Source organism: Bubalus kerabau, chromosome 8, assembly GCF_029407905.1.
Source record: "Bubalus kerabau isolate K-KA32 ecotype Philippines breed swamp buffalo chromosome 8, PCC_UOA_SB_1v2, whole genome shotgun sequence".
NCBI classification, from domain to species: Eukaryota; Metazoa; Chordata; class Mammalia; order Artiodactyla; family Bovidae; genus Bubalus; species Bubalus kerabau.
In genome coordinates, this window is record NC_073631.1 from 21,883,741 (window position 1) to 22,153,434 (window position 269,694).

At 36.3% G+C, this 269,694-nt stretch overlaps 2 protein-coding genes across 15 annotated transcripts in view; one reads left to right on the forward strand and one right to left on the reverse strand.

Moving 5' to 3' along the window:
* Positions 1–10,875, reverse strand: part of NDUFA4 (NDUFA4 mitochondrial complex associated) — a 14,532-nt gene extending 3,657 nt beyond the window's left edge. Inside the window, exons 1-4 of one of the 2 annotated variants that reach the window (XM_055589853.1) lie at positions 10,689–10,866; positions 9,199–9,287; positions 8,529–8,589; positions 3,481–3,698 (exon numbers count right to left, since the gene is read on the reverse strand). In XM_055589853.1, the coding sequence (XP_055445828.1) occupies positions 3,642–3,698; positions 8,529–8,589; positions 9,199–9,287; positions 10,689–10,730 (249 nt within the window). In that variant the 5' untranslated portion in view covers positions 10,731–10,866 and the 3' untranslated portion in view covers positions 3,481–3,641. Of the gene's footprint in view, positions 1–3,480; positions 3,699–8,528; positions 8,590–9,198; positions 9,288–10,688 lie in introns of those variants that run through there. The other variant, XM_055589854.1, reaches the window with a different exon arrangement.
* Positions 10,876–27,626: 16,751 nt separating this feature from the next.
* PHF14 (PHD finger protein 14) lies at positions 27,627–226,676 on the forward strand. 13 transcript variants are annotated; one of them, XM_055589859.1, is made up of 20 exons: positions 27,992–28,215; positions 28,302–28,412; positions 37,411–38,186; positions 43,467–43,611; positions 56,715–56,874; positions 63,338–63,449; positions 66,378–66,515; positions 84,210–84,356; positions 85,149–85,419; positions 85,717–85,823; positions 86,924–87,019; positions 88,830–88,933; positions 90,869–91,000; positions 95,338–95,506; positions 122,965–123,015; positions 123,134–123,255; positions 169,263–169,380; positions 209,387–209,420; positions 225,889–225,940; positions 226,460–226,613. In XM_055589859.1, the coding sequence occupies exons 1-19, from the start codon at positions 28,116–28,118 to the stop codon at positions 225,906–225,908; spliced, it is 2,913 nt and encodes a 970-aa protein (XP_055445834.1). In that variant the 5' UTR covers positions 27,992–28,115; the 3' UTR covers positions 225,909–225,940; positions 226,460–226,613. The 13 variants fall into 13 exon arrangements, 12 of the variants coding, with proteins under 12 accessions (XP_055445836.1, XP_055445837.1, XP_055445838.1 ...); XR_008717611.1 differs by lacking the exons at positions 209,387–209,420; positions 226,460–226,613 and adding an exon at positions 206,963–207,116 and having other exon boundaries at positions 225,889–225,925; XM_055589858.1 differs by lacking the exon at positions 209,387–209,420.
* The last annotated feature ends 43,018 nt before the right edge of the window (positions 226,677–269,694 follow it).

Below are 269,694 nucleotides of genomic sequence, written 5' to 3' on the forward strand. Positions count from 1 at the left end.
CAATATTTCTAATTCTGGTTCTCTGCCTCTGTCAAAAATCACTTGTAGCAACTTAAGGTTAGCCACTCTAGACACCTGATGAATTGGTCCTTTATTCATTCACTTACCAAATATTTCTTGAACACCAACTATATGCCAGGTACCATTCCAGGTGCTGAGGATATTTCAACAAACAAAATGGCCAAATATTCTTATACTCATAGAGCTTACATTTTAGTAGAGGAAGATATTTAAAAAGTAGTCATAAAGTTTTACTGGGGTAAAGAATCTACCTGCAATTCAGGAGACTCGGGTTTGATCCCTGGGTTGGGAAGAGTCCCTGGAAAAAGAAATGGCAACCCATTCTAGTATTCTCGCCTGGGAAATCCCATAGACAGAGGAGCCTCGCAGGCTACAGTCCATGGGGTCGCAAAAGTCAGACACGACTTAGCAACAAAACAATCTAGCTTTTACTGAGTAAAACAGGAAAATGTTGGTGGATATTGAACAAAGGAATATATTAAAGATCACTTTGCCTGCTGTTGTTACTAACGGATTGTAGACAGGGAGACCCAGTTGAGAGGTTATTTATTACTTCATGTTAGATGATGGCTTAAGGCCAAGGTGACAGTGGGGAAATTATGTGCTGAAAATAGTGAGATTCTGGGTATTATTTTGAAGGTATAGTAAACATACTCAAATATAGTAGATACATGGGTGTTGAAGAGTTAATGAATGAAGACTGAGGATCTTGGACTGAACTACCATTAAGGATGGCGTTCCTATAAACTCACAATATTGAAAACAGTGGGACTGAGGACTGTGGATGCAGAAATTGAGATGTTTACAAGTTCATATCAGACATCTTAAAGATGCCTCCAAAAATCCACATGGAGAGGTCAAGTGAATAGAGATACACACACACAAACACACATGAAAAAAGACCTGATCTGAAAAATTAAACAGCCAAAGGATGGTACTTGAAGACATGAAACTGGATGAAGAGTTCATTTAGTGGAAAAGTCCAGTGTTTTTTTTTTTCCTTTGGTGCACTCCAATATTAAAAGCTCATGGAAACGAAAGTATATCACCAACAGACTGAGTAGAAAAGCCAAAGCTATTAAAAAAAAAAAAAAAAACAAGCACAGCATGGCATTCTAGACAGTGAAGGAATATTTCAAGGAGTTGGGTAAACTCTGTTAGGTCAAAGTGAGCAATGATGATCGACTTTTAAATTTAGAAACGTGGAGGTCATTGATGCCCAAAACTGAAGCATTTTTAGTTAAGTGATAAGGGTGAAACCTGATCAGGGTGGGTTAATAGACTTGAAAAAAGCAAAATTCAGTATAATTTTTGCTTGCTTGCTTCAAATACCCTGTTGTTCAGTTGCAAAGTTGTGTCTGACTCTGACCCCATGGACTGCAGCACACCAGGCTTCCCTGTCCTTCACCATCTCCCAGAGCTTGCTCCAACTTGTATCCACAGTGATGCCATACAACCATCTCGTCCTCTGTCATCCCCTTCTCCTGCCTTCAATCTTTCCCAGCATCAGGGTCTTTCCCAGTGAGTCAGCTCTTCACATCAGATGGCCAAAGTACTGGAGCTTCAGCTTCAGCATCAGTCCTCCCAGTGAATATTCAGGGTTGATTCAAGTACCTCCTGAGAAGCATCTGTCAATTCTGAAAATGGCAATTTTTCAAATATACAAAAATGCTACCCAAGGCAACATCTATCCTGAAACACAGTTTTGCCTGGTGACCTCATTAAGATCAGGAAATGACAAAGTAATCTGCTGTATATTTAAATAAGCAGTACAGTAAAAGTATAATTCTAAACAAATTCATTCAAGGGTAAAAAAAATGGCATGTTATTTTTCCTGGCAGCATTCGTATCTGATGCAGTGACAGTCAATTTCCATTGCTACTTCAGTGTCTATAACAGCAGTAATTGGATGTAGTTTCTTCAAGACATGTCTCATGCCAAATTTTACATTTTTGTGTGGGCAAGTCCAGAAATACTGATCACAAAGAGATTATTAAAGAGTCTTAAAAGACAATTTTCTAGTACTAGAAAATGTAAGGCATTTATTTGGAAATACTTAATAAAATCTTTGTCTTTCAATTATTTAGGAATTTTGACTAAATCCCTGTATCTTTTCATAATTTTAAACCTTGAGGTGATTTGTACCAAAGCATCCAGAGTAGTTCCTGACACGGGTGGGAATGGGGCAATTTTGTGCACCAAGTAGCATTTGGCAATGTCTGCAAGCATTTTTAGTTTTACAACGTGGAGAGAGAATGTCACTGGCATATATGGCAGAGGACAAGCACACTACTAACCACGCTAATATAAAATAAAAACCCACCCTACTACAACAATCTGACAGCTGACTCAGAAGGTCAACAATGGCAAGGCTGAGAAACTCTGAGGATAAACATTATCGAAAGACAAGGAGCTTGAAGTGGTCAATTCTACATTCAAGACTACCTGGGTTTAAACACAAACAGATGAATTCAAATGCCTTCATGTGTTCCGCTTTCATGGATACAGAGGGTTGACTGCACTGCGCCATTTTATATAAGGAACCTGAGCGTCTGTGAATTTTGGTATCTGTGGGAAGCGGGAGGAACAGTGTTCCCGAAACAAATCTCCCAGACACCAAGGGGTAACTGATTCACATTTGACTAATGGAATGAACTTGAATAATTTAATCTTGGTTTAATTGGTCTTGGTTTCCTTACTATTTAAAAAAATATTTGCTAAGTATTTGAGATAATTCACATGAACATTTAATTCAGTTCCTGACAAGTAAAATGTACCATTACTTTGTAAACACAAACTATGTATAACATAGACCTATATATTAAAATCTAAAATTGTATCACTAAATTCCTGAAGCTCCTACAATGTCATGATCTACACACACCACGTGGAAAACTGATATATGACATGGCTAATTCTTGATTAGCCACCACTGAAATGTTCTGCTCATTGGATCAAAATTGTTAGCATACTTCCTAGCCTTTGAAAACCTGCCAAAACTCAGAAGTTCTCAAGAGCTCTTCTTGGCCACTCACTCGGTGAGTAGTGATGGAGTCAGATCCAACTACAATCCCCAGCCAGACCATGGCAACTGACAACCTAGAAATTTTCAGTAGAGAGAATGAATGACACAGTAAAAACCAGTATTAACAACAGCACATACTTCAATATCAGCCAGTAACAGAAATTCAGAGGTTTTCATCTCGCCAATCCCAAAGAGGCTTGAATAATCTTCCAAATCTACCTTTCATTTATAATTCCAGTTCTTAAATATGCCCCAGCACTAACAACGGCCTGTACACAAAATGAAAGTGTCTCATTAGAGCTGCTTAAAGTTTTATTTTCAAGTTACATGAATACACAGAAACTAAAAAAATTCCTTAAATTCCAATAGTTTATTTCCCATATCCTAAGTTATGAAGTTCAGAGTAGAGTTTCAGCATTAAATAATGACACATATCAAGTTTCAGACTATTTATTCATCAGTGTAAACCCCACCACAATACACCAACGTGATTTCGTGCATTTACAGGGGAAATATTTCCTGGTTAAGTGGAAAATTGTGCGGATGGCTTCTGGAAGACCTTCATTCAAATCAGCTTTACAGTGAAATATTTCATTTAGAAGTCTGGACCTTCTTTCTTCAGTTTGCTGTAATCTACATTCACAGAGTAGAACTTGGAAAAGAAAAAAGATATTTCAGATAATCATATACACAAAGATGATACAGCAGTTTAAGATCATTTTTATTCAGCTTTATATAGTAACAATTATAGACATGAATTATTTAAAATATTTAACAATATAAAAGTCATTCAAACAAAGACGTTAAAATTCCAGTCCTTAATAATGGTTTTGGTAAGGTAAAAATATTCAGTCTTCCTCAGAAAAGCAGAGTCAGTATCATCTGTTGGAACTTATAAAAAATTCTTCTTTTCAAGGTGAATAATTATGAATTCTTCTGACATATACTTCCAATTCTTACGTTTTTCCTTTCCTCTCCATTAGGTACAGGAGTGAATCTCCAACAGAATGAGTATCAATAATTATCCTTATTTGGTCAGCAAAGTGCTATAATTTAGATGGGAAAGGTTTACAGCAATAAAGATCAGCTAATAATATAAAGTAATGCTTTGTTGCATGTTTGTTTCTGTTAGTTTTTAGATACAAACTGGCCTGCTTTGATGGCTTTTCTTTCCATTTTTCTCTCTCCTTCACTTAGGGGTTTCCTTAATTTCCTAACCCAGAATGCATCAAAATCAAATTTATACTTTACCACCTTTGGCACAAAAGCTTTTAAATATATTTAAATGTATTTTGGAAATTTTTAAATTTTCATAAATGTGCCTATATTCAACTTAATTTGAAATATATTTTACTAGCATTTCTTTAAAAACTGCCTCTAACTCCCAATAATTTAAAAAAAAATGATTTATACTTGTAACTGCTCTAACAATCCTACTAAGGAAACAGGATTCGTAATAAGCCCAGACAAGGCTATAATCTTATGCCAAAGAATACTGAAGAGGCTATGCTATAATTACTTGAAAACTATATTATTTAACTCCAAAAGTATCTGAAGTGCAGAATTCATCATCATTTTCTTCAGTTTTTAAACAAGAAGCTCATAGATCTGTGTCCATTGTTTCTTCAAAGCCTTTTATTTCTTGAAACATACCCTAACTTCTTGATCTCTAGTTGAAAAATTCTTAGTTTTATTTGACTTTTAAAAAAATTCCCAGGTTGTGAAGCTTATCCTTGATACACATATGTAGACGTTTATAAACGTTATAAACATTAAGGTACGAATCAGTCATAAAGTAGTATTTTTTCTTCTGACAGTATTCTCCTATGAAGTAACTGAAATAGACAATAAGACTTGAAAGAAACCAACTGCTCATCTGTAACATACTAACAAAATGTTAAAGACAGTATTTATAAAAGGAACTGCAGGTTATATTTTAAGAAATATTTATGGGCTGTTTTAAAAGATCCCAGGCACTATCGGCAGAATCATTTATCTTAATTATCACAACCTTACTCATTCTTTAGAAAAGAAGCCACTGGGATCAAGTTATCAAGTTGTCAGAAGCAGGATCAAGCCCAAGCAGAGTGCAAAGTTCACAGTATTTTTGCTAATTTTCTCAAAACTAAGCAGACTTCTGATATGTTTGCTTTATTCGGCTCCATGTACCAGTATCAGAGTTCTCTGTCAAAGTAATTTTCAAATCTGCTTTATTTTTCAGCTTCCATGTCCCCAATCCTTTTCTCAATTTAATGGTAGCTACCTCGGCAGTTTCTGAAACAACAGCTGGGAAGGCACAGCATATTCTGATCTTGGCTTCAGGGTATTTTATCCAGTTGAGAAATGCTGCTAGACCTTCAATGCTTAAATGCTATCTTAGCCTACTCTCTTGTATTAGTTAGCTTTTGCTAGAATGTGAAATAGCAAAAAATAACCACCAAATCATAGCAGCTTTCAAGAAAGGTTTATTTTTCATTCACATTATCTGCCTTTCTAAGCTCACTGCTCTATGTTCTTTTCATTTTAATCTGGGCTGAATGAAAAGCCCTAACTGTCAATTTGGTCTCAGGAGGGAAATGGAAAAGAACAATGGATGAACCACACGCTCGATTAGAAGTGGCAGATACCACTTTCTTTGATTTGCCAGAGCAAGTCACATAACCAAACCTGATGTTAAAAGGGCCAGAAAAAAAATTCTCTTAGGTGAGGGGAAGTGAATGACAGAGAAAGAATAACCTAGCCTACCTCAGTGTTTAGGTTTAAGAGCAGCAGTAGACATCATCCATGCCAAGCTCCCAAGTTTTGGGGCTTGGCTCCCTTCTATTTCTGCTTGCAAATGTCCCAATTCTTCTAAACTCATCTCTTGGCAAGTAGAGCCAGCAATCGTCTACTAACATCCTGTTTTCCAAAATCTTTTATAATGAACTCTTTAGGCACAAGGTCTGCTTTCCAAATTATAGCAGGTGACACTTTATCAGATATTTTGCCATTATATGATTCCTTTTTCCAGGCTAATACCAGTATGTTAGCTATTCACAGCCCAATCTATGCCACACACATTAGATTTCTGCTGAGGCAACGTTCCATTTCCAGCTCACATGGCCCTATCCTGGCATGTGTTACCATACTCTTGTTGTTGCTGTTCAGTCACTAAGTCGTGTCTGATTCTTTGTGACCCCATGAACATCGTATTTTAAAACACTGGTAATCAGTTTCATTATCATAATCACCTGGGGAGTTTTCTGAACTACATACCAGAGATTCCAATATGCTCTTGGGGTGAGGGGACCAAGGCCTGGGGTTTTTTGGCTGCTGCTATTTCCTTTTTCAAAGTTTATTGGGTGTGGAATCATTTTCTCCAGAATGGACTTAAATTTACAGGAGAGAAAAAAATAGGATGCTTGCGTGTCATTTTTTGAGGCAAAATGTGACACAAATTAAGATGGCTCACTTCAGGTTCACCAGTACATTTTTGTCTCTTGTAAAGAAATCTGTTGAAGATTTGGAAGCCCAATTATAATCAGAAGGTTGAACAGAAGACTTGGAGTCTGCAAAAGGTGGTCATTATTTTAAAAGCTGCTGTCATCAGTAATGACAGCAATTTCTATAATAAGGAGCTATATCTGCTAAAAGGTCCTAAACACTCCTTGCTCTGGATACTTCTCCCTAACAGTGCTCAAAGAAACTGCTAGTTTTTGATGAAAGAGCCTGGCATAGTGGAAAATTCACGGCAAGTTATATACTTTAAGTGGGTAAACTGTATGGTATATAAAGGGCTTCCCAGGTGGCCCTAGTGGTAAAGAACCCACCTGCCAATGCAGGAGACATAAGAGATGAGGCTTTGATCCCTGGATTGAGAAGATCCCTGGAGGAGGACATGGCAACTCACTCCAGTATTCTTGCCTGGAGAATCCCATGGACAGAATAGCCTCGTGGGCTACAGTCCATCAGTTAAGTCCCTCAGTCGTGTCCAGCTCTTTGAGACCCCATGGACTACAGTAAGCCAGGCTTCCCTGTCCATTATCAACTCCTGGAGCTTGCGCACACTCGTGTCCATTGAATTGGTGATGCCATCCAACCATCTCATCCTCTGTCTCACCCTTTGACTCTCTGACAGTCCGTCCGTAGGGTCACAAAGAGTTGGACTCAACTGAAGTGACTTAGTACACATATATGGTACATGAATCATATCCTAATAAAACTTTGACATGCCATGGGTTTTTTCTTTGTATATGCAAAAATTTACATTCTTTATGACACTGCAAGGATTTTTTCTTTGTACATGCAAAAATTTTACATGGAAGCATAGCATCTGAGGAATAAATGGTCTTAGATTTTCAACAAGGATAGACCTTATGGGCATTATGCTAAGTGAGGTAATTGAGACAGAGAAAGACAAATATACTGTATGATCATCACTTAAATAGAATCTAAAAAGTCTGAATTTGTAAAAAGAGAAAGTAGACTGGTGACTACCAGAGGATGGAAGATGGGGAAATTGGGAAGATTTTATTAAAGGCAGAAACTTGCGACTAGTAGCTCAACAAGTTCTGGAGGCTTAATGCACAATACAGTGATTATCATCAACAGTATCACAAATTTCAGAGTTGCTAAGAGACTAGCTCTTAATTATTCTCAACACAAAAATGTGATAATTATGTGACATGATAAAGGTGTTAGCTAACACTACTGTAGTAATCATAGTGTAATACATAAATGCACCCAACCAACAAGCTGTACACCTCCAACTTACACAATATTACACGTCAATTATGTATCAATAACATAAATAGAAGCAAATAGCCTCAGTCCATGAAATCCTTCTTTGGAGTAGTTTCAAAACTAGTTTTGCAGAAAGATGTCAAAAAGATGTACCTAGAAAGTTTATGGCAAAATATAAGTTTCAACTGATTTTCACATCTTCCTACTAATTCTCACCTGAAATATGTCAACCATACCAAAAAGAAAAAACCACCAACCAAACCAGCCACTAGATTAGTTACTCAAAGTGTGGCCCATGGACCAAGAACATCAATATCATCTGAAACTTTATCAGAAATGCAAATGTTCAGTCTCCACAACAGATCAAGTGAATCAGAACCGCTGGGGGTGGAGTTGAAGAATCTATTTTAACAACCTCTCCAGTGATGCCAATGTATGCCGAGGTCTGAGAATCACTGCACTACACTAACCAAGACTGGAGAAAATGTTAACCATACTCTTTCTTTCCTTAGTCAAATTAGCAGAATTGAGACATTATCTTCATTTCCTACACAGACTCTAAAGCCTGTGAATAAAGTCCTTAAAAAAATATTTATTAGAAAAATATACCATTTTAATTTCACAGAACAATCTAGCAATTTCTCAAAGTTCATTTATAATAGAGTTTTACTTGCATCTCCTATTTCAAAAAAAGACCTACTCCATGACAAAATTTATTAAAATACACTTTCCAGCAATTCTGAAACAATTTTTAGCTTACCTTGTACTGATCATTAGGACCTAGTTTGTTCCAGGGTTCTGGGTTATTCTTTCTGTCCCAACTAGAAGAAATATATAAAACATTATAATTATTAAAGTTACAAAATACTATTTAAAATAGTTTTATATTCAAGAAGCTATCATTTTGAATAGATCAAATTCCATTTCCTATCAGATGAAGTAGTGTTATTTTCATTATAGAGTTGAAATAGAGAAAAGACCCCTAATAAGAAAACCCATGGAACAAGTTAGAAAAAGGTACAACACAGAGAGCCCCTTGGGGCAGTTATCCCCGTTCCTAACCCTGTCAGAGAAAACTTTATTTTAAAAAAAAGCATTCCCTATTGTAGAAAAACAGCCCCCAAAAAACACTCAAACATACTAGCACCCCTGACTAAGTGTTTCATAAAGTTACTATTATCTCAATCCTCACAACATTACAAAACAGGTACTGGCAGTTCTATTCAACCAAAGAGAAAATGCAACTCAGAGAAATCTAGATAATTTCATGAACCAGAAAAAAAAACAACAGTAGAACTGGGATCTGAACTTACTCTAGGACAGCCAATTTCAGCTTCTTTCTGCTACTTGACTCTGCCTCTCTAGAAAGACTGAGGCTCCTAAATCAGTTTGGTAAACCATCAAAATTCTAAACATTTTTAAACACTTACCTGACATCGGGATTGAACAATGCCAGTCGCGTGACATACAGTGCTGCTCCAGTCCCTCCTGCTCCAATAAATATGAAGAGGGGGATCAACTGGAAGCCAAAACAAAATAGATGAGAATTAACAGTCATCTTCAAATACCTACATACTGATAAAAGTAAACAAAAAAAGACTACAGTAGTTTCTACACACTGATTCCCAAATCTCTAACCATCTTTCTATTTTTTAAAAAAATTCTGACAACTTTATTGGGATTTACATGCCGTAAAATTCATTAACTTCAACAACCAACGATTTCCAGTAAATGTATAAAGTTGTGCAACCGTCCCACAGTACAATTTCAGAACATGCCCATCACCCCAAGAATCTCTCTCAGGGCCACCGCTGCCACTCGCATCCCCATCTTCAGCCCCAGGCAACCACTAATCTGCGTTCTAACTCTAGATTTATCTTCTCTTCAAACCACCTTTTTAAGCTGGTCTTAAAGTTTGAAAAAAAAGACTTCATTTTTAAGGAAGATTTCAACTATGTTCGATAGTTTTTAAAAAAAGGAATTTCTAGAATTTCTAAAGGATGTGAAGGTAACAGATTTAACGTGGAAAACGTTATACTGAAATTTTAAATTTTCTAAGAAAATACATCATTTTTTTTACCTAATAGTCATACATCACTCTCATTAAATTCCAGCTTCTCGCATGTAAAGGCTTGAAACACAAGCTCTTGGCAAATTATTTAAGCTTGCTTCTATACAGACGTTATGAAAAACAAAAATTCTGTTAAATAAAGTCTGAATGAGCATATAGAAACACACCTACTATAAATACCGCTATTACACATAATCTCTGGAAACGTACTGCTAGGACACTTAATGCACAGTTAGGGAATCAGATTTAAAAATAAAAATTAAAGATTGCATAACTGAGTTTCAGGACCACCGGACGTTGATGTGCAAGGGGAAAATACGTGAAATATTTCTTTTATATTTCTATATATATTTCTCAACGCAATTAAACTCCGCACTCCTAAAATATCATAAAATATCAAGACGTCAAGAGAAACTGAGGATTCCAAACTCAGAGACCTTCACATTTTCCTTAAGGCCTGGTGGTGCAATGAAGTGAAAACAAGGCTTTTAACAGCACAACAAACAGTATAACTGACCTTTCCTGCTGTCTAACCAACACAGAGCCCAACTATCCCTCCTAGTACCACCGACCTGCAAAAGGACGCGCGCCCACCTCACTGTTCCAACATTTTCTTTTCCCCGAAAGTATCCCTCACCTCCAACATGCCAGGCCAAACCCCCACAATGCAAGGCGTGCAAGGTCAGAACTCAAGGTCCTGGGGCAACTAGGAGAACAGGACAGAGTGAGGCAAGGTCCAGCCCCGAGGAACCGTAGGGGCTGAAGGAGGAAGCTCCCAGTGGACTGACGCAGCCGCCTCCCCTCACAGGATAGACAGGGAAGACACTGGGAAAGGGTTTAAGAACTCACGCTAGGATGCTTCTTGGCCTGACCTATGATCTGGCGGAGCATGGTTGCAACAGAGGCCTCGAGTCCAAACCGAGAGAAAAGCTAAGCCGCAAGACCGGAGATTAAGCACTCACGGCACCTGGGAGAAGCGGACATCCAAAGTCACTCAGGACCTCCTACCTGAAGGACCCCTGGCTCAGAGGGCGGCCTGCGGCAGGAGGGCCCGGATGCAGCTGTCCTGGATAATGCCTGTTTGGCTCAGCACCTCTCGCGTCTGCTGTAACCTGGCCAAATCAACAGAGTTCGACTGCAAAGCAAAACAGTCTCATTATTATGCCTTGCATATTTTCAATGGGTAATTTTTTTTTGCGTCAAAACTAGAACCTACGATTGACTACATGGGCACTTTCTCGGGAGGCCTCGTGTTTGAAGAGGGGGCGGGCAGGCGGACGCACGCGCCTTGAGCTCAGAGAGCCGGGTCCTTTAGCTAGACGTCCACGAGCCTGGTCCGCGCGCCGAGGCGCTGGGGGCGCGCGTGCCGGCTGCGCGCCGGCCGCGCGCCGGCCGCCCTGACAGCCGCTCGGGGAGCTGCGCGGCGCCTCTGGCTGCTGGGCGCCGGCCGCCTGGAGTGCAGGTCGAGTCTCTAGCCGCTGAGGTCAGCGACTGCGGTTTAAAACTACTGCAGCTGCTTCCTGTCCTTGACTGTCATTGAAGAGCAGAAGTTAGAAACTAGTAAATGACTTAAAGATGGCTGTAGTCTTGCTAATGTGATCTGGAAACAGTTCCTGGTCGTCGCTTAAGTGTTCAGGGCTTCCCTGGTGGCTCCAATGCGGAAGACAGGTTCGATCCCTGGAACAGGAAGATTCCCTGGAGCAGGAAATGGCAACCCACTCCAGGTATTCTTGCCTGGAGATTCCCACGGACAGAGGAGCCTGGCTACAAAGGTGCTACAAAGACCTTTGCGACATTGCCACTCTCTCCTCTGCCTGGGTCTGAAACTGCATTCTAAAAATATGTTTCTATCGGTCTTGTCACTACAAATAATTTTTTCCGGTATCCCAATACTGGAATTCTCATTTACGTTTTTTCTTTTTCTTTTTTTAACCCAGAAGTCTTCCCAGGCATTCGAGAACACTCTGAACCCCAACCTCATATGTAGCTTAAAGCATTAATCAAATGATCATACCAGTAATTGGACCTGGAAAGAAAGTCTCCTCCTAAAAAGTAATGGGAGACCTGAAGGAGAAGACATTAACCAAACGAAATGGAGGGAGGTAGATGTATAGACAGAGGTAATAGTTGTGACTGTCAGAAACCAAAGAGACTTTTTAAGAAGGAAGGTCAGGTTTGGTTGGAACTTGAGTAGAGGAAGCGGGTGGTGGGAGGATCAGATCTGTTGCACCAGTGGTCATTTACACAGCATGGGTTTTATGCTGAGAGCATTAGGGAGTTAGGCAAAAGCAAGATGTGACTTTGGTTATTGCTTTGTCTATGAAAATTGAATTACTGGAGATAAACATGAAAAAGGGGGGAATGGTTAAAGGGCCATTGCAATAGTCCATGTTAGAAAATGGTAGCTTCCACTAGTGTAGGAAATGTGATGATGAAGAAGAGATTACAGAGATATTTAGGAGGTAGCACCAAGACACTGTGATTGGTCAAACGTAGGAGTAGGAAGAAGAGGGAGTCCAGGATAGTTTCAGAGGTTCCATTCTAACTCTGTGGATTTTGATGCCAATTACTGAGATTATGAGAATTGGACCGTAAAGAAGGCTGAGCTCTGGAGAACTGATGCTTTCGAATTGTGGTGCTGGAGAAGAGGTGGTGATTATTAAAATGACATGAAGCTTATGAAGACTGGTATCTTTTTCATTCATTCAGTAAATCTTTATTTAAGTACCTGCTCTGAATCTGGCACTGTTTTAACTGTGGCAGCTGAAAGAAAAACTTGTTCCTCACTAATGGAGTTTACAGACTGGTTGGGAAGACAAACAGGAGGGAAGAGGGGCAGGGCACAACCTTTAAAAGAATGGTATAGCCTGAAGACATGACATAAATTGATTAGAATCAAATAGGTCCAAGATGGCAGACTAGTGGACTTCCACTAGATTTTGAGCCTCAGTATATGCTGGTTATAACATATCAGCAAGCTGAAAGACACATCCACCGGCACCAAGATGGTTCAAAGGCTGACAATAAAAGATCAAAAACTGAGCAGCAGCCCAATTCCTGGAATTCTCCACCCTTTCCCTAAAATAGTTGAAGTAATCCTCCTATTCAAGCCCAGGAAATTACTCAGCCTGTAGAAGCTAACCACATCACACTTTGCCACTGCTCTTGCCTTCTGAGATGGCCCACACTCTGTCTATGGAGTGTGTTTCTCTCTAAATAAATCCGCCTCTTACTTATCACTTTGTCACTCATTGAATTCTTTCTCTGATGAAATATCAAGAACCTCAGCTTCATCTGAGTCACTCCAGATAATGACTGTAGCCATGAAATTAAAAGACGCTGACTCCATGGAAGGAAAGTTATGACCAACCTAGACAGCATATTAAAAAGCAGACATTACTTTGCCAACAAAGTTCTGTCTAGTCAAGGCTATGGTTCTTCCAGCAGTCATATATAGATATGAGAGTTGGACTATAAAGAAAGCTGAGCGCCGAAGAATTGATTCTTTTGAACTGTGGTGTTGGAGAAGACTCTTGAGAGTCCTTTGGACTGCAAGGAGATGCAACCAGTCCATCCTAAAGGAGATCAGTCCTGGGTGTTCCTTGGAAGGACTGATGTTGAAGCTGAAACTCCAGTACTTTGGCCACCTGATGCGAAGAGCTGACTCATTTGAAAAGACCCTGATGCTGGGAAAGATTGAAAGCGGGAGGAGAAGGGGACGACAGAGGATGAGATGGTTGGATGGCATCACTGACTCAATGGGCATAAGTGTGACTAAACTCCAGGAGTTGGTGATGGACAGGGAGGCCTGGCATGCTGCAGTCCATGGGGTTGCAAAGAGTCAGACATGACTGAGCGACTGAACTGACTGATGGACTGAGCTTCATTAGGTCCTAAAAACAGGTGTGTGATCTCAGTTGGAAGCTATGGGTCTTGGCCAGGTTTAATTCTTGGCACATGTTTTCAAATCCCAATCTGAGGTGAATGGTTTCAAAACCATAAATAAACAAGATAATTTTAGAGACTTCTTGTTAGTAACTCAGTTGTGTCTGACCCTTTGTTACCCTATGGACTGTAGCACGCCAGGCTCCTCTGTCCATGAGATTTCCCAGGCAAGAATACTAGAGTGGGTAGCTATTGCCTTCTCTGGGGGGAATCTTCCTGACCCAAGGATCGAACCTACATCTCCTGAGTTTCCTGCATTGCAGATGGATTCTTTACCATGTGAGCCACCAGGGAAGCCCATTTTAGAGACTAATAAACAAAAAGAATAATGAGATAGAGAAGGACATGGAGGCATGGAGGAAATAAGTTTATTTTAGTAAAAGTGAATGTGGAAGATTCCTCTGAGGAGGTAATATTTGAGCTGAAACCTAAATGAAAAGAAGGTAACCTGCTGAAGATCTGGGGGAAAAACATTCCGATTGTCAAGAAAAAATAGTTTTGAGGTTTAAAAAAATAATAAAATGCTCAAGGGAGGCCAGTATGGCTGACCCATAAAAAAATGAGACCAGAGAGGTTATAAAGGTGTCTCTGACATTTACTTTATGGTAAGGAGTATGGTCATGTTAAAAGAAAAGATCGGCACAAAAATCATGGAAGATACTTAGATGTGAACACAGAAGCCCAAGATTAGTAAGTGTGGGTAGGCTTTCAGTAAAGAAATTAGAAGGGGAAGATCTCTCCATGCAATATTTTATTTTTAATGATAACAATTGGTAATAAGTAAGTAGGCATACAGGAATGCCATTGCCAATAAGAAAGCAAAATCCAGTGACTCTTTTCAATGATTTAGTTTCTAGAAGTAACAATAATATAGGTAGTCAAGTGATGCCTTTGGAATCATTAACAAAGCAGGGTTGTGCTGTGCTTAGTCTCTTCAGTTCAGTTCAGTTCAGTTCAGTCACTCAGTTGTGTCCGACTCTTTGCGACCCCATGAATCGCAGCACGCCAGGCCTCCCTGTCCATCACCAGCTCCCAGAGTTCACCCAAACTCATGTCCATCAAGTCGGTGATGCCATCCAGCCATCTCATTCTCTGTCGTCCCCTTCTCCTCCTGCCCCCAATCCCTCCCAGCATCAGGGTCTTTTCCAATGAGTCGACTCTTTGCATGAGGTGGCCAAAGTATTGGAGTTTCAGCCTCAGCATCAGTCCTTCCAATGAACACCCAGGACTGATCTCCTTTAGGTTGGACTGGTTGGATCTCCTCGCAGTCCAAGGGACCCTCAAGAGTCTTCTCCAACACCACAGCTCAAAAGCATCAATTCTTCTGCGCTCAGCTTTCTTCACAGTCCAACTCTCACATCCATACATGACCACTGGAAAAACCATAGACTTGACTAGATGGACCTTTGTTGGCAAAGTGATATCTGTGTTTTTGAATATGCTATCTAGGTTGGTCATAACTTTCCTTCCAAGGAGTAAGCCTCTTTTAATTTCATGGCAGCAATCACCATCTGCAGTGATTTTGGAGCCCCCCCAAAATAAAGTCTGACACTGTTTCCCCATCTATTTCCCATGAAGTGATGGTACCGGATGCCATGATTTTCGTTTTCTGAATGTTGAGCTTTAAGCTAACTTTTTCTTAGTCTCTTAGTCATATCCAACTCTTTGCTTCCCCATGGACTATAGCCCACCAGGCACCTCTGTCTATGGGGATTCTCCAGGCAAGAATACTGGAGTAGCTTGCCATGTCCTCCTCCAGGGGATCTTCCCAACCCAGGGAACGAGCCCAGGTTTTCCACAGAATTGCAGATGGATTCTGTATTAACTGAGCCCCAAGGGAAACCCAAGAATACTGGAGTGGGTAGCCTATCCCTTCTTCAGGGGATCTCCCTGACCCAGGAATTGAACTGGGGTCTCCTGCATTGCACGTGGATTCTTTACTAACTGAGCTACCAGGGAAGTTAAATTTCGTTTTTAAAAGCTTTTTTTTTTTTTGGTGGGGGGGCATTTGGCTTGGGAGATATTAGTTCCCTGGCCAGGGGTTGAACCCAGACACCTGGCAATGGAAGCATGGGGTCCTAACAATGGAATACCATAGAATTTTCTAAATTTCATTAAATATTAAGCAAAAGGTCAAATTGTAAAAATCTATATTTTTCACAATAAAGTTAGAGGAAAGAGTCAGTGACCAATATTTAAGCAGAGATGGGAAGATTAGAGATGACAGTCTGGAAAAAGAAGCCATAGTAGAATATACATGATGTAAAAACAAACTTCAGCTTTATAAGTAGGATTAGTGTGTGTGGCATATTATATTATGTATAAATTCTTGCTGCTTCTCCCTGGAAGGGGTATCACCTACTTGCCTCACTAATGTCAGGCTTGATAAGATGACTTGCATTATTTGCCAATGAGATGTGACAAGTAGTATTTGTCATGCACAGGCAGAAGCTTTAAGAGCTAGCATGTGCTATGTTCTGTCTTTTCATTCTGCCACAAGATCAGCAGTGTTGTAGACAGAGCCTTTCCTGTCATGCTGAAAACTACCTGCAGCAGATATGTTGCTGAGCTATGGGGGACATGCGTTGAGAATGAAAACGAAACAAGTCACCAGGTTTGACAGTAGCCTGTTACTGCAGCATAACCTAACCTACTGAGATTAATACAGAATTTGGTTCCAAAATTGTGGTGGTGTGTTACGATAAAAACCCTAAAATATGAGCCATTGAATTCAGGACTCAGCAACAGGTGACAAGGTAATTATTACTAGAGGCTAGAAGGATGGCAGTCTATGTTATGCAGTGTCAGAAGGTTTGGTGAAATAGTTTTCAATTAATTAGAAGGCAGTTAATGTCCCTGGTGAACTCAGAGCTTTCAGTGAAATGGCAGGCAAAGGGCTTGTAGCAACATGCGTCAGTTACTATTGGCAACAATGGACACACTTGTAGTACAATAAAAAGAAGGACTCAGAAAATAATTAATCAGTTTGCAAGCTCTAATGATAGAGAATGTAGCATCTAGAAAGTCAGAGAAAAAAGGAGGGGAGATTTGCTTCCCTGCAGATGATATAGCATGAAAAAGGCAGGAGGAACGAAAGTTCACAAAGTGCATAATGTGCAGAAGGAATTGAAATGAATCCAGTGTGGTGGGAGCTTAGGTTTCATAAGGAGGAGTTATTGGAAATGAACTGGAAAAGATTAACAGATTTTTGAGAAGTTGAGATTTGGAACTTTATCTTTTAGGCAGTAAAGATTTGTAAGTTTTATATATAAACAAGGGAAAAAATAACAGCAGGGCATACTATTAGTATATTAATAAAGCTGTTTTTCATTAAAACCATTCCACTCTGAGACATGTGTCCTCTAGATTTCTTGTTCCTTTGTTCTATTTAATTTTGTGGACAATTTTAAAATACCAAAATATTATTCAAATTAAATGCAAGTTGTTCAGTGAATAAATGTAGGCAGTATATCAATAGCATGGCCCCAAAATATTTCTTTTGCATGGTTTCTCTGAAGATTCAAGCCCAGAAAATTCTGGAGAGTATAGTAATTATGTGTTGTTATTAAATGTGTGACAGTAAAGAAATAGCTTTTTTAGAGAATAATAATTTGATAAGTGAACCATGGAGTACGACTATATTAATGCAAATTGAAAGCAGAATCTTATATTTTTTACTCTGTTTGCATTTAGCATTTAGTTATTTTTCTAGCAGATAAATTGACAACCAGAGTTGTTTTTCTGATAACACAAATACAAATTATACCTTCACTTATTAATAAAGATTCTGCAGCTATCCTTAATCTGAAAATAAATGTTCTTATAATAGTATTGTGGTTGCTTAGCATAAACTGTATTTAATTATACAACTTCTATTAGAAAAATGAAAACATAGTTTGTTCTGTGAAAGTTTACTTCCACTCTTATAAATCTGAAAGCCTCATATACAGTCATCAGTTTAAATTAAATACTTGAAGCATTTTTTGAAGCATTTTATGTACAAAATTCAATGAATACTAAAAAGTAAAGAAATGCTACCAATTTAAAATCTGCTACTTCTTTTCACTGAAACCTTCTGATTAAATATTAATTTTAGGAAAATGGTATTTATTAAAAATTTTGGAAAATTATGCCATACACATAGATCTTTAAATTATATCTTTTTGAGAATAACTATGCTCTATTCTTCTGTGTTGCCACTTTTTATCTCTCTGCAGTTTCTATCTCTTCTATGAATCCACTCATTCAGTCATTTGTTCATTCATATATTCATTCTTAAACATATGTTAAGTACCTACTGCATACTGTTCATCATGCTAAATACTTAGGACAAGATGAATAACACAATGCTGTCTTTCCTCAACATCTTATAATCTAGTGGGATGGGAGTATAATTATTACAAAGCTATATGGTAAATGCCACAGTAAATACTGATATATAGCTTAGGTTACTTGGTGTATGAATTCATTTCTGGAAATGTTGAGTCTAGGATTATCTACGAAATATCCAATCAGAGATGTTTTGAAGGCTGGCAGAAATACCACTAGAGTTCAAGAGAAAAGTTTGGTCTATAAGTACAATATAAAAGGAAAGGGCATGCATGTGAGATTTATGGAAATTGATGAGCTTGGCTACAAAGAATATGTAAGAACGAAAGTGTAAGGAGAGGAGAGGGTCAGTGCTGTGATTCTAGAGAATATGCACAAAATGAGGACCAGGCCAAGCGGGAGGAGTTAGAACACAAAAAGTAGAATGAGTCAGAAATGTAGGCTGATATATCCATCAGAGTTCAACCAGAGAAACAGAGCTTCTAGGATATACGCAAGTATAATAAGAGTTTATTATAAGGAATTGACATTATGCAATTGTGGGAGTACTGTTTCGAATTGCATCTTGAAGTCAACAGGAAAGGTAGTCAGGAAAGGAAGAGGACATGAGGAACAGAAGCAAAGGCATATTAGAATCTCTGGGGATGTGTGGAACCCATGAGAACAGAGTGACCACAATGGTCTCTCATTACCTCCAAATTCTCAGGCTTAATGCTATGGGTGTCCTGCCAAAGACACTGGAGCCCTTTGTCACAGAACTAGACATAAACCTAGTTTAGGAATATAGAAACTAAAAGAGGGATTTGGCAAGAACAGGAATACTAAGAGGTGCCCTGGGAGATCTGCATTTCTGACATACTCCTCCTTACCCTCACTGAGTTGTAGCTTCCTAATTTCCTCTTGATAATCAAAGTCAATTACCCAAGCTAATAGAATAACCTCCCATATGGTTGTTGATTGAAGAGCCCCAAGTGATTAGGTAGCAGTCTCAACTTCCACTTTAATTGAATCATTGCTCTATGTCCTGATAGAAAACTTTTCTTGAAGCTAGGGCTTCTAGATCAGCAAGGCTCCAGTTGTAGAAGTGATAGGAATTTCACTAGTGGATTTTTAGGGAAAATAATAAGAGCCACTTCCATATGATCTTTCACTACTGTCCTTCAGGGTCAATGCAGAGTTGAACTAAAATACTACAACTGTTTAATATTGACAGTGTTTCATACAGAAACATCTGTTTACTGGGCTTAAATATTTCTCCCTCAGTTAACTAGTCAAAGGGTGTGTTCCATGTAACCACAGGTGCTGGTTGGTTGAAAGGGGATCAGATATTATTGCAGGAGTATAGAATACAGGCATCTATAACACTTACTCATGCCATTTACTTATACCTTCAGGACCAGGTCGGACTCATCTGGTTTCCATTGGTGAAAGAATGCTGCTCTGCATATTCAGTCTTGTGGCTTTGTTGGTCAGACAAACCCAGTTCATGATGGATAACTTAGTTTGCATGGTAATTTGCTTCAAGGACTGACAGATCTGTTAGGTTATTTTTTGTTCTTGTTGTTGAAGTATAGTTTGTTTCACAATGCAGTGTTAGTTTCTAGAGTAAGAGTGATTCAGTTATATATGTATATATATGTATGTAATCTTTTGCAGATTCTTTTCCATTATAGGTTATTAAAAGATATTGACTATAGTTTCCTGTGTTATACAGTAGGACTTTCTTATTTATCTATTTTATATGTAGTACTAAGAGTCAGACACAACTGAGCAACTTCACTTTCCCTTTTCACTTTCATGCATTGGAGAAGGAAATGGCAACCCACTCCAGTGTTCTTGCCTGGAGAAGCCAGGGATGGGGGAGCCTGGTGGGCTGCCGTCTATGGGGTCACACAGAGTCGGACACAACTGAAGCGACTTAGCAGCAGCAGCAGCAGCAGCAGTATGAATTTGTTAACCCCAAACTCCTAATTTATCCCTCCTCCTTTCCTCTTTGGTAACTGTAAGTTTGTTTTCTCTGTGTGAGTCTGTTTCTGTTTTGTAAATAAGTTTATTTGTATATATATTTTTAGATATCACATATAAGTGGTGAAACTTGTCTTTCTCTTTATGCCTTGGGAGACTGACCCAAGAAAACATTTCTATGATTTATGTAAGTGAATGCTTTGCCTGTGTTCTTTCTATTCTCTGAGTTTTGTGGTGCCATATCTTGTATTTGTCTAAAGATTAAAATCCATTTGAGTTTATTTTTGTGTGTGGCACGAGGGAGTGTTCTAACTTCATTTATTTACATGTAGCCATCCTACTTTACCAATACCACTTGCTGAAGAAACTGTCTTTTCTCCATTGTGTATTCTTGCCTCCATTTTCAAAGGTTAATTGAGTGTAGGCTGTGGGTTTATTTCTAGGCTCTCTGTTCTGTTCCATTGATCTATATATCTATTTTCGTGCCAACACCATGCTGTTATGATTACTGTAGCTTTGCAGTATTTTCTAAAGTCTGGGAGGGTTATATCTCCAGCTTTGTTCTTTCTCTTCAGGATTGTTTTGGTAATTCTGGGTCTTCTGTGGTTCCATATACATTTTAGGATTATTTGCTCTAGTTCTGTGAAAAATGTCATGGATGATTTGATAGGGATTACACTTAATGTGCAGATTGCTTTGGATAGTATGGCTATTTTAATTATATTAATTCTTCCAATCTAAGAGCATGGGATATCTTTCCATTTATTTTAATCATCTTCACTTTCCTTTATTAATGTTTTATAGTCTGCATATACATTTTTCACCTCCTTGGTCAGGGTTACTCCTAAGTATTTTTTTATGGTATTTTAGAAGGGACTCTTTAAAACTTTCTCTTTCTATTATTTCATTGTTTATTTAAAGAAATGCAACAGATTTCTGTATATTAATCTTGTATCCTGTTACCCTGCTAAATACATTACCTGAACACATTGCTGATTAGAGTATAAATTGGGACTATGCTTTGAAAATCTGCTAAAGTTAATACTTGAATACAATATGGTCCAATAATTTACTCTGAGATATAAACCCAATAGAAATGTGTGCTTATGTATGCCAAGACATGAACAAGAATACATATAAAACTATTATCTATAATATCATAAACTGAAAAGAGCCGAAGTGTTTATCAAGGGTAAATGAAAAGTGAATTGTGGTATATTCAAGCACACAATTGTGGTATATTCCACAATGCAAATGAACTACAATTACAACAACATAGATTATCCTCAGAAAAAATATTAGTCAAAGAAATCAGAAACAAAATAACATATATTATATGGGTTCATGTACATAAAATGTGAAAAAAAATAGTCTTAGATTCAAGATAATGATTATATTTATAGGCCACAGAGGGTGCTAATTGAGGGGGCTCAAGAGAGACTTTTTTGGCCTTGGCATGGATGGTGTTTAAAAGGGTGTTTTGTTCCTTGAGCCTTCATCTGTATGTTCATTTATTTTTCACTGTCCTCTGATATTTTCCAATAAGAGTTGCTTTTTTTTTTAACTGAGTTGTGAAGATTTAGAACAATATTGGGGGTTTGCTTATGTTCTGTCACTTGAAGACTTGATGGATTAAAAAGAACAGAAGGTATTATTCATGCATTCTTGTTTGTTTGAAAGCTTTGCCACCTTTTGAGTTGATGACACGAAACCTCCTGTCTCTAACTAACCTTATTTGTCTGTCTAACAAACAATGTTGTACACTTTGTGATGTTGCATCAGTGATGCTGTCTTTGCCCATCTGCTTTGCTTTCTTGGGACTTGCCCCTTGTAAAACTCAGCCCCTAAGAGTGCCATTCATATGCACTGAAACATAATTAAATATCTCAGCTTGTCTAAGAGATCTGTCTAATACACAGCTATTACAGCAAATATTGAAATACCTCTTTCATCTTCTCTCCAGGCAGAACAAATACTGATAACATTTCACAATATCAGGTTAGTTTACAAACAAGCTGTGTTACAGTGTGGGTGAACCATGAAAACCCTATGCTAGATAAAAGAAGCAAGACACAGAAGACCATACATTTTTTATTTCATTTGTATAAAAATCCAGAATAGGCAAATTCCAAGAGATAGAAAGTGGATCAATGACTGCCAGGGTCTAGAAATAAGAAAACAGGGAGTCCCTACTAATGGGTTTGGGCTATCTTTCTGTGATGATGTTATATATGTTCTACAGTTAGATAGTGGTGATGATTGTACAAATTTTGAGTATGCTAAAAGCCATGAATTTTACACCATGGAAGTGTGGATATTATGGTATGTGGACTGTATCTCAATAAAGATATAAAAACTCAGCCCTGAGCTAAGCGTCTTTTTAAAAAAAGTTAATCCTGTTATGTCTAGAGAGATGACTGGCTAGGGCACAAAGATAAAGTGAAAATTTATTTTCATAAAAATCTTTTGTGCATTAAACATTTTTTTACTGTGTGCACATATTATCTATGAACAATTAATTTTAAAATATCAGTATTATTCATTTTTTATATATGTGGAAAGTTTTTCCTCTGTAATACTAGAGCAGATCCTTGTTGCCTTGGAGAAAATTCTGTAGTCAGTATATTTTACATAATTTGAAAAGGGTGGTTATCAATGAACCCTTTGTTAGAAAACATTGAGATGGTTTTAGAAGTTCCCAGTCATCCAGAGTTGCAGTTGAAAATTCTGAGTCTAACTTGATTTCTATTCCTTTGTAGATATTCTGTCTTTTCTCTTTAGAAGCATTTAGTATTCTCTTGAAGCTCAGATATTTCAGCACCATCTTTTTATATTTCTTCAATATTGTTTTCTCCTGAATATCTCTGAAAACATGAACTATTGTGAGATAACATGAGCCATAGACTCTACAATGAATTAAGTGATCACAAATGACAGCTGTTTGGCTAGCTGCTGGCTCCAGCCCAACTCAGTATTTCTTATTTCATCCTAATAGTGATAAAATAATAATTTTCATTCTGCCATAGCAAACCTTGTCACCAAAGGTTTGCCTTCAATAGGCACCTTATTCCTGGCTATTACATTTAATACTGTAAATAACATTTTTATCACTGCATCTGTATCTATTTTCCACTGTTAATAAATTGTCTGTGCTTCCTTGGTGGCTCAGTGGAAAAGAATCTCCTTGCTAATGCAGGAGACTCGGGTTCAGTCCCTGGGTTGGGAAGATCCCCTGGAGAAGGAAATGGCAAACCACTCCAGGGTTCTTGCCTGGGAAGTCCCATGGACGGAGGAGCCTGGCGGACTACAGTACACAGGGTTGTAAAACGGTCAGACTTGACTTAATGACTAAACCACAACAATAAACGAAGTCATCACTGCCTTTTGACAAACACCAAGTCAAATAATAAATCTTTAATTCTCATGGTTGAGTTTTATTTATTTATTTTCTGAACACCTTTCTCTAGCAAGCATTCATATCAAAGAAGATTTTAGTAGAAGAAATGGAAACCACTATAAGTATTTTATACTGAAAAAAAATTGGTACATGCAAAATCATTAGAAGGGCTGAAAGAGTGAAAGTCAGTAATCCAAAGAGGCTGTGAGTTTCAAAATCGTACAACTGTAGCTATGATCTAAAAGTCAGAAAAAAGTGCAGCTATTGTTGCTAATCTTTTCCAGAGCTCGTTCTCCTCCATGACGTTATGCATTTGAAAATGGTGAGTAAATGCCAGAACGTAGATTCTACTTTCACAGATAATGGATCTTGTTTTGCTACTGCTACTTTGCTGAAAGAAGGTGGCCTCTGTGTCTTTTCACCTTCTAAATCTATGATGTACATGAGACCTGATATATATGAATTATATAATTGTCTTAAAGATTTTTAAAAATCTAAATCCTCTCATGTTGTTAGTTTTACTAAAATATTAATGGTTGCCTCTATGTCTATATACATAGAATAGGTGGATTTGGTAGCCTGAATTTTTTTATGTTGCCTAAATAAGAAGTCCTGTTCATCTGGCAGATAAAAGAATGCAAGTTCTGTTTATAGATGTTCTCACTCTGATCATTATGGTGGGCGGGAAGATCAGTGATGTAGGGAGAGTACATGTGAGTAGGCTCTTTTTCATGATTTATGAGTGATTTTGTATGTTGGATTTTCCTATTTCTTATGACAGCTCATGGCACTGGGTTTATTATCCTTCTTTCTTCTGTAAACCTGATGCCCATTCTGGTAATTTCTGGAATCAGACTTCTTACTTAATAAAAATGAACTTGAAGTTATATTGTGGGGAGAAACACTGTTTTCAGGCCCTCTGCAAATAGATTTCTATGAAACATTTTTTTCCTTCTTATGAATTACCCAGCCTATTATCCAAGTCTTAGCTCTTCTCACAGGCCTCATTATCTGTCATTTGAGGGTTATACAAGGACTTCTGAAAAAACTCATTTCAGTGACTCATCTTTCACCCAGATGAGATTAAGCACTTTTTAGTCAGGTGGGTTTTGTTGGCAATCTGAGCCTACCTCCATAACTGTTAATGTTCTCTTCTACCCTCAAATTTTGCTTGTGACACTCTGCTAAGATTTATAGCAGAGTTATGGTTTTTTGGCTTTATTTACATTTATTTTTTCCTGTGATTTCAGTGAAATCTGGGGAGAGCAGAAATGTAACTGACATGTTCCATTATGTTTTGTGAGCCAGATCTGTTATCTTTCAGTCAGTCAGTTCAGTCGCTCAGTCGTATGACTCTCTGTGACCCCATGGAATGCAGCACGCCAGGCTTCCCTGTCCATCACAACTCCCAGAGTTTGCTCAAACTCATATCCATCGAGTTGGTGATGTATGTTATCCTTAGGTTTATAACAAACTGATTTCCACTTTTCTGGTTTCTTAAAATACTAATCAGGACCTACAGCTTCTCTCTCAAACCAGATAATACAATTCAATTTTTTTCATTTCTTATTTTACTTTCCCCACACACTCCATCTTTTTATCTCCAAGTATCTTGAATTTGGTTACAAATTATTTTGAATTATGACGCTTCCTGAAAGCCAAACTAAGGACCAGATGCCACCTTTGGATATGAGAAAACAAGGCTTCCATTTGAGGGGGTTTCATAGTCCATGGGGTCGCTAAGAGTCGGGCATGACTGAGCGACTTCACTTTCACTTTTCACTTTCATGCATTGGAGAAGGAAATGGCAACCCACTCCAGTGTTCTTGCCTGGAGAATCCCAGGGACGGGGGAGCCTGGTGGGCTGCCGTCTATGGGGTTGCACAGAGTCGGACGACTGAAGCGACTTAGCAGCAGCAGCAGCAGCAGCATGATAACCTCATACAAACTTTACACATTTCTATTTTATACAAGGAGGTACAAGAAAGATACTGAAACGGGAAAGAGTTTACTAATATTTTACAATTTTGGAATGGAAGTTTCCTCAGTACGTAGCAGTGGTGGTTTGGGTCAGGGAAGTAAAGGTTCAGAGAGATCAGAGGGTCAGAGACGTTGCATTTTTAGCAGTGATATGGAACACAGAAATATGAGGTTGCAATAACTACAGTTGTGGGGAATGTCTTGAGGCATTCGAGGTAGCTCAGCTTTCATGGACTCTGACTAGTCATCTCTATTCCTCTATTCATCCTGGTCATTCGCTTATGTCCTTTCTTTGGTCTGAACTTGGCGTCTCTTTTTCTCTCTTCTCCAGCCTAGTTCAGATACCATGTCTGGAGCTAAATGAGACTTTTGGACTTAACTTGGTGGTCCAGTGGTTAAGAATTCATTTGCCAATGCTGGAGACACAGGTTTCATCCCTAGTCTTAGGAGATTCCACATGCAACTAAGCCCATGTGCCACAACTACTGAGACCAAGCTCTAGAGCCTGCAAACCTCAGCAAGAGAAGCCACTGCAATGAGAAGCCCACAGACCACAACGAGAGAGTAGCCTGCTTTGCTGCAACTAGAGAAAGTTGCACAACAATGAAGACCCGGCACAGCCATAGATAAAATTTTAAAAATCAAAAAAAAAAAAAAAAAAAAAAGCTTTCTTTTGGAAGACTTCCCTTAGCATGTGTACTTTTTCTCTGGCAGCCTTTTCACAATAGGTAGTAATTGCTCACTGACTTCGGAGAGGGCAATGGCACCCTGCTCCAGTACTCTTGCCTGGAAAATCCCATGGACGGAGGAGCCTGGTGGGCTGCAGTTCATGGGGTCGTTAAGAGTCGGACACGACTGAGCGACTTCACTTTCACTTTTCACTTTCATGCATTGGAGAAGGAAATGGCAACCCACTCCAGTGTTCTTGCCTGGAGAGTCCCAGGGACGGGGGAACCTGGTGGGCTGCCGTCTCTGGGGTCGCACAGAGTCGGACACGACTGAAACGACTTAGCAGCAGAAGCAGCTCACTGACTTATTTGTATCCTCAACTATATCTTAAGCTCTGGCAGGGAAAAGATAACTTTCTTGCTGAAGGTACAGCCTCTATGTAATCATCCCCTAAACTGCACTATGTAAGTATTTATTATTTTTTCAAATTTAGTATTATAAAATTCAATTACAGTTTACAAAAGAATTCAACATGTTTTCTTTAAAGAATAAGCGCCCCTACTGTATTGCATAATTTGCTTCTTATATATTTCATTTACTGTCCTTCCTAACTCTGTATTTTCCCATGGTACAAACATTACCACTCAATATATATCCGGGGAATACAGAAACTGAATCAGCTTTATTCTAATCTTACTTTCTCCTTGATATAGAAACATGTAAAAAGTATTAATACTGCTCAGATTCTAACATTTTAACATTGTTTTTAAAAAATAGCTAACCTGTATATGAATAAACGTGGCATTTGAAACTACTGAAGGACTGAAATCCAATTGTACATACTGTCCTCATATTTTTATGGATTTAAAAGTTCATCTTAAAAAATATATTATCTAAGTGTATGCAAAGCACTATTCCACATTCACGGAGACACACACACACTGCTCTGTCTTCTCAGAAACAAAAACTGACCTACTTATTTGGACTGAGGGCCCAGCATCAGGGATTTGCAGGCAGAGGGTTTGGGAACGCTCTCTGTTCCCGCTCGGCATTACTCGTCTCCTCTCGGCTCTCCCACGGCTTTGCGTTCGTCTTCTTTCGGCTCCGTTCGGCTCCTCCTCTCGGAGACACAGCCGAGGCGACTCGCGCGCACGCGCTCTCAGCTTCTGCTGCTCTTAGGGCAGTTTTCTAGCTCCTGTTTTTACTTCCTTCTCTTCAGAGCTGTATCCGGGTCGTTGTTTTCTCTATTGTCTTAGGCAACCGGCCTCGGACTGTGCAGTTTCTGGGTCTTTTGTTGCTTTTGTTTGCGGGATAATAAAGTTTTTCTTTCCTTTATTTTTTATCTAAGCGTTTTAACGGGGTAAATTAACTCCTCAGGGCTGCCGGGTTGGCCGAGCTGCCTGGGCCGGAGGGCGCCTTTGGCCGGGGAGCGCCAAAGGAAGGCGCTCGAGCGGCCGGGGTCTGTTCTGCTAGGACCGGGGGGCCGGGGGGCCGGGGGGCGGGAGGGGAGCGGCGGGGCTGCACCTGGGGCGCCCCGGGCAGGTCCGCGGCGCCGCCCATTTTTAATAGCATCTTTTGGACTTATTTCCTTGGTCTCAGTCCTCGACCTCGGCGCTGCCTGTGCTATCGCAGCCTCTCCCTAGGTCTCCTCCAAACGACCACCTCGGATTCCTTAGTAAGTGTGTCGGAGGCGTCTGCGGGGAGACAGGTCCATTTCAGCCCTTCAAGAAGTCGGGGCCGGCGGGGGCAGGGCGGGGGTGGGAGAATCCTGTGGGAAGATGTACCCTCCGCGGACGCTCCCCCTCCACGATCCGTCGGAATGGACATAGCTTTTTATATCCCCTGGGCTTTGAATTTTTTATTGATTGTTAACGATGTCTTAGTGAGGGATTAGAGAGAGCAAGTCTCAGAAGCAAGATGTTCAAGAAGGCCAGTTTTGATTTTGGTCGCCCTGGGCTCGTACTTGCTGCGCCTTGCTGCTGAACCTGCCCATGGAGCTGGCCGGCCAGCCCCAATATTCCCACCCCAACCTTCCACCACACCATTTGCCGAGAACTGAATTAAGACAAAGATTTGCACCACCTGCAGGAGGTCATCTGTACTTTCTTTCAGCGCCACAGCTCTCCCTCGCGCTTGGTGTGATTATGAATAACGATGTAATGTTTTTCTTTTAACAGTGGATCGCAGCTCCAAGAGGAGGCAGGTGAAGCCTTTGGCAGCTTCTCTGCTAGAAGCTCTCGATTATGATAGTTCAGATGACAGTGATTTTAAAGTTGGAGATGCTTCAGGTAAATGTTTATTTCTTGCTTCCCTTTTCCCAGCTCTTTGGAGTTGGGCTGATTTTCAGACGTTGCTTAAAAAGAATGGATTTTAATTAAAATGTCAATATAAAGTTAAAGCACATAAACTTTATTTTGTCGATTTGATTTCCTACATTTCCCTTAGAGCGTGTCACTGGATAATACTATCACTACTTCTGTTTTTGTTGCTACTTATCAGATAACTGTCAGAGAAGGATTTTCTTCAAAGATGCAGTAATATTGTAAATCACCTATACCTCAATAAAGGCTTCCATGATAGCTCAGTTGGTAAAGAGTCCGCCTGCAATGCAGGAGACCCCGGTTCCATTCCTGGGTGGGAAAGATCCGCTGCAGAAGAGACAGGCTACCCACTACATTATCCTTGGGCTTCCCTTGTGGCTCAGCTGGTAAAGAATCTACCTGCAATGTGGGAGACCTGGGTTGGATCCCTGGGCTGGGAAGATCTACTGGAGAAGGGAAAGGCTACCCACTCCAGTGTTCTGGCCTAGAGAATTCCATAGGTTGTATAGTCCATGGGGTCACAAAGAGTGGACAGGACTGAGCAACTTTCACTTTCATACCTCAATAAACACCAAACAAAAAGACACAATGGAAAACAAAAAGACACAAGATACTCAAGTGTTTTCTCTGTTGTTTACTTAAAGATACATTTACGTTTCTTTTATGGACAGAGTAGGGAAAAATCTAGAGGTAATCTTAAAGTAGAGTACCGTTCTGAGAATAATAGGAGCCTTGAACCACCCAGGAAGAGTTAGTCTTTTCAGATTGCTCAGCACCCTCTGAAAGGAGTTTTGCTTTTTGTCTATTAGCTCCCTTACCAGCGCAAAATTGACAAAAGTAAAAAGTTGTACTTTGGTAGGTGCTGGACCTTGTGGATTAGGCCTTTAAAAATCTGAGCTACAAAGCATGAATGCTTGCTCATTTTATTTTGTGATTTTAAAAATAATAAAAGTCAAATGGTAATATACACAACTGAAATCATATAGTAACATTGTACACAATTGAAAAATGGAAACGTATGTTTTTCCTTTTATCTTTTGTTCATTGTAATTCAACAGACATATCTACATAAAAAGTTTTCATTGCAGGAATCTGAGAAATACAAATTATGTTTAAATATTTTATGTGAAAAATACAAGTACACATGAACAATACAAATTACTTAATTCTACCCCTTTTGACAGAAACCTAAATCAAGTAACAAATTAAAGCCCTTTTGATTTTATCCTTTTAACAGTTTTAAATTATTCTTCTAGAGAATTTTCAGTTCTTAGTCCTATTTCTCTCCTGATTTTTTTTTCCTGCCAGATGTGGTAGGAAGGGATGAAATTTGGTTGTATTGTGTTACTATTTTACTTTTAATAGCATCAACAGGCACAGTTTGCATTGTGATTTACCAACAACTTTTTGTTTCCATAATCTCATTTAATTTTTACAGTAACTTTGGAAGAGATACTATTTTACAGATAACAGGGACACTGAGTTTAAAGAATTTGCATGAAGCCACTTAGCCTAAATGGATCTAATCCAGTTCTTACGATTCTCAGCATTTTTAATGCTTTCACTGCTTAGGCCCTGAAAGTAAATAGATGTAGTCTTAAATTGAAACTACTGTACTTATTTATCAAGGTCACTAATTGAGGTTACTCCCAGCAATCAAAAGTTGTAAAGTGTATGTTGTTTAATTTTTTTGCCCCTTTATTTCTCAGCTCTTTCATCTCTCACTTGGTTTACTGTTGTTTGGTATTTCCAAAGGGGAAAAAAAGGAAGGGAAAGAAGTAAAATCTAAACCTATGTCAGTGCTCTTGTTGAAAACTGTGCAGAAAGGAATATTCTTTGCTAGAATGCAACTTTGGTTTGTCATGTTGAGATTGTAAACTGACAAAAATGGTTGGGTCTCAGAAATTATGACTTACTAGAATGCCGTTAGGGAAAAACTCCAAAGCTTAATTTCTTTTATGTATTCCATAATTAGTTTTATGACAGTAAATTCTGACTTTGCATATAATTTTTCTCGTTTTATTTATTGAGATGTAGCACTTCTCTTTTCAAGGGTTAAAATAATCTAATGATACAAATTGCTTTCTCAAAATAACTCTTGGTATCAAGCTAAATAGAGAACCCCTCACCTTGTTAAATTTTAATCATGGTTGATGTGAATTGTCTGTTATTTGTGAAAGTGGTAGAATGAGTTTTGTTAGGATGATAATTTTTTTAGTCTTCTGAAGCACTTAAAAATATATACTTTCAGTTGTCTAGTCTGCTATACTTGTAATTTCCTTCCTGGGCCCCAAAGGTCACAAATTTATTTGTGCAGCTCTTGTTATCATAACTGAGAGTTTAGTAGAAAATGATTTTTTTTTTTTTTGAAATGGGTAATAGTAGAAATTGAATTGTATTTTCCAGTCTTGGTTAAGGTGTATTGTCTCCCATTGCTGACATACTGGCTTATCTAGACTACCAGTGCTTCCTGTTTGAATCCTTTCTCTTCTCTTTGTAAGATAGTTGGACTCTTATAGGAAATAAGACATTTGAGTTATCACTGTTTTTCAAACATGTTGAAGTTGTGGAATCCCAACCCTACTTAGTAATAGGTGATTAAACTGGAGGTGGAAAAATAGTAACTGAATAGTAATAATCTTTAATAATAGTCTTTCTGATCATAGCTTCTTTCAAAGCAGTCTTTAGAAATCACTAACTCTGGACTTCCTTGGTGGTCCAGTGGTGAAGACTCTGCCCTTTCAATGCAGGGGTTGCTGTTTCAGTCTTTGATTGGGGAACTAAGATCCCATATGTTTCATGGCCAAAAAAAGACCCCCACAAACTTGTTAAAAATGACTAACTCAATAAACTGTTGAGTTTATTGAGTTAAAGACTTAATGTTACAGTGGTTAGAGAGGTGGGCCTCAGTTTTTTAATTGGATTCTATGCCTCAATTTCTTCTGGTATTGACTACAAAACTTTGTTTCTGTCTGGCTTTAAGAATAAATATTGAAATTTCTGAAAACTGATTACCCTTGCAGATAGACATAATTTTTATGCTTCTCAGATAAAATAGAAAAAGATAAAATTCAGAAAAGACCTGCCAATAAACTTGGCAAGGTATTATCAACAGTTAAGTGTTACTAGCTTCTACCTTTAGAAAAGTATGAACTAAAAAGAGACCATCTTTTATTTTATCTCTGATGTAAAAGTAGGACTAAATCTATCATTTTTGATTGAGGACAATACTAAATAAATGTTCAAGTTAATCCTAAAATGACGTGTAAGCGTATCAGATTTATGGTGGTTACCACCAGAAGAACCATATATAGAAATGTTAGCTGGTACCCTATGAAATTAATCCACTTTATAGGACTAAAGGCAGTTGATTATTGGCAGTTTCATAGTTTGGCTTAAAGTGATTATATCTGAGACTATGACTTAAGACTGGGGATAGGAGACATTTAAAATAGGATTGAATCTGCCTGCAGTGCAGGAGACCTGGGTTTGATCCCTGGGTTGGGAAGATCCCCAGGAGAAGGAAATGGCAACCCACTCCAATATTCTTGCCTGGAAAATCTCATGGACAGAAGAGCCTGGTGGGCTACAATCAATGGGGTAGCAAGAGTCGGACACAACTTAGTGACTAAACCACCACATGCAACTGGAATGATGATGAAGATAAATGCATGTAGTACTTTTATTAAACAAGGTGAAATAGCAGTGCTGTGTCTCCCCAACCCTTAGCCAAAGTAGGATGGTCAACTTTAGCTCTTGAGCCATAGTTAGTTTTGTTGTTGTTTAGTTGTTCAGTTGTGTTTGACTTTGTGACCCCATGACTGTAACCTGCCAGGCTCCTCTGCCCATGGGATTTTCCAGGCAAGAATACTGGAGTGAGTTGCTGTTTCCTTCTCTAGGTGATCTTCCCTACCCAGGGATTGAACCTGCATCTTCTGCATTGGCAGGCAGATGCTTTACCACTGATCCACCAGGGAAGCCCATTGTTAGTTTGGTTGGTCCAAATTGCCAGAAAGCAATTTAACCGAAAGATTGAGACTAGATTTTGCCTTGGTAGTATTTTCTGCTTAACTGACTTTGGCTAATGAGTAGATCTGGTTTTTCATTAGGCAACTGTTGTTTTGCTTAAAAGCTCTTTGCTGGACGTTATGGTGAATTCACAAAGAAATAATGAATACTGGAATAATTAAATACCAAAGCAGATACATGTTATAAAGCATGATCTAGTTCCAGTCTTTCGAAGGAGATGGGATTACTTTAGACTGGCTTGATTTAGAATTCATTGAGGAGATGAGAGTTGAACTAGGAAGTGAAAGAGTCCCAACCTGAGGGAAACATTAGGTGTTAAAGAGTGTGGAGAATGGTAAATATTATTTACATATGGAGATCAGAATTTGAATAAAAGAACAGTGAAAGAGATGAGCCAGGGAAAGTAGAATGAGGTCAAATTGAGGTCTTACATGTCAGTAACATGTAACATGTAACAAGTAACATGTAAGTAACATGTTACTTAATCTCAGTAACATTGGCATTTTGTTTTGGTTAATTCTTTGTTGTGGAGCCTTGCCCTTTGTATTGGAGGATATTTAGCAGCCTCTCTGTCTTCTACTAACTGCCTTCAACATCTACCCTACCTAACTCTACCCCAGCCCTGCCCTTTTGTGGCAGCCATTATGTCTAGACATTGCCAAATGTTTTCTGTGGGACAAAATTGTACCCACTTAAGAACCATCGGTCTAGATTTACCCAGAAAATATAAAGTGACACAACTAGAACTACAGCAAGCAGTAGAAGATGAGTTGTGTTGACTGGCTTTTTAAAAAGAGATATACTAGGTTGCCTTCTGGAGAAGGCAATGGCACCCCACTCCAGTACTCTTGCCTGGAAAATCCCATGGACGGAGGAGCCTGGTAGGCTGCAGTCCATGGGGTCTCGAAGAGTCGGACATGACTGAGCGACTTCCTTTCACTTTTCACTTTCATGCATTGGAGAAGGAAATGGCAACCCACTTCAGTACTGTTGCCTGGAGAATCCCAGGGACGGGGGAGCCTGGTGGGCTGGCGTCTGTGGGGTCTCACAGAGTCGGACACGACTGAAGCGACGTAGTAGTAGTAGTAGTGGTGCACTAGATTAGCTTACAGTGTCCCCAGGATGATAACTGAATGACTACTAGACTGGTGATGTGTCTGTTATCTGTTGCATATGTGTGTAATCCTAATTATTGTTACACCAGCTCAATAAACAGAATAGTTAAATAGTTAAGATTGATGAACAAAGATGATTCTTTATATTGCAAAGCTACCATAAAACTGAATCAAATCATTCGGATTTAATTACTTAATATTTATTAACTGATTCTATTATTTAATATTTATCATGGGGAAAACTTAAGCATTGAATATTGTGAAGGGATTCTTTAAGGTTGATTTCTAATGTCTTTATCTGTAAAACATTTAACTGTCTGTTAGTGGAAATAACTGTTGCTTGGAGAGGTTTTGATATATTGTATTTGAGAAAGGTTACCATTAATTTAGGGCTTCCCTGGTGGCTCAGAGGTTAAAGCGTCTGCCTGCAATGCAGGAGACCTGGGTTTGATCCCTGGGTTGGGAAGATCCCTTTGAGAAGGCAATGGCAACCTACTCCAGTATTCTTGCCTGGAGAATCCCATGGACGGAGGAGCCTGGTGGGCTATAGTCCACGGGGTCTCAAAGAGTCGGACACGACTGAGCGACTTCACTTCACTTCACCTCACCATTAATTTAACTGACTAGGAGATAGGGATTTCAATTTTAAAGATTTTTTTTTCTAATTAAAAATTTTTTATTGTAGAATTAGAATGAATTCTATTCTTATGTTCACAATAGCTGTATTTGAAATATCTGGTTTATTTCTCTAGTCAATTATTGCTTTTTTATTTTTTTTTAATGGTTGTAAGAGTGATGGACTTGGAACATTGTTTGAATTTGTAGTAATAGGAAATTTTTCATTGCAGTCTATAAAAATATAATTATAGATAGCCCAGGACTCTGATTTTTCTCATTGTCATTATTACTAAGTAATGCCTGTGACTAAACATTGTTTGTCTCCATCCCCCAAGTGCATATGTACCAAAAAGAAGTTACGACTAATCAGTTGAAGTTATTTTTCAGAAATCAGAGAAAAGTAAAATTTGAAAATTCCTGATCCCCTGCAGTTGGAGTATGGCTAATGTGTCATATTTGGAGAATGGAGGGTTGGGTAAGCTACTAGGATTGAAATTTGTGGGAAAATCTCAGATTCTTCTAATAATGTTAAAACAAATATAAAACATTTAATTAATCTATTTAAGATTCTGCTTTCTATTCAGGCATGATAAGAAAACAAAAACAGATTCAAAGAGTACTTTTAAAAATAATTTATTGGCATTGGCAAAACCAACCAAAACAAAATTGCAGAAATTCTTGACATTTTGAAAAATTTCCAAGTAATGTTGACCACAGTTGGATTGGTCTTGGTTTTGATCAGGAGTCCACATTTGTGCCTCACTTGATCATTTTTTTTCTATCTACTGTTAAGGTTTTACTGGTAAAAATTATTAGGAGTACTTTTTAATTAAGAAAAAATTCTACAAGGTTAATCCAGAAGAAAAGTACCTTTTCTCCATTTCCCAGCTCTCTTAATTATAATTAATTATATCTACTTATAATTAATTATAATTAATCTGCTTTGCTCGCAGGATGTTCCAGTTTTCTTTAGTCAGTATGCACAAAGGTCCATCTTTGCCTCTGAAGCATTTGGTTAACTCTGCTTATTATTTATTATATCTTTACCTGAAAATGAACTTCACTGGTGGCTCAGAAGGTCAAGAATCTGCCAGAAATGCAGGAGACCTGGGTTTGATCCCTGGGTCAGGAAGATCTCTGGAGAAGGGAATGGCTAGTATTCTTGCTTGGAGAATCTCATGGACAGAGGAGCCTGGCGGGCTACAATCCATGGGGTCGCAGAGTTGGAAGCTACTGAGCAACTTTCACTTTACTTTCACTTTTATCTAAAATTACCTAGGAACTATTTTTTTTTTTTTTCCTAAATCAGAGGTATTTTTTCTTGGTAGTTTAAGTCTAATAGTTATAAGTGGTTTGGAAAGATCACCATTTTTTTCTTTAATGATTTGTAGAGCTGTTGGACTTCCCCTATTTGTAAGTGATACTGGGTCCACACTCTTCTTAAAATTTGCTTACAAATTCAAAGATGTTTCCTATGTTTGACATAAACTTATTTGATGATAAAATCTGACTGGAACTGATAGGAGTTTATTTGTAGTGTTTACTTATCATACTTATAAATCTTCATACTTTTCACTGCAGAAAGAATGTATTTGATTATACTGTAGTACCATAGACCCCACTGGCGGTGTTAGTTTAATATATTGTGCATGCACCATGCTACGTTTGCAAAATCTGGGGAAAAAAAAATCTAAATTCTGAAACACATTTGGCTCCAAAAGTTTCAAACAAAGGATTGTTGGCTTACATTATATTACTCTTGTGGCCTTTGTGAGATTGTTCAGGTTGAGAATGCTTTTTTCACTGCAGTCCTGAATGAGATATAGGCAATGTATGATAATCCTGAGATTGACAGTACTTTTACAGGCTCCATCAGCATCGACTAAATGTTAGTCTGTGTTTTTTATGTGATTTAACTTTCAGGATTTTTCTTCATCAGCTGTTTGTAAAGGATTTCTGAGATATTTTAGAAACCAGATACTAATAACAGACAACTTTCTTTACTTTGAATGGCCAGGTAATTATAGAGGCTAATGCTGGTTGAGTTAACAGAAATTAAAATGGTGCGAAAATATGCATTTTTTCCATGATTTTATGATTACCCTTTTCTTGGTTATAGGTACAAAATATTCATCACCCCACAGATTTTACTATTGATGTTGGCTACAACCTGATTATTGACTGGTTTGTTTCCTACTTCTTCCTGCTCTCCTTCCACAAATATTTTAGATTCTTATTTATTTGATTATATGTAAAGAGGCTTGGAATGCTACTGAATAGTGGTGGTCTAACCGGGGTGGACTGCCCTAGGCAGGAATGGATAGCACTTGCTAGGAAGCTTGTGGTCCTGCAGGAACTCTTAATATCCTCAGCCTATCTTTTTAGTGACACCTGTGCTTGCTCTTGTCTGAGACGGATTAGTTTTTTTTTTTAATGCACTAATTTCTTTCAATCTAGGGGCTCTAGTAGTTAATGCCTAGAACCTTTGGAAGTTTAGGTGACTCTTTTGTTGATATAAACAGTATCCTAATAAGCAGAAAAATTGATAACTTAAATCTTGCAACCTCCATTTTCTGTGCCATTGCTATTGTCTGTTTTTCCCTTGTGTATTTGGTGCTCCTAAATTTGATTGGTAGATTAGAGATGTGGTACAAGTTGACGGTCATAAATGCCTGGGTTCACTTTTGCCTAGGTATAGAGTGAGATAAATGAAACAGTTTTTTTTTTTTTTCTGGGTCAGATTTTTCTTGCTCTGAATGTGACTCCATGCTTGCCAGTCAATGTAATTTATGAAAGAAAGATGTAAGAGAAGAAGAATGTAATCTGTATTATAAAGTTAAAATCAAGTGCTCAATTTAAAAAAAAGCACATTTACTTTTAGAAAAAAAAAAATGCCTTTAAAGTACCAAGTATAGTGTGAGACGTATGACACAAAATAGTGGTCCTCATTTTAAAGCATGTTTTAATTTAGAGATACATATATTCATCTTCATTAGTGCTATACTAAACTAGAATCATTATATCAACTTCATTGATTTATTATTTAATCAGGTTGGGAATGTCTACCATTCTTTGACTTAAATTTGTTTATATTGTTTTGCGAGTTATTCACAAATTTTGATGGTTTCATTTGTGTCAGCGTTGTGTGTGTGTGTGTGTATGTATATACATATGTGTGGTTTTTTTTCTCATATTTTCAACAGATTCTGAAGGGAGTGGTAATGGAAGTGAAGATCCTTCAAAGGACAGTGGAGAAGGTTCCTGTAGTGATTCTGAAGAAAATATTTTAGAGGAAGAACTGAATGAAGACGTTAAAGTAAAAGAAGAACAACTTAAAAATTCTGCAGAGGAAGAAGTACTGTCATCAGAAAAACAGTTAATTAAGGTGGAAAAGAAAGAGGAAGAAGAGAATGGAGAAAGACCTAGGAAGAAAAAGGAAAAAGAGAAGGAGAGAGAGAAGGAGAAAGAGAAAGAGAAGGAGAGAGAGAAGGAGAAAGCAACAGTATCTGATAACGTGGCTGCTGCTGCCTCCACCACGCCAGCCACAAGCCCTCCTGCTGCTCACACGTGTCCTTCAGGCCCCTCGGCCACAGCTGCAGAGGAGCAAGTCAGCGAGCCAAAAAAGTGGAACCTTCGTCGGAACCGACCACTTTTGGATTTCGTATCCATGGAAGAGCTGAATGACATGGATGACTATGACAGTGAAGATGACAATGATTGGCGACCCACTGTAGCAAAAAGAAAGGGCCGATCTGCATCTCAGAAGGAAGGAAGTGACGGGGACAACGAGGATGATGAAGATGAGGGAAGCGGGAGTGATGAGGACGAGAACGATGAAGGCAACGATGAAGAGCATAGCAGTCCTGCCAGTGATGGGGGCTGCAAGAAGAAGAAGAGTAAAGTTCTTAGCAGAAACAGTGCTGATGATGAGGAACTGACCAATGATAGCCTGACACTATCTCAGAGCAAGAGTAATGAGGTAGATCAACCCAATTTTTATGATATCTGTCTGTCTGGGGAAAAGGGAATTCTTCTCTAAACCATTCTACCCATTATATTAAGTGGCTTCCTTGAAAGCCTGTTCTTAGCTGTGGGAGTGAATGAGCACCCTAACTGTAACATTTGTTCATTTGGTCAGCCCACTTTTATTGAGTATCTCCTATTTGTCACCGTCCTCAAGGAGCTCATAATCACCGTTCTCAAGGAGCTCAGTCTATACTTAAAGAAATATTTTTATGTCCATACCCTTGGGAAATGGTAGAGTTTTTTTGGACTGCTAAATGGTCCTGAGTGGGTTATGAAAACAAAGATCACCTTTCTTTCAACTTAGTTGTATCCATATCTGCATAAAAATTTAGAGTACTTCTAAGAGTACTTTCAAGTAGAGCAACAAAGAATTTAATTGTCTCAGGCTTTTAGAGATTCATTTTAAAGGTAATTCCTTTTTCAGTTGTAGCACCCACCTGAATAGTCACCAGATCATTGCTTTAGGTGTGTGGAAGTAAATACAAATTATATATTTACATATGTTTAGCGAATAAGGTCTCTCTACAAAGAAATGAAAGCAAACATTCTATGCTAAAACAAGCATTACTATCATAAAACTACAATTATGACTCAGTTCTTCCACTTGAAGTTCTACTACTGAAAGTTAGGTTTATCCATTGGGCCCAAGATGCAACATTCAAGACTCTTCAAACACATTTGTATCTCGTTGTCTGTGTGTTTATGTATATGTTTTTCTTCAAAAGAAAGACTGAATTGTTGTCTTACATGTAGATGTACCTGTTACATCACATGAAAGAACTATAAGGATCGTCTGTCATTCCATTAATGTGTTGATAGTCATGAAAATTCACTTCTTTAACAAGCACTTAGTTTTTTTTTTTCATGTTACTGAAGTAGATTAAACTGGTAGAAAGATTTTCCTTTTGTGCTTTATTTGTTCTTTTACATTTCTTCTGTTTACAAGTTTTACATAACAGTGATTTTCTATTTTAAGTTTCATTTGAAAATTTGATGTTTAACCAAAATAATATGTAGCAGATTAGGAGGTGTTAAATGTCAGCAGAGATGAAGCAGTAGTTGATGTTTTAGATTATAACATTGGTTAACTTCTAGGTTGCCCATTTTCCTAAGAAGAATGTTGCCTGGTTCCAGTGCTTTCCTAATTCCTATCTTTAGGTAAAGGAAAATCGTCATTTGGAATATAGTATACTATTCATAATGATGTAGCAAGACAGTCTGTATTTCCAGTTTAAGGAAACATAAGTATGGAAAATCCAGTTGTTCGTAATTGATTTAAGCATGTATCCAATTTATTTTATAGCACTTTATGCTAATCTGTATCTCCTGACTAAGTTTACCTTTGGCAGTATTACTTTCTTCATTTTTCTTAGCATAACAATCACACAAGAGGCTGGCTAGTGATAGGGCCAGTATGAATTGGATTTATGCTAAGGTGTGAGGGAATGTCTAGAAATTTGCCATGTAAAATCTCTATAAATTATTCAGTTGTTAATAATCTGTACTACATAACAAATTGCTTGAGAGATTGTAGACTATATTTTTTGATACATATAAAGGTGACGTGCTGTTTAATTTTTTTCTACTAAACAGAAGAGATTTTGGTAAATAATGGGGCTTTATTTAGGTTAACAGTCCCTAAGGAATGAGATTCCAGAGCATTTCTTGGATAAGTGCTTTGATAAAGTTGTAAAGAAAGTTCTTATAGTAACTAAATTAATTTTTTGTGTTAATTTTCCTTTTGCTCCACTCTGTATAGAAATGTAGAAGAACTTACGGAAGATTAATTTTCCCTCAATAATATTCTACCTGAAAGCTTGATAACTGCTTTTTCCAAGACTGTTTTCAAACTCCTCAATTATTTTTGATGATTCTGGTTCTATATAAATGTCATTCAAATTAATGTTAAATTTTAATAGAAAACTAATAAATTCAGTTTATTATATATTTTTAAATTTCCTATTTGTATAATCTTGGTTTTGTAAAAAGATGACCAAAAATAATCCTTGTTGTCTGACCAGTGTTTAATCTTCCTGGTTAATTTAGGTAGTGATACCTTGCCAAGTATTCATTAGTTAATACCTATATACCTGATTATATTTGAAGTTTTATTTTTCTATGCTTTTACTTTGTTTCAAATACTACTTTGTAGTAGAGATAGCTGAAAATATAGTTTCAGAATACATAATAGAATTGTATTTAGCCTATAAGCAGGCAGATTTTTTTTTTCCCCTTGGCTTCTGTCAGGTGCTTTTTTTAGGGCTGTGATATTGGGTATTATGTAAATGATGCCCAGGAACTTTCATAATTTTGAAAATTTTTAGGGGAATTTGACATTCTTTTTGGAGACATTTTATAATTGTTGGCTCTTAATGGTCTTTGTGTATGCTGTAGGCTTTGAAATGCTCTAGAGCAGTGATTCTCAAACTTTTTGGTTCAGGATACTCTTAAAAATTGAGGACCATAATTATTATTTATATAAGTTATATCTTTTGATATTTGCCATTTGCAATTAAAACTCAGAAATTTTAAAAAACGAAATGTATAGAAGCATAGAAGTTGTTGGATTGGTGACACCATCCCATGTCATGTAACTTCTGGAAATCTTCATCATATACCCATGAGAGAGAGTGAAAAGGCAAATAAATATCCATAGTATTTACCTTTTAGAACCCCTGAAAGAGAGTTTCCTAGACCATAATTTGAGAACTACTGTTCAAGAATTGGGCATTTGATAACCTGCATTTTCTTCATATGGGCATATCTTTGTCAGTGGCATTATGGCATTTTTGTGAATTTAAGTGCAATCTGAACAGTACTCTTGGAATATGGTTACATGTCTTTTTCATCATTTTATTTTGAAGTTTCTGAGATACACTAAGGTTACCTTACCTTTTAGTTTTCTGAAGTAAGTTTCTTTGGGGGAGGGCTGTATAGTATTTTCAGATAATGGTTCCCGGACTTTGAAACAAGCACTTTGGGTGAGAGTTAATATATGATAGAACATCATCTTAGTAGAAATTTTCAGGTGAAAGTTTTTTTTTTTTCCCTGATAAAAGGCTGTGTCATGTTAAATGGATTAGATGTCTTGCCCTGTGAAGAAATAGCAGTTGTCATCTGAATTTTCCTCATTTCCCCCATTTTTGTCTCTTTGTATTTAATTTTTAGTAAGAGTCTGCAATGATGGGTATCAACCAAAATTGCCAGTTAATTTTGTTTTCTCTGCCTCTAAATGATCATATGTGTAGTGAGAAAATGGAATAGAGATACAATTAAGACATTTACTGTTTTTCTGAGCAAAATGGACAAACAGGAAAAATAATAGAATTAGAGCTACCTATTGATGCTCGTTTTTCTGATCCATAGACATTCACTTATTTCCCACATGGGTAAATCTTTTTTTCAAGGGCTAATTAGTTATTGTAATTCCATCGGAGAAATATAGGCAGAGTGCATTAACATGAGTAGCTTCTCAGTCATCAAACTCTGGTCATTTGCTCACTCTTTTTTTGATCTGTTATTTTTTTAATCTGGATGTGGTATTCTAAAAAAAAAAATGGATTTACCATAGGAAAATATTTAAACTAGCAGTGCTTATTGAGACTTATAACTTTCCTTTTGGGATTCCAAGGACGATTCCCAGTGTAGTAAATGCTCATATTTCTCTTTTTGGACCATCTTCAAAGTACAGAAGAAAGGAGAATGGGAATGATCATTTATTGAATACCTAGTACATACCAGGAACATTTTTGCCATATGTTTTCTTGTTAATTCTCACAAGAACCTGATGAGGTAGGTATTATTTTTACAGATGAGAAAGCTTCAGCTTTAAAGTTTTGGGATGAAAATCTGGGCAGATTTTTGTTTTGCTCACTGTACTAAAGTTAAAACATGAGTTTTTTTTTTTTAGGAAATTTTAACCTTATTTGCTAGCCACGTGCAATGCCCCACACAACTTTGGTTTTGTAACAAAAAGAGTGAAGTATAGAATTTTAAAGTGCTAGAATTCTCAAGAGAAATGACATTGCCTCTTTGTTAACTTTTGCATTATTTACTGATTTTTTGTCTAGGTCAGCTGCAAGTTTAGATTAATTACACAGAAAATATCTTGAAAGAATGTTATTAATGGTGACAGTCTTGTCATTCAGATGTTATTTGCAAATTGCTGCTGAAATTACTCTAAATGTTACTTGTGGATATTGGTCAGTTTAAAAGAATATAGAAACATAAAAATGTTAACATGAAATAATATATTTAATGAATGTGTGATATGGAACTAATTTATTTTGTTTCCGAATATGGTTAGTTTCTTAAATGAAAATGTATAGACTCAGATGTCATCGTTTATTACATGTAATGCTAAGCCCAGTGCATTAAATGGCAGACATCATTATGTTGTTAATTTGCATTTAAAGTTTAAATTGAATTTAAATTAGTATGAATTTAAATTCATAGTGCAGAAGGTTTAAATTAAATGGAGCACCCTCTTCCTTTTTTTTTATTCCTGAATGCATTTTCCTTTTTCCTTTTATATTGCAATTAACTAGGTGTTGACTAGGTATTTCTTGACAAAAGGCTAATAGAGTAGTCTGACTCTTGGCAGTCAGTCTGGATTCTTTTTTAGATGATTTTCTGTGCCTGTATACACCAGTTTCCAATGCAGACTTTCGTGGATCTATCATCCAGCAGTTTGATGACTCTGGAAATTCTAGATTCCCCAGCACTAAAGGAATTTAGTCTGTAACTATGCCATCACATACATATTTGCCTATATGTTATCTTGAATTGATTTTTTTTAATTGTTTAATATGTGTGTGTCTTGTCTCCCCTAGATAGGATTATAAGCTTGCTAAGTGTGGGAACCATTCTTATATTTTTAATACTCATATAGAATTAGTGATTACTTGTGGATTAATTTTACCTTTCTCCAAGTTTCAGGGGTCAGGCTATATCCAGCATGGTAAAGCAGATGAAGAGTTGTTGGTTATAACCTTGGTTTTATATTTACTTGGGAAGAGAGAATATGAAACTTGGAGAGAAGTGAAAAATTAGAGAGAGGGTTCTTATAGGGTCCTTTTAACAAAGAGATAGACTTCTCAAATGTGGTGCACTTGTGAATTACTAAAGTAATGGAGTATGCAGCATAATTTTGGAAATGTACAAAATGATTTAAGGTGAGAATTTTATTAAAATTACCTTTTAAATATGTGATTTTCTGATATTTTATTATTAGGACTCGCTGATTCTTGAGAAGAGTCAAAACTGGAGTTCTCAAAAAATGGACCATATTTTGATTTGCTGTGTTTGTCTTGGAGATAATAGTGAGGATGCTGATGAAATAATTCAGTGTGACAATTGTGGTATTACAGTTCATGAAGGTAATGTTGCTTTGTTTTGATTCCTTTTAGAAATGACTGGTTGACACTGCATTTGTATAAGTAATATCAGCTATTTTACATATGTACTATGCTAATTTTTCTATAATATTTTATGATATTTAACCTGAAATAAGACATACTGAATTTTCAAATTATGATGGGTATTATTTTTTCAGATTAGGTTCATTTAAAATGTGTTTTAAAATAATCAAAGTAGATTATTACTGTATATAAATCATGATTTCTTTGAAGGTCAGTATTATGATATTTTCTTTCATGGCATTCTTTCTAGTTTTTAACTGAAATTTAGGTATAGGAAAAAATCTAGTATGTTCGTTTAGAAGAGTGCATTTTTGAAAAAGGTACAGTTGAGTCTAGTGGTATATAGTTTCTTCTTACATAGTTATAATTTTTAAGTTGAAAGGGGAATTTGTAGAGATCATCTTTTAGAATCTGAAATAGGAGCCATTGTAATACATTGAAAGTATTTTTCCTGATTATGAATTTTGAACCTTTTTAATGTAATTTTTGTTGTATTTTATTTAAAAATTTTTATTTTGACCTAATTTCTGACTTGTGAATTTGTATGCTTTTCACTAAGATTTGCCAGATGGTGATATCTTGCTATGTATGTTTTATCTTCTCTCATATAAAAAATTTTCCCTCACCTCTCTGAGAGTAAACTGTAGACAAAATGTTCAGCTCTACCTCAAGTACCTTATTGTGTATTTCTTAAGAACAAAGATCAAGGACATTCATTCTCTTACAAAGTCACATAATTATCAAAGTCAGGAAATCACCATTGGTAGAAAACTGTTATCTAGTCTATGACTATATCCACATTTTGCCACTCATCCCAATGATATTGATTCTAGCAAAATAAAATCCAGGATTATGAATTGCATTCAGTTGTCATATCTATTTAGTTTCCTTTAATCTAGAACATATTTTGAGTCTTTGTGTTTCTTGCCTTTGACATTTTTGAAGAATACAGGCCAGTTCTTTGATAGGATGTCCTCAGTATTGGGGTTTTCTTGTTTTCTCCTGATTAGATTCAGGTGCTAACCTGATGCTTTTTGCAGAAGTGCCTCAGAAGTTATCTTGTGCTCTCAATGTATTATATTAGGAAACATGTAATGTTTACTTGTCCAGTTACTGATGATGTTATTTTGATCACTTGGTTGAGAAGGGTGTCTTCCCTCTGTAGTAAAGTTATTTTTTTTTTCCCTGTCAGTTAATTTTTTCTTATCAGAGTCATGACTACTACAAAACAGTGTTTCTGTGGCCTTGCCCTTACCTGCCTTTCTGGTATTGCCACCTCCTCCCAAATAGTTTTGGGTGTCTGGTGAGACTTCTGAGACTTGTGGGGCTTGGACTTCTTTAACCAGTCCTCTTGCCTTCATATGAAGCTCCCCGCCCTTGCCGCTAAGACTCACTGTGGGAATGTGTCCTGTTGCTGTTATTTATTCTTTTTTTTTTCAGTAGTGTTTGTTTAGAATTTTCTGAGTGCTAGGCATTCTGTAGGTTTCAGGCATGTAAAATAAACAATATAGACAGTGCTGACCTTATGGAGCTTAATGTATAGTAAGAGACAGGAATGAAAATATAATATAGTAGTACATATCAGGTGCTGGTCTGGACTGTGGGGAAAAATAAAGCAGGAAAAGGAATATTAGGAATGCTATGAATGGGGATTGTTGAGTGGGCAGGTGGAAGTTTCTATTTATAAAAGCTTATAAGGAAAATCCTCTTTGATAAAGTGATCTCTGAGCAGTGACCTGAAGCATGTGAGTAAGCAAGCCATGTGAATATATCTGGGGAAAGGGCACTCTAGAATGAGGGAGTAGTGAGTGTAAAGATGTTGAAATAGGAACGTGTCTGGAGTGTTTGTATGATGACGTGGAGGTTAGTGTGGCTAGAACTGAGGGAGTGAGCTGCTTAGTGGTAGAGGCAGAGATAGGGGCAAACCAGGTGGGGCCTTGTAGGTCATAGATTTCAGATTATACTGAGATGGATATGGGAAGGCCTAGGTGAACTTTAAGCAGAGGATCAGTATGATATGATTTATGTTTTGGAAGAATCACTGCTGGGTTGAGAGCAGACTGAGGTATGTCTAAAGTGGGAATCAGGGAGACCATTTTGGAGACCATAACAATGATCCAAGAGAGGAATAGGTTTACAGGTAGATAGTAAAAGTTTGGTTTTAAACTTGAGGTTGAGGTAAGATATAGGGGCTGGTGAGATAAATTTGGGATTGATCGGCCTGCAGATGTTATTTAAAACTGTGAGCCTGAATGTGCTTTCTAGGAAATAGCATAGTGCCTTGAGCACTTCAAGAGGAGTTGAGGAGCAAAGGGCCAGTGATTATTGGAGAAGAGCCTTGAGTAGTGACCTGGAGTAATGAAAAGTTTTCAGAATAGATTGTAATTGTCAAATACTGTTTTTAGAGTAAGATGAAACCTGTCTTATGGGAAATGACCCTAATGCAGAAAAACTCCAAGTCACTACCCGGCAATCATTCCAAAGGTTATGGGAAACAAGGCTTACAGACAAAATGCTTATGTCACATGGTTTATTAAATAAATATAAAATACATAGAAACAAGGGGGAAAATATGGGATTAGTTAACGTGGTATGTACTGTCAGTTCTGCTACATTGTTCACATAGAACCAACCTTAGTCAAATGTAGGAGCGGACATTCCAAGAATATTAATACTGGGGGCCATCTTAGAGGCTGCCTGCCACAGAGGCAGAGATGCTAGTGTATGGATGGAAGGGACCAGTGGAAATGGAAAGTTAGCAATTGATGATGTCAGGAAAGAAAGGGGAATGGTTGCTGGAGCAAGTCCTTTGAGCACAAGGCTATAAAGGATTAGGATCCAACACAAGGGAAGAGATTTAATAGATAAAAGTTGGCATAGTAACTAGAGGGAAAAGAGAATATATGGGTACAGAGGTAGGTATGATGTTGGATGTGGTAGTTAGAACATGTGGAATTGAATGCTTATTTTCTCAGTGAAATGGGAAGCAGCCATTAGCAGAGTGTAGAGGTGGGGAGATGTTGGAGATTTGATGAGTGAGAGGTTGGTATAAAATAGTTATTTGGGGGAATAAATGGATTAGGGAAATAACGTATGTAGTATTGTGTGTGTGTGTATATTTACATATTCACCCATGTTATATGTTGTGTGTATATAATATATGTGTGTATATATTACCAGACAGCAATAAGGGACTACTTGAGATTGATTAATACCTTGGACCAGTCAACATGGTTGTGTGTATGAGTTCTTTTTGTTCTCCAAGAGTGGTTCAGATTTCTTGGAGAAGTTGCAGAATAGGTGAACATCACAGGTAGCAGCTGTGCTGCCGTTGTTTGTCGTGCTGATCACCACTGCTGGTCACGGATGTGTTCCCGCTGCTTGTGTGCATGGCCGTCAGCGCTGACGTGAGATGCAGGCATGACTAGTGCTGTTAGTGTTACTGACTATTCATCGTGCTGAGGGTGCTGCCTCTACTTCATAGGTCATGGTTTTGACCATGGATGTGATATTTAAGGCTAGCACAATGGTTTTAAGAAATTGAATTGATTGTTAACATTTAAAAACTGAAGATTTTATTTTACATATTTAGGAATTTGAACTTCTCTTGAAATTCTGACAGCAGTTGGTTTTCACTTTTATGGTAACAATCTGGAGTTGAATAGGGCTGATGAAGCCTGTAATCTTCAGTTTACCACTGTCTTCTGTTAAATCCCTTACTCATGTTTGATAGTTGCCTGGTCCTTAGAAATGTTTGCATGTATTTGAGGGTGATGTCTTGCTGCTGGTAGTCCGTCTGCTACAGCCTTGTGGTCTCAATGTCCCGCAGCTGTGATAGTAAAGCAACTCTTTTACTCTAGCTGCTTACTTTTGGACTCAAGTCTGCATCTCCTGGGGACTACTACCCTGTACAAATCACAATGAACTCTCCCTTCTGACCTGTTATTTATTTATTGAAGTAAAGTTGCTTTATAATATTATATTAATTTCAGATGTATAAAGTATTGATTCAGTATTTTTATAGACTATAATCCATTTAAAGTTATTACAAAATAGTGGCTATATGTAGTGGCTGTACTGTACAATGTATCCTTGTTACATATTCATTTTATATATAGTAGCTTGTATGTCTGGCACCCTACTCCAGTACTCTTGCCTGGAAAATCCCATGGACGGAGGAGCCTGGTAGGCTGCAGTCCATGGGGTCGCGAAGAGTCGGACACGACTGAGTGACTTCACTTTCAGTTTTCACTTTCATGCATTGGAGAAGGAAATGGCATCCCACTCCAGTGTTCTTGCTTGGAGAATCCCAGGGGCTGGGGAGCCTGGTGGGCTGCCGTCTATGGGGTCGAGCAGAGTCCAACACGACTGAAGCGACTTAGCAGCAGCAGCAGCAGCAGCAGCAGCTTGTATGTCTTATTCCCCTATGCTTATCTGGCCCCTCCCACTTTTCCTCTCCCTGCTGGTAACTATGAGTTTGTTCTCTATATATTGATTGTATTTCTGTTTTGTTATATACATTTTTTATTTTTTTTAAATTTCACATATAAGTGATAACATAGAGTATTTGTCTTTTTCCATCTGACTTATTCCCGTACACATAGCACACATAGTAGTACACTAGGTCCATCCACATTGTTGCGAATAGCAGAATTTCATTCTTTTAAATGGCTGAGTAATATTCTGTTGTGCATACCAGATCTGTATCAGTTCATCTGTTGATGTACTTTTAGGTTGCTTCCATATCTTGTCTATTGTAAATAATGGTGCTATGAACATTGGGGTACATGTATCTTTTCTAATTTGTTTTTGTTTTCTTTGAATGTATCCCAGGAGAAGGCAATGGCACCCCACTCCAGTACTCTTGCCTGGAAAATCCCATGGACAGAGGAGCCTGGTAGGCTGAGTCCATGGGGTCGCTAAGAGGCGGACACGACTGAGCGACTTCACTTTCACTTCTCACTTTTATGCATTGGAGAAGGAAATGGCAACCCACTCCGGTGTTCTTGCCTGGAGAATCCCAGGGACGGGGGAGCCTGGTGGGCTGCCGTCTATGGGGTCGCACAGAGTCGGACTCAACTGAAGTGACTTAGCAGTAGCAGCAGCAGTGGAATTGCTGGATTATATGGTAGTTTATTTTTAGTTTTTTTGAGGAACATCCATACTGTTTTCCATAGTGGCCATGCCAATTTACCATGCCACCAACAGTGTACGAGGATTCCCCTTTCTCTACATACTCACCAACATTTTTAATTCTTTTTAGCTTTTAATTTTGTATTCCTCAAAAACAAGGTCAGCAGCCTGTCAGAAGTAAAGTGTCAGTCCTTTACTTATTTATCTGAATAGGAGCTTTTATGGCTACTTAATTATTTTAGTTTTTAAGATCTTTCTCACTGTATACTTGAACTATTTCTGCATCTAAAGTAAATAAGGTTTAAAGTTAAACGAAAATGTCACTTTTACCTATTTCAGTAGTTTTTTAAAAAGTTGTGCTACTCAAAAGTGTGGTCCACAGATCACAGCATTAACTGGCAGCATCCGTATCACCTGGACACTTGTTAGAAAAGCATGATCAGAGGCCAAGTCCCTAACCTTCCAAATCAGAATCTGTATTATGGCGGATCCCAGGGTGTTTCATGTGAACATTAAACCATTAGCTCCATTGATAATATGAAGGAGTGGGTCAGTAAGGCTTACCAGGGTATCTACACTTTATTATTTTCAAGACTACCATTGGTTACATTTAACACCAGCTTATTCAGAAGGATCGAGGAGGGAGAACACAGCTTGCCAATAAAGCAGCCTCATGCTTTTCTCATTTGAGTCTAATTTGTAGTCGTCCCTAGAGCAAACAGCTCACATAGTGGGAGATAACATCTTATGTGTGTACACATACAGAAACATATTTTTCAAAAAGATCAATGGTCAGTAATATGCAAACTCCCCTTGGACCCTCTATGCCTCTGTTATCACAGCTCTCCCCTCCTCCTACCATCCAGGATGCACTGCATTTTGGGTCTTGTCAGTGTCTTAATCACAAGTTTCTGTCTTTTGTATCATTTATGTTGACTTGTTGAAGGATCAAAGTGTTTTTAAAATGTTGTGTAGAGTATCCCTCCAGAGAAGGCAATGGCACCCCACTCCAGTACTCTTGCCTGGAAAATCCCATGGATGGAGGAGCCTGGTGGGCTGCAGTCCATGGGGTCACTATGAGTGTTACACGACTGAGTGACTTCACTTTCACTTTTCACTTTCATGCATTGGAGAAGGAAATGGCAACCCACTCCAGTGTTCTTGCCTGGAGAATCCTAGAGGCTGCGGAGCCTGGTGGGCTGCCGTCTATGGGGTTGCACAGAGTTGGACACGACTGAAGCGACTTAGCAGCAGCAGCAGCAGCAGAGTATCCCTCAATCTGGATTTGTTTTATTGTTTCCTTTGGATTAGATTCAGTTTAAACTTTTTTTTTTGATAAGAGTGCTATGATGACATTTCACATCCAGAGCATTTAATGCCAATTTATTGCATTGTTGGTGATGTGTTAAGGTAGTGTCATCCAAGCCTCTCCATCTTAAAGCTATACTTTTCTCTTTATAATTAATGAATACCTATAGGCTAATGACCTTGAGACTTGATAATAACCTGTTGCCTAACAGCCTTATACTTAGTGGTTTTAGCATCATTGACAGAGCCAGTTATTATGCATGTGGCTGCAGAATGGGGATTTTCTGTCATTCTTTCTACATTTATTAGGCAACTCTTGTTTTGTAACGAACCTCTCCCCTTTTATCCTTTTTCAGTATTACTGTGGTCTCATTATCATCTATAACCCGATTACTCTGATACTTAAATTGTCCAGGTTTTACCAGTGAGAGCCCCTTCTGTCAGGCTCTTAACGTGCACACAAGTGTGCAGCATGCATTTGCATGTTTGCACAGTCCCCACCTGCAGTAAATAAATAAGATGAATTCCATGAGATTCCCCTCCCATGACTTACTTTATTTTACTCATTTCTTAATCTTGAGATTCTTTTCATATGAGTTACGTATGGGATATGTTACTACTTTTTAAAATGGTATATATTAATAGCTATAGAATGGATCAACCATAATGTCTTTACTTTTTTTTTGTTTCTAGTTTTCCACTGACATGCTAACAAATATATGTCATATATATTAATGTCATTATTTGTACAGGATAGATTTCTAGAATGAATCAAAGTATAAGTACATTTAAACTTTCTAACAAACTTTGCCAGATTGCCCTTCAAACAGACTGTATTTATTTGTTTTCTTCCAACAGTGTACTAACTATTTGATCACTCTGCAACATTGCATATTAGTAAGTTTTAAAAATTCTTTTGGGGACTATCTCTTAATTAAAATATGTGTTCCTCTTATTAGTATTGAAGTTTGGTAGTAATATATGTGGCCAGTTTTTTTCTCTTTTTTCCTATTGCTTGCTGTACACTTCTCATGTCATTTCTTTATTTATTATTTTTAAAAAAAGGTATTTTATTTTTGCCTGTGCTGGGTCTTCACTGCTGTGTGCAGGTTTTTCTCTATGGTGAGTGAGGGCTACTCTCTAGTTGCAGTGTGCGAGCTTCTCATCGCTGTGTCATCTCTTCCTGCGGAGCAGAGGGTCTGGGGTGCAGGAGCTTCAGTAGTCGTGGTCTTGGGCTCAGCTGCCACACTGCACATGGGGTCTCCCCTGACCAGCGATTGAACCCCGTATCCCCTGCGTTGGCAGGTGGACTCTCAATCACTGGACCACCAGGGAAGCCCTCTTTGTCATTTCTTAACCTGTCCTTTTTCTTATTGACTTATTGGAATTTTCTTTTTTAGTAATGTTAATCCTTTGTCTGTTATATGTGTTACAAATAGTTTGTATCCTTGCAAATACTTTTCCACCTTGTCCTGTACCTTTTAACTTTGTGGTATTTTTCACTGTTTAGAATGTTCATTTTTTTTATACAGTCACATATGTAGATCTTTCTACAAGTTCCAAAATGAATTTTTGTCTAAAATTAATGAATCCAGAAGAAGGGAAATTTTCTAAGGCATAATAGGAAGCTAGTCTTGCTAGGTTTTGTGTTTTTGGTTTTGATTTTTAATCAGGTGCCTAAGTGACAGACTTCCATATTGTAAATTAACCAGGTCACTTTTCCTTGAATATTTTCATGGTTAAATATGAACTTCTTAAATGTTTTATTTTATAAAAAGCTAATTGTCCATCATAATGTATTGGGTAAGTGGGTAAGTGAAAGTTGCTGTCATGTCCGACTGTTTGAGACCCCATGAACTATACAGTCCATGGAATTCTCCAGGCCAGAATACTGGAGTGGGTAGCCTTTCTCTTGTGCAGGGGATCTTCTCAACCCAGGGATTGAACCCAGGTCTCCTGCTTTGCAGGTGGATTCTTTACCAGCTGAACCACAAATGAATAGTAAATAAAAATGAGGGAAGTATAGAACAGAGAGAAGATAAAACATTTCTAACAGTCCTAATATCCAGACAACCATAGTTATTGCTTTGATGTATTTCCTTTATCTTTTTCCCTTAAAAGAAATGCTTAAATAATTATAATTTAGAGAGATCTTTAAGCTGAGATTTTGCTAAAAGATAGTTTTCTAAATGTGCTTTTTAAATGTATAACTGTCTAATTCTTTTTGGAGTACTTCATCTAAATGTAGATAAATCTCTTTTCTTTTGAGGTTGCAACTTGTCACTTAGTATAAACACTTTTGTGACAAGATCTTGTAACTGACTTGTAATAGTAGGGTACCCCTGACTGTGATGTCAGTTATCCTGATATATTGATTGCACTGTGTCTGAAGAAAAATGTCACATGCATGTCATAGTACATGACAGAGCATTAGGTAGTATACTTGCCAACAATGTTTTAAATAAGGTCTCTAAGAGATATTCCTCCCCCACCCCCCATTTTATTTATTTTCCAGTCTGCTATTAGCCTAGCCCTAGACTTTTTTTTTTTCTTAGCATATGAAAAAATGTATCCTTAGCAGTGTTCACGGAGTAGCAGATGTTCAAGTAATCACCATTTGGACTTTATGTGTCAACAGCATTTTGTCTCTTTTGTGCCTTAGGATATATTTGTGATAGGTATCATGCATATTATAAGTTCTTTTCTCATCATCAGCAATATTACTCAGTTTACTTAAAAACTTTTAGTACATTTTATAATCAGAGTTCTAGTGATAGGATGTTAAGTACAGAAAAAAATGTTTTAAATGGCAAATTTTGTGTTCCTGTTTTTTCTGTACTGAGAGATAGGATAAATATTAAATACTTATTGAAGGTAAGGTAACTCAGCCTCAGTGATGTGGTTGGTCAAAGTTACATAGCTAGAAAGTAGAAGACTGTAGGTCTTTTGGTCCCCAGTGACAAGTTGAATGGGGAAAGTTTCCTCTGATTTGGACTGTACATATTTCTTGAATAATAATTCAAAACAATTATAGACACATTTTATATTATTTTTCATTAAATATGATTCACATTGGTTGTGCTACTCAGAGGTTGATATTAATTGTTGTTGAGTCATGTCCAACTCTTTTATGACCCCATGGACTACAGGCCTCCAGGCTCCTCTGTGGGTTTCCAGGCAAGAATACTGGAGTGGGTTGCTATTTCCTTCTCCAGGGGATCTTCCCAACCCAGGGACTGAATATGTGCCTTCTGCATTGGCAGGTGTATTTTTTTTTTTTTTTTTACCACTGGGCCACCAGGGAAGCCTTGATCATAATTTCAAGAAATAAAACATTTCTAACAGTCCTAATATCCAGACAACCATAGTTAGTGCTTTGATGTATTTCCTTTATATTTTTCCTTTAAAAAAATAAAGCTTAAATAATTATAATTTAGAGAGATTTTTAAGTTGAGATTTTGCTAAAATAATAGCAAACATGTTTTTCCTGTTTACCCATTTTAAAACATGAAAAACCTATATGAAATAGGTTTTATATATCTATAAATTTTTAATTTTCTATTTATCATCATATAAAAAACCTTTTTTCCATAATCATATTGAAGGTGTACTTTTTGTATCTTTTACTCAAAATTAGATAGGTTGAAGAGAATAAACCTCATTTTATGGTAGTTTAAATTGTTTTGTATGAAAGAAAGAAAAAGATGTTAAAATGTATTTAGTCTTTAATTTAAATGGATTAGAGTGGATATAAATGTTAGAATTTCAGTCTACACCTCAGTAGACACAACAGATATGGCAGAGAAATATGGAAAAGTGGCAAGCTGAAGACTCTGTAAAGGTAATAACACAGTGTAGATCATTTTTCAAGGGCAGTGAAGCTGAAGAAGAAATACTTATCCACTTGCTCATTGTTCTTTAAGCTTATGTGATACCAATGTTTAAAGGGACCCTTAGAAATCACTTCTGAGGTTTTTGTAGGTAATTTAATCATTGTTTAAAATCATTGATTAATCAGATGTTTGTCAGATGTGTGGTGTATTCTTTAAAAATTAGAATTGAAACTTTGCTTTATTCTAAAAGAGTGAGCTGCTATGATTTACCTTGATATTGGTGAATGAGATGAGTAAAATGGATAGTCATTTGGAGGGTTTATTATCTTGGGACTTCATGTGAATACTAATGAAAAAAATTGCCTGAAAAATATTATTTTGTAAAGAAAATAGTTTTTTTCCTTGTGGTGTTACATAACTGAGAAATCAAATTCACTATTTTTTATTATTTTGTGATTTTTCTTCAAATAAACTATTTGCTTACTGTTATTTTTACTGAAAAATGTTCTTATCTTGCTGATAATCAATAATAACTACTCCCAAGAGGAAAATTTTATTTCTTTTTCATTTTACAGCTTATCATTTTAAAAATGTATATCCAAACAGAAGTGATAAAGGTAATAATTATTACTAGCCACAATTAGATGATTTAAAGAAATTAATATTTTGAATCTTTTTCTTGTGCATGATAGTCTAGCTCCTTTAAAATTTTTAGCATTCTTCTGTATGACATTTGGATTATGTTGAGGTTCACTGTTGTAAAACCTTTGAATAACATTTGTTGTTCAGTCGCTCATTCATGTCCGACTCTTTGTGACCCCATGGGATGTGGCACGCCAGGCTTGCCTTGTTCTTCACCAGCTCCCATAGCTTGCTCAAACTCATGTCCATTGAGTTGGTGATGCCATCCAACCATCTTAACTTCTGTCGTCCCCTTCTCCTCTCGCCTTCAATCTTTCCCAGCATCAGGGTCTTTTCCAATGAGTCAGTTCTTCCCATCAGGTGGGCAAAATATTGGAGTTTCAGCTTCCGCATCAGTCCTTCCAATGAATATTCAGGACTGATTTCCTTTAGGATTGACTGGTTTGATCTCTTTGCAGTCCAGGAGACTCTCAAGAATCTTCTCCAACACCACAGTTCAAAAACATCAGTTCTTCAGCAGTCAGCCTTCTTTATAGTCCAACTCTCACATCCATACACGACTACTGGAAAAACCATAGCTTTGACTAGATGGACCTTTGTTGACAAAGTAATGTCTCTGCTTTTTAATATGCTGTCTAGGTTGCTCATAACTTTTCTCCCAAGGAGTAAGCGTCTTTGAATTTCATGGCTGCAGTCACCATTGCAGTGATTTTGAAGCCCAGGAAAATAAAGTCTGTCAGCGTTCCCAGTGTTTCCCCATCTATTTGCCATGAAGTGATGGTGTTACATACTTATTTGTTTCACTTTGGGTATCTTTGGTGGTTGTGAGAAGACAATTTTCATCAGGCTCCTGTTGTCTGTGGAGTGTTTAATCAGTTCCAGTAGTCACATGGTCTTACATTGGATGCATGGAAACTCACCTCCATGGTGAAACCTCTTGAGAGAGAATTGTTACTTACATATGTTTCTCATAGTGGTATTTTTAATGGCTTCAGTTTATTGGAGGGTACTTTGAGTGCTCCTTAGAATTTGGCAATAAGACCACCCTATTAGGATAAACCTGGTCAGAATTATCCTGGGATGGTTAATAGTAGGCTGTTTGTAGAAGTGACCTATCTTGAGAGTAATAAATGCGTCTTAGTAGATCAGAGAAATGCCCAACCTAAAGATAATGGGCATAATTGGAACTATTAATAGAATTAGGTTGTTATCTATTTAATTTTTAATGTGTATTATTTTTCTAAAGTACAGTTTGTCATGAGAGCAGTATCTTCCTTTCTAGAAAATGAGAGATAATATGAAGTTTGTGGTACATCAAGCACCATTTAGGTAAAAAAACAAAAACTATTTAGGAGTCATGACTATTGTAATTAACCAGGGAAGTACTGTTTATTATAAGCCACAATAAGGATTGATGTCCTACTCTAAAATGTGAAGGATTATGCTACCCTTCTTTTCATTCATCTTAGTTCTGGATACATTTTTACAGAAGATAGAAGAATTATAAATGTTAAATAGATCAGATACCTTGTATAGCTCTAGACTGGCTCAATTGTGAATGGAATTTGCTTGTTTATCTCTAAACTATTCAGATTGCTCAGTAGCCTTAATTTATGTATGTGTATGCCTATTATTTTCCTTTTACTAGTACTTACTTTGCATTTATGGTTGTATGAATTTGTGTTTTAACCAAATTCATACAAAATTAGATCAGAGATTTTTGTTTGTATGTTTTACATGATCATGGTCTTTTAGATATATTTAAATGCTCAGTACAAAGGTAGCTTGAAAATATTTACTAATTAATAGTTCCTAGACTCAATAGTTCTGATTTCTGTATAATGAAAACTCATATTTTAATGTATTTTTTGTAAAAAAAATTTTAAAGAACTGTAAAATTTTCCCCTTCTGTAATGCTTTCCAGTAGACCTAAACTTGTCCTGAAGAGTTATGTCATTGCATACACTATGAAATGGTGAAAACATTTTTATAAAATGATTTCAGTTCTGTGTTTTGACTTTAACATCATTCTTCTAAACCATTAATTTTCAGAATTATTCTCTACTTCCTTTCCCTTTTTCTTTTGTAACTTTATAAATGTGAGTTTAAAAAGTAAACTCTAATCATACTTCTTTTTTTTTTTAGGTTGTTATGGAGTTGATGGAGAGAGTGACTCTATTATGAGTTCAGCTTCTGAAAACTCCACTGAACCTTGGTTTTGTGATGCCTGTAAATGTGGTGTTTCCCCTAGCTGTGAACTGTGTCCCAATCAGGATGGAATTTTCAAGGAGACAGATGCTGGAAGGTTGATGTCATAATTCTTTTGTGTTAATATATCTGCTTTATAATGCATATGCTTCTATTCTTGTATTTATGATTTTCTGAGTTAGACATTTTCATTTGATTGCTTCTTTGTGTCTTTTTGACATAGAGTAAGTGGACAGGAGGCTACATATCAGGGCAAAGAGGAGGAAAGATCATTTATTGAGTATCTGCATTTGCCTTTATAGCCTATAATGCCATTTAATCTTAGGAATGACTTATGATCAGAGAGATGGTAAAGTTGCCTATTTTATAGGTAGAAGCTGAGGCTCAGATCTTTACATGATTTTGAACAAGTTTGTAGTTAAATTTGAACTCAGATCTGTTTGACTTCAAGAGTATATTAGTAAATAGAACGTATACAATGATTATAAAAGGGGATATTTAACTTAAAGAAGTTCTAAGCCATAATAAACAGTAACCATAAAGATATAAAAGAACTCTGAAGAAGAATACTGTAGAGCTGAGAGAAAGTTTCCAGGGAATGACAAAACTTGGAAGAAGACACCTTACCCAAGACTATGGTTCAGGCCTTGTTAGAGAAAGTGTAGTTTGAGCCTACTGGATGGCAGAGAAGTTGGCTGGTTTGCCTGGGCCAGAACCTGGCCTGTTCTTGGCAAGTGGGTAACTGGGCAGTGGTTGCAAGCCAGGAGTGTGAGGTGTCTAGGTTGAGAGGGCCACAAAAAAGTGATCTTCAGGCCGGGTCTGTGAGGTCACTGAGGGCAGAGCACTGGTGGGTGTCCTTTTCCCGTCCTGAAGAGAAGCCCCTTCCTCTTACCATGCCTTCTGCCACTCTACTGAGACAGAGCCGAGGATCGTGTAGATGGGAAGTGCTGATGGGATTCTGTTCATTATTTCAAAGCAGATATTGAAGAGTGGATTTGAGCTGAGAGGCACCAAAATGATAACTGGCCCAGAGAACTATGTTCTTTCACTAGATTCACACTCATTTTTAGTATCACATTTGAACAGTTGTCATTGTTACAGTGTTGGCATCTTTCTTGTTTTTCCCCAGGAGACTACCAACTGGGATGGGTGACTAATATAAGATTAGTTCCTGGGGAACACATGTATACCTGTGGCAGATTCATTTTGATATTTGGCAAAACTAATACAGTTATGTAAAGTTTAAAAAAAAAAAAAAAAGATTAGTTCTTAACCTTTTATGTATTATGAATCACTACTTACTCTCTTCCCCCATGTAAGAGGGGGTACTCAATTTTTTATTTTACCACATATGGATATTTCAGTATTTTACTAAATGTTTAATATTTTAATAAGAACAGTGAAATAACCTAGACAAATTATCATGATCATTTTTCATATTTAAAATTTTGAAATGATAGGATGCCTTATATGCCAAAAAATGGTTTTTTTAAACATAATAAATTTTATTTTAGTAAAGTAAAAGCTATTTTTCTCATTTTTACCTTAATTAATGGGCAGGCCCTTGAGAAGTATTGCCATACAGTTGGGATAGCACACAGTCTATCATGGAATCTTGGAGACTGTATATTGAGGGTATCTAGGAGAAATGACTACCCTGTATATTGATGTCTAGGAAAATGACCAAAAAGTTTACTTCTTGTCCCTCATTGCTTATCCTCAAAATAAACATTTAACATATTATTTGATGTATTGAATTGAGTCTGTGGTTTGTGTCATAGACAATGCCATTATTTTATGCCTGGACTCACTTTGACCTAGAATTAGGAAATTTACTACAACATTAAAGGTGTGTGCTTTCAAGTTAGACTGCCTATATTTGTATTCTGGTTTTTTCTTACTAACTGTGATTTTAGGCAAGTGATTTAACCATTTTATGCCTCAGTTTCCTAGCACTTTTGAGAGGGTTAAATGAGATGATGAAACTGCTGCACTGAATATGCCAGCAAATTTGGGAAACTCAGCAGTGACCATAGTACTGGAAAAGGACAGTTTTCATTTCAATCCCAAAGAAAGGCAATGCCAGAGAATGCTCAAACTACCGCACAGTTGCACTCATCTCACACGCTAGTAAAGTAATGCTCAAAATTCTCCAAGCCAGGCTTCAACAGTATGTGAACTGTGAACTTCCAGATGTTCAAGCTGGTTTTAGAAAAGGCAGAGGAACCAGAGATCAAATTGCCAACACCCATTGATTATTGAAAAAGCAAGAGAGTTCCAGAAAAATATCTATTTCTGCTTTACTGACTACATCAAAACCTTTGACTGTGTGGATCACAACAAACTGTTTAGAATTCTTCCTGAGATGGGAATACCAGACCACCAACTTGCCTCTTGAGAAACCTATGTGCAGGTCAGGAAGCAACAGTTAGAACTGGACATGGAACAACAGACTAGTTCCAAATAGGGAAAGGAGTACATCAAGGCTGTATATTGTCACCCTGCTTATTTAACTTATATGCAGAGTACATCATGAGAAATGCTGGGCTGGATGAAGCACAAGCTGGAATCAAGATTGCCAGGAGAAGTAGCAGTTAGCTCAGATATGCAGATGACACCACCCATATGACAGAAAGCGAAGAAGAACTAAAGAGTCTCTTGATGAAAGAGTGAAAAAGCTGGCTTAAAACTCAGCATTCAGAAAACTAAGATCATGGCATCTGGTCCCATCACTTCATGGCAGATAGATGGGGAAACAGTGGAAACAGTGACAGACTTTATTTTTTTAGGCTCCAAATTCACTGCAGATGGTGACTGCAGCTATGAAATTAAAAGACGCTTGCTCCTTGGAAGAAAAGTTGTGACCAACCTAGACAGCATATTAAAAAGCAGAGACATTACTTTGTCAACAAAGGTCCATCTAGTCAAAGCTATGGTTTTTTCAGTAGTCATGTATGATTGTGAGAGTTGGACTATAAAGAAAGCTGAGCACTAAAGAATTGGTGCTTTTGAATTGTGGTGTTGGAGAAGACTCTTAAGAGTCCCTTGGACTGCAAGGAGATCCAACCAGTCCATCCTAAAGGAAATCAGTCCTGAATACTCATTGGCAGGACTGATGCGGAAGCTGAAACTCCAATACTTTGGCCACCTGATGCAAAGAACTGACTCAAGTGAAAAGACCCTGTAGCTGGAAAGATAGAAGGCGGGAGGCGCAGGGGACGACAGGATGAGATGGTCAGATGGCATCACTGATTCAATAGACATGAGTTTGAGTAGGCTCTGGGAGTTGGTGATGGATAGGGAAGCCTGGTGTGCTGCAGTCCATGGGGTCGCAAAGTCGGACCTGACTGAGCCACTGAACTGAACTGAAATGAGATGATTTCTGTAAACAGTGTAGTTTCTGAAACTTAAGTGTGTAATAAATATCTCCTTAGTTCCTCTGCTGCTGCTACTTCTGCTAGTGCTTTTTTGATATTATTCCATTTATTTAAGGTAATCTTAGAAAAGTAACTGCATAAATCCTTTCTTAATAACTTTTCGGTCCTGCAATTTGAAATTTATGGTAATGAATGGTTGTGAATAAGTACGGCAGCTTTGAGAAACACAATTTCCTTTTAGGGAAGAGCATTTATTTTACCTTTTCTCTTGTCAATAATTTGAAATTTCTATTGAGAAACTAAAAAGTAGCTCTGTTACTACACTAATATGTAATATATACTAATACACAGTCCACAGACTAACTTGTAAAATTGTCTCTGATTGAAGAAAAGGAAGGCTTCTTTAACCATTGAGTTTTACTCATATATTTATATTGACTTCTGTGGATCTTTCATATATGTAGACACCTCCCTTGTTGGTGTAGCCTGGAAAATTTTTTATGCTTTTTGAACATTTTATTTGTGTTGATGCCCATACTTACCTGTAGAGTACTGTGGGAATTACAGGTCTTGATACAGTTTGAAGGATGTAATACTAGCTTGAATCAAGAGCAAAAAAGCCGTGAAGATTTGACAAGATATTTAGTACTCTAGCTTCAAATGGAAAACAGATGAAAAGAAAGAACTATGTATGGAAAGAATGAAAAATTTTTGAAATTTTCTTCTATTACATAGGCCATTTAGACTGCTTTCCCTTCTGTGTCTGATGGGAGCCACATATACTACAATAGAAAATAATGCAGTTTAATGTGAGAAGACCATCAATACATTATCATTGAATTTTTATTTTATTTTTTTCTTAAAGAGAGTATTTTATCCTGCCTTCAGTTCAGTTCAGTCACTCAGTCGTGTTCAACTCTTTGCGACCCCATGAATCGCAGCACGCCAGGCCTCCCTGTCCATCCACCAACTCCCAGAGTTCACTGAGACTCACGTCCATCGAGTCAGTGATGCCATCCAGCCATCTCATCCTCTGTCGTCCCCTTCTCCTCCTGCCCCCAATCCCTCCCAGCATGCTGCCTTAGTGGTATTATAAACCTGAATATAGGAAATATTACACATACTTTAATAGCATATCACACCTTATGCTGCAAGCATTTCACATACTTCTTTGTCACTTCCCCACTGCCTGCCTGGTGCTGTGTTCTTCAGTTCAGTTCAGTCGCTCAGTAATTAATTACTGAATGAATAAATGCAGGAATGAAAATAACTCCTGAAATGAGTTTTTTTAATGTGTTATAAAGACACCACAAGTACAAAGCATTTAAAAATCAAGTTTGATCGATGAATGTAGTTCTTATTTGAAATAAGTTTTTGTGAAGTATTTTTCTACTTAGTTTGCTTTATTAAAATATGTAAATTTAAAAGAATGTATTAATAGCTTCTGTGCTAGAATGACAATTCTGACTCTTGTTTTTTTGGTTGTCTTATTGGATGCTTGTTTTTTGTTCCCTTTCCTGATCAACATCTGCCTTCATAGCTCCAAGAAAAATGAATGATAAAGTAACAAGGAAGTTTATTCCTTTTTGATTTCTCAATTTGTCTTAATTACAAGGTTCTAAAGTACATTTAGTTAAACAAACGAACAAAAATCTATATACAACAGATATTAAAAAGGACCAAAATTATCTCAGCTGTTTGGTATGTATTTTAATAAAGACTCAAGTTGGCATCCTCATAAGTGTGGTTGTGGAAAATGATACACTTTTGTGCCAGTCACACTGAAATGGCAGTTTCAATCTGTAGTACTTGTGTGACTAGTTCTAAAAGATTTTAAGAAGGTCAATATGAAGCAAGCAGTCAGGTGTTGGGTTTATCAAAGATAAACTCCTACAGAGTACAGCGGCATTTAATACATCAGTGGAGCATGAAAAAACTGCACAAATTAAATTGAGAAAGCAGCTGCTCGTTGAAGATGTGTATCTTTATATTGAACTCCACAGGATGCATTTGGGAAGTTGGATTAAAACATTTTATCAAGAAAATCTCAAAACTTTGAATTTTCTTACCAATAAAAAAGGTTAAATTTTAAAGATTTGTAACTATTTTCCCCAGTACCTCTATAAAATGATTCTTAGTCTTATTTCTTTAAGACTCATAGTGCATCACAAAACAGAACCAGGTAGCAATCATAGCCTCTCAAGCTATGATAAAGTAAAATTTGTTGTTAATATTTTCACAAGGTTAAGAGATATTTGCCATCTCATTTTTACCTTCTTTCTTGCAGAGATGAGGGAGATCTGTTTACATTTCAAAATCTAGTGGTCCTCTATTTTGCATGGTTGTAAGCAAACAGAAAGGGTTCCTGATATATTTTATAGAGGTTCAAAACAGTTTTTAAAAAATATAATTAGAATCAATTCCTACTTTTTTTTTTAGTACACTGAAACTCTGAACATTTTGTTTTTGCTGTTGTTTAGTGTTGTAAAATCATCCAGACTTTAAAAATTATTTATTTGTGGGGCACATACATAGTACATAGGTTGTATGGTGATCAGATGAGCTGAATGAACTGTGACTTCCATATATTATCACAACTCTTCTGTCCAGTCTCCTATCAATCAGTTTCAACCTAGGAAGAAAGAAAGTTAAGATGCACACCAAGAATTTTTTTTTTAAATATGTCCTTAAGGATTATCCAATAGCTTTTAGAAAAAAGTAGCAGGAAAGATCAATGTTATATAATTTATGCAGAGTAACTAACTTCACAGTTCTTAAATTAGGATCCTTAATTCTCAGAGTGCTTAAAATATTGTACATACCTTTCCATGCATATGAAAATGTTTTGTTTCATTTGAATAGTGGTTTTGTGCAAATATTTAAGAATAACAGATAAGTGCAAAGTGTGGGGAATATTAAATGAAAGGCAATTATAGTTGTTAACTCTCAGCTTTGGCTAAGCTGCTGGAAAAGTAGTGCTTATTGCAGTCCCCTTTTCTGTAATTAAATGATATAATTATATAAGTGTTTAATATTCTTTAGTTGTATGTCTGAGGTTTTGAGACCTGGCCATAAAATTCTTGCAGTAGTTATTTGATATGGCAGATATATTTTATGTTTATTTTCCATGTGGGCATTTTATCAGAAGGTTTGATAACAAAATCATATCTTTTCTCCTTATAGATGGGTTCACATCGTTTGTGCCCTGTACGTTCCTGGTGTAGCCTTTGGAGATATTGACAAATTACGACCAGTAACACTAACAGAAATGAACTATTCCAAATATGGTGCCAAGGTGAGACAAACTGTTTTTGGTTGTCTAAGAGAAAGTTTTACTTGTTAGTTTATATGGCATTTTACTAATATCATTATTAACTACAGAAATGCTTATTACTAATTATGCTATTGCATGTGTGTGTGCTTAGTCACTCTGTTGTGTCTGACTCTTTGTAACCTGTTTGGGCTGTAGCTTGTCAAGTTTCTCTGTCCATGGAATTTTCCAGGAAAGAATACTGGAATGAGTTGCCATTTCCTTCTCCATGGGATCTTCCCGACCCAGAGATTGAACCCAGGGTCTCCAGAATTGCAGGCGGATTCTTTACTGTCTGAGCCACCAGGGAAGCCCAATTATCCTATTGGAGAGTACTAAATCATTTATAATTGACAGTAATTTTCCCAGAAAGCCAGTAATATATAAATTCTTCCATGTGTTTGTAATTTAGTTTAACCTGTGGGGAAAAATGATAGTTGATATCACTGTTGTTTCCCTGGCATTTGGCACACTGCTTAGTGTATAATGAATTCTCAGATTAAATCCCTATTTTTAACCAGTTGGACTGAAAACGAGCTTAATTTCTAACTTTACTTTTGAAATGAAATTTATGAAATTATGAAAAGAGTACAAGAAAAACCCATTATTTTCTCAGATTTCAAGGACTGATTTTATGACTACATAACCTGCCCTAGCAAATGAGTCTCCGTAGGTTATAAATTGGTTTTTCACTATGACTTTTAGATTATGAGTGATAAGATTATACACTTATTAATTTAAACTTAAGTATATAATTACTGTACACATCTTTAGAATGGTAGAACTAATTAGGCACTGATATATATTCTCTTTCCATTACTGTCTGTTGGGCATTTGGGAAGGGAGTCTCTTGAAAAGCATTAGTAACATATTAAAGGTAAGGTGAAAAACTTAGATATTGTTGGAAGATTCTGATTTTAAACTTTGATAGTTTCTGCTATTATATCCAGAATATCCTCCTTGGACTTCAACAATCACTCCAGTAATCTTTTGCTTTGGTTTGGGTATGCAGCTTCCCTCTCCAGAATTAGCTAAAGCTTCTAGGCCCTAGTATTGAATTTACTTTCCTCAGGTAACTGTACACTGTCTTGTTGCTTCTCTAATGCCTTTAAACTATAGTAAATAAATACTAATTTGTCTACATTTTCTAGTTGAGTAGAAGCAATACAGATTACCTAGTCCACCAGTTTTGGAAATGGAAGTTCCTGCTTTTTGATAGCAGCTTCCATTGAGCCTAAAAGGAACTGACTTCCATCATTTTCAATAGGCATATGTTGTTACCATAAATATAAATGTCAAAGCAATTTAAAAAAACCAGTAAGCAGATACTGCTTCATAAAACTGAGGCTAGCAGTGACCTCTGGATTAAAAACGAGTCATTAAATGTATAATTATCAGCTGATTTTTTTTTTTATTATCACCTGCTTTTGTGTTGAAGTATTACTAGGAAAAGGAGTAAAAAAATTATGTACTGTCTAGCTCATCTGCAAAATCAAACCCAATGTTGTGAGTTTTATCTTAGACAGCTCTCTAGACCCACATTGTCTATCCATTTCCTAATCCTGATTACTTTCTTCCCTGTGTTCTCAGTTGCTTCATTCCCTAGTGTTGTAAATGATTCAGGCAATTGAGGAAGATTCTATTTTCTTTGTTGATTGTTCTATAGTCTTTTAAGACTTCAGTGTCAGACATTTTTTCTTTGTGTTCTCTCAAAAGTCCCTTACTCCATTTCAGTTAGGTTTTTTGGTTTCATGTTTATATTACTACTTGCTGATATTTTATACCATATATATACTACTGTTAATGGAAAAGACCTTTAACTAGGCAGCAGAATGTCAGGAGTTGGCAGTATTTTCACACCGGTGCCCAGAACACAGTTCTTGGATAACAGTGCTAATACATCAGTTTGGTACTGTCTAGCCAGTAGGTACTAACTGTTACAGTGTTACAATGATCTTTTTAGCATCTATTGAAACTTTTTCATTTTTCTTTTTAAATGTTTCCCTCATATTTAATTTATATAGACTGCATTTACTAAGCAGTTCTTCCTTAACTGTCTGCTGATGGTCTTTCATAATTTAGCAAGTTTTTTTGTGAAGGTTCATATTTATAGAGTATATTTTGATAGTAGGTTTTTTTTTTTTTTCTTTTCTTCCTCTCTGTGGTTTAGTTAAAAGTATTAAAAAATAAATCAGGGTGCTGGAATTTGGGGTAATTTCAACAGTTTATACCTTTAGTTTTGCAGTTTTTCCTTTTGTATATAGGAAGAATATAAATAATTGGTTATATTGTGTATTATCATTAATTTCACAAAATTGTTTACTTAAGATTGCTTCTGCTTCTCTTAAATATATTTTTTAAATGCGTTATTTATTTGATTTCAATGTCTAGATCTTTTGGTGAATTTTCTCTGGCTTCTTATTCGTTTTCTTTAATTTTTTCAAATAGTATATTATTGTTGAAATAAGTGTAGTTTAATGGTTAAGAGCATGGTCTTTAAGATTATCTGGTTAAAGACTGCATTTACTTCAGTTTTCTCATGTGTAAGATGAGAATGACTGTAGTACTTCTTCCATATATTATTATGAAATAGTGTCAAATGACACTATATATAAATAATTATATATATTAATTCATGTAAAGTGCTTAGAATAGTGCTTAGTGCATGGTAAGCCCTCAACTACTTATTGTTATAATCATTATTATATAAGTGGAATTTTGGTTTTGTAGAACTATATAGAGAATTACTTTTTTTCTTATAAATATTTGGCTTACCTAAGGTTTTTGTTTATATTGATATACTATTGGTACTCTTGGTTCACTATTTGTATTTTGTAGAAGCTTTGTATGAGAATGCAGTTTTTGTTCTGGGAATGTATTCCCTCTGAGACTTTTCCTATTATTCCATTGTAGGAGTGTAGCTTCTGTGAAGACCCTCGTTTTGCTCGAACTGGAGTTTGCATTAGCTGTGATGCAGGGATGTGCAGAGCCTATTTCCATGTGACCTGTGCTCAGAAGGAAGGTCTGCTTTCAGAGGCAGCAGCAGAAGAGGTAGGTTTATTTAAATCCATGGTTGGTGAATATGTTCATAAGACTTATCATGACTCCATTATATTCTCCAACAGGTGTGCATTTTAAAGTAAATTTGTGAGTTTATTCTTTAAGTGTTTGTCTAGATCACTGGTCTAAAACTTTGAGTAAACAATATATATGAATTTTTTCAGTCTTAAAGCCAGCCATACATTTGGAAAACATGTTACAAATTTTATAATGAAATCTGACAGATAAAATGAAACATAATTCAAGGTGTTTTAAAGCATTATAATGTCTGCGTATCTTGTATAAGAATCTAAAGTTATATTTTAGTAATAACCTTGCTCTGTTTCTCTTTAAATAAATCACTACCCTGTCTTCAGTACCTGCATTTCTATTTCTTTAGAATTATTTCTAATTCTAAAATTTTCCTACTAAAAATTTAAGCAATCAGTCGTTTTCAAAGTACATTTTTGGAACTCTTCAGTATTCTCTCAAGGTCTGTGAGGTTAAAACTGTCTTCATAATAGTATGAAAATAATACGTACTTATTTTGCTCTTAATTTTCTCACAAGTAATAGTGGAGATTTCCAGAGATTATATAGCATATAACGATATAAGCATTTGAATGTGGAAGCAGTTTTGAAAATCCAGCTGTCTTCTTTAAATCTAGATATTAAGAGACTTGCAAAAATGTAAAACAGTGTCACTCTTCTCACTAAAAATTTTTATGTATGTAAATTTTAGTATTTTTCATTAAAGTGTTATTTTTATTAACATGTAGTGGGCTTATTGTTATTTTAAAATAAATGAATATTTTTAAAATTTCTCAATTTTAAATTCTAATATGGTAACTGTAACTCACATAAACTCTTTGCAGGTCTTCAAAACCTTTTACTGCTGTAAGGGATCCTGAGACCAAGTTTTGTTTTCTTTTTTTTTTTTTAAGCTTTTTATATAAGTAGGTAATTGAGTGTTCTATAATTCTTACTTTATATTTGGAATAGATTTATGGTAATATCTAAGCCTCTGTTGTTACGCTACTTTATTGGGTGAATTTTCAGTGTCATGTAAAAATATATTTTTTATGTTGGGCTTTCATCTTACTCCATTTTATTTCATAGGCAAGAAACAAGTAAAAAAGATAATCTCATGAATAAAATTTTTTGAGCCAATTTTAAGGGACATATTTTACCAATGAATTGATCCTATTGAGATTATAATTTGGGCACAAGTATCTGTTTTTGTGCCAGTCTCTGATTATGATGAGTTGTATTTTGATTAATTGAAGAAGAGTACTAAAGGGACATTGTGCATTTTCACAGCTATTTGGTAGACCTATGTAGAGGAGCAGTTGTATAATGGGGTCATGTAGATTACTCACTGGTCATAGCAAACACCATCCTCCAGTGACACAAGAGACGACTCTACACATGGACATCAAATGGCCAGAACCAAAATCAGATTGGTTCTGATTATATTCTTTGTAACCAAAGATGGAGAAGCTCTATGCAGTCAGCAAAAACAAGACTGGGAGCAGCTGACAGTGGCTCAGATCATGAACTCCTTATTGCAAAATTCAGACTTAAATTGAACAAAGTAGGGAAAACCACTAGGCCATTCAGATATGACCTTTAGGTCAAATCCCTTACTATTATACAATGGAAGTGACAAATAGATTCAAGGGATTAGATATGATAGACAGATCTAATCTGGAAAGCTATGGACGAAGAATCATGACATTGTACAGGAGGCAGTGATCAAAACTATCCCCAAGAAAGAGAAATGCAGAAAGGCAAAACAGTTGTCTGAGGAGGCCTTACAAATACCTGAGAAAAGAAGAGAAGCAAAAGGCAAGGGAGAAAAAGAAAGATATATCCATCTGAATGAAGAGTTCCAAAGAATAGCAAGGAGAGATAAGAAAGCCTTCCTCAGTGATCAATGCAAAGAAATACAGGAAAACAATAGAATGGGAAAGCCTAGAGATCTCTTCAAGAAAATTAAGAGATACCAAGGGAACATTTCATGCAAAGATGGGTTCAATAAAGGACAGAAATGGTATAGACCTAGCAGAAGCAAAAGATAGAGGTGGCAAAAGTACACAGAAGAACTATACAAAAAAGATCTTCATGATCCAGATGACTACAATGGTGTGATCACTCACCTAGAACCAGACATCTTGGAGTGTGAAGACAAGTGGGCCTTAGGAAGCATCACTATGAACAAAGCTAGTGGAGGTGATGGAATTTCAGTTGAGCTCTTTCAAATCCTAAAAGATGATGGTGTGCAAGTGCTGCACTCAGTATGCCAGCAAATTTGGAAAACTCAGCAGTAGCCACAGGACTGGAAAAGGTCAGTTTTCATTCCAGTCCCAAAGAAGGGCAATGCCACAGAATCTTCAAACTACTACACAATTGCACTCATTTAACATGTTAGCAAAGGAATTCTCAAAATTCTCCAAGCCAAGCTTCAGCAGTACGTGAACTGAGAACTTCCAGATGTTTAAGCTGGATTTAGAAAAGGCAGAGGAACCAGAAATTCAATTGCCAACATCTGTTCGATCATAGAAAAAGCAAGAGAATTCCAGAAAAACATCTACTTCTGGTTCTTTGACTACCCCAAAGCCTTTGACTGTGTGGAAAATACTTCAAGAGGTGGGAGGGAATACCAGACCACTTTACCTGCCTCCTGAAAAACCTGTATGCAGGTCAAGAAGCAACAGTTAGAATTGGACATGGAACAACAGACTGGTTGAAAATTGGGAAAGGAGTACGTCAAATCTGTATAGTGTCACCCTGCTTATTTAACTTATATGAAGAGTACATCATGCAAAATTCCGGGCTGGCTGAAGCACAAGCTAGAATCAAGATTGCCGTGAGAAATATCAATAACCTCAGATACGCAGATTGTATCACCCTTATGGCAGAAAGTGAAGAGGAACTAAAGAGCCTCTTGATGAAAGTGAAAGAGGAGAGTGAAAAAGCTTGCCTAAAACTCAACATTCAGAAAACTAAGATCATGGCCTCCTGTCCCGTCACTTTATGACTAATAGTTGGGGAAACAATGGCAACAGTGACAGACTTTATTTTCTTGGTCTCCAAAATCACTGCAATGGTGACTGCAGCCATGAAATTAAAAGATGCCTGGTCCTTGGAAGAAAAGCTATGACCAACCTAGACAGCTTATTAAAAAACAGAGACATTACTTTGCTGACAAGGCAAAGCTGTGGTTTTTCAAGTGGTCATGTATGGATTTGAGAGTTGGACCATAAAGAAAGGTGAGCACCAAAGAATTGATGCTTTTGAACTGTGATGTTGGAGAAGATTCTTGAGAGTCCCTTGGGCTGCAAGGAGATCAAACCAGTCAATCCTAAAGGAAATCAGTCCTAAATATTCATTGGAAGGACTGATGCTAAAGCTGAAGCTCCAATACTTTGGCCACCTGATGTGAAGAGCCCACTCATTAGAAAAGACTCTGATGCTGGGAAAGATCAAAGGCAGGAGGAGAAGGGAATGACAGAAGACAAAATGGTGGATGGCATCACTGACTCAATGGACGTGAGTTTGAGCGAGCTCTGGGAGATGGTGGAGGACAGGGAAGCCTGGCGTGTTGCAGCCCATGGGGTCACAAAGAGTTGGACATGAATGAGCGACTGAACAACAACAAATCACTCATGATGGTTGGCAGAAATCCAGAGAGATAAAAGAAATAAGACTCAGCAGATCAGACAAATCTCAGTGAATATCTGGATCAGGGAATCTGTAGGTTAAGGTTATGACTTTACTTCTGGAAACTTTGAACTTTGTAGGCAGGATGGTTTTTTTGTAGCCATTTCTTTTAGAACTTGAGAGGACTTTGCCTTTTATACTGTGATAGTTTGGGTCTCTTTGTATAGTGCCATCCATCATTATTTTTGGTAGACAGTCGCTAAGAGTCAGACATGACTGAGCGACTTCACTTTCCCTTTTCACTTTCATGCATTGGAGAAGGAAATGGCAACCCACTCCAGTGTTCTTGCCTGGAGAATCCCAGGGACGGGGCAGCCTGGTGGGCGGCCATCTATGGGGTCGGACATGACTGAAATGACTTAGCAGCAGCAGCAGCAGCAGCAGCTATTTAATTAATGAAAATGTGTGAAGCAGCCATGTATGAGACGGCAGGTATAATGGGGTCCATAGTGATTTAGAGATTGCATCTCCACATAAAGGCATTCAAATTAAAACAAACAAAATACAGTATTACACTGAATAAATAGTTTACAGTTTGTGGTCTGAATATCTATATTTCTGTGAGCTAATCTGGGGAAATTTACAGAGAAAGTTAGATAAATCACGATGTGGAAACAGGTTTTTTTCCTTGCCTTGCTCCCTCCTTTGATTGATTAGGTAGGAATTCTGGATTTTGGAATAATGAAGTGTGATTTTTCTCTCCCCATCTTGTTAAATGAACTCTCTTTGGGAAAATGATTTAAAGCATATTTGCATGTATTTGTGGTTTCTTCTTGTAAACAGTTATATAGTTGAAAAATCAACTATATAAAGAATATATAAAGAAACTATATAAAGAATTTTGAATAGGATTTTAAAAATACAAGACTTGGCTTGAATCAATATCAATGAAGTTTGCTCTTGTCAGTAAACATCTTGTTAAAATAAACTTCTTGGCTACTTTTCCTGGTTGTACTTGTGTAGATTAAGATTTATGTAATGCATATTTGATGAAAAAATAAATTTTAAATCAAAATAGATGTGCTGTTTGTGGGTATGCCTTGTCTTCTGTTTCAGTTTTATGACATTAGAGAAAGCACTTTTTTTTTGTCTTTTTTTAAGACTGTTTTATTAAGTTGGATATCTTACTTCTTGATGGCTGTTTTATACAGGCAGTCAAAGAAAGGTTGAAAAAGAGCGTGAGTACTTTGGTTTCATCCAGTGACATCATAACCCTAGCATACTTTTTACATCTTTTTATAGCCGTCTGCCATAGTACTTTATCCTATTAGTGACATCTATTCTATTGCTTTTGACCCATTTTGTGAAAATTCTAGATTATTTAGAATATTTAACCATGTTAAGACCCTGGTAAGACCTTGCTCAGACGGTAAAGCATCTGCCTACAATGAGGGAGACCTAGGTTTGATCCCTGGGTCGGGAAGATCCCCTGGAGAAGGCGATGGCACCCTACTCCAGTACTCTTGCCTGGAAAATCCCATGGACGGAGGAGCCTGGTAGGCTACATTCCATGGGGTCGCAAAGAGTTGGACACAACTGAGTGACTTCACTTCACTTCATGACAAAATATATCTTATTGTTAAAACCACACTATAAAACAGGCCCAGTTATGCTGATTGCAACTTATGTTTCATATCATATAGTTAGCCTTAAGATTCCTTATCTTTCACTTAAACCATCTGGTAGTTTCTTCTATGATAAAGTATGATTTTGGTACTGTGAACATTGTTATAATCTGTTACCATGTAAAAAATTCTCTTTGAAATAATGTGAAATTATGTATCAATTTTTTTTCCTACAACCTTTGATTTAATGGATTGAAATCATTCATGAATTAAATTTCAGAGGCTCAAATTAGGTATTTGGTACTGAACTGATGCCTTAATATTGCTAGAAGAACCAGGATTGGTAAGAAAAGCTCTTGTTGGATCAAAATATTTTTAAATGAATTAATGAAGAAGTTACATCCCTTAAAAGTAGGTATTTTGTATGAGATCTTCAGTAATATTTTTATATGGCTGTTTTAGGCATTATTTTAAAAATTATTCTGGATGAATTTTGACAGTTACTCAGATCACTTTCTCTCACACTCCATATCTAATCCATTAGCATATCCTGTCTTCAAAGTATATCTAGGACATGGTCAATGTTATCTTGCTAAGTTCATTGCTCTGCCCTAGTCCAAGTCTTTTTTTGTCAACTGGATTAATAACCTCCCAGCTCTTTCTGGCCTTGTCTTGCTAGAGCAGAGGGTGGCAATTTTTTCTTTTTACTATAAAGAGCCAGATAGTAAATATTTTAGGCTTTGTGGGCCAATGGCTTGTGTGTAACTATTTAACTTTGCCACTGATTATGAAAAATCCATAGACAATATATAAACAAATGAACATGGCTGTGTTCAAATAAAACTGTATTTCCAAAAACAGGCAGTGCCAGATTTGGCTTTTAGGTCCTGCTTTGGTGTCAAGCCTTTTCATAGAGAACAGAGGACATTTTCAGTTGTAGCTAGTATTATCCCATTAAAATCTAAGTCGGATCTGGTCACTCCTTTGCTCAAAACCCTTCAATGGCTTTCCATCTGATTCAAAGTAGAGGCCAGTTTCTCTGCTGATCTATAAGGGTCTGTGTGATCTGGCTTCACATTACCTCTCTGAGTTTATCATTTCCCCTCGTTCAGCCTCATTGGCTCACTTGTTGCTCCTTGAATGGTTGGCCAGGTGAGCTCCTGCTCTGGGCCTCTGTATTTGTTTCCTTGCATGGGCTGCCTTTCCCCCACATGGCTCATTCCCTCACTTTTTTTTTCAGGTCCTCATTCTATATCTACTACTCACTGTGGCGTTTCTTGGTCACCCTGTCTAAAGTTGCAATCCTCCCACTCCCGTAACAGTTTCTATTCTCTTTTCTGCTGCTTTCTTCCCTTTTTAACTAACCTAACCACTGTCCAGTATAGCTCTAGTAGTTTTCTGGTAGTGTCTTTAGGAATTTCTAGGTATAGCACTAATATCATATGCAAACAGTCACAGTTTTACTTCTTTTCCAATTTGAATTCCTTTTCTGTTTCTTCTGTGATTGCTGTGTCGAAGACTTCCAAAATAACTATATTGGATAAAAGTGGTACAAGTTGCTATCCTTATCTTGTTCCTTATCTTGTAGGAAATGCTTTCAGCTTTTCACTCTTGATTATGATGTTAACTGTGGATTTATCGTAAATGGCCTTTTTTTATGTTGAGGAATGTTCCTTCTATGTCCACTTTCTGAAGAGAAATCATAAATAGATGTTGAATTATGTCAGAAGATTTTTCTGCATCTATAAAGATGATCATATGGTTTTTATTTTTCAATTTGTTATTATGGTATATCACATTGATTGGCTTATAGATAGATACTGAAAAATCTTTGCATCCCTAGTATAAGTCCCACTTGATCATGGTGTGTGATAATATGTACGATTCTTTTTATTTTGTTTATTGTCTGTCACTTTCATTAGGACACAGATTATGAGGACAGGGATTTTTTGTTATTATTTTTCACTGTGTTCTCAATGAATAGAATACAAGTTGAGGGACCAATCCCTTCTATCATTCACCTTGTATGTGACCAGCTGTTTAGCATTTAAGGTTTTTTTTTTTCTTTTAAGATTTCATTAAGAAAAGAGTTCTAGAGTAAAATTAGTTTTCAGACCATCATTTTGTGTATAATGAATTGCAATTTGATTTCCCATTTATCCTTGTTTTGATTTCCTATTTATCTACAGGCGTTGCCTGAGGGTATTTCCTTGGTACCTTTTCTTGTGGTATTAGAATAACTTTATTCATACATGTGTCTCTGTCTCTTTGGTTTGCATAAGTTGCTCACTACTTCCTCCAGCTTGGTTACCTGTTAGCAGATAGATCACTTTCACTTTGGTACTTCTCTAAGAATCTTATTTAACTTTTTTTTGAAGTATGACTGTAAGAAATATAATTTACTTGGAATTTATACAGATTATCAACTGCTCCAAACATTTACATGAGCCATATTATTAGATATTTATGTTCTTGGATAAAATTATTTTGACTCTTAACTATTATTCGTTTAGTTGATGTGTACTTTTTATACTTTTGTTGTTGTTGAAAGCCTTATTGATTTTTTTCTTTTGTTTAATCTGAGAATGTTGATGAGCCTGTTTCTCAGTACATTATGTAGTGTTTTTTCTCTCAATTCTTAATAGTAGGTGTAGCTGTGTGTTTGCTTATTAACTGGTTTCTGATACTGTGAATTATGTTACTGATTGCAATAACTTCTTTAATTTTCTGGAAATTTCAGAGCCTCATGTGGAGTCTACTACCAATGTGCTTGTGACTTTTATGATAAATGTTTTGGTTGTTCATCTTTTTGATGTTGTACCTTATCTAGGCTTTTGGAAGCAAGTAATAGAATACTTAGCTGTGGTAGCCATGTATTAACTATCTCATGACAGGAGACCTAAACAATAGTAGTTCTGGGGTTGTTTCAGAAGCTCAATGATTAAGTCTTATTTTATTCTTCTATTCTACCAACATCAATATGCTTTTCTTTTTGGTTCCTAACCTTGTTGTCTCATGGTCTCAATATTGCTGGAATAGCTCTAAATAAGCGCTGTGTTCTTTCATTATATAATTCAAAACAGAGGAGGAGGGGAGAGGGTTCTCTTATCATTAGGACTGAAAAATTTTCTCATATGTTCACTCCAGTAGATTGTCCTATTATCTCATATGTCAAAATAGTCATTATGGCTATCGTTAGCAGTGCGATAAGATGAATTGGTGAAACCTGACATTTTCAGTTTCTGTCAGAGAAAATGAATTTTACAAAAAGGGAATATGTTGGAAGGGAATGGCCGGGGGAGTCAGAAGCTAACAAACAGTTTGCTACAACCAGCCTAAGAAGTTGGCAGTTTATTTCCTTTCACTGTAGCTCAGCCATATACTTAGATCAAATGAAGTAGTGTTTTTATCAGGTATTAAAAGAAGGAAAAGAAGAATCAGTTATTTTGAATAAAAGAAAGAAACAAATGAAAATGTCACCATTTCCATTTTTCCCTTCCTTGCTTCACAGTAGAATTCTGATGTTCTGGCCTTTCTTTTCCCTGGGTTTGATCTGTTACCTGATCTTTGTCTTTTAAGAGTGTCATTCCCTTTCCTTCCTGCCTCCCTCATCATAGTGGAATTGGCTTCTCAGTAGTCCTTCCTTTCCAAGACTTTTTTTTCTTATTGGTTTTTTTTTTTTTTTTTTGACGTTAATATTGGCTTTAGTTTTATAATCTTACACAGAGAACTTTAAGGAATATTCTGTATGTCTGGGCTTCATCTTATTTTTTCCTACTTCATTTTTCCTTTCGTTTCATTATTCACTCTCACCTTCTAAACACACACACACTACAGTCCTTACTTAGTTTTTAAAATTAATAATTAAAGCTTAATTATCTTATGCTTTACATATTTTGATAAGCCATCTCAAATCTTTTTTTAATAATATAAATAAGAAATAACCTATAGGATAAAAACACACCAGTTCTGTTTTTAATAAAGAGTTTATATCATAATTTTTCAGTTAACTTTGTGAATTTTGTGTCAGTGTCTAAGACTGTATTTTTATCTGCTTATAAACTGCAATTAAAAATAATGAATTTGGAATAGTGTGACTATGTGTAAGGAAATAATAAAATAGAATAAATACAAATGGATAATTCCTAAGTATGTGCAGAGCTGGTTATTAGGCCTTTTCCTAGATAAACAGATATTGCATAAGTTGAACTTTAGGCTGCAGAATAAATTAACATAGGTTTTCTTTTTGTTTTAACAGATATGGTTAAAAAATGAAAAGTAGAATTGAATACTTTAAAGTGTTATATAATCATTAAATCATATGTATTTTCCTGCAAGGAAGAAATATTAATGTCAGATTTTAATGAGCTTAATATAAATAGTTAATACCTAATGTTTTTGTAGAATCTGATGCCAAAGGATAATTTTGCTGTCATAAAATATTATTTTCCTGTTAGCTAGATTAATATTAATTTTTTTATATAAAAGATATAGATAAGGATAATATTTTAATGATGGGTAAAGAAACTGCTTTATTCTTTTAAATAAGTATCATTTACATAAAATTCTTAATATAAATTTAGATTTAGTTCACCTTTGTTTTAGACCACCATATTTTGCATATAATATGTATGAGTTTTAAGAATGGATAAAATGCTTAAGTCATAAAAGTGAAAAATGAACAGGTGATAAATGCTAAAAATGGGAAAAAATAGACCTTTAAAAATGAGATCAAATTGAATACAGATTCTTAGCTAGAATAAGATCTCAATAAAGTTAAGTTGGTTACTTTAGTTTTTATAGAAAAGGGTACTAAACAGCTGTATGCATGGTTTTGTTTATGGTTCAGAAAATATGTACATTTTGAAATTTTTCTTTTTTGGTATCTAGACACTAGTCATTTGTGCATTAGTGTAGTAGTGTAGTGTTAGTTGGAGAAGGCAATGGCACCCCACTCCAGTACTCTTGCCTGGAAAATCCCATGGGCGGAGGAGCCTGGTGGGCTGCAGTCCATGGGGTCGCTAAGAGTCGGACATGACTGAGCGACTTCACTTCCACTTTTCACTTTCATGCATTGGAGAAGGAAATGGCAACCCACTCCAGTGTTCTTGCCTGGAGAATCCCAGGGATGGGGGAGCCTGGTGGGCTGCCGTCTCTGGGGTCGCACAGAGTTGGACACGACTGAAGCGACTTAGTAGTAGTAGTAGTAGTGTTAGTTGCTCAGTTGTGTCCAACTGTTTGCGACCCCATAGACCACGGCCCACAGTCTCCTCTGTCTATGGAATTCTTCAGGCAAGAACACTGCAGTGGGTTGCCACTTCCTTCTCCAGCATTTGGGCATTGAATTTGCATTAAAATTTTTCATCTGTAAAAGGTTCTAGAAATTTCAAGTACTAGATTCAAGAAATTAAGAAATCTTGCTTAGATTTATTGTTTTTATTCTTTGGTCTTCATCTTCTGGGAGTTTCAGATTTGAGTACAAGACTCCTTAAAAAGTAAACTAAAACTGTATGTTAAATAGTTAATCATGTACTGTTTGCAAAGGCATCGCAGTTGAGGGCTGAATTATCTAACTCAGCAAGCATTTGTGGAACGTGACTATCAGGAGTAAGTCCTTATTGAATTCATGTTCTAAAACTGAGTTGTTTTGTTAGGGGTGACCTAAACTTTGTTTACAAACAGTGAAATTTATATTCAAACATAACTTCATAGTACTCATTTAACATCAGTCAGTCATGATTGAGGGCCTATGCATATGTGCAAGACACTATAAACTCTAGGTTTGGGGGTGGAGGAGTTTGTCAGGGAGCATAAAAATAGCTTTAAGTCACGTAGATGGGGTTAGATAGTAAACACAATGAAATGGAAAAGAGTCTTACAAGACAACATTAAAAGATGTCACAGGTGCCTCTGATGGACAAGAAGTGCTGTAAATACAGAAATAAGATTCCCTAGAAGAATCAAAAACTTGAGTGGACCTTCTTGGCCTGTCTATCTCTTACCTTTGAACTATTTAAGGATTACAGATTAATGCTTTTTACTGTCATTCATTCAGCATATTTATTCAACAGATATATTGAGCTACTGTGTATTAGACTTTGCTGTGGAGCCTATAGAGATTTGAACAAAATAAACTGTTCTTAAGGTAGCTTACATTTGAATGGCAGGTTGGGAGAGGACAGATAGTGAAAAAGTTTACCAGAGAATACCAATACTTTTGAGACAAACGAGTAATCACTTCTCTGTCTCCCAGACTTAAGGGTTTATCCTCAACTCACTGCTATATTGTGATACGTATTATGAAGAAATACAAAGCAGGATAAAGTATGTAGGGACTAAGGGAAGTAGGACAGTACTGTTTTATATGGGGAGATCAGAGGTGGGCTCTCTAAGAAGGCGACATTTTGTGGAAAAAATGTAAGGAAAATGGTAGGGAGCTTATGTTTTTTTGACAGGAGAGTGTTACAGGCAGGGGGAACAGAATATAGAGGCTCTGAGGTAGAAACATGGTTGGTTTGAGGACCAAGAAGAACTGGTATGGCTGATACAGAGGTGGGGCTGGTGTTTGGTAAGAGGAGAGGAAGGAGGTCATAGAGGCAGCAGGCAGCTGCATCATGTAGGGACTGGAAGAACATGAGAATGACTTTGGATTTACCCTCTTGAGTGAGATGGAAAGCCATCAGATTTGCATAGAGAACATGTGAGTCAACTGATGTTTAGAAGGACAACCCTGATGGTTGTGTTCAGTATAGACTATAGAGAGGCGAAGGTGAAAGTAGGGAGAACAAATAGAATGGTTTAGGGTTTTAAGGATAGAGGTAATAAGAAATGACATATTTTGTAGATATCTGTTGAGAGATTGTGGAGTAAACAGAGAGAGAGAGGAAAAGGGTGATTTCTCTTTAGCCTGAACTTCTAGTTCAGTTGCTCAGTCATGTCTGACTCTTTTTGACACCAGAGAATGCAGTACGCCACACTTGCCTGTCCATCAACAACTCCCAGAGCTTGCTCAAACTTGTGTCCATTGAGTTGGTGATACAATCCAACCATCTCATCTTCTGTTGTCCCCTTCTTCTTTTGCTTTCAATATTTCCCTTCATCAGAGTCTTTTCCAATGAGTGAGTTCTTTGCGTTAGGTGGCCAAAGTATTGGAGCTTCAACTTTAGCATCAGTCCTTCCAATGAATAATGAGGACTGGTTTCCTTTAGGTTTGACTGGTTTGATCTCCTTGCTGTCCAAGGGACTCTCAAAAGTCTTTGCCAACACACAGTTCAAAAGCATCAATTCTTCGGCGCTCAGCTTTCTTTATAGTCCAACTCTCACATCCGTACATGACTACTGGAAAAACAATAGCTTTGACTGGACGGACCTCTGTCGGTAAAGTACTCTCTGCTTTTTAATATGCTGTCTAGATTGGTCATAGCTTTTCTTCCAAGGAGCAAGCATCTTTTAATTTCATGGCTGCAGTCACCATCTGCAGTGATTTTGGAGCCCAAGAATATAAAGTCTGTCACTATTTTCATTGTTTTCCCATCTATTTTCCACAAAGTGATGGGACAGGATGCCATGATCTTAGTTTTTCAAATGTTGAGTTTTAAGTCAGCTTTTTCACTTTCTTCTTTCACTTTCATCAAGAGGCTCTTGTGGAGCTTCTAGTAGACTGGGGTTATGGTTTACTGAGGTAGAAAAGACTGCAGGAAGAGCAGATTTATTGCAGGAGAGAAGGAAATTGAGGACAGTTTTGGACATGTTGAGTTCAAAACGCCTGTTAGGCCTGTAAGTGGAGACATCAGGTAGGTAGTTGACTATCAGAATCTGAAGTTTAGGGAAGCAATCAAGGCTAAAGATACAGATTTGGGAGTGTCAGGGTATAGATAGTATTTATGGTGAGATGACTAGGTGAAATTACCTAGAGTATACGAGGAGAAGGAGATGGGAAGAGTTCTGATGACAGTCATAGGGCTACCTTGGCATTCAACAGCATTGAAATTTGGGGAAATAAGGAGGAATCTACCAAGGAGTCTGAGGTAGTCATTAGTGAGGTTAAAAAAAAAAACAACTAAGACAAGTGTTTCAAAGAGAGAGTAAACAAGTTGTGTCAAAGGAATAAGGTTAAGACTGAGAAATGACCATTGGGTTTGTCATAATGAAGGTCAGTTTTGACTTGAGAGGAGCTATTAGAGAAGTTGAGACTAGTTGAAAACTTAGGAGTGGAACAGAGTTAAGACAGCTGATATGGGCAGTGCTTTAGATTTTTCCTTTTAAGGGGGACTTTGAAGTGACCTACAAATGAGAGCCCAGGGAATGTCTTTTAAGTATTTTTAAAGGATATTACAGTGTTTTTAGTATGCCAGTAGAGAGAAAAAAATGTGCAAGAGGTAGAATTGCTGGAGGGAAGATGGGGTGGAATTAATTGCAACTGAAGGTCAACCTTAGATAGGAACATTGGTTAGTTTATCCCTGGTAACAGGAGATTAGTCAGAGGATATGTGTAGACATGCAGATGAGTTGAGGTATGCAGTGATTGGAGGTTGTGGAAGTTCTCATTTAATTGCTTTTCTCCTCTCTTCAAAACCTCTCCAGTGAAATAAATAAAGCCATCATCTGCAAGTGCTGAAACTCCAGTACTTTGGCCACCTCATGTGAGGAGTTGACTCATTGGAAAAGATTCTGATGCTGGGAGGGATTGGGGACAAGAGGAGAAGGGGACGACAGAGGATGAGATCGCTGGATGGCATCACTGACTCGTTGGACGTGAGTCTGAGTGAACTCCGGGAGTTGGTGATGGACAGGGAAGCCTGGCGTGCTGTGATTCATGGGGTCGCAAAGAGTCGGACACGACTGAGCGACTGATCTGATCTGATCTGATCTGATTGAAAGTTTTAGAGATGAAGGTGTTCAGTGATTATCTATAAAAATGGAATGGAAATTAATTTGGGAATGTGTTCAGATGCTCTGATGCAGGTTAAAATAGGGGAAGAGTTGGATTTACCTGTGCTTTAGGTTTTGTCAAGTGAAGCTAGATGAGGAAGAGAGGAACAAGTGAAGAGAGGACTGCATCTTGCAAACAAGTAATTAATTGATGGGCCATGAAATAATCAGGTAAAGAGGGCAATCATGTGCATGAGCTCTGGGGCAGTCAGAGGATAAAAGTCTGTACATTGGATATCTGAAAGGTATTAAAAACTTGTTTGAGTCTGAAAAGAAGTGATGAGGAAAGATAAAAGATAATGCTCAGAGAATACTTGAGGAATTGTGTTATGGAAAGAGTTCAGAATCTAGGTACAGTCATAGGAATTAAATGGCTGAGGTGAGGTGGAAAAGATGGTGTTGTAACTGAGAAGATAAACATGCTTTGCTCCTAACTCATGATAGTATTTACACTTTTCTGATTTCAATAAACAGTTTTATGCAGATACCAATAAAGCTTCTACTTTTCTTAAAAATAGTCCATTTTTACAAGCGCCAGTTGGTTCTCAATGTACAAGATTCCTAATAGTTTCTTTCAGCTTATAGTCCTTTCAACTGGTGAATCAGTGTTAGTCAGGGAGCTTTGTTTGGAAAAAATTGTTTTAGTTTTAAGATTCTAGAACAAATCATGAAATTCAGAGGTCCACAAGCTAAATGTGACCTGAAGATACATTTTGTTTGATAAGAATAGTGCAATAAAAAGATAACTTGAGTTGATGGGGCATTCCAGTTTGTCATGGGTCCCCACCATTTACCCCACATTCCACTTTTCCCCCTACTTCCATCATTATTTTTGTCTTATAATTTCCCAGCATCTTTACATCCTTTTACTCATTTATGTTTACTGGTAACTGTTTCTCAAGGCATTCACATTTAGAACTCTTTGCCTTAGACCTACTGAAACGCAATCTCCAGAGCTGGGATTTTGTCATTTCTATTTGGAAATGTCCTTAAGTAAATCTGATGACAGACAATGTTTGAAAAAGACAGCTTTTACTTAATAGCAGTGGATCTTGGTCAGCAACTTAACCTCTCTTGTTTTCAGTTTTCTATCCATAAAGTTGATATTAAAATAATAGAACTCACCTCATGTGGTAGTGATAAGAGATAAATGAGATAGTATGAAAACAGGCACTAAGCCTGGTACATGGTAAATATTTAGAAAATTTTTTCCCTTTCCATTTTCTACTGGGAATAGGATCTTGAAAGTTTCTCTAGGCAAGATGAGGGGATAGTCCAAGTCAACCAGATTATTAATTAGCACACTATTTTGAATGGTTTAATAAAACTGAATAGCCAGTAACTTGAACAAGGAAGACGTTAAATTCTTTCTATGATTCCAGATTGATTTTATGTTCAGGGGAGTTTGGTTCCAGGGACCAGGTGCCTCTTACTCATTGCTTCATATTCCTTTAGTTTGTTGTACTTTCTCACATGGTCAGAGATGGTTTATCACCACCTTGTCTGGGTTGTACCCCGTTGGTAGGAAGGAAGAGAAGGTGAAGAGTGGACATTTCCTTTCAAGGGTCTGGTTAAGAAATTTCATAAACTTCATTGGCTGGAACTTACCACATAGCCATACTCAGCTGCTGAGGGTCTGGAGTAGAAATTTTCTAGCATCATTATCCAGTGGAAACTCAGAAGATTCTAGTACTAAGGGGAAAAAGATGAAGATAATGTTAACGGATAGTGGTTGCTTGGTATATCTGTTTCATTCTCTAAAAAAAATTAATCCCTTGGTCTTGATAGCCTTAGACTTAGGATTTATTGTCCCCAATCCCAAGTCACGAAACAAAAGAAAAATGACTTGGGCTACTTCGTCCTTTTCATGTATCTCTTTGACCAGAGATGACTGGTCTTTTTGTTAAGTCAGAGTCTTGACTCTAATGCTTAACTGACCTATGCAAGCATGAATCCTATCTCTGATAACTCAATTTCAACATTACCTACTACTTTAAGAAGAGTAGAATGGTTCTTGAGATCATTTTGACTATAGTTCAATATATTCTTTATTTCCACTTACTCTCTTCTGTTGCCAGGATGTGTAGAGCACGTTGTGAGAAAGCAGCTGTGTGTGAGTGTGAATGAGAGAGAGAGAGAAAGAATCCAATCTCCTTTCTACATTTTTTGAATTTATTTCTGTACCTATATGAAGTTATTATTATTAAACCTTTTTTGTTAATGAGTTAACAGAGACCCAGAGATAATTAGCAGCTTGTTTAAAGCCACAAAAATCTTTAATTGGTGGGGCCAGGTTTTATTGTCCAGGTTTTTATATATCCAGATTCTCATTACAATATTCACAGTGCTATATTGTAACATCTGTGGATATCATACTAGAAAATGGCATTACATACTTTGCTGTTTTTAATGTTAAGGACACTTTGGTTTTACTATATGATGATTTTTCTTTTTGTACTTTTCATTTGTTTCTTCTTTTGTTAGCATCATCAGTTCTCTTTGGGTTGTAAAACCCCACCTTACTAAGAGACTCTAACATAACTCAGGTAAAAACCGTATGGGCAGCTTATCTGTTTTTTATTTGGGACAGACCTGAAGAATGAAGTACTTATTACTTTGCTGGCAGTCACATTGCAGAATGCTTTTTTTTTTTGCCTACATATTTACAATTTTTTTCCTATTTTTGATAGTAGATTTCCTTTTATGTTTTTGTATCCTATTATTTATGAATATGTACCCATTAAGGTAGTACCATAAAATAAGACTGTGAGACAGCTGTGTTTCCATTTGAGGTTTTAGAATTTTGTAAAGAGTTAAAGAGAATATCTGAAGTGTTTTATTGACAAGGCCTGGCCTTTTTTTTTAAACATCTTATTTTGTATTAGGGTATAGCTGATAAACAAACAATACTGTGATAATTTCTGGTAAACAGTGAAGGGACTCAGCCATACATATACGTGTATCCATTCTCCCCTAAACTCCCCTTCCATAAAACCTGGCCTTCTTAATCTAGTTTTATCCTAGGTAGAGTTTGCCTGTGCATTTCTCGTCAGTTAGAAATGCCCTATTGTTGACTAGTCCTATATTTTCTAGATATGTTGTTGTTTTATCATATTAATCTATGTATTAATAACTTTAATGATGGTTTCTACCTATGCCTATTAATATCTTATTTGTTTTAAACAGTGATTTTTTTTTTTTTAGGTAACAATTATAACTTAATGTAATGCCTAAGTTTTGATTTCAGTATTTTTTAAATCCACAAGGCTGTATAAAGAAAAAAAATTGTTAATTTGAATTTGGTATATAGATTAAGTTCCTAAAGCAGCAATTTTTATCATTATGTATAAAACTTAATTTTGTAATTTATTTTTAGGCCAGCACTGTGGTATATTCTTCAAAAAGGAAATATTATCTCTTATGGCTTTTTTTAAAATGGCCCTTTGGAGTAAAAATGTTCATTTCCCCCTCTCTGTTTTTTTATATAGGATATAGCAGATCCATTTTTTGCTTATTGTAAGCAACATGCAGATAGGTTAGACAGAAAGTGGAAGAGAAAAAACTACTTGGCTCTACAATCCTATTGTAAAATGTCTTTACAAGAGAGAGAGAAGCAGTTATCACCAGAAGCACAGGTATGAGATTCATTCCAAAACTTGTGTTTTTTTCTTTCAAGGGTATAGATTTCAGGGAATTCCCTGGTGATTCAGTGGTTAGGACTCTGTGCTCTTACTGCTGAGGGCTCCAGTTTGATCCCTGGTAACAGAGCTAAGATCCCACAAGCTGTATATAGCCTGGCCAAAAAAAAGAAGTTAGAAATTTAAGATCTCATGCATCTTTGATATATGATGTATAATTGTGAAATTTGGTTAGTGTAATTGTGAAATTATCTAGAAAGTGGACTGTCATTAAGGTAAATGGAGAGTATAGTTTGTGTTTGAATACATTACTCATCATCTAGTCTCAACAAAGCAGTCATTTATAAAACATGTTTCTAATACATTAAAGAATGTGGCTTAGAGGAAATTATTCTATCAATCAGTGCAATATGTTGACCACATCTTTTTTTCAGTCTGTTCTAAGATTCATATGTGCAAAGACTTTGATTAGTTTGCCTGTCATGAAATATATTTGTATGTAAATTAAGTAAATTTATGAAGACTAGTACAAGGCTAGTTGAGAAACCTCAGCTTAATTATACTAGTTTTTGACAATTAATCATAGGCTAGGGCAGTTGTTAACTAGGGGTAGACCTAATTTATCATAACCCAAGAATTATGCTGTGGATATTAAGGACTGTGGATAGATATAATTTGCCTCAACAGAGGAACTTCTGATCATCCTTACTCTTGCTAAGTATGGAAATAAAAATCATAAGTATGTTCCATTTTAATATCTTTTAAAATTTGTATACGTTTCTTTTATAGGCAAGGATCAATGCTCGGCTTCAGCAGTATCGTGCCAAAGCAGAACTAGCTCGATCCACCAGACCCCAGGCCTGGGTTCCGAGGGAAAAATTGCCCAGACCACTCACTAGCAGTGCTTCAGCCATTCGCAAACTTATGCGGAAAGCAGAACTCATGGGGATCAGTACAGATATCTTCCCAGTGGACAATTCAGATACTAGTTCTAGTGTGGATGGAAGGAGAAAGCATAAGCAACCTGCTCTCACTGCTGATTTTGTGAATTATTATTTCGGTCAGTATAGGCCCTGATGCATGCACGTTTTCACTGAGAACAGTTTGCTGATAGAAATATTTGATACACTGTCAATGTTTAGAAATTTACTAGTCTTGGTACATATATCAAGTATGTTTATTTTCCTAATAAGTTGTGGATTGTTGTAAAATGCTAATTTAATGTATTTGTGAGTAGAGTTAAAAGTGTCTAGGTTTATCCATGTGATCATCTCTATGGCTAGCTTCTTCCTTTGTGTATTTTGTATATCAGCTTTTATTTTCTTCTAAACTAAAATTGGATATTTAATTTAACTAGAGAGAAATATGCGCATGATTCAAATTCAGGAAAATATGGCTGAACAAAAGAATATAAAGGATAAATTAGAGAATGAACAAGAAAAGCTTCATGTGGAATATAATAAGGTAAAACAAACAACGTAATGTAATTACATCTTACTGATGATTTCTTATGTTTCATTTTGAAATTCCTCTGGAGTTTCTACGACTTGTCTGTAATTCCAACCCCTCGTTATCTTCATTACCGTCACTAACACTGAGTACTTTCCATGTGCCAGGCACAGTTTTGAGCATTTTTACTTGTGTTAACTCATCTCATTCTCACTTCAGCTTTATAATGTGGCTTATGATTTCTGCTCCCTTTTTCAGAAGTGTAAACTGAATCCTAAACAGGTGAAGTAATTTGCCCAGGTTCACAAAGGTAGTCAAGGCATAGAGTTGGGGTTTGAGGCCCAAGTCTGACTCCATTTATCTTTCTAAGTTATAGAAAACTTTAAAACTTACTTTTGAATTACTGTTTTTCTTAAATTGTTTTGTTACTTTTGATTAAAAAAAAAAATCTCCTGATTAAAATTTCTCTTCTACATCTTCATTCTAAAGATGAAGAAGTTCATGAAGAAATGTATAAAAGCAAGTTGTGACTAAATGTGAGATAATAAGTAACATGAGCAAAATCTGGATTGACTTTTTTTTCTTTTGGCTGTGTTGGGTCATCTTTGGGTGTGAGGGCTCAGTAATGCGGCATGTGGGCTTCTCTAGTTGCAGAGCTCAGGCTCACTTGACCTGAGGCATGTAAGATCTTAATTCCCCAACCAGAGATCAAATCTGCGTCCCTTTCATTGAAAGGCAGATTCTTAACCACTGGACCGCAGGGAGGTCCCCAGGATTGACTTATTGATAAATATCATTTTCTTATTGGAAAAATGGTGGGAGTGCACTTTGATACACTCATAAGGGTTAATTAGTGTGTCTGTGAAATTATATAGTAAACTATAATAGAATATGTAAGTATCATTATTAGTAAAATGCTAACATAAAATGTTTACTTTTTTTGGTGCTTCTTAAATAGTTGGAGACTTTCATTTTTCAGTGTATTGTGACTTGAATGTGTTAAATATATGTGGACTAGAAATGTAGATATTTTGGACATTGATAAATTATTTATATTTTCAAATATGTTACTGAATATTGTAATAGTCTACTAATTTGAATTGTTTACATTATAGCTCTGTGAATCTTTGGAAGAACTACAAAACATGAATGGAAAACTTCGAAGTGAAGGACAAGGAATATGGGCCTTACTAGGCAGAATCACAGGGCAGGTTAGTTTCTTTCCAATTGCTCTCTCCTTCTCTTCTTGCTTTCTGTATGATTTCAAAGATTGGATCTCTAATACAACTGTCACTTCACTAACTGAAGAATTCTGTTTAATCACGGCCAACTAATCCTCTGGGATAATGGTTTCTGCCTGAAATGCATCTAGAGCTTTGCAAGCTGCCTACTGAGAACCTGTAGCTTAATATGGTTGTTTTAACAGCTATCTTGTTTGCAAAATTTTTTCATTTGCTCTAACTGATTGACCTGTCATTTGTGATGAAGCTAAGATTTGAAGCATGAGTTACTCCTACCATATTCTTCTGCCTCTATGCAGCAGTTTTAGATTCCTTGCCACATTTCTTCTGTCCTATTCTTGTGCTATAAGTAGTTGTTGTTTTTTTTAATGGGGGAAATGTAAAAGGAAAACTGGAATTTTTTTCATGTTGATGGGTTTTGAACTTACAAGGAATGGTTTTTGAAATTTAATGTTAAAGTGTAGTTTTTCCCTTCATTAGTTTTATTTTAATTATGAAAGAAATTACTTTATCCTTGAACATATTGAGCCTATTAAAGTTCTTGGTATTGTAAAGAACAATCATTGCCAAATGGATTTCTTTGAATGCTTTTTTTAGTACTGTGTATTTAATTCTTAAATTAATAATTCATTTGAATAATTTAAGTTATTTCTTTAAGGATGATGGAGACTCACTGTGGTCTTTTCACCATGGAAATAGTTTTATTTGTGAAGGAAGGTTTTTAAAGAACAGATATTTTTTGCGGTACTTATTTTAAAGGTTTATAAAGAGCCAAATTCATTATATAGGTTGTATAGACACATTATTTTAGAAAGTAATACATACTGATATGTATTATGCCATGCTAGCTTTGAAGATGCTTCTTTTGTGAAAAGGGTGTATGTGGCATATAGTATAATGAATAACATAAGAGGTGAGGATGAGTAGTTATATATGCACAGTTGACCTTTGTTTCTATTGATAGGCTGTTGGTGAATATTTGAAGATTATAGTGTTTTATATTTTATATTTAGTGAAATTAATATTGAATACAAGCATATTAGTTTATTTGGCAAGCTAGCATTATCTTTTGGCCAGATTTGCAGGTTTGTCTCATAAGAATCTATTTAGTATAAGTTATGAAAGAGCATTTTAATTTATTAAATCACTTGAAACAGAAGCATGTGCATTTTTGTGTGCAAATGTAAAATACACAGGAGAAGTAGAATTTGTTTGTACCACTTGGCAGGACACTTTTTTTCCGGTTGGTTGAACTGATGCAGGCCCACTGGGCCACTGAGAAATGACTTTGATAGATGGTTGCTGTCTGAGAAGCTAGTATACTACAGATCAGTAGAAACCCAAAGAGAATCTAATTCGCTTTGTGAAGAGTTTGGTCCAATAAGATAATTTTTCTAATTAACCTTTGGAGCACCAGTGTAGATGTGGTGTTTAAGAAAATAAACGGCCTCAATACTCTTTTTGTCGTGTTCTTTTTTTTTGTTCAAGTTCTTGAATTCTTGTCCTTGTCTTTCACTTTTAAAGCTAAAGTAGGAGTTTAATTTTCACAATGTTTTAGTGGTCCAGAGAAAATTGATGAAAGTATGTAATTATAGGCTTCTCACAGCAGTGACTATGAGACAAAAACTCATTTTAGTCCTTTTTGCCAGTGTAAAACCTTGTAAAACATTCCCCCTCAAGATCCTAGCATATTAGTTGACTTGAACGGCGCATAAAGAAAAATGTTGCTTTATATTTTTTCTTTGAAAACAAAATAAACTGCATTTGTTCAAATCAATAGAAGTTGAACATACCGGCAATTTTGCGAGCACCCAAGGAGAGAAAACCAAGTAAAAAAGAAGGGGGCACACAAAAGGCATCGACTCTTCCTGCAGTACTTTATAGGCAAGTAATGAAATTTTGACAGATTAATATAGTGTATTTTTAAATGGATACTTTTTAGTAGCAAGATGCTTTAAATATTTGTGAATGAATTATGTTTATATCAGAATTTAAAGTTAAATGTGTTTGAAGTTCATTTTATTAATACCTTCATCAAAAATACTTCCCAGACTGAATGATGATAGGATAGAGTCGCTCCTCTTTTAATGATAAATCACTTTTTGTATACTTTAAGTAACTGGGGTTATATGTGCACAAACTCCATGGAAACTCCTCTTTAGAGAATTGGAAAGTGAGTTTTAAGTAATGTACATGATTATTTTTTTAAATAGTTAAAACAATGTGTTAGATAAATGGACATTTATATTTTATTTTGCTTGAGTGAGTTTTAGAGGTTTACATGTGTTTTTAGGTAGTGTTGGATATATTATAGTTTGAATTACTGCCTTTGTACAGTGGTAGTGGTGGATAATGAAGATAAGTTTTAGATTTGAATCTGTCTATATTTTTTTTTCTCTCTGTGCTCAGTTGTAGTAATTTCATTTCCCCAAATATTTTTGTTCTTTTTCTTTTTTGGCTCAGTATTTTACAGTGTTCACCATTGTAACAGTTTTATATGGTTATTAAGATTTCTTTCCATACCAGTAGGTTTGGATCTTACTTTTTTTCCATGTAGCTGATGAAACTAATTGAGAAAAGTTTAGAAGATGCAAGTATGTGTGTGTGTATCCATACACACACAAATCTGTTCACACACACAAGTAAATATGCTTATGTAAGTGTATACATATTCTCCCCACAACCTCTTTCTTTCTCAGAAGTAGCAACAACAGTATCTGTCTCAATAACTACTTTCTCTTCTAGCTTGGAGGCTTTCTCCATAGGTAATAGCAATTAACTTCCTTGAAATGTGGGACAAGCTCATGAGTGTCTATACTGTACTTTATAAAGACTAGCACTGTCACCGTCTAGCTTTTCCAGATAAGACTGTTTCATTTGAAACTGTCAGGCTTATTACTTTTGCTTCTGACTTTTCATCACTACAGCTCATTTTTGTTTCAGGATACAGTTTAGTAATTTTTCATTTTTACTCTGAGCAACTTTGAGACCAAGTATTGATTGGTCTTTGTTGTATATGTATATATTTGATTTTTTTTCTAAGGTTATTTAAAAATCAAACATCATTACTTTTTCTGTATACTTATGGCTTTTTTAGGATCTCAACTTTTTCCTCACCTTTCACATTCCTAATATAAGTACACCCTGGATTTGTAGATCATGGTGTTTGTGCTCTCAGGAGTAGTTGACCTTCTGCACAAGAAAAGTTAGATTTCTTAAGAACAATCAAAAATCTAAAACAACAGCAACAATAATAATAAAACTTCCAGTTCTTTATAATAAATATCAATTGGTATATTTTTAAGTCTCAAAGTCTGATTCTGTAAAAAGACTTACATATGTAGCTTATGTACACATTGAAGGTTCTTTGAAAGATTTACAGTTAATGGTAGAAAATAAACAGAATTTCGTTTGTAAAGTAACTTCTTTGTAGTTTTAGAGAGGTAGAAAATTGAAAACTATTTTTGTTTAATATTTGTTCCTAGAGAAAATTTGGTCTAATGTTACATGGACTTTATGTAATAAATAAGATTAAGATGATGTTAGAATAAATACCTAACATATGCCCTTCTCTGAATAGTTTGACTCCAGCAAAATTTAAATTTATAATAGATCTAAACTATTCTACATTCTCAAAAGTATTTAGATTCTTGCCATTATAAAAAGATATGTTATTAAAAAAAGTATTTGATTTCAGTTAAAGAAATATATTAAGTTAAATCACAATGAAATTTTGAAAATTTAAAAATATGCCATAAATTATCTATTCACTATGATAATTATTATTCTAATCCTTTATTGCTGCTGCCTTTATCAAAGTTGTGGAATTTGTAAGAAGAACCATGATCAACATCTTCTTTTATTGTGTGATACCTGTAAACTCCATTACCATCTTGGATGTCTGGACCCTCCTCTTACGAGAATGCCAAGAAAGACCAAAAACAGTTATTGGTAAGTAAACTGAAGAGCATGTACATGTTAGAACTGGTGTTGCTCTTAGTTTCAACAGTATTAGATTAAGTGTTAGAACATATTTGATGCATAATAAAGTTTTCAGTATATTTTTAATTGAAAATTTTATAATGTTTTCCAATAATATTGACATATTGGCATTTAAAAGTTGTGTATATTTAAGGTTTGCAACATAATGATTTAATATATGTATACACTGTGAAATAATCACCACGATCAAGCTAATTAGCATATTTGTCACCTCACATAGTTATCATTTTTTGTGGTAAGAATGCTTCAGACATAAATGTTTATTACAGTATTATATGTATAGAGATGTAGCAATTTTTTTGATAAATGAATTTAAGTTAATTGAGGCTATTTTAATATCTTAGCAGTGGTTTCTTAAGGCATGAATTCTGTTTAGTGTGTTTATAATTCTCTTTATTATAACCTTTTTTCAAATTCTTTATTTTTGTTCTTTATCAAGAATTTGCCTCCATATTCATGCTTTAAATGTAGTTTAGTATTTTGTTTCTAAATTAGTGTCACCAAAGGCTTTACTTGTGGCTAGTTGTGTATTAAAATTCAACCATTCTTTGTAAATCTAGAAACATTTGACTTACGTTTCTGAATTTTTTCATTAACTTAGGCATGTGGAATCACTACAGATGTTTGATAAAAGTTTATGATACTTATAAGTTTTATTCTTTCCTTAATTTTAATCCAAGAGAAAGACAGATGTTCAAATTCTAATAGATTGATTCTGTATAGGAAGAATATAGGTCACGGAGAGCTTTGGAAGGCACATGACTATTCTTTTTATACAAATTTTACACAACTTCTAGTTTTAGAAAAGACTAGACCCCAATCTTAAATGATAATCTGTACAAAAAGGTGTTTATTTATCAAATACATTAAAGCATATTTTCTGAACTCATTGTTTTATTTCATAAACCTACGTCTGTCCATTTTATTAAGAAGCTCACATTCTTTCACCATTTTCACATGATTACTTTCTCATGAAGTGAAGCGGAAGTCTCTCAGTCATGTCCGACTCTTTGCGACCCCATGGACTATATAGTCTATGGAATTCTCCAGTCCAGAATACTGAAGTCTGTAGCCTTTCCCTTGTCCAGGGGATCTTCCCAACCCAGGGGTTGAACCCAGGTCTCCTGCATTGCAGGTGGATTCTTTACCAGCTGAGCCGCGAGGGAAGCCCAAGAATACTGGAGTGGGTAGTCTATCCCTTCTCTAGTGGATCTTCCTGACCCAGGAATCAAACTGGGGTCTCCTGCATTGCGGGTGGACTCTTCGCCAGCTGAGCTATGAGAGAAGCCCATCTTTTTCATAGTGCTCTTTTATCAATTTGCCTGGAGACAGTCATACTGGTCAACTCTTTTCAAATATAGTGGGATGTATTACTTCTGATTTGTGAGTGCTTTTGAAACCAGAATTTAAGAGAAATTGCTGTCACGTATTAGAATATCAGCAGTGTTAATAAGTATCCTATGTGCATTTCTAAGTTGAAAACCAGTTTGGTAGTCTTCAGGGCCAGGGAACTTTGTCATAATCATGGATGTGTTTTAGCATTATTATACAATGACATTGTTTTTCTTTAATAATAAAGATTTTTAAAAGGGCTTCACTCCATTTTTTATATGTATTTATTTAGGTATATTGGAGAAGGAAATGGCAACCCATTCCAGTATTCTTACCTGGAGAATCCCCATGGACAGAGGAGCCTGGTGGACTACTGTCCATGGGGTTGCAAAGAGTCGCACGTGACTGAGTGCCTAAGCACACAGCACACATATACAATGAAATTATTTCCCTTTAATAATAAAGATTTAAAAACCTCCTTAACATAAGTTGGAGTGTATAGTGCTAAGGATCAAGAATATATAGCAAACTGAGAAAAATCTCGTAGTATTTCAGTATGAAGGTAGTCCTTTGGCATAAATTCCTAACATGAATTTTCATTATTATTACTTTAAACATCCTATTTCTTAGGATCTTGTGTACCAGTTAAGGTAGCAGAGCTGCTTTTTCATATTTTAAAGGCTATTTATAAAATGAGGACTGTAGTGTTTAACAGATTGTTGAAAGAGCTGCAAATAGTGTTTTCATCTATATTGAGTTTATGTACTACAAGTATTGTGTAGCAGTTGCCTTGAAATAGAAATAAATTTCTGCCTTAGCAGTTAGATTTTTTTTTAGATTTTTTTGAGTTGTTCAGTGTTTTGTGGTTTTCAGAGCATAACATTTTTATTTATCTGAGTGCTCTAAAGCAAGTTTCTTTGTCACCTAAATGTATTAACTTTTGGTGGGGATGAGCTTGAGAAGCTAGAGACTATCCTGACAAGGAATATAGTTACAAACTGAGAAACAAAAGGGGAAACAAGTCACTTAAAAAACAAACAAAAAAGTCCCTACAGTGATTCATTCTAAAAAGATACTTGTTTCCATATCACAGAAATACATGTATGTTAAAAATATTTTTATTTGATGGTAATATATGAATCCAAAGAATAAAGTGCTTGGTTTTTAACAACAGTTATATAAAAATCTTTAGGTAACTAATGATAATTGACTCCTACAGGTCAAATTTTTTAGTGTTAAAATTTTTGCTTAAATGAAAATTTTAAGATATTAAAAGTAATACCTTAAATTTTAATTGCATGTTACCAATAGAAAATTCTGAAAGAGCTGGGAATACCAGACCACCTGACCTGCCTCTTGAGAAATCTATGTGCAGGTCAGGAAGCAACGGTTAGAACTGGACGTGGAACAACAGACTGGTCCCAAATAGGAAAAGGAGTACGTCAAGGCTGTATATTGTCACCCTGCTTATTTAACCTATATGCAGAGTACATCATGAGAAACGCTGGGGTGAAAGAAGCATAAGCTGGAATTAAGATTGCCAGGAGAAATATCAATAACCTCAGATATGCAGATGACACCACCCTTGTGGCAGAAAGTGAAGAGGAACTAAAAAGCCTTTTGATGAAAGTGAAAGAGGAGAGTGAAAAAGTTGGCTTAAAGCTCAACATTCAGAAAACGAAGATCATGGCATCTGGTCCCATCACTTCATGGGAAATATATGGGGAAACAGTGGAACAGTGGCTGACTTTATTTTTCTGGGCTCCAAAATCACTGCAGATGGTGACTGCAGCCATGAAATTAAAAGACGCTTACTCCTTGGAAGAAAAGTTATAACCAACCTAGATAGCATATTCAAAGCAGAGACATTACTTTGCCAACAAAGGTTCGTCTAGTCAAGGCTATGGTTTTTTCTAATAGTCATGTATGGATGTGAGAGTCGGACTGTGAAGAAAGCTGAGCGCTGAAGAATTGATGCTTTTGAACTGTGGTGTTGGAGAAGACTCTTGAGAGTCCCTTGGACTGCAAGGAGATCCAACCAGTCCATTCTAAAGGAGATCAGCCCTGGGTGTTCTTTGGAAGGAATGATGCTAAAGCTGAAACTCCAGTACTTTGGCCTCCTCATGCGAAGAGTTGACTCATTGGAAAAGACTCTGATGCTGGGAGGGATTGGGGGCAGGAGAAGAAGGGGATGACAGAGGATGAGATGGCTGGATGGCATCACTGACTCGATGCACGTGAGTCTGAGTGAACTCCGGGAGTTGGTGATGGATAGGGAGGTCTGGTGTGCTGCGATTCATGGGGTCTCAGAGTCAGACACAACTGAGCGACTAAACTGAACTGAACTGAATAGTGCATTTGTATTAGCCACACATGATACTTTGTATTTAATTCTGTTATTGGAGTTCAAAATTTAAAGCTGTTAAAATAAATACTAATTTGGTATTAAATTACAGTGCTAATGAGTGAGAGGTATGAATTTTTACAGAATTTTCTCTGTTGGTATATTCAGCACAGCTTGCCATTAATTAAGATGCAAGGATATTATAGCTGTGACAAATAGAGTTGGTCAAAGAATGACTTTGATTTTCTGGTGTCACAATGTATATCATTTGAGGAAAAAATCACGATTTCCTAAGGGAAACTATCTTTTTAATCAGTACTGGGCCTCTTACATTCGTTCACATAAATATATGGCAGTATTACATGTGTTTTTATGATACTTATTAGGGATACATGAAATTGCTTTGGACATTTTACATGTATTGTTTTTTCTCTTAAAGGAATGTTTGTGGTTTTCTGTATGTATGGTTATTATATGCCTATGGTCACATGTTCCTGTGTACATTTTCATATATTCTAAACATATACCTGCATTTTGTATTTATAGAAACCATGGCTAATGCTGGAAGGTAAAAATAAATGTATGAAATAATATTTTTTTCTTTATGTAGGCAGTGTTCTGAATGTGACCAGGCAGGGAGCAGTGACATGGAAGCAGAGATGGCCATGGAAACCTTACCAGATGGGACCAAACGATCAAGGAGGCAGATTAAGGAACCAGTGAAATTTGTTCCACAGGATATGCCTCCAGAACCCAAGAAGATTCCAATAAGAAACACGGTAATTTATTCCCTAGTAGTCATAATAACCCTTACAAAACTCTGAGGTCAAAATTTAAAGGGTGAGAAAGACAAAGGGCAAGCGTATACTCAGTAGCCAATGAAAGAAATATATTGCTTATGGTTTTTCTTAACAGTTTACTGTTTTATATTATGAAATATACTATACTAGTTACACATGAGAATGTATAGTTTACATATTCAATGCAAAGTACAATAATAATGAAGATCTATTGTGTTCACAAACCCACTTTAAAGACAGAACATTACCAAAACCTATGAAGTCACCTTTGAATCCCTCAGGACTCACTTCACCATCCATGTAGTCTAGAGATAACCTCCTTTCTCAAGTTTGTGTTTTTTATTCACTCCATTTTTTATATGTATTTATGTATGTATACTGGAGAAGGAAATGGCAACCCACTCCAGTATTCTTGCGTGGGAAATCCCATGAACAGAGGAGCCTGGCAGGCTACAGTGTGGTGGGGTCACAAGGGTCAGACTCGACTTAGTGACTAAACTACCACCATCGTGTGTGTGTGTATTCATAAGTAATACATAGTTTTGCACAGTTTGAATTTTGCGTAAATTGAGTCAAACTGTTTTCTCCCCATTATTTGATACTTTGACCAACTTTACCTTGATTGATTCGTACATGCTGACATGTGTAATTGTAGCTCATTTATTTTCACCAGTATGTCATTTTTTATTGAAAATAGATGATTAACAGTTCAGTTCAGTTCAGTTGCTCAGTCATGTTCGACTCTTTGTGACCCCGTGAACTGCAACACGCCAGGCCTCCCTGTCCATCACCAACTCCTGGAGCCGACCCAAACTCATGTCCATTGAGTCGGTGATGCCATCCAACCATCTCATCCTCTGTCATCCCTTTCTCCTCCTGCCCTCAATCTTTCCCAGCATCAGGGTCTTTTCAAATGAGTCAGCTCTCCACATCAGGTGGCCAAAGTATTGGAGTTTCAGCTTCAACATTAGTCCCTCCAGTGAACACCCAGGACTGATCTCCTTTAGGATGGACTGGTTGGATCTCCTTGCAGTCCAAGGGACTCTCAAGAGTCTTCTCCAACACCACAGTTCAAAAGCATCAATTCTTTGGTGCTCAGCTTTCTTTATAGTTCAACTCTCACATCCATACATGACTATTGGAGAAACCATAGCCTTGACTAGACGGACCTTTGTTGTCAAAGTTAATAGTTTGGCAGTTTTGTTTCCACTTTTTTACTTATAATAATTTTATTTATTTATTTTTAGCTCTGCTGGGTCTTTATTGCTATGTGGGCTTTTCTCTAGTTGTGGCAAGCAGGGGTACTCTCTAGTTGTGGTGTGAGGGTTTCTCATTCTGATGGCTTTTCTGTTGCAGAGCACATGCTCGAGAGTGCACGGGCTTCAGTTTTTGGCTGCACTTGTGGTTCCCGGGCTCTAGAGTGAGTGAGTGAGTGAGTGAAGTCGCTCAGTCGTAGTCAATAGTTGTGATGCACAAGCTTTGTTGCTCCATGGGATGTGGATCTTCCCAGATGAAAGACCAAACCTGTGTCTCCTGCATTTGCAGGTGAATTCTGAGCCACCAGGGAAGCCCTCCATCTTTTCGCTTTTATAAACAACCTCACTTTAAATATTATTCTAAATCTCTTCTGCAGCTTGGTAACAAGGAGTTAGGGTATATAGCAAAGTATGGATTTGCTTAGTTACAGGATATTGGCACCCAGTTTTGCTGGGTAAGTGCAATATTTTCCAAACCAGGTTACACTTATACTAGCAATGAGTAATATTACTTTTTCTGCCAAACTTGGTTTGTCCAGTGTTATAATGCTTTCCAGTGTGATATATGTAAATAGTAGAGAGTCATTTTATTTTGCATTTCTCTCAATACTTAGTTGACTTAGAGCATCTATATATTTTTGGTTGGTTGTATGTGCAAATCTTATTCAGCTTTTCTATCAGGTTGTTAGCCTATTCTTAGAAAAAATTCTCTCAGGTCAGAGTTTTAAAAAGTTTTTCCAGAAAACATTTACGTTAGTTATTTCCAGGTGCCTGGGAGCTCTACCAGCCTAAGGCCATTTTAATAAAAGTTTGTCCTGTGTGTCTCTTCCGCTACATGAATATCGTTAATTTCTACTCCAAAGCCATGAGCAATGGCTTGCAGTTATGAATTCTTAGGCGAGACATTTTTCACTGACTTACCTTGAGCCAAGGCAGGCACATTTTACAAATCTGCCTACACCTAAGGGAGATGTAAATATACTTAGGGATAGTTGTCAAATTCATCTGTTTTGTTGTCTGTTTGGTTTTAGTCTTAATTTTTTCTTTCCCTTACAGTAACAGTTTTTTGAAAAGTTTTTTTTTTTTTTAATCTGTAGTATCCATCTATATTATAATCACTTAAAAGATTTTAAGAGAAATAACCTAGATTATTTCATTCAGTTTTGTGTTATACATTCATTTGAAATTGATGAGGCGAATCTGGGAATTATTATCTTTTAGATAATTGAAATATTTAGTTTTGGGTGCTCTAAATTGATCAATTTGAAATAGTTTTTCTTATAATTTCCTCTAGTTTAAAACATTTTTTAGATTTCACAAATATATTTTGTTTACAGATGAACTAGAGAGAATTTTATTTCTTTAAATAAGCCTGTTTATTTCTATTTCTAAAATATTCTTCTGTAACTTTTGATGCTATTATCTGCAGCTGTTCTTAAGATCTTAGAGAAAAAGCTGTTATTACTTCTTATGTCTGTGTTTGCATAGATTATCTTCTTAGGAAACATTTTTTCTAGTTTCTTTATTGTTTAAAGAAATCTTTAGGAATGATATTACCATTAACTTTGGAGTTATCATATAGAGGGAAATTTTGAACATATTATAGTGATATTTGTGTGTCCATAGTTCATTGTTACTTAAGATAAAACAAGATTCCATTTTTTTCTGATTTACCTGTCTGCTTTTTAGCCTAGAATTATAAGAACGTTTTTGAGTTTTCCAGTTTAGTCCAGTGCCTTTCATCAAATTCTTTGTCTCTAGTTTCTTTGTGTAAAAGTTCATTTTACAGTAGTCATATTATTCTGTCAAAATTTTGAAGAAAATTTTACCCTTGTGACATAGAGGATTCATGACAGACCTTAAACTTCAGTTTCTCATTTCAAAATAGTATCTCACTCAGTAAAACAGTTCAAATGATCATTTGTTCTCCAAGTTTCCATTTCTGTTAAATTTATTATGTTCCATTGGATTATAGTGATAGCACAATTTTTAGAAAGTAGTTTGGGGTTCTTTCATGCTAGTTGAAATGATTTCATCTTCTTTCAGAAACCCATATTGTGGGGTGTATGAATTGATATTCTGTTAGAATGATTTTATTTTTTAAAAATTAAGACTTTATAGTATAATTAAGTGGACAGAACTTTAATCTCTTATTTTGATGTCTGTCTCTGTGGAATTGTCCAAGAACCATTGAAAATAAAAAATGATCAGAGCTGCTGTAGATTGAAGTTCCATTTTTATTGATTAGTTTCCTTATCCTCTGTTATTAATTTCTCTCCTTTTATACTTTATAAACATACTTTATATATATACTTTATATCTTTATGTTTAAAAATAGCATCATGGTAGTAAGGGAGTAAAAGGGAGAAGGAAGGCCTTCATGTGTTGGAGTGTTTGTAAATACTAGCGTGTTTCTGGTAATAATTTAACGTCTTTTTATCTATACTGCTAACGAATCCAACTACTTTATTATTTTATATTTCTTCCTATTATTTGACCTTTGGCTATTTTACTTCATAACATTTTTCAAAGGTAGGTAAGTCAGAAGTGGATGTGAGTATATGTTTACTCTTACATAAAATGGTTTAATAGTAATAATACCTAAAATTTTCTGAGGATTGATCATATACCAGACACTGTAGTAATCCTCCATCCTACTCCCCCTTAAAAAAATTAGTATTTAGGTATTATAACTTCTGTATTACTCAGGCACAGAAACCTTCAGTAATTTACCTATGATCTTACAGATAGTAAGAAGAATAGGAATTGAACCCAGATAGCTGGCACCCCACTCCAGCACTCTTGCCTGGAAAATCCCATGGACGGAGGAGCCTGGAAGGCTGCGGTCCATGGGGTCGCTGAGGGTCGGACACGACTGAGCGACTTCACTTTCACTTTTCACTTTCATGCATTGGAAAAGGAAATGGCAACCCACTCCAGTGTTCTTGCCTGGAGAATCCCAGGGACGGGGGAGCCTGGTGGGCTGCCGTCTATGGGGTCGCACAGAGTCGGACACGACTGAAGCAGCTTAGCAGCAGCAGCAGCTAAATTAAGAAGTAGTGTCTTTTCTGAGGTCTGTAGAAGAGCATTTAGTTGTGGTGCAAATGAAATAGTTGTAAAAGCATTTGATCATTAGATAACATAGTTGGGAATGTGATACTCTCATCTGGTACCAGAATGGTCATGTGTCTTTCCACAGCATAGTGTTACCTATGAGCAGCCAGACACATATCCACTTACTGACTCTCAAAACTGAGTTCCTTCACATTAAATATTACATTTAACACTGTTTTTCTTTGTACTTTCAATTGGGTATGAACTGTTTTCCTTTTCAAGCTTGTGCAGGAGTGTTGGCAGCCCTCTTGTCAATCACAGTATAATGCTGTAGAAGTTAATAAAACATTTGCAGATTATTTTACCTTCAGGAAATTGATATTTTAAAAAATTAGAAAAGAAAAAATTAGAAGCAGCAAAGCAATAAGTACACTGATGGCATGTGTATATGTGAGCTACCAGTATATGTTTATTTTACTGTTCTCTATTTTGGTTTGTATTTTTTCTACCACATTGAGTAGTGTGAAACCTGCTGTGGGAAAAAAGGAGTATTGAGTGAAATTGGAGAAGTGCATGGCGGTTTTTTTTACATTTTTTTCCCTTTCCTAACTAGTTATCCCAAACTGAACCTAAAACATTTGACTTATTGCATCTCAACTTTTTTGATTAAGCAATGAATATCTTTTGATTTTTTTCACTTGGTTTGATCACTGTTAAGAAAGATGAGCCCATAGACTCAGTCTTTGTGCTCCAGTGCCTCTTTGGTGCAAAACAAAGCTACTACTAGAAAAATGGCAACCACTTTTCCTGCTGACAGGCAGTTGCCATTTATCATGACCAAAGGGTGCAACAGGGAGTAGAACACTTTGTTAAATCTTACTTTATTTTTATTATTTGGATACTGAAGAAAGCCATTTTTTATTTCATTATACTCTGATTTCCTTAATAAGAATATATAGAAATCTGAAAGGATATATCATGTTTTGAAACAGTAGATTCAATAAGATCTAGATGCTTTTCAAAGCAAGTAGTCTCAGTACTATTTTTTTCTATTAGAAATATTTTCTACCCAAAGGTCATAAAAAGATTAACCAGAAAAGTTACTTGAAAAAAATTATAGTGTTAAAGATTTAGTGTTTTTTTTTTAATGGGTTAAAAGAGATATTTGTATAAGAATGGAGATAGTATACTTTCAGAAAATATCCTTCCTATAAAACATGGAGATTCTGTTTTGTATTTTAATGTTATCACATATTTAATTGCTAAATTATCAGTGTTTCAGAAATTCATCATTCTGAAAGAATAATTTTTTAATTGAGTTTTAACTATAAATGTAATATGAATACTTTTTTTTGTTGTAAGAAGTTTAAAAATCCGAAGTCTGTTATAATTCTTTTCCCAGCATTCTCTTTCTCCAACCTAATTCACATGCCTTGAATCTGTCTTTATTAGAAGAGTATGTATTTTGAACTTTGATTATTTGACATTTCTATAGGTGTATCTGTCAGAGAATAAGAAAAAAAATGATGAATGAGTCATACAGAAAAGTAGTATGGAGATGGTTCAAGACACATAGCATATAATTCAAGTATTAATAAATAAAACAGGAATGATCTAATTTTATAAAATTCTTCACATATGGTTTCCTGCTCCAGAGATAAGACTTTGTAACACTTCTTCCATTGGCTCATAAATATCCCATCTCCAGTATTTCAGTGTCTTAGTAACCATTATTCTTTTTTATTACTGGGTACAAATAGGAGGAGTAAGTTTAAAGAAGGAAGAGGGTTGAAAAGCATATTTTAATAAACTTTACTATTCTTTAGTATGTATTTAATATTTATTCATTTGTCATAGCTATTCTATGAATTAGTTACTAATATCATTGCCATTGCTAATATCACTGCCAAAGGAGAAACTGAGGCAGAGAATTTAAGTTACCTATCTAAGGACATACAGCTTCAAAGTGGTAGGACCAAGAATCAGATTTAACTACTATGTCCTGAGCCCTTTAATTACTTTATTAGGCTGCCTTTCTAGACAAGATCCTTTCCTGGACTTTCTTGGGCTAGAATCACAGGACCTTCATGCTTCCAGCAGCTTAGTAACTAAGAATTTGGTCTGGAGAATGGAAGGCATTCCATAAAGAATTTTGGCCTTATATCACAGTTGAGGGCCTGAATGTCAAGAAAAGATCACCATAGATTGAAGGAGCTCTGCTGAACATCAAAGAGACTGTCAGTGAAATTATCCTGAAGCACTGAGCAGAGGGTAGGAGCTGACATTAGATCAGAGAACTTTGGTGAAGACCTCAGCGTGAACATCACTGGTAGTAAGTGGGTAGAAAAGTCAGTATTTGTGGGAAGGTCTGCAAAACCTGTCAGGACTGTGAAGTGGGAGCTGATGTAAAGGTCTGCAGGGCTGCAGCATCTGAAAAAACCAAGCACCTGAGCCCTGTTACTTCTTGAGGAAAACTGGCCTTCACTTTACTTATCTGCTTCAAATATGAGGTGCTGTCATGAAACTGTACAGACCAGGATATTGTGGGAAATGTGGTTTCCAGCCTTAGACTGCATAAACAAGGAGGTGGTAGTGGTGGTGGTGTGTCTGCCAGATTGACCACAGACGATCTAGCATAATAACCTACTGCAGCTTAATGTAGTGATACTTCGCATGTGGTACGTGCCATGAAAAGTAACACTTCCAGACTCCTTCCCCCACCCCACTCCTTACTCCCTTTTCTTTCCACCTTTAAATGTAAAATGACCATACTTCATATATTGTTTTCCCTTTGATTCTTATATTACATAAGACAATGTAATATCTTTCAACTATGACCTTTTATTATAGTACTTTCTTTTTACTAATTTCAAATAGTTTCTTTTTCTTGCTTCCACCTTTCCAGTTTGTGTCTCTGTCATTGAGCCAGAACAACTTGTAATATTGTTGACCCTGTGGATTGCTGTTTTACTGATAAGTGATACGTTTACTTTCGGTCCTTTGGACTGCAAGAAGATCCAACCAGTCCATCCTAAAGGAGATCAGGCCTGGGTGTTCATTGGAAGGACTGATGCTAAAGCTGAAATTCCAGTACTTTGGCCACCTAATGCTAAAAGCTGACTCATTTGAAAAGACCCTGATGCTGGGAAAGATTGAGGGCAGGAGGAGAAGGGGATGACAGAGGATGAGATGGTTGGATGGCATCACCAACTCAATGGACATGGCTTTGGGTGGACTCCAGGAGTTGGTGATGGACAGGGAGGCCTGGCGTGCTGCGGTTCATGGGGTTGCAAAGAGTCAGACACTACTGAGCGACTGAACTGAACTGATCAGACAGACTGTTTTACGATTTAATAATATTCTAGTTTTAACACGTAAGTGCTTTCTCACACCTTTAGAGATCCCAGTAATTCTGTAGTTATTTCATCTTCTCTGATTTTGCTTATTTTCAGCTTTATCTCACATCATGTAGAAGGTAGATAGTGACTTGTAATGCATACAACACAATTCTCAGCCTCAGTGGTTTGATCTTTAATTAATTTTGTCCTCTTAGGTAAGCTTTCAGAGTGCAGTAAAGATGAACTTTTGTGTGTAGTATATAAGAACATGAATTGAAGTTACATTTTCTTCACAGTTGTCAAAATTGTACGGAATTACCTTTTACGTGAGTGCTTTGGTCGTATTTATTCCTGAGTTGAATAGTTCTTTATATTAAGCAGTAAAAAATGGCTACATGGATATCTCGGTCTTTCCATGTTCTGTGGTCTTTGTGACCCCTTGTCCTACTCTTGAACCATGATCAGATTAATTTTTTCAACATATATCCATTGAGCAACTAATGAGGTAAGGCACTGGGCAATAGATGCTGAATAGAACACTAAAATGAAGACATGGTCTGTGTCCTCAAAGAACTTTACTGATAGAAAGTTGACCCTCAAATAATGTAATATTTTATAAATTAGAAGGTAAAGTGTCCATATGAGGGGGACATTAAATTACACTAGCAGATAACATGCTAACTGAAATGGAAGAGGAAAGACAGAAGATTGAGGTAAGCAACAAAGGCGACAATGTGACTATTATTGCTGTCAATAGTAGGAAACTATTCTCCCGAGAAAGTCCTTATTGTCCACTGCTGAAAACCTTGGTATTAAAGAAGTTGAAATTTTTAAAATAACAGCAAGCTGAACACGTGTAAAAGCTTTGGAGACTTTAGCATAAAATTTAGTGTATAAATTTTGAACCACATATGGTTATCAGTAACACCTGTGTCTTGTCTTTCTTACATGTTTTTATGAGCATCTTGATGGCTGGCAACAGCTCCTTGCATTAGTAACTGTAAAATTTTAAATAAGTTAATTGGATCAAATCTTAATAGCTAATGTTAGTACAGATTTACTTATCAATTAAAATTATTGATGATTAATGAGTTAAAGCACCTTCAGCAAAAAGCCTCAATATTTGAGTTATTTAACTTTTTCATATAAATAGATATGAACATTTTTTTAGGATAGCTCATTTCTCTTTAAATTATTCCTGTGTTAAGGAAATTTTGATCATTAGTATATTGATTGAAGAGGTTTTTTTTTTTTTAACTTAAATAACTTTCTTATATTTATTTAGTTGAAAATATCTTATATTTAGATATGACTTCTAATTATGCTTGAGAAAATAATGAACCATTGTAACTGTAATGGTATTTTCCTCTCTAGGACAATTTCTTTGTAGCATTATTCCCTTTAAAAGATAAATGGTAGAAAATCAAATTCTTGAGTGTTTTAGATAGCCTCAAAACCTATAAGATAGCATGGTACGTGGTAGAAAGTTCCTGGACTAGCACATGGTAGATTAGAATTTTAGTCCATACTCTGCCAGTAACCCTTTGTGTGACCTTGAATAAGTAATTTACTTATCTTGTTTGCACTCAGTATCCTCATTTATAAAATAGATGATCTGCAATCTTTTCTAGAACCAAAAGTCTCTTTCTAAATTTCAGAATTGTATTTTTTTTCTATCCCTAAGACTGTTTATGGGAGGGTTAAAATATACACATTGACATTCAAATAATCTGGAAATTTTGGTAATATTTTGTAATTATATTTTAGAGTTTTTAGTTTTGTTTTATTTTTAAAGATCACATTTGTTGGTAACCTTTATCTTTTCCTTTTCTGGATTATACCTTTATTATAATCATTGTCTCCTTCTGAAAAAATTGTGTGAATGATTCCAAGAAAGTGGGTCACCAGATGTGTAGGATAACTTATTTTCATGATTTTATTTAAAAAAAATTTTTAAGTTCTCTTTTGTTTCGTTTCCAAGGTAACATTTGATTGTTTTACTTAGCCAGGTTTATATTGACTTCTTCATGATAGTAACTTTCCAGAGATAAAATATGAAGAAAACAGAATAACTCTCTAAACACTTGATGAACTTTTAAACATTGACACACTTTTTGCCCTATTACTGGTCTAAGGCTGGGTAGGCAAGAGTGAGGTGGGTGCCGAAGGAAAGAATACAGTCCGATTATGTCACTAATTAAATTTTGAGGATTCTTATTCAGTTTATTTTTAAAGAAAGGAATGAATAGTTTAAAAATAAGCTATTTGCCTTTCATTGTATTTGTAATTTATCTTTAAGACTGTCTTCTCACAACCTTCAGCTGCCTTATAAAATATTTCTGATACACTGTCTTACATATAGTCACATATGTCATATAATTTCTTAAATATTTTCTCTGAGACCTCTCTCCTCCAGTTCTAATGTGAATTTTTTTTTTTTTTTTAATGTTACCCTTGAACTCTGTTTCATCATCATCCTGGGAATTTCTTTTAACCTTTGAAAGATGGTATTTCCTGTTGCTTGCATTTCAGTTTCATTTTTGTTTTTTTTTTTCACTTAGTCCCTTATCTTGATGGAGCAACTCTTTCAATGACTTACTGAGTAAAGATTAATAAGAGATAAGTTTTTTGAGATCTTACATGTCTAAAAATAAGTTTTATAATTTCATTACTTATTTGGATGTATATAAAATAGCACATATTTTTTTAAGTATTACTTGACTGACTCCTGGCTCCCAGTATTGCTTTCTGCATTTCTTTTTTTCCTTCTCTTGAAACTCTTAAGATTTTCTCTTTCTCATTTAGGATGACCGTGTACTTTCATTGTTTCTTTTAATAGCAAATTTCTTTAAAAAACAGCAAGTATTCTTATTTCATTATTACAAAAACTTCTTTTACATCCTTATGAATATTATAATTTTTATTTTTTTTTCTGTATTCTGCATTTGGTTCCCTTATTTCTATTCATGTTCATCTTTTTCATGTTGAAGCTTTCAGATGCCTAGGAATCTTTGGAGTCATCCACTCATATTTTGTTTTAAAAAAGGTAATTAAGTTCCTATAGGGCTGGTTCGGAGAAGGCAATGGCACCCCACTCCAGTACTCTTGCCTGGAAAACCCCATGGACAGGGGAGCCTGGTGGGCTGCAGTCCATGGGGTCGCTAAGTCGGACACGACTGAGGAACTTCACTTTCACTTTTCACTTTTATGCATTGGAGAAGGAAATGGCAACCCACTCCAGTGTTCTTGCCTGGAGAATCCCAGGGACGGGGAAGCCTGGTGGGCTGAAGTCCATGGGGTCACACAGAGTCGGATATGACTGAAGTGACTTAGCAGCAGCAGCAGCAGGGCTGGTTAGCCCAGTGTTTCCCCCAAAGGTTGATTTTATGATCACAGGGCTTTTTCTTTGGAAACTCCCTAAATGTCAGTATCTATAGGTTTTTTCCACATTAATTCAGTAGAAGTAGTCTCTCTTCTCCTAATTGATAGGTATAATTTTGACTGTCAGGATCCTGGACAGGTGAGGAGAAAGGGGCTAAGGGTCTCATGGTTTAGAAAGTAGAATGCATTAATGCTTCCTGGTTTCTGTTTGCTACCTCATTGCTTCCTTCTCTGTGCCTGAAAACCCCTAGTACAGAGTCTCTCTGGTTCTTTTTCTCCAGAGAATATACCTCCTGTGTCCTATGAGAGAGGAGTAATCTCTTAACTGCATAGAAAGGAAGTGAAATCCTTATATCTTCATGTTACTGAACTTTCATCCAAAGTAGCATTTTATTTCTTAATATTAAAAAAAATGCATTTATTTTTAATTGAAGGATAATTGCTTTACAATGTGGTATTGGTTTCTGCCATACATCAAAGTGAATCAGCCATTATTATATGTATGTCTTCTCTCTCTTGAATTTTCCTCCTGCCTCTGACCCCATCTCCCCACTTTAGGTTATCATAGAACCCTGGTTTGAGTTCCCTGAGTCATACAGCAAATTCCCACTGGCATCTATTTTACATATGGTAGTGTATATGTTTCCGTGCTACTCTCTCCATTTGTCCCACTCTCTCTTACCTGCCCTGTGTCCACAAGTCTGTTCTCTGTGTCTGCATCTCCATTGCTGCCCTGCAAATGGGTTCGTTGGTACCATCTTTCTAGATTCCATATATATGCATTAATATATGATATTTGTTTTTCTCTTTCTGACTTACTTTACTCTGTGTAATAGGCTCTAGGTTCATCCACCTTATTAGAACTGACTCAAATGTGTTCCTTTTTATGGCTGAGTACTATTCCATTGTATGTATTCACCACAGCTTCTTTATCCATTCATCTGTTGATGGACATCTGGGTTGCTTCCATGTCCGAGCTATTGTGAATAGTGCTGCAGTGAACACTAGGGTAAAGGTGTCTTTTTAAATTACGGTTTCCTCAGTAGTGTGACTGTTGGGTGATATGGTAGTTTATTCCTAGTTTTTTAAGGAATCTCCATACTGTCTTTCATAGTGACTGTATCAATTTATTTTCCCACCAACAGTGCAAGAGGGTTCTCTTTTCTCTACACCCTCTCCAGCATTTATTGTTTGTAGATTTTTTTATGATGGCCATTGTGATTGGTGTGAGATGATATCTAACTGTAGTTTCTCTAATAATGAGTGATGTTGAGCATCTTTTCATGTGTTAATTAGCATTCTGTAGTTTCTTTGGAGAAATGTCAGTTTAGATCTTCTGCCCACTTTTTGATTGGGTTGTTTGTTTTTCTGGTATTGAGTTACATGAGCGGCTTGTGTATTTTGGAAATTAATCCTTTCTCAGTTGTTTCATTTGCTGTTATTTTCTCCCATTCTGGGAGTTGTCTTTTCATCTTGTTTATAGTTTGCTGTGCAAAAGCTTTTAAGTTTAATGAGGTCCCACTTGTTTGTTTTTATTTCCGTTACTCTAGGAGGTGGGTCATAGGGGATCTTGCTGTGATTTATGTCATAGAGTGTTCTGCCTGTGTTTTCCTCTAAGAGTTATATACTTTCTGATCTTTCATTTAGATCTTTAATCCATTTTGAGTTTATCTTTGTGTATGGTATTAGGAAGTGTTCTAATTGCATTATTTTAAGTGTAGCTGTCTGGTTTTCCCAGCACCACTGATTGAAGAGACTATCTTTTCTTCATTGTATATTCTTACTTCCTTTGTCAAAGATAAGGTGCCCATAGGTGCATGGGTTTATCTCTGGACTTTTATCTCATTCCATTGGTCTATAGTTCTGTTTTTGTGCCAGTACCATACTGTCTTGATGACTTTAGTTTTGTAGTATAGTTTGAAGTCAGGAAGGCTGATTCCTCCAGCAACATTCTTCTTTCTCAAAATTGCTTTGTCTATTTGGGGTCTTATGTGTTTCCATATGAATTGTGAAATATTTTGTTCTAATTGTGAAAAATGCCATTTGTTATTTGATAGGGATTGCATTGAATCCAAAGATTGCATTTGGTAGTATAGTCATTTTCACAGTATTGATTCTTCCAACCCAGGAACATGGACTATCTCTCCATCTGTTTATGTTATCTTTGATTTCCTTCGTTAGTGTCTTATAGTTTCTGTATATAAGCTCTTTTGTCTCTTAGGTAGGTTTATTCCTTGGCATTTTATTCTTTTTGTTGCATTGATAAATGGGACTGATTCCTTAATTTCTCTTTCAGATTTTTCATTGTTAGTGTGTAGGAATGCAAGTGATTTCTGTGTATTGATTTTATATCCTGTGACTTTACTTAAAGTTCATTGATTAGCTCTAGTAATTTCCTGATTGTATCTTTTGGGTTTTCTATGTATCATATCATGTTGTCTACAAATAGAGTTTTGCTTCTTCATTTCTGATCTGGATTCCTTTTATTTCTTCTCTGACTGCCTTAGCTAGGACTTCCAAAACTTTGTTGAGTAAGAATGTTGAGAGGGAGCATCCCTGTTTTGTTCCTGATCTTAGAGGAAATGCTTGAGTTTTTCACCATTGAGAATAATAGTATGTGAGTTTATGTGATTGTAATATAGTTAGGGATTTTATTTTTCAAGTGTTACTGCTGTTAAATGCCCCATTTCCATCTGTAGAATGATAGCTTTCGTAAGCTCATTAAGTGTGTACATTTGATTTCCACAATGTTGTAGGCTGAATAATACCCGTATCCCCACAAAGATGTCCCTGTCCTAATCCCCAGAGCCTTTTTATGTGTTACCTTGGCAAAAGGGGCTTTGCAGATATGATTCAAGTTATGGATCATGAGATGGGAAGATTAAACAGTATTATATGGGCTCAATTTTCTGTTGACTATGATGGCTACTCCATTTCTTCTAAGGGGTTCTTGCCCACAGTAGTAGTAGTCATAATGGTCATCTGAGTTAAATTCACCTAATGCAGTCCATTTTAGTTCACTGATTCCTAAAATGTCGATGTTCACTCTAGCCATCTCCTGTTTGATCACTTCTAATTTGCCTTGATTCGTGGACCTAACAGTCCAGGTTCCTGTGCAATATTGCTCTTTACAGCATTGGACTTTACTTCCATCACCAGTCACATCCACAGCTGAGTGTTGGTTTTGGTTTGGCTCTGTCCCTTCATTCTTTCTGGAGTTATTTTTCTACTGTTCTCCTATAGCATATTGGGCACCTACTGACCTGGGGAGAGTTCATCTTTCAGTGTCCTTTCTTTTTCCTTTTCATACTGTTCATGAAGTTCTCAAGGCAAGAGTATTGAAGTGGTTGCCATTCCCTCCTCCAGTGGACTATGTTTTGTCAGAACTCTTCACCATGACCCGTCCGTCTTGGGTGGCCCTACATGGCATGGCTCATAGTTTCATTGAGTTAGACAAGGCTCTGGTCCATGTTATCCTATTGGTTAGTTTTCTGTGATTGTGGTTTTCATTCTGTCTTCCCTCGATAGGGAAGGATAAGTGGCTTATGGAAGGTTCCTGATGGGAGAGACTGACTGAGGGGGAAACTGGATCTTGTTCTGATGGGCAGGAGGGGGCTATGTTCCCTTCCTGTTGTTTGACCTGAGACCAAACTATGGTGGAGGTAATGAAGATAATGGTGACCTCCTTCAGAAGGTCCCATGCACACGCTGCTGCACTCAGTTCCCCCATCCCTGCAGCAGACTACCGACCCATGCCTCCGCCAGAGAATCCTGGACACTTACAGGTAAGTCTTGGTCAGTCTCTTGTGGGAGATCATGGCATCTGGTCCCATCATTTCATGGCAAATAGATGGGAAAACAATGAAAACAGTGAGAGGCTTTTATTTTCCTGGGCTCCACAATCACTGTGGATGGTGACTGTAGCCATGAAATTAAAAGACACTTGCTCCTTGGAAGAAAAGTTATGACCAACCTAGACAGCATATTAAAAAGCAGAGACATTACTTGGCCAACAAAGGTCCGTCTAGTCAAATCTATGGTTTTTCCAGTAATCATGTATGAATATGAGAGTTGGACTATAAAGAAAGCTGAGCGCTGAAGAATTGATGCTTTTGAACTGTGGTGTTGGAGGATAGTCTTGAGTCCCTTGGACTGCAAGGAGATTAAACCAGTCAATCCTAAAGGAAATCCTGAATATTCATTGGAAGGACTGATGCTGAAGCTGAAACTCCAATACTTTGAACACCTGATGCAAAGAACTGACTCTTTGAGAAGACCCTGCTACTAGGAAAGATTGAAGACAGGAGGAGAAGGGGACAAGAGAGGATGAGATGGTTGGAAGGCATCACCAACTTGATGGATGTGAGTTTGAGCAAGCTCTGGGAGTTGGTGCTGGACAGGGAAGCCTGGTATGCTGCAGTCCATGGGGTGGTAAAGAGTTGGACACAACTGAACTGAAAGTAAGAGGGAGATGTGACTATAGATTATGAGTCAGAGATATGCACCCTTTGTAGATGGAGGAAAGGGTCCAAGGAATGCTGGCAGTCTCTAGGAGATGGAAAAGCAAGCAAAGTGATTCTCTTCCTAGAACCTCCAGAAAGGAATGCAGCCTGCCAACACCTTGATTTTAGCCCAGGAACACTTAGGGTATATCATTGTGGTTTTGATACACATTTCTTTGTTGGCTAATGACACTGTTGATATTTTAAAACAAAAAGAAATGATGCAGCCCCTTCTACCTTTCTGTTATCTGTTCTCTATTACATAGTGCAAAAATGATGTTGTAGTTGGACTCTTAAACAAAGGAAAAGTGACAGATTATAGATCTGTTGTAAAGTGTTATTAATCTGTGTCATTATTGCCATCATCCCTCAATTTTAGCTCTTATGATCTAAGAAAGTAAAACCTAATGTGATAGTATGATGAAGTTCTGGAAAAGTACTCTGAGGAGTAATTAATTGAAAGAATATTCACATAGTTACTTGATTTTGCTGCCCTTGTTACTTTATAATTATTTTTTTTGGTATGTTTATTAGCTTAACAGATGAATGAACAGATACTCTTAACATAATAAAGACCTGTTCATTTATCTTTAAATATTTAAACTTCTATTACCTGAATGCTAGGATGTTTGGAGAGTAAAACTGGAACTGATAATTAGAACTGTCTTATATGGAACATTCTGCCTTGTTATCTGGAATAATCATGGCTTTTCTGCATTGAGTAGAGATTATATGAAATAACATTTGATTTTAATTTTAAGATTCATGTGTGTGAAATAATCATGATTAAAAGTAAGTTCATGCGCCCTCAGTATGTTGTGGGGTTTCTTTTCTACATTTCAAATCCAATTACCATCTTTATCCTCACAGTTACTTCGCAGCCTGGATATCTAGGTATCATGCTTTCACTACAGTTCCAGTATCTTTCCTACCTCCTTTGTTGTTTTAGTAATGTGTTCGCTACTGTCCTTGATTCTTTTATCTTCTTGCCTATCTGAACTCTTTCTTTTTCCATTCCTTCCTGAGGGTCACCAGTGTCGCACGTAATTGTATTCCTTTGAGAATTTTATCTTCCAGTTTTGTTAGGCATTTTCTCCATACCCATCTTTAAGGTGAATGTAGTTTTACATCAACTTTGTATCATTATTAAGAGTATAAATTATGACTGATATATAGGCATAATTTGAATTTTAGAACACTAGTTTTGATTAAAGTTTTGAGCAGTATGTGACTTTATTTTTATGCTTCACCTTAGTTGCCCTTTCCAGATTTATAAATAATTATACATTTAATTATTTGTTCTGAACCCAAATGGACGGAGGCTGTCCCGTTCACCACTATGTGCTGGTTACCTACTACGGTAGGTACTTGGTGGATATTTCACCAATGAGTTCTTTTCCACTGTTGCTATGTATCAGAAGCTTAGTATACTTTGAAAGAGTCTTTTCCCTAGCCTTTTATTGTTAAGAAGGAAATTAGTTTGTTTCTGCTTGTATGTATTAATCATATTTCATTGGTGAAACTATAGAATTACTCAAAAGGCAGCCTTCCCTTTAAGTATCTTGTTATTTAGACATTTTCTCTGCATTTTTTTTTTTTTTTAATGTAGAAACTTTTCACTTGCTTTTAGGCAAGGAAATTACTTTTGAAGAAAATATAAATTAGCTTACCCATGTTCCTTTTGAAGTTACTTTAAAATTGATGTTTGTACTTTTTGGCATATTTTCTAATAACTTTAATGTAACTTGAAAGCTTTCATATTTTCTTTTCGTTTTCTTTACACTCTGTGTCATTTAGTGACTTTTCATCTTTTATACAAGTGCCAAAGGGACTTGTTGGGACTATCTTTCCATACTCTTATACACAATGTATCATCTTCTACTGTCTTTGAAGTTGTCAGATCTTTTTTTCTGTCTCATACATTTTTATATTGTTTTATGTATCTCCTTTTTTGGAAAGATAAATGCAGTAAAATGTCAAAGTACTTTTTAGCAGCTTTGACTGAAGCCATATTTTTTTCAGAATTCACCTTTTCTTATAGATCATTATTCTAGAAATAGACTTAAACACATTATTAATCTGTTTTCCATTTTACTTCACAAATCAGTGGTCTGTTATAAGTGGTGAGCTTCATTTGAAAGATAATCAAATATCTGAGAGTCTGCTTTCGTTTGATTTTAAATAGTTTTACACATACACATATGTTTTACACCTGTTGTATAGTCTATTTAACAGAGAAAATTTTAAAATCTGGAATGTGTTTTTCATACATACAATTTTTAGATGCTGGTTTAGTAGAAATAATAGAAGCGTTGGATTCAGCCCTATTGAAATGACTAAAGGCAACTAGGCATTCATTGCCCAAGTCTTAATTTATTTGTTATCTTTATGCTAATGATTTTGATTAATTAATATAGTTCTGGGAAGAAAGGATTTTGTACGGGGGGTGGGGTGGTGGGGGGGGCTTTAGATATCAGAGTTAGTTTTGAGTTTATTATCAGACCCAAGGGGAACTCTGAAGTACTAAAGAGATAATATAACCTGTGTGTCTATCATAGATCCTTAGAAGAAACCTAGGCAAAAAATTTTTTGGCGAACTAAACCATACTTAATTCACCTTGACTCACTTGGAAGAGAGCCACTGTGGGTGCCCTTCAGTCAAGTAATCTTATTCAGAACCCACAGGCTTGCTGCTGTGCTTTTGCCTTTTGGAAAGTCATCATTTTTGTTTATTTCCAGGTGTATGAAATAAAGAGAACAAGGTCTAGGCAGAGCTTCAGGATTTTCCTTATTTTGAATATGCCATTACCTATGAGGAGGGTGTTACAGAAACATTTGTCATGTAAAATGTAGCTTTTATTATACCTTTTTAGGCTTGTGGTTATTTTAATTTATAGTGTTAAGTGAAACAGGTCACGATATTCTTATTATTTTTCACCTGTTTTCCAAACCCAGTTAATATAAATTAGGTAAAAATAAACTCTAGTCAGTTGACAAGAAGGGAAAACACTCATTTTTGGTGATCACCATTCCGTCTGTTGTATGCCTGTAGCCAACAGAAACAGACGGTGCTTTGTTCACACATTGTTTATGTATATAACGTTTTTCTTTTGAATATTTTATGAGTTTTAATATATGATTGTTTTTAATGTATTTTTTTAATTAGAAAACAAATTCTTATTTTTAAGGAAAAAAAATATATGCTGTATATATATTTCATTGAAGCATTTTGAACAGCTGCAAGACAGCCCTGACATTTATTCCTCAGCATAAAGTTGAAGCTATTTTAGCCTGACAGAGGTTTTCAAGGTTTAATTGTCCTAATTAACATTGAATTTTGAATTTTGTTAATAAATAGCATTTTATCTTTTTATATATAAATTAACATAGGAAGGCATTCTTCGTTTTGTCTTAACACTTGTGGCTTATTTATTGTCATTTGTGTAAATGATGATTTGTCATCAAAAAGGTGTGTCAGACTTAGAGAAATCAGTGCACAAATGACTATGTGAAATCCATCTTAATGATATCAAAGATGTTGAGACACTGTCTTTTAGTTTTAAATTTAGTTCATTTGTGAAAAGAATCATTCTAACCTTGGGAAAATAATCATACATCTGACTTAGTTATAAATTAAAATAACCCAGAATTAAAATTTGTTAAGTTTATTAGTCTAAACGAGTGAAGTTATTGAAATATCTATTTATTTCAGATGGATGTGCTTTTAAAATGATGCCTATAGTTACAAATGTTTTATTCTTTCCTAACTTAGATACATAGTCTCTAATATTATGCCACTCTTTGTGGGTGTTTTTATCGCCTCCTGTTTTCAAGTAAATGTGTCAAAGACAGGTAGAGCCAGGTGATCTAAGCAGCTCAGATTGTCAGTGTTCCTGAGCAAATTAAGTTCTTAAAAAAATAACAAAAAAAAAAATAGGAATGTGTTAAGATTTGGAATGATTTTCAGACTTCCATTTACTTTTAAGAGTGTAATAATTGAAAAGGAACCTCAATTTGGAAATAAACTTTCAATCGTTTGGAATGTCTAGATAATATATTTGTGCTAAGTTCTAAAGCACCTTGTTAAATATTTTTTTTTCCTTCTTCCGTGCACTATGTTCTCCCTTCTGCTTTATCTTGTTTCTAAAGTAGTGTCAGGCTCAATGTATACCATGAAATGACCACCTGGTTATGAATACTTATGTACATCTAAGATGGGGCAAGCTCTTTGATTATTGAAACTTGTTGGATGAGGCAACCTTTTTTTTTTTCCCTGTCATTTCTCCTTCTTTTTAACTCCCCTTATGTTTTTGATTCACTAGAGATACCATGTTTAACATATTTTGTCTGTTTTGTTTGTAGACTGGTGTAAATTGCAGCAGTTGCTGGCACTTCATTAAAACTAGAGGGCAAAAACCCACTACTCAGTATTTTCTTGGTTGAGGGACTTGATATTGTGACGCATTCTGTTTGGATTAAATCCTCTTATTCTTAATTTTTGGAAATGCTAGTTATATCATATTTGCTAAAGAAGCTTGCTATAAATCACTTTGGTAATGGATCATGTTAGTCATTGTATGTATAGGGTACCAAATTGAGTAGAATATAGAGTCGGCTTGAGGTATTGAGGTCTCTACTCCTTTGGGTAGACTTGTCTCCTTTGTCTCATTTACTTGTTTCAAAATGTAAGAACTTTGATTTAGACATAAGAGTGTTACAGTTTATTTAACTGTCAAGTGAGAATAAGACATTTGCTTTCTTTTGATAGTTTTACTCATCTCTATGTGGGATTAAATTCTTAATCTTGGATTTATTATGCAAGAAAAATCACTGAATTGAGAGTTGTGAGACCTGGATTTTAAGTTCACCTTCAGTCAGTTATCAGCTGTGTGATCACAACTGATCAAGTTACTTCCGTGACCTGCTTTCTCAGAACCCTAAGATGCTATAATTTCATGTTGCTAGTAACAACCTTGTTTTTCTGGCTAGAAATTGTTTATGTTGGTTTCTTGTATTTAGTTATTTAAAATTACTGCAGGAATTCATAAATGATTACCTTCTTGTAATATGTGCACTTAAGTTAAAATCACTTAATTATAAATGTTTAGTTATTTAAAAATACTACTTTCATAAAATATAAAATAAGTTATAAATGTAGAGGTATGTAACGGTAGTTATGAGATAGGATCAGTGTGACATTATTTATACTTTATGATGGTAATTGCAGTATGGGTGATAGCTTACAGTGAATGATGTCGGACTTGTTATCTCCAAAGAAGATTTAGCTTCAGGACCAGGGACCAGGCTTGATCACTCAATAGCTTTTGTGTAGCAGAGTTTTATTAAAGTATAAGAAGTGAGAGAAAGTTTCTGACATAGACATCAGAAGGGGGAAGGATAGTGCCAGAAACTCACTAGTCTTATCAAGGCCTTATATACTTTTACTAGACCTGCTCCCACAACATACACCTTAAATTAACAAGATTAGAACTAACACTAGAAAGGTCTTACCAGACCCACTCCCACAATATATGTCTTAAGATAACAAGATTAGTCAGAATGTTCTTGTTAAGGAGAAACTTGGCCTTCAGCAAGATAGATTGTTATATTGACTAAGACAAAGCTATGTTGGAAAAAAACCTTTGTCCTTTTCTCCTCCTTGAGAGCCCCGGACCCCTTCCTCCTTGAGGGCCCTGGACTCCTTACCAACCTACCTAAAGATTAGCTCTTCCATGGGTATGTAAAGCTTCCAATTGATGGAATCAAACCAAATGTTTGAAAATTTAAAGTATTAATCAGAAATGGTAAAAATTATATATTTTTAAAAGAACTGAGAATATGAACTTGGAGCATTGACATATATACTTTAAAAATTAATTCAGTGAGTAGATGATTCAAAAACTAGATGACTCAATAAAAGATGGGTTGAATGAAGAGAAATATAGAAATGTGTGAAGGCCGTTTGAACATTCTTTAGATGTTCAGAGAAGGCAATGGCAACCCACTCCAGTACTCTTTCCTGGAAAATCCCATGGATGGAGGAGCCTGGTGGGCTGCAGTCCGTGGGGTCGTGAAGAGTCAGACACGATTTGAGCGACTTCACTTTCACTTTCCACTTTCATGCATTGGAGAAGGAAATGGCAACCCACTCCAGTGTTTTTGCCTGGGGAATCCCAGGGACGGCGGAGCCTGGTGGGCTGCCGTCTATGGGGTCGTGCAGAGTCAGACACGACTGAAGTGACTTAGCAGTAGCAGCAGAACTAAAATAAGTAATTTGAATATTTTTCCTTTAATAGTGGTTATTAATTTTGATCACCTTATTGAAATGGCTCTATGCATAATTTTTGCAAATTGAAAATAGATTATTAGAGAAGGGAACAATAACTTACCCTTTTTGTCAGTGTTATCATTTGTATTATCTGGTGTATTCATTTGTAGTTTCAATCCAAATACTTATTTTATTTAAACAAATTTATTGAATTTCTATGTAATATGCATTATATTAAGTTTAATTGGGTCTGAAAAGATGAATATGACATGGTCCTTACCAGTTTTGGGAGAAATTGTGTAGGAAAACAGAATTTGAAGCATAAAAGGAAGGAATGTCATAGAGGGGAAAGATGACTATACAAAGAGCTAGCCATAAGGTTTTAATTAGGACTTGGGTAAGTGTTGTCAGTATTAAAGGCTGTTTTCAAACTTTAATGTGTATATGACTTACTTGAGGATCTTGTGAAAAGACAAGTTCTAATTCAGTATGTTGTTGTGGGCATGAGATTCTTCATTTCTAACTCCCAGTGAATGCCAGTGCTTATGAACCATGATTCATATTTTGAGAAGCAAGGCATAGTACTAATTCTTTGGAATTAAAAATAGATGTATATGTGCTCAGTCACTCAGTCATGTCCAGTGTGGACTGCATTTGAAACCTTTCCCTGGGTACAGTCTTGCTTTTTCTTCCTAATTTCTTCTATAATATAATCAAAATATACTGATTGAGAGTGTAAATGTAAATGAATACGTTGTCTTTAAATTTACTTATTTTGAATGACTGCTTATTTAACTCTTGGTCATCTGTTGTTCTATTGCTTAGGTGTGTCTGATGACTTTGTGATCCCATGGACTGCAGCTGGCCAGGCTTCCCTGTCATTTACTATGTCCCTGAGTTTGCTCAAACTCATACCCATTGAGTTGATGATACCATTCAACCATCCCATCCTCTGCTGCCCCCTTCTCCTCGAGAAGCAGATTAAACAGGATGTGGGTTCTAAATAACAAGTGACTTAGTACTGTGGCAAATTGAAATGACAGAAATTTAGAATTGTTTGGTCCCTACTGTAACTTGACAATAATGTTCCTTGATCTCAGCAGTCAGACGAAGCAAGTTTTGAAAGTGGTGCCTCCTTTCTCTTCATTCTCTCTTAAGAACAGTGATCTTCACGTGAGAATTATAGATCTCCAGAGTCTGTGCTACGTGGGTCGAGATTTTTAACATATGGGCTGCAAATACTATTGTACTTGTATTACTTTAAAACATACAAATGTTGTCTTTCACATGGTAAATGTGTTCTGAAATACAGGATATAAGTTTCAAGAGTTTTAAGTAAATAAGCTCAAGCCACCTGTACCATGTTTTAGTTCATTTTATTTTAACCAGGATTGGGAGACATCTGAGCCCTTTGCCTCCCACTTGTTGCATAGCTGTTAAAAGTTGATTCTTGTTACTCTGACGTGTTTGTGCAGCACACAAACATACACACACACACACAGAGGCATACAATAGATGTATTGTGAGTCCAGGGTTAGCTCTAGCAGTCATACATGATAAGTTATGAAAGTTTAAATGTTCTTCATAAATCATCATAATATGACATCTATGGTGTTCATAAATCTTCAAGCTAATTTTGTAGCTTATTTTTCTTATCAGATATCTGTTATTTATTTATTTATTTATTTTTTTGGGTTAATGTGACTCTTTTTTTTTTTTAATTTTATTTTTATTTTATTTTATTTTTTTCCCCCATGTATTTCTTTTTTCTTTTTTTTTTTAATTTTATTTTATTTTTAAACTTTACATAATTGTATTAGTTTTGCCAAATATCAAAATGAATCTGCCACAGGTATACATGTGTTCTCCATCCTGAACCCACCTCCCTCCTCCCTCCCCATTCCATCCCTCTGGGTCGTCCCAGTGCACCAGCCCCAAGCATCCAGTATCGTGCATCGAACCTGGACTGGCAACTCGTTTCATACATGATATTTTACATGTTTCAATGCCATTCTCCCAAATCTTCCCACCCTCTCCCTCTCTCACAGAGTCCATAAGACTGTTCTATACATCAGTGTCTCTTTTGCTGTCTCGTACACAGGGTTATTGTTACCATCTTTCTAAATTCCATATATATGCGTTAGTATACTGTATTGGTGTTTTTCTTTCTGGCTTACTTCACTCTGTATAATAGGCTCCAGTTTCATCCACCTCATTAGAACGGATTCAAATGTATTCTTTTTAATGGCTGAGTAATACTCCATTGTGTATATGTACCACAGCTTTCTTATCCATTCATCTGCTGATGGGCATCTAGGTTGCTTCCATGTCCTGGCTATTATAAACAGTGCTGCGATGAACATTGGGGTACACGTGTCTCTTTCCCTTCTGGTTTCCTCAGTGTGTATGCCCAGCAGTGGGATTGCTGGATCATAAGGCGGTTCTATTTCCAGTTTTTTAAGGAATCTCCACACTGTTCTCCATAGTGGCTGTACTAGTTTGCATTCCCACCAACAGTGGAAGAGGGTTCCCTTTTCCCCACACCCTCTCCAGCATTTATTGCTTGTAGACTTTTGGATGGCAGCCATTCTGACTGGTGTGAAATGGTACCTCATAGTGGTTTTGATTTGCATTTCTCTGATAATGAGTGATGTTGAGCATCTTTTCATGTGTTTGTGAGCCATCTGTATGTCTTCTTTGGAGAAATGTCTATTTAGTTCTTTGGCCCATTTTTTGATTGGGGCATTTATTTTTCTGGAGTTGAGCTGTAGGAGTTGCTTGTATATTCTCGAGATTAGTTGTTTGTCAGTTGCTTCATTTGCTATTATCTTCTCCCATTCTGAAGGCTGTCTTTTCACCTTGCTAATAGTTTCCTTTGATGTGCAGAAGCTTTTAAGGTTAATTAGGTCCCATTTGTTTATTTTTGCTTTTATTTCCAATATTCTGGGAGGTGGGTCATAGAGGATCCTGCTGTGATGTATGTCAGAGAGTGTTTTGCCTATGTTCTCCTCTAGGAGTTGTATAGTTTCTGGTCTTACGTTGAGATCTTTAATCCATTTTGAGTTTATTTTTGTGTATGGTGTTAGAAAGTGTTCTAGTTTCATTCTTTTACAAGTGGTTGACCAGTTTTCCCAGCACCACTTGTTAAAGAGATTGTCTTTAATCCATTGTATATTCTTGCCTCCTTTGTCAAAGATAAGGTGTCCATATGTGCGTGGATTTATCTCTGGGCTTTCTGTTTTGTTCCATTGATCTATATTTCTGTCTTTGTGCCAGTACCATACTGTCTTGATGACTGTGGCTTTGTAGTAGAGCCTGAAGTCAGGTAGGTTGATTCCTCCAGTTCCATTCTTCTTTCTCAAGATCGCTTTGGCTATTTGAGGTTTTTTGTATTTCCATACAAATTGTGAAATTATTTGTTCTAGCTCTGTGAAGAATGCTGTTGGTAGCTTGATAGGGATTGCATTGAATCTATAGATTGCTTTGGGTAGTATACTCATTTTCACTATATTGATTCTTCCAATCCATGAACATGGTATATTTCTCCATCTGTTAGTGTCCTCTTTGATTTCTTTCACCAGTGTTTTATAGTTTTCTATATATAGGTCTTTAGTTTCTTTAGGTAGATATATTCCTAAGTATTTTATTCTTTCCGTTGCAATGGTGAATGGAATTGTTTCCTTAATTTCTCTTTCTGTTTTCTCATTATTAGTGTATAGGAATGCAAGGGATTTCTGTGTGTTGATTTTATATCCTGCAACTTTACTATAGTCATTGATTAGTTCTAGTAATTTTCTGGTGGAGTCTTTAGGGTTTTCTATGTAGAGGATCATGTCATCTGCAAACAGTGAGAGCTTTACTTCTTCTTTTCCAATTTGGATTCCTTTTATTTCTTTTTCTGCTCTGATTTCTGTGGCCAAAACTTCCAAAACTATGTTGAATAGTAATGGTGAAAGTGGGCACCCATGTCTTGTTCCTGACTTTAGAGGAAATGCTTTCAATTTTTCACCATTGAGGATGTTTGCTGTGGGTTTGTCATATATAGCTTTTATTATGTTGAGGTATGTTCCTTCTATTCCTGCTTTCTGGAGAGTTTTGATCATAAATGGATGTTGAATTTTGTCAAAGGCTTTCTCTGCATCTATTGAGATAATCATATGGTTTTTATTTTTCAATTTGTTAATGTGGTGTATTACATTGATTGATTTGCGGATATTGAAGAATCCTTGCATCCCTGGGATAAAGCCCACTTGGTCATGGTGTATGATCTTTTTAATGTGTTGTTGGATTCTGATTGCTAGAATTTTGTTAAGGATTTTTGCATCTATGTTCATCAGTGATATTGGCCTGTAGTTTTCTTTTTTTGTGGGATCTTTGTCAGGTTTTGGTATTAGGGTGATGGTGGCCTCATAGAATGAGTTTGGAAGTTTACCATCCTCTGCAGTTTTCTGGATGAGTTTGAGCAGGATAGGTGTTAGCTGTTCTCTAAATTTTTGGTAGAATTCAGCTGTGAAACCGTCTGGACCTGGGCTTTTGTTTGCTGGAAGATTTTTGATTACAGTTTCAATTTCCGTGCTTGTGATGGGTCTGTTGAGATTTTCTATTTCTTCCTGGTCGAGTTTTGGAAAGTTGTACTTTTCTAAGAATTTGTCCATTTCTTCCTCGTTGTCCATTTTATTGGCATATAATTGTTGATAGTACTCTCTTATGATCCTTTGTATTTCTGTGTTGTCTGTTGTGATCTCTCCATTTTCATTTCTAATTTTATTGATTTGATTTTTCTCCCTTTGTTTCTTGATGAGTCTGGCTAATGGTTTGTCAATTTTATTTATCCTTTCAAAAAACCAGCTTTTGGTTTTGTTGATTTTTGCTATGGTCTCTTTTGTTTCTTTTGCATTTATTTCTGCTCTAAGTTTTAAGATTTCTTTCCTTCTACTAACCCTAGGGTTCTTCATTTCTTCCTTTTCTAGTTGCTTTAGGTGTAGAGTTAGGTTATTTATTTGACTTTTTTCTTGTTTCTTGAGGTGTGCCTGTATTGCTATGAACTTTCCCCTTAGGACTGCTTTTACCGTGTCCCACAGGTTTTGGGTTGTTGTGTTTTCATTTTCATTCGTTCCTATGCAAATTTTGATTTCTTTTTTGATTTCTTCTGTGATTTGTTGGTTATTCAGCAGCGTGTTGTTCAGCCTCCATATGTTGGAATTTTTAATAGTTTTTCTCTTGTAATTGAGATCTAATCTTACTGCATTGTGGTCAGAAAAGATGCTTGGAATGATTTCTATTTTTTTGAATTTACCAAGGCTAGCTTTATGGCCCAGGATGTGATCTATCCTGGAGAAGGTTCCATGTGCGCTTGAGAAAAAGGTGAAATTCATTGTTTTGGGATGAAATGTCCTATAGAAGATATCTGTTATTTAAAAGTAAAGCACTGTTACTGTAGGCTGTACTTAATTTGTCATGTTTTTTTCCTATGATATAAATTGTAACAAAGTGTAATAGAGCAGTACTGCATTAATTAGAAATGCTGCTAACTTTCCAAGTGCTTAACCTAAGCAGTAAAAATTTATTTTTACTGTTAATTAAACATTGGATATTTTTGTGGATTTTTCTTTCTTTCTTTCTTTCTTTCTTTTTTTAGAGAACCAGAGGACGAAAACGAAGCTTCATTCCTGAGGAAGAAAAACATGAGGTTGGAATAAGTTAAGCATATTTTGCATAGTCTAAACTTTGAGAAACTTCCTTGCTTAAAATTATTTCTGTTTTCCTCGTATCCTGATTTTATATTTTGTTTCTTCCTTATATGACAGGAAAGAGTTCCTAGAGAGAGAAGACAGAGGCAGTCTGTGTTACAAAAGAAGCCCAAGGCTGAAGATTTACGAACTGAATGTGCAACTTGCAAGGGAACTGGAGACAATGAAAATCTTGTCAGGTAAGCTGGATGCTGAGACTTTAGGGGATTAAGGTTCCATCCTAATCATTTTCTCATCGCAGATAAAATGGGGGGAAAAAATCACAGTATAGGACCTTTCTTAAAATCTTATTTAGTGAAAAAAGTACTTCAGAAACAAATTTCATCCAATGTGCTACACATGGTTATTCTCTGGATTTAGATATAGTTAAGAGTGATAATCTGGATTTTGAACAAAAGAGAATTAATTTTCCCTTGACATGAGAAGTTGACTGTGTCCTATAGATAGAGGCCACAAAAATAATTTGATCTAAACTCTTTGCGCTAAGGTTATTATGTTTTATCTCATAAAGCAGTAAAATTACTGAGTTTTGTTAGCATATAAAAGTTGATAAGTTTTTTAGCAGTAATGTTGACACGAGCTTTGTTAGTACTTTATCATTTTTCAAAAAAAATGTGTTAAATGCTTCTCTCTTATGAAATAAAGAAAGGTGAAAAGATGGCCTAGTTAGACATTTTTTGTTTTCTGTTTTGTTTTCTTGTTTCTTTGTTTTGTTTTGTTACTTTTTTTTTTTTTTTAATCAGACATAATTCTAATCAGGAATCTCAGGTGATATGGCATAGTGGCTATTCCTGAGGGTCCAGAGACTGCTAATTTTAGCCATTTGCCTCTTGCTGAGATGATGAAATTGCGCAAAGCTTTCAGTGAGATGAAGCAGTGGGTGGGCGAGAAAAAGGAGACCTTATCTAAAAAGAGGTATCCTCTTTCAAAGGACAGTGACACAAAGAATTTTTTAGTATGTTATGGGAACACTTTCTGGTTTCCTTCAAAAATTGTCTTTTGATAAACCCCTGACTAACTCATGGCATAGAAATTAAATGATTCAAAAATTATTAATGTGTATTAATACCTTTATAAGATTTTAAATATTTGCTTCCAAAATGATGTCATTTGTTTGTCATTAGAGGTATAATTTGCTTGTTTTAATTTCTTAAATTAGAGGCATGTGGTTTTAAATTTTACGACTTTATGCCATCATTGAGGTAGAAAAAGAAAAAGTATAAATTCCAGTGAAGAAATACAGAGTGCTTCAGCAAACTTGAAAAAGTCTGTAATATTAAACAACTGTTTTTTGAAATAGTTTATGTAGAATATCATGAGAGCTTTCCTGGAGATTAAGCTTATTTAAGTTTGGGGTAAATTAGTTCTAGTATCAGAAGAGACCCATGAATAATTCTCATCACAACATGATCTTCTGTTTTATAGAAAAAAAGAAATCCCAAGCATAAGCATAACATACTGGAATGCATAAAACAACAAATAAATAAAAGAAAAAACATAAAAGCACTGTTACATAATGAACAAAAATTCAGTCTAGAATTGAGAGTGGCATTGTGGGGCATGATCATTTTGAAGCAATAGTTAAGAGAGCTGGTTATTCTTTTTATAACTATTAAAATCTATGTAAATATCTACTCCTATTTATTTTCTTAAAATAGTAGGCTGATGCAGGACTTTTTGTATAGACTCTACATGTTTTTGTCAGGTTTTTATTTTAAATTATTTGGTGATACATTTGAAAAAAAAGAACCTAAGAAGTAAATACAATTTTCATCTTAAAAACCACTTTATAACAAGAGTGTCTCTAGGACATTGTTTTATAGTTGTCTTAAAAAATAAAAAATAGGTATCACCTTTCTTTGATTCTTGATAAACATTTTTATCTATTAGCCTTTCCTCTCATTTATTTAATCAGTTCCTATTATAAAATTTTCATCCTCACTTGCATTATTATAACATTCCAGTGTCGGATTTTTGTGAAAGTCTTCTGGAAGGTAAAGATATTTTTGTTACTTGAGAAATGATGGATATACAAATCTTCTTCCTTAGTTTTGCCTTGTTAAGAAGATAATATCAGATTTTCTGCAAAGATTTTAGAGGTAATGAAGAGGGAATTAAATGTTTTATAAACATTATATATTAATAATGCTCTGAGAACAAAATAAGCTGGATATAAAGCCTTGCCATAAAATGTTTTATAGTTATAATGTGATTGTTCTTTAAAAATACATATATATTTTATCTATATTTTATACACACACACACACACACACATACACAAACACATTTAGTTTAAACACATTGCTCTTGGGTTAAAGAAGAATTTTATGTAGAATTTCATGTGTTTCAAGAGGTATGCTTATAAGCCAATACCTACCATTTCCCCTAAGATCTCTTTTATTTTGTAATGGTACCATTATTGTTTGCAAACCCCTCTCCCCAAAACCCACACTTTTATGATTAAGTTGCATCTTAAATATTATGTACACATGCTATTTTTTTAACTTTACTTTTAAGACATTTTAATTAACCTTTTTTTTCCCTGAAGATATATTTCAGTGCTTGATCATATTACTTACTATATATGTTTATTAAGTCTTCTTATAAAATCAAACTTCTTGGGTCATAATTTAATTACTAATATTATATTGAATATACTGTATTTTCTCAGGTTCCTTTGAACTAATGTACATGACTCACTGGAATCGGCTGTTTAGCAGCTTTGATTTTGAAACCACACTTCTCTATGTAATTCAGGCTATATAAAAAATTCTTATGATGTTCCTGGCTTTTTCAATTATTTGTAAATGTGTATATGTTAATTTACATGTATTTTTTTTTAATATCATGAGAAAGTTGCATTCAATTTGTCAGTTACCTGTAATAGTAGGTTCCAAATGTTATTTTCTGTTTTGCCTTTTAAGTTTTCTCAGGTCTTTGACAAGTAATTTAGAATTTCTTTGTCTTAGTTTTTTCCTCTCTTGTACATGATCACAATCATGCTTTATAAGCTTTGTGAGTTATTCTGTATAAGATAGTAGGGCAGTGGTATTATTAATACTTAGTAATTCAAAGAATACATGTATGTGTGCTCTGAAATAAGGGTTCTAGTTGGTAAATATGTTACATTAATAATACTAATGCGTATTTTTTTACCTTTTAGAGAGTGTGCTTGTCCTGTTTTTGTATATGATTATTCTTGCAATAAGGGAGACAAAAAATTTGAATTTGTTGAAACATGGTCCCTAAAATGATTTGACCAACTATTTCTTCTAAACATGGGAAATATGAAAGTTATCAGTGTCTTAAGGATGAAAATGGGTTTACATTATTATATTGATTAAAAAAATAATTCTTCCTTTTTTGCAATCTATTTTTTAAACTTAATTAAAATTTAACTGGAAAGTTTCCTATTGAAAATATATTTCTCTGTGTTATTTAGTGCAGTTAAATGCTAAAGGGCAGATTGAAACTGTCTTCAAATTATGAGGTCTTTGGGGATATTTATCTTTTTGCTCTGAATGTTCCTTGTTGGAGGTACTTTTGAGCTCTTAGTGATATCTTACTTGGTTTTGCTTCCTCACTTCCTGGGACATTTAATTCTCAGTAAATGCATGGCAAATGAGTGACTGCCATATGAGTAGTGACCGATTATTCTTTGCTGAATTAATTTAAAAACATTTAGTATTCTAATTTGTTCCTAGAACAAATTGTTCACTCAGTATATGATAAAATGTTTAAAAGACTTAATAAAGGAGGATTACTTTCATGTCACTAAAGAGCAGTGGTTTTTTTCTGTGCTTTAGGTAAAGGACTAGGAATCACAAATTTGAAATGTTAGTTGATATATTAATGTAAAAGTAGAAATAAAGTGATTATTCTTCTTGAACATGTTTTATTTTCAAAAGATAGATTTTAGAGGTAGGTTGGCTTTTGTTCTCTACACATCTTTATCAAACTATCAAATTAGGAATAAGACCAAAATTTTAGGCTTCAAATTTTAAACTCAGTGGGACACATTTTATTGCTTAATGGGAGATAGAAGAGAGGAAAAAGGTCTCCTAAAACTAAGATCCTTAAAATCCATTAGTCCTCTTAAATAACATCTTTAGTTTTATCTTGTATTGTGGCCATTACTTAGAAGCATTGAGGGTAGGAAGTGATCTGTGCAGCTGTTTTATTTTTATAGCTAAGTCTATACCATTAACTGTTTACTATATGCTCTTCCTTATTTGAGTATATGGCAAATTATATAGGTATTGAACCATTTTGGTTACAGGGTTAGGATGTTTATTTGGTCTGTTAACACTGTTATTAGCACTTTTATTTATTTGGCATTTTAAACATCTAGCTTCTGAGTGCCATCCTCAAAACAATTTGATGTTATCATAAGTTACTAGGAACACAAACACAAATTCATATTTATCAATTATTTCAAATATTGGTCTCTGTGATAATTCAGATTTTTCAATTTATGATTACCTTTCCTGTTTTAGCTTGTTGGAGGTTTATAGATTGCCTGGGTCATAGTAAGGGGTGTTTTATTCCCCAGAGATTTGGCTAGACTAAGAGCAGATCTTATTTATAACTCTATGTTCACAGAACGTAAGATCACTTCAAATACTAATAGATTGTTTTAAAGTACTTAAAAAAATAAAACCAAGTTTCATTTCTCTTAGGAATAATTGATTACATTTGATAGATTGCCTAAAATATTTCATACTGTTCATGGGGTTCTCAAGGCAAGAATACTGAAGTGGTTTGCTATTCCCTTCTGCAGTGGACCACATTTTGTTAGAACTCCCCACCATGACCTGTCTGTCTTGGGTGGCCCTACATGGCCTGGCTCATAGTTTCATTGAGTTAGACAAGGCAGTGGTCCATGTGATTAGATTGGTTAGTTTTCTGTGATTGTGGTTTTCAGTCTGTCTGCCCTCGGATCAATAAGGATAAGAGGCTTATGGAAGCTTCCTGATGGGAGAGACTGACTGAGGGGGAAACTGGGTCTTGTTCTGACTGGCAGGGCTCAGTAAATCGTTAATCCAATTTTCTGTTGATGGGTGGAACTCTGTTCCCTCCCTGTATTTACCTGGGGCCAAACTGTGATAGAGGCAATGAAGGTAGAGGTGACCTCCCTCAAAAGATCCATTGCATGTACTGCTACACTCAGTGCCCCCAACCCTGCAGCAGGCCACCTGACCCACACCTCTGCCAGAGATACCCAGACACCCACAGGCAAGTCCGGGGCAGTCTCCTGTGGTGTCACTGCTCCTTTCTTCTGGGTCCTGGGGCACAGGTTTCTGTTGTGCCGTACGAGAGTCTATTTCCCAGTCCTGGCAGCTCTATGGTGGGGTTAATGACAACCTCCTCCAAGAGGGCTTATGCCATACCCAAGTCTGCTGCACCCAGAGCCCCTGTCCCTGCAGCAGACCACCACCGACCGGCACCTCCACAGCAGACGGTCAAACACAGTTCTGTCTTAGTCTCTGTGGGGTCCCTGGGTCCTGGTGCATATATGGTTTGTTTGACCCTCTGAGCGTCTCTGGTGGGAATGGCGTTTGATTCTAAATGCATATTCACCCCTCCTACCATCTTGCTGGGGCTTCTGCTTTGCCCTTGGACGTGGGGTATCTCCTCACTGCTGGACCAGCAAGTGCAGCTGCCCCTCCTGACCTTGGGCGTGGGGTATCTCCTATCTATTTCTGCTTTATTGACTGTGCCAAGCTGTTGACTGTGTGGATCACAATAAACTGGAAAATTCTGAAAGAGATGGGAATATCTGACCACGTGACCTGCCTCTTGAGACATCTGTATGCGAGACAGGAAGCAACAGTTAGAACTGGACATGGAATAACAGACTGGTTCCAAATAGGAAAAGGAGTATGTCAAGGCTGTATATTGTCACCCTGCTTATTTAAGTTATATGCAGAGTACATCATGAGAAACGCTGGGCTGGAAGAAGCACAAGCTGGGATCAAGATTGCCGGGAGAAATATGAATAACCTCAAATATGCAGATGACACCACCCTTATGGCAGAAAGTGAAGAAGAACTAAAGAGCCTCTTGATGAAAGTGAAAGAGGAGAGTGAAAAAGTTGGCTTAAAACTCAACATTCAGAAAACGAAGATCATGGCATCTGGTCCCATCACTGCATGGCAAATAGATGGAGAAATAGTGGAAACAGTGACAGACTTCACTTTCTTGGGCTCCAAAATCACTGCAGATGGTGACTGAAGCCACGAAATTAAAAGACGCTTACTCCTTGGGAGAAAAGTTATGAGCAGCCTAGACAGCATATTAAAAAGCAGAGACATTACTTTGCCAACAAAGGTCGTCTAGTCAAGGCTATTGTTTTTCCAGTAGTCATGTATCAATATGAGAGTTGGACTATAAGGAAAGGTGAGTGCTGAAGAATTGATGCTTTTGAACTGTGGTGTTGGAGAACTCTTGAGAGTCCCTTAGACTGCAAGGAGATCCAACCAGTCCATCCTATTGGAAATCAGTCCTGAGTATTCTTTGGAAGGACTGATACTGAAGCTGAAACTCCAGTACTTTGGCCACCTGATGTGAATAGCTGACTCATTTGAAAAGACCTTCATGCTGGGAAAGATTGAAGGTGGGGAGGTGAAGGGGACGACAGAGGATGAGATGGTTGGATGGCGTCACTGACTCAATGGACATGAGTTTGAGGAAACTCCAGGAGTTGTTGATGGGGGAAGCCTGGCGTGCTGCAGTCCTTGGGGTCACAAAAAGTCGGACACTACTGAGCGACTAAACTGACTGATGGACTAAAATATTCAGAATGATTTATTTTGATTATACACTTTCCAATTTATTATTTCTTATGTAGTTTATCACATAGTGATCAGTCTTAATGATAAAATTTGCATATTTATGTAGGAATGTCAAGTGATGGTGCAAATGTATATTATTTGGATATTTATAAATTAGAAACAAATTGTAAAATGATTTTTCTTCTAATAAATTTTAAATTATTAAAAACATTTCCTGCACAAAGACATTTCTGGTTAATCTTCTGTTTCTATTCCTTATTTTTACCAACAGTTTCAAGGATAGGTTTTAATGTTTTGAGTTCACTGCTGTTAGTGCTGTAATATTACTTGACTTTCCTCTTGCAAGTATGGCCGTCTGGAAGGCACAGTCTCTGTTTCACATATCCTTATAGCTCGCCTCTTCTTACTCCAAGTCACTGAGCAAAGAGCGCCTCCCTGTGGTAGTTGATGGCTTACACACCTCATAGGACGTTGCATTACGGAATCATTGGCCCGATATTAAATCTTCCTAATTTTTATTTTTAATATAAAATAGGCTTAAAATATTATCAAAAACCTGATATAAAAATCTAATTTTACATAAAAGGCAAAGATACAGTAGCATATCAAGATGTTGAAAGACATATAGACTTCCTATAACTCATAGCCTGAGGAAATGTGCTAATTCTTTAACAAGATTCACATCAAAAGGGAAGGTAATGGGGAGGGAGGAGGGAGGAGGGTTCAGGATGGGGAACACATGTATACCTGTGGCGGATTCATTTTGATATTTGGCAAAACTAATACGGTTATGTAAAGTTTAAAAATTAAAAAAAAATTAAAAAAAAAAACAAACAAAAGGGAAGGTAAGTGTAAGCGTTCTAAATACAAACTAATGAAGCACTCGCAATTATTTGAAAATTTAAACAGAGGAGTATAATTATGACTTGAAATTTCCTTTTCTTAGGTTTTTTAACTGCTTAAAAAACTTTTACATTTACTTTTTGAATAACCATAATAAGAAATAGTTTATAGAAACAGATTTTCAAGGAATTCTGATATGAATACCAAACAAGATCACCTAATGCATAAGTAAAATTAAAATTGAATAGAATTCAGAAACTTCTGTCATATTCTGGAGAGTTTAACATCATTATATCCATATTTTGAGAAAATATTTCTAAATTTTCATTTTGTTTAACAATTGATTTTTAAGCTTTTTGATGTTAAAAAAAAAACCTAGTGAGGTCTACTTTAGTTTTGAAAGTTTATTATAATTTTTGAAGACCTGGTTACTTATTTTTATTAACTTAAAAAAAATTCAATCAGCTTAATACCAGAATTAAAACTCTATAAGAATGCCAGCATTTAATATATGAATAATGCTAGAATGTATAAAGAAATTAGCCTGAGCACTGATTAACAAAGATATTTTTCTTTCTATTTGTAATCAAAGATTGGAGAAGGAAATGGCAACCCCCCCAGTATTCTTCCTTGGAAAATTCCATGGACAGAGGCGCCTAGTAGGCTATAGTCCATGGGGTCGCAAAGAGTCGGACACGACTGGGCGACTTTCACTTTAATCAAAGATAAGTAGGAAAAATGCAAACATTGCAACTATTTAAAGTTTCATTATGTGTCACCCTATCTGATATATTTTTAAAAATATTTTGACAAAATATGATCTTAATAATTTTGATGTAAACAACAGACATTAAAATTCAAGAAAAATGGCTGTATCTGTATAGAAGTCTAGTTACATGTGATTTGTTCAGTGTTTTTAAATCCAGACACTGTAAACTACTTAGAGAAACAATAATTAAGCTTCCTAAAGATTATAAATTCTGAATTAATGATGAAATGAGATGAAACAGTTTCATAGAAACATTTCTATAAAAATTGAAATATTTCACAGAAATATTTCATAGAAATATAAAAATGTATTCATAAATTGTCTTATCCAGTTTAGGTTTCAGGACAATATATTTTCCTATTCACTCAAGCTTAGAATATATAGGAAGTAGTTTCAGAATTGCCAGCCCCAACCACTGCAAAAATAAATCTGTTAAGTTCAGTAGTGGCTTGTGTACGTGTGTGTGTGTGGTTAAAGTTACAAACAGTGAAATGCATAAATGTTAAATGAATAAATTGGTGAATTTTAAGAAAAGCACGTAGTAAAATTTTTTATGATGTGCTTATGTAACCCCCATTTCTATTAAGATGTAGAACAGTTTTTATCACTCTGAAGAGCTGTGCCCTTTCCTAGTCATTCCCTCTTCTCAAAGGCAACCACTGTATTTTTTTCCCCTAGAAGTTACCTCTTGTAGAACATATAAATGGTATGTTTAGTTTTATTTGATTTCAGCCATTTTAATGAATGTGTGAGGGAATTGCACTGTGGGTTCAGTTTGCATTACTCTGATGTATAATAATGTTGAGCACATTTTTATATGCTCCCTGGCTGTTTGTATATCTTCCTTTGTGAGCTAATTATTTTGCTCATTAAAAAAAAAAATTGGGTTGTATGTTTAGTATTGAGTTTATATGAGTTTTTAATATACTCTATTTTGCAAATACATGTTTTTCAGACATACAGTCTTTATCTATGGCCTGCTTATTCATTTTTTAATGGTATTAGAGAACAGAAATTACTAATTTTACTAAGTTCAGTTTAGCAACTTTTTATTTTATGATTAATGCCTTTGTGTCCTATCTCAGAAGTCTTTGCTTAGGTCCAGGTCACAAAAATTATCTTTGTGTTCTTCTAAAAGCTTTATGATCTATCTTTTATACTGAGATTGTGTGGTTCATCTGAAGTTAATTTTTGTTTAACTTCAGGTATAGTTAAGGAAGGTTTGTTTATTATCCCATGTGGATTTCTAGTTTTCTAGCACCAATTTTCTAACAAATTTCTAGCAAGCATTTCCTTTCTACATTAAGTTGCTTTGGTTTCATTGTTAAATATTAATTGGCTTTTTAAATGAGGGTCAGTTTCTAGACTTTGTATTCTGTTCCATCAAGCTATGTACATACTTCTAGGCCAGTACTAATGTCTGGATTATTGAGGTCTTATCGTAAGCTTATTTGTTATTTGGGATCCTTTGCATTTTCATATGAGTGTCAGAAAGAGCTTTCCATTTTTATTAAAAGGAAAAAAGCCTGGATATGATACCAAAAAAAGCACGGGCCAGCAACAACAAAAAAAATATACATTAGACTTCATTCAAAATTAGAAATGTCTGTGTCAAAGGAAATTACCAACAGAGTCAAAAGGCAACCAACAAAGTGTGAGAAAATATTTGCAAATCATGCATCCAATGAGAGATTGATATCAAGAGTGTAAAAAGAACAACAAATCATTTACAACAATGAAAAAAACTGATTAAAAATGAGCAAAAGACTTAAACAGACATTTCTCCAAAGAAATTCTCCAGTTATTAAGCATATGAAAAGATGCTATACATTAATCATTAGTGAAATTCAAAGCAAAACCACAATGAGATACTGCTTCAAACCCATTAGAATGACTATTATCAAACAAACAAAAATAACAAGTTTGGAGGAAGATGTGGAGAAAAAGAAATTTCACTTCTAGAGAGTGTATACCCCAAAGAATTGAAAGCAGGAGCTTAAAGAGATATACATTCATATTCATGGTAGCATTATTGCTGTGTGCTTAGCCGCTCAGTCGTGTCTGACTGTTTGTGACCCCATGGACTGCAGCCCAACAGGCTCCTCTGTCCATGAGGATTCTCCAGGCAAGAATACTGGAGTGTGTTGCAATGCCTTCCTCCAGGGGATCTTCCCAACCCAGGTCTCCTGCGTTGCAGGTAGATTCTTTACCGACTGAGCCACCAGCAAAGCCCAAGAATACCAGAGTAGGCAGTCTATGCCTTCTCTAGGGTATCTTCCCGACCCAGAAATTGAATGAGAGTCTCCTGCATTGCAGGCAGCTTCTTCACCAGCTGAGCTACCAGGGAAGCCTGGCAGCATTATTAGTAGTAGTCAAATGGGGTAAACAAACCAAGTGTCCATTAATAGATGAATGGATAAACAAAATATGATATATACATGTTGTTATTGTTTAGTCACTAAGTCAAGTCACTTTTTGCGATGCCATGGACTCTAGCCCACCAGGCTTCTCTGTTCATGGTGTTTCCCAGGCAAGAATACTGAAGTGGGTTGCCATTTCCTTCTCCAGGGGATCTTCCTGATCCAGGGATCGAACCTACGTCTCCTGCATTGGCTGGTGGATTCTTTACCACTGAGCCACCAGGGAAGCCCTCAGGATATATTTCAACTATAAAAAGGATGGAAATTCTGATACATGCTATAACATGAATGAACACTGACGACTTTCATGCTGACTGAAATAAGCCAGTCAAAAAAGGACAAGTGTTGTATGATTCTACTTAATACGGGATACTTAAGAGTAATCCAATTCATAGAGACAGAAAGTGGGGTCATGGTTGCCAGGAGCAGGGTGACTGGGGAGTTAGTGTTTGAATAGGTACAGAGTTTAAGTTGTGTAAAGTGATAAATGGTGGTGATGCTTGCACAACAGTGTGAATATACTTCGTGTGTCTGAAATGTACACTTAAAAACGGTTAAAATGGTAAATCTTACATATGTTTAACCACAGTGTTTCAAAAGAAGCCTACTGGGATTTTGATTAGTTTTGTGTTGAATATGTGGATGAATTTGGGGAGCATTAATATTGGGAAGCATTAACAGAATTGTTTTCTGATGCATGAACTAGGTATATCTTTACATTTGTTCAGATTTTCAGATATCCATTATTTTTTCATCAATGTTTATATAGTTTGCATTGTAGAAGTCTTACATGTTTATTATTAAATGTATTCCTAAGTATTTAATGTTTTTGATGCTATTGTATAAGAAATTATTAAATAAGATTTTAAAAAAAAAAAAACCTGTTTATGCAGGTGTTGAGAGCTGCCTGGTGTTAAGGTAGTCAGTCAGGATCAGAAGCCAAGCTGATCATTATGGTTAAAATCAGAAGGCTTTTGCTGTTTAATGGACCCAGGGACTGGAGTGAAGAAGAAGGGAAAGGGCTAGGAAATTGAAAACTACAGAGTCAGTGGCGAGAAGTGTTAAGACCTCTCAATAAGGAGATCTTGGCACAAGTAGGTGCACAAGCAGTGTTTCCGTCTAGCTTTTCCATCCTTCACGGATGGAGACCTCAAAAGTTGTATCAACTTTATAATCCTGGGATAAGGCCCTCCTGGGCTATATATTTGGATTTCATTTGCTAGTATTTTGATAAGGGTTTTGTGTCTCTATTCATGCAAATATTATTCTTACAATTTCTTTAGTCTTCATCAGATTTTGTTTTTCAGGTTATACTGGCCTTCTAGAAGATGTTAGAAAGTATTCTATTTTTTTTTTAAGTATTTATTGATTGATTTTTATTTCTTCATTGAATTTTCATTGAATTTCTCAAATGTAACCATCTGAACCAGAGTTTTCTTTCTTTCTTTTTTAATTTAATTTTAATTGGAGAATAATTGCTTTTACAGTATTGTGTTGGTTTCTGCCATACATCAACATGAATCAACGATAGGTGTACATATGTCCCACGTCCCCTCCTTCTTGAGCCTCCCTGCCACCTTCCATCCCATCTTACCAGCTTCATTGTCACAGAACACTGGGTTTGAGTGCTCTGTGTCATGCAGCAAATTCCCACTGACTATCTGTTTTGCATATGGTAAGGTACATGTTTCAGTGCTGCTGCTGCTAAGTCGCTTCAGTCGTGTCCGACTCTGTGCGACCCCGTAGACGGCAGCCCACCAGGCTCCCCTGTCCCTGGGATTCTCCAGGCAAGAACACTGGAGTGGGTTGCCATTTCCTTCTCCAATGCGTGAAAGTGAAAAGTGAAAGTGAAGTAGCTCAGTCGTGTCCGACTCTTAGAGACCTCGTGAACTGCAGCCTTCCAGGCTCCTTCGTCCATGGGATTTTCCAGGCTACTCTCTCCCTTCATCCCCCCTCTTTCCTCAACTGTGGCCACAAGTCCATTCTCTAGGTCTGTGTCTCCATTGCTGAGTTGCAGATAGGTTCATCAGTACTATCTGTCTAGATTCCATATATGTATGCTAATATACAATATTTGTTTTTCTGACTTATTTTACTCTTTATAATAGGCTCTAGGTTCATCCTTTGCTTTAGAACTGATGTGTTCCTTTTTATGACTAATACTCTATTGTATATATGTACTACAGCTTATGTATCCATTCATCTGTTGATGGACATCTAGTTTGCTTCCATGTCCTAGTTATTTGTAAATAGTGCTGCAGTGAACATTGCAGTGTGTGCCTTTTCCACTTATGGTTTCTTCAGGGTATATGCCCAGTAGTGTGATTGTTGGGTCATATGGTAGTTTATTCCTAGTTTTTTAGGGAATCTCTATACTGTATTCATATCAATTTTCATTGATAAGGCTGTATCAATTTACATTCCCACCAACAGTACAAGAGGGTTCCGTTTTCTATACACCCTCCCTAGCATTTATTGTTTGTAGATTTTTTGATGGTGGCCATTCTGATTGGTAGGAGGTGATATACCTCATTGTATATTGATTTGCATTTCTATAATAATGAGCAGTGTTAAGTATCTTTTCATGTGTTTATTGGCCATCTGTATATCTTCCTTGGAGAAATGTCTGTTTAGGTCTTCTGCCCACTTTTTAATTGGGTTGTTTGTTTTTCTGATATTGAGTTGAATGAGCTGCTTGTGTATTTTGGAGATTAATCCTTTGTCAGTTGTTTCATTTGCTATTATTTTCTCCCATTCTGGACTAGAATTTTCTTTGTTGGGATGTTTTTGGTAATTAATTTCATATTAAAAAATCTTTACTTATTTATTATTACTTTTTATTTCTTGACTGCCCCATGCAGCTTGTGGGGGTCCTAGTAACCCAACTAGGGATTGAACCCACACCCACTCCATTGGAAGGACAGAGTCTTGACCACTAGACCACCAGGGAAGTCCCTCGATTTTTAAAATATTTAGATAATAGAGCTATTGAAAACTTTTTCTTTTGTCTTACGTTAGTTATGGTAAGCTGTGTTTTTCAAGCAATTTATTGATTTTATTTCCGTTGTCAGTGCTTCTTTTCTTGAGTATGCTGGTCTTTTGGATGGGCACTACAACTGTTTGCTTGAGACTTCCCTGCTTCCTATACTATTTCAGACCATATTCTCTTTCTTCTAAGACTAGGTCTCAGTATTTACTTCTTTCGTGTATCCTTCCAGACGTATATGATCCCATAATGATGTTTTTCTTACTTCGATTGACCTTGGGATCCACATAAAATCCCACATCATGCTATTATCCAATTCCTTGGAAATTATCTATGAATTACTTTTTTCACTAGATTAAGTGAGGCCTTCCATTTATTCATGATGATTCTCATAGTCTTCTACAATATGGCACAGAAAATTAATCAGAGTAAATTTTTGTTAAATTATTAACTGATACACTGCTAAGTCTGTATGCATTTCAGCCTTATACACTGAAACACTGTCATCTCTTTGAGAGCAAAGACTTTTCTTTAGGTCTTAATTGATTTGTTTTTTCATTTTTACTTATTAAAAACAAACTTTAAAATAGTATATACTTGTAGCAAACAACAAAAAGGGTAGATAAATAAGGATTTCTGATTGACAATGATTACTTCACTGAGAATTAGACCTCAGTTAGTCCAAGCTTGTCTCTTACCAATTCTAGCAAGTTGCTGAATCTCAGAGGGTCTCTGTTTTTTTATTTGAATAGAAAAGATGTCAGGCTATATCATCTCTGAGCTCTAACAGACTACCTCTGATAATCATATGTGATGTTACAAGTTCCCAAACCTATACTAAATTACATTTCCTCACAGGCTCTCCTGTAAACACATACTTTCAGAATCTCTTTCTAGACTATCCTTTAACTATGTAGAATATATATATTTTTTGATTAAGTCTCTTAGAGCGGAAGTCATTCTTGTTGCCTTTTCTCTCATTTAGCTAAAGAGACTGGAAAATAAGTCAGTTCCCTTGCTACAACCTACTTCCTTTGATAAAGAGCAAATATTTTTTCTTTTTAAAAATAACTATATTGAGATTTAATTTTCATACTGTACAAATTCAGCCATTTTATATGTAGACTGTTACAATTTTTAATAAATGTATAGAACTGTTCAGCTATCAATAGAGTGCCATTTTAGAAAATTTTCCATTACCTCAAAAAGTGCTCTGCCTATTTACTGTCAATCCTAACTCCCACCCTGCCCTCAGACAACTCCTGCAAATATTCTCTTGTCACTGGTTCTTCATAGCCTGTTACTTTCCTGATCCATTTTTTTCATCTTCATATTACTCTTATGGGCTTCCCCAGTGGTCCAGTGGTTAAGACTCTGCACTCCAAATGCAGGTGTTATGGGTTTGATCCCTGGTTGGAGGAAGATTCCATATGCCATGTATCCCATATCCCACACTCACCCTCACCCTCAGAAAACCACTGCAAATATTCTCTTGTCACTTGTTCTGCATAGCCTATTCCTTTCCTAATCCATTTTTTAATCTTAATATTATTTTTACATGTGTTTGATTAAATAAAATTAGTTTTTGTTGTTTTTTCTGCAAAAAAAAATTTTTAATGTGCTAAAGGCAATAAAGATTCTTTGCTGGAACAAACTTTAGTCAGGTTACTGAACTTTCTCCGAAGTTCATCTGTATGTTTCCTTATAATGTCCAGTTTTAGCAGGAACCCTGCTCAGTCAGTTTAAGCAGAACCTCTCACCCTTGATGTCTGATCACCCTAGGTATCTGATCCGGTTCCTCAGTCTCTACCATTCTGATCACCCAGGCATATCTTAAGAAAAAATTCTTTCAGGTCAGTTTAGCCAAAACCCCCTTAGCACTGATATTTCCACTTATTAATTTTCTATCCATTGATCCCCACCATGTACTTTTTCTATAAATTCCGTCTTGGCCATACTGTATTCAGAGTTTAACCCAGTCTTTCTGCCCCAGTATAAAATCCCAATGCAGTGGTTCCTAAATCTGTCATGATGGTCCTAAATAAAGCCTGCCATACCATCTTGAACACCTGTCACTGAATATGTTTCTTCTTTAACAAAAGAATTTAATGAAATAGATACTTCTAATTAAAGTGAATCTTGTATGTGAAAAACTTATCCCATTTTATTCCTTCTTCAGCATGATATTTTACATTGGATATTTTTAAAGCAAACCTGATAAATTTATGTGAAAAGCCTAAATATTATTAAATTTCAGAGTCTTTCTACATTTTGGGAAACAGTTTTATATTGGAGAAGGCAATGGCAACCCACTTCAGTATAATGACCAATTAAAAATGGGTATTTATAGCCAGCCACCTGATTTAAAACCTGTTTCTGTTATTTGGGAATTCTGCCTTTATGTTCTCTGTGGTTTGGTTTCTTTATCTGTAAAATAACCATAGTCAATAGTACCTAACCCAGAGGTTGTTGGAGGATTAATTGAGATAAATAGAAGTAAATGGCTTGGCACAATAATTAGGGAATTGTAAATACCCTATATATGCAAACAACTGTAATAAACCATTTATATAATGCTTATATGGACCAGATACCATATATATATATGTACATATTGAATCATTCAATCCTTAAATCTACCCTATAAGATGAGCAGTAGTATTGCTTCCATTGAATTGTTGGGGCAACTAAGGCATAAATAACTTCCCAAAAGAAAGTAGTGAAACTGATACTCAGATTCAAACAGTCTGTGCTCTTAGCTCATACAGACTCAACATAAATTTACATTTCGGCTCCTTGGTAGAATAAAAATTGTCTTTGATAAATGTATTTGTTTCAGGCTAAATGATGACATCCCTTTTGGGATCATATCTGATGTTTTGAATTTTGTTTGTTTGTTTTTTAATTAAATTTGATGTTCTTTGAGACTGTAGTGCTGTAATCTTTATTCTTCCAACTATACTATTTGATTTTCTTTGATATTAAAAGGATTTATTAAAATTACTACTTTTTGTTTTTAACTTTAGATGTCATATTCTTCATTTGTACTTTATATTAAATGAGAGGCATAGGACTCAATAAATGTGACCTTTGTAGATGTTTATCTCTGGGACTTTTGTTTTTAAGGAAATATGCTCTATCCTTTTTTCAGGGGCAAGTTACATCTTTTACAAATAACTTTCAGGTTGAAGGGTATATGAATATATTTACATTGTATTTATGTTATATGTATACACATTAAAATGGCATATGTGTACATACTTAAATCGCATACATAATGTGGCATATATTAATTGAAGCGGCTGTTTGTGAAAATGTGTGATGCATCTTATCTTTACCATTTTGGTCACTCGTCATTTTAATTGTGGTCATCTGTTTACTAAATGATTTTGTAGTCCCTCTGTGTTGTCTTGAAGAATACAACAGCATCATTCTAATAATAGACTGAAGAAATCTTGAGTTTATAGGCACAATGATGTGAAATTTTAGAGAGGTGAGTATTTGTATTAACCACCAGTTGTGAAAAAAAAAAAAAAGATCACAAGTGCAGTATATTTGCATTTGGTAGATTAAATTTGAAAAACAGATTTACCTCTGTTGTAGTCAGCCTTTTAATTACCTGTGATCTGAGGGTTTTGTCTTTGAGAAGAGAGATTATTTAAATGAATAGAACAATACAAGTTAGTAGACGAAGAATTGCGGTCCCTTGAAATCCAGTGAGCAAATAAGAACATTGTCATTTCAGAATCTTTGTAAAATAAATGTTACTTTGTTCCCCACTTGGGAAGTTTTGCATCATTTAGTTGATTCTTTAGCATACATAAAACTGAAACTTAAATCTCAGAAATACATAACCTCAGAATTCTTTAACCTTAGGGTGATCTTGTTCTGGTTTTAAAATGTACATGTGTGAATGTGTGTGTATTAGCTATAACGTTGTATTTGAACAAATGTTTTCATATTTCTATCTCTGTTTTTTGAATAAGGATAAAAGTAAGTTATCAAACCTCATTTTTCCCTTATTTCACTCTATTCACTTATTATTTAGATGTGGTATATGTCATTATTTCAGCTCTAATTTTCCACATAATCCTGTTAACATATATGAAGAAATTATTGATTAGGAAAGCCAGGAACATAATTTTCTTGCATATTAAGGACAGTCTCTCTTTGGCAGTGATAGTACATTGAATGTTTATCTTAATAGGCTCAAAAAATGAACCTCACTTGAAAACTTCATTAGATAACTAACCAGGCAAAATGATGGTGGAGGGTATAGGACTAAAACTGAGAGTTTGAAGACTGTGTCACCTTGAGGATGCAGACAACTTTTCTGGAAACCATCTATCTCATTTATAAATTAAGCAATGTGTTAGATATATTTGAAGATACCTTTTAATTTTCACATTCTGTGATTTCATTATATCATAGACTAAAGGAGAAGAGAAGGAAATTCAGAAATGAAAAATACCCCGCAGTCTGGGATTTTGAACAATTTACAGCACAAACCTCCCACCAACAATGCTATTTTTTATCATATTAATCCATATTATTTTTCTAATTTCGTTGTCAATTATATATTTTATAGCTCATAGCTTACCAGAGCATATGAATTAAGTTTAAGGCAGCCACTTTTCATTTTTTACTAATTGAGATGTAGGTTTGTGAGAAATAGTTTATAGTAGAAACTGTTTTCTTTCACTTTGAAAAGTTTTTTATTTTCTTAATTCTATAAAATAAAATATTATAGATTGAGCTTTTAAAATATACTTTAAATATATTAATATAAGTAATCTATTCAAATATTAGTAGATTAAAATATTACCTGGGTATTTATAGCATATCTCATTTACTGTATCTTTATAGTTCTTAATTGATTTACATGTATGATATATGATTTCTTTTCATTTTAATTTCTAAGAATATTCCTTTTAATTGTTTATTTTAACCCTTTTTGTGAAACAGTTTCAGTTACATTTATCCTAAACTGAAATGAGTTAAGATTACCAATTGCTGAATTAACTCTTTCTATAACAATGCAGTTAATAATATTTAAAATTAAATATAGTATACCTGTGTACAGCAGGCTCCCATTTAAATGGAGTTTTCTCTAATTCTGGCGTTAGTTTCTAGACTGACCTAATGTATTATTAAGAAAATACGCAATCAGGAACTAGGTTGATAATGTGAAAAGAGCTGGTAGCTGACTTTTACCACTGCACATAAACAGCGCAGTTATTCTGAGTCGCAGTATCACTTTCAGTCAGATAACCACTAAAATCACTGCACTGTGGTTTCTGAAAATGCCATAATCCTTCAAATGCCACATTAAACCGAGAGAGAAAACCGTCAGCAGTGCCTGCACGGTTATGTAGAAGGATGAGCCATGAACCAAGTGAAAAGATGTTCTGGAAGAACAGTAACCTTTCCCTTGATGTGTGCATTTCCCATTACATTTTTGACACAAAATGTTGCAGAATGATTTAATGGTGGCATTTTGTTTTGCTGACTCCTTTTTTTCATTAAAAAGAAACCAAAGTTTAGGATAGGAATGTAGGGGAAGAGTGACCAAGCACTGAATTCTATTATAGGAATCTGTTTTCAAAATAAATAAGTTAAATTTTTTTTAGTAACATGACTATTACCCCTTTACATTTTATGTTAACTGTGATACACAAATCATTTAGTTCTGTTATATCTTTAAAGCAGTGTTTTTATTCTTTCAAGTTAATTTTTTTTCTCCATTTGTCCTCCCCTCTCCTTTTTTCTTCCTAGTAACTCTTGGTCAGAAATGACATGTCAGTAAATCAGGGCAGCTTTGTTTAGTAATTACATAGACCTTACCTATTACGTGTAACCAGAAAGTATCGTCCTTTTTATTGTCACTTTAGATGTGTATTATTAGAGCTGATTTTATAGGCTCACTGGTCTAAAGATCAATGCCTGTTAACTTTGAGAGGGCACATTTCTGTTGGGAATGAAGTCATAAAGTTGTCCCACATAAAACTTTTTTGCCCTGTGGAAACATGCTGAGAAAGAGAAAGTAATTTACTAAAATATATTTTGTAACACTTGTACAGCATTGGACTCTGTTTTAGAGTTGATACTGAGTGCCTGGATATGGGCCCCATCACACAATAATTTAAAAAACAAAACCAAAACCTTGGAAGTGTATTTTGCACATACATATTTCTTAGTATCTCATTTTTGAAAAAAGATACATCAGACAGTATTTGACTAAACACTAGTTTGGTTCCCCTGAATCCCCGGGATAATAGGAATATTCATATAAGGTGCAATTTCAACTAAAGAAATGGAAATTTAACTTGAAATTTCTCAGTCTGCCCGTTTTCCCAGCTGGCTTTAATAGGAGACCATCACTCTTTATGAACTCTATTGTCGATTGTATTTCGTTGTCTGACGGACTTTAATTCTGCTGCTCTTTCTTGCAAATGTCTCAGAATGGGAGGGTTTACATTGAGTTCAACAGTTCTTGGTCTTCAGATGATTATATAGATCAAAAGAACTAATTAGAATAATATGCAGTGTGGATATAAATCTGTATGTTTTCAACTAAAAATGATTTGGCATTTTGTTAGTGATATAATTAAAGTATGCCTTACTGAACAAGTACCTTTCTTTTGCTTTCCTTTTTTTTTTTCACTTTCTTCCTTCCTTTTTTTCTTTTTTCCCTCCCTCTTACCCTCCTTCACTTTCCCTTCTTCCTTCCTCCTTTCTTCCTCTCAACTCTCCATCATTATGACCGGAAAGCCACAGAAATTTGTTATGTAGAAATAATCAGTTTTCTGAAAATTCTCAGATAATAGGAACTGGTAGTATAGGATTACCCAATAAGATAATTGTAAAAAAAAAAAGAAACAGTGGTAGCCAGTAAAGCCAATGGATTTGTAAAAGAATGGGTAGGTTTAAGCAAGTAGGGAAAAATAGAGCAAGGCTTTCCAGAAGAGAAGAGATGCTTTGTGAGCATTCTCAAGAAGATGGGAAGTCCTTTTGTGGCAGAGTTCTGGGCAGAATTATTTGACCTAAAATACCACAATTTATGATTGGGGGATTGTAACATTACATAAAAGTAAGATTAAAAAAAAAGATACTTTATAATGTGCTATTTTGCATAACTATTACCATAATATTTTCTAACGTTGTAGTTAAAAATAATTAGAAAATTTAAACATGTTCATGAAGAAACTGTATATATACATTATACATACATATACATACAATTCTGGGAAAAACAAAAACCATCAGTATAATAAATGTTTGGCATATACAGATAGCCTTTTATTTTGAAGATACTGGCATACTGGATTAGAGCGTATTTGTTAATTTAACAGATTGTTTTTTAAGTATTAATGCAATATATGTTGTTTTTAATTGCTTAATAAGTGTACAAAGAAATGTTATTTTCACTCTGTTTCCTCAAAACCCTTTCCATTTGAGGTAACAGACATAGTCAATTAGTGTATAATCAGCCATACTTCTTTCTTCTAAGTGCAAACGAAATACACCCCAATATTCAGGGCATATTGGCTGGCTTCCTCCCTCTCTCCCTTTTATAGCTATTGTATGCTTTACTCTGAAATGTCCCTTATTTTTTTTTTAAACTTGAAAACACATAGTGGACTTTTTCAGTAAATATAGAACTAAACCAGTCTTTTAAATAGCAATAAAATAATACAATAAAATAAACCATAATTCATTAATATTTATCTATAAATGGAAATTCATGTTTTTTTTTGTTTGATTTCTATCTCAAATTGAGTTTGCTAGACCAAACTATATGTATCTATTACATTTTAATATATATTATTGTATCTTTCCCAATATACATAATTGTTTGAGGATGTTATTGTGTAAGTTTTTGACAATTTGGTTGATAGAAATTGACAGTTTTATTTTATTTTGTGACTGTGTTGTTGAGTATTTATTCATATATTGATTAGCCATCTGGATTTTCTCATCCATGTGTTGTCTTTCCATATCCTGTGCCTCCTTATTGAGATATTTTCTCTTTTTTTAAAGATGAGTTTATCACATATTTTTTATGTAGATTACAGGCCTTTTCTTTCAGGTATTTTGTGTGTGTGTGTTTTGCTTGCTAATGATACTTTTGGCAAAACTGAAGTTTTACTTTTTATATGTTATGATATTTATGTCTGAAGAAACTAATATGTGTTATTATGACATAACCAACTAATATCTCATACGTTACCTAGTCAGGCAGTGCATATATTTGTCTTTGCCCTTTGGATGATCTATGTGCAGTTTTGCTTGAAATATTTTTAAATACCTGCAGATACTATGTCATTTAAAAATAGTTTTATTTTATATTTTTGTATAGCATAATATAAAATGTTAGTTTGCTGTATTACTAGTATATGTCAAATTCTTTTGATTTAAAAACAATTTGTTTTCAGAGACTATTTTGTAACTTTTTATATATTGAGAATGCATAATTTCAAGCTCGTTGAAGCTTCTTTTCAATTTTGTAACTTTTTATATAATGTTTTGGACCTTATTAATAGTGTTTGGTGATTGGACCTTGAGGAAATTGAATTTGTGTTTGGTGGTTGATTACAAAGGCAAAATTATAGTTTTAATTGAAGAAGTCACTGATAAATTCTGAATTGCTAAAATCAAAGCCATTTTAATTTTCTAAGTACTCTTCATTTTTGGTCTTGTTTCAGCATTTAATAACATTGGTGATGAACATTCCTTCTTAAAGCTTTTGTTTTTCCTATTTCAGTGTTTTACTCTAGTTCCTATCAGTGGCAGAACAGTGGTTAAAATGCTTATGTCTGGGGCCCAAATTATTTGGGTTCAAATTCTCTGCCAACAGTTATTAGTTTTGACTTTGAGTAAGTTATATAATCTCTGTGCCTTCAGTTCAGTTCAGTCCCTCAGTTGTGTCCAACTCTTTGCAACCCCATGGACTGCAGCACACCAGACTTCCGTGTCCTCCACCATCTCCCAGAGCTTGCTCAAACTCATGTCCATCGAGTCGGTGATGCCATCCAACCATCTCGGCCTCTGTCATCCCCTTCTCCTCCTGCCTTCAATCTTTCCCAGCATCAGTCTTTTCTAGTGAGTCAGTTTTTTGCATCAGGTGGCCAAAGTTTTGGAGCTTCAATCCTTCCAATGAATATTCAGGACTGATTTCCTTTAGGATGGACTGGTTGGATCTCCTTTCTGTCCAAGGGACTCTCAAGAGTCTTCTCCAACACCACAGTTCAAAAGCATCAATTCTTTGGCGCTCAGCTTTCTTTATAGTTCAACTCTCACATCCATACATGACTACTGGAAAAGCCATAGCTTTGACAAGATGGACCTTTGTTGGCAAAGTAATGTCTCTGCTTTTTAATATGCTATGTAGGTTGGTCATAGCTTTTCTTCCAAGGCACAGGCATCTTTTAATTTCATGGCTGCAGTCACCATCTGCAGTGATCTCTGTGCCTTAGTTTCTTCATTTATGAACTGAGAATAGTAATTGTTTCTACCTCATAGAATTTCTGTGAGGATTAAATGAATAGAAATAGAGGTTATATGCCTTCATTAACTCCCTCTTAGTCTGTTATAGTAACCAGCACCATCAATAGTTTGAATGTCTCCAGTCTCCATCTAGTTGTCTAAAGAATTTGTTCACGTTGTACTTAAATTTGTCCAGAAGCTTCTCGTTTGTTACAAGGTAAATCCAGAGTCTAAAACATGGTCTAAGGTCTTCCACACCTGACCTCAGTCTTTTTAGTCTTCATTTCAGTTATTCACAGTTTGGGATAACCTAGTTCTCCTTCCTAAAACTTTCACTTAGTTTCATGCCATCTTGCTTCACCTTTAATTATGTTACGTTAGTCACTCAGTCGTGTCCAACTCTTTGTGACCTCATGGATTGTAGCCTTCCAGGCTCCTCTGTCCATGGGATTCTCCAGGCAAGAATATTGGAGTGGATTGCCATTTCCTTCTCCAAGGGATCTTCCCAACCTAGGGATCGAACCTAGGTCTTCCACATTGCAGGCAGATTCTTTACCATCTGAGCCACCAGGGAAGCCCCAACTTTAACTTGCTCTTATCTAAAATGATCTCCTGTTTTTCTCTGGAATGAGGATTTCTCAATCATTTATATTTAGTCTGTATGTCGTGGTCAATTCATGATTCTTAGTGTGTAAGTACCATATCTTTAAAAAATATTTTTTAATTTTTAATTGGGAGATAATTGCTTTACAATGTTGTGTTGGTTTTATTTTATTATTAGTGTAGGGCTAGACAAAACAACCAATGGAAAGGAATAAAAATTCCAGAAAAAGGCTTATGCACATAAAAAAACCTCAGTAATTGTATCTTTTTAAAATTTATTTAATTTTAATTGGAAGATAATTGTTTTATATTATTGTGTTTGTTTCTGCCATACATCAACATGAATCAGCCGTAAGTGTACTTATATCCACCCCTCTTGAACCTCCCTCCCATCTCCCAGTACCATATATTGATATTTAAGTTAATTTTAATTTTTCCAGTCCCAGGCTCCCTCCATGCTTATCACATAGTATGCCCTTTACATAGATGAAGAGAATAGAGAATCTATAGGTTTTAATTAAAGTCATTCATATTTAATATTTTAAGAGTAATATTCATCAGATATTACTGGGAACTTGGCTTAGTTAATGTCATTTTTATATACAAAATGATTCAAACCTTATTTAGATTGGGATGGTAGTTTTTGTCATACTTTAATGTAACTTATAGTAATTCCATTCATTTTTTCCTTCATGGCTGTATTGTTCTATGAGTTAAGATACTTTTAAATGCTTAAATGTGTTTTATTACCCTTCACATTCCTCTGGTGTTTCTAAGGATAGTTCCTACTTCATTGACATCTGAATTTTCTTTAATCTGAAAATATGTGTACTGTTAGTTTTTGCTAATTTTAACTGCTTGGGCAATACAGAGTCAGTTAAATTAAATCAGACTAGGTCATAATACAATTTTAGTCAGAGTAGAGGAAATAAAACTGTACTTTATTTTGTAATTTGTAACAGTCTGGATTTTCTTTCCATTTTAATCTGAAAGAAAATTATTAACAGTTTGAGAATTTCTAATTTGGCTTCCTAGGGTAATTCCATGGCAATAAAAGACACTGGTTCTTTCTTTACCTTTTTTTTTTTTTTTTTTTTTGGTTTTGTTTGCTCTGTTTTTGTTATAGGTACTTGGGTATTGTACCATAGTTCTTTGTTTCGCTCCAGTGATTGGCGTCCCAGGTGTCTTTCCCCGTGCAGTTAATCCTTTCAGTGGCTCTTTGTGACTTGGATTATGCCTAAGAGCTACCTCTCTGGCCCTTATTACTCTTGTCACTTGGTAATTAATCTCTAGATTATTTCATTCCTGTTAATATCTTCATTTGTATGTGTGTGCCTGTGTGATGTGCATAGTTACATTTATAAGACTAGCTCTAGCACTCTTTTCTGTGTTGGGTAAGAATTTTAAATATGTAATTTAAAAAGCAACTATGGATTCATTTTGATATTTGGCAAAACTAATACAGTTATGTAAAGTTTAAAAATAAAATAAAATTAAAAAAAAAGCAACTATGAATAATTTAGGAAAATTATGATGATTTCTAGAAGTTGAATGGAAACAAAAGCAAAAGTAAAAAAATAAAATATACATCTTTAAAGTCATTCAGGGTAATTACTGTTTGTAGAACATAATTCTTTAAGTTTTAACTTCTGGTAGAATACTGCTTGTTTCCTTCAGTATAACATTTAACTTTGTAAAATTATCATTGTTATTAACTTTAGAAAGAAATTTGTATTGGTTACACACACACGCAGATGAATACACACAATAGTCTGTTTTCTAAATTGACTGTTTTACAAATTGTCAAGTGATTCAAACACTGACAATTAATAAGAATAACAATATTTGTTATTTTCAGGCATTTGTTTTATCACAAGGAAATATTCAAAGAAAAGTATTTAAAGAATATTTATAGCCATATTAATAGTAGTAAAATTATCCATACTCAAAATACACAAATCCCAGAATAAAAGCAGCTTAAACATGGTATGGGAGGGGAATGATAAGTATAGCAAATTAGTAGAACAAAAAATATGTATCTTTTATAGATTACAAGATAATTACATGGGAATGAAGAAAACTATTTTAGAATATAAGTATATGCTCCTCAGTTGTTACATAACAGATACCTAGAGATTGGAAGGGAGCAAGAAATAAGCATGCTATTTTTTTTCAGTATGGTAGGATTGTGAGTAAAACATTAAAAGATTTTTACAAAATTTTAAGTTACTTACACTTTAAAATACAGTCCTAATTGACTACACACACAAAAAGGCTAATTAAATATTAAAAAAAAACATGACTATGATTAGTTGGCCTAAGCCTGGCCTAAGCCAATAAAAATCTTGTGCAGACTTTTACTGAGAAACTGCTAATTCTAGGGAAAACATATTTAAGTGAAATATAATAAATATAAAAATTCTTCCTCAAAGAAGATACTAAAAGTGGCTCAAGTAAGTTTTTTGTGCACATTTTAACTTTAGTTAGTTAAGGAACAGAATTATAAACAGAGTGAAAGTATATGTCTACTAGGATATAAATAATTCACTAATTGGTTCATATGTATATTTTTTTAACATACCTGATTATTATAAATCAGGTCCTCAGTGTTATCTGGCAGTCCTTCCGTATTTTCCTAGTCAGCTTGAACTTTCATTTCTGCGAGTACCTGTGTCCATTCTTCTCATGCTCCTTATCTCATCATCTTTTCTCTTCCTTCATATTTATCAAATGACCTTGTCTCCTGCTTCACATACAAAACAGAAACCATCAGACAGAAATCCCTAAACTTTCTGACACGGAAGCTATAACTTACTTACATCCATAGGCTTCTGTCTTCCACCACCCTTTCCTCTCTTTTCATAACAGTTTAGTAGAAGAGGTGTTCCCTTTTCCTTCTGAAACTATCATGTCTACCAGTGCCCCCTGGATCCCATTCGTCATAACTGATTATTTCCTACTCTTCTGTAATTATCTTCAATTTCTCAGTTGATTCCTTTCCTTTAGCTTTCAATTCATGGCATTCTCTTAGATATTCTATCTCTCTGGATTGTTGCTGTTGTTCAGTCGCTGAGTTATGTCCAACTCTTTGCAGCCCCATGGACTGCAGCACGCCAGGCCTCCCTGTCACTCACCATCTCCTGCAGTTTGCCCAAGTTCATGTCCGTCTCTCTAGATAGTCCTTTTGTGGACATCTCTACCTTTGCACTTGTTGCTCTTCCTAAACCTCTGTCCAAGTTTCTTTTTTTTTTTTTTTTTAATTTTATTTTATTTTTAAACTTTACATAACTGTATTAGTTTTGCCAAATATCAAAATGAATCCGCCACAGGTATACATTTTTTTTTCCATTCTACACAGTCCTTGGTGATCTCATCTTTGATGTCTTCTTTCTTTTAATTCAGAATACTCCCAAATTTTTAATTCTAGCCAGACTCTCCACTTAGTTTCTGATTGGTATAGCCAAATGCCAGCAAAACATTTTTCTGATATACTCTTTTAAAAATCTCCTCTGTATTTCTTCAAATTTTATTCCACATATTCTCTCCCTGATAAATTCCTACTTACCTTGTAACACTTGCTTTAATCTTGTTAGTGTTTTCTCTTGTTAATCCTTTCCTTAGCCTGCTCTCCTACTAATCAAGCAAAGATAGTCTGTCTGCCTTATATGTTTTATTGACCGTTTATTGCAGGCCTATATGCTAATAATGCTTGTTACTTTGTATTAAATCTCTCCTGTAGAGAGTCTTGACCCTCCATCAGACTGTGAATTTAATGGAAGAGTTATACTTTTATCTCAAGTGCCAGAATAAAACTTGGCATACTGTAATCTTTCTGTGATTGTCTGGACAGATAGTTTTTCAAAGATCATTTGGTTAGTGTGAGTTAGGCTTAGGACCCAGACTTCTTGACTTCAGTGTTCATTATCACACTGTTTCTACAGGTTCTGTTATTAACTTCTTATAATAATCCTACTCTTTATAAAGACTCTATGATAGTGCACAGTTGTGTTTTTACATGTCCTACAAACAATATTATTAGATTTAATAAAATGTTTATACTTTTTAACACTTTTATTCTAGTATCTGGACTGTTGATCATTTTAGGTTCATTTTAATTTTGGAGAATATAACTCCACCTGGATTAACTGCACAAGTCTTTTCATTGTTTAAGTACTTACTGGAAATACTAAATCTTTTGCAGTGTTCTGTCACTGTACATTGTTGAGTTTCCATATTTCCCTTTTGTGACAGCAGCTACTTTATTTTATGACATTTTATTGATTTAGTCTGGTCACTTGAATGTAAATGGTACAAAAAGTTTAATTCTTTATACATTTCTTGAGCTTTAATCTTCGCAGTCACATCTTTTTAAATTCAGCAACCATTATAGAAGAAGTATTATGTCCCATATATAAAATTGCTCACTTTGAAAACTAAGAAGTTCTAAGAAGATCTAAGAAGATCTTCTTGTTCTGATGTTTGTTTGGCCATCTTAGAAATCCCTGAAAACAATTTTTGGTAACTATGTGTGATTTATTAATATCAGATAGACATGTTATCAGAGGGCAAACTTTTAAGTCTCATTAAACCTCTTTTTTTTTTTTTTTTACTGGTAAGTAATAACTTACTCTCTATATAAATAAATATAAGCACATATGTGCATGAAATATGCATAACATTGCTTCCTTTACACCTCATTGCTTACCCTGTAGTACTCTTAGAATTAAAGTTTGAGAAATTCTCTGGCAGTCCAGTGATTAGCACTTGGTGCTTTCCTGGCTTTGGCCCAGGTTTAATCTTTGGTCAGGAAACTAAAATCCTGCAAGCCATGCAGCTTGGCCAAAAAAAAAACAAAACACAGAGTTTGATTTGCAATTAGATTGTTTTCTTCTTGAGTTTTTATTTTTATCAATTACAATTTTGATATACATTAACTTTATTAGTTAATAGATCCAGAGTTAGAACGGAGAAGGCAATGGCACCCCACTCCAGTACTTGAGCCTGTAAAACCCCATGGGCGGAGGAACCTGGTGGGCTGCAGTCCATAGGGTCGCTACAGTCGGACACGACTGAGCGACATCACTTTCACTTTTCACTTTCATGCATTGGAGAAGGAAATGGCAACCCACTCCAGTGTTCTTGCCTGGAGAATCCTAGGGACAGGGAAGCCTAGTAGGCTGCCGTCTATGGGGTCGCACAGAGTCTGACACGACTGGAGTGACTTAGCAGCAGCAGCAGCAGCAGCAGAGTTAGAAACTAGAACACAATAAGTGTTCAAAAGATTCATTTACTGTTAAATTGGATTTTTTTCCTTTAAAGCCCTGCATATTAAAGAGACAGACAAAAATTTCTTGTGATCTTTATTCCCTTGCATGTATTATGATTATCTGAAAATTAAACTGTCAATTCCAGAGTTTATTACCTGTTTCTACAACAGTGGGATTTCTTAGCAAGAATATTGGAGTGGGTTGCCATTTCCTTGTCCAGGGTCTCTTCCCAACTCAGGGATCAAACCTGCATCTCCTGCTTGTCAGGGGGATTCTTTACCTAAGATTGAACCACTGGGTTCAGTACCTACTTTCATTTGCCCAAATTGCTTGTTTTGATATTTAATTTATGTTAGGCAAGGGCATGTTGTTATTTAATCAAAGTTTGTTTTATTATACTGTTATTTTAATTCTTTGGTGAATTAAAGTGAAAATTTTAGAAAAAAAAAAAAAGAAGTGAATAACTCAGTTTCCTCAGCCTTTCTCTCAGATATACTATATCAGTTATATAATTCCTTATGACTTTCCTTTGACCCTTATCTGAATACTCCATGGTTTCTTTAAAAGTTAAGTATAAGAACTCCACAAACAATTTTTAATGAGGTACTTAATGTTTGTCTGTTTTCCTAAAATACTTTGGCAAGTTTGAGAAAAGTGAAGGTAATTATTACCTTCTAACTATACTATTAAAAAAGTGATTATGACTTAACTTTAGTATAAAATTGTTCATGCATTCTGTGTGTGTGTGTGTATATGTGTGTGTGTGTGTGTGTGTGTCATTTTTCGGTACATAGATAATACATGAAGCCCATGATCTTAAGTGTCCTAAGTGTGATCTAACCAGTTGAATACTGTGTGAATTGACAGACTGAACTACATGAAAGTAACTTTAAGTGTGTTCTCTCCAGATAATAGCAAGTGGAGGAAGTATTCTGCTTTGAATGAAACTTGTTAGGTCGTCTCTGTAGATGCTTAGTAAATCAGATGGACACAGGCCCTGCTGCACAAGGAAAATAGGCCTAGGAAGGACTAAATCAATGGGATTCAGTCACATCCAAGAGAAATTACATGTCAGTAACTTGCTTTTTAAGTGACTGAAATCTTCCAGAGCCATTTCTTTTGTCAGTTACTCATTTGAGTCAATTATTAAAGAATTTTTAAAATTGTCTGTTTATATCAAGGACCTTGTTGTGACGTGGCCTTTAAATGTAGATCATTTAAAAAGGAAAGTTGAGTTTCTTATAGTGAGTATATTAAGCACTCTGACCAAAAAAATTTTTTGATTGTGCTTTTAAAAAGCTTTCATTTGTAAAGAAATTATGGAATCTATTTCCTTCCATTTCTTTTAATAATAAGATTCCTATGTTTAGTCTCATCAAATTCATTTTCTAAACTATTCAATATTAAGGAAATTAAAATCCATTTATTTATTCATCAAATTGTCATTTTGAAGATATATAAAGGCATAAGACTTTATATGGGAATGGGGATGTTTGTAAAAGGATGAGGGAGAAATTTCCTATAAACGAAGGTGACATTTGACTTGGATCTTGAAGTATGAGCAGGTTTCAGAAGATTGTGATAAGAGGTACCAGATCCTTGAAGAGAATGAATATGTTTAAAAACATAGAGCACATCATGAGAAATGCTGGACTGGATGAAGCACAAGTTGGAATCAAGATTGGCAGGAGAAATATCAATAACTGCAGATATGCAAATGACACCACACTTATGGCAGAAAGCAAAGAAGAACCAAAGAGCCTCTTGATGAAAGTGAAAGAGGAGAGTGAAAAAGTTGGCATAAAACTCAGTGTTCAGAAAACTAAGATCATGGCATCTGGTCCCATCACTTCATGGCAAATAGATGGGGAAACAGTAGAAACAGTGTCAGACTTTATTTTGGGGGGCTCCAAAATCACTGCAGATGGTGATTGCAGCCATGAAATTGAAAGACGCTTACTTCTTGGAAGAAAGTTACAACCAACCTAGTGAAAGTGAAGTCACTCAGTTGTGTCTGACTCTTTGTGACCCCATGGACTGTAGCCCACCAGGCTTCTCCATCCATGGAATTTTCCAGGCATGAGTACTGGAGTGGGTTGCCATGACCAACCTAGACAGCATATTAAAAAGCAGAGACATTACTTTGCCAACAAAGGTCCATCTAGTCAAAGCTATGGTTTTTTCCAGTAGTCATGTATGGATGTAAGAGTTGGACTCTAAAGAAAGCTGCTGCTAAGTCTCTGCAGTCGTGTCCGACTCTGTGTGACCCCATAGATGGCAGCCCACCAGGCTCCCCATCCCTGGGATTCTCCAGGCAAGAACACTGGAGTGGGTTGCCATTTCCTTCTCCAATGCATGAAAGCTGAGCACCGAAGGATTGATGAATTTGAACTGTGGTGTTGGAGAAGACTCTTGAGAGTCCAAGGAGATCCAACTAGTCCATCCTAAAGGAAATCAGTCCTGAGTGTTCATTGGAAGGACTCATGTTGAAGCTGAAACTCCAATATTTTGGCCACCTGATATGAAGAACGGACTCATTTGAAAAGACCGTGATGCTGGTAAAGATTGGAGGTGGGAGGAGAAGGGGATGACTGAGGATGAGATGGTTGGATGGCATCACCTACTCGATGGACATGAGTTTGAGTAAACTCAGGGAGTTGGTGATGGACAGCAAGGCCTGGCATGCCGCAGTCCATGGGTCGCAAAGAGTCAGATGCAACTGAACTGAACTGAAAGACATAGAGTGGGATCCTTGGAGTCATTTGTGATGTAGATTGAAGGTAGATTGGGGCCTGGATTCATGCTAAAGATTTGGAGAGTAGGGTAAAGAAGCTGCCTGCCCATGCAAGAGACATAAGAGATGTGGGTTTGGTCCCTGGGTTGGGAAGATCCCCTGGAGGAGGGCATTGCAACTCACTCCAGTATTCTTGCTGGAGAATCCCATGGACAGAGGAGCCTGGTGGGGAGCACCCCATGGGGTCCAAAAGAGTCAGACACTACTGAGGCGACTAAGCACTTAAGTACACACAATGGGGATTCACTGAAGATCAGAGATAACAGGGAGAATAGTACTTTTATGAGGTTGATATTGTGGTGGCCTGTGTGATGAATGACCAGTTTGGGGGCCTCGAACTTAGACTGATGGAAAAATAAATGGAAAGGATTCAGTACATGCGGGGGACATAACTCCACACCAGTGTTTACAGCAGATAATTAGCCAAAAACGAGGAGGCAAGGAAGAAAGGGGTGTATTAAACCAAACTCTCCTTTTCTTTCCTTTCCCATTTTTTTGGCTGACTTACGATGTCTGCACTATTCTCTACTATGTTATTCTGTACACTTGAGCTTCTTCATTGTTTCCTCTTTTTCCCTGTCTGTGTTTCTCAGTTCCAATGAGGCCTCCTTGGATTCCACTCTGTTTGCCTTGGCTGTCCACTATTTTTTATTGCTAGTAAAACTGGTATAACTGCATTCTTTAGCTCTAATATATGTTGATTCCTCCAACTTTCTGGTTTATTCCTTGCCTGATTAAATGACCTGAACCTGAACTCCAGTCACTGAAGGAAGTCCGCCAGAATCCTCCCTGTCTGAGCAGGCCACATGTTCTCCTGCTTCTTCATTTTCTCCTGAACCCAGCTGTTCTTTGTTTTCCAAATAGCACCACTCCAAGGTTGTCTTGAACATTTGCTGAATCATTTAGGGTAAAAGGGTCTAAAATTTAAAATTGAATGCTTTATACTACTGTTCTTGGGAGTTACTTAGTCATCCCTAACACTAAGGATATTGCCTTTGTGCCTTAGACCTAGCTTTATAAAAAACAGTGGTTTAAGTTAATGTCAGTGGTTTAAGTTAATGTCTTTAGAACCAAACTGATGCTGTATAATACATCATGAAGAGATTGGATTTTAAAGAGGAAATTCAAAAATAAACTGAGTCTTGTGAAGGAAGCTATACTTGAAAGTTTTTTTTAAGAATGCTCTTCTGTTAGTAAAAATTGGGAAAGGGATGTTTAATGTTCAAAATATATGTAATTGGATAATGCAGGTAGACCAGCTGCCACTGAATCTTTCTTATTAGAATAGTATTCTGATAAAATTTGGGTTGAAAAGAAAATGTTTATTCAGTATATATTTTTTCCTTTATAACTAAGCTGATTTGATGATTTGATTAGACATGTGGAGTGGCTAACCTGCCTCACACATTTAGTATTCAATGATGACATTCATTGATTTTTCAAATCTATATTAAACCATTAAACCTTCAAGTAACTTAGTATGATTTATAAATATTTTTGTTATCTGTGTTTGAATTTTTAAATTTTCTTTCTAAAATAAATGCATTATAGACTAGTAAATTGTAAAAAAAACAGAAGCCTGAACATGGTAACCATTAATTACATAGTGAAGTGTGGTATTTCTGGAGTATGCAATTTTAGAGTAGTAAATGTTATAATTTTTATCATATATAGCAGTGAAATATTTCTCACTTCACGCATTTATTTTTCAGTAAAATTTATTTTTTGTAATTGTATACTCATTATTTATTGCAATGTGTTAATATTGTTAACTTATACATCAAAGGGGTTACTCAGTTATTTAGAAAGACTGGTATTACACCCACAGCTCTGCTACTGGTTAGATGAATGACCTTGAATTATGTTAACATTATAGTCATTTTCTCATCGATAAAATGAAGGTCTCAACCTCATGTTTTCTCAGATTTTGTAACTCATAATTTCAAAACAAATCCTATACAGTTCTGAAAAGGATCTCACTGTCAATTTGGCACTTGAGTCATCTGCTCAGTATCACTACTTAAGTAACAGGCAAAGAGCCCCTGCCAGAATAGAAGTATGTAAGTCACCCATTCCCTCTAGAGGCTGCTCTGATCACTGGCAGTTTCCTTCTCCAAGTCAGCTAAGGTATCTCTTCTTGACAATTTCAATCATTAAAATCATATAAAACAAACATTATCTAACTTCTAGTGTTAGAAACCAACTATATTGTTTTCTGATTTTTCTTTTTCTTTTTTCAAATCAAACATCCCATTTCATCTGTTCTCCTGTAACAAGGTTTTGATTTGTGCTGTTTGTATAGATTTGTATAGTTTTGGACATATGGAATAGACATAGTAATTGGAATTAGAATTTGTAGATAGGATATGAATGTTGGAGTTGATGGATTTTGAAGTCTAGATAATAAAATATAAGAAAATCATATTTTAACATTTTATTAATAATTGAACCCTAAAGTCTTTATGAACTAGAGATTAAAATAATGCTAGTGTTAATGCTTCCTATATTCCAGATCCTCTTCTCTGCTCTCTGAATGTATTATCTCATTCAGTTTTTAACAGCAGTCGTATGAGGTGTGGACATCTCCATTTTGGAGATTAGATAACTGAGGTACAGAGACATTAAGCATCATGAAGTACAACTTGTTCCAAAGATATATTGAAAGTGTGTTATATAAATTGTTATTAGAATATAGTTTCTTCCTTTCCAATACACATACTACTATAGTGTTTGATAAATCTAATATTATTCATGTTAGTTGCTGAGTGTTTAGTTTTATATTAGTTTATAGAGTATTTATTAAGGGCCAATATGCTAGTGTTTTCCATAGTTTATCTCATGTAATCCTCAAGGCAACTCCATTAGACAGATATTCATTTTACCCCCTAGTGTATGACTGAGGAAACTGAGAAGTTTTAACTTGTTCAAGACCACACAATAGGTAGAACAGGAAGTAGTAAAATTAGTTTGGAGTTTAGGCAGTCTTGAATGTGTTGTGAATGCTCTAATCGTTAGGCATCCTGCTGACCAGACAAATGCTTCTTTAGCATATTTGCCTTCTTTGGGGCAAAAGTAGATGTTTCTTCTTGGTCAGCAATTCCAACTATACAAGAAGCTTGCCTCAGGGAAACCCTTTGAAAATATTTAATTCCCTTTTTTTCCTACATTAATTTGTAAGTAAACTTATTAGAAGCACATGGAATAAATACAATGTCAAGGCTTGACCTCTGATATAAAAGACCACATAGCAGTCTTCTGTCCTAGGAAGGTAGCACACAGGGTAAGTCATTGCTTATTCTGGAAATTAAGTGAAATTTTAGAATGGAGGAATATTAGTGATAGCTTTTTAGTGTTTTCAAAGTTAAATCTAGATTTAATTAGAATTTAAAGCAGATGTTTATGATATCTAGTGTTTCTATATTCAAATTCCTATCAGTGTCGAATACATTACATCTTTGGGTTGTCTGCTAGTCTCCATTGTATTTGCATGTAGGTTCAAGTTAAATGTACTTCTGTGATAAAGGATATGGTTGCTTCCTCTTGCATTATGCTTATCTAGTAGTGCTTAACCTGTTGACAAAGCATTTCTCAGAATATCAGGTTTAGAATGTGCTTGAAGCTCATCACTTGCAGACTGAAATGCTGAGAAAAGTTAGCATATGTGACTATTCAACAAGGGAATTCAGCTCTTCCTGTCTGTTTCCTTGTTATTCAGTGAGGGACTTCTGTTCATTCTGTTTACTTCTCATATGTTGATAAGTACATTTCTCTGAAAACTATGTTTCATGTTATATTCTTTTTTTCTCGTACAATTTTGTTTTTCCTTGCTTTGGAAGTATTCAGTTTGGCATGGTAGTTCTTCAGTAGCGCTTTGTCTGTGATTGTGCCACTTTTCACTTTCTTTTTCTCAGTAGAACTTAGAAGCATTAAACACATCTCTCTAATAAATATTGAAATGAACTTTTTCTGTGATGTGTGACTAGTTGGCAATTTCACCTCATATACACAGATGTAAATATCTGAGGAGAATGATAAAATTTTGTTTACCACAATCAAAAAAGTTACCTCAAATTGCTAGGCATCTAAAATCACTCAGAAAGTTTATTGATAGGGAAATAAATACAAGAAACATTGATGAAAGTTTTGAAAATAAATACAAATGAATGACTTTTGAAAATTTGGCCAAAATTAGTGTATTTATAATCAATGACCAGGTCTTTACAATGACATGTATTGTGTCACTTGTTGCACAGGTCTACTCAAATAGCTAGTTATGGATATACTTTTCATAATTGTAACAAAGCATTTCCAATATAGTCTTTAATAAAAAAAGGCAGTGGAGGCTCAGGGAGTAAGAATCTGAAAATTTCCTCCCTGAGACTCTCTACTTGAGTAGAACCAGTCCTGTACTGTACTGATTACGTGTACTTGTTTTTAGCATAGTTGCATGCTTTCTCAAACATTATTAAATTGCTATATTTGATGAGAAGATAGCAAACTGCTATTTTTAAAACATTTGTTGATTGAACTACATATTTGCTTCTATAAATGCAAGCCCCTCATCATTTTTATGCTTTCTTTTTTTGTTTAGTAAGGTTTATTTTGACAACTAAAAGTAATAAGAGTAATACAAGAGGCTACTCAGTGTTTCTAATGATAGAATAGTTCCAGTTTAACTAGTAAAAACCTTTGCAAGATCATGGCATTTAGATTCAGGGCATCTGTCTCTTTGGACCAGATCATATGTTATTTGAATCTACCATGGTTATTTTTAGTGTGTTTCATAAGACATAGTGCAGATCTGCTGTGATCTTTAAATGTTAATGTTCTTTTCTTATCACTTTACTGTGTAGATACCCTTCATGAGACCCAACTCTGCCACAGCTCATCCTCGGAGGCAATCCTGGAAACCTCTTTTATAAGTGTGATTTTTTAAATGTGGATAACCCTCTCAATAGAGTACATAAAGTAAAGGAGAACAGCTATCTTGTCATTCCCATAAGTTTATCACTGCAAAAAGTTGCCTTTGCTTGTCAGGTTTGAATAGAATGTAATTGATTGGTTTGTTACTTGGACTGACAAGGCAGTTAATTTGCCTCTATGGATTTTTTTTTTCTCTTTTTTTTTTTCCCTTCTTTAACTTTTTTTTTTTTAATCAGAAATATTTGATATGTACATTGTTGAAAAACACTAGATAATGTCTTGTCAGAATTGTCCATTAAGTAATGTCTTCCCCTCTTGCTTCTTTGGCAAATGATATACAGTGTTTGGACTTAAAAGAGTTGTGGAAGCCTGTGGGACTTACATGCAATGTGCTACTCATTGTTGTTGAACAAATCAAGTAACAAATAAGAAAGACAATGCATTCCACTAGTCTGCTGTTCTGTTTCATCCAGCTAATACACATATTCATATATGAAACGCTACATTGGGAAACAACTGTAGATTATATTAAATGTTACTTTTATTTATAATAATTCAGCAAAAGTGAAAACTTGTGAAAGAATATGCCATTCTAGTTTTGACTCATTAGTTCTAGTGTGAAAGCACTAGTATTATTAGCATGCAGTTTTTACAACTTCAGATTTTAAATAAATAAGATACATCTGTGTTGATCTCTAGATATTTTTAGTAACCAAACTTACCGAGTCTTCATTGACTTAATACAAACTTTCTCTGTTTGGTTTAATTTTACTTTTCTCAACCATAAATATGAGGTTACAAAATAAGGAGAGAGATACAAAGCTTATTGACTATACAACCTGCCAAATGAAAGCTCTTCATCAACATCTGTATCTTTCCAAAGGTTTGCAGAATTAAAATTTGATCTTCAAGCTTTAATGATCCTGTTTTAAGTCAACGACAGAAATATGTTGAATATTTCATCACTTCATCTTGAACTGATTTAGAAGAGACTCTTTGCTGAAATTGAAATGCATATTTACATGTAAATTGTCAACACGTCTCTTGGAATTACCTGATTTATAGATGTGGTTTGGGACATCTTTTCAGGTATAGTGGCAATTGAAAATAGTTTAAACATTAGGAATAGAGTAGGAAATGTTATAGATAATCAAAAGCAAGTGTCAATATAAAGTTGCTATATGCTAGTAATCTATAGTTATACTAAGGAACCATTATTTATTGGATATGTAGTAAAAGTAGAATGTATATAAAATATGTATAAACTGAGATCATCAACTTATTGAAAGACCTTGTAACATTGGAGGAAAAATATTAATAACCTGTAGCAAAACCAGTAGGCTTTTTTTTTCCTTAGGAGAAGGACTCACTATTTATTGCTGTATAATCTTAAGAAAAAGTTGGTAATGATTACTGTTGCTGAATTTAAGAAAAATGGCAGATTTCCATTTCCTTAAAAAAGAAATGGCTAATTCATTGGGACCTGATCCTCCTTTGATACATGATGAGAAATTACCAGTGGTCATTTTATTTTAGACTTTTTATTTTGAAAAAATAATTAAGTCTTATGCTTTTGATGTCACTGTCAATCAAAATCCTTTCCACCTTTTTCTGTTTGTAATAACATACTGTCTTCATTCTCTGTCTTACTTTAATACTTCTGTGGTAGATATCCTGTTCCATATTTGGTGCTAGCCCTAAGAATCTTGGTCACAGATCACAAATAAAATACTTTTTCCTAATAATCTCCTAGACAGTCTTATATTTCCAGGGAACAGAATTAACCCTTTTCTGAAATTGGTCCAGTTGTTATTCAAAGGAGATATTAGTGTATACTTAAGGGAATATACACTTAACTGTTCATATTTTACAGACATATATAAGAGAAAACAGCCAAACAAGTGAATGATGGTTCATTGTCACATAATAGGGAAAGGAAAGAAAACACTGAAATATCAAGGGGTAAAATAAATAACTCGGAGATACAAGAAGAATGACATGACAGTATATAGCAGTGGTTGTGAAACTTTGTAGTATATCAGAATCACAGGAAGAGTTTGTTTAAAAGCAGACTGCTCACATACCACCAGTCTTCTTTTAGTCCTCTGCATTTTACTCCCTCCTCCTCCTCCCTGCAGTTCCTGATTAAGTGGCTCTGGGATGAGGCCAGAAAATTTGCTTTTCTAACAAGTTCTCAAGTGATGATGCTGCTGCTGGCCAGGGACATCCTTTGACAACCATTTGTATATAATATTTTTTAAAAGAATCATGGTGTTGTGCTTGACATCGATTGATTGAATGTGGCTTTAATCTCATTAAAAGGCCCTTAAATTTGCAAAAATATTTATTTCTAGGTAAAAGGGATTGTAGTAATTCCATTTACAACGCATGCAGTATAACTTCTTTATTATACATAAGTTCAATTAAATAGGTGTTTATTTTATACCTGTTACAGAGATAGCCGTATTTTAGGCACAGAAATGAATCAAGGCGCATAGCCTTTGTCCATAGTAACTTTGTTAAAATTTGAAATTAGGATTATGTTTAACATGAAAGCAGAAATTAGCCTTAACCTTAATCCATTTTAAGTTTGTAAATGAAAATTTTTTATCATTTATATATCGTTATTCATGTGTTTGAGTGTTTATCTGATTTTGCATTTTTAATAGTAAAAATAGATTGATGATAAATAATAAGAATATTCACACTCACTATCCTAGTTCCCTGTTTTAACATCATACACTTAAAAGTGAAAGTGAAGTCGCTCAGTTGTGTCTGACTCTTAGCGACCCCATGGACCGTAGCCCATCAGGCTCCTCCGTCCATGGGATTTTCCAGGCAAGAGTACTGGAGTGGGGTGCCATTGCCTTCTCCCATACACTTAAAGAGATCATTATTTTTAAACACTTAATATTCTTTATTTGACAAAACTTACCACTGTTTCACTTGTTTCTCAGTATGGGAATATTTTATTAATATTTCACCAAAATCTTTTCAAGGAATTCAGAAGAATGATATATTGACATCATTAATTTTTCTTTAAATTTTCTGAAATCACGTCAACAATTAAAACCTGTTTAAGAGACTCAGCTTTAGAGTTGCATGATAAATGAAGGCAGAAACTTTTTCCTACTTGTCTGAGTCAGCACTTTGTCAGTTTACATAACACTAAGGATTGTGATTTAAAATATTTCTGATCTGGACATGCTTTGCAAATACTTCTTTTTTTTTTTTTTTAATTTAATAAACATGTAGGCCTCTTTTCTCCCAGTACTCAGTCTTAAGACTTTCTGTAGGCCTGCTGATAAGATTCACTGCTGTTCAGGTACATAAGATATAATGAAGTTGGATGCTCATGCTGGGCTTTGTAAATAAAATGAGATTGACCCCTAGCCATTATGTCATTTACCTAATTTATGTTGTAAAATCAAGATCTACACTATTGATTAGAAAATAATTAGTTAATTATGAGCAGAGAAATACAAAGTTATGTGGGACTTGAGCACAGCAGGTTGTACTGCTGAAAGATTTCCAAGGGCATGAGCAGATGGAGAGCAGTTTATTAAAGAACGAAGCAGACGTGTTTCAGGTATGAAAATGTCTCATCGTTCTCTCGTGCTGGGAAGAGGAGCTTGACCTTATTGTGCATTTTCATGTGAATTCTTTTGTTTCATGTTTTATTTTTTTCCTTTCACTTTTAATCTTATAACTTGGCTGCTGCAGATATAGCAAGCTGAATTAACCCCATTATTTAAGAGAAATTAAAAATGAATTTGGTATACATGTGTGGTGGATTCATTTTGATATTTGGCAAAACTAATACAATTATGTAAAGTTTAAAAATAAAACAAAATTTTTTAAAAAAATAATAAAATAAAATAAAGAGAAAAAAAATAAAATAAAAATGAATTTGGATTTCAATAATTATCCAAATGTTTTTTTCAATTAATATACTTAAATGTGTAAAGGATATTTTTGTGTTTCCTGCCACTCATTCATTCATTATTGCATGTGATGAAAGTCTATAGTGTCATTAATAAAAATATGTTCAAGAACTCCGTATTAGTCATTATATGTGAAATATGTTATAATAGATATTTTCTAATTATTTAGAAAATGCTCATATAGGTTATTTGCACTAAAAGGGTTGTAAAAAGGAATAAAGTTTGCCTTTGCCTTTATTGATATTAAGTGTTATTCTAATATTGGTAGAATGCATAATTTTGTGCAAGCTTGTATTAAAGGTGATTTAACTCATGGGACACAAACCTGCATTTTCTCCATACTGTTAAAATGAATAAAAGAAATAATTGGCTACCGTTCAATAAAAGAGTCTATCACTACTGGTTAATATCTTTGTGTAGGTGTTCTAACAGCTAGTAAGATTTTATGTAAGTAATCTTATATTCAAATACAATTCTTTTGATCATTCTTATATAGAATTTTTACATAGAAGTGATGAAAAAGGAAGAAAATCCAACCCACAGTTCTCTTGATACTTAATTGTGTGTGTGTTTCTTTTTTTAAGTGAACCAATGTAATAGTGTACATTTTCAGAGTCAGTTGTTTTACTCCATATAGACTTGAAAGGGATCTAAATCAAATGTTCATTGACATAAAAAATAGCTATGATTATGGATCATCCTAGTTATAATACATGTACATCACTTTTCAAGTCCCATGTTGTGGATTTCTGTTCTTCCTGAAATTTAGCTGATCATCTAGTTATAAATTATATGTATGTGTGTATATATATATATATATATATGGTACACTTAACTTATTTTGGTTAGTTTTTAAAAGTAGTTACTTAGTGTACTTTCCCAATAAAATTATCAATTGGAAATTAAGGGAGTTTAAGAAACCCTTTGGAACACTAGCCTATCTCTTAGGTGTAGATGGAAATGTTTCTTTTTACTTATATGCATATTCTCAGTAATCAGACAAACACATGATTGATTGCTTCTATGGATCACAGGACATATGAACATAAATCATTTTCTTCCTCTTCTTTGTCTAGGGTGCTATACTTAACCGTATGCTAAGTAAGTATTTTAAATACGTATAGAACTATGTTTATTTGGTCACTGTATTTTGTTAGATGAATGTGTAAAAGACTATATACATATAGCTGCTTTACTGTTTAAATCTGTATCCATTATAAATCTGATGAGTAGGAAGTTGTATTTAGTAAGAATCTAATTAATCAGGTTTCCTTTTATTATAAATGGGATTTATTTTATCTTACTTAAAATTGTAATTTTAGAATGTCCTATAATATGTTAATGTGTACAAGTTTATTAGATGTTTCGAGGATATTCTTTAGGTATCCAGTTTGCATTTTATTAAAAAAAACTTTGTGTTTCTTTATGCATTAGTTTTATATTATCTTTTGCTATTTTAAGACATTGTCTTCGCATTTAATATATGTGCCATTGGTATAATAGTCTGTTTTTTTAGCATAGACATTTGTGTTATTTAATAAAGTATATTGTGTTATATCAGTATGCTTTTGTGGGTCAATGACTGCTTTTTTCACAGTATTTATTATTTTGATAAATTAAATATGTTCCATATTATGTGTTGCAGTTATGTATTTCCAAGTATATGTCAGAATTAGATGTAGCAGTCATAATAATTGAATCAGTAATTACTTCAACTGTTCCAGTTTTTTGGTAGTGGAATGATCACAGATCCTTACGAGTTTCTGATTTTTGAGTTTTTAAAATGATCTAAATTTGTAACCTAAGCCATAATTTGTTGGCTGACAAAATTTGCCAAAGTTAAAAAAGTGGTATGTGTGCGCGTGAAATAAGTAATTCACTATTTTTACCATATAAACTGTTCTTTGATTTCTAGGATTCTTATTGGTATCTCTTACATTAGTTTATGGTGAAGTAATTCTTGCAAATTCTACTGGAGTTCACTTGTATCACTCAGGATATTTTTGTTACCACCACATGAAGCTATAGATATTTTCAATTAAATAGTTTAGTATAGAACAAATATATTTTTTTCTACATGGAAATAATTTTAGTCATTTTTAGAAAGCACTTATTTATTAATAGTTATGATTTCAAGATTTAGGTTATTTCTTTTTCTGTTTGCCTCTCCTTGATTTTGGCAGTTCCTAAGTGTATTAACTGCTTCTTTTTGCTATTAATACTTAGTCTTGGAATTGCAGTTTTTATTTACTAGTGAGTGAGCTATAACTTCAGAGAATTCCCATATCCCATCCCTGATTCTAACAAGTAAGTTCCTCCTTTCCTCTTGAACCCAACACTAATACATTTGTTCTATATGTAGACTAAGTCATTCTAAAAAGTATAATTAATGAAGGAGTCAGTAAGGATTGGGTCATTTCCAAATAGCATCTACTCAATATTATCTTCTAACAAATCTAACATATAAAATCTTTTCCTTTTGCATTTTTTTATTGAGCTGAAAGATAGCTTGAGTTTACAATTAATTGAAATCAGCTACAAATCTGAACTACTTCAGTGTCACAAACTTGTTCTTAATTTATTAGATTGAAAGAAAGAAACTGAAAGTGAAGTTGCTCAGTCATGTGTGACTCTTTGTGACCCCATGGAGTGTAGCCTACCAGTCTCCTCAGTCCATGGAATTTTCCAGGCAAGAGTACTGGAGTGGGTTGCCATTTCCTTCTCCCAGGGATCTTCCCGACCCAGGGATCAAGCCCATGTCTCCCACATTGCAGGTGGACACTTTACCATCTGAGCCACCCGGGAAGCAATTATTAGATTGAAATATCTGTGTATATACGCATCTTTATATTCATACACCATGAAGGTGTACATGAAGGTAAAAGGTAATGAATTATGATTTACCTCTATATTCATATAGTATTTGATTCTAGTTGTACACTAGAAGTCATAATTTGCAAGTTTACTATGGCATGGACTTGAAAAGATACAGTAGTTAGGTTGTAATTTAATATGAACTAGGAAAACATTAATACTATAACTCTTCACTATCAAAAGCCTAGATTATTGGCAATCTAAACTTGCTTTAAAAAAACCTAAATTAGGCAAAAAAGACTATAGTTAACCAAAATTGAGCCCATGTACTTAGCAGCTCTCATTTCCATGTTCTTTTAACCGTCAATTTGCACAGATTTGAGTGATCTGTTTTCTGAATCCACAATCAGTTATTGGGGAGATGCTACTTAAATAACACTGACAATATCAGAAAGTAGTGACTGATATTTTTCAAGCAAGTGAGGACCTAAAATAGTTGAATACAACAATTCAGACAGTATGGCAGACTGATGATACTCATTTCCAGACACACAAGTCTGGCACAACTGTTAGACATGTAGCAGTATCTGTTACTCGTGTTTGTGACCCAGGGATGACAAAGATAGAGTAAACCATATCTAACAGATTTTTCCTGATGAAGCAAAGAATGTGATTCTCCTTAAATTTCGCATTGAAGATGACTGCAATACTAGTTTGCGTGCTTGAAGGAGTGCACGCTTAGCCATCTGGAAATCTCTAGCTTCTCATAACTCAGAAATGCTTATACTCTGAAGGGTCCTGTATGTGTTTAATGTAACTGGAACCTTAACTACTGAAAGGTAAACAAGTTCAATTGAGAAGAACATAAAATTGTACAGGCTTGCTATTTAGTTTTATGTAATGTTTGATGTTAGCTATTTATTATCTATTATATGTTCTTAATAATAGAAAAAATAGGTACTTAAACATTTTAACTACTTTTAAATATATTTTGGATAGTTGTATAATACTGGCACAACAAATAAAGTACCATTTATTATTCCATTTGATTTGATTTTTTTGTATAGCTAGAATTATTATAATAAACATTTTTATTCAAGTCCATCTCTTGAGTCTAAGCAAAGGTTTTTGGAAAAGTACTGAAGTTTGTTAGGTTTATAAGAAGAAAGTTGTAGAGGAATGCATACATAAGCTTCGGACATAGAATTTTGTTTTAGACTTCTTTATACCTGAATAGCTTAGCTAATTTGCTAAATTTTTTGAAACTCTTGATTCCTGAAATGGGAGATTGGGTTTTGTAGAATGATATGAAATTTTTACTATAAATGTAAATTTACAGTTCCCTTTATTGTGAAAATAAATTGCTTTTCTTTGCATGTTGTTTATCACAGTAACTCCTTCCCCTTTTTTTTTCTAACAAAAGTTATTGAATAGTTATTTTTATTTTATTTAAGTAACATATTATTTAAATAGGTTGTCTATAAAATATCCTCTTTGCTTTCCTAGTTATAAATTCCTCAACTTTTTATGTTTTAAATCGATAAGGGTAACTTATACATTAAGAATATGACAGATTGGTTTGGAGAAAATATTATTTTTTTAACTTAAAGGAACACAAAATGAGGAATATAATCCTTTCTATAAAATATATACAACTTTGTTATTTGTTGTTAAATTTTCATCTTGTTATTCCAACTGATGCAAAATTCATTTTGAAAAACACTGAAATAATACAGATCTTTCTTCATTGTCAGCAGGATGAGATTGTCTGAAACGAAGAATAGGTATGGTAGTTTTCTTAGATTTTGTACCTCATAGGTGGCAAAGACATTATGAAAACATTTGTTAATAAGCTTTAAAATGTACTTAGGAGGTACTTTGAAAACCCAAATGCACTGAAAGTGGCAGGTAAATTTTTGAGAAAATTTGTATTTTAGAAAATAACATAAAATTCCGAGTATGGTTTTTATTTGCTATAGATTATGTTAGCATGCTGCAAACATTAGAAATTGTTTTTAGAATCTACCTTAACTTAGAGAGTGATGAGATACACAAATCGTATAGAATTAAGCTTAGTGTGGCCTAGTAGAATTCATTAGATTTAAAATTTTTTAAAAATAATCATAATGTATTAGGTTGAATACAGTCTTTAATTATATGTATCTTATATTATTAAATATTTTAAAACTAATAGGCAAGTGACTTATTGAAGTTCAAAATTGAAAATGTTAATATTGGTTTTGAACACATGGCTATACACATAAATTTATTCCTATGGTCTTAACATTTCTACCATCAATGTGTTCTAAATGATATTTGTTTTGTTTGTTAATTTTGTTGTTTTGGTATTTTGATTTTCCTAAAACATTTATTTCAGGTTTAGATTGTCTTTTTCATAAACATTAATTCAATAATCTTGTCAGCTAAGGATAGAATTAACAGTGTTACAGTTGAAATATATAGTAGTTTACTGGTTTTTTGTTTTCTGAAAAAGATGTTTTTTAATATTATTTAGATACACCATAAATCTGTTTACCCTGCAGGTGTGATGAATGCAGACTGTGCTACCATTTTGGTTGTTTGGATCCTCCTTTGAAAAAATCTCCTAAACAAACAGGCTATGGATGGATATGTCAGGAGTGTGATTCTTCATCTTCTAAGGTAAGGGGGGGAAAACCTGTAAGAAAAAGTCTTGTTTCTGTTTATTTTGATAGCTTTTCTACATCTCACCATCAGCTTCCTCAGTTTAAAAATAATTGGAATATGAAGGACAAACATTTTAATCTGATGCACTTGAAGAAAATATTGCTTTGGTGATTTTATTGCCCTTAAATTAAAGAGTAAAGAACTCTACTGAAGTATATAATTTTTCTCTATGAAATATTTTAGCTGTGTTGTGAGCATGTTAAATAGTCATCTAGTAACCAAAACTTGTCATCTTCTGCTTATTTATCACCCCTAGGGAATAACCAATAAAACCCAATTTAATTTTATACATGACTCATCTTAATATATAATCAATATATTATGAATTTTTATAATGAGTGTTCTTTGAGAAAACTAGTTTTTATATACTAAAATTTTGTATGATAATTATTTTAGATAAGTAGAAAGGATGAAATACCTAAAAATTTGTTTCATAGTTTATCTCTGAAAATAAACTATTGAAATTATATCTTTTGAATATCAGTATTATAATCTTAGACTTCTCTGGTAGCTCAAACCTTTAATTGTGGTGATAAGCATTTTAAGATTACTATGTGTTTTATTTAAGATGTGTGAGTGAATAGCTGGACTCCTGATGCTTTGACTCACTTGACAGATATATTGAATATATTTGAACTAAGACAATACAATTAGGTTAAACAAATTATTATTCTTTAAATAGACAACAAAAGCTGACTGTCTATTGTAATATGAACTTCAAGCCATCTTTCCTAAATGCCACTTCAGTGCATTTGTTTTTCTTAGGGCGAATTAAAATTGACACTGAATTACTGTCTGATTATGGAATCAAAAATACTCATTTTATCAGTTAAAATGATTTACTCAAGCTTACCACAGATGCCATCTGTAAAAGCTTTTGTATTAAAAATTACAGAAAAGCATTTGGCTATAGGGAAAAAAACTCTTTATTGTTTTCTCAAATAATGAAATTTATTAAAATTTTACATATTTTATATAATGGTTATTAAAATAGAATATTATGCATTTTATTTAATAATCAAGCTTTTTTACTCAAGGTTTTTCAACTATATGATATCAAAAATAATTTTCTAGCTATTAAGACCCATATTTAAGATGGAGCATATTTAATATCAATATTTTATTACATAATTTAAAAATGCTTTCTAGAAATTATATTCAAGTGAAAAAATAATAGTGTACTGTAGATTTTAAATAATCATCTTATGGGACTCTTTGTGATGTAATTTTTCTAAGTGTGTTTTTTGTTTGGGATTTTCTTCTACCCTCAAAAAGTAATTAGGAAAGCAATTTTTGAAAAAACATTTAAAAAAAAAAAAAGAAAAGAAAAAACATTTATTGCATTTTATAAATAAGTCTTTTTGTATACATTCTTTTAAAAATGTTTTATACTACTCTAATTATGTAGCATTGTATTAAATCCAGAGTGCCTTTGTTAAGTTATGTAGTAACTTCATTAATGAACATTGAAAATGCAAGGGGATGTATTTCACATATGTTAGGAATATATAAAATGAATATTTTGTAAATGCAGTAGGCGCATGCCAGTAGCCATTGAGTTGTTCCCGTATCTTGTTTTTCCCTCTGTTTGAGAGAATAAGATCTTTGAACTCTGAATGGAAATCTCTTAGTAAGATACGTTGTTGAAAAGTTGCATTGTGCTTTGCTGTACTCTGACCTGTGATTGAATGAACACCAGATGTAAACAGCCAGCGTTTTCAAACTTTCATCTAAATATGGTATCTCACTGCTGAATGTCACAGCAGTTTATTGTAAGATTTACAGCAGTGAAATGGATTTATATTTTTATCATATCAAGATGAATATTATATACTTCCACTTTTTTCCTATGAAAAATTAAGCAATATAATAGTTAAGCTGAAAGTTTTGTTAGTGTTAGTTGCTCAGTCGTGTCCAACTCTATGGGAATCTCATGGACTTTAGCCTCTGTCCATTGAATTCTGCCAAGAATACTGGAGTGGGTTGCCATACCCTTCTCCAGGGGATCTACCTGACCCAGGGATTGAACCTGCATCTCTTATGTCTCCTGCACTGACAGGAGGGTTCTTTACCACTAGCACCTCCAGGGAAGCCTAATTCATTCCTTTGGATACTTGTGTTAAATCAACTCTGTTTTGCTCACTTTGAAAACTTTCATTCCTGACCAGCAGGTAGTAAATTTCTGTTTACATTTTCTCTTGTGAGGTGTTGACTAGTATTGGGTTCCAAGAAGAAAACATTGATAATGTCAGGTTTACAATTCAGTAAATTGCTGCAGAAACTCTCAAACTAAGAAAGCAGTATATTAACATCTGTCAAAAAATTAGTATCATTTGGGGGCCTAAAAGAAATCCAGAATAAAAGTTAATATGTTTTGCTTGTCCTTTATTCTCCTCTGGCTTTGGTGGAATTATATATTTTAGTTAATACTAGGTATATTTGCCATGTTCATATATTATAATGATATGAAAAGCTAAGGTAGAAATAGTTATTGCCAGGAGAAAGGAATCAGTTGCCAATAAATTTAGGTGGGGCAAGTGAGTATAAAATTGTTAATAGCCATAAATACGTATATATGATAGGATTATTAATCCAAGAAGTCTTAACTTTATTATAAACATTTGACTCCAGTGTAATAAATTATTGTATAAGGTATGGGTGTGTAGTTGAAAATGTGCTTGAAAATGCATTGCACTTATACATTATTTAACTGTTAAAACATTGTCTCTAAAATTTTGCCTACTAGTGGAAGCTCTAAAATACTGCCATGCATACTCTGAGCAGCATAATATATTTATATATGACTTTGTCTTTGAAGTAATGGGTTTTCTTTTTCCATAGCTTTATGAGAGCAAAAATCTTCTGTCACTAGTCCTGCCTATTGCTTTTAATTTCACTTTCACAGAAATGAAATTTTGTAAACACAAAAGTCTAACAAGATTCATCATATCTCAATCCATGATATAAAGTTCTAGCTCATGAAAGATAAAATATACCCAAGTATATTAAATTAATAATAATATATAATTAATGATATTGATTTAATAACAATTTACCTAACAGAATGATTTTTTAACTGAGATATAATTGACTTACATTATGTTAGTTTCAGATATACAACATAATGATTCAATATTTGTATATAAAATTACTTTTATTCTATCCAAACCCACAAAGTATGATATAAGATTGTCTCTGCCTTATCAGTCCTTCATATCTAGGTCACTGCTGCTGATAGTCGCTTCAGTCGTGTCCAACTCTTTGCGACCCCATGGACTATAACCTGCCAGGCTCCTCTGTCCATGGGATTCTCCAGGCAAGAATACTGGAATAGGGTGCCATTTCCTTCTCCAAGGGGTCTTCCCGACCCAGGGATCGAACCCAGGTTTCCCTCCATGCAGGCAGATTCCTTACTGTCTGTGCCACCAGGGAAGCCCATAGGTAATCACTAGGTTTCATGAAAAATGACCATCTACATGGGCTCAGATATAAATGTTACATGTAACACACATGGAGAGACAAATCTATACACATACATACAAACACATGCACAAAACATTTTCTTCTACAGATTAAGCTTCAAAGATACTTAACTAAGGCAGTAGCTACCCAGGACAATGTGACGTGTTTGTATTCAGTGGGGCTAGTTCATTCCTACCAGTTACCAGCATTAGGTTTTTCCCCTTGTGCTTTGCTATGTTGTGAAAATACTGTTGCCATTGAATGTTGTATGCCTGGAAAATCAGTGCATTTTGTTCTTACTCCTCTGCCTCACCCATCTTTTATTTTTTCTTCCATCCTTACTTTCATCCATTCTCCCTAGCCAAATACCTGAATTCATCTTCAGGTTTTCTTCATCCTGTCCCAAATAGACAGTCAGTTACTTGCTTGTACAAGGACTAGCTTGTATATTTGCTAGTCACAGAATCTTGTACAGGTCTTTCCTTAAATATATCTCCAGTTTTTCTTTGCTCCTTTTCTCTACTGTTATTGCTTTTATTCTTAGATTTGTTGATGTGGTATTCACACGGATTGATTTACGGATATTGAAAAATCCTTGCATCCCAGGGATAAATCCTACTTGATCATGGTGTATGATCTTTTTAATGTATTGTTGCATTTGGTTTGCTAGTATTTTGTTGAGGAGTTTTGCATCTATGTTCATCAGTGATATTGGTCTGTAATTTTATTTTTTTGTGATATCTCTGTCCAATTTTTGTATCAGGGTAATGATGGCCTCCTAGAATGAGTTTGGGAGTGTTCCTTCCTCTGCAATTATCTGAAAGAGTTTCAGAAGAATAGATTAATTCTTCTTTAAGTGTTTGTAGAATTCATCCGTGAAGCCATCAGGTCTAAGACTTTGTCTGTTGGGAGTTTTTTAATGGCAACTTCAATATCAGTATTTATGATGGGCCTGTTCATATTTTCTTTTCTATTTCTTCCTGGTTTGGCTTAGGAGATTGTACCTTTATGAGAATTTGTCTATTTCTGCTAGGTTGTCCATTTTATTAGCATATAGTTGCTTATTGTAGTCTCTTACAATCCTTTGTATTTCAGTGGTGTCCACTGTAACTTCTCCTTTTTCATTTCTAATTGTATTTATTTGAGCCCTCTCCCTCTTATCCACGTTAATACAGGGCAGAATTCGCTAGTCTCTCTTTTTTAGGGTATACTTGATATAGATCTCAACAACGGCTTTGTGCTAAAACACCCTAAATAAGGATATTTTGATAGGGTTAAATGAACATGAATAAAATCCTTTTGAAAGAATATTTATAGAAGTGATATATATTCACCAGTGCCACTGAGGGTTTAAATACACATCATATATTTTACAGTGACTGTGCCAGTTATGATTGTAGCTTTTCATCCCTGTTCATGCTGTGTTTTGTGAAAAGCCAAAGGGTATACATGACAGATCATTACCTGAGTACTACAAAATGAGCTGTCTTAGCTTGAGACTTCCATTTGGTTCACTCTTATTTCATCTTTCTAGTACTCTTTTTAGTGGTAATAAGTTGAATTCATATGCATGAAAATCTCATCTAAATCCATATGGAAGATTTTCTGGAACTGCAAAGTTATGACACACTAGCTCGGGCAAGTGCGGTACTTTTTGATAATCATTTGTGTTAGAAATCCCTGAGTGGGGAAGTATGCTTTTTTTTTTTTTTTTCAATTTTTGTTTCATTTTTCACTTTTTTTTTGCATTGAGCAGCTAGAATTCTGTAACTGAAATTCTTGTGTCAAAATGACATGTTGAATATTTATTAGCAAATGAAATAGTCATTGAGAATTTTGATTCTTTAAGAACTGCACAGAACAATCTCTCCAAGGAGTATCTTGCCACAATACATTAAACAAGCACATTTAATTGAACCTGGTGATATTGAAAATTGAATGTCTGAGCTTTATGTATTATGAAGATTTATGAAAAATATAAAATTAAAATGAGTTATCCTTTAAAGTTCTTCTAAATTTGAATTGTATAACTGACCCATAAAAGAAGACTTTTTAATATTTTTGCTATTCATTTGACCTCTGGGATTTTATCTGGCATTAGGTTAGATTTTAAGTTTCTAAATTTAGCATGGTTGACAGAGAAGTCATTTTCGGGTAAAACTTATACCACTTAACCATCTTAATTCAATATTCTTCTAGAACTTGTATGATGTTAGTGGTTATAACAATATGTTTTATCAAACTTTCCTGAGTTTTGATTTTCCTTTTTACTGATACAGTTACGTAAAGTCTAGAGAAAAGTTGTTTGCATAGTATCCTAAATTAGAATCCCATAGAACAAATCTGGTAGTTTGTAGACTTACTAAAAGTCTGAGAATTAAAACAGGTGTGGTTATCCTTCATGATAGCTAGAGTTAAATATTTAAACTTCAGATTTCCTCTTTGCTAAATTTCCACACACTTCCAGTAGATCTTGTACCTTAATCTAGGCTAAATTCAGGCAGTTGCTGGTTACTCTAGAATTTTCCCTGGCAGGCATAATTGTATAAATGTCTTTTAAGTCTTAATTTGTAATAGAGTGCTTCAGATAATATTTTTATCAAGTACTTTGAGACTAGTAGCAGTGTTTTGTGATTTCGATAAAAAGTAATAACCATTAACAATTCTAACTATAGTTGGTAAAAAGTGAAAGTGAAAGTTGTTCAGTCAGTCATCTCCGACTATTTACTACCCCCTGAACTGTAGCCTGCCAGATTCCTCTGTCCATGGAATTTTCCAGGCAAGAATACTGGAATGGGTAGCCAATCCCTTCTCCAGGGGATCTTCCAGATCCAGGGATCAAACCCGGGTCTCCTGCATTACAGGCAAATTCTTTACCATCTGAGCCACCAGGGCATTAACAATCTTTGTTTTGCTGAAAATTGTTACTTGGTAAAAATATTACTTGAAGATAGGGTTCATAAGCATGTCTAGGACAATCAAGTAAACTGCTTTTTGAGCCGGCAATAATGATCAATAAAAAGTTCAGTTTATTATATAAACATTCAATTTAAACAAATAAAACACACTAATTTTTTTTAAGCACAATACCAACTATAGTAGTGTGCTTTGTTTGTTTAAATTGAACATTTATGTACTGAACTGAACATTTTATTGGTCATTATTGCCTGCTCAAAAAAATTGTTTACTTGACTGCCTTAGACATGTTTCTGAACCCTATCTCCAGATAATATTTTTATCAAGTAACAATTTGCACCAAAACAGATTGTTTATGGTTATTCTTTGTAACAGAATTGGAATCTACACTGATCTGTTAATTCTGTAATCTAGGATAATTTTCATGTGAACTCTGCAGTACACATGAATCACACTGGCATATCCCTATAAGTTATGGTCAGGTATTCCTTAAGAACCTTTTCAAAAATAGGATTTCTTTCCTCTGGTAAAGTTTGTTAGTTTTTATGACATACATTTTTATATATCTCAGCATCATATTTACAGAAAAAGAAAATGATTAGGACCTCTAAAATGCACAAATGTTTTCTCTCAATATTTTGAAAAATTGGAAAAACTAAATCACCTTTTAAGTTACACATTCTACAAACTTGGAAAACCAAGCCATTTTCTAATTCAGATGGTATGTGGGTTTGATATGTTTAAATAACATGCTGTGAACCCTCTTATGGAATACCGTATGATGAGAAACTGAATCAACCAAGATAAATAAAGTGCAGTAGGGTGCCATACATAGGAATATCATTTAGAGATCACTAACTTCATTCTATCCTTGGGTTTCAAAAAATTTTGTTTTTATTTTGGAGGAAAAGTTACCTACTAAAAATCTGGTGGCTAAGCTGAAGGATATTTCATTACAACTTTTAACAAGTTAGTAAGAATATTTTTACCTTACTAGCCCAGCATTTGAAACATTAATTTGGGGTTATATAATATACCAAGGAGGAATGCAGAATATATTAATTATGTAAACTTACTATTCTAGTATTCATGTATAATGTGAGTGTGAAAGACATTGTTCATTGCAAACTGATGGTCTTAATTGAATTAAGCAAGCCCATTCTCAGAGTTGTGAAAGGAACACCTGAATAATAGGAAAGGCTTAAATTCTAGCTTCAAAAAACAGAGAGATCATGTATTCTAGATGTACATACAGTTATATTTATATAGTTACTTTCTTCTAATTTAAACATTTAGTTTTACCATTTCATCATTTTATAGTTACTTATTTCTTGAAGAATTGTCTTTCTAACCTATGTATTGTGGTTTCAGAAGTAACCTTTTGCATAAAACTTCAGTTCAGTTCAGTTCAGTCGCTAAGTTGTGTCTGACTCTTTGCAACCCCATGAGTCACAGCACGCCAGGCCTCCCTGTCCATCAGCATCTCCCGGAGTTCACTCAAACTCATGTCCATCGAGTCAGTGATGCCATCCAGCCATCTCATCCTCTGTCGTCCCCTTCTCCTCGTGCCCCCAATCCCTCCCAGCATCAGAGTCTTTTCCAATGAGTCAACTCTTCGCATGAGGTGGCCAAAGTACTGGAGTTTCAGCTTTAGCATCATTCCTTCCAAAGAAATCCCAGGGTTGATCTCCTTCAGAATGGACTGGTTGGATCTCCTTGAAGTCCAAGGGACTCTCAAAAGTCTTCTCCAACACCACAGTTCAAAAGCATCAATTCTTTGGTGCTCAGCCTTCTTCACAGTCCAACTCTCACATCCATACATGACCACTGGAAAAACCATAGCCTTGACTAGATGGACCTTTGTTGGCAAAGCAATGTCTCTGCTTTTTAATATGCTATCTAAAACCTAGACTTCTTTAAATCTAAGCTAAGAGAATTAAGGGAAGCCTGGCATGCTGAAGTCCATGGGGTCGCAAAGAGTCGTACATGACTGAGCTACTGAATTTACTGAAGAGAATTAAATGTATGAACTCTGATAGCTAATGAAATTGAGTTCTGATATCAAATATATTTAAGCATTCTAACCTTGATTTTCTGCTAGAATCCTATCAAGATTAAAAAGAAACTAAAAATTAAGGGTTAGTGTCCTGTGTTACACTGGCTATGTTACATTATAACACTCATTTTTAAAAATTAAATTTATTTATTTTTAGTTGAAGGATAATTGCTTTACAATAATTGTATGGTTTCTGTGGACCATCAGCATGAATCAGCCATAGGCAAACCTAGGTCTCCTCCCTCTTGAACTTCCCTCCCATCTTCCTCCCCATCCCACACATCTAGGTTGTTACAGATACCTGGTTTGAGTTCCTTGAATCATACAGCAAATTCCCATTGGCTGTCTGTTTTACATATGGTAGTATATAAGATTCCATGTTGCTCTCTCCCTGTGTCCCACTGTCTCCTTCCTCCCCACTACCCCGTGTCCATAAGTCTGTTGTCTATGTCTGTGTCTCTATTGCTGCCCTGCAAGTATCAGTACTGTCTTTCTAGATTCTCTATGTATGCACTAGGCACATACCCTGAGGAAACCAAAGTTAACACACTCATTTTTGACATTCTGAAATTAGAATGTGTATCTACAAGTAGCTTGTTTCTTTAAGTGATAATATTTCTTTTTTCCATAAAAATTTGCCATGAGGTTTAGAGTTATAAACTGAGTCATTGTTGAGTAAGAAAGTAGAGTAATTTAAAATATACAGAAAGTTGAAGTATGCAGCGTGATGTAGAGGTAAGAGCTTTATAAGCTTTGAAAAGAAGCAAACTGAGTTCAGATATTATTAATAACTATTTACAATGTTTGTGACCTTCAGCAAGTTGCTTCACTTAATGTGAGTTTCAGGTTGCTCATTTGTGAAAAGTTTAGTGGCAATATTTAGAATTTACTTTATCAAGGTGTATGTGGTCAGTAAATAACCCTTCTTCTTAATGACTTCTTAAAAATAAGCAGTCATTTTAGCTGTGGAGAGAAGGGTTCAAAATCAGCGATAATGTTCTGATTTTTCAACTGTAAAATTTTTTTTAAGTAATCTGAAGAGCAGTTTGCTGTGTTTTATATTTTATCTTTACACATTCCAAGTAAAAAAGTTTTCTTTTCTCAGAGTTCTACACTAAATAGAGTAAGGTCATGTCTAAGACATAACTGATACAGGCAAGAGTTCTTTTTTAGGGAAACCTGTTTTTAACCAAAATCATGTTTTGTTAATAGGTGAAGAAATATCAAAGAAATTTCCCATAGACTGGAGGAATATTATTTCCATGTCAAGGTCATGAAAGCTATAAACTTGAAACTGAGATGAAAGTAAAAAGTAAATAAAATTTAAAAGTAGTAAACTACTGAAGATAGTTTTAAGATAACTTATGAATTTACTTTATCAAGGTGTATGAGGTTTGGTAACAAAAGACTCATCAAGCCTAACAAATAGCTTTTAGAGGAATAAAGTTAAAATGTTAGTTACTCAGTCATGTCTGACTCTTTGCAATCCTATGGACTGTGGCTTACCAGGCTCCTCTGTCCATGGGATTATCCAGTCAAGAATACTGGAGTGGGTTGCCATTTCCTTCTCCACTGGATCTTCCTGACCCAGGGATCAAACCTGGATCTCTCAAATTGCAGGGAAATTCTTTACCATCTGAAGTATCAGGGACAGGCAACATACCCTTTTTTCATATAAATGTTGCTGTACCTTTAAGGATGGAAATGTGGGGAGTTCTGGGCCATCATCTTTACATTTCTTGTGGTACCTGGAAATTAAGGTTATTAACTTTTAGGGCAACTGTGTAAATACATTTAGAATTCCGTAAAATGATTATGTGCCTTCAATATGTCTCACAAACATTTGTGCCAAAAGAAAGCTTCCCATGAAGTAAATAAGTAAATTTGTACTCATTCTCAGATGCTACTAGTGCCTTTCTCTCAAAAAGGTAGAATTTAATACATGCTTTATTTGTTTAAGTTAAAGTGCAGTGATTTATACATGTAAATTCCTAAGAACCCTGTCTTGACACCTCATACCTTTCTCTCTGCCACCTGCTCCCCTGATTCTCAGTGGAAGAAACCATTAATAATATACATTCTTAATAATAGTATATAAATGTCAATATTTGTTTACCTTCATGTAACTTTTAAAGTAGAATATCTCTTCTGGGAATATCAAATATGCTAGTCTTAAAAAAAAATTCTTGAACTTCTGATTTTGATATTATAATTTGAGATTTTCATCACTTGTCAGTCTGCCTAGCCCAAATTTCAGTGATTTCCCTTCAAAGTATAGCCTACAAACATCTGCATTAGGGTCATCTAAAGTACTGTTAGGGCTTCCCTGATAGCTCAGTTGGTAAAGAATCTGCCTGCAATGTGGGAGACCTGGGTTGGATCCCTGGGTTGGGAAGATCCCCTGAAGAAGGGAACAGGCTACCCACTCCAGTTTTCTGGCCTAAAGAATTCTGTGGACTGCATGGGGTCACAAAGAGTCAGACACGACTGAGTGACTTTCACTTTCAAAGTACTGTTAAATAGGCAGTGTGGAGGACCCATGCAGATCTGCTAAATCAATATTCCTGAAATGACGCCCAGCAATCAGCATTATTATAAGCACCACAGGTGATAATTATACTTACTTACTAACGTTTAAGAACCTCGGGTCAAAGAACCTTCTTTGACCCTAATTTCTTTTAAATTCCTTACACACAGTTTTGTCTCTGAAGTATTCACTTACTGTGCCTACAGAATATCATTCATTCTCAGACTTTATTCTTCTCTAATGGGACTTTCTTTCAACCTGACAAGCAGGTTCAAGATAGACTGAGTTAGGTTCAGTACTGTAGTATCTCTGTAATATTCCCTTTCTTCTTTCCTCATTCTGGAATTGTCCAGCAGTATCTCAAGGATCTTCTCTGAGCTGTCGATTCCCTTTGTCCCCATCAAACTTCCTGTTACTCAGCTTCATATTTTTTTCTACTTTTATATAGCTGTTGATACTGTTGTACTTCTTTTTTACAAACTCCTTCCTTGCCTTCAGGTTTCCCTGGTAGCTCAGACAGTAAAGAATCCACCTGCAATGTGGGAGCCCTGGGTTTGATCCCTGGGTTGGGAAGATCCCCGGGAGGAAGGAATAGCAAACCCACTCCAGTATTCTTGCCTTAGAGAATCACCATGGACAGAAGAACCTGGTGGGCTACAGTCCGTGGGGTCACAAAGTCGGACATGACTGAGCGGCTAAGCACATACATCTTTGCCTTCAGTGCACCTGTTTTCTTCTGGTTTTCTCTCCCTTTTATCAGACTTTTTTTTTTTTTGCCTTTTGATAAGCTTCTTTTGCCTGTTCTCACTGTCTTTTCTCACTCTGCAGGTGACAGCATCCATACCTAAGGGTCACTACCATACCAGTTTTGCTACAGGAATACCTGGGACTTAAGATTAATGATCCATCTACTTACTTTCTCTGAGTTAATGTTAATCAAGAGAGAGAAAGTTTCTATCTTTTAAAATATTATCTTTCAATCTAATAATTAGGACATAATGTAATGATAAATTTATATTACATTTACAAAAAATAAGTGTTATTTGGCCATTTCCATTATCTTATAGTCTCCATTTCAGAGAAGGCAGTGGCACCCCACTCCAGTACTCTTGCCTGGAATATCCCATGGATGGAGGAGCCTGGTAGGCTGCAGTCCATGCTAAAGGTTGGACACGACTGAGCGACTTCACTTTCACTTTTCACTTTCATGCATTGAAGAAGGACATGGCAACCCACTCCAGTATTCTTGCCTGGAGAATCCCAGGGACGGGGGAGCCTGGTGGGCTGTTGTCTGTGGGGTCGCACAGAGTCGGACACGACTGAAGCAACTTAGCAGCAGCATAGTCTTCCTTTACTATAAAGCTTGAATAGAATATGCTTAACTAGGAGACTACACAACAACTTGATCTCCAGGTGAAATATTAGTGGGAAGATATGATTAAATATAATTGAGGTGTCAGGCTGTATTTGAGTTTTGTTTAACTTTAAAGCTAGAGAGTAGTAATTCAAAATAGCAAATTTTTAGTGTAATAAAACTAATATCCTTTATATAAATCTTGCTTTAAAAAATTCATGTTTCTTACTTTTTTTTCTCCTTTTTTATTCTCTGGCTCTACTTTTCTGAAGAAATTTGAAGTCAGAAAAAAAATTACATATCTTTTGTGTGTTTTAAAAAATTTTTTAGAGATGTAATGCATGGTTATTGTAGAGTATTTGGAAAATTTTAAAAACAGAAAGAAAAATACTAAAAATTACCTGCATGTAACTGCATTATATGACAATTTCCCATAGTGTTAAATACTCTTTTCTAATGAGATTTTTAAAGTACTGTACAGTATTTTTTTGCTCAGATAGACTCTCGGTATAGTTTATGAGTCAAAAAAATGAGCATTTTAAAAATAAAAAAGAACACCCTACTAGTAATAATATTAGTAATTAATATTCATTGAGTACCTCTATGTGCCTAGCATTATGTAAGCACTTAAAATGTATAATCTCATTTAATCCTCACTATATGATATATTACTGGTTTTATGGTAGTTACTATTTTTCAGCCCCTTTTTGTAGATTAAAAAAGATGAGGTTCAAAGAAGTTGAGTTTTACACAGCAAATATGTGGTATAACAGTGATTCAAACCCAGATCTGCCTGATTCAAAGCCTTGTTTTAGAAATTTGATTCTCTATTCCTTGTTCCAAGAGGTTCTCAAATTAGATTTTGTCCTGAAGCCACTTTAGATTTTCATCATATAGAAACTCAGTTAATTTTTCTTTTACAAATAAACACTGCTAGTAATAGGAAAAGGAAAAGTGTTTGTTAAATGGGATCTGTTCCGATCTTTTTAATGAATAGAAGACTTAAGGTAATTCTTAAATAAATCAATTAAAGATGTTTCCCCTATAAAGTATTAAAAGATGGACTATAATTCCTCAAGGCCCTTTCTTTATAAAATTCAGTGAAATAAGTGTCTATGTTTAGGGAGCTGCCACTTGACAACATAGATGATTTATGTGGTCCTGGCAGAATCTAATCTATTGTAGTTGGAGGGAAGTGAGGGAAGGGATCTAAAAGTGAAAAAAAAATTTTATTAGGCATTAAGCACTGTGTTTTAGCTGAGTCAAATATTACTGCCTAATGTATGTCATGAATTGTAAAAGTCTGAAAGTCTGTACTGTAAAGAGAAACTAAAACCAACCACATGCAATCTTTTTGCAAAGATAGTTTAAGAATATTTGAATTTGTACCATGTAAGCCACTTTATGTATAAACTGGAAGATTTTGTATATTTTTTCAATGTTAACGTAATTTTACAGTAAAAGATCTTATTCAGAAACAAATACCTTGTTTGTCGGTAGATCAAAACTATTTATTATGCAGTTTAGACTCATATGGGTTAGTTCTTTTGTTAATTCTTTTGTTGTTCTTTAACCAAAGAGTATGAAATTGTTACCTCATCTATAAAATGTTTAAAAATGTTTCATTTCTTCTTGACAGATAAAGATCCATCTATGTAGCTTTTTATTCCACTGTATCTTGACCTGTGATCTAGCTCAGCCATCTACATTCTTTTGTGATTTCAGACTTCTATAGGTTATTTTAGCTAGCTTTAATAAAATTTTCTCTTTTTTCCTTTGGACCATATTCATATGCTAAATTTAAACTCTGGTCACCTAAGATGCAATCTATTTTAATGTTTTCTCTGAAGGTTTCTTAAAGGTTTATGTTGCAGTGTTATATTGTCATTGAAGTTAAGTTGGTTTTTTGTTAAATGTACCTTCAATAATGGCTACAAATGATTATCTGCTTCGCTGGTTTGAAAACTCTTTAAGGTATGCCTATAGAGGTTAAAATTTTTTAAGAATCACTTTGAAAAGTTCAAAATGCATCAGAGCATTTTTTTCAGTTCACTTTTGTGTTCCTGAGGGACTCAACTATTTTTTCAACTTCTAAAGACAAAAATAGTATTCTAAAATTCTGTTTTTAAAATATAGATTGGCAGATATTTGTGATCCAGTTTCTGAAGCATAGATATATAAGGTGTGTGTGTGTACATTAGTCACTCAGTGGTGTCTGACTCTTTGTGACCCTACGGACTGTCTAGCCTGCCAGGCTCCTCTGTCCATGGAATTCTCCAGGCTCCTCTGTCCATGGAATTCTCCATGGAATACTGGAGTGGGTTGCCATTTCCTTCTCCAAAGGATTTTCCCAATCCAGGGATCAAACCTGAGTTTCCTGCATTGCAGGCAGATACTTTACCATATGAGCCACCAGGAAAGCCAATAAGATATATAGATAATAAAAGGATATATAGTAATATATATAATATAATATAGTCTAAAGCAAATCATGAACATGAGATGTTTCAGCATTATTTTCTTATTTTAATGCAACTGTTTCAAGAAAAAAATTGTTACTTAAATAACTCAATTCAAACTTTATTCCAGGATCCAGTCATTAGTTTACTTACCATTAGTCAATTTATCTCCACTTCATGCCATTTTAGGATTATGAGTGAAGTAGATATTTTTAGGAAGTTTTATTTTCTCTTTTAAGGAAGACAAAGTGATATATAATTTAGACATCTTCCAACCCTTTCCCTGTGACATTTAGTGAAGATGTGGAAGCTTTACCCTGTTTACACCATAAATACTATATAAAGTATAATCTTATTCTCCCTTTCTCTTTGACTGCTGCTTTTGAGTTCTGCTACTCATGGTCTAATTTTTGCTATGAGATAAAAACTTTGTTTATTCATGACTGCGGTTCCCAAATCCTCCAGTTTTCTCTTTTTTCGTAGTCTTTCACCTCTTCTTGTTTTTCCCAGACTTAGTGAGAAAAGCATTTGGAAACATGACATTCTATATATTTATCAACTGTAGTATGTTCCTTCATCAGTAAAAAGCTTCCCTAAGATAGAAACCTCCCTCAGTCAGTTCAGTCACTCAGTTGTGTCTAACTCTTCGCAACCCTATGGACTGCAGCACGCCAGGCTTCACTGTCCATCACCAACTCCCAGAGCTTGCTCAAGCTCATGTCCATAGAATCAGTGATGCCATCCCACCATCTCATCCTCTGTCATCCCCTTCTCCTCCTGCCTTCAATCTTTCCCAGTATCAGGGTCTTTTCCAATGAGCCTGTTCTTCGCACCAGGTGGCCAAAGTATTGGTGCTTCAGCTTCCGCTTCAGCATCAGTCCTTCCAAGAATATTCAGGATTTACTTTAGGATTGACTGGTTTGATCTCCTTGTAATCCAAGGGACTCTCAGGAGTCATCTCCAACACCACAGTTCAAAAGCATCAATTCCTCAGTGCTCAGCTTTCTTTATAGTCCAACTCTTACATCTGTACATGACTACTGGAAAAACAATAGCTTTGACTAGATGGACCTTTGTCAGCAAAGTAACATCTCTGCTTTTTAATACGCTGTCCAGGTTGATCATAGCTTTTCTCCTAAGGAGCAAGCGTCTTTTAATTTCATGGCTGCAGTCACCATCTGCAATGATTTTGGAGCTCCCCAAAAATAAAGTCTCTCACTGTTTCCATTGTTTCCCCATCTATTTGCCATGAAGTGAGGGGCCAGATGCCGTGATCTTAGTTTTCTGAATGTTGAGTTTTAAACCAACTTTTTCACTCTCCTCTTTCACTTTCATCAAGAGGCTCTTTAGTTCTTCACTTTCTGCCATAAGGGTGGTGTCATGTGCATATCTGAGGTTATTGATATTTCTCCCAACAATCTTGATTCCAGCTTGTGGTTCATCCAGCCCAGTATTTCTCATGATGTACTCTGTATATAATTAAATAAGCAGGGTGACAATATACAGTCTTGACCTACTCCTTTCCCAATTTGGAACCAGTCTATTATTCCATGTCCAGTTCTAACTGTCACTTCTTGACCTGCATACAAGTGTCTCAGGAGACAAGTCAGGTGGTCTGGTATTCCCATCTCTTTCAGAATTTTCCACAGTTTCTTGTGATCCACACAGTCAAAGGCTTTGGCATAGTCAGTAAAGCAGAAGTAGATGTTTTTCTGGAACTCTCTTGTGCCGGGGTCCAGCCCCGGTGGATCCAGGGAATTCGAAGCGAGGACGGCGTCAGCGAGGATCAGGAAACAACTGCTTAATTAAACTTTAATTAAGGATATAGAGTAATAGAATAAGGATAGCTCAGTGAGGAAATTCAGTGGAGAAAAGAGGCTGAAATAAGAATAGCTCAGTGAGGAAATTCAGTGGAGAAAAGAGGTTGAATAATTCAGCCAGAAGATGAGAGAAAAAACGACATGGGGAGACCAAGTTTTGGTGAACAAGGCCCGCACTTTATTTTCCAAAGTAGTTTTTATACCTTAAGTTATGCATAGAGGATAATGGGGGAAGGGGTAGAGTCATGCAGCAAGCCAGGCTTTCTTCCTGCAAACTTATCATATGCAAAAGCTTAGGTGATTTACATCATCTTCTGGCCCGGAGGCCTGTTAACATTTTAAGACCCTTTCTTCAGAAGGCTTATTTTTCTCTAAAGGTGATTGGTCAGGAGCCACCCTCCAAAAGCATTAAAGTTGCATTCCTACAGAGCAAAGGTATGGTGGGCTATAACAAGAAAAAGAATTAACTCAAGGGTCCCAGGTTACAAACATTAAAGCTACTACTTACACCAATTTTATTAATCAATACACTGCCAGGGACACAGCAGGTAAGGGATATGGAAACTTAGCAGCAAACATTGGCCCAACAAGTGAAAATCCCTTCACCAATACAATTTCTAATCAATCTTGTAACTGCTCAAAGGAATCTGTGTTTAGACAGTTTAGAACATCTCATGCCTCTCACAGTTGGGAGGCTCTGAGCAATCACATGTGGCCGGAAAAACCTATTCAGGCAGGCTAGAGGATTTCCAAAGGAGTTTGTAGGTTGAAACACTGTCACACCCAGGAATTGTTAACTGGAGCTGTAAGCCAACTCTTTTTTCAGAGAGAGGTAGTGGGGAACAGCCCCCCGTAAAGTCAGAGGTGTAGGTGAAAGCACAAAGCAGAAAGTAGGCAGACTCTAGTTTTGGGGGGTAGATGCTCGAGAATTTCCAGGGGGACTCCTGAGGCTCGATCCCGCCTTTGCGTATGCCGAGCCTCCTTCCTCATGACCTTTGTCATGGGTGGAGCTCCTCACGCTGGCTCCCAGTAGTGATAGAATTCCAGTTGAGCTATTCCAGATCCTGAAAGATGATGCTGTGGAAAGTGCTGCACTCAATATGCAATATGCCGGCTCCCGGCACTCTTGCTTTTTTGATGATCCAGCGGATTTTGGCAATTTGATCTCTGGTTCCTCTGCCTTTCCTAAAGCCAACTTGAACATCTGGAAGTTCACTATTCACGTACTGTTGAGGCCTGAGTTGATGAACTTTGAGCATTACCTTGCTAGTATGTGATATGAGTGCTATTGTGCGGTAGTTTGAACATTCTTTGGCATTGCCTTTCTTTGGGATTGGAATGAAAATGACCTTTTCCGGTCCTGTGGCCACTGCTGAGTTTTCCTCTGTTCGTTTCCAAGGCAAACCTTTCAATATCACTGTAATCCAAGTTAATGCTCCAACCAGTAATGCTGAAGAAGCTGAAATTGAATGGTTCTATGAAGTCCTAGAAGACCTTCTAGAACAAACACCCAAAAAAGATGTCCTTTTCATTATAGGGGACTGGAATGCAAAAGTAGAAAGTCAAGAGATAACTGGAGTAACAGGCAAATTGGGCCTTGGAGTACTTAATGAAGCAGGGCAAAGGCTAACAGAGTTTTGCCAAGAGAACGCACTGGTCATAAAAAACATCCTCTTCCAACAATGCAAGAGAAGACTACACATGGACATCACCAGATGGTCAACACCAAAATCAGATTGATTATATTCTTTGCAGCCAAAGATAGAGAAGCTCTATATAGTCAACGAAAAGAAGACTGGGAGCTGACTGTGGCTCAGATCATGAACTCCTTATTGCCAAATTCAGACTGAAATTGAAGAAAGTAGGGAAAACCACTAGACCATTCAGGTATGACATAAATCAAATCCCTTATGATTATACAGTTCAAGTGACAAATAGATTCAAGGGATTAGATCTGATAGACTATGGATGGAGGTTCCTGGCATTGTACAAGAGGCAGTGATCAAGACCATCCCCAAGAAAAAGAAATGCAAAAAGGCAAGGTGGCTGTCTGAGGAAGCCTTAAAAATAGCTGAGAAAAGAAGAGAGAAAGGAAAGATAGACCCATTTGAATGCAGAGTTCCAAAGAATAGCAAGGAGAGATAAGAAAGCCTTCTTCAGTGATCAATGCAAGGAAATAGAGGAAAACAATAGAATGGGAAAGACTAGAGATCTCTTCAAGAAAAATAGAGATACCAAGGGAACTTTTCATGCAAAGATGGGCACAATAAAGAACAGAAATGGTATGGACCTAACAGAAGCAGAAGATATTAAGAAGAGGTCACAAGAATACACAGAAGAACTATACAGAAAAGATATTCATGACCCAGATAACCACAATGGTGTGATCACTCACCCAGAGCCAGACACCCTGGAATGCGAAATCAAGTGGGCCTTAGAAAGCATCACTATGAACAAAACTAGTGGAAGTGGTAGAATTCCAGCTGATTTATTTCAAAACCTGAAAGATTTTGCTGTGAAAGTGCTGCACTCAACATGCCAGCAAATTTGGAAAACTCAGCGCGAACCTCCCTAATAAGGCCAAATAGAGTTTGTTGCTTTTTTTTTTTAATAACGCACCATGGCAGTTTGAGGGGTTGTGGTATGGAAATCCTGCAAGTCTGAAACAGACACCTTTAAACAACATTAAATAAAGAATATAAAAGGAGACAACAGAAATGGTCATATCTGTTCTCTATCTTAAATGTGTGAAGGGCTATCCAGACTACTATTTTTAAAAGGCTGATTTTCCTTTTTAGTCCAGTCCAAGTAAATTTTGTCCCTGAGTTCAACAAGATCCCCATAGAAAGCAACTTATTTTTTTTCATTCTAGTACCTTTAAACAAGCTCTGATGAATTTTCTTCTTTTGGGTGACTTGTGGCTTTTCCAGTCTTCTGAGGTATTATTAATAATAGTTCTCTTTTTTAATATAGAAAATCCACTCCAATTTAATGTGAAGGTTTCAGACTCTCAAGCAGTTCAGAGTTTCTCCTCTCACCAGCTTCCTGCTTTAAGCTGGGAAGTCTACAGTTTGAAAAGGGCACATCCTGGACTTTGACTCCTGTGCCTGCTTCCTTTTGTGAGGTTTTAGTGGTTCCTCACTGCTTAGGGCTTCCCTACTGCTGTTTCCTTGAAGTGAGAGAGGTGTTCTTCAGTGGGTTACATAGAACTCATTTTCTGAAGTCTTTGTCTTTAGTCTTTTGGCTCCTCCCTGATTGTCATAGGCACACTCCCACTAGGCTGTCCCTGTTTGGCTAGATCCCTTTCTAAACAACAGAGTCTTGCTCTCTTTCGTGGGTCTTTCTCATTTGTCCTGTAAGCTAAGAAGAGCAGTCATTCCCCCTGCAGCACTGCGTCTTTGCTGCTCTGCCTTTACAACTAGATAGATGCTCATCTGAGTGTCCCTCAAAACTCCAAGGGGACAGGTTCTCTGAATACGCTTCAAAAGCATCTCCTACCAATCTCAGTGTCCTTGGGACTCCTAAGAACAAACACTCTGAATACTTTTCAGAAAGACTGTCTCATATATTGACTTCCTATAGAGTATATCTTTTAAAGAAATCCTTACTCTCCAATCTCACTTTTTCTCATTCTTCAAGCTTCTCCTCTGATGAATCTTTGTATGTATGAGTCTTCGAAGACAATATTTTCTAAAGTATATTATCAGTGAATGTTTTTAAAACATGAAATTTTAGACTTTTTATGAGAGACCGAGAGATAAAATGTTATCTACCCTTTATTTAGTCCTTTTGTGTGAGAAGGTCAAATCATTCTCAAATCATCATGACTCAAAACCATCATTCTTTTTTCTTAATTTGTCCACTTCTTCACTTTCTGCCAGTTTCTTCTTCTCAAGACCCCCAGAACATCATCTTCTCTCTGATTTTATCTACCTCTCTTTTTTGAAGCTATGATTTGGCATTTTAATGGATACTTTTAAAAAACAGAGTCCTCTGTTATAATTCATTAACTTTCTCTTCATTCACTATATTGTTTCATCTTAAATGTGTTGTTTTTTTTTTCTTCTCTCTTCTGCCTAAAAATAACTGGAGGAATTTGTAGACTTAGATTCACTACAAATTTTATGGTTCCTAGGTTAAACCAAGCCTCATTGCTGTTTTTTATGAGTTCCTTATCAGATTTCTTTTAGCAGTTATTTCTGATATTTGCCACATTTGTCAAGTCTCAGTTTTATTTACAGCACCCTCATTTTTTTATAGATAACTCTGTCTCTTACTTTACTGAGGAAAAAAGGGGCCATAACCTTATCTTATCACATCCCAACCTTAGAAAGTCTTTTGTTACTTTCAAAATACCTCAATCTCTTATTTCTTTTCTTTTCAGAAGAAAAAAACAAATGTCACTTACTTTTGTTCTTTATTCCAAAAATCTCTGTCTTCAAAATCTAAGTTTCTGTTTTCATCAAGTCCCCTTACAAGGTTTTTCCAGTCAGTCTTTTGAAAGATCACTTGTCACCTGTCCTTCCAGGTTGCAAAACTCAAAGAAGCTCTTCATTGTCCACTACTCTATAGTGGACAGTGAATACTGACAGACATCAGAGTTTTATCCTGGACTTTCAAGGCTGTCTATGATCTGGCCTCATGCTAATATTCCAGATATACCTTTTCCTGTCTCACTGTCTCTCTCCCCACTCCCTTCCCTCTCCCTTTTACAGAGATCATCAGAGTGTCATGTTTGTTTGTTTGTTTAGTGAATATTCAGCTAAATACTAATTTTCCAAGTAGTCTTTAGGACTAAACTAAAATTCGTTCGCATTTTGCTAGACTGTTCATTTGACATTTGGTAGATGTTTCTTTGTATTGTTATTCATCTTTTTATGTCTTGGCTCTCCTTACCAGCTACATTGCAAAGTCTTAGAGACTATTTTTTTCATAATTTTTTCAAGACCGGAACCTGAATGTTACACATGATTTTTCCAAAGATAGATTTAAAAGCACTCCTGGTAGTGCTTCACTGCTAGCTTGTTTCCTATTTGTTGTCATTGAAATTATTTTTTAAACTTTCATTTTACTGAATGGCAACAGAAGTGGTACAGATTCTAGGTTTTGCCTTAGATGCCCAAGGCTATTTTTTTGAGCAATAAATGGATGTCTGAACCATAAATTTCTTCCAATGATGACCCAAATATGCAGAAAAGACCTAGAATAAGAGACATAAGAGAATGTCTCTTCAGCACGTTTAAAATACTGTCCTTTCTTAGAATTGTTTCTGTCTAGGTCAGTCAACATTTCTGTTAACACTTTAAAGTGCCTATTGATAATGGTAAATTGACTTGAAACAGGGATAACAGTTTTTAGTTAAAAAGAAACTGTCTCCTCCAGAATGAAGAACACCAGAGTTCTCTGAGATTTTAAAGACAATCTGAAAGAAAACGTCCATTTCAATATTTTGTATAAATATTTGATAAGAAGTGTAACATTTGATAAGAAACAGTAACTCTTTTATTTATATAGATATGCTCTTTGTCTTGATGGACCTACCAATAAGTGTGCAATAAGAACCTCATTTTGTTGAATAAAAATCTGTATAATATTCAGAAGGTATGCCACATGCTCTCCCAGGTACTTGAGACATACTAAAATAATCAGACATAAATGTGGCCCTTAAAAAGTTATGTTCTGGTAGGATAGATAACACATGTATAAATATAATTATAAGATTTAAAGTGTTAAATGTCTTTAGAAGTTACAGATAAACTACTGGGAATTAGAAGACTAGAAACATTGCTTTCAAAAACAAATTTTTTAAGATTCACAATAAAAAAGATTATGAATAATGTGTCATATGAATGGAATTACAAAATTTAGGTTGGATATGGGCTTCCGTTGTAGCTCAGTCAGTAAAGAATCTGCCTGCAATGCAGGAGACCTGGGTTTGATTCCTGGGTTGGGAAGATCCCCTAGAGAAGGAAGTGGCAACCCACTCCAGTATTCTTGCCTGGAGAATCCCATGGACAAAGGAGCCTGGCAGGTTATAGTCCTTGGGGTCCGCAAGAGTCAGACACGACTTAGCGACTAAACCAAACCAAGATAGGAATGTAAATCAGGATAGACAAGGTTATGCAGCACACACCAAAAAAATACAAAATTTTTATTGACCTAACACAAGTTGATTTCTCATGGAAGTAACATGTCAATAGAGTTTGACAGAGCAACTCTGTTTATCATAGTCACTTGAGGACCCAAGCTGATGGCAGTTTATTTCAACATATGTGCTTCACGGCACTGTAGAAGGAAATAGAGCAGATTATAGAATGACCTTTAAAATCTTGTCTGGAAATTGACACCTTGAACTCCATCTTATGGTACACAAATTCCTCAAGTTAAACCTAATGTTAAGAGGCCAGATGCTACCATGTGCTAACATACTTCAAAGGCCTTTCTGGTATTTGAAGCAGCATAGGGAGAATCCAGGGAAAGAAAGAGTATATATACAGTTTGTACAGGGAAACTGCGTAATAATTTGAGAAGCAGCAATTGTACTACTAATAAATGCTAATATGTTTATTTTTTTTTCTTTTTGCTTTTTTTTTAAGTAGACTTTTTTGGAGCTGTTTTCGGTTTACAGAAAAATGGAGTGAAAAGTACAGAGTTCCCTATATGCCCCTCATTCCTGCCCCTACACCTGTAATATGTAAAACTGTAGTAATAGTTTCCCCTGTTATTAACATTTGGTATTAGGGTGGTGGTACATTTGTTACAACTGAAGAGCCAATACTGATACATTGTTACTAACTAAAGTCCATAGTTTACATTAGGATTCATTCTTTATGTTGTATATTCTATGGGTTTTGGAAAATGTATGATAGGGTATATCTACCATTACAGTATCATAGAGGATAGTTCCGCTTCCTGCAAATCCCCTGTGTTCCACCTGTCTGCCCTTCCTGCCCTCCCCCTAAAATCCTGGTAACCACAGATCTTCATACTGTCACCATACTTTTGCCTTTTCCAGAATGTCACATAGTTGGAATTACATAGCACATAGCTTTTCACATTGGCTTCTTTCACTTAGTAATATATATTTAAGTTTTCTCCATGTTTTTTCATGACTTGATAGCTTCTTTCTTTCTTTCTTCTTTTTTTACCCTTTACATTTTAGATTCACAGCAAAATTGAGTGGAGTACAGAGTTTCTGTATACTCCCTGTTTCCACAGATGTACAACCATCCTCCCCCGCCTGTGACATCGTGCATCTAGTGGTACATTTGTTACCATCGATGAACCTACATTGATACATCAGTACTACCCCAAGTCCATAGTTTACATTAGTGTTCACTCTTGATTTTATACATTCTGTACATTTTGACATAAATATAATGAATTATATCCATCATCCCAGTATCATGCAGGATAGTTTTATTACCTGAAAAATCCATTATGCTCCACCTATTTACTCCTCCCTCCCTTTTCCAAATCTCGGGCAGCCACACATCTTTTTACTATTTCCATAGTTTTGCCTGTCATAGAATGTGGTATAGTCAGAATCATATAATATGTTTGGATGTACCACAGTTGATTTATGCACTCACCTATTGAAGGTGAGAAAGTGTATGAGTACAATTAGTTTGTTGTATATACAGCAGTCTTGGTTGCTTCCAAGTGTTGTAATTTATGAGTAAAGCTGCTATAGACATACATGTATGGGTTTCTATGTGGACATAAACTCATTTGGGAAGAACCAAGGAGCATGGTTATTGGAAATACATTTAGTTTTGTAAGAAGCTTTGCCAAACTGTCTTACAAAGTAACTGTACCATCCTGCATTCCCACCAATAATAAATAAGAATTCTTATTGATCCACATGTTTGTTAGCATTTAGTATTGTCAGTGTTTCAGCTTTTAGCAATTCTAATAAATATGTAGTGATATCTCATTATTGTTTTTATTTGCAGTTCCCTTGTGACATAGATGTTGAGCGTCTTTCATGTGCTTATTTTCTAGCTATATATCTTTTTTGGTGAGCTGTCTCTTCAGATCTTTTGCCTGAATCTTAATTTGGTTTTGTTTTTATTGCTGAGTTTTAGAGTTCTTTGTATATTCTAGATTCTTGTCCTTTATCAGATTTGATACAAATCTCAGGGTCTCTGAATTTAGTTTGTTCATTTTTTTCAGATTACATATATGAATGAAATGATACGAGTATTTGTTTTTCTCACTATGATTTGTTTCACTTAGCATAATACCTTCAAGATATGTCCGTATTTTCACAAGTGGCAGGATTTCATTCCATGAAGATCTAAATAGCAACCCATTCCAGTATTCGTGCCTGGGAAATCCCATGGACAGAGGAGCCTGGCAGGCTATAGTCCATGGGAGTGCAAGAGTTGGACACAACTAAGTGACTAAACCACCACCACCACATATATAATCAACCAGTCTTTGGCAAAGCAGTAAAAGCAGCTTAATGGAGAAAATGTAGTCTTTTCAGCTGATATATTTTTAATACAGAGCAAGTGGTTGGGAGTTTAGATGGATCCATAGCATAAAAGGTTATAAATATCTTATGAATTTGTAACCACTGAAGTTCTGTTTGGTGTCCTTTAGGGGATGTTAAGGATCAGAAGAGGAGATATCATTTAGACCAGTGATTTACCAGCTTTTTTTTCAGAGATTTATTGTATATAGTTTGTTACATATAACCTAGAGATTTTACAAAAAGCTTGCTGATAATTTTTGTTCTTTTCTTTTTACATTAAAAATGCTGATCAGTTTCCACTAAATTGATTTTACTAGCACTTATATTATTAAATAATTTGAAAAATGTTGATCTGGTTAAAGTGCTTTGTTTTACAGTTAAGGGAAGTGAGACTCAGAAAAGTAATCTCATGTGAATCTCAGGGTTATTCAGCTAGTTAATGGCCGAGCTATGACCAGGTTAGTGCCAGTTAGTACTTTTTCTCCAGTCATTTATTAATCTATCACTGAGCACTTCAGAAATAATTTTATATTGTCATTAAATCTGCTTAGTGAGTAAAAACAAGTTTAGTGCTAAAAATAGATGTCTAAACTCATTTTGCAGAATCATGAGTAAACTCAAACTATGGAAGGGTCCACAGTGATTGATTAGATAGAGCAACACATAGTCCTCAGAGTAAACTTCGTCAGGGACTGCACACATTCTCGTGTTACGTGAGTACTTGCACGTGAGCGTGCTGGTTTGTGTATTGTCACAGGAATCTACCCCTGTCTTCACTTGACATACTCTTGTAAGCCTTTGAACTTGATTTTATTCCTTCCCATGCTGGTAATTCTTCATTATTTCTTCTGAAACAAACAGTTTCTGAAAAATTAGTCTCTTACATGTACTGGATGTCCCTGTACTCTTAGTCAAAGTCTCCCTTAAGAATAGACTTGAAATCAAATTGTCCAGATAACTGTGTCAACTTGGGCGTGTGACTTAATGTCTCTGTACCTCATTTCCTCACTTTAAAATGGAGACAGCAAAAAATAATACCTACTCGTTGAGTTTTTTTTTTTTTTTTTTTAAGCTCTTTTGGTGGTGGTTTAGAATCAGGTAACAATGACAGTGAGCCTAATCTAATACCTAATTCACTTGTCTATTTAGTTGCACAGGAAAAAGAAATGAAATGGTTTTTCACTAAGATAAAGATGAAATATATACATTTATGTCCAGTACTTCTGAAACACTGAGAATAACACATCCATTGTAGGTTTTTTCCTTTCTCTTAATCTGAGGACCATTTAAAGTTATTCTAATAGAATGCAAGCTTTAACTGTATTTCTTTAGTATTCTATAAAATTTAATTTTAATCAGATGTTAAATTTTGTATATTTTTCACAGTATAGACACATCTTTTTTTTTCCCCCTTTGAATCTCCAGCTTTGTTAAGGAGCAACAATTTCCTGCATTGGTAATGTTAAATGTAACTTTAGTTTTCAATTCATTGCTGCAGTTTTGTTTCCAGAGCCTGCTGTAAGAGATAAACCCATTGCAAATGAAAGCAGCATTCATTTCCTTCCACCTCAGGCCACACAGAATTGATTGAGGTAATAAAATGACAGCACATTGTAATATACTGAAGGCTCTTTAATTTGAAAACCAGTTCTAGCCTGATTCAGAGCTTGTTTAAAGCTAATTTATAGCTTGCATAATTTTCAGCTGGCCGACCAAGGTAAAGGATGATATATGAAAACTGATAAAGAATTAACTTACAATACATTCAGAGCTGTCTTTTTAAAGTCAGCCGGTATTAAAAAAACACAGGTAGCGTGGCGCAGGGGAGGATGGTGGGAAAAAACCATTGGTAATCTTTTGCTTTACGTAAGTAACATTGTTGACAACAGTTTAAATTTCCCATCATCTTTTTTCAAACCTAGCTTCTTGTTCTTTTTTTTGTACAATCAGTTCTGTCTGCATTTCTTAAAGTCCTTCATTGTTCATCCCATGTTAAGGTCAGTGTGAGACCAAGTACAGGTAGCAGCTATTGTAGCTTCCAGTGTCAGATCTACTGTATGCCACGTGGCACTGCTGCTGCTAAATAGTTCCGTCTGTCCACATTTTAATTACAGATCATCTTTTAAAAGGACAAACTGAAAAGAGTTAGAGCTCTTCATTTTTATTTGATTAAATAAATAAGGATTAGGCCTTTGCCTTTATGGGCTGTTTTTGTCCCTGTATTCTAGCATATTTATTCACTTTCCACCCACAGATATTACAACTACGATAGTTTTGAAAGTATTCTGTACTACGAACGAAGCCATGTTTTCAGAAATTTCGTGTCAGCATTCACAAGTAAAAAATGAATTACATTTTCCTTTTTAATGTTTAAATCTTTTCAGTTCAGTTCAGTCACTCAGTCGTGTCCGACTCTTTGTGACCCCATGAATCACAGCACGCCAGGCCTCCCTGTCCATCACCAATTCCCAGAGTTCACCCAGACTCATGTCCATTGAGTTGGTGATGCCATCCAGCCATCTCATCCTCTGTCGTCCCCTTCTCCTCCTGCCCCCAATCCCTCCCAGCATCAGCGTCTTTTCCAATGAGTCAACTCTTCGCATGAGGTGGCCAAAGTATTGGAGTTTCAGCTTCAGCATCAGTCATTCCAATGAACACACAGGACTGATCTCCTTTAGGATGGACTGGTTCGATCTCCTTGCAGTCCAAGGGACTCTCAAGAGTCTTCTCAGCCCCCACAGTTCAAAAGCATCAATTCTTTGGCGCTTTCTTCACAGTCCAACTCTCACATCCATACATGACCACTGGGAAAACCATAGCCTTGACTAGATGGACCTTTGTTGGCAAAGTAATGTCCCTGCTTTTGAATATGCTATCTAGGTTGGTCATAACTTTCCTTCCAAGGAGTAAGCGTCTTTTAATTTCATGGCTGTGGTCACCATCTGCAGTGATTTTGGAGCCCAGAAAAATAAAGTCAGCCACTGTTTCCACTGTTTCCCCATCTATTTCCCATGAAGTGATGGGACCAGATGCCATGATCTTTAGTTTTCTGAATGTTGAGTTTTAAGCCTACTTTTTCACTCTCCTCTTTCACTTTCATGAAGAGGCATTTTAGTTCCTCTTCACTTTCTACCATAAGGGTGGTGTCATCTGCATATCTGAGGTTATTGATATTTCTCCCAGCAATCTTGATTCCAGCTTGTGCTTCCTCCAGCCCAGCGTTTCTCATTATATACTCTGCATATAAGTTAAATAAGCAGGGTGACAATATACAGCCTTGATGTACTCCTTTTCCTATTTGGAACCAGTCTGTTGTTCCATGTCCAGTTCTAACTGTTGCTTCCTGACCTGCATATAGATTTCTCAAGAGGCAGGTCAGGTGGTGTGGTATTCCCATCGCTTTCAGAATTTTCCACAGTTTGTTGTGATCTACACAGTCAAAGGCTTTGGCATAGTCAATAAAGCAGAAGTAGATGTTTTTCTGGAACTCTCTTGCTTTTTCCATGATCCAGCGGATGTTGGCAATTTGATCTCTGCTTCCTCTGCCTTTTCTAAAACCAGCTTGAACATCTGGAAGTTCACGGTTCACATATTGCTGAAGTCTGCCTTGGAGAATTTTGAGCATTACTTTACTAGCGTGTGAGTTGAGTGCAATTGTGCGGCAGTTTGAGCATTCTTTGGCATTGCTTTTCTTTGGGATTGGAATGAAAACTGATGTTTTCCAGTCCTGTGGCCACTGCTGAGTTTTCCAAATTTGCTGGCATATTGAGTGCAGCACTTTCACAGCATCATCTTTCAGGATTTGAAATAGCTCAACTGGGATTCTATCACCTCCACTAGCTTTGTTCATAGTGATGCTTTCTAAGGTCCACTTGACTTCACATTCCAGGATGTCTGGCTCTAGGTGAGTGATTACACCATTGTGATTATCTTGGTCGTGAAGATCTTTTTTGTGCAGTTCTTATGTGTATTCTTGCCTCCTCTTCTTAATATCTTCTGCTGCTGTCAAGTCCATGCCATTTCTGTCCTTTATCGAGCCCATCTTTGCATGAAATATTCCCTCGATATCTCTAATTTCCTTGAAGAGATCTCTAGTCTTTCGCATTCTATTGTTTTCCTCTATTTCTTTGCACTGATAGCTGAGGAAGGCTTTCTTATCTCTCCTTGGTAATCTTTGGATCTCTTTCCTTTTCTCCTTTGCTTCTCTTCTTTTCACAGCTATTTGTAAGGCCTCCTCAGACAGCCATTTTGCCTTTTTGCATTTCTTTTCCATGGGGATCGTCTTGATCCCAGTGTCCTGTACAATATCATGAACCTCCATCCATAGTTCATCAGACACTTTACCAGATCTAGTCCCTTAAATCTATTTCTCACTTCCACTGTATAATTGTAAGAGATACTTGATTCTAAATATACATCACCTTCTCATACCCCCACATACATTCCTACAGATGTTCCCATACACAGCTCTACACATAGCCCTACACACACTGCCTGCATAGCCCTTTATAAGACTGTGTCACTCATGCACCCTGTATGTATGCATACACACTCTACACTAAAAAAAAACTTATTTTCTTATCCTTACTATGTGTGATATACCCTATTTTATTTTTTTCTATTAAATTTCACCTTTAAAATAACTCACTAAAGTCACATGTCATCTAGACTAGTGCATGCTTGCTGTTAGAGTAGATCCTGACTTCTCTTATCAGCCTATATTTTTGCTAGGTGTCTATATGTATATAAATACAAATTCAAAAGAAAATATATTTAACCTAAAAGGAAGTAACATTGGCTAACATTCATAATTTTGTGTAGATATTTTTCAAACTTTTGTATTGTGATCTTTTATTGTTCAGCAATGAAGAGCTATATATATTAATACATTTCCTTTTTTTCTTTACCATGCAATGGACAAACTACAAGAATATTCTATGTAGAAGTTTTTAAGGAAACTGGAAGTCTAAGCAAAGAGGTTTAAATGATAGGATTTGAAAGAGGTTCATACAATAGGATTGATATTTCTCTACTTTATGATAAAATGAAGGACTTTGTGCTAGTAGAATAGCAATTGGTTACTAATTTTGTCATTATCTGAAGTTGTTCCAACTACTTACTGACCCTGAGAAATGTCTAATTCCTGGGAAACATCTCTGGTATACAGTCAGTCTAGACATATAAATGTCAAGAAGCCAATAACTGTTTTCTCTTATGTTTATTATCTGGGAGTCAGCCTCTTTTTTTATATGTCAATTTCTGTAAAATTGAAATTGAGTAAAATATGCCTCTGAAGCATCAGTTTATAGTCAGACCTGGATTTGAATACCTACTTCTCCATTTAGTAGCTTTGGTACTCCGGGGCAAATTCCTTAAGCCTTCTGAGTTTGTATTTCCTCTTCAGTAAAGGTAATACTGTGTAGGCAAGTTCTGAAGATCAGAGAATAGTATTAATATAGGTGTGTAGAATGCCTAGCATAATTGTTGTTGTTGTTTAGTTGCCAAGTTGTGTCTGACTCTTTTCAGCCCCCTGCCAGGCTCCTCTGTCTGTGGAATTTCCCAGGCAAGAATACTGGAGTGGGTTTCCATTTCCTCTCGAGGGGATCTTACTGACCCAGGGATCAAACCCACATCTCCTGCATTGGCAGGTGGATTTTTTTTTACCACTGAGCCACCAGTAAAGCCTGCCTAACCTAATTACTGGCCCATTAAATATAAATGGTAACACATACCTTCATGATTATTATTATAGCTATTAATACCATTGTTAATGTCATTTTTTTACAGTTTTGTGAGCAAAACAAAATTATTCTGTTGCATACATGTTTGACTTTTCATAACCCAGAGAGGATGCTGCTGCTAAGTCACATCAGTCGTGTCCAACTCTGTGCGACCCCATAGATGGCAGCCCACCAGGCTCCCCCATCCCTGGGATTCTCCAGGCAAGAACACTGGAGTGGGTAACCCAGAGGATAAGAGATATCAAACAACTTTGAATAGGTCTTATATGGTAGTTGTCAAAAAGGACTGAGAAAAATAGAATTGTATTAATTTGGTTCTAGGTTTGCAGCCTATGGTTTCTAGATTTATATGGAATCATATATGGAAATAGTATTTCACAGTTTTTCAACAGAGATTTTTATGAATACTATATTTTTTAGTGTCTCAATTTTTAACTCAGGCTCTTAGTGTTGAATTTCATTTGATACAGAATTATTGCTAATAAAAGAGGTCAGTAAATACTGAAATGTGTTCAGACTTACCTAAATAAGTAAAAACTGCCTTTAAAATTTAGTTTGTTAGAAATATAAATTATTTACCCAGGGAGAGAATTGATTTCCCAAGGTTACTTGAGGAAAACACCAGTTTTCCCTTGAGTGTTATTCATAATAGTTTGCTTCTCATTCATGTAAAATAATGGAATCTTAGAATTTAAATCTAGAAGTGACTTATAAAGTTATAGGTCAACTGGTGAATTCTCTTAGATCTCTTTTCCCTTAAGGCTGTCACTAGTTAAGAAATCTGGAGTTCCAAAAGGTTTGTGAATGAATTGTGGAAGACTTATGATAAGTATCTGTAAGGACTTTGACCTTCTGTCTTCAGATCCTTCGGTTTTCTCATATATAGTGCCAGTGTCCAATGTTTGTTTACGTACATTCATGGTAAATGTCTTACGGTGCTTATGTAATTCCCAAGTATTATATAATTTCCATGATTATCTAATTGGGCTTATTGTTTGGAGTATGTACATAAAATAAAAGTATTTTCTTACCATTTTAAAATAAAGTAAGTTAAAAAAAATAAAATAAAATAAAGTAAGTTATGTAAAAATTTCCCATGCATTGTGTTATATAATAGTCTGAATTTTATCAAGAGTGTAATCTGATACATGGTTCTCCCAGTAAGTTTAATCTAGGTACAGATTTTATTCTTCAAAATTATCAGCTTCATTTTGTATCGGTGTAGTAAGTGAATCTCTGATTGTAGTTATTTTTTGTTACTTTTTTTTAAAGGTTAGTTTGAAATTATTTCTAGTTCTCCCAGGTGGCACTGGTGGTAAAAAAAACCCGCCTGCCAGTGCAGGAGATGCAAAAGACTTGGTTTCAGTTGCTGGGTCGCCACGGTCCCCTGGGGGAGGAATAGCAACCCACTTCAGTATTCTTGCCTGGAGAATCCCGTGGACAGAGGAGCCTGATGGGTTAGTCCGAATTCGCAGACTCGAACACAGCATAGCACCCAAACATAAACATAAGTTTTTATACTTATATTTATCAATGATATTGCTGTTTCTGTCTGATACTTCCTTCTCCTTTCAATGTAGTCTCCTCAAAGTTAAAACTACTGTTTCATGAAAGAAAAAAATACTCAACATATTTTCTTCAAATTATCAGACGATGAGAATTACTTGTCTGTACAATTTTTGGTGGTTATCTTTTGAATATTGAGATATCAGAAATGGCAAAGTAAATGAATAATTTACTTATAGCTTCACTGTTTACTTTTACATTAGGGTTTCTTAAACTTTTTTTATTTTGATGTGGGTAGGGATTGTCTTGCATACACAGATGCTCAAGTAAGGCAAGGTTTTATTGAATTTTCTCCAAAGTATGCTACAGAGAACAGTGTTAAATTTATTATCAATACAAAATCATGAACCACAAACACACTATCCCAAACACACAAAACTGTAGATTTTTTATTTTCTCAGTAACTTTAGGTATCCTCAGATTTAAAGCTGGTACAAATACTTAATGCCCCTTTCTGTTCAAATAATGATACAAATAGCAATTATTCACTGCTCCATAATGAATCATTTTTATCTACATCTTCTGTCTGTTCCATTTATATAGAATAAATATTTATGTTTTCTCATTTTTCTCAGCTAAGAGATACAGATAAAATAGGTTTGAAGTATCAGCTATAATTCATTCTTGAAAAGAAAGGCCTTAAACTGATATTGTATGGGAGAGAAAACCATCTCAATCATTTCAGCAGCAAGCTTATAACCAAGATAACATCAGCATTTTCCTTCTTGAAAATGTAGCTTCTATATATTAAAGTAAGGAAGCAATATTTTATTAAAAATAGTATCAGAAGCTCAACTTATCATCACAAACCTTAAAGAAGATCCTGTTATGATAGGGGAAAAAATAATAGTAAGATTTTGTTTTAGTCACATGCTCACTATACAAGATTATCAAAAAACTCCTAAAATTCTAAAACAGCAACAACAAAAAAGTGAAATAAAATAAAAGTGAAAAAAATAGTTCTTATGTTAATAGTTCATATTTTTCTATTTGGACATCTCAAAGCCAAATTATTATCCTACATAAATATACAGTGATAACACAGTATTAATAGCTTAATGGCTAGTTGACTATCAAAAAAGTTATCAGCTTAAAAAATCTATAATTTTCTTTTCTGCTCATGCACATGATGTAGCCCTGTAATTTAGTACTCTTTACATATTTTTGTAATTAAATATTTTTCTAGGAGAGGAACAAGCTATATAACTCTTGATCTACATTCTAAAAATTAGAAATTAAAAAGTGTTATGTTAGAAATATTTGACATCTTTTGTGAGTTCAGCAATTTCTTGACTTTGACTTGATATTGCCTTTTCCTAATGAAAAACACAGTTTTATTGAACTATGGCCTATATACTAAAATATGTCCTTAGATAATGTTTTGAAGATGATGTGCTACAGTAATTTATAAATTAAATATATAAATTTCATTTAGCATAAATGCATTCTATAAGTATGTAACATCAATTTATTTTGACTACTACATTTTTCATATTGTTACATACCTGTTGTGTAAGGAATTAAGTGACCGGTTACTTTAGGAGCTGTGTTTTAAGTATATTAATTATTTTGTTCCCATTATGCAGGTAATATATGTTCATTATAGATAATTTGAAAAATTCAGAGAAATGGATAAAGAAAACAAAAGTCATGCCATATTTCCCAGGGATTATCATTGTTGGCATATTGGTGTATTTCTTTCTAGAGTTTTTCTTTCCTTCATTTTACAAATATTTACTGAACCTGTTGTAAAGTGTAGGGCCCAGTAATAGTTACTAGGAGCATCCTTGAAAGGGTATAACCCCTGTCCTCTTGATACTTGTAGTTTATCAGAGAATATAGACAAATGAAATGAAAACTTTGGAAGAAGTTTTGAAAGAACTCAGTGTGTTAGTCACGTCAGTCGTGTCTGACTCTTTGCAACCACGTGGACTGTAACTCACCAGGTTCCTCTGTCCATGGAATTCTCCAGGCAGGAATACTGGAGTGGGTAGCCATCCCCTTCTCCAGGCGATCTTCCTGATCCAGGATCAAACCTGGGTCTCCTACTTTCTAGTATTATTTTAGCATATTTCACTGGAAAATCTAGGCTTAAGACAGTATGTTTATGACATAGTTTCTAGGGCTTTACAGTCAAAATGAGTATTCCTCTTAGAAGAATTGTTACAAATGAACTTATTTACAAAACAGAAATAAACTCACAGACTTTGAGAACAAATTTATGGTTGCCAGGGGAAAAGATGGGAAGAAGGGATAGTTAGGAAGTTTGGGATCAACTTGTATACACTGCAATATTTAAAATAGATAACCAACAAGGTCCTACTGTTTAGCACTGGGAACTCTGCTCAGTGTTATGTGGCAGCCTGGATGGGAGGGAAGTTTGGGGGAGAGTGGATGGATACATGTATATGTATGGCTGAGTTTCTTGGCTGTCTACCTGAAACTATCACAATATTGTTAATCAGCTACACTCCAACACAAAATAAATTTTTTTAAATATGAGAATTCCTATAATAGAATATTTATATGTTACAGAATTGTATTTTGAAAGCAAATAATTTTTGTGTGATATAAGACTTTGAAACTAATACCAGAGGAGTATGAAATAGAAAATATCTTAACTCTTTCAAAAAGAATCTCTTCATTTCCTTTGAAATGTTTTAACACTTCCCAATCAAGATTTCCAGACCAATAACCTCAGATATGCAGATGACACCACCCTTATGGCAGAAAGTGAAGAAGAAATGATGAAAATGAAGAGGAGAGTGTAAAAGTTGGCTTAAAACTCAACATTCAGAAAACTAAGATCATGGCATCTGGTCTCATCATTTCGTGGCAAATAGATGGGGAAACAATAGAAACAGTGACAGACTTTATTTTGGGGGGCTCCAAAATCACTGCGGTTGGTGACTGCACCCGTGAAATTAAAGACGCTTGCTCCTTGGAAGAAAAGTTATGACTAACCTAGACAGCATTTTAAAAAGCAGAGACATTACTTTTCCAACAAAGGTCCGTCTAGTCAAGGCTATGGTTTTTCCAATAGTCATGTATGGATGTGAGAGTTGGACTATATATATATATACATATAAGAAAGCTGAGAACTGAAAAATTGATGCTTTTAAACTATGGTGTTGGAGAAGACTCTTGAGAGTCCCTTGGACTGCAGGGAGATTCAACCAGTCCATCCTAAAGGAAATCAGTCCTGAATATTCATTGGAAGGACTGATGCTGAAGCTGAAACTCCAATACTTTGGCCACCTGATGTGAAGAACTGACTCATTTGAAAAGACTGTGATGCTGGAAAGATTGAAGGCAGGAGGAAAAGGGGATGGCAAAGGATGAGATGGTTGGATGGTATCACAAACTCAATGGACATGAATTTAAACAAGCTCAGGGAGTTGGTGATGGACAGGGAAGCCTGGCATGCTGCAGTCCATGGGGTCACAACAGTTGGACACGACTGAGCAACTGAACTGAACTGATGACCCGCAAAGTCCCCTAATCTTCATGCTACATAAATGGCAACTCCTTCTCAATCTTCTTAGCTGAGTACTCTACCTGTGCCCAGTTTTATTTCCATGGCTTAGTCCATAGGACCCTTTTCTCTCTGTATGCCATTCTCTTGATGAGTGCATATAGTCTCTGTAAGTTGGAGACTTCCAGATATCTAATACTAGCCCTGAACTCTTCCCTCACGATCTAAATTCATGTATCCTGATGTTTGCCTGACATTCCCATTGGACAGCTAAAGATTGTCTCAAGTTTAATGTTGCTGAAATACAGTTTTTGTTTCCAGATCATTCTTCACTCCCATAATAGCTTACTTGTCTCTTACTCTTTCCCAACTCACCTCTACCATTTTTGTGTGCCACAAACAGGAATCAGTTCTAATTATTGTCTTTTGTTTATTCCTCAATTTCTGCCTCATAGCCTGTCCTGACTCAGAACCATGTCTGAGTCATTCCCACCACTGCTACAGTGCTCCAGGCCACCATCATTTCTGATTTGTACTGTTGCAGTTGTCTTCTGCCTTATTTTTCTATTTGCATTCTTCGCTATAACCCTATCCTTCTTGCTCTATATAGCAACCAAAATAACCTTAATGCTCAAAATCAAATTATGTTACTAGTATTAAATCCTTCAGTGGCTTCTCACTGTAAATGGAATCAGCCTAACATTGCATCTCCTGCCACATATACTGGTGTCCTACATGCTGAGCTCTTCTGTACTGTTAGGCCCTCACCCTTGTTCCCTATGCCTGTACATTCTCTTTTCACAGGCTAGTACCTGACTGGCATCTCAGCCTGAATATTACCTCTATAGTAACATTCCCTGACTGCATTATCTAAGGAAACCTGTGCTCACACACATTGTATTCTTTTCCTTTGTTTTTTTCTACTACATCAAAATGTGAAATTATCTGCTAACAGTTTATTCTGTTTCCTGTTGAAATATAAGACCTATGAGGACAAAGACATACTGTTATTTACCACTTGTTTCTCCACCTTCTGGAAAGGAACCTAGCAGATAGTGAATAGACATTTACATATTTGCAGGTTAATAAACAAGTAGAAAACACTTGTATATTACAGGTTTGAGTAATTCTTAACATTGCAGTTACTATCAGCATTGAAATACTAAAATTCTAGTTAGAAAGGAAGCAAAACTGTTCATTTTTATTCTGGTAAAAAGGAAAAGCACTTTCTCCAACCAACTTTCTCAACTTTCAAGCCTGGTTTTTGGAAATGTATTTTAACTTCTTTAATAATAATTGCTGGCTTTGTTTTGAGCACCTACTATGTTAACACATTTTATTAGTAAATGTAAACATTTTATTAGTATAATTTGCATGCATAATCATATTTCTAATCCCCAAAGTGTGTTTTTTCAGGTTAGTTTTTAGTTTTTTTTTATATTTTACATATGAGGAAGCTGAGACTGAGAGGTCATGTGCTTTTCCCAAGGTCACACCAATAGTAGGTGTCAAAGCAGGACTGGGATAGTTTTGTCTGAGGCCAGAGGTATATACATTGTCCACTGTGCTCCTGTAGATGCTTTGGATAAGAACACACAATTATTTTACAATGTAAGATCACCTTGATTCTTAGAATACCTAGGTACACACAACCTCACCAACATTTTTTCTCTTGCTTTTAGGCATGCTATATTTTTACCAGCATTTAATTTAAAATCATACTGATTAATTATGGTCAATACTGGCTCATCATGACAAACAGTTCCAGACAGCAGCTTAGAAGACTTGAATTCTGATTCCAGCTCTACTATTTAGTAGCTGTGGGATCCTGGGGAGGTCAGTTATGTGCTCTAAGAATGGCTTCTCTATCAGTAGAATAAATAGAATGGATCAAACGATCCATCCTCTAGAATACCTTCCCTTCTGTCTCTAAAATTTTATGGCTCTTTATAGAGAAAAGTGGTCTGGAAAACCTATGAAATCTATTTAACTTAGCATCTGACCTATGTGTTTAATGTAAATTGTTTATTTTAATATATTGATTTGCTCTTCTTAGAAATACACATAGCAAGCAGTATTCTTTCTTTAATCAGTCTTAAAATTTAGAGAGGTGATTAGAAGAATATGGATACAGAACATAATAGTTGTCTATTTAAATTGTTTTATTCTGTTACCTACCATTGATCTTCCTCATAAACAGAGGTGCTCATTGAATTCTGTTTATGTGTTTCAGTTGATTCTCTTGACATTTCCAGGTATAAACAAGTAGAAGTGGTTTTATCTCCTCTTACAGTTTTATACTTCATGGCATTCTCTTCTAATTGTGATGACCAGTATCTGCAAACAAGATTAAATAATAGTGGTATATTTGTCACCACCTTAACTTAGTTGGATTGTTTCTAGTTTGTAGTGCTCGTTTTTGAGCTGAAAACATGTATGTTATTTTAAGAAAGTATAACAAATAAATAAGTAAAATATAAGTGTTGAAAATAACCTGGAAGTTGTAGAAGTTTAATATGATGCCACTCATATAAAATGTTAAAATATGATATGAAAGCATACCAATGAGTGATATCTAGTTCAGCATATTGGTCACGTCTGGTAAAAAGGAAGGAAGAGGAATGTATTGGGGAAGAAATATCCAGGGGGTTTCAATAGTTATAGCTAAAAGTTATAGCTATGATTATTGCTATGTTTGCAATATTTTATAAACAAAATAATTTGACTTTCTGAAGAAACATAGAGGTGTCTGTTGACAAGGAATAGAGAAGGTAGGAGGCATAAGTTGAACTCAGTTTTACAATTCAAGTGCATAAGTTTTCTGAAAAAGGATCAGCTATTTGTTCTCCTCTCTACCCTGAACATATGCACAGCATGTAGTAGGTATTCACTTAATAATTTTTGATTGAAAGAATAGAAGAAAGAAAGAGAGGACATTCTTCATTAGTTTTCCCTGTTCCTTCTTTCTTCTTATTCTTTTATTGTGCGTGTATGCTAAGTCACTTTGGTCACATCCAACTCATTTATGACCCTATGGACTGTAGCCTACCATGCCCTCCTCCACGGGATCTTCCTGACCCAGAGATTGAACCAGCGTCTGTTTTATCTCCTGCATTGGCAGACAGGTTCTTTGCCACTAGCGCCTACACATTGTTAATTTTTTTTAAGCAAATCTTAGTTTAAATAATGATGTAGATTTATTTTGTATATTAGAAGCCCACTTTTTCTTCTGAATGTACAAAATGTGATCAAGCTTTCCATATAACTTTACAGAAAACAACATATTACTTCATATTTATTGAGCTGCTTGTGATGTATAAAATACATAATCAAATTAATTATGGGGTATACTACTTGTGTGCTGAGTCCTAACAATGATTCATGCTAGGCTACATTCAGAGGAGGCAAAATGGTATCACAGTTTCCAATGCCTGCTGTTGCTCAGTTATATTCTGCTTTATCATTCTTTTGAAATTAGATATATCATATATCAACAAGACATTTCAAACTGTGGTGAAATTCAGAGTATACAGCTTATTTTTTAATTTTAAAAGAAAATTGAAATTAAAAGGTCACACTTTATGTATTTTCTATGATAAAATGCATAATAGTATCTTTAAAAGTTAACAAAAGTAAAATCGTCTTTTAAAAATGTTTTCATATTTTAATGGTGAATTAGAGATTTGTTTCCTGGGTAACTGTTGAACACCTGTATTACGAAAATTAGCACTTTCCAAATGTTTAATGCATATGATTGAACAATATGGTTGCCACATAATGTGGCTATGAGATCATTAACTTTTATGTTTAAAAGTTATTTTATATTTAAATTTATAATTTAATTTTCCTTAAATGTTACATTTTGTCAGCTTTATATTCAATTTAATATTATACCAATATTTTCTTTTGAGACCCTTCAATTTGAACTCTCAACATTTCCAAAAACTTCCAAGAGTCCTTCACGGACCTACCTCTGTAAAGGCTTGTGATCCTTTTTCTTAAAAATAGAGACTATTTTTTCTTTCTGAGAAAGTAAGCCTTTGTGTTGATATCTGTCAAAGAATTGAGAAAGCCATGGACCTTGATAATAAATCTTCTTTACACAGGCTTATTTGAAGACAAAAGAGCAGCCATCCCAAGGTAATGGCAGAATTTCATGTTTCTCAGAAACTGTTCCTTGCAACATTTTCCCAGTACCTCTTTTTGTTCTCAACCATTTCTGTATCCTCATGAGATTTAGGAAATATAACACAACAAATCCTAATATTGTCAGAATGCTTGAAAAAATGAAAAGGCAAGTGGTATGTTTATCAGTATTTCTATAAATAATCTTGAGGGTGCACAATGGCTAAACTGTTTTGGATTTAAAGATTGCTTTTCAATCATTTCTGCAAGACAGATTTAAGATCTTTTTGTATGACTGAGCAATTAATGCGATCAGTATCTGTTGGACAAAAGATGAATTATTGGTATTTTGGAAATATAAGTGAGGTTTAAATTTACTGATCATGAGCAATTCTACTTGTCTGGAATACTGGAAGGAGAATTCTTTGGAGTCAGACAGAGCTGAGTTTAAATCCAGGTCCTCTTAGACTTTTAGGTGTGTTACCCAGGGTAGTTCTTTAATGTCTTTAATTCTCAATTTTCTGAATGGGAAATGGGGATGATAATACTTACATTGCCTGGCACTTGTGAGTATTAGATACCGCGTATGTGAAACTCTGTATTTAATAAATACTGAAAAAGTCAAAACTACTATTTATTTGTTTCCTATGCAGTTATATAGTAGGGTAGTTATTCATACAGTAAAGAGACATTGAGACTGTAATATGATAGAAATGACACTAGCTTCTGAGGGTTCTGTGGTTAGCAAGACAGAGAAAATCTGCTATCATGGAGATTACACTGTAGTGAGGGAAGACAGGTAATATATAAAATAAGCAGGTAAATGGTTATTTCATTGTGATAAGTGTTATGAAGAACAGTCTGGTTGGTGGAGGAAAGGCTGGTTCCATGTGCATGACGTCAGAGAACTCACTAAGACTGTATAACAAAAACAAAACGACTTAGGCATATAAAGTTAAAGGCACAGAGAACAGCTGGTGCCATTTGTCCAGGGATCCAAAGGAAGACCAGCATGTTTGGAGCTAACATAACCAAGTTGGAGAACTGTTGAAGATGAAGCCAGAAAGGTGGGAGGGGTCAGATTTTATAGGATTTTATAGGCCATGGCAGGAGTTTGGATTCTAGTCTAAATACAGCACTCCTGGAGGGTTTCAAGCAAAGGTGGGATGTGATAACCTCCATGCCTTACAAAAATTGCTGCCTATTATATGGAGAATCGGTTGTACAACAGTAAAATGGAAGCAGTTGATTAGGAAGGTATTAGCGTAATCCTGGCAGGAAATATGGAATGGAAATACTGAAATTGTATTATCTGTGGTAATAGAGACAACAGGAGTTGGCTCTGGAGTATGAGAGAAAGAAAAGAATCAAAGAATGACTCCTAGACTTTGTATTTGAGCAACTGAATAAATTACAGACCAAGAGAGGTATAAGGCTTTTGAGGGAGGTTGGTAGTGCTTGGGGAAAGGCAAAAAGTTTGGCTTTGTACCTGGTCTGTTTGAAGTGCTTATTTAAAAGTTCAGTGAAGATATCAAGTAGCAGTGGACATATGACCTTAAAACGTGGAATATATGCCAGGCTGAAGGTATAAATTGGCGAGTCAACATAAAATAGATGGCATTTGAGGCCCTTTAGAGCCATCTCCAGTTAAGAGTAACAGAGTTCTAAAAACATTGATAAAAGGAAGTTAAAAGAAAAAAGATATGGGGAAAATTCAGAGAACTAAGAGAAGAAAATTAACAAACATTCCAGTGTTGTATTGGTAAGGATTCTTTAACTGCAAGTAATAGAAAATGCAGCTTTTTAATATTTCATACCTTATGTTGATATATTCAGAATTAAGACTATTAGATGCTTGTAGGGTTAATTAATCTAAGATGTTTCTTTGTCTTCTGATGTTATCTGTGTGTGGACTTTAGGTTTACCTCTCCATCTTATCCTCCAGGTCTGAATGTATTTGTCATTTTTAGGACAGGGACGAGCTTCTCTGAAACTTTTAGGCTGTTCTAGTGAAATGCTCATAGCATTGTACTTTCATTGAACATGTCTTAATTGCAATTATAGTTAGTAATCATTGTTTTGGACAGAGATTAAAAGATTCATAAGGCTCAGAATCTGCCTTATATATCAGTTTTGGGTTTTTTTTCTTATTAGCACCTATCACAATAACTGACGCACAGTTGATAATCAGGGGAAAATGTATGAATGGCTTTTGTAGCTCTCTGAATGATCTTTTCAAATAGGTTTTTCAAATGTCATTTTATCAAATTTTTTTCTAATGTTTTATAGTGTTGATCATGGAATATTGCAAAATACTTTATACTTATAGAATAACTAATTGGTCATAGAAAACATCAGTTAAGTAAATACATTTTCAGGTAATGTATTTACTGATTCGGTACTTGCCACAAGGCCTACTTTTGGCAATTTGGTACTTGTAAGCTTTGTAACTGACTTGGTACTTGCCACAAGGCCTACTTTTGGCAATCATCTACAACGGTATCAGTACTTGGTTTTCATTATGGTAACGGTTTAAAGCAAAGAGTTTAAAACATTGAACACTTTTAAGAGAAAAATAGTGTTTATACAATTATTTTGAATTCAGAATGTAGAAAATGTGGCTGTTATATTTGACTCTGTCTGATATGAAGTACCACTACTAGAGAAAATTTCTGTGTGGAATTTTCTAAAATGTTTTTTTTTTTTTTTTTGAAGCAAAATTAAACTTTTTTTCACTCATGAAAAATTAATGTGCCATAGGAAATGTGTTACTTGGATGTCTAATGAGCTATTAATTTCCAATAAAACTGAGAAGATTAATGGATTCACTCTAGGGAAAATAGCATTCAACTTGAAATAGAGACATTTGCAGCAACTTAATCTGTTCCCTTGGGAGTAAAGTTTTAAAAATTCACTTTTAAGCATAAGTTTATTTCTCAAAGAGGTAGTCCTTTAATGTTGACTTAATAAAAGAATAGTCAGTGTAAGTTACATTGAGAAGCGTTTGTTTCAAAGATGCAGAATACCAATCATTGAGAATGAAGGAGGATATATTATTCTGATGCCATACCCCAACCTTAGACTATAACTCATTCTTTTAAAAAAAAAAAACAAAACTCTCCTTATATATTGTCATAGTTCAGTTTTTTCTCTTTACATTTTATGCCTGATAGACTTTAAACTATACTTTCTCCATTGTACTGTAATGATATGACTGCCTATCTACCATGTTGGGCTTCCCTGATAGCTCAGTTGGCAAAGAATCCACCTGCAGTGCAGGAGACTTGGGTTCAATCCCTGGATTGGGAAGATCTCCTGGAGAAGGGAAAGGCTATCCACTCCAGTATTCTGGCCTGGAGAATTTCATGATCTATATGGTTGTAAAGAGGCAGACACAACTCTTTCACTTTCACTTTTCTACCACATTGGCACACTGGCTCCTCTAGGTAGGAAGACATTTCATTCATCTTGTTATTTCCAGTACCTTTCGCAGTGTCTGACCCACAGTCATTGCTCAATACATTTTTGCAGGAGAAAGAAAGAAAGGATTTCTAGGAATAGAACTTATTTCAATACTTAATATTATCTTTAAAAGATAAAAATGTTTAATATGAGTCAAGGGATAAAGAGTCTTGTAAAATGAGATTATTTTACTGTTAAGAGTTGAATTTGATCCTCATGGTTCTTATTAAACTTCATGAATCCTCAAAACACTACAATGAATTTCATGTGTGAAACATAATGCAGTATCTCTGAATGATTTTGTGATTTTACTAGCAAGCAGTAAATACAGTTTACTAGTTTACAGTATGGAGTCTGTAATGAGCTGTCCATATCACAGAAATGCTGAAACTGTTACTCATAACTCTGATAACCTCTGTATATTACTTTGGTGAGAAACTTTATAGTATTTACAACATAAGTATACTTATTTCTAAATCATCTAACAAAGATCATTTGTCTGTTTGCTTATCTGTTCTTACTTTTTGTGTTGAGACAAATTTGATTTTAAAAGCGTTGCAAAAACATATACAGTAAGTATGAAGCACCCAGCTTCTTTTGATAACTTCTTATATAATAGGACAGTTATCAAGCCTAAACATCAAGTTATATAAATAACATCATTTTCATTAGGGGGGGTTTGTGTTACCTTCCACTTTCTGAATGTCTTCTACCTCTTCTCTAAAGTACCACTTTAAGATTGTGATATTACCATTTATATAAATTCTACTTCTTTCACAGTGATTTGATACATCAGATCAGATCAGTCGCTCAGTCATGTCCGACTCTTTGCAACCCCATGAATCACAGCACGCCAGGCTTCCCTGTCCCTCACCAACTCCCGGAGTTCACTCAGACTCACGTCCATCAACTCAGTGATGCCATCCAGCCATCTCATCCTCTGTCGTCCCCTTCTCCTCCTGCCCCCAATCCCTCCCAGCATCAGTCTTTTCCAATAAGTCAACTCTTCGCATCAGGTGGCCAAAGTGCTGGAGTTTCAGCTTTAGCATCATTCCTTCCAAAGAAATCCCAGGGCTGATCTCCTTCAGAATGGACTGGTTGGATCTCCTTGCAGTCCAAGGGACTCTCAAGAGTCTTCTCCAACACCACAGTTCAAAAGCATCAGTTCTTCGGCGCTCAGCCTTCTTCACAGTCCAACTCTCACATCCATACATGACCACTGGAAAAACCATAGCCTTGACTAGACGAACCTTTGTTGGCAAAGTAATGTCTCTGCTTTTGAATATGCTGTCTAGGTTGGTCATAACTTTCCTTTCAAGGAGTAAGTGTCTTTTAATTTCATGGCTGCAGTCACCATCTGTAGTGATTTTGGAGCCCAGAAAAATAAAGTGACACTGTTTCCACTGTTTCCTCATCTATTTCCCAAGAAGTGATGGGACTAGATGCCATGATCTTCGTTTTCTGAATGTTGAGCTTTAAGCCAACTTTTTCACTCTCCACTTTCACTTTCCTCAAGAGGCTTTTGATATATACATAGTCTAGGTAATATTAACTGTAGGGCTTGACTAAGCAAAAAAAACTTTTTAATTGAAGTATAATTTTTTAATTGAATATTGATTTACAATATTGTGTTAGGTTCACATGTACAGCAGAGCGATTTGGTTATACACAATAAATTTTTATGCCTTTCTATTATAGGCTATTAAAAGATATTGAATATAGTTCCCTGTGCTGTAGAGTAAATCCGTCTTGTTTATCTATTTTACAAATGGTAGTGTGTATCTGTTAATACCATACTCCTAACTTATCTTCCCCCTACCCCTTTCTCTTTTAGTAACCATAAATTTTCTATGTCTGTGAGTCTGTTTCTATTTTGTATATAAGTTCATTTGTATAGTTTTTTTTAGATTCCACAGGTTTTATCATATGGTATTCATCTTTCTCTTTCTGCCTTATTTTGCTTAGTATGATATTCTCTGGGTTCACCCATGTTGCTGCAAATGGCATTATTTCATTTTTTTTGTGGATGAGTAATATTCCATTGTATATATGTACCACTTCTTTATCCATTCATCTGTTGATGGACACTAATGTTGTTCCCATGGCTACTGTAAATAGTGCTGCTATGAGCATTAGGGTGCATGTATCTTTTCAAATTTGAGTTTTTGTCTTTTCTGGATATATGAACAGGAGTGGGATTGCTGGATCATAGGGTAACTCTATTTTTAGGTTTTTAAGGAACACATACTATTTTCCATAGTGGCTGTACCAATTTACATTCCCACCAGCAGTGTAGGAGGGTTCCCTTTTCACCAAACCCTTTTCAGCATTTAGTATTTGTAAACTTTTTCATGATAACCATTATGAACTGTGTGAGATGATACCTCAATATAGTTTTGATTGACATTTCTCTAATAATTGGCAGTGTTGAAAATCTTCTCATGTACTTGTTGGTCGTCTGTATGTCTTTGGAGAAATGTCTATTTAGGTCTTCTGCCCATTTTTTGATTGGATTGTTTGTTTTTTTTGTTACTGAGTTGTATGTTGTTGTTATTTAGTTGCTAAGTTGTATCTGACTTGTTGCAACCCTGTGGACTATAAACTGCCAGACTTCTCTGTCCATGGAATTCTGCAAGCAAGGAATGGGTTGCCATTTCCTTCTCCAAGGGTCTTCCTGATCCAGGGATAAAACCTGCATCTACTGCATTGGCAGGCCAATTCTTTACCACTGAGCCACCAGGAAACCCTGAGTTGTATGAGTTGTTTATATATTTTGGAAATCAAGCCCTTGTCAGTCACATCATTTGGAAATATTTTCTCCCAGTCCATAGGTTGTTTTTTTCATTTTGTTTATGGTTGCCTTGTGGCTCCAATGGTAAAGAATCTGCCTGCAATGCAGGACACCTCATTTCAATCCGTGGGCCAGGAAGATCCCCTGGAGAAGCGAATGGCTACCCATTCCCTTCTGGAGAATTCCATGGACAGAGAGGAGCCTGATGGGCTATAGTCCATGGGGTTGCAAAGAGCTGGAAACAACTGAGCAACTAACTCTTCTCTTTTCTTGCTGTGGAAAAGCTTATAAGTTTGATTAGGGCCCATTTGTTTATCTTTGCTTTTATTGCTTTTTGCCCTGGGAGATTGACTTAAGAAAACATTGGTACAATTTATGTCAGAGAATATTTTGCCTGTGTTCTCTTCTAAAAGTTTTATGGTGTAATGTCTTAATAAGTCTTTAAGCTACTTTGAGTTTAATTTTGTACATGGTGCGAAGGACTCTTCTAACTTGATTGATTAACATGTGGCTGTCCAGCTTTCCAAACACCACTTCCTGAAGAAAATGTCTTTCTCCATTATATATGTCACCTTTGTTGAAGAAGACTAATTGACCAAAGGTGTACGGGCTTATTTCTGTATTCTCTTTTCTTTTCCATTGATCTGTGTCTGCTTTTGTGCCAATACCATGCTGTTTTAATTACTATAGCTCTGTAGTATTGTCTGAAGTCTGGAAATGTTATACTTCCAGCTTTGTTCTTTTTTCTCAGGATTGCTTAGAACGACTTTTGCTGTGCCCCATAGATTTTGTATGGTTGTGTTTTATTGTCATCTATCTCAAGATATTTTTTATTTCCTCTTTGATTTCATCATTGACTCACTGATTTTTTAGTAACATTTTGTTTAGTCTCCATGTAATTGTTTTTTCCCCCTTGTTTCTTTCTGTGATTGATTTCTAGTTTCATGTCGTAGTTACAAAAGATATTTGAAATAATTTCCGTCCTCCTAATTTATGGAGGTTTGTTTTGTGTCCTAGAATGTAAAGGATGTATTTATCCTAGAGAATGTTCCATATGCACTTGAAAAGAATATATATTCTGCTCTTTTTAGATGTATTATCCTGTAGATCTCAATTAAGTCTGTTCTCTTCATTTAGGATCTCTGTTGCCTTATTGAATTCCCATTAGTTTGTCCCTTTATGTCTGTTATTATTTATGTATTTAAACACTTCTGTAATGGGTGCATATACACCTCTTCTTGAATTGATCTTTCTATCATTATGTAGTCTCCTTTGTCTTTCTTTATGGCCTTTGTTTTAAAGTCTGTTTTGTCTGATATGAATATTGCTACTTTTGCTTTGTCATTTCCATTTGCATGAAATACCTTTTTCTATCCCCTCGCTTTCATTTTCTTCCCTAAAGAGAATCTCTTGTAAGGAGCATATTGTAGGTTTTTGTTTTATTATCTAGTCTGCCACTCTGTGTCTTGATTGGAGAATTTAGTTCATTTACCTTTAAAGTATTTATTGATAATTACTTATTGCCATTTTAAACCTTGCTTTCCAGTTGATTCCTTTGTATTGCTTCTTCATCCCTGTCTTCTTTTTGTTTTTCTCTTGTGGTTTGATGGTTTTCTTTTCTATTATGCTATAGTTCCTTTCTTTTTGGTTTTTGTGAAGTTACTGCATGTTTTTGATTTGTGATTATCCTGGTTTTCAAGTATATTAACCCATAGCTTACCTACTTGCTTTCAACTGGTGGTCATATAAACTCAAATATTCTAAAAGATCTACATTTTTCTTACTTCCCTCCCTACATTTTATGATGTCCTATTTTATATCTTAATTTTTATCCTTTTGCTGCTCATTGTAGTTATAATTGCTTTCACAGAATTTTTTTCATTGTTTTTTATTATTAATATTTGTACTGACTTATTTAAGTAATCTTCAATCCTTTTATTTATTTGCCTTTCATGTAGATACTTCCTTCTTTTCCATTTAGTGAAGACCTTTAGATATTTCTTTTAGGATTGGTTTAGTATTCACAGAGCTAACTAACCTCTAAGTTCAGTTCAGTTCAGTCGCTCAGTCGTGTCCAACTCTTTGCGACCCCATGAACTGCAGCACCAGGCCTCCCTGTCCATCACCAACTCCCAGAGTTCACCCAAACTCATGTCCATCGACTCAGTAATGCCATCCAGCCATCTCATCCTCTGTTGTCCCCTTCTCCTTCTGCCCCCAATCCCTCCCAGCATCAGAGTCTTTTCCAATGAGTCAACTCTTTGCACTAGGTGGCCAAAGTATTGGAGTTTCAGCTTTAGCATCAGTCCTTCCAAAGAACACCCAGGACTGATCTCCTTTAGAATGGACTGGTTGGATCTCCTTGCAGTCCAAGGGACTCTCAAGAGTCTTCTCCAACACTACAGTTCAAAAGCATCAATTCTTCAGTGCTCAGCTTTCTTCACAGTCCAACTGTCACATCCATGCATGACCACTGGAAAAACCATAGCCTTGACTAACTTCTAGGGTAGCTCAAATGGTAAAGAATCTGCCTGCAATACGGGAGGTGGTGGTGGTTGGTGGTTTAGTTGCTAAGACATGTCTGACTCTTGCGACTCCATAGACTGCAGCCTGCCAGGCTCCTCTGTCTGGGATTTTCCAGGCAAGAATACTGGAGTGGATTGCCATTTCCTTCTCCAGGGGATCTTCCCAACCCAGGAATTGAAGCCAGGTCTCCTGCATTGCAGGCAAATTCTTTACCAACTGAGCTGTGAGCGAACCCATGTTCAATCCTTGGGTTGAGAGGATCCCCTGGAAAAGGGCATAGCAACCCACTCTAGTATTCTTGCTTGGAGAATTCCATGGACAGAGGAGCCTGGCAGGCTCCAGTCCATGGAGTCACAAAGAGTCAGACATGACTGAGCATCTAATACAACAATAATAAGTAAATTAAAAAAAAAAGAATTTCTCAGATAAGCAAAAACTAAAAGAATTTATTTTTATATATTTGTTAGAGCAGGTCAGGGTTTCCCTGGTGGCTCAGACAGTAAATAATCCACCTGGAAGTGCAGGAGACCTGGGTTCAATCCATGGGTTGGGAAGATCCCCTGGAGGAGGACATGGTGAACCACTTCAGTATTCTTGCCTGGAGAATCCCAATGGACACAATCCTGGTGGGCTACAGTCCATGGGGTCACAAAGAGTCGGACACAACTGAGTGACTCTCTCTCTCTCACACATACACACACAGCAGGTGAGCTCCATATCCCTCTACTCCGCCATCTTGATCTCCTCCACCAAAATCCTTTTAATATTATATATGTAAAATGCCTGCATTAAACTTCTCATCATATTGTAAAGGATAAACAAAATGCTGTCACATATTACTGAAGAAGTCACTTCTTCCACAATGGCCAATTCCAATATCAATGGTTATTGCTTATATTAATAAATATAAATATGCTACATATAAGTTTTTTCCAGCTTGTATAAGGAACTCATTTATTGCTGAATAATTTCCAGTCATAAAACAGTGCATGTGTGACTGGAAAGTTTAATGAGTCAGTCACTGATTTTTATACAACATAGAAATTTCTTAGCTGTGGAACTATTATTTTACTGATGAGCTTTTTTACCTCAAACATTTTTAGACATTATTTTTGCCTCATTTTTGCTTGATGAAATTTAATCTTGTATGTGTATGTTTAGGACAGAAAAAAATCAAACAACATAAATTTAGAAATCTCTCTTCTCCTTGAATACCTGTGGGAAAAGTAAAAATTCATATGTATTATCTTTAAATATTAGCACATTTAGGATTTTTGTAATGTTACATTTAGTAGATGATTTATGCAAAAAATACTTTCTGAAGAGCCTCTTAAAATGTTATATCTTAATATAACGTAATCTTTTAATTCATACACATTGGATTTGTGCTGTTCTCATTTGAAAATATATTGCCCCATTATAGAATTTGATTTCTAGTGTACACTTTTAAGCTTATTTCCTAGATATTAGAAGCCTACCAGAGAAGGAAAATTTATTATCTTTAAGATTATAAATTCTGCAGGGGTTATCAAACATATGCCTTATACAAGAACTCATCTGTCAGAGAAGAAAAGGATATGATTAAAATTCTAGGCCCAGCAGGTTAGCAACCTGCTAAATACCTAAAAATTCAAAGTTGTGCTTTTTTTTTCATGTTTATGGGAAGATATAAGCTTATAGAATTAGGTTTATACTCATTAAGTGTCTGCCCTAACTCACACTTACCATCCATCATTCATTTTCCTTTTTTTAACTCGATTTTGCCAGACTCTTATCTTGCACTTACTGTTTTCCATCTCCTTTTAATATGCCCTCCCCAAATGGCTGACCAGTCCTTAGGGCCTTTCTTCCCAGGTCACAGAAATTCTCTCGATCTCAAATCATACATGGGAAATCCAAAGCCTTATTTTTAATTATCCCATTTCCATGCCATCAAAAAACACCACAAGGAAGTTAAAGGTAACAAGAGAAACTAAAGATTTAGAAGGACAAACCTACTCAACTAAAGATTTAGAAGGGCAAACTTACTCAACTAGATCTCCAGAATCACAAATGGAGAGATATGATTGCTAATAAATGAAATAAATGAGATATGACATTCATATATACTCATACATGAAATTAGAAATTTATTACCATCCCTTTGGGGCTTCCCAGGTGGCACAGGGTTAAAGAATTCACCTGCCAATGCAGGAGACACAGGTTCGATCCCTGGGTCAGGAAGGTCCCCTGTAGTAGCAAATGGCAAACCTCTCCAGTATTCTTACCTGGAAACTTCCATGGACAGAGCCTGGAGAGCTACAGTCCATGGGGTCGCAAAGAGTCGGACATGACTGAGCACTCATTGTCCTTTTATGTATGTATTATACTTGCTATTAACATAAAGCCCATGAGTTTGTAATATTAGGTAGTATTACCATATTAGATAATATTACAATATTAAACAATATTTAACTATCTTTTGTTGAATCACTAAGTAGAGAAAAAGGTAGAAATTTATAAAATAGCTCGATCTTATTTAGCAACATTTATGTTTGAGCTAGGTTCACTGAGAACTTCCCAGGTTACTGTAATTTTACAGTGTAGCCCTAGACTTTCTAATTAAATATGCAACTTCTGTCATAAGAAAAAAACCTCTTTTGCTTTTTACTGTAAATTTAATTAAGCATTTCTTGTAAGTTCATTTCAGTATCTTTATCACGGCCCACTAAAGTTAGGATTCAGTTGTAAAATGGTAGACTAATTGCCTTTTGTATTAAATGAAATAAGAATCTCAAATATGCAATGTCAGGAAATTTAATTGTGGTCTTCAATTGCTTATTCAATGCATTGGAAAACTGAATGCGAGAAGTACAGAAAAAAGGGCCAAAGGTTATTAAATGTAGCACATCACACACATTTTGCACTTTACTTAATGATCCAAGTGTTTATTGCCATGAAGTAAATGCACCATTTAAAGAATTATGGTGGAATTGTAAAACGTTAAAAACTCTAATTAATTTTAGTCTGAAGCATGCAGCATGCTCGTTTTTGCCTAAAACATTTTCATTATCATCAGTATTTTTTCAGTTATTAAGATAAATTTTTCCCATTGTGCAGCACTAGCATATTTTCAGTATTAAAAGCACAATCTTAAATGCTGTTGAGAGTTACATCTGGTACATTTTAAATAAGTAAAAGAGTAATTTTTTACCACAGATTAGAGTATATTATATATTGCTTTTCTATACTTACTCTACAATTAACAGCTTAAGTGTGTCTTCATATTTTTTACTGGAAGCTGCATATATACTGCAGATTTGAAAGGGTCATAGTTAAAGCATACAGATAATTTCAACTATTAATTTGAATCTGATTATAGAAACTCTTCTGATTAAAGGAATATTTAAAATCTAGAGAAAATATCATAAGAAAATAGAAATATTTTAGTGCTTAGTTGTACTTTCTCACTTTATTTTACAGTTCCCACCATATGTCTTTGTCTGCTGCTATAAAATGAAAACAGCTGACATCATTCTCTTTGAAAACAGTCTCCCATTATGCTTTCTTATTTCTGGAAATAAAGCTTATATTTTCTGACTGTGAAAGTAATCTGTACTCAGAGTACAAATGTAAGAAAAATGCCTGGAAGCACAGACAAGAAAATAAAAAATTAATAGCATCATCATAATAAACAGTTGAGGTACTTAAGAAGGAATTTTAAGTACAAAAATGGAAAGCATAAACAATTTATTTTAGCTGTATATTTTCAATGTAGAGGCTAAAGTAACCTTGAATTTTTTTTTACATAAAATCTTTGTGCATAAATCACCCTTACTTTGAATTTAGAACACTTTCATCAAGTATTCATTTCTACTTTGTTTTTTAAATCTTTTTTTTATTTTAAATAATTTTAGACTTACCAAAACTTAGGGGTTTCCCTGGTGGCTCAGAGGGTAAAGCATCTGCCCACAATGCGGGAGACCTGGGTTCGATCCCTGGGTTGGGAATATCCCCTGGAGAAGAAAATGGCAACCCACGCCAGTATTTTTGCCTGGAGAATCCCATGGACGGAGGAGCCTGGTAGGCTACAGTCCACGGGGTCGCAAAGAGTCAGACACGTCTGAGCGACTTCACTTTCACTTTCAACAGTTGCAGAAATAGCACAGATAATTCCTATTTGCCCTTCATCCAGCTTCCTATAGTGTTATTATCTTCTACTGTTCAATTCTTTTATAGAGTGTTTATCTGATTTTTTTTTATTAGATTGAGGTTCATGCATTGCTGGGAAGGATACCACAAATCAGAATTAACATGCCCTTTGTAAAGCATCTTACCAAAAGGGTTGATGTTAATATGCATTACTGGTAATGTTAACCCTAATTATTTGGTTAAGGTAATGTTTGACAGATTTCTCTACTCTAAAGGTACTCATAAAGTCATTTTTAAAGATAAAATGAAATAATGGGGGAAATTTGTCCCTTTGAATAATCCAACCTTTAAAAGAAATCATTTAAAACTCAACAGTCTGTAGCATAAATAGAGTCATCTTTATTCATAGACTGTAATTTTGAATCTAGATACTACCTGAGCATTAAGAAGTCCAGCTGCTAAAATAATTGCTCTTTGTTTGGAGTTGGTTACCTCAAGAGAAAGGAAAAGCGGGATGGATAGGTTTTATTGACATTAATTCTTTCAACTATTATGAGAACAAAGTCAAATTTGTAAATAAAGGGAAATAGAAGGCTACCTCTTCCAAATTGATGCTGCAAGCTGAGTAGTATTTAAACAGACTCTTTTGGGTTTTATGGGATCTAGCTTAGATGAAAAATGGCACTGTTTTTACTTATTTTCTGTTTGAATGACTCTTTTAGTCTCATGTTGCCACCTGGAGCATGAGTCCATAATTACACGGTCCATGTATGCCTGGAAATTATCATTCTCCTCACTCCAGCAGTTCTGTCAGTGTACAAAGAGCAGGGAGGTCAAGGAATCACGTGTAATGATTTGGCATTACGAGTGTTACTGTTACGTGTGTGTATTCCTGAAATTCCGCATGTAACAGCAGATCTGCAAGGTTGCTGTAATCACATGTCTTCTGGAGTATAAATTAACAGGCTTAAACATTAAGAGGTAAACCTGTCTACTTCCCAGTAGCCCCAAAGGGTACATTTTCTTGTTGGCTGCTTCAGAATACTTCATGAAACAAATGTCAGACTTGTCGGGGCTGTCACTAAGAAAATGATCCTTGTAGCAAGGGTCTTCTTTCACTGGGAAACAAACAGATGTCTTATCTTAGAAAAGAGGGACAAAACCTGCCATCTATCAGAAGAAATTTTTGTCAGCCTTTATTAATCCGGTAGCGAAGAAATACTTCAGTAAAGGAGCTTCCTTTCTTTGTAGTTTCATTCATTACACAGTCATTTGTGAATGATATTTGATTTGCTGCCTGAACTATTTTAATGATTTTATTAATTTTGAACTGTTGATAAAGTTCTTATAAAAATTGACAATGTAACATTAGCAATATAAGTTAGCACTTCTGGGAAAAAAAAAGACAACTTCTAAAATCATTTCTGGAGTTTTATTGTATCTAATTCTGATGTTTTATTTATAGTGATTAAAATCTATTGCTGTTAGTTGTATTATTTTGGTGATACTATACCACAGCAATTATGTTGTGTGGGACTCTTAGTGGGACTAAATGCCTTCTCTACACTTCCATAATCCTTTATGGACTCTATATCCAGATTACAGCTATTTTTATCCAAAGGTAGAAGAGGTTGTATCTTGCTAACTTATATAAATAGTTTAAAGGCATAGAAAGGCAAGATATTTTAAGACAGACTCTCATCATAAGAAACTTTTGTACCTGTCCTGAACAGGAGGTACTATTAGAATAGACATGCATTTATTAGCTATACTTTATTCCTAAGAAAAATTCAACAAAAAGACTGACATTATATAGTGAAAGTGACATCGCTCAGTCGTGTCGGACTCTGCTACCCCATGGACCGTAGCCTACCATGCTCCTCCATCCATGAGATTTTCCAGGCAAGAGTACTGGAGTGGGTTGCTGTTTATGGAAGTAAATATTGTAGATAATTCCAAGTTCTCAGGGGAAAGCTAGGTAACCACACTTGTTAAACCAGTAAGTCATATTGCTGTGAGGACTTACTAGACCGTTCACATGATAAAAGCTCCATTTTTTTTTTTTTTCCAAAACTTAAAGACTATGAATTTGGTAAAAGCAATTTTGTCTAATGTTGCTTCTAACGTTTTTGCTCATTCCTGTTGTCAATACTGTTTTAGTAAACTCAGAAGTGTAACCACTGGATAAGGAGGGATATTTTGCTTTTCCAGAGCACACACCTCTTATTCATTCTTTATCCCAGTATTTAAAATAGTTCAGGAAACGTTTATGGAACTCCACCTAGATACTAAATATGCCCTGATAGATGGTAGGAATATAAGATAAAAAAGATAAAACCTTGCCTTGTGCAACATATAGACACATTCAGTCCTACCTAATAAAATCTTGCCACCTTTACCTGCTGATGTAACACTTTCTGTCAGTGTTCCATCTGAAGAAGACAGTGGAAAATATGGAATAGGATTTGGTTTTTATTAGGTTGTAATTAATATGTAATCTCTGTTTGAGTTAAAGTGGAAACTGCGTGCGTGTGTGCTAAGTTGCTTCAGTTGTGTTTGGACTTTGTGACCCTGTGGACTGTAGCCTGCCAGGCTCTTCAGTCGATGGGATTCTCCAGGCAAGAATACTGGAGTGGGTTACCATGCCCTCCTCCAGGGGATCTTCCCAACCCAGGGATCAAATCCACAGTTCCTGCAGCTCCTGCATTGCAGGCAGATTCTTTACTACTGGGAAGCCAGCCACCAGGGAAACCCAAAAACTATCTGTTCATTAACAGATTTTCAATAGTCAATTCAACATTATATCTCTATTCAGTAGAGAAAATTTGAAAAAAAAAAAAAACAAAAAAAAACACTCAGTGGTTGCTATACGTAGAAAAATACATTAAAATTACATCACCTAAATTGATATTCAGAACCCCATCCTCTGTATCCAACATATCTATAATTATTCAGGCTGACTGATAATATTGATAACTTTTCTACTTTCCTGGTATTGACAAAGGCTAAATCACAGTTGCTGTTGAAGTTTAGAGACAGTGTCTATAAAGGAAGCTTTCTCCACCTTAATATTTATGGGCAAGGATGTGGTCTTTCATGGAAAACATAGATATATATACACACACCTTGATTTGCATGTACTTAATAAAGTCAGTTTACTAATCAAAGCTCAGTAATTATTTAATTTAACTGAATTTGGTTTTATAAGAAGATAAAGAGATACAGGGTTATATGTTTGGTGATACTGATATAATTACTGTTGTCCAGAGATGCTTAAGAAATTAAGATACTCATACTTTAACTTGTAAAGAGTTAGACAATACTTTTTACTTCAGTTAATAAGAACAAAAGGCCTTTCAGGAATACTAGGAAGGCAAGACTGCTTTGTACTTGGGTGTTATTGAAAGAACATAGATGATGAGATGGATTATAAAATGTAAGGTGACATATTTTTCCAGATTCTCATTCATTTATACTTTAGAGGTCACCATTTAATATTGAACACAAGATGTATTTCATTCCTATGGAAGCAGACATTATGATGTCACTTTATTTATTCACCATGTTCCACAGGAGCCTGCTATGAATTATGAAGCCACCACTCAGAATCGAAACTGTAGAAGATGTAAGCATTCTATCGCCTGACATGCCCATTTTAGAGTTTCCTATTTTAGAGCTGACTGATTTTCAGATAACATATGGTGGTCCAAGTAATTGGGAAATTGGCAGACCTGTCAAGAAAGTCTGCTGGATGAGACAAAAATGCCAATGTACATAAAGTGTCTCAGAAGTTACATTTACTATTTTTTTTTATCAAATAGTGAAGTAAAAATATCTGATTGACCCCTAAAAAGGATATTTTTTTAGTGGCAAGTGTTTTCAAAAGTAATTTTTAGGTCATTGATAAAATAAGTTGCTTTTAAAAATACATAGAAAAATTTAGTCAACATGTAGTATAAAACAGCACGCACTATAAATATTTAAATGTTACATAATTGTGCCATTTTGTTTATAGCCTTTTCCCTAGTATTACTGAAATCATGATAGTTAATTTTCCCGAGAAATAAAGTTAAAGTGTATGAAGTATAGGTGATTAAATGCTCTAAGGTTTGTATTTTAATGTTTTCTCAAATTTATTTCACAGGAAGATGAAAATGAAGCTGAAAGAAAAAATATATCTCAGGAGCTCAGCATGGAACAGAAGAATTCAAAGAAATAAAGGATTTTCTGTAGTGTTTTGAGAAGTTTGCAACTTATGTAGGAGCAGATGAAATTTCTAATTGTAAAATGTTAAACTGTAAAATCTAATTTGCAAAATGTTCTCAATAAAGTCATTGAAAATTAAATGGGACTTTGCATTTGGAATTTGTATGCTTTTTTAGAGCAATTTAAACATTTGTATAAAAGACCTTTAAAATATATTTTTTTAATTCTCTACTGAATTTGAGAATAGAGACAGAATTTCCTCTTATCTGTAACCCAAGTGTTATCGCATGTGAATGACCTAAAAAAAACAAACTCTGAAAGTCTTTTTTTTTCGCTGGCAAGTCGGTGTTGTCTTCTTCAGGAACCTTAATAGAATTCCAATTATTAATACAAAGGAATCCAACATAGTTCAAAAATGAACAGGAAATGTTTGCATGTAAAAACTCTGAAAACCAGCAAGTGCCACAGGATGAAATATCGTTTTCTGATTTCATCAACTTATACATCACATAATACTCTGGGATTGCAGGTAAAGGCTGAAAAGAAATGGTAACTTAACATTCTCTGTGACAGAAGTAGTACCATGATTTTGAATTCACATGATATTTACTAAGGACCTAGTATTTGCTAGGCCCTACACATTTTTTCTGGACATTTGTTCCTTACTTGTGTTTCTTTGGCTTAGGAGTTTTCTAAAATTCCTTTGATTCCTATCTTTATCAGAGTTCTCAGTAACCAGACATTCTACTTTTCCTGATTCTAATTCCTAAGCTATCATCTGCCAACCTCAGCAGGAGGAACAAAGCTATTTGCAGAGCCAAATGTTTTTGGCAGATGCCTTTGTTTGATTATTTAAAGCAGAGTTTCTTAAAATGAGAAGCACAACTTTGGAAAGCTTATAAGAACATGCCAGCGCACACTTCTTCCCTGTGAGAATGGAGTCTGTGTATTGTACTTACCCTGGAGCGATGGTTTTATCACAAGCATCTGAGGAGCCCTGTAAAGGTGTGCAGTGGGACAGGCTGGCAGCTATGATCATAGCACACCAAAGTGGGGAAAACTGCAAGTAGGCAAGATAGAACATTCACTGATGTGTATAACTTCAAATAATGGATATCAGGAAAACAGCTCTATCCCATACACTGGACTCCCTGGGTGGTGAATTCTGAAGCAGACTTTGAGCCAAAGAAAAGCCTGAGAAGGCATGTCAGAGTCTGAAGAGGGCCTTTGGAATAAGCAAATATAATTTGACTCCTCCCTTTTTTTCTCTATTTTTGGAATACATATTAGTCTATTTCAAAATAACCCATATTCACTTAGATTGGAGCTACATTAGTGGTGTCATTTTTTAAAAGAAACAATAATATATGATTCTTATCATCATGATCATTTATTACATTGATTGTGTTGTAGATACTCTGCTAAACAGTATTTTTTATACCACTAATAAATGCTATTGACATAAAAGATAATTATTACTTTTTCGCCTTACCAATGATAAGTTTGAGGCTTAGGGGGAATAAATTAACCAAGGTTATATAACTTGTAATTGGCAGAGCAAAACTTCAAACCCAAGCAGTCTCACCCCAGAATACCACATTTAATCATTGTGAAATACCTACTAACATCATATCTCTTTGAATTCACTATCATTCCCCCAAAACACAGTCTTTCTTTTTAGAATCTTATTTACCACCTGCTATGTCCCGTTTAATTATTTTTCTTCTTAACCATGCTTAATTCAATTTGCAAACTTTGACTTCAGTAAAATAAGTGGAATAATTACCAGCCCACTTCCCCTAAAACATGAAAAACCTGCTTTATATTTTCTACACTGAATTATGATGGAACAACAACTATGAAAGCATCTTACTGCTTCTCACCAATTTTTCAGTAACTTTTTGGCCATATTTTTTCAGTAAACTAGTTAACTAGTGTACTGTCATCTCATCTCATAATACTTACATTTCTTAAATAAGTTGTTGAGTGTGAGAATCTCAGGGACACTCAGCTATTCAACAGGCATTTTAAATATATTTAAGTAAAACCTTTACCCATTTAAAACTCCAATTTTCCATTATAGAAATATTCTAAAATATTCGTATACCCCTTGGCTTATGGACAATGTGTAATAAAGTAAATCACTATAAATTTCTTTAGGGAAAATTTTCCATATGAATTTATCAAAATTTTTAGTGTTTATACATTTATGCCATAAATGTATACACATAAATCTTGTTATAATGCTAAAAGATTGCCCACATTATATGACTGATTAAGCTGGCCATTGTATTTAAGTCAAATTTTACATATTATGTATTGTTTTATAGAGCATATAACTTGTACTAGCTCAGGTTGCCATAACATACCTTAGGCTCATTTTAATTCAGTTCAGTCGCTCAGTCGTGTCCAACTCTTTGCTACCCCATGGACTGACTGCTGCATGCCAGGCTTCCCTGTCCATCACCAACTCCCAGAGCTTACTCAAACTCATGTCCATAGAGTCAGTGATGCCATCCTACCATCTCATCCTCTGTCGTCCCCTTCTCCTCCTGCCTTTAGTCTTGCCCAGAATCAGGGTCTTTTCCAATGAGTCTGTTCTTCCCATCAGGTGGCCAAAGGATTGGAGCTTCAGCTTCAGCATCAAGAATATTCTTGATGAATATTCAAGACTGATTTCCTTTAGGATGGACTGGTTGGATCTCCTTGCTGTCCAAGGGACTCTCAAGAGTCTTCTCCAAAACCACAGTTCAAAAGCATCAACTCTTCGGAGCTCAGCTTTCTTTATAATCCAACTCTCAAATCCATACATGACTACTGGAAAAACCATAGCTTTGACAAGATGGATCTTTGTTGTCAAAGTAATGTCTCTGCTTTTTAATATGCTGTCCAGGTTGATCGTAGTTTTCTCCTAAGGAGCAACCGTCTTTTAATTTCAGGGCTACAGTCACAATCTGCAGTGATTTTGGAGTCCCCCCAAAATAAAGTCTGTCACTGTTTCCATTGTTTACCCATCTATTTGCCATGAAGTGATAGGACCAGATGCCATGATCTTTAGTTTTCTGAATGTTGAGTTTTAAGCCAACTTTTTCACTCTCTTTCACTTTTATCAGGAGGCTCTTTAGTTCTTTGCTTTCTGCCATAAGGGTAGTGTCATCTGCATATCTGAGGTTATTGATATTTCTCCTGGCAATCTTGATTCCAACTTGTGCTTCCTCCAGCCCAGCGTTTCTCATGATGTACTCTGCATAGAAGTTAAATAATCAGGGTGACAGTATACAGCCTTGATGTACTCCTTTCCCAATTTGGAACCAGTCTGTTGTTCCATGTCCAGTTCTAACTGTTGCTTCTTGACCTGCTTACACATTTTTTAGGAGGCAGGTCAGGTGGTCTGGTATTCCCATCTCTTAAAGAATTTTACACAGTTTGTTGTGATCCACACAGTCAAAGGTTTGGCATAGTCAATAAAGCAGAAATAGATGTTTTTCTGGAACCCTCTTGCTTTTTCAGTGATCCAGCAGATGTTGACAATTTGATCTCTGGTTCCTCTGCCTTTTCTAAATCCAGCTTGAACATCTGGAAGTTCACAGTTCCCATACTGTTGAAGTCTGGGTTGGAGAATTTTGAGCATTACTTTACTAGCGTGTGAGATGAGTGCAATTGTGCGGTAGTTTGAGCATTCTTTGGCATTGCCTTTCTTTGGGATTGGAATGAAAACTGACCTTTTCCAGTCCTGTGGCCACTGCTGAGTTTTCCAAATTTGCTGGTATATTGAGTGCAGCACTTTCACAGCATCATCTTTCAGGATTTGAAATAGCTCAACTGGAATTTCATTATCTCCATGAACTTTGTTTGTAGTGATGTTTCCTGAGGCCCCCTTCACTTCACATTCCAGGATGTCTAGCTCATGGTGAGTGACCATCATGATTATCTGGGTCATGAGGATCTTTTTTGTATAGTTCTTCTACATATTCTTACAACCTCTTCTTAATATCTTCTGCTTCTGTTAGGTCAGTACCATTTCTGTCCTTTATTGTGCCCATCTTAGCATGGAACATTCCCTTGGTATCTCTAATTTTCTTGAAGAGACCTCTAGTCTTTCCCATTCTATTGTTTTCCTCTATTTCTTTGCATTGATCACTGAGGAAGGCTTTCTTTTCTTTCCTTGCTATTCTTTGGACCTCTGGATTCAAATGGGTATATCTTTGCTTTTCTCCTTTGCCTTCTGCTTCTCTTCTTTTCATAGCTGTTTGTAAGGCCTCCTCAGACAACCATTTTGCCTTTTTGCATTTCTTTTTCTTGGGGAATGTCTTGATTACTGCCCCAGCAAGAGAGAAGCCCAAGAAAAATGGTAGGAGGGGCAAAATCATGTTTAGAATCAAACCCCATACCCACTAGAGATGCTCAGAGGGCTCAAACATACATTGTATGCATCAGGACCCAGAGACCCCACAGAGACTGAGACAGAACTGTGTTTGGGTGTTTCCTGAGGAGGTACGGGTCAGCAGTGGACTGCTGCAGGGGCAGCGGCTCTGGGTGTAGTAGACTTGGGTATGGCATAAGCCCTCTTACAGGAGGTTTCACCATTAATCCACCATAGAGCTGCCAGAACTTACACAGGACTGGGGAAACAGGACAGGGCACAAATAGAAACTTGTGTGCACCACGCCCCAGGAGAAAGGAGCAGTGACCCCACAAGAGACTGACCCAGACTTGCCCGTGAGTGTCCAGGAGTCTCTAGAGGTGTGGGTTGGCAGTGGCCTTCTACAGGGTTGGGGGCACTGAATGTAGCAGTGCATGCATGGAACCCTTGAAGGAGGTTGCCATTATCTTCATTACCTCCACCATAGTTTAGCCAAATAACAGCCCCACCCATCAACAGAAAATTGGATTAAAGGTTTACTGAGCATGGCCCCACCAATCAGAACAAGACCCAGTTTCTCCCTCAGTCAGTCTCTCCCATCAGGAAGCTTCCATAAGCCTCTTATCCTTCTCCACCAGAGGGCAAACTCAGTGAAAACCACAATCACAGAAAACTAATCAATCTGATCACATGCACCACAGCCTTCTCTAACTCAGTGAAACTATGAGCCATGCCATGTAGGGCTACCCAAGGTGGACAGGTCATGGTGGAGAGTTCTGACAAAATGTGGTCTACTGGAGAAGGGAATGGCCAACCACTTCAGTATTCTTGCCTTCAGAACCCCGTGAACAGTATGAAAAGGCAAAAGGATAGGACACTGAAAGATGAACTGCCCAGGTCAGTAGGTGCCCTGCATGCTAGTGAGGATCAGTGGAGATATAACTCCAGAAAGAATGAAGAGATGGAGCCAAAGCAAAAACAACACCCAGTTGTGGATGTGACTGGTGATGGAAATAAAGTCTGATGATGTAAAGAGCAATATTGCAAAGGAACCTGGAATGTTAGGTCCATGAATCAAGGCAAATTGGAAATGGTCAAACAGGAGATGGCAAGATTGAACATCGACATTTTAGGGACCAGCAAACTAAAATGTAATGGAATGGGTGGATTTAACTCAGATGACCATTATATCTACTACTGTGGGCAAGAATCCCTTAGAAGAAATGGAGTAGCCATCATACTCAACAAAAGAGTCTGAAATGCAGGACTTGAATGCAATCTCAAAAATGACAGAATAATCTCTGTTCATTTCCAAGGCAAAGCATTCAATATCACAGCAATCCAAGTCTGTGCCCCAACCAGTTATGCTGAAGAAGATGAACAGTTCTATGAAGACCTACAAGACCTTCTAGAACTAACACCCAAAAAAGACGTCCTTTTCATTATAGGGGACTGGAATGCAAAAGTAGGAAGTCAAGAAATACCTGCAGTAATGGGAAAATTTGGCCTTGGAGTACAGAATGAAGCAGGTCAAAGGCTAACAGAGTTTTGCCAAGAGAACACACTGGTCATAGCAAACACTCTCTTCCAACAACTCAAGAGAAGTCTCAACACATGGACATCACCAGACAGTCAATACCAAAGTCAGATTATTATATTCATTGCAGCCAAAGATGGAGAAGCTCTATACAGTCAGCAAAAACAAGAGCGGGAGCTGACTGCGGCTCAGATCATGAACTCCTTATTGCCAAATTCAGACTTCAATTGAAGAAAGTAGGGAAAACCACTAGACCATTCAGGTATGACCTAAATCAAATCCCTTATGATTATACTGTGGAAGTAACAGTAGATTCAAGGGATTAATCTGATAGAGTGCCTGAAGAACTATGGATGGAGGTTCATTACACTGCACAGGAGGCAGGTTGGTTTAGCCAACCATACCTCAGGTTTATTGGCTTCAAAACCAGAAATGTATTTTTCACAGTTCTGGAGGCTGGAAGTCCCAGATTAGGCTTCTTCAGGCTTGGGGTTCTGGTGAGGACTCTCTTCCTGGCTTGTAAATGGTGTCCTTTCTTCATCTTCACATGGTCTTTTCCTAGGTGAGTACACACAGAAAGGGAGCAGGTGAGCTCTCTAATCTCTTCTTAACAGGATACTAATCCTATCAGGTCAGGACTCCCAACTTTATGACCTCATTAACCTTAAGTATTTCCTTACTCCAAATACAGCTATTATAGCCATAATGAGGGCCAGAGCTTCAACATGTGACTATTAGCTTGGAGGGCAGTGGGTGGGAAGGGCACATTCAGTCCATAACACAGTATTTAAATAAGTCCAAACACCTCTGTTACAACAATTCTAGTTATATTAGGGAACACTAGAATGAAGTCCCAATGTTATGTCTATGGCAACATATTTAGGATCCTTAGAAACGTTGGAGAAGGCCATGGCACCCCACTCCAGAACTCTTGCCTGGAAAATCCTATGGACAGAGGAGCCTGGTAGGCTGCAGTCCATGGGGTCGCTTAGAGTCGGACTCGACTGAGCGACTTCACTTTCACTTTTCACTTTCATGCATTGGAGAAGGAAATGGCAACCCACTCCAGTGTTCTTGCCTGGAGAATCCCAGGGGCGGGGGAGCCTGGTGGGCTGCCGTCTATGGGGTCACACAGAGTCGGACATGACTGAAGTGACTTAGCAGTAGCAGAAACGTTAACAATTGGAATATGATCTAAGAATTGATTTCTATAGAAAACAATTATATGTATTGTACCTGTTTTATCTCTACACGCCCATTACTTAGCTTGTTTCCTGACCCACACTGGATGTAACACTGCCATGCTAAGTCTGCCTATAACTAAAATGGAACACCTGAAGGACAAAATTTTCTTCATGTTAGTTATTGAGCTATATTTCTTCATATTTTCAAAGAATTTAAAAATAAGACAACTTTTAATCAGTATTTGTCTCTATCATAAACATCCTTTAATAATATATATTAAAAAAAAAAAAGCTGTATTCAGAACTCCACTCTCTCCTTAGGTCTTATGTGGAGCACATAGCAGAAGTAGGAAGAGATGTCAGGCTGTCCTTGAAAGGAAGTTGCTGGGCATCAATGTGCCCGGCTTCCCTGGTGGCTCAGTGGTAAAGAATCCACCTGTCAATGCAGGAGATGCAGTTTCGATCCCTGGGTCAGAAAGATCCCCTGGAGAAGGAAATAGTGACCTACTCCAGTATTCTTGCCTGGGAAATCCCAATGGCAGAGGAGCTTGGTGGGCTGCAGTCCATGGGGTCTTAAAGTGTTGGACACAACTTAGTAACTAAACAATATGCCAAAGTTCTTAAATTCATCCAGTTCAGTTCAGTTCAGTTCAGTAGCTCAGTCGTGTCCGACTCTTTGCGACCCCATGAATTGCAGCACGCCAGGCCTCCCTGTCCATCACCAATTCCCGGAGTTCACTCAAACTCATGTCCATCGAGTCAGTGATGTCATCCAGCCATCTTATCCTCTGTCATCCCCTTCTCCTCCTGCCCCCAATCCCTCCCAGCATCAGGGTCTTTCCCAATGAGTCAAGTCTTCGCATAAGGTGGCCGAAGTACTCAAGTTTCAGCTTCAGCATCGGTCCTTCCAAAGAACACCCAGGACTGATCTCCTTTAGAATGGACTGGTTGGCTCTCCTTGCAGTCCAAGGGACTCTCAAGAGTCTTCTCCAACACCACAGTTCAAAAGCATCAATTCTTCGGTGCTCAGCTTTCTTCACAGTCAACTCTCACATCCATACATGACCACAGGAAAAACCATAGCCTTGACTAGACGAACCTTTGTTGGCAAAGTAATGTCTCTGCTTTTGAATACGCTATCTAGGTTAGTCATAAATTCATCCAACAGAACTTTATTAGAACACACTACAGCCTGTTCACTTTCACTGGGGATTTACAACAGATAAAATCCCTTTGCTGTCACCATCTTAAAATTCTTAATACTTTTGAATACAGGGTCCTACAATTTTACTTTGCACTGGGCCTGCAAATTACATAGCAGGTGCTAACAGATATTGCTTTTACTCTAAATCAATTAAATTGAAGTATAATTTATATATGCATGCACCTATTTTAAATTTGCCATTCAGTAAGTTTTGATAAATGTACATTTCTACTTAATCATCACTCCAATCAAGATATAGAACATTTCCATCACTACAGAAAGTTCTCTTGTGCAGTTTTGCAGTCTTTCACACACTCCTACTATGGCCATGGACTTGCTTCTTTTTCTTGGTTAGTTTGCCTGTTCTAAAGTTTCATGCAAATGGAATCATTTCACATGTATTTTTTTGTGTGTCTGGCTTTCTTCACTCAATATAATATTTTAAGATTCATCCAGGTTATTTCATGACTCTGTAATTTATTCCTTTTTATTACTGAGTATTTCTTCATGTATCAATATACCACAATTTATGAATCACCGCTGTGTTAATACACCATGTGTTGCTAGGCATTTGAATAAAAACTATACAAAAGATCTACATATGGTAAATAAGCATACAAAAACATGTTTAACATCATTTAGTTATTGGTAAAAATGCAAGTTAAAACCACAGTGAGTGACTATACCCACGGAGGCATCTAACTGTGTTGTTCAATACAGCAGCCACTAGCCACATGTGGCTACTAAGCCCTTGAAATACAACCTGTCTGAATTGAGATGTGCTAAAGAACAAAATACATAAAAATACAATTTTGTTGACTTAGCATGAGAAAAAATATAAAATTTCTTAACTTTTGATTACCTGCTGAAATGGTAATCTTTGGATAGATTGGTTAAATAAAATATATTACTAAAAGAAACTTCAACTATTTTCACTTTTTTAATGTGGTTCCTAGGCCACTTGAAATATGTGTGGATTAATTCCATTGTATTTCTACTGGCCAAGTGTAAGTGATAATTTAAACTCTTGGTAATGAAATGTTGGTGAGATTATAAAGCAATCAGAACTCACAAAGAATTCAACAAAGCTACGTCCAGCCTCATGGCCCATAGAAACTCTGAAATAATAATTGTATTATTATAAGCTGCTAATTTAATGGTAATTTTTATGCACCAAGAATGCATTAGAAGTCTAATGGAGATATTCCATAAAAGATTAAAGAAGGGTTGCTACTATCATAAAAGTTAGGCATTCAGCAGTGGTAACCAAATCAGCCTTCAGGAGTAAACACTAATGTTATTTTCTATACACAGCCTTCCTTTCTGCTGAATGTCGATTTTATCTACAGCCTATTAAAAAAAGCAATGATAGAAAGAGGCAGACTAACAGCTATGGGAATTGTCATCTTGTCCACAATGGCACCCCACTCCAGTACTCTTGCCTGGAAAATCCCATGGACAGAGGAGCCTGGTGGGCTGCAGTCCATGGGGTCGCTAAGAGTTGGACATGACTGAGTGACTTCACTTTCATTTTTCACTTTCATCATTGGAGAAGGAAATGGCAGCCCACTCCAGTGTTCTTGCCTGGAGAATCCCGGGGACGGGGGCTGCCGTCTATGGGGTCGCGCAGAGTTGGACACGACTGAAGCAACTTGGCAGCAGCCACCTGATTACTGGTCCAAATGTAAAATGGTACACCCCTTTGGAAAAGAGTTTGGACATTTCACATGAAATTAGGCATACCCTTAATACATGAACCAGGTACTCCACTGTAGATTTTTACACAAGAGAAATGAAAAGATATGCCTACAGAAAGATTATATATGAATATTTTATGTAACTTTATTCATAATTTTGTAATAACCAAAAACTGGAGGCAACTTTTTTTCTTTTAAGTAGAAATTGTACTTCATAATGGTTATTCTTTTCACAAACTGTCACACTAAGCTGTGTAGCATGGTTAAATTGGGGTCTAATACTTGAATTTTCTTTCAGGGAAATTGGATGTATTCTGCAATAATGTTTATAATACTTTGAAAGTTAAAAGTAATCACTGTCTACAAAAGATGCTAATGAAAGTTTAAAAATAAATAACAATAATTTTTTTTAATTCAGCATTCAAAAAAATGTGATGCCTTATTTGAAATCATTTAATGTAGTTAAAGCCTTTTAATAGATTTCAAGCTCTGTTTTAATAAATGATTTTTTGAATGACCTCTGGAGTAGAAAATACATTTAAACATAATTTAAAATTTTTAAATCTTAACTTTATCTTCTCAATAAAGTCTATCCATTTCCCCTGAGATTAGAAAGCTTGAGTGAGAAATGTCTGTTTAGTTCTCTGGCCCATTTTTTGATTGGGTCATTTATTTTTCTGGTATTGAGCTGCATGAGCTGCTTATATGTTTTTGAGATTAATTCCTTGTCAGTTGCTTCGATGCATGAGACAGGGCTCTCAGGGCCAGTGCACTGGGAAGACCCTGAGGGATAGGATGGAGAGGGAGGTGGGAGGGGGGTTCAGGATGGGGGCACATGTACACCCATGGCTGATTCATGTCAGTGAATGGCAAAAACCACTACAATATTGTAAAATAATTAGCCTCCAATTAAAATTAATTAATTTAAAAAAAAGAAAGCTTGTGTGAGGAAGAAGCAAGATGTATTCCTAGTTGCTCCAACTTTAAATGCCTGCGAACTAGCAATTATCCTTCAATTAAAAATAAATTAATTTAGAAAATGTGTGAGCTACTTGGAGTTTCAAGTGTCTATGAACTTCTTTGAATTTTATTTCCGCACACATCAAATAGGACATGGTCTTTCCAAGGTATAGTATTTCCCATTTGTAACTTTCTAATCATCCAGGTGAAATGAGGTGAGTCTAGGTAGTTTTTGCTTCCCTGATAATTTTTAGAAATCAATAATTATATTCTTTTTGCATGTGTATATATTCTTTCTGTAAAACAATCACTAAGACTCTCCTCTAAGCTTAAACATTTGGAGGCGTTTGAAATGCTCTCTTACACCATTATAATGTCCTGTTTCTCCCAGATGCAACAAATTGTTGCTCTTTAAGTTGAACATGCAGGAAACAAAGGAGAATGTTTCCTATAAATGCATCTCTCCCATGGCTATGGAAGATTTATTCCTGAGAAAAAAGAAATAAGTTCGATGATTTGCTTTGACATTTTCTAGTGCCTTGGATCCCTGAGACCTGCAGATATTTCTGTTGGTTGGGTGGTAGCACCATATGGAACTGGAGAAACTTACATCTTCTGAGGGTAGCCTGAATAATATTTACTCTGAATAGTGAGGGTTGATTAAAACTCTCTCCATTTCACATTACCTCAAGAAAACAATCTTTATGTAGCCATGAATGAGCAAATTTCATCTTTCCCAGACTATCCTGAGCAACCATAGCAGGTAATAAATGTCTCCCCATGGTGAATTCACTGTGGAGTCTGGGGTTTTGTTGTCTAGGAAGGAAGTTAAGCACTAACAGCAACAGCATGAAAACACAGGCAACTATGGCATAATTCTGATTTGTTAAAAAAAAAAAAACAACGATTAATTTCCTCGTTACAAAGCCAACTAAGTACAACCCTTTAAAACTATTGAACCATGAAAGCCATTTTCCTTAAGGGTTTTAAATTTAGGAACAAACTCATGAAATTTATGGCTGTAATGAGATATTCTTTGCCTGCAGTCAAGATAAGAACTAGATCATTGGTTTCCCAGCATGATACCTATGTGTTCTTATGTGCATTTGATATCATTAGGCTCATAATAATGGCCAACATCACGTTAATGTTAAAAGGTTCACTTTTGTCTCTTAGTTTATGTCTTTTATTTATACCTATGGCATGCGTTTTTAAACATCTCACTCTAGAATATAAGGTACACTCTACTTTTATTAACTGTCAAAGGAGTAAAAAATGTTGCTATTTTCATATCCATGTTTCAAGCCACAATCAATAGATATGGTTTCCAGAAAACAATACATAGTTGATTGAATCCGATGTTGTGTGTGTAAGTCTGAATATGATACCCTTTCTTATTGACATATAAGGATCAAGAAATGTGGATTGTCCTGATGTGTTCAGTTTCAACATTATCATTTTTAACATTGAGTAATTTTAAAGATGATGCAAGATTATTGTTGCCTTTTAAGATAAATGAACTCTTTCAGGATGTTCAGATTTAAGGGCAATGAGAAATGCACTTATTAAACAATATCAGAAAAAGGTAATGCCACTGTAGAAATTTGGCATTCAATGTTCCATGATGAGATATCACATATGAAAGAGCTCTCAAGAAAGAATCTAACATGTTAATTCCAAAATATCATTATTATTTGACATTACCCAGTAAAATTCAATGACTAAAGACCCTAATTATTTAAGTTATATCCTTAAATTTGTACAAATGTTAGAAGGTATTTTATCTGTAAGTTTATGATCCCTATATCATTTATTATCATCAACTTCAGATATACACAAGAGTGGAGAGCAGAGTATGATGAATCCCCCTATATTCGTAACTGAGATTCCACAATTATTAACATTTTGCCATGTCTGCTTTATGTATATACTCTTTCCTCTCTCTCATCAAATTGGCTTAAAGCAGATCCCAGACCGCAGTACTTTTTAGCATATATTTCTCTCCTGTAAACAATTCATTTCTGATTGAGGTATTTAATGTCTACGTATTTTTGTATGACAGATACACATTTTGCTTTTTTAATAATGTGAGACAATAGGTTAATATGATAATGCCAGATTGGATAAAAGCATACTTTGCTTCATGTACATCAGGCCATAATTTTAGTGAAATTAAAAAAAAAATACTTGTTTTGTGGGTCTTTGCTAAAGCACTTAGATTTAGCTTTATGGAACTGGACATATATTAATATCAAACGGTGGGGAGACACTAATGGCGATGGCTGTAATTGGCTGTAATGTAACTAATGGCTGTGAGTGTTAACCGGTGTCACTGACTTATACATTTAATGGCAAATTTTATGATATATACATATTTTTTTTGCCTCAACTTAGAAAGTTAATAATGTAATGTACCAAAACCCATTGATTTATACAGTTTAAATGGATGAACTGTACGGTAGGTACATTATATCTCAGTAATACTGTTTTGTTTAAAAAAAGTTAAACCTAAAAAATTATAAAATCATATGAGGAGCTTTTAAGAAAACTGACACTTGAGCCCCATCCGATGATCCATTAAATCAGAACCTCTCAGGATAGGCCCGGCAACCAGCAGCTGGAAAAGTGCTCCAGGGGACTCTACTGTGCACTGACCGTACAGAATCACTGCTGTAGGTAGTAAGAGATTAGTGAAGAATTTTGATCAGGAGAATAACACGATCAGATTTGCATTTAGGGAACACAGATCCCTAATTTTTCTGCTCAGATCTTTCAGTAGCCACATAAATGTGTATAGAGACTTCATTCATAAAAGCCCAAACATGGAAAAAACTCAAATGTCCCTCAACGGGCAAATGGATAAACTATGGCATATTCATATAACATTGTTAATTTTGCTCAGTCAAAAGTTGTTCAGTCGTGTCTGACTCTTTGTGACCTCATGGACTGTACAGCCCATGGAATTCTCTAGGTCAGAATAGTGGAGTGGGTAGCCTTTCCCTTCTCCAGGAGATCTTCTCGACCCAGGGATCAAACCCAGGTCTCCCACATTGCAGGCAGATTCTTTACCAGCTGAGCCACAAGGAAAGCCCAAGAATACTGGAGTGGGTAGCCTATTCCTTCTCCAGCTGATCTTCCTGACCCAACAGAGTATAATAGAATACCAGTTAGCAAAACAAACTACCCCCCATCTTGTCCATATTAACTCTGTATTTCTGCTGTCTGCCTCCAACTCTGTTTGCCAAGGCAGAACCTGCCCTTATTTCCTTGTGGGCTTGTCTGCTGCCCAGCCAAGCTTTCCTATTAATTTCAGCAATGTCACTCTCTAATTGTCACTCAAGTCAGAGACCTCTTAAGTTTTTCCTTCATTTTTAAGAGTTATAAAATTCACACTTTTAATGTACAGTCCTGTGTGTTTTGACAAACCATACAGCCTTGTAACCACCACCACAATTAAGACAGAGAACAAACAGTTCTGTCACATCCCCAAATTCCTGTGTGCCCATTCGTAGTCAACTGTCGATGTCTCCTCCCCACACCCAACCTCTGGCAGCCACTCTTCTGCTTTCTGTTTCTACAGTTTTGCCTTTTTCACAATATCATACACTGGAGCTTCTCTCACTTAACATAGTTAATTCATGTGATTTCCCATATCTGGAGTTTTCATTTCTTTTTACTGCTGAGTAGTGTTCTTTGTATAGATGGACCCCAGTGTGCTTATCTACTCACTAGCTAGGAGATATTTGAGTGGCTCAGATGGTAAAGCATCTGTCTATAAGGCGGGAGACCCAGGTTCAACCCCTGGGTTGGGAAGATCTCCTAGAGAAGGAAATGGCAACCCGCTCCGGTATTCTTGCCTGGAAAATCCCATGGACAGAGGAGCCTGGTAGGGCTACAGTGCATGGGGTTGCAAAGAGTCAGACATGACTGAGCAACTTCACTTTCTTTGGCTTTGACAATTATGAATAAAGTTACTATAAAGATCTGGGTACAGATCTTTGTGAGGGCATAATTTTCATTTTTCTTGGGTAAATGCATAAGAGTGGGATTGCTGGTTTGTGTGGTAAGTATATACTAAACTTTATAAGATGCTATCAGAGTATTTGTCAAAGTAACTTTAACATTTTACATTCCCATAACCAATGTATGATAGCCACAGTTGTTCCACATCACATTCTCATCAGTATTTGTTGTTTTTGGCTTTGTTTTGCTTTGGCATTAGCCATACAAGAGGGGATCTCATTGTGGTTTAATTTTTGTTGTTGTTCAATTGCTTAATCGTGTCTGACTCTTTGCAATCCCCATGAACTGCAGCCTGCCAGGCTCCCTCTGTCCTCCACTATCTCCCCGAATTTGCTCAAATTCATGTCTGTTGAGTCAGTGATACTACCTAACCATCTCATCCTCTGCCACCCCCTTCTCCTTTTGCCTTCAATCTTTGTCATCATCAGGGACTTTTCCAATGAGTTGGCTCTTCAGATAAGGTGGCCAAAGTATTTGTGCTTCACCTTCAAAAACAGACCTTCCAATGAATATTCAGGGTTTTAATCAGCAATTCTCTAATGACTGATTATGTTGAACATTTTTTATGTGCTTATTTGCCATCTGTATATAAGTTCTGCAGAAGTGTCTGTTCAGATATTTTGCCCATTTTTCTACTGGGTTATTTGTTTCCACAATTATTTTTAATGTCCCTGATTGCCTTTCTCTAGCTATGACTAAGACATTTAGCTGTTCCTCCATTACAATAATCAAATTTTATGTTCCCTATCATCAAATGTCCTTCTAGGTCCATTTTACTTCCAAATAAGCTTAAAAGGTATTGTAATCTAGTAAGAAAAGAGAATGAGTGCTAGTGATAGTATTCCAGTGGCTCAGAGATGCTACACTTAGTGATGAAAATGCAAATCAGGAAGAATACGACTGTCTACAGAAGTTTTGAATGAGAAGGTAGCTGAGGTGCAAGGTCCCAGGCCAGAATCTACAACTCAGTGACACACACTCAGATGAAGACCTGAAATTACTCCACATGGCCAGAGAAAAATTAAAGTGAAGACTTCTGAACCAAATCATTAATGGATTAAAAGTATAAATGAAACTGTTCATAGGAGAAGAAAATTTTATTGGAAAGTAGGTCTAAATATCAGGGGAATGGAAATGAAATATAAAAGAGGAAGCAAAAATCCATATAGAATTTAATTTCATTTTAGAGCTATTGTGGCTTAGGAATAATACTACTATTTCCAAAAATCACATTTTCAAGGACACTTGTATAAAGGTATTATGATGACAGAAGATGACATAGTTTGAAAACAACATAGTTTGGAATACTAAAGATAATACAAAACTAGGGAAATAATTGCTGATTTAAAACACTCTTACATAATTGGAACCAATTCATTTCTTAAAAGGGCTTTCCTGGTGGCTCAGATGGTAAAGAATCTGCCTCCAATGTGGGAGAATTGGGTTCGATCCCTGGGATGGGAAGATTACCTGGAGTAGGAAGTGGCAACCCACTCCAGAACTCTTGCCTAGGGAATTCCATGGACAGAGAAGCCTGGCAGATGCTATAAAGACCTTTGCAACATTGTCACTCTCCCCTCTTTTTTAAAAGGGTAAAATCAGGTGGAACATCATTTCAAAAACTTTGAGAACAATAAAGTTAGATTGATCTTTAAATATTCTAAGCACACAAAGGGAAGGTACCATTCTCGGGCTTGTAAAGATTTGCATTTTCTGCAGTTCACTGAACAGGCGAATGTCAAAGGAGATCTCAGCTCTTAGTGTCCACAGTTTATGTTATAAAATGTGAAAGAAGCCGTGAGCTTCCCTTAAAAAACAAAACAGAACACAATACCTACAAAGCCCTCTTGCTCTGTACTCATTCAACTCCTGTTTAATGTTTTTTCCTTCTGGTTTGTGAGTCCTGATCCATGAATTACATTTAACCTTTGGTGAGCTGGGCAGGAGGTTCAGGCTTGGGAGTAACAAGCAAATGAATTCAGTCAACAACTTGTTTGGAATGAACCCTTTCACAGTCAAACATTGAGATGAGACTCATTCCTGGATAACACCTTAATCTCAGGTACAAAGCAAATTGTACCCATACTCCTGACCCACAGAAACTGTTGGATAATAAATGTGTGTTATTCTAAGCTAAATTTGAGGTAATTTGTTACATAGCAATAGATAGTTAATATGAATACATCAGTGCTTTCAAAAGTGTTGTTTCAGATCATAGTTCAGTTCAGTTCAGTCCTTCAGTCATGTCCAGCTTTTGTGACCCCATGCACTGCGCATGCCAGCCTCCCTGTGCATCACCAACTCCCAGAGCTTACTCAAACTCATGTCTATCGAGTCGGTGATGCCATCCAACCATCTCATCCTCTGTCGTCCCCTTCTCCTCCCTCTCTCAATCTTTGCCAGCATCAGGGTCTCTTCAAATGAGTCAGTTCTTTGCATCAGGTAGCCAAAGTATTGGAGTTACAGTTTCAGCATCAGTCCTTCCAATGAATATTCAGGACTGATTTCCTTTAGGATGGACTGGTTGACTCTCCTTGCAGTTCAAGGGACTGTCAAGAGTCTTCTCCAACACCACAGTTCAAAAGCATCAATTCTTCGGTGCTCAGCTTTCTTTATAGTCCAACTCTCACATCCATACATGATTATGGAAAAACCACAGCCTTCCTCCAGGTAAGACTGGGTATCACACTGCAGAAGAGCTAATGGGGTGGGAGACATTGATGTGACCATCTTTGGAAAATTTCATGTGAAACAAAGGGGCAGATACATTCATGAATGAAAGTTTCCTCCCAGGTTATTAAAGCAAAGTGAAAAATGCCCAAGGATAAGACTAGGACAGCCCTGAGACAAAAAAACAAACAAACAAACAAACAAAAAAAAACCAACAGAGGAGAAGCTGCAGCTGAGCCTCTCTAGCATGGCAGCCAGTTATAAGGAAAGAAAGAGGCTTTAAAAGCCCTGGGATTGATTTGCACTGTCAATTCTTTGCACAAGGCGGAGAGGGAGTGGGTAATGAGGAAGCCTGGTTCAATGCCAAACGTGTTCACATTAAGTCCTCACAACCACTTGAAGGTAAGGGGAATTATTACCCACACTGTACAGGTGCAGGAAACCACACTTTAGTGAGTTGTAAAATGAGGACTTGAAACCAGATTTGGGGCCCAAAGTTCAGTGTGCTTTTACTACCATGCCATCAAGTGGATCTTCCTCACTACAGAGAGAAGGTAGCTAACTGACACTTTTGTTTCCACCTTGAAGGCAATTCTTTAGTTCCTTTAAGATTTCACCACTGTTATGGGGACTGGGAAACACTTGGATCACAAGATGATTTCAGTTCAGTTCAGTTCAGTTCAATTCAGTTGCTCAGTCGTGTCCGACTCTTTGCGACCCCATAAATTGCAGCACGCCAGGCCTCCCTGTCCATCACCAACTCCCAGAGTTCTCTCAAACTCATGTCCATCGAGTCAGTGATGCCATCCAACCATCTCATCCTCTGTCGTCCCCTTCTCTTCCTGCCCCCAATCCCTCCCAGCATCAGAGTCTTTTGCAATGAGTCAACTCTTTGCATGAGGTGGCCAAAGTATTGGAGTTTCAGCTTTAGCATCAGTCCTTCCAATGAACACCCAGGACTGATCTCCTTTAAATTGGACTGGTTGGATCCCCTTGCTGTCCAAGGGGCTCTCAAGAGTCTTCTCCAACACCACAAGTTCAAAAGCATCAATTCTTTGGTGCTCAGCTTTCTTCACAGTCCAACTCTCACATCCATACATGACCACTGGAAAAACCATAGCCTTGACTAGATGGATCTTTGTTGGCAAAGTAATGTCTCTGCTTTTGAATATGCTATCTAGGTTGGTCATAACTTTCCTTCCAAGGAGTAAGCGTCTTTTAATTTCATGGCTGCAATCACCATCTACAGTGATTTTAGAGCACCCAAAAATAAAGTCTGCCACTGTTTCCCCATCTATTTCCCATGAAGTGATGGGACCAGATGCCATGATCTTAGTTTTCAGGATGATTTAGACAAGCTCAAATCCCAGAGATATAGACAAGCTATTCAAGGTACATTCTGAACTCTTAAGCATGATGGCAGGCCACTTTTTATCTCCTGAAATGTCTGTAGAGAAAATGATGAGTTGCTGGTGATTAGATAGTACTTATCTAATAAATAATGATGTGACTGACAAATATTTATAGAAACTGAAAATACACTATCACTTAAATGATGTGAATTGTTGTCAGAATTGAGGCATACTAATTTAACCTTGACCTCAGGTGTGCGGTAGCTCCTCTCGGCTGCCACCCCTGATCTCGGTTTTAGAAAAGGCAGAGGAACCAGAGATCAAATTGCCAACATCCGCTGGATCATGGAAAAAGCAGGAGAGTTCCAGAAAAATATCTATTTCTCTTTTATTGTCTATGCCAAGGCTTTTGACTGTGTGGATCACAATAAACTGTGGAAAATTCTGAAAGAAATGGGAATACCAGACCACCTGACCTGCCTCTTGAGAAACCTATATGCAGGTCAGGAAGCAACAGTTAGAACTGGCCATGGAACAACAGACTGGTTCCAAATAGGAAAAGGAGTATGTCAAGGCTGTATATTGTCACCCTGCTTATTTAAGTTATATGCAGAGTACATCATGAGAAACGCTGGGCTGGAACAAGCACAAGCTGGAATCAAGATTGCCAGGAGAAATATCAATAACCTCAGATATGCAGATGACACCACCCTTATGGCAGAAAGTGAAGAGGAACTGAAAAGCCTCTTGATGAAAGTGAAAGAGGAGAGTGAAAAAAGTTGCCTTAAAGCTCAACATTCAGAAAATGAAGATCATGGCATCTGGTCCCATCACTTCATGGGAAATAGATGGGGAAACAGTGGAAACAGTGTCAGACTTTATTCTTTGGGCTCCAAAATCACTGCAGATGGTGATTGCAGCCATGAAATTAAAAGATGCTTACTGCTTGGAAGGAAAGTTATGACCAACCTAGATAGCATATTCAAAAGCAAAGACATTACTTTGCCAACAAAGATCCATCTAGTCAAAGCTATGGTTTTTCCAGTGGTCATGTATGGATGTGAGAGTTGGACTGTGAAGAAAGCTGAGCACCAAAGAATTGATGCTTTTGAACTTGTGGTGTTGGAGAAGACTCTTGAGAGTCCCTTGGACTGCAAGGAGATCCAACCAGTCCATTCTGAAGGAGATCAGCCCTGGGATTTCTTTGGAAGGAATGATGCTAAAGCTGAAACCCCAATACTTTGGCCACCTCATGCGAAGAGTTGACTCATTGGAAAAGACCCTGATTCTTGGAGGGATTGGGGGCAGGAAGAGAAGGGGACGGCAGAAGATGAGATGGTTGGATGGCATCACCGACTCGATGGACCTGAGTCTGAGTGAACTCCGGGAGTTGGTGATGGACAGGGAGGTCTGGCGTGCTGCAATTCATGGGGTCTCAAAGAGTCCAACACGACTGAGTGACTCAACTGAACTGAACTGAATTTGACCTTGTTTGACTTTGTATATTCATTACTAAAGTATGTTTTCATATTAAATGTACTTTAGCAATAGATGCACAAAGTCAAACAAGATCAAATTAGTATGCATCAGTTTTAACAATGATTCAAATCACTTAAGGGATACTGTATTTTCCATTTCTGTAGTTATAGAGCACATGAACCGTTGGCTTCCCAGGTGCCACAATGGTAAAGAATCCACCTGCCAATGTAGGAGTTGCAAGAGAAGCGAGTGCACTCCCTGGGTCAGGAAGATCTCCTGGAGTAGGAAATGGGAACCCCCTCCAGTATCCTTGCCTGGAAAATTCCATAGACAGAGGCCCCTGGAAATCTACAGTCATTGGGGTCTCAAAGAGTCAACCACCCCTGAGCAACTGATTACATTTCAGAACAGGTTAACAAAGTGCTAAGTGCTTCATCCTCTTTGAATGAAACACACCAGCAAAGAACAATGACTAGGCAAATTGTAACTTCCCCAAAATTTCTTTTCATACTGTCCATGGGGTTCTCAAGGCAAGAATACTGAAGTGGTTTGCCATTCCCTTCTCTGCTGCTGCTGCTAAGTCGCTTCAGTCGTGTCCCTTCTCTAGTGGACCACATTTTGTTGGAACTCTCCACCATGACCCGTCCACCTTGGGTGGCCCTACACGACATGGCTCATAGTTTCATTGAGTTAGACAAGGCTGTGGTGCATGTTATCAGATTGGTTAGTTTTCTGTGATTGTGGTTTTCAGTCTGTTTGCCCTCTGATGGAGAAGGATAAGAGGCTTAGGGAAGCTTCCTGATGGGAAAGACTGACTGAGGGGGAAACTGGGTCTTGTTCTGATGGGTGGGGCCATGCTCAGTAAGCCTTTAATCCAATTTTCTGTTGATGGGCGGGGCTGTGTTCTCTCCCTGTTATTTGGCCTGAGGCCAAACTATAGTAGAGGTAATGGCAACCTCCTTCAAAGGGTTCCATGCATGCACTGCTACATTCAGTGCCCCCAACCCTGTAGAAGGCCACTGCCAACCCACACCTCTAGAGACTCCTGGACACTCACGGGCAAGTCTGGGTCAGTCTCTTGTGGGGTCACTGCTCCTTTCTCCTGGGGCCTGGTGCACACAAGGTTTTGTTTGTGCCCTCCAAGAGTCTATATCCCCAATCCTGTGAAAGTTCTAGTGGCTCTATGGTGGGGTTAAAGTCGACTTCCTCCAAGAGGGCTTATGCCATACCCAGGTCTGCTATACTCAGAGCCCCTGTCTCTACAACAGTCTACTGCTGACCTGTACCTCTGCAGGAGACACTCAAACATAGGCTGGCTCAGACTTTATGGGGTCTCTGAGTCCTGGTGCACACAAGGTTTTTTTTGAGCTCTCTGAGCATCTCTGGCAGGTATAGTATTTGATTCTAATGCCATTTTGGGGCTTCTCCTTTGCCCTTTGAAGTGGGGTATGTCCTCAAAGTTGCACTCATCTCACACGCTAGCAAAGTAATGCTCAAAATTCTCCAAGCCAGCCTTCAACAGTATGTGAGCAGTAAACTTCCAGATGTTCAAGTTGGATTTAGAAAAGGCAGAGGAACCAGAAATCAAATTGTCAACATCTGTTTGGTCATTGAAAAAGCAAGAGAGTCCCAGAAAAACATCTACTTCTGCTTTATTGACTATGCCAAAGACTTTGACTGTGTGGATCACAACAAACTGTGGAAAATTATTCAAGAGATGGGAATACCACACCACCTGACCTGCCTTTTGAGAAATCTGTATGCAGGTCAAGAAGCAACAGTTAGAACTGGGCATGGAACAACAGACTGGTTTCAAATCTGGAAAGGAGTACATCAAGGCTGTATATTGTCACCCTGCTTATTTAACTTATATGCAGAGTACATCATGTGAAATGCCAGGCTGGATGAAGCACAAGTTGGAATCAAGATTGTGGGAGAAATATCAACAATTTCAAATATGCAGATGACACCATACTTATGGCAGAAAGCGAAGAAGAACTAAAGAGCCTCTTGATGAAAGTGAAAGAGGAGAGTGGAAAATCTGGCTTAAAACTCAACATGCAGAAAACAAAGATCATGGCATCTGGTCCCATAACTTCATGGCAAATAGATGGGGAAACAATAGAAACAGTGACAGAATTCAGTTTTTTGGATTCCAAAATAACTGCAGATGGTGACTGCACCCATGAAATTAAAAGATGCTTACTCCTTGGAAGAAAAGTTATGACCAGCCTAGAAAGCATATTAAAAAGCAGAGACATTACTTTGCCAACAAAGGTCTATCTAGTCAAAGCTACGATTTTTCCAATTGTCATGTATGGATATGAGAGTTAGACTATAAAGAAAGTGGAGCCTCGAAGAATTGATGCTTTTGAACTGGGGTGTTGGAGAAGACTCTTGAGAGTCCCTTGGACCTCAAGGAGATCCAACCAGTCCATCCAGAAAGCGATCAGTCCTGAGTATTCATTGGAAGGACTGATGTTGAAGCTGAAACTCCAATACTTTGGCCACCTGATGCAAAGAACTAACTCATTTGAAAAGACCCTGATGTTGGGAAAGATTGAAGGCAGGAGGAGAAGAGGATGACAGAGGATGAGGTGGTTGGATGGCATCACTGACTCAGTAGACAAGAGTTTGAGTAAGCTCCATGAGTTGGTGATGGACAGGGAGGCCTGGCATGCTGCAGTCCATGGCGTCGCAAAAAGTCAGACATGACTGAGTGACTAAACTGAACTGAACTGCACAAGAATTTCTTGTACAGGATTGTACACAGAGACATGTATAATTTATGTGTACAAATTTCTTACCCTATATCTGGCCTATTCCCTGAACAAGAAGACACGGTTTATAAAATGCATGCAGTAAAATAGAAGAAAATAAGCATAAATAAGTAAAATCAGGAACAGGTAAAATATAAATTAGGAACCAAGATTAAGAGTGAAAGAAGGTAGAAGCAGGCAGGCAGATTCTACTGAGTTATTAAATTGAGTCACAAATTTGGCTCTGTGCTTCCTGGAGACTAAGCAGCTAAAAATTAATGAGCAGACTAACAGATTTTGATATGTTATCAGTAGTAAAAATGTATTTTCTATTAGCTGTCTAATTCTTTAATACTTCACACTAAATATTCTTTGCAGATAAAGTTCAAACATGGAAATTTTTGTGGGAAATAAAGGTTTTACTAATTAAAAGGAAAGTCATAAAGAAGTCTGTTTACCAAAGTGTTTCTCATTATGAAAACTGATGGTTTCAAAAAACATATTATGATAAGAAAGAGAGTTTGAAAGAGTCCGCAGGTTAATCAGGAAAAGAAACCAAGGGCCTGCTGCTTTGAAAGCTTAATCCAAGATGCTTATCCAACCTCTTTGTTGAACAAATCTTGCAAATAAGGCCTTCTCAGAAGATTCACAGTGTTTTCTGTGGAAGCTTGAAATGTCAGCAGAACAGGCTTTCTGATGACATTATGTTGGCATAACATCCTAACAGTTGGGGTGGGGGTGCAAGAGGAAGATAGTAAAATTTTTTCACCACTTGATTTTTATGCTATGCTACATAACAGCTTTTCTGGCAATGATGATAGGCATGACATAAAGAGACAGCGAAACAAATAAATAAACCAAAAGGAAAACAAAGCTTGACAAGAACCAGTAGCACAAATCCTCATTTTTCAACAATTTCTCGTGTGAAAGGATTCATCTCAAAAGAGAATAAAATTGTAATGTTACACTCAATTCAAAGGAGAATCCAAGGAACATATACATTTATAGATTGGGGATACTGAAATGAATTTTCAGATGAACCCATACATGGCTTTTCCGTGAAGAAGTCTGTCCCTCCACCAGACAGAATTCATTTGCATGTCCAAAGACACAAATGGTTTGCTTTGCTGTCAATTGTGAAATAGCTCAGAGACGATGAATCAGATAAACCCTGGAAATAATGCACAGTTTTGTATTAGAGACAACTAGTAATCTTAGTTGCTTATTCTGAATTTCCTGACACTGGTAAGTAAATATGACCTCCGTCCTGGACACCCCATTCGTACTTGCAGCACTGAATTTGGGGGCATTTTGAGGCACTTGATGCTGTTTATCTTGCTTCCTGGGATTCATAAATAGAACAGTGCCTTTGAATCTTACTTGAAGTAAACAAAATAGGGGGTCCTGAACAGAATCCTACTGTTCAATGGACCCTCAATATTTGCTCTAATAGCAGAACTTGCAATGGTTCCTTTAAACCGAAGATGTGATAAATGGATCAGATTAGTGAACACGCAGATCTCATCAACATCAACAAATCTGTCTTGTGGGAACAGTTATGTAATGACACAATTTCAAAACAATGCTCTAGTAAAAGCTAGCTTGAAATAGTCAGAAAATAAATAGGATTTATCAAAATTTTTCTTTTGCTAAGTGTTTGCACTGGTAAAGTATGGTTTTTGTTCACCCAACTCATCTTCTCCTCTTCCAGGGCCCACAGCTAGGCTGTTTTCCCAGCTCCCTTTGCAGTTGTGGGTGGCTGTCTGGCTGAATTCTGACAAAGCAATGAGGGTAGCAATGATTGCCTCACTTCCAGGCCCATGGTTCCTCTCCAGCACCCTAATTCCACCAGCTGGATGCAGAGGAATCTGAGATACACAGGAAAAAAGGAGACCTATTTTGAAAGAAACTTGGGTCCCTGAATGACCTTGAGCTTTTGGACTTCATGTGAGTGAGAAATTTAAAAAAAAAAAAAAAAACATACTACAGTCGGCCTTTGAGTTTTATGATTTATTTGCAATAGCAGTTGGAAATGGCAGTCCACTCCAGTATTCTTGCCTGAGAAATTCCGTGGATGAGGATCCTGGTGGGCTACAGTCCATGGAGCCGCAAAAGCCTCAGACACAACTTAGAGACTAAACAACAAAGCTAGTTTTTTCTTAACAAATTTCTATTGTTGTTTAGTTGCTAAGTCCACTTAGCGATTACTAAGTCACGTGGACTCTTTTGTGATCCCATGGACTATATAGCCTACCAGAACCCTCTGTTCTTGGGATTTCCCAGGTGAGAATACTGCAGTGGGTTGCTATTTCCTTCTCCAGGGGATCTTCCCGACCCAGGGATTGAATCTGCATCTCCTGCATTGGCAGGCAGGCTGGCTCTTCACCACTGAGCCACCTGGGAGGCCCACCTTAACAAAATCACATCCCAAATTCCTTTTGAATTTAAAATTTTTTAAATAGACAATATATTCATATTGTTTAACAATCAAAATGACATAAAAGGTGCACAAAGTATCACTCCCTCTTCATTTCTGTACAGGCTCTTTCATGACCCCCTCACTTCTGCCCTCTAGTAAATTAATAGTTTCTTGCATATACTTTCAGTGTTCCTTATACATATATACAAAACATACAGACATTTCTCCAAAGAAGACATACAGAGAGCCAAAAAGCACATGAAAAAATGCTCAACATCACTAATTATCAGAGGAATGCAAATAAACACAATAGGTATTACCTCACGCAAGTCAGATGGGGAAACAGTGGAAACAGTGGCTGACTTTATTTTTGGGGGCTCCAAAATCACTATAGATGGTGATTGCAGCCATGAAATTAAAAAACACTTACTCCTTGGAAGGAAAGTTATGACCAATTTAGACAGTATATTAAAAAGCAGAGACATTACTTTGTCAACAAAGATCCATCTAGTCAAGGCTTTGGTTTTTCCAGTACTCATGTATGGATGTGAGAGTTGGACTATAAAGAAAGCTGAGCGCTGAAGAATTGATGCTATTGAACTGTGGTGTTGGAGAAGACTCTTGATAGTCCCTTGGACTGCAAGGAGACCCAACCAGTCCATTCTAAAGGAGATCAGCCCTGGGTGTTCATTGGAAGGACTGATGTTGAAGCTGAAACTCCAATATTTTGGCCACCTGATGTGAAGAGCTGACTCATTTGAAAAAACCCTTATGCTGGGAAAGATTGAGTGCAAGAGGAGAAGGGGATGACAGAGGATGAGATGGTTGGATGGCATCACTGACTCAATAGACATGAGTTTGGCTAGGCTCTGGGAGTTGGTGATGAACAGGGAGACCTGGTGTGCTGCAGTTCATGGGGTCGCAAAGAGTTGGACATGATTGAGCGACTGAGCTGAACTGAACACACAAGTCAGAATGGCCATCATTAAAAAATCTACAAACAATAAATGCTAAAGAAGATGTGGAGAAAAGGGAACTGTCCTACACTGTTGATGGGAATGTAAATTAGTGCAACCACTATGGGAAAGTATGGAGGTTCCTTAAAAAATTAAAAATAGACCTACCGGGTAGTCTACCAATCCCACTTTTGGGCATATATCCAGAGAAAACCCGATTCAAAAAAACACATGCACCCCAGTGTTCACGCTAGCACTATTTACAATAGCCAAATCATGGAACCAACTTAAATGTTCATTGACAGAGGAATGGATAAAGAAGATGTAGTACAAATATACAATAGAATGTTACTCAGCCATAAAAAGAATGAAATAATGCCATTTGCTTCAACATGGATGGACCTAAAAATTATCAGAGTAAGTGAAGTGAGTTACAGAGAGAAAAAAACAAATATCATCTGAAATTGCTCATATGTGGAATCTAATTTCAAACTGATACAAATCAACTTATTTACAAAACAGAAACAGGTCACAGACTTCAAAATCAAATTTATGGTTACCAAAGGGAAATGTCAGGGAAAGGGGAATAAATCAGGATTTTAGGATTGCATATACACATTACTATATACAAGATAGATAACTAACAAAGACCTACTATATAGTACAGGGAATTCTACTCAATACTTTAACCTATATGAGAAAAAAGCTGAAAAAGGATAAATACATGTATATGTATAACTGAATCACTTTGCTGTATACCTGAAACCACATATCATTGTAAATCAACTATACTCTGATAAAAAAAAATTTTTAAGTACATACAAATAACATATGTGAATATATTCTTTTCTTCCCTCCCTAGCCCAAAGGTAACATAGTATTTAAACTGTCTTGCATCCTGCTTGTTTCATAGAAAGAAATAGCCTGATGATCTTTTCACTGAACTACATAATAGCCTCCTCTCTCTTTCTATGGTTGCACAGTATTCCATTGGGTCAGCTACTATAGAGTAACCAGTCATCTACTGATGGACACTTCTCAATCCCTTCTCTTGCAGGTAGGTGATATAACTGGAATAAATCAGTGTCAGTCTAGGATTAAAGCCCCATCCTAGTTGACTGCAGACCACAGGCCCACAGACTGCCACACTTTCTTTACGGGGTCTGTCACAGGGAAAAATTTTTTCTATTTATTCACTAAGCCAACAATATAATGCACACAGGGAGAGTCAGATAAAGTGAGGGTGAAACCGCCCTCAGCACACCAGGTGGCAGGAGAAAGGCATGGCGGCCTCATTCAGAGTCTGCCACGAGTTATATGTGTCGACAGAGCAGTAGAACTGTATTTGTACTCCAAGGGCCTCCTTCTCCTATTGCTTATGAAATACCATTTTTGAGGCCATCATTAATCTACAAGTCAAAGCCAAGTTTTTAGCTTCTACTCCTCATTGCTGAAAGGACAAAAAGGATACCAATATTTTTTTCCAATTAAAAATTCTGTAGCTCTTGGCCCCCATTCTCACTTCTCTCTCTGCCTCCTGCACTTTCTCTTGGATGTCTAAAACCAGACTCAGCAGGCTCACCTTCCTATTCCTTCCAGATTCAAGGTCAAAGAGCCATTGTTAAGTGTTCTACACTTGAAAGGCAGGAGCCAAGTCCTCCTGATTCTTTGTTGATAAAGTCCCTCTCTCTCGGCAACTTGCGGTTTGAAGCTGCTAAGTCGCTTCAGTAGTGTCCGACTCTGTGTGACCCCAGAGACGGCAGCCCACCAGGCTTCCCCGTCCCTGGGATTCTCCAGGCAAGAACACTGGAGTGGGTTGCCATTTCCTTCTCCAATGTATGAAAGTGAAAAGTGAAAATGAAGTCGCTTAGTCGTGTCTGACTCCTAGCGACCCCATGGACTGCAGCCTAGCAGGCTCCTCCGTCCATGGGAGTTTCTCTGTGCAATTTGAAATGCTGAGCTCCAAACACTCTTCTACAGTATATGGTTTGGTATGTAGACACTGTTCCCATACTAGTGATCCCATCATCCTCAGAGCAACAAAGGACGCTGAGAATACATTAAGGCATCAGTCCTGGAAAAGGTTAGGAAATTGGAATTCTAGTGAAATCAAAGATCTTTCCATGTGGAAAGATCCTTAGAGATTAACTTGACCAACAAGCTGCTTTCACAGATGAATAAAAAACTTCGAAGAGGATGTACCTTGCTCAAGAGTCCACGGAAGAATGAGTGACAGAGATTTAGTCTTCTGGGGTCCATCGCCTTTATTCTTTACATTTTATGTAAAGAAACTGTATGACTGGCCATGCTTTTAACATGGGTTGTGTTTGACCTGCCTAAGTAGTCCCTGTTTAAAGAAGACTAAAAGAATCATGAAAAACTGTTGACCTTTGCAACTGTGAGATCTAAAATGTTCTGTGCTGTTTTGAATGCAATGGCAAGCTTCTTGGGTAGGGGTGGGGGTTAAGAAAGAACAACTGCTCTAAGATCTGGAGAATGGCTACAGGTACTCTTGGGCACACTATTACTCTCTTCCCTTTCCCATGAGCATCTGGGACACTGGTGGTTCTTCTGTGTTTGTATTTCAGGGCACATGAATACATCCCCAAAGCAGATAAAGACACTTATTTTCTGTTATCATTTGGCACTCAGTCACTTTTTTCCATCTTGGTAAAAATTTAATATCCTAGACACAGGGTTGACCTGTGCAAACTTAATCCATGATGTGTCCAAAAGCTTATTCGGCCTGCATCACCTCTAATCATGACTTTAAAAAGATGCAGGGCCAGGGTAAATGTTGTTTGGTTGCTCTATTCTTGGAAGTAGGAGTGCGTACAGGTGTAGTCCTTCAATTTGATCTGTCTGAGGACCATTGGATGTAAAGCATAATTAACTCATGATAAATAAATTTGATGACCCTGATTTTGTCTGTCCAGGAAACACCCTGCCCAAGCTTTGGGACAGTACTCTCACCCATCTCTGAGCACATGATCCCACGCTGAATCAATCATTTCATTCCATCCCTTTGGAATCCCTCATAAATGAGAAGCTAATTCAAATCTGAACAATAGGAAGAATATTTTAGAATATTTTCTGCTGGAACTAGCAAAATCATTTCTTTCTTCTTTATTGCTTGTGGGCTATAAAATATGATCTCAGAGCTGTTGGTGTCTACCTCGATGTAGAAAATGCCCAAACAATGATGAGAGGAGAACATGGAGTCCCAAGTTCCATCCTAAAGGCCCTGAAGCATCCCTGGTGCCTGAAGCTCTTTCTTTGTAAGCCAAATGGATAATTTTCCAGGCAACCCCTTTTGTTTAACTTATGTTGGGTTTCTGTAAAATAGAGTCTTGACTACACACCAGACTGCCAAGAATTTGCTCTATAAACTAGGTTTTCAATTTAAAAATTTATTCTAAGAAATGTAACTGCCAAGTGGATTGGAATATTACCGTGGGCTGGTTAGCCTCTTCTCTTCCCTAGAGGACTGTCTACGTGGGAAACCAAATGATGATATAAAGGTTGCTTTGCAAGTGCAATGTCAGGATGTAAAGAAGCAGAACAATCTCAAGGGACATTTTCTATATTCCTGGCCCTTTAGGGATGTAATGCCTGCTAAGTAGGGCAGAGCCACTCTGCCAGCTACACATGGCCTCATTGCCTAGCACAATTTCGTAGAGGCACACTGGCAAATTTTTCTAACTTTTCACTTTAAAAGATCTAGTCAACTACCAAGTGATTGTGATCCCCCATCTGATGTCATGCAGTTTTAGATAGTTCTATGATGTTCCTCCTTGCCCTTGCTACCCTCCCCCACAGCAATCCACTCAGTGCCACCCACCTTTCTCTCCTCTGTAGAAATAATCCTCAATCTTCTAGGAATTGACAGCACACATCAGGTCCTCGGTCAGACAGTCCTATTTTTGCCCAAATCAGACTTTAATCCCACCCTTTCCTGCATGTCCCTTTGTTGTTGTTCAGTCCCTAAGTTGTGTCCGACTCTTTGTGACCACATGGACTGCAGCATGCCAGGCTCCCCTGTCCTTCACTATCTCCCAGAGTTTGCTCAAATTCTTGTCCATTGAGTCAGTGATGCCATCTAACCATCTCATCCTCTGCTGCCCCCTTCTTTTTCCACAATCGTTCCCAGCATCACTGTCTTTTCCAATCAGTTTGCTCTTTGCATCAGATGGCCAAAATATTGGAGTTTCAGCTTCAGCATCAGTCCTCCCAGTGAATATTCAGGGTTGATTTCCTTTAGGATTGACTGTTTTGATCTCCTTGCTGTCCAAGGGACTCTCAAGAGTCTTCTCCAACACCACAGTTCAAAAGCATCAATTCTTCAGTGCTCAGTCTTCTTTATGGTCCAATTTTCACATCTATACATGACTACTGGGGGAAAAAAATAGCTTTGACTACCTTTGTGAGCAAAGTGATGTCTCTGCATTTCCCTTGAAGGCACTCATTTGGCAGTGTCACAAGCTGTGTTTCTGTTGTGTCTCCTTCTATATGATGAGTTCTTTGAGGATGGGCATTCAACCTGACCCATTCTTTCTGATCCCCAGTTTTTAACACAACCCATTGCAAATAGTAGATGCATAAAATATATGTTGATTGTGAGGGATGTTAGCATGAATTACTGCAGTTGTGCTTTTGTTTTACTCACAAGATGTTTTAGTGTTGGGTAACATTTGACAGAAAGCAAATCTAAATTAAAGGAGCTTGGGGTAATGACTTGAGAAGCAGGCTTGAACAACCAAATACAGGATGGTTGGGAACACAGCTGAAGCTTGAAGACAAGTGGTCCCCAAGGCAATGTGCATCCCTGGAGACTTCTCTCCATCTTTGATCTGTTCATCTCTCCCCACATACCACTGTGACCAGTTTCTTCCTCTAACTGGGGGGTGTGGGTGCTGGACCACCTTAAAGATGCACAGCTCATGATGCCACTGACCAACAAGGAACTGAAATTCCCCAGCTTGAGATGGAACATTTCTAAAGAAGTGAAAGGGACTTTGTGGTAGCTTGTGTCATTGGTCCTGGGAGAAGTGCTTCACTTCTCCCTGAATCTTTCTGCTTTGCTTTTGACTGTGGAGCTCTCACAAGAGACAGACTACACATCCCACTTCTTGACTGTGTCTGCACGAGGTGAAAACAGCAGTGTGCTGATTCCTAGTCCGGGCCTCAGGAAGTCTCTTTTGTTTCTCTCTCTGCTCTTGCTCTCTGGTTATTCCCTAAGGACATGCCCAGGCCAGCCCTCAGGTCCCTGGAGACACATGGAGCTCAATCACCCAGCCTGCATCTGCTGACCCTATGGACCCAACTGCATGAACCAGCTAGGCCAAGGTCACATCTGACACATCTATCTGAGCCCAGCCTCTACCAGCTAACATTTGTGTGACCCCAGCTCAGGGAGAGCACATGATTGTTGTTTTAAGACACGAAATTGTTTACCCAGAATTTTCCTGGCAATAGCTAACTGATACAAAATGAGTCTCAGCTTTGCAACTTTCTAGATATTGGACCCTGGGCAAGATGTCTAACCATCTGGATTTCACTCTCCACCTCTGAAAAATGGAGATAATAACAGTACCTACATCATAGAATCCTTGTGAGACTATGTAAAAAATAAGATGTCTAGCACATAAAAACCACTAATATATTTTGAATTATTGTTACTGTTTCACATGCTCATTGTAGCAAACAATCATAGCCATGGAGTGGGAAGGAGTCCATCCAAGGGGTTGGACTGACTTGGGCATGTGCCCATCTGGGCCAATTACTGTGGACAGAGGGGCTGAGGGGCTGTAAGAAGAGAGTGAACAGCTCATTCAATGAGACAGTTGATGTAGTGGAAGGAGCATCCTCCAGAGGACACTGATGCTGATTTAGCATGAAGATAGGAGGTGGGTGGGACAGATAGCACAGGAAAAATCCACCTGGTATGTTGTAGTTATTTCTAGACTCATAGTTTCATTGGCAAACTCTGAATCACAAGAGATGGTTTCAGATCCCTGACACAGAGCAAGTGCATGAGTGTATGCTGTCTCTTCTATTTACCTAAATATTTAGGGATTACTAGTTTAGCTCAGCTTAAGTTAAGAATGCAAACAATAATTCCCATCTCCCAGCCTGGTTTTAGGAATTAAAGGACATTGGGGCTTCCCAAGTGACACCAGTGGTAAAGAACCCACCTGCCAATGCAGGAGACATAAGAGATACGGGTTTGATCCCACGATTGGGAAGATCCCCTGGAGGAGGGCATGGCAAGCCACGCCAGTATTCTTGCCTGGAGAATCCCAGGGACAGAGGAGCCTGGTGGGATATGGTCCACAGGGTTGCAAAGAGTTGGGTACGACTGAAGCGACTTAGCATGCACAGTGTATGTAAAACAAGTGGTAGATTATGTGACTTACAGCAGCTACTCCACAAGGGGTAGCTATTGTGGCTGCTGTTACTCTTGGCTCCTTCCGTGGTGTGCTGTTTCGCAGTAGCCTCCATGACTGGGGGGAACCCTTCATCTCTGGGGCTCTCTCCAGTGACTGGAGCCTAAAGCACATCCTATTAAGGTCAGGTATATGGTGAGATTGGAGAAGGCAATGGCACCCCACTCCAGTACTCTTGCCTGGAGAATCCCATGGATGGAGGAGCCTGGTAGGCCGCAGTCCATAGGGTCGCAAGGAATCGGACACGACTGAGCAACTTCACTTTCACTTTTCCCTTTCATGCATTGGAGAAAGAAATGGCAACCCACTCCAGTGTTCTTGCCTAGAGAACCCCAGGGATGGGGGAGCCTGGTGGGCTGCCATCTATGGGGTCGCACAGAGTCAGACCCTACTAAAGTGACTCAGCAGCATATGGTGAGATGTGACCATGAGCAAGGTGCCTTCATTCTAATTTAGTTAATAACGAAGATGTCCGCCTCCCTAGTTTTTCAAAGGTGATAGACTCAGAAGAAACCTTGAGATATCTGTTCTGGAAATCCTTTGTAGTGCAGAATCTGAATTGCAAATCTGTTATTAAAACCTGCAAATGATCCACAGTGCTAAATGTATGATATTGACTGCCTCTTAACCTCTGTGTCTCTCCTTGGTCAACACTCCCAACTGACATGGAACTGGTGCTGAGCAGGAATTTGTCTGGAAATGCATGTTCACAAATAGACCTTTGCAGAAAATTGCTCATTATTCTTGTGATTTCAGAAAATAAACACTCCAATTAACTCCCAAGCCCAATAAATGAAGAAGAGCAACAAGCAGTTTTCCTCTGGCAAGAAGAAGAGTAGAAGAGAATTAGATCCAGGTTACCAGCACAAGGTCACAATCTCATGGAGTGCATTTGTCCCTGTCACCCCCAAGTCCGGCAGCAAATAGACACAACCTCCATCCTGCTCAAGGGAAGATGAAGGTGAGCTCAGTGGGTTCACTGAGTACTGGAAGAAATTGCTCTTTGTCACACTTCTGACTGGTGTCAGATGTGTTGGGGAGAAGGGAAGTTTGCAGTAGTTGAATGAAAGGATTCACCCTGAGGGGGAGATACACAAAGAAAACATATCATGTCGCTATATGAAGTTAAATAAACTACCAGTCATAATTGTAGATACATCCTCCAGTTAGATGAACAATTTTCATTCCAGTCTGCATACATTTGAATGCGTGCTATATTGGAGTGAGCACAGGAAGAAGGGGAGGTTGTAGGTAAAATACAGCAAGCTAGTTTGTTCTAATATATTGCTGAATGACAGGAAAGTGGGAACATGTGCACCATGGGTAGTCCTGATCCTTGGCTATTAGTTCATCAAGGGCAGTGGGAAGATGTTAGCAGGCTCAGGCATCTTAGCATGTCCATAGAAATGCCACTACAGTGCTATCCCTAGGGGAAAGCAGTGAATTCTCAGACTGGGACCAGGCTGCAGTGAACTAAGGGGCTGCAGTGATCAGACAGAACCCGTGGTTCTGGTTTCCGGAGCATATTTCAGTGACTTTGCATGAAAGACATGACCAATGGTTGTTTTTGAAAGATCTTGCTTTTAGGTAAATTTACTTTCCCATCATGCATGCCATGCTATCAGAAAGACAAATTAATTTAGCGTAAGTGACTCAGTGCTCTCTTATGAATTACTTTCCAATTGTTTTTGATAGCATCTCTTTATCTCTAGCACAAGAAAACACAGTTGACCTTTAACAGCCTCTTTTATAAATGAACCCAATTGCAGTCCAGCTTCTCCATTTTCAGATCTTTATCTCTTTGCACCTTGAATCCAAACTCATCTGAATGCAGGTCCAGCTGTCTCTCTAATGATATCTTTCCATTAATTAAACACTCTGCTTTATGGCTTGCATGCCAGCAGCTGTAAAGGATGAAAAGGCAGCTCTCCTTTAATCTACAAATATTTGTTTTCTTTTGGGGGGATTGGTTGGGAAAAGATTAAGTGTATAGGAGGATCATCAGTTTACAGAGAATGTGTGTGTTAAGGTGGAAGTTTCCTGCCAAGTCACATCAGGTGCAGTTAGTAAGCAGGGAGGCTGGCTCCTAATTCCTGAAATCATAAATTATGAAGTGCTGGTTAAACAAGCATCTTCCTCCATCTGGGCTGAGGAATGTGTCTGTGTTCTCTGAGTATGTTAATGCATGCATGTGAATAAGTTTACAGAGAGGAGTGATTATAACTCACAAAGACTCGGACTCTGATATTTATGGGATCCTGTCTGCCCAGGAGCTGGGTCATGGCCTGGATATCCGTATCCTGCCACAATGCATTATGGGATCCTTTTTAGTCCATTTACATTTTCTCTTGTTTTTCAGACTCATTTATCTCTGAACTGTATAGAAATTGCCCTGGAATAACAATAACATGTTGAAAGTTGGACACTGTATTAGCTTTTTAAAAATACTTCCTTTAAAATATCAGAGCAGTTTATGTGTGTGTGGTAAAATATTAGAAAACACAGATAAATAAAACTAAGGGAATAATAGGATCATACTGCAAATATCTAGAGATTGAACAGATACCTTAGTGTATATCTTCCCAGATCCCCCTCTTTTTTTTTTTTTTTTGGCTTTTGGAATACACACATACACAATCTGAGCTAACAATATCTATTTTTACACTTCAGTATATCTTCATCTCATGAAGTACAAGGCCATATTCACATTTTTATAATTGTCTTAAAAAGATCTTTTATATCTGGTTTGCCCAAACTACAATCCTATCTAGAACCACACATTATCTTTAACTGTTATATCTTCTAGGTCTCTTTCAATCTAGTCTGGTACATCTTTCCATGCACTAATGTGTTAGAGTGGGCTAGTTGTCTAGGACAAGATTCCATGGCTTCGTGTAGGACATTAACTCTACTCTGCTTCCAGCTGAGCTTGCATAGGCTTAGAGCTTGTACAGCATGAGAGAAGGCCCAGGGCAAGAAAACAGAGAGGCTCACTTAGCTTCTGTCCACTCCAGCTGCAGTGCAATCAGAGGTGAGCCCAGGGGATGTGATGTGGGCACCAGGAGATAGAGTCCATAATATGAATTTTTCCATACTTTTTCCCTCATTTTTCCCCATGTAGTATTATTCAGTTTGTTATTCTTTAGGAGAATTTTCTAAAAACAAAAAGCTATCTAAGTCTGCTGCTGCCACTGCTGCTGCTAAGTCGCTTCAGTCGTGTCCAACTCTGTGCAACCCTATAGACGGCAGCCCACCAGACTCCCCCATCCCTGGGATTCTCCAGGCAAGAACACTGGAGTGGGTTGCCATTGCCTTCTCCAATGCATGAAAGTGAAAAGTGAAAGTGAAGTCACTCAGTCGGGTCTTACTCCTAGAGACCCCATGGACTGCAGCCCACCAGGCTCCTCCATCCATGGGATTTGCCAGGCAAGAGTACTGGAGTGGGGTGCCATTGCCTTCTCGGATCTAAGTCTAGATATAGTTAAGTTAAGCATTTTGGGGAAAAGAATGGTTTGCTTACTCTTATCCACATATGCAAAGATGTACTAATACCTTTTATTTCTAAGAAATTAATTCCCCAAACAAACAACTACTGAACATCAGATATTGAGTAGATGCTGATAAAATAACCCTGACTTAAGTTTATCAAGTTTTGAAAACTATTTTGTGTCCTATGGTGGAATGTTATATGCAGCATGGTGTTGGGTCACAGAGAGGAAGTAATTAATTCTTTCAAGGTAGTGAGGGAAAAGACAGAATGAAAAAGAAAAGTCTTCATGTATGCAGTGATGCTTGACTTGGGTTTGAAATATAACTAGAAGGGGAGGAACATATTTTAGGTTAAGTTATATTGGAAGCAAGGTTTATATTGGCAGCAAAGGTTATAGGAATGAAATGGAAAATTTGTTTAGGAAACTGAAAGTCATTCAGTATGACTGGTTAACGAGTGTAAAGGGTTAAAGCCAGAGTTGGAAAAAGAAGTGACAGTTTAAGGAGACCTTGTATGTTAGATTAGATATTGTCTTCACAACTGATTTTACCTGGAACATTCCTGGCAGAAACACAGATGCTCAAATGTGTTCAAAAGTGTGAATTTTAGAGTGTACAAAGCTAGGATGTACAAAAACCAACTAAGATGTACAAATAACCTGGGACTTCCCTGGTGATCCAGTGGCTAAGACACCATGCTGTCAATGTAGGAGAGCTGGTTTAATCCCTGGTTAGGGAATTAGATTTCATGCCACAACTGCATGCAGCAGCTAAGACCTGGTGCAACTAAATAAATATTAAAAAACAAGAACAACAACAAATAGCCTTTTCTAAAGAAGGAAACTCCAGGGGGTCATTACAATTTAGTTAGTGAAGACTTTTGGGGTAGGAAACGGCAACCCACTCCAGTATTCCTGCCTGGAGAATTCCTGACTGGCTACAGTCCATGGGGTCACAAAGCCTCAGACATGACTGAGCATTCACGCAAAAAGAGTGAAGACTCTAATGCATACCTTTTACTTGATTTTTTCAAAATGCAGGTTTGCATGGAACTTCTTTTGGGGTCATGAAATTGCATTAGACATTAAATATGTGAAATAGAAGCAACTTAGAAGGACTGACATAGGATTGGCATCCTTCAGGTATCTGTTTGCAAGAGTTAATAGGCGTGAGAGGAGATAGACTTCAGTAAAGTGGAACTCAGGAGAGGAGAGGGCCCAAGTTAGGTTTGTTGCCTCTGGTGGCCCAGTTCTAAAGCCTTAGGTCAGGTCCCATAAAGAAGGACAAAAAGCCAAGTTTGACAGAGCTGTTTCCATGAGGTATTGTAAGACAAGGGGGGCATGGGCAGAGTTCCTTTGGTACCCAGGAGCTAGAGGACATCATGGTGCTGGAGAGAAGAGCATCCTTATACTTCCTCAGGAGCACAGGCCCACACTAGCTCCTAGAGGTTTGGGGAGATTGGGAGATTGTCCCCTTAACAGAGACATTCAAGTTGCTATGGTAGACATGGCTGCTAGGACAGCATCTCCAAGTGCCTTTGCAGGCAGTGGTTATAGAGGAGGTGGCTGGAGCAGATGCTGTACATAACTCTGGCTGGAACTGACCACTAGTATGTGAGCACTTTAGGGTGATCCTCTGGGGAGTCCCCATAATAATTAGATCAGACTTTACAGACTGAGTAAGTGGATGGAGTTAGAGCCATTGAAATTAATGTGAACAGATATTGGGAGCGCCATTTGCTTCCATAGGGAGAGAAGCCTGGAAGATCCGGGTTACAAATAAATAATGGGAGACCAGGAGTATGTCTGGTTGGATGTCATGGTTCAGACCCTTTAGCTGCATCTGAAAGCCTCTCTGGTCTGTGTTTATGGCGCTGATGTGATGGTGCCCATCTTGCGGTTATATTCCCCTAAAATGTATATTATTATTACTGATTACATATGAAGGTTAGAAGCACCTTATGTGTGAGACACAATCATGATAACAGCCAGTCCTATTACACTGTCCACCCTTTGTTGGCTGGCTTATCTCGTGCAAGTATTGATCCCTGCAAGGGAAAGAGGCCATAATTCAACCCTCTCTGTCACAGTGAAGAGATTTATCTGAGTACAAGTAATGAAAGGAGGCAGAAAGAGGGGAAATATGGCCGGGAATCAGCTACAGTTGATGAGACAGTGATGTCTGAAGGAGTCGGTGACAAAAAGGAGAAAATTCAGAGGCGCGTCACTCTCCAGAACACAGCCCGCAGCACCTCCAGGTGATGTACGATGCTAGGGGCCGCAGAGTGCTATCTTCCTAACTGGGCAGCGTCGTGCTCTCATGAACAAGCAGATTTATTGTATTGTCATTGGTGCATCATCGAGCAGAGAAGGTGTAAGGAATTGTGGGTAATAGGCTTTTGCTTTTTTTCTGATGGAAGCCAAAAAACTGCCTCCTTTATCTCAGCGAGCAGGAGGCTCAGAGACAGAGCAAATTGGAATTTATACATACATTGATTATGTTCCCATCCTTCCAAGTTTTGTTACAGTATGTTTGACTTCTGTTGTTACAACAATAATGGAATAAAAATAACTATCTACATCATATATAATGTCTAATCTTTATCACCTGTATTTTCTGTTGTTCCTATATTTTTACACATAGTCTACCAATATTTATAACCTTTTAAATAATTGTAGGTGAATAATGAAATAAACCTGGGGTTTTCTTTTTGAGGATTAAAAGAGGCAGAGAGTCGATTGTGACAACATGGCTGGACTTGGGGGCATTATGCTAAGTGACATAAGTCAAACAGAGAAAGATAATATTGTATGATCTCACTGATATGTGGGATCAGAAAATGAAAAAAAAAAACATACCAAATAACCTCCCAAACTCCTAGGTGGCTTCCAGAAGGGGTGTGGCGTGTGGATGAAATGAGTGAAGGTGGTCAAAAGATACAAGCTTCCAGTTGTAAGATAAATAAGTCCTGGACATATAACACGTGGTGTTACATGTAGGCATGGTGACTGTAGTCAGAAATACTGTACTATATATTTGAATGCAAAATTTTGTAATTCTATGTGATAATGGATGTTAACTAGACTTATTGTGGTGAACATTTTGATATATGTACAAATATCAAATCATTATGTTGTACACCTAAAGTGAATATATATCAATTATATCTCGATTTTTTAAAAAAAGAGAGCAGTAGCTTGATGAGGTGGAGGGGTGTGACTTTTGATGACAAAGTCACTTGGTGCACTGTCTGGGGGGCAGTTGAAAGCATTAATTTCCTTTCATCCTGCAATTTTACCACTAGAAAAACTTCCCCACAGATATACAAATGTGCAAAAAAAAGATGGAAAGATGAACAGAGAAGCACACTTTAGAAGTGAAAAAAAGTGGAAACAACCTAAATGTTGATCAGTAAGAGATCTGACTAAATGAATTAGAGTGCAACCTCGTGATGAAATTACTCAGCACTAAAATGATTCTTGTGTGTTGGAAAATAGTTGTAGAATAGTTTGTGGAGTATGATTCCACGAACAGCTGTAGAATAGTTTGTGTGGTATGATTCCATTTGAAAAGTATGTGTATATGATTGTATGTGCCTAGAACATATTCGAAAAGGAGTGAAAACTCTGAACAATCATTCTGGAAAATGTGACTTACAGGTGTTTGTAGAGGTAGAACTTAGATACTGTTGCACAAAAATTACTATATTACCAGCATCTTTTACTTATGCAAATTTTAAACACACTTGAGAGTAAAAAATCAAATGGAAATATAATTTAAGGATTTTTTTTAACACAAACTGCCTCAAGAGAGGTGGGAACCCCAAATGACAAATCCAGGTACACCCCTGTTGTGTGATCTTATTTTACATATCCCTCCTCAATGGGGTTTCTCCTCCTTCTTTTCAATTTCAGATAATTTTTAGCAATTGCAAAATATGTCAAGGAAAGGGGGAAAAAATTGAGTAAAAGTGGTGGTATGGAATTATGAGAAAACACCTAGTGTGGTAGGAAAAAATCCTCATGGACAGCCATCAGCCCAGAGGGAGGCTCTGTCTGCTTTCCACCACCCTTTATGACTGGCTGTTTCTGTACCAGACTACCGACGATGCTGTTTTAAACAAACTTAAGCCTATTTCAACATTAAACTCTCAAGAAGTTGGGATTGGAGTCCTTAATGTTTTGCTGTGTAACTCTCGCAGGTGAGGGGAGCCAGTGTGCCTCAGAGGGAGAGCATCTCCAGTTCTCTGCAGGGATCTGAGCTGAGAGACCACCACTCCTGAGGTGTCACCTGCTGTTTGGCATTACTGGCAAAGAAAACCTGTGCACAAAGCCAATACATGACTCACTAAACTGAACTTTGATAAAATGACCATTTTATGCACTTTCTATGTTTCAGATACTAGGGGGTGTAAAGATGAATGGGCATATATGCTCACAGAATTTACAATCTAGTTGAAGTAAATATATGACACAGAAACTGTAATACAGCATGTTAACTGCAATGAGGGTTTCCCTGGTGGCTCAGCTGGTAAAGAATCCGCCTGCAATAAGGGAGACCTGGGTTCAATCCCTGGGTTGGGAAGATCCCCTGGAGGAGGGAAAGGCTACCCACTCCAGTATTCTGGCCTGGAGAATTCCAGGGACTGTATAGTCCATGGGGTCGCAAAAAGTCAGACATGACTGAGCGATTTTCACTCACTCACTCAACTGCAAATGAAGCGAGTAGGTTTAAAGTATAGGAGAAGGCAATGGCACCCCACTCTAGTACTCTTGCCTGGAAAATCCCATGGATGGAGGAGCCTGGTGGGCTGCGGTCCATGAGGTCGCTAGGAGTCAGACACGACTGAGCGACTTCACTTTCACTTTTCACTTTCATGCATTGGAGAAGGAAATGGCAACCCACTCCAATGTTCTTGCCTGGAGAATCCTAGGGATGGGGGAGCCTGGTGGGCTGCCGTCTATGGGGTCGCACAGAGTTGGACACGACTGAAGCGACTTAGCAGCAGCAGCAGCAATCAGAAAATACACACACACTGATATTCTAAACTGAGAAATACATGCCCACTTTTAGCTTCTTAATTCAGCTGAAGGAATCTACCACACAGACATCATCCTAAGCTTTTCTCAGGACAAACTAAACAATGTTGTAAAATCATAAACTAATCGTGGGGAAAATGGTCTGGAGGGGAAAAGAAATCATGATGGAATTTTTAGACTGCCCATTTATGAAACGCATCCTCTATTCATTCCTCAGAGGTTTCCTGCTTCTCCAATTAACATTTCAATAAAAATCAGTTTTCCAAATCTGTTCATTGAGAAAAAAAATTCCTTCTGTATATAGTACAAGAAACAATTAGGTTTGGGTTGTTCACAAAAACGTATTAGGAAATTTTGATGCAAAACGTAGCAGCTATCAATGAGTAAAGGGAAAGCTCTTGACGTCCTCAATGGCCAGTAGATTTTTCCTTTCTATCCTAAGGTCTTCCACGCTTGTCAATTCCATTTACTTTCAGTTATGTCACATGAATAAGTCAAATGGAAAAACAATAGATATGTGCATGCTAATTATGTTATTGAAAGACAAATAGATCCAGCAGATTAAACTGAACAGAATAAGTAAGTGTGCGTTTTTTTTGACTGTTTTAACAAACACTACCCAGATTTACTTAAGCAGCAGTATAAAAAGAGAGCAAAAGGAATTCCATAGGTAAATCTAGGATTATGTTCAAATTATGAAATTAAAAATAAAGAGCCCCAAAGTTATAAAACATTTTTCTGTTCTCTAATTTGATATTGGGGCCCTCTAGAAAGGCTATGGTTTTTCCAGTGGTCATGTATGGATGTGAGAGTTGGACTGTGAAGAAAGCTGAGCGCCGAAGAATTGATGCTTTTGAACTGTGGTGTTGGAGAAGACTCTTGAGAGTCCCTTGGACTTCAAGGAGATCCAACCAGTCCATCCTAAAGGAGATCAGTCCTGGGTGTTCTTTGGAAGGACCGATGCTAAAGCTGAAACTCCAGTACTTTGGCCACCTCATGCGAAGAGTTGACTCATTGGAAAAGACTCTGATGCTGGGAGGGATTGGGGGCAGGAGGAGAAGGGGACCACAGAGGATGAGATGGCTGGATGGCATCACCGACTCAATGGACATGAGTTTGAGTGAACTCCGGGAGTTGGTGATGGACTGGGAGGCCTGGCGTGCTGCGATTCATGGGGTCGCAAAGAGTCGGACACGACTGAGCGACTGAACTGAACTGAACTGAGAATGTGAACTCTTCCTTGCTTACCAGAAGACTTTGAACTTTGCTTGGCGCCATCTGCTGGATGCTATGAAGGTTTGCATGTGCCCTGGAAACGGATCTAGAAACACATCCAGATTCTCATGTCATGTCTCTTGTGCTACCGAACAAGGCAGAGTATCTCCTTCTGGTCTATAGCATTTTCCTGTGAATATGTTTTATCTTCCATCTTCACAGCCAGAAGAATGAAAGATTAGGTAATTTCCACCTATATTTTTCAAATCTGATATGCATAAAATATGGCCTTTGCCAACAGGTGAGATTTAGGGACAATAAGTAAAAGCAGAGACCTGATCCTCTCCATGACATGCTTATTTGAGGGGTTATGTCCTCAAG

Bases quoted from the DNA above. Each gene is read 5' to 3' on its own strand.
- PHF14 (XM_055589855.1), top strand. From the start codon at position 28,116: ATGGAGCTGGCCGGCCAGCCCCAATATTCCCACCCCAACCTTCCACCA. The intron at 63,450-66,377 runs GTGAGACAAACT...ATTCCATTGTAG, and splicing joins ATTCCAAATATGGTGCCAAG to GAGTGTAGCTTCTGTGAAGA. The intron at 123,256-169,262 runs GTAAGCTGGATG...TTTACCCTGCAG, and splicing joins GACAATGAAAATCTTGTCAG to GTGTGATGAATGCAGACTGT.